This window comes from Lepidochelys olivacea (assembly GCF_965140295.1).
Source record: "Lepidochelys olivacea isolate rLepOli2 genome assembly, chromosome: 11".
Taxonomy (NCBI): Eukaryota; Metazoa; Chordata; order Testudines; family Cheloniidae; genus Lepidochelys; species Lepidochelys olivacea.
In genome coordinates this window covers 14,744,959-15,033,316 of record NC_140421.1, presented here as the reverse complement: position 1 = coordinate 15,033,316, position 288,358 = coordinate 14,744,959, and the positions used below count along the sequence as shown (strand labels likewise).

The following is a 288,358-nucleotide window of genomic DNA, read 5'->3' as shown; positions in this document are numbered from 1 at the left end:
CTATTTTATGCTAGCTGCCAACAGCCCAAAGTGCCCATTCTACCAGTCGGGAAGCAGCTGGATGCAGTGGAATCCCATGCACATCCCCTACACCTGGAACCTTGAGGAAGATGATGTAGGAACTACTAATGCAGCCCTATCCCATAGAGGATTCCTCTACACAAGAGGAATCCCTTACTGCCTGAATCCACTACATTTTGGCAGCTTTGCACCAGTGGCCTGGCACTAAGGAACTCTATAGTATAACCAGAAATCTGGCCCTTCATTCATTTTATTTTTAATTCTAGCTTACTTTCGTGCCCAATCCTGAAAATCCTTACTCATGTGATTAGTCCCATCAAATTCAGTAGGGCTACTCACATGAGCAAAGTTGCCTGATAGGCATGAAGGGTGTAGAATCAAGCTTTTAGTTTGTATTCCCACACTTGCCCATTTACAGTATTAGACTAACTCTTATCTGTTAAGAAACACTGCCATCTCCTGGCTTTCACTAACAGTAGTCTTCCACCAAAAATCAATGTGACTCTAGTTAAAGAATATGGCCGATTGAAAAGTTAAGCTTGCTTTGAACTTTAAGGGAAAATGTCACTAATAACAGAGGACAGACAACTGAAAGTTGCAAAGTTTGACTTATTACAACTGCACTATAGAGGCTGTCAAAGTGTGCGGTAATTATAGTAATCATAGCTTGGTACACTTTATAAAGGCTCGAACAGTAAAAGCTCAGAGCCTGATCACGCAAGCTGCTGAGCCCCACTTGTGAAGGCTGAGCTCCTTCAACATCCACTGAGTTTCAATAAAAAGTACAAATATCAACTGTACAATTCACAAATTAATTTCTAACAGCATGGTCCTGAGTCTGAGGTATGAAGAAGCTTTAAAGTGAGTATAAATGTAATTTATGCACACTTTAAGGCCCTCTTATGCTGCCAAAATGATGTAAAGGGGTCATAGTGTAAATCTGGCCCCATAAGTCCTATCATTCTCTGGTACCAACATAATATATTACTATTTGTGTATTAGCATTTAATATTCCTGGGGGGTTAATTGCTGTGAGGGCACTCACAGCTTCTGTCCTGACTCTTTTCGGAGTAGTAGCCGTGTTAGTCTGTATCAGCAAAAACAATGAGGAGTCCTTGTGGCACCTTAGAGACTAACAAATTTATCTGGGCATAAGCTTTGGTGGGTTAAACCCCATTTCATCAGATGCATGGAGTGAAAAATACAGTAAGCAATATATATATTACAGCACGTGAAAAGATGGGAGTTGGTTTACCAAGTGGGGGGTCAGTGCTAACGAGGCCAATTCAGTTAAGGTGGAAACGGCCTATTCTCGACAGTTGACAAGAAGGGGTGAATAACGAGAGGGGAAATTACTTTTGTAGTGCTAACAAGGCCTCTCTTGATATTCACCCCTTCTTATCAACTGTTGAGAATAGGCCATTTCCACCTTAAATGAATTGGCCTCATTAGCACTGACCCTCCACTTGGTAAGCCAACTCCCATCTTTTCACGCGCTGTAATATATATACTGCTTACTGTATTTTTTACTCCATGCATCTGATGAAGTGAGTTTTAGCCCACGAAAGCTTATGCCCAAATAAATTTGTTAGTCTCTAAGGTGCCCCAAGGACTCCTCGCTGTTTTTGTACGGATTTTTTTTTTACGTGTCATTCAATCCAAATAAACTGATATTTTTAATATTATTATTAGTGCCCAGTGGTCCCAATTAAAATTGGGATTCCACGGTGCTAGGTCTTATATCAACACACAGTAAGTGTCAGTCTCTGCCCCAAAAAGCTTCCAGTCTAAATAAAGACAGACAATGGGAGAAAGGAAATGTTGTGATTCCCACTTTACAGAGGTGAAACCAAGACTCCGTGAGATTGAGTGATCACCCAAGCCCACACAGGAAGTCTGTGGCAGAGCAAGGAACTGAACTTTGATCTTGTGAATCCCAGTTTGATGCCTTTAAGCGCAAGACGCAAGCCAGTCGGAAAAATTTGCCATTAAACAAAAATTTCCAGTAAGGAGCAAGTTTAGTGATTCAGTAAAATCTACGTTAATTATAAATGGAGGAACAAATGTGAGGAGTACCTTGTTTACAAAAACACAAGCAACCTCCATCTTCTTTTATGTGAATCTCCCTTCCCCTCTCTTTTGACTAAACGTCTCTTATCCCTGTGTCACATCATGTTGTGCCTAACCTACAATCCCGAGGCAGAACCTTGGGTTCATTCTTCCTGCAAAATGCCATGGACTTGACTATACCCAACTGTATATACATTAACCTGATTTTCATGTCCAACTGCTATGCACTCAAATCTTTTTTGGCAGACCCAACCCTACTGTTCAAGTTTAGAAAATCTGGCTTCAGAATAGAAGTTGAAAATTTTAGCGAACCCTATACACTTCACTTACTTCTGTGTCAGGTGTCTGAGCTTTTGTGAGTTTAAATCTGACTTTTCATGTTAATTAAATGCAGCTGTTGTAGATGAAGAAATAAAAATGATAAACCAGCGTAAGTGGCACATCTCTGCAGGAAAGGAGAAAGAAATACTTTTATTAGGATTCTTTAAATTAATAAGGGCAATGTATTATAGGAAAGCCTTTGCCCCAGAGAAAATTATGATTTTAAGGCTTATGAACCTGTCAGTCTGTAAGTTATGAGCTAACTGCTGCATCTGCAGTTTTGATTAATCTATTCCTCACTCACTTGACCCTACTGAAAGCCCACACAGCATTTTGAAAAATCTACACTGAGTTTCTTTTAAAAAAGGAAAATACTGAAACTCAGATGCTCTGAAGTAATGAAAGAATGTCATGCTTTAAGAGACTATTCCAGTGCAAGGTACAGAGTATACAAGTAAAATGTGATATTGTGCGGTGTTGTGGGCAGAAGCAAAAAGAGCATAGAGAGGCCATTATTCAGCATTCAGATCTGTGGAAAGGTTAAAATTAGGGCTGTTGATCAATTGCAGTTAACTCATGCAATTAACTCAAAAAAATTAATCGTGATAAAAAAATCACAATGAATTGCAGTTTTAATTGCACTGTTAATTGAAATTTCTGAAATATTTTTGGATGTTTTTCTATATTTCCAAATATATTGATTTTAGTTACAACACAGAATATAAATTGTTTTATTACAAATATTTGCACTTTAAAAATGATAAACAAAAGAAATAGTATTTTTCAATTCATCTCATACAAGTGCTGTAGTGCCGTCTATCATGAAAGTGCAACTTACAAATGTTGATTTTTTTTTGTTAGATAACTGCTCTCAAAAACAAAACAATGTAAAACTTTAGAGCCTACAAGTCCACTCAGTCCTACTTCATATCCTCTGGAATGGTGGTTGAAGCATGAAGGGACATATGAATCTTTAGTCCATCTGACATGTAAATACCTTGCAGTGCTGGCTACAACAGTGCCATGCGAATGTCTGTTCTCACTTTCAGGTGACATTGTAAACCAGAAACGGGCAGCATTATCTCCTGCAAATGAAAACAAACTTGTTTGTCTGAGCGATCGGCTGAATGAGTAGGACTGAATGGACTTGTAGGCTCTAAAGTTTTACATTGTTTTGTTTCTGAGAGCAGTTTTTTTGTACATAATTCTACATTTGTAAGTTCAGCTTTCATGATAAAGAGATTGCACTATGGTACTTGTGTTAGGTGAATTGAAAAATACTATTTATTTTGTTTTTACAGTGCAAATATTTGTAATAAAAATAAATATAAAGTGAGCACTGTGCACTTTGTATTCTGTGTTGTAATTGAAATCAATATATTTGAAAATGTAGAAAACATAAGCAATAACAGAATGCCATGTATTTAAATATTTTTAACAGTCCAATTAATTGCGATTAATATTTTTAATCACACAATTTTTTTAATAGCTTGACAGTCCTAGTTAAAATGTGATAAAAAAAAAAGTGTGATCAAAATCTTGACATCTTGCATCTTGACAGGGGGCTAGACTAGATGACCCTTGCAGTCACTTCTGACCCTATGTTTCTATGATTCTATGAAAACAAGACAACCGCAAACAATTCTCCATGATAAACCTGTTTTCTATTTTCAGTTATTCATCCATCTAATGCAGAAATGCACTAAATTAGTACTTCAAAATTATGCCAGAATGGAAGCAAATCTGTTATGCAATGTTGCAAAAAACAGGATCGAAGTGATTCTATTCTATATGGGTTTTTATACCATGCTCATCACCCATAGTAGTTAAGCACCTCCCAGTACTGCATTAAGTAAGGTGACTAAACATCTGTCATGTGTTGTTTAGTCTCTCACCCTCTCCCCAGGGGGAGAAATATGTGCAGTGGAGTGTCTTGTTGCGGTAAAGTTTTAGGTATTTTTGTTTGATTTTTAACATACAAGTTGCTACCTATGTATCTGTATTATAGAAGGCAAGGTCATAGAAATGTGTCTTGCAGTTGGTTGGAACATAATGTAGTGAGGTTTGTGACAGTCCTTAGTTCCTGAGGGAGTTCATTCCACAGTCTCAGACCAGCCCCTGAGAAAGTTTTGTCTCCCACACAGACAACCTTTATGCTTACTGTAGAGAGTGCCATTGTGCCAGAGAAGCAGAGTTGTCAACCACAGTTTTCATCCCAGAGCTTTTGGAGGGCTTTTATATCTCCTGGGCCCAGGCCAGGGAGTGCCTTTAAGATAAGGACCAAAACCTTGATTAGGGCTTCTGATTTTCGGTTTTAACCGATAACACTTATAAAACAGCATTGATTAAAATAAATCAATTAATTGGTGTTTATCCAATAAACACCAGAAATAGTTCCTAAGTGCTTGTCTACACAGAGCAGTAAAGCAGAGTTGGGGGTGTGATTTCTAAGTCGCGCTAATATGTTGTGCATTGTGTAAACCCTGCTGGTGCCACTAAAGGTTCTCTAGTGCACTTTAATGTAATGCTGTTTGAAACAGTACTGAGTTAAAGTGCACTAAGAAACAATATAAAGCATTGTAATGAGTAATGTATATAATATTACTTATTACAGTATATACAAAGAAGAAGCCTTAAAAAACCCCAATTTTTGACATCTACATAAAACTCAAAAATTGCTAAAAATAACCCCCCAAAATTGAAATTAAATTAGCACTGAAAATCAGAAGCCCTAAATTTGATCTGAAATTCTATGGAAAGCCAGTATAGAGAGTGGAGAACAAGTATAAAGTGCTCACCGCAGCCTGTGTTGTTGAGGAGACATGCTGCAGCGTTCTGTACTACCTGGAATTTCCTAAGAGCTCGAGGCTTCATGCCCAGGTATATCACATTGCTGTAATCCAGCCAAGGGGTAACAAAGGTGTGAATAACTGAGGCCAGGTCATTATTACTGCCAGGATGGGATGGAGACTCCTAGTCAACCAACCATAACAGAATCCATTACTTGCAGATGCTGCTAGGTGAGAGCTTAGCTGCAGTAAGGAATCCAAGACTACCCCTAAACTATGGACCAAAATGACCAATTGTGGATGTATAACTTCAACCAAAGGAAACAGCACATGGCTGTTATTATCGTCAATATTATCCTCTGCTCACCAGCATCACCTCTGTCTTGCTCAGGTTAAGCTTCAACCAGCCGTTCTTCCTCCATAAAGTGATCTCATTCAAATTCTGGGACATCTTGGTGGTAGTGGTGTGGCTGTATGTGGTGAAGGATAGACAGAGCTGTGTGTTGTCTGCCGATTGCTAGCACTTGAGTCCATGTCATCTGATAAATTTGCCTACTGGTTGCACATAGCTGTTGAAAAGGACCAGAGACAGAATTAGTGTTTGTGGGGCTCCATAAATAAAGGATGTGGTGGTTGAGGAGCACTTTCCCCATCGCTACTCATTGGCTGCGTCCTGCCAGGAAGGACTCAAACCAATGTAATGCATTAGCCATGACTCCTGCCTCCTCTCCCGGATGAGATACAGTATCTCATGGTCAACGCTGAGTGCTTCAGAGAGATCCAGGGGAGAGGTCCAGGGCAGGATGTCTGCCCTCTAACCACTGATGGTGGAGATCACCCACCAACCACTAAAGAGTTTTTAGTTCCATGTTCTGGCCTTTATTCAGATTGTGCCAGGTCTAGAATGTTGGCTTCAATTAGTTGTAGTAGTGATGGATGTGATAATTAAAAGTTATAAAAGGAAGAAATTTCCCACAGCCAAGAAACCTGATCCTGCAAGATGTTGAGCTCCTCCTCGGCAGAGCTGAGCACTCTCAGCTCCCTGGGCACTGGACACTTGCAGATCCCTGATGTATGGAAAATAGAAATGGGTTGAGTTGCACAGTACAGATGTGGAATTGAATTTGATTTGGAACCACCCTGAAGTTCAGATGGGTGTGGATCTGGGTTTCCAGTCTGACCACACAGATAGACCTGAGTTGTGAAGTTTGGAAACCGATGTAAAATTTCCCCAAGTTCTACAGGAATTCAATTTGAATCCATCTATATTTTAAAAACCTCCTAAGGGCGCAGAAGTTAGCATTCTCCCCAGAAGTCAGCACTGAGCCAATACCCAGCCTGATGTAAGGGGTACTGTTCCATTTAAGGCGCCATCATTTGCAGGCAACGTAAAACCAAACTCTGAAATACATGTGATTGTTAAAGATCCTGTGGCACTTTTTGCAAGTGTAGATGAGTTAACCCTCATGCCCTAATCAAACTCCAATACATACCTAAAATTCCTTTTGTAGATTCAATAGGATAAGTTATTCTGCACTTCCTAAACTGTTGCTGCACAGTAGTAAATAGATGTTGTATTTTACTCCAGTGATAGCTACACGTCAGTGGTATTCCAAAGAAAAAAAATCCAGGGCAAAATCTTGGCTCCATTGAAATCAATGGCAATTCTCCCAATTACTTCAAAGTAGCCAGGATTCCATCTGTTTATACAACAATAAAGTTGGAAAGCTAAGCATTTGGAAGTCAGGATATGCAGGTGTATAAGCATCCAGCTAGAGCCCTGTGTGGGACCAGTGTAGAGCCCTGCAGCAGGACCAGGATCTTGTGGTTCCCACAGGACACACTGCCATAATAGTGGGGGCAAGTGGGAGTGGGTATTGCAGGGTGGACAGGACTCTACATCCAGTCAATCTTACCTCTGCCTGATATGAATAAGACTTTAAATACAATCTCCATTTGTATTGTTTTATATTCCTTGTCAGATAATGTACCGTGCCATGTCCTGAGCTAGTGTAAATAGCTCCATTGACATAAATCACCGTGCTGTGCTGATTTGCACCAGCTGAGTGCTACAGAATATGCCACTAGATCCATTGAGCTACACTAATTTATACTAGCGGAGGATATGGCAACTCTATCTACAGTCCATCTTTTAAAGCAGGCCAGTTTAAGAGGAAAAATTACACCTTTCTGAGGAAAAAAAACATTGTTCTTGAGGGTTTAGAGTTTTTAGAGTGGCAGCAGACAACAAAAGCTCTAATTTTCCATTTCAGTATTTTTAGATTTATGACCAAGATTTTCATAAGTGACTAGTGATTTTGAGTGCCTCGGGTTTTAGATGTCAAACTTGAGACTATAAGGCTTGATTTTCATAGGGTGGGTCCTGTGCTGAGCACTTTCTGAAAATCAGACTCCAAGCAATTTTTTTTATGTTCATAACTGATGTGGCAAACCCAGAGGCTATTAACTGCCAAACCCAGAGGTGCCAGGGCTAGGAACTGCCAAGTCTACAGTGCTAGGGCTCAGCCCTGGCAAGCCCTGGCACAAATTAAGCAGTGCCTTGCTCACCTTGAACAGTACCTTACACCAGGAGTGGACCAGTTCAAATCAGTGGGATTACTCCTGCAATACAGTACAATGTAAGGAAGATACTAGTGAACAAGACTAAGCATATCAGAATCTGGCCTTAATATTGATATTACTCTGAGAGACAAAATGATGGGCTCAGATGCAGATGGTATCAAAAACATTGAGTTGTCCTCAGAGGATAAAAAATTTCTTAACATGGAAACTTCCTAAGATGTATATGAAACTTTTCCAGTCCAAAACATAAATTCCCTGCAAACCTTCCTGTAAGATTTTAGTGCAGAGGATTTGAGACATTTTGATAAGAACTCAATAGCTGTTTGTTAAAATCCTCTGGTTAGTAATGATTGCTTGATATGAGATACGTAATTGGGAATGACTCTGTGGGACAGAAATGAGATATATATACCTGAAGGAATGTCTATGCCATCTAACAAATGCCCAATGTCAGAGATAAAATATTAACATATGAACTAGGGGTTAAACCACAGTCTGGATCTGTCACCAAGCAATATCAATACTGTTTGCTGAGTATTCTGATTTTTAAAACTGCTGTTTGAAGGACAATTGAAAACAACTGAAAAAATGAAAAAAAGGCAGAAAGCAAATATCTAACAATGGACTGGACAGCTGCAACTTTACATCCTCTAATCAATGTCTTTAAAGCAAGCTATTGTAAAGAGCCCAACAAATTTCATGTCTGCACAACATCATGTTTGGAATGTATGCAAACAACACCCACATGTGAGCAACTACCTAGAGCATAGTAGAGGTGGTCTTTGACTGAAAGTCAAATAAGGATTCCATCCTGGAAATTTAATCAAATTAACAATCCTTACTCACGCAAGTCATTGTACTGAATATAGTCTCTAAAGTGTAATCTGGTTAGGTGAAAGTCCATATGTAGGATTAAAATAAGCTGTAACCCTTCCACATTCACTTAAAATGCAGAATCCCTCAGCAGACTGTCCAGAGTAAAACCAAATTATATGTAGAGGCTTGCAACAAATGCTTATCTGTCTAACCTCGATATGAAGGATCTGCATTTCAAATAAGCAGCTCCTTAAGTGACCACTTTAATGTATCCCCAAGGTTTCCAGCCTCAGATTTGCATTTTGCAAACTCTTACACATATGAGTAACCTTATTTATGCAAGTAGTTCCAAACCTTCCAAAGTTCAGAAGTTTTCATTTCTGGGAGTTTTGTTCAGCAAGTTTGGATCCTTTCCTCCAAACTTTTTATTTTTTGTTCTGTCTCTTCTCAGATTTATTACCACACAAATAAAGGATGACACCACCTTTTCAATAAAAGAGATTACAGTTTAGGTGAAATGTCCTTCCGCAGTCATTTTTCCCATCTCTTCAGATAGTTCCCATAAGCAAAATTGTTTTGTATTATTGCTGTTGTCTTACCACTCTTTCCCTGTGTACGTCTCCCTTTTCTTCCCTATTCTTTTTTATATCCCTTTTCCTCTGAAAATTCTTGGCATAATTTATCCAAAGTATTTCTGGAGCAAGATGTTTGCAGTCAAGCAAAAGAATTGGCCAGCCCATTTGTTTACCCTTAGTTAGGGATGGAAACTTGTCAAGAATTAATGACTGGATCTAACAATGGGAAATTTTAAGATGGCAACCCTGAATCTTTGTGAAACCTTGTGAATATGTCAAATCAAATCCTCGTGTAGCTCCCATCATTTGGAAGATTAGACTAGCCTTTTTAATTCTCATCTCACTGAGCCACAGGAGCTCTTCAAAACAAAAACTGAAAGGGGGAAAAATTTAATTTTATTCTGCCTCCCACATCAGTAATTTTTATGAGAAGTTATATGTAATAGTTGTTCTGAAATTAACATAGCAATAGCTCTGTATAGTGTGATTAATCCACATTATAGCAAGGTATTATAGGCTGAAAATTATGTTGTGTGTAGCTATTAAGGCTTTTAAGACCACGTAGCAGTTATTGGTTTATGATGGCGAAGCCACCTGCTGTATAATTCTTGTACTATTTGTGCCACCTACTGGTCAAGAGTGCCTGGAGTAATCTTTATTCCAAATTGATAGAATCAATTGTTTGGAAGAGGATGGGGAGCTGAGAAGAAAGAGAACATTATAAGGAAAGGTCACATTGCCCATCACTTGGACTAAGGAGCAGCTGGGAAATCCAGCTGTCCAGTTGGAAGGTGCTGCCAGATAAAGATCCAGGCGCTCATGCACTGGAACTGATAGGCTCGAAAACTTGGCTGGTTGAGCAAGAACTAGCTGGCTCGTGAAGATTCAGGAGATTTGTGAGTTCTGGGAGCCCATCACTAGGGACAGACAGCATACCAGATGGTCAGTAAAGATCCAGGGCTCTAGCAGAAGATAGTACTGAAGGCACATCTGTGCCCATTCTCACAATGGTCAGCGTCTAGGAGACCGTATTTCTGAAAGGGTCATGAATTTTAGCACCGTTAGTGGAAAATGCCTGAGTCCTTTCTACACTACCACTTTCACAGATACTATCATCGGCGGAGCTACACCTATTGGGAATCTTGGGTCTAAAAAATCCTAGAGCAGCCACAGTTGATGTTTATTTGTTGGCAAGAAGCTGAGCCAGTGTAGCAGCAGCAGTTTTCCCGATCTCACTTCTGCCATTGTTGCTGGTCTGACTGGCCTCTCCTGTTGATAGGATGAAGCAGTGATATGCTGCCAATAAGGTTTTCCCAAAAATGTTTCCCTTGGAAACCTGTGTCAAACCCCATGTAATAAGGGTGCATGTGATCACAGAGGTGAATGATGAGGGACTGGGGAATATATTCATTTATTTCCCCTACTTGAATTAAACACTTGTAACCAAGGAGGCAATGCCACTTTGCAAACAAGCTTACAGTAAATGCACTTTGTGAGAGAGGTTTATACTTAATTCCTGAAAATATAATACAGCTTGTTGTTCATTCTCTGTAATCTGAAATATAGAAGGTGGGGAGGAGTGCAGTTTGGAGTGTCTGTGGTGTGGATCACTGTGCATGGATGATGAGGGCGTGTAGATGTGTTTGTGCTGTAGCTCACTGTGTGTGGATGATGCAGTGTGTAGTTGTGTCTGTGGTGTGGGTCGCTGTGCGTGGATGATGGGTTGTGTGCGGGTGTGTCTGTGGTGGGGCGGTTGCTGTGTGTGGATGTAGGGGTGTGTGTAGATGTGTGTCACTATGCGAGGATGATGGGTTGTGTGTAGGTATGTCTGTGGTGTTGGTCGCTGTGTACAAATGATGGGGGGGGTGTATATGTGTGTCACTGTGCAAGGATGATGGGGTGTGTAGGTGTGTCTGTAGTGTGGTCACTGTGCATGGAGGAGGGTTTGTGTACGTATGGCTGTAGTGTGGGTCAGTGTGTGTGGATGATAGGGTGTGTGTAATGTGGGTCACTGTGCGTGGACGATAGGGTGTGTGTAGGTGTGTCAGTAGTGTGGGTCACTGTGCGTGGACGATAGGGTGTGTGCGGGCATGTCTGTGGTGTGGGTCACTGTGAATGGAGGAGGGTGTGTGTACATATGGCTGTGGTGTGGGTCACTGTGCGTGGAGGAGGGTGTGTGTACATATGGCTGTGGTGTGGGTCACTGTGCGTGGAGGAGGGTGTGTGTACATATGGCTGTGGTGTGGGTCACTGTGCGTGGAGGAGGGTGTGTGCGGGTGTGGCTGTGGTGTGGGTCACTGTGTGTGGACGATAGGGTGTGTGCGGGCATGTCTGTGGTGTGGGTCACTGTGAATGGAGGAGTGTGTGTGTACATATGGCTGTGGTGTGGGTCACTGTGCGTGGAGGAGTGTGTGTGTACATATGGCTGTGGTGTGGGTCACTGTGCATGGATGATAGGCTGTGTGTGGGTGTGGCTGTGGTGTGGGTCACTGTGCGTGGAGGAGGGTGTGTGCGGGTGTGGCTGTGGTGTGGGTCACTGTGTGTGGACGATAGGGTGTCTGCAGTGTGGGTCACCACCATAAAGGGGTGGGCGCGTGTCCCACAGGCGGGATCTACAGGGACGACTCGAGGCTCGCTCAGGGGAGGTACACGCACCAGCCCTGGGGAGCAACGGCCCAGCTGCCCCTCAGCTTGGCAGCGCCTGTCCGGGGAGGCGGAGGCCCCGCAGTCTCCCCCGTCACCCCGCTGTGAGCTGAGCCCGCGCAGCCCCACCCGGGCTCAGGGGGCCGGGCCCGGCAGGCCCCAGCCCGCTCCCCGAGCGCTGTGTCTCCTCCTGGCCCCTAGAGGCCGCTGCGGGCCGCGCGAGCGGGGGAAGCGCTTCCGGGGCGCCCCGGCTGCTCTGTGCCCGGCCGAGCCCCACGTGCGGCGGCGGCGGCGGCGGCTCTGCCGGACTCCGCGATCGGGGCGGGATGGCGGCGGCGGCCGGGAACCTGCCTATGCGGCTGCTCCGCAGGAAGATCCACAAGCGCAACCTCAAGCTGCGGCAGCGCAACCTGGCGCTACAGGGGGCCGGGCCACCAGGTACCGAGCCGGGGGGGGCGAGCCGGGCCGGGCCGAGCCGGGGGGGGCAGGAGCTGCCTCTGCCCGTCACGCTCCGGGCGCGGGTCTCTGGAGGCCCGGCTCAGCCTCCCCCGCCAAGCGCCCGGGGCAGCGAGACGAACCCGCCGCGGCTGAGCCAGGAGCGACGGGCCCAGGGCAGAGCTCGGCCGCGGGCGGATGGCCCGGGGGTGGTCCCTGGGCCCTGCCCCGCTTCTCCGCCTGGAGCTCGCCGGGGGCCGGGGCGCTCGGGTGCCCACGGCAACGCGTGGAGGGGCTGGGGCGATGTTCCGGCTCTCGAAACGGCCCGAGCTCGTTATTTGGTGGTCAGGGTAAATGGTAGCGCGGATCCAGGAACCGTGGTGGCCCTGGCCTCCCCTTTTCAAACGTGGGCCCTGCTGGTTAGCACGAGTGGTTATGAACGCCCTGCGGTGCGGAAACACCCTGAGCCCGCTTTCCAGAGGTGCGGAGCAGGCCCCCTTGAACTCATTGGGCGTTGTGGGTGCTCAGCTGCTCTGGGAATGAGGCCCTGAGGCGCTCAAGTTGGACAGTCAAGACCTGAAGTTCACTCCGTCAGGGGCCACTCTTGAAAATGGAGGCGGTGTTGCAGATCTACTTGTTACTGGACCACATTATATTTATAATATATTTATAATAATATTATTATAATAATATAATATATTAGCTGAAACAGCTACACCAGCTTCTAAACCAGAGATAAACCTATAGAAGACCAAGTTCAAAGTTAATAAAGTACATGCCCAACTAGTAATCGCACCATCCTGGAATTGTGAATGGTCAGGGCTTCTGGAATTGTGCAGCTCCTAGTGTATTGGCAGGCATCAAACTACTGGCTGTTATTAATACTGTGCGTATTACCACCACGGTAGAGTTCCAGATGCGGTGATATTCGCTAGTGACTAATACCATTTCTGTGACCAATTCCAGTATTTTGATTCAACTGGAAATGTTTGGGATTTTTTTAATTGCCTTCCTCTTTTCTATTCTTTGGATTTGCCATTCCTGCTTTTTTTAGTGGAGACAAGATCTGTGGATACCTCTGAGGAAGCTACGAACAATGTCATTTCTGAGGAATCAGTGGAGGAACTTAAAGTGAAGAATGTAAAGCAACCTCAACTAATCGCTAATGGTGAAGTAGCTGCAGAAGCAAAAAATTCTGAATCGAAGAAGAAGAAGAAGAAGAAAAGGCAAATTATTAACACAGAAGAGGGTATGTCATTTTCAGTCTTACTTAAAATGTAATTCTGAATTCCACCCTATGCTGGCAGTAGTATTTTTGAATGGACCTACAAAACTCCTCTAGTATAACCAATTTCTGCGAGCATTGATCTTGCAACTATTCGTAGGGTTGTCCTGAGAATTTTTGGAAAGTTTAGTGTGATGATTCCTAGGGGTTATATCCGGATGTGGCCAATTTTATGTAAACCATATGCTAGAAGACTTCTAGGTGCCCCTATCTCTCTGCTGCAAGAGGTGTGTTACCCAAAGGTTCGTGATGAATCTCTGAATACTTTACTGTTTAAGAGTTTTGAAGGGGCAGGTACCTAAATAAACTGTATATGGTCATATGCCTTAGAATTAATCACAGTACAAATAAAATCCTAACACATGTAGTTGTAAATGTTAATTAGTCATCACAGTCCCCTCTGTGAAGTAAGATGATATTAAGCATTTAAAATTGAAATGTACAGAAAAGTAAGGAAGAGGTCAAGTAGTGTGACAAAGTGGTTAACAACTTTGTCTGATCTGGGATCAGAATAGAGGGGTCTTTTAGTGTCCTATGCTTAGTCTACCCTGCCTCTCCCACCACTGAACTATTCCTTACTGTGAAGGGAAGTCATACTGGTGAGGTAGTAGGCTGTAGCTCCCATACCACAGTTGGCTGGAAGAAAGCTTGCCTAGGGGCAATAAGGATAGCACTGAACCTCTGTCCTGAAAACTGGTCTGATGTCTTCTCAGGCTACTCTGTGAGTTAAAGGTGTGATTCCCCTACTCATGTATACATATATGTAGTAGTTCCATGAGATCTAGTGCAAGTGTAAATAGCAGTGTAGCCAAGGTAGCTCAGGCAGTGGAAATGTGGCTGGGCTGTGCCAGGTACATACCCGCTGGTTTCAGGCAGGTTTGTACTTTGCACAGCTAAGTTACAGTGGATACACAACCGTTTATACTTTTGCTAGCTCTTATTGAGCTACCATGAGCATGTGTACGTGAGCAGGGGAATCGCGCCGCTAGCCTATAGTGTTAGACCTAATCTAAAAAAGTCATGATTTTTACAGACCCCACGTGTCAGCTTGAATAACTCATGATCTTCGCTGCCGATTTTTCCCTAAATTTACAACCTAAGTGATCTGTTTCCTATTTTCAAGGCTGCGCTTGTAAATAGTTAACACTTGTAAAGTGCTAGGAGGTTCTCAAATTAATATACCTGCAAAGTAATAAGAACCTGAATATCAGAAATATATTCCTGACAGCAAATGCTACGATAACAGAGAGAATATTTTCTCCAGGTTAGTTGGTGAAGCCCCACCATGTGACACTTTTTTTTTCCAATATCAATCTGGACAAAGCATTAGAAAATACACTTAGGAATTGCACTGAAAGGCCTTAATTCTCTCTCTCTCTCTCTCACCCTATAAAACTCATGCAATAGAACTTGATGAATGATACCTATGGATACAGTGGACAGCTTAGAGCAGTGCAGCTGCGTCACTATAAACTGTCATAGACTGTCATAGGGACCTCAGGAGGTCATCTAGTTCAACCCCCTGCTAAAGCAGGGCCGATACCCAACTAAATCAACCCAGCCAGGGCTTTGTCAAGCCTGACTTTAAAAATATCTAAGGAAGGCGATTCCACCTCCTCCCTAGGTAAGGCATTTCAGTGTTTCACCACCCTCCTAGTGAAAAAGTTTTTCCTAATATCCAACCTAAACCTCCCCCCACTGCAACTTGAGACCATTACTCCTTGTTCTGTCATCAGCTACCACTGAGAACAGTCTAGATCCATCCTCTTTGGAACCCCCTTTCAGGTAGTTGAAAGCAGCTATCAAAACCCCGCTCATTCTTCTCTTCCGCAGACTAAACAATCCCAGTTCCCTCAGCCTCTCCTCATAACTCATGTGTTCCAGTCCCCTAATCATTTTTGTTGCCCTCTGCTGGACTCTTTCCAATTTTTCCACATCCTTCTTGCAGTGTGGGGCCCCAAACTGGACACAGTACTCCAGATGAGGCCTCACCAATATGGAATAGAGGGGAACGATCACTTCCCTCGATCTGCTGGCAATGCCCCTACATATGCATCCCAAAATGCCATTGGCCTTCTTGGCAACAAGGGCACACTGTTGACTCATATCCAGCTTCTTGTCCACTCTAACCCCTAGGTCCTTTTCTGCAGAACTGCTGCCGAGCCATTCGGTCCCTAGTTTGTAGCGGTGCATTGGATTCTTCCGTCCTAAGTGCAGGACTCTGCACTTGTCTGTGTTGAACCTCATCAGATTTCTTTTGGCACAATCCTCTGATTTGTCTAGGTCCCTCTGTATCCTATCCCTACCCTCCAGCGTGTCTACCTTTCCTCCCAGTTTAGTGTCATCTGCAAACTTACTGAGGGTGCAATCCACCCCATCCTCCAGATCATTTATGAAGATATTGAACAAAACCGGCCCCAGGACCGACCCTGGGGCACTCCACTTGATACCAGCTGCCAACTAGACATGGAGCCATTGATCACTACCCGTTGAGCCCGACAATCTAGCCAGGTTTCTATCAACCTTATAGTCCATTCATCCAGCCCATACTTCTTTAACTTGCTGGCAAGAATACTGTGGGAGACCATGTCAAAAGCTTTGCTAAAGTCAAGGAACAACACGTCCACCGCTTTCCCCTCATCCACAGAGTCAGTTATCGTCATAGAAGGCAATTGGATTAGTCAGGCATGACTTGCCTTTGGTGAATCCATGCTGACTGTTCCTGATCACTTTCCTCTCCTCTAAGTGCTTCAGAATTGATTCCTTGAGGACCTGTTCCATGATTTTTCCTGGGACTGAGGTGAGGCTGACTGGCCTGTAGTTCCCAGGATCCTCCTTCTTCCCTTTTTTAAAGATGGGCACTACATTAGCCTTTTTCCAGTCATCTGGGACCTCCCCCGATCTCCATGAGTTTTCAAAGATAATGGCCAATGGCTCTGCAATCACATCCGCCAACTCCTTTAGCACTCTCAGATGCAGCGCATCTGGCCCCATGGACTTGTGCTTGTCCAGCTTTTCTAAATAGTCCTGAACCACTTCTTTCTCCACAGAGGGCTGGTCACCTCCTTCTCATGCTGTGCTGCCTAGTGCAGTAGTCTGGGAGCTGACCTTGTTCGTGAAGACAGAGGCAAAAAAAGCATTGAGTACATTAGCTTTTTCCACATCCTCTGTCACTAGGTTGCCTCCCTCATTCAGTAAGGGGCCCACACTTTCCTTGACTTTCTTCTTGTTGCTAACATACCTGAAGAAACCCTTCTTGTTACTCTTAACATCTCTTGTTAGCTGCAACTCCAGGTGTGATTTGGCCTTCCTGATTTCCCTCCTGCATGCCCGAGCAATATTTTTATACCCTTCCCTGGTCATTTGTCCAATCTTCCACTTCTTGTAAGCTTCTTTTTTGTGTTTGTGTGCGTAGCCGTTCTAAGCTGACAGGACAGAGCTCTCCTGTCAACTTTTAATGAATCCACCCCCAACGAGTGGCTGTAGCTATGTCAGCAGCAGAAGCCCATCTGCCAACATAGTGCTGTCCACAAGGGCGCTTAGGTCAGCCTAATTTACCTCACTCAGTGAGTGGCTTTTTCGCACCCCTGAGTGACACGAGCTATACTGACACAAGTGGTAGTGTAGGCATAGCCTCAATGTTTTTGCGTCTCATGTATGCAGTATTTGTAAGTAAAGACTTATATGTTATTTTTAAATGAAAAACAAGTTGACTGTCATTCTATCTGCACAGTCATTTAAGGGAAATAAAGTAATCACTGAGCTTAAAATGTAAATATATATTAATAGCTAGTGATTTACATATTATAACAGACCTCTTTTTCTCTCAGAACTGTACTCTAATGCATATTAAACAGTTATCAGTCTACTTGTTGAACAGGGATTCTGCTTTTTCATCTATTCTTAAAAAAAAGAAAACCATTTTACATTAAATACTCCATCCTACATATGATAAAACATTTCAGTATTTCTTGTTAGGAACTTTGCCTTGTAGTTGATTTCCACAGTTAGCTGTGTACCCACTGTCTTCCTGTTCAGGAGCACCTCTTCCCAACCTTTTACAGCACTGTACTGTATGTAACAACAATGAGTGTACAGTGAATGTAAACTAATATTTATATCCTATAGGTCTTGCTACCCTAATGCACTTGCCTGCTTTGCAAAGGAAAGGAAGAAACTTTAAACTGTGTGTTAAATTTTTTTATCCCTCCTTGGTTGGGAACACATCAACTGATGCAGTGATGCCTGCCCTAGCCTGTGGAATGACTTCCTGAAACTATTTTTTTTCCTCCTCCCTATGAGTAGATAAAAAGCATGAACTGAAATGAAATCCCTGCTATATTGAAACTTGCATGAATGATTTATACTGGGGGAATAAATATCCCATTATCTCCTTTTTTGTGATAGATATATTCTTTGCAACCATTATTAAGTGTGACTTGTTTGGTATGTTCATTCTCTCTAAAAATAAATTTAATGGCAGGTACAGAAACTAAAAAAGCAAAGACTGAAGAACAAGAGGAAGATGCAGAGGCGGATGATGCAAAAGATAGTAAGGATCCTGAAGTAGAAGAAAATAACGAGGATCCTGAAGAGAGAGAAGTAATGGATGAGGATACCGAAGGGCCCAGTTTACCTCTTGGTGTAACAGGTAACTTGTGTCAGTTTCCATATCTGTTTTTCTTTTTGCCTAGAGCAAGTTCTGAAACTCTTAAGGGTAAGTCTTTTTTTCTTCAAACTTATATACTTGAAGTTAGGTGTCTGACTCTAAACAGCCAAATTTGAAAGTTTTTGCTATAGGTTTTTCTTGTTAACGTTTGGCAGATATCTGATTCTTCTAAGTTGAAGCCACAAAAACAACAAGTCGTCCAGTGGCACCTTAAATCTGTTAGTCTCTAAATTGGATGATTTTCATTTGTGAGGGCCTGCTCTTTAAGAGGTTTTATGTCACTTACATGTTCGATTTGTCTTAGTTTCCCTGATTTTCCTTTTCTTATTGGCTGAATGATGAAGTGGTACTAAGCTGCATAAGACAACACCGCTTGTAGTAATCGGATACAGTAACTTGAAACTTAACTTGTTAATTGCTAGATACATTTAGCCAAATAGCCAGTGAAGGTGGGCAGGTTTTGAAGAAACAAGTTTGAGATGGTTGATGAACTATTTCTCTTCAGGTGCTTTTGAAGACACCTCATTTGCTTCACTGTCTGATCTAATCAGCGAGAACACGCTGAAAGGAATAACTGATATGGGCTTTACACACATGACAGAAATTCAACATAAAAGTATTAAACCCCTTCTGGAAGGCAGGTAAGAAATAGATTTAAAAAAAAATGTGGAATTAAAATTCCACCTCAGTTTTATCTCCATGTGAAATGCAAACACCTTAAAAGTATATTGGGATTGCAATTCCTCTGTCGTACACAGACTGGCTTTAGAGCTCTCTGCTACTGCATTAATGAAAAATTCTAATAGAAATGCTTGGAAAGAATGAGGCTTTCTGGTCACACATGAAACTATTGCATACTTTTGCAATTTAGTTTATGTATTAGTCCCTAATACTTATAGGTTATGTTCTCGCTTATTTGTCTATTTAGTCACTTTAATAATTGATGCCCTGCATGACCCCTGCAGGTTCAGGGTCCCATCCCCCCACTCAGGGTTTTACAAATAATGAACATTGAATTTGTTGTTTATTTGGTATTTCCATCTTGTGCATGTGTTATGTTTTGTTTCATTGTGTTCATATTTTATTTAAAAATAAAGGTTTTTAAAAGTATTGGGATACAACCTATTTGGATTGTATGAGTTATAATATTTTTTAGACAGTCATGGGTTTTTTTAGTGATCATGTGTTTTAAGTACTTGTATATGGCCCCTGTTACCCAAGTAGGAGTGTCTTCCACATATTTCCCCAATACTTCCATGTAATTCCCAAGTAGAATTAATTTTTCATTTGCTTGCTTTCTTCCCAGCCTTCAGGAGAAAGTTTGGTTGATAGGCTTGTTTGTTTGTTTGTTTGTTTCTTGTGTGAGTGTCCATGTTGTGGCTGTATGGTTTGTGTGAAGAAATTGAGGGAAAGCTCAGTAGAAATTAGTATTACATTTAGTTTTGAAAGTGGGGATCTCTGATCTTTGCTGTCTCTTGTGAGGTGAGTTCCATAGTGGAAGTCCAACCCCTGTTAAAGTTCTATTTCTTGTTCCCATGGAACATAACTAGTGGAATGGCAGTCATGCAGGGGAGAGAGTCTCTGAGCCAATCCCATAACAAGTTGACTGCTCTGGAGACCAAAGTTCTCTGCCTTGATTGGATGGTTCCAGTCACTGTTGACCAGGGCTGTTTTTGAATGGTTAAATACTTAACCATTACCAAATCTGAGCTGTTAATTTTTTCCTCTATAAAAGTGACTGAAATATTAAATGCTGGTGATAATGTGAAAAACTAAATGTTTTCTTCCAAATTGACACCTACAGAGATATTCTAGCAGCTGCAAAAACGGGCAGTGGCAAAACACTTGCATTCCTCATTCCTGCCATAGAGCTCATCTACAAGTTAAGATTCATGCCCAGGAATGGTAAGACTCTCTCTGTGCTTCCCAGTTAAGTTGACGTCATTCTTAGGGAGAGAGGGAAGGATTACTTGGCTTAATTTTTGCTGAAATGAGCAACTTTTTTTCTAGGAACGGGTGTTCTGATTCTTTCACCTACTCGAGAGCTTGCCATGCAGACTTACGGAGTTCTGAAAGAACTGATGACTCATCACGTTCACACCTATGGCCTGATAATGGGAGGCAGTAACAGATCAGCTGAGGCACAGAAACTTGCAAATGGGATCAACATTATAGTGGCAACACCAGGTAGACTTCTGGACCACATGCAGGTAGGTAAAATATCAGGTAGCCTTATGTATTTACAAAACAAAACAAAAAATCCCACCCATACGCAGTTTCTCTGGCTGACTTTGTGTTCATTAAAATCTTGTAGAACACCCCAGGGTTTATGTTCAAGAACCTGCAGTGTCTGGTAATTGATGAAGCAGATCGTATCCTGGAGGTTGGGTTTGAGGAAGAAATGAAACAGATCATAAAACTTCTACCAAGTAAGTAAAATCTGTGTCATTTCTAGAAGTCATGTTGCCTTCTGATCATGTTGTTCAAGGAAGGAGAGAACTAGGAGAAAAGGCTTTGGGTATGGTAGTTTTAGTCTTGGAACGATTGTCCTACACTTTCTAATGCTTGTTCTGACTGACTGACACACACACACACTCTCACACATTCTTAATTCAGTATATAGTAGCCAGCAGAATCTTGTTTGTTCTATTTTACCATTTATAGATGAGTCAACTTACCATTGGAGCACCCCCTCATGGCTGGACGTGGGCTAGCAGGCTCTCCTCCTAAAGCACCTCCTGCTGACCGTCTTTTTTGCCTGCAGTGGTCTGCTTCTTCTTGCAACTCAACCTTTTTCCAGATCATGTTTAGTCCCACCCCATCAGGGATAATAAAGTCTAGCAAAAACAAATGTCTGATCCCTCCATCCAGTCTGCCACCTTCAATTCTGGGTCCAGTGATCTATACTTTTTGTTGGTGCTTTTTTTTCCTCAGGGCTTTTATTAGTCCATATCACATTTTCAGGGGCTTTATGCCACCTTACCAGAGGCTGATAGGGAAACATAGCCTCTCTCACTACACTGGGTTCCAATTTAGGGACCCTAGGACAGGCAGTCAAGGTTCACTCCACCATACTCCTTGCTGTCTCCTCCCTGGACTTCTTCCTACCAAGCCCTACTGTGGACTTTCTCCTCACCTTACAAAATGCTTCCTATTGCCTACAAGTCTTATCATTCCCTACTACCAGGACAGAGACAGTAGCATTTCTCCCTGCAGCCCCCTTCTGCTCCAGACTTCCTCTCTTTATAGAACCCAGCTGGTTTCATCATTAATTAGGGTTGGCCCATCCCCCATGTGTCACCAGGTGGGTTAATTGGTCTCTCAGAACCACATTAACCCTTTTGTCACCTGTCTGGGGTAGGCACTCTATCAGACCATCATTTATCTGAAGGGGACAGGCTTTTCATGGGCACCTTAAAGAAATAATTTAGCCCACAGAAGTTAATGTAAGAGGTGTCTTTCATTTTTATCTAGGGCATCTTTTGCCAGTGCAGGCTTGTTCCCTACAGTACAGTATTTTCTGACACAATTTAAATGTCGCACACTAAAAGGTTTTCATCCCTTCACTTGGGAGTCTCCTACACATATTCAGAGACTGTACTTCAGGAAGTTTATCCTGATCCTTACCTAATTTTTTTTTTCCTTTTCTAAATTTCATCCTATTACTCCTTGTATTTCTCTTTTATAGCAGGCAGTCTTTCCCAAAACCACTGAAGAACTCTTTCATCTTAGAAACAGAGGAAAACATGAAACAAGTGCCTTTTAGTAAATATGCAATCTGATGTATTTAAGAGTAGTAGCAACTGAATATGTAGTATGTAAAACCAAACATCAGAAGACGAGTAGAATAGTAGTTCATACTGGTAACTAGAGAGGCTAAAGCTATAGGGAATCAATTCTGTTATTGTTCTTTGCGTCATAAATAAAAGGGATTGTGCTTGATTTCCTCCTCCTCCCCTCTTTCCCCCCCCCCCCCCCCCAATACATTTAGACAAGAGTGAAACATTGCAGGATCAGCGCCTATGTTTGTATCCGGCAATGGGATCCATGCAGGCAGCCCCTTATGCACCTGTGCACAGTCCCAGTGAAGTCAGCAAGGCTCGGCATAGGCACAGGGGCTGTCCCATATAGCAAGAGTAATGTGTGTACACATGTAATGTATGGTGGTATGGTATAACCTCTGTACCATGAAATTAAATTTAAAAGGCAAAACTGTGTAAAACTGGTAAAAGAAATACTTTTTTGTGTAACATATTAGTTACCTTGTTGCAATGAATTTCAGAAGTTTTTCTGAGGAGACAAAAGTATTTGATATTTATGTGAATGAACAAATATACAGTTATACTAGCTAGAATTAAAATATGATCTGGTATGATTGCTATTTTCCGTGTAAACAGCAGTGCAAATTAATAGTAACATACCTCTGAAGGGAAAGGACTGCTTAGGGTTTATAGGTATTAAATATTTTTTAAAACAAGCATTTCTTTGTAGGTCATGTGTACTATTACATAGTGTAAATCACATTGATAGTGGTTGTAGTAGAGACAGACAAGATATAGTAAAAACTATATTCGCCCACCCATTGAGGAGAACAGGTAAAACACACACCAGGAACTTCCCAACTGCATCTTGTGTCTCTACTATTTGCATAATCCTCTGCAAAAGTGAGATCATTTTTTATGAATTATTTCAGAGCGCAGACAGACCATGCTTTTTTCTGCTACACAAACCCGAAAGGTTGAAGACTTGGCTAAGATATCTCTGAAAAAGGAGCCACTGTATGTTGGGGTTGATGATAACAAGGAAACAGCCACAGTAGATGGTCTTGAACAGGTAAAGTTAAGCAGAAATATTAGTAAAAATAGATGCAGTATGTGCACAAACTACTTCTAGACATCGATTTTTATGTGGATTCTATAAATGTAAAGTACAGTTTTAAAGTGCAGCTGGCCTTTGATCATCCTGGCTGGACAACTGCTAGGAGATTGATTAAATCTCTCTGGTATTAGCCACCTATAAGGAATTGTTTACATTTAGTAGATGTTGCAAGATACGCAATACCAACCGCTTTTGGATTAGAACGCCAGTTCACAATACTGTGAGGTGAGGAAGGCTGCTGCAGAATTCCAGGTTGTTACTTATCGCCTTTCCATAGATGCCAAAGACTTGATCAGTAGCAGAATTTGTTTTTAAATCATGAGCTTTGAAAAAAGTTCTGAATGTTAAGGACTTAGGAAATAGATAGATAATGTAAGGTGTGTTATTTACAGTGATTAAAAAAGTCTTTGAACATCTTTGTTGTTGTTATAAACAATGTAGCTTCTTCTTATCAATAATTCCCTAATATACTTCTTCATTAGATAATTTATTAAGTATACTATATGGATGTCAGTTCCCAAGAAGGTAAGACTGGGAAAGAAGGGAACATAGATGTCTGAAAGTTTTGTTTAATATTGCTGTGGAACCAAAGAATTAAAATATAAGTTTTAAAGCTCCATTTGCTGCACTGACTTAATTGAGTTATTTGAAACAAAAGCATATTTCATACATGTTTTAAATAACTGGCTTTGAATGATTTCCAGGGATACGTAGTGTGTCCATCCGAAAAAAGGTTCCTTCTGCTGTTCACGTTCCTCAAGAAAAATCGGAAGAAAAAGCTGATGGTATTTTTCTCATCATGTATGTCTGTGAAATACCACTATGAACTACTCAACTATATCGACTTGCCAGTCATGGCCATTCATGTAAGTATTTTCTTCAGTGAATTTTTGAAAAACAATTTTATTCTCTAGGTTGCCGTTTCAAAACCTGTTAAGTCTGAAAGTAATTGAAATTTGTTACTCTCTGGCTTTTCCTTGGTTATCCCAGTCTAACAGAGACTATTATTATTGCAAAATCACTGGCATCCTTGCCACTCTCAGGAGAGAGGGCTACAGTTTGAAAGGGCCCAGAGGCTGAATTTCATTACTGCCATTGATGCAACCCCTCTTCTGTGAGCAAAGAGAGGATTTTCAACTTCTAGGGGTTGTTCTTTTATAAAGACTGGATTCACTTTGTGGAGAAAAAATACTATTATGGGAATCTGTTGCCAAAACCCAAGTGCTCTGAAACAGATCATAGAATCATAGAATATCAGGGTTGGAAGGGACCTCAGGAGGTCATCTAGTCCAACCCCCTGCTCAAAGCAGGACCCATCCCCAATTAAATCATCCCAGCCAAGGCTTTGTCAAGCCTGACCTTAAAAACTTCTAAGGAAGGAGATTCCACCACCTCCCTAGGCAACGCATTCCAGTGTTTCACCACCCTCCCAGTGAAAAAGTTTTTCCTAATATCCAACCTAAACCTCCCCCACTGCAACTTGAGACCATTACTCCTTGTCCTGTCCTCTTCCACCACTGAGAATAGTCTAGAACCATCCTCTCTGGAACTACCTCTCAGGTAGTTGAAAGCAGCTATCAAATCCCCCCTCATTCTTCTCTTCTGCAGACTAAACAATCCCAGTGCCCTCAGCCTCTCCTCATAAGTCATGTGTTCCAGACCCGTAATCATTTTTGTTGCCCTTCGCTGGACTCTCTCCAATTTATCCATATCCTTCTTGTAGTGTGGGGCCCAAAACTGGACACAGTACTCCAGATGAGGCCTCACCAATGTCGAATAGAGGGGGACGATCACGTCCCTCGATCTGCTTGCTATGCCCCTACTTATACATCCCAAAATGCCATTGGCCTTCTTGGCAACAAGGGCACACTGCTGACTCATATCCAGCTTCTCGTCCACTGTCACCCCTAGGTCCTTTTCCGCAGAACTGCTGCCTAGCCATTCGGTCCCTAGTCTGTAGCTGTGCATTGGGTTCTTCCGTCCTAAGTGCAGGACCCTGCACTTATCCTTATTGAACCTCATCAGATTTCTTTTGGCCCAATCCTCCAATTTGTCTGGGTCCCTCTGTATCCTATCCCTGCCCTCCAGCGTATCTACCACTCCTCCCAGTTTAGAATCATCCGCAAATTTGCTGAGAGTGCAATCCACCCTATCCTCCAGATCATTTATGAAGATATTGAACAAAACCGGCCCCAGGACCGACCCCTGGGGCACTCCACTTGACACCGGCTGCCAACTAGACATGGAGCCATTGATCACTACCCGTTGAGCCCGACAATCTAGCCAACTTTCTACCCACCTTATAGTGCATTCATCCAGCCCATACTTCTTTAACTTGCTGACAAGAATACTGTGGATCTTTAATAAAGGTCAGCTAATCTGTTCAACAGCTGGGTCAGCCCTGAGTTCAGAATTCTGACATACCCGTGCCAGAGTTGATCTCTCAAACACCTAAAAAATAATTTTCCTAGGCTCATAACTTCGTGACTGTCTCAAGAAAATGCTCTGCTTCAGGTGCTTATGATATTGAAATCCAAAGCCAGATATTCTGAACTGAGTTAAGAATAAGTGTATATAATATCTGAACAACTTTTTATCTTGTGAAGTTACTCTGAACTGTAGATGGCCTTTATCAAAACTAGGGTGTATGGAGAGAGAATGTCAGTGCCGGAGTAATAAGTTAACCCTTTCAAACTAGCTTCCCCTTCAACCTGATCTTTTAAACATGCATCTGAAGAACAAGATTTCTGTCAGTGAGATGGAGTTGTTTGTTAAAAGGGCATTTTCCATCAAACATCCAAGTTAGAGATTCCAAGTTTGCTCAGTGAAAATGATTTCATCATGCTTCCATATTGTGGAGATAGTGGAGCTTTCCATTCTCTGTGGAAATTAACGTTACTATTGTTTTTAATTTAGCATTAGTCCTTGCTTAATAGTCTCCGCTTTACTAAGCAAACCACAAGGGTAGGTATTTATATTTGATAGAATTTGCAAAAAGGAAACAATAATTCTTTTTTGTCACATACTTCAGGCACCTCTTCAGTTGGTAATTTTTTTTTTAAATTTTGACTTCCATTGCATCCCCATTTGGATAAGTGTTTTTATTTTGTTCTGTTATCACAACTGCAGCCTTAAATAGTTGGGAATATGGACTAATTGTATATTTGATTTAAGGTGATAAATACTTTATGAAACAAACATAATTGAGGAGTTAACTCACCTCAGTGTGTGGTGTTTGTTTTGGGGGGTTTTTTTTGGTCCTGCTAAGGTCTTTGTGCTGCATTCTGAATGGAAGTGCTAAATCAGAGGAATCTTATCTATCATCTTCTATTTTTGTCTAATCTTGCAATTGTTACTGTTTTACTCTCTGATCCTTCAAACATTTAGGCATATCCTTAACTTTAAGCCCTTGAATAGTCCCATTGCATTGTGTGTTCCAAGGATGGAGCACTTCTTGCTTTAGAATGTACAATGTAACCTCCTCCAAAGTAGCATTTATGTGGCTCTGTGCTGTACATCAGCCTGCTTTGTTTATGCACTATGAAAATGGTTCTGCTTTTAAAAGCCATGGATGTGTGGGTAGGTATGAGTCGGTTAGATGGAAAGATGCTTCAACGCATTGTTTTAAATCTTCTTAGTGTAACCACAGTGTATGAGAATATATTTCTTTGTATACATGTAAAGCTACAATTCTGAAGGCTGATTTGCAGAATTTTTTTGTGGTTAACTAATTCAATCCTGAATACATTTTCTCCTAGGGCAAGCAGAAACAAACTAAACGGACCACCACATTTTTCCAGTTCTGTAATGCAGATTCTGGAATATTGTTGTGCACTGATGTAGCTGCCAGAGGACTGGATATTCCTGAAGTTGATTGGATTGTCCAGTATGACCCTCCAGATGACCCTAAGGTAACTTGTCTCCTGCAAATGCTTCTGATATCTCTCTCACCTTCCACGCTTTTGGAGAAGTATGGACTTAATTACCCTTCTATAGGAAACGGTTAGGCTCAGGCATGGTTTGCATCCAAAAACTGACTTTCTATTGTTCCTGGAAAAAAGCTTGATTTTACAATTCATGTGCTGAATGCACCACTTATTTGAAGCATTCAGCATGCTTCTAAAATGATTGCCGGTTGGAAAAAGCGCTGTGTCCTTAGACTTAATACTTAGTTAATTCTAAAAATGAGTCAAAAGAAGTATAGGGTTGTATACTTGCCCTTAAGTCCCCCTGACAGTTTTTTGTGAGGTTTTTTTTTTTTAAAGTCACTATTTTCCAGTTTCGTTTTTCTTCCTGTTACTGTGTGAAAGACCCATACAAACAACTGCACTAAGTAATCAAACTGGGGGGCAAAAAGGCAGAAAAATTACTAACAGTAATCATAGGTATTGGTTATAACAACAATAAGTAAAATATTTTCAAATGTATTTTTTTAATTGAGTGTCTCTTCATCAAACCTAGTGCTTCAGGTTTGCAGCGCTTGGTTTCTTTATCAGTAGATTTCAATGTGATGAGCGGAATTTACAGCATTATGGATGAGAGACTCCATAGCTGTATTACTATTAAGTTTGTTTTTCTGTTAGGCTATTCACATTTGCAAGAGTCAAAAGCAGATCCCATTGACCCAGGACCTTGAATCAGAGCATGGAAATATTTATTTTGCATGGTGTTAAATGTTGAGTTTGACCATCATCTATACTGATATTAGCATATTCTGGAGATAGTAATAGTGTTTGTTTTAAAGAAATTACTTGGCGTAAGAATTTTGATTTCAAATTATTACATTTTTAACTATCCTTTTTCCAAAAAGGAGTACATTCATCGTGTTGGTAGAACTGCCAGAGGTATAAATGGCAGAGGACATGCTCTACTCATTTTACGACCAGAAGAATTGGGTTTTCTTCGTTACCTAAAGCAAGCCAGGGTAAAGTCATATGTAGTATTTTACTATGCTGCTGGAATATTTTGATGTAGAAACTGTAATGATTAATCAAGTGTTTCAGTATTTTAACCGAAACCCATTTTATTGCTTAGAAAATGTTTAACTGAATAATTTAATAGAAATGCAAGGTGGCCAGCGCAATAGAAACTACATAATCATTTAAATTCCAGGGTAGCTGGAATCATGTGACAGTGCAGCTTAATGATGTGCTGTAAAAGGGAAAAAATGTTTGAGAGGGTCCTCTACCAAAGCCACTGTGTACGTGGTGCTCCGACAAAAACAAGAAAGACGCAACCCTGGTAATATATTCTTAAAAGTCTCTCTTTTAAGAAATGGCAGGAAAAAAATCACAAGTTTCAGTCCGTAGTATATCAAAAGGCAGGACAGCTGCTAAATTTACCAATTCGTCATTTGTTTTCTCAGTCCTGAGTCACTGCCATATTTCATTTCCATAAAGGAGAAATGTCCCTTCAATGATGTGCTCTGATTAAAAACCCGATAGTTCTAGAGGAGCAGGAAAGAGACTGAAATGCCTTCAAAATCCTTATCTCAAGCCCTTATTCATATAGAAAAAGTGGTTCACACTTTCCATCGTTTTCAAGTTCAGAACCTTTCTGTGGAAAACCCGATATTCTCACCCTGGTGATAGAGTGCTTTGCACCAAAAAGCCCTGCAAAAATACTTACTGGAACTTTTAAAGGACATTATTTGAATAATGAGAAGAAGTCAACTCTCTGCATATGTTTAACTTGCCTTCCTTTCTGACTTGTTTACATTTGAACATTTTGCTATTTTAATCATAGTTAAAGTGGCAAAATGACATACTGTGAACCACAGTTATATGGATATAAGATATTATACTAGTGTAACTGTGTCCACACAAGGGCATATTACCAGTATTACAGTTATAATTGCTTAGCTAGCAGTCATAGTTATACCAGTATAACTTTTTCTAGTGTAGATGGGGCCCTTAGTTACCGTTTTCTTTAGCTGAATGCTGTAACTCTTACTTACTTTCTTATATAGGCTATATAATACTGTGTAAGAGTTATCTAAACACCCTTTTTTTTCCTTTTCTTTTCTTTTTTTTTTTTTTTTTTGCTAGGTACCATTAAGTGAATTTGAATTTTCCTGGTCAAAAATTTCAGACATCCAGTCTCAGGTATAAAGTTATTTCATATTAGTTCTCTGGATTTTTACATGAAAATGATTATAGGTATAGACTAGCCTGCTCTTACAAAGCAATGGAAGGTTTAAAGAAATTGTGGAAATGTGCTTACATGATTTGAAAGATTCCTCTAGATATTTGCTCTTAAGTGCTAAGCCCTCATGCCTAACACCATGTTATAATTTCAGATACACTGTTTCATTTGAAGTATCAAATTCTGCCCTCATAACATACAAGTCACCTGTCATTGACTTCAGTGAGAATGAATATATGCCTGTTTAGAAACAGGTGTTTTTCTTTTTTATGACAGTTTAATCTGCCATAGTAATTTTAAGTATGCCTTTGACTTTATAAACAGAGGTTTATATTTGTGGATAACGCATGTGTACCTAGCACAATAAATGTAGGGTTTTTTGCCCTTACGGAATAAATGTACTGTGTTCCATTTACTTGTAATGTAATACTTCATAAAAAGATTACTCTGTACCTCTACAGGAACAGGAAAATCTAGAAATGACATTTGTAAATTCTACTGTTTAACTGGCCTGATTTACATGCTATCATAATGCAGTGGAAGATAGATTTCTTTAATGTTCAGATATAAGGTCATGATCATGGAGTAGGAATCTAAGTAGACTAGGCTTTTTTGTAAATGTGGAAAAAATTCCATGTTGTATGTACATACATTCAGTAATAAAAATGACTAATTTGAATTAAAATTTAGAAAAAAAGATTTTAAAATTAGGAGTGAGCTATTTTTAGTTAATATATAAATTCTGTTTTTATGCACTATATAAATTCTAGTTTTATGCAATAATTTTTCTATAAATATGATTTTTCAATTGGCTTGAAATCCTGAGTCAGCAAGGTCATGGTTTAACCCAGAGTGTCAGAACTGATGAGCTCACCATTCAGTTTGTGTTCTGCTTAAGTTGAATTGAATTTCAGAGAAGTGCTCTGTTTATTTTTCAGAAGGTTGTCACTTTTGATTCTAAATGCAGAAACTAGTGAAGCAGTGTATTTGGGCATTGGTGGGTTTTTCGTCTATTATTTTCGTGGAATTTTGCCGTCTCTTCTGAATATGTGTGGTTAGTTGGTCTTAATCATTCCATTGTATAAAGATTTATAAAGCCATTTTGCAGTAACTGAAATTTCAAATAACTAACACTGAAAGGACTTTTAAAAATCCTATTTAAATAAAGGCATTGAGTCAGCCCTTCCAAAAAGATATTCATAGTTACATGAAATTTGTATGTTGTGACATAAATGGATGTCATTATTTCTAATATAAATTAATGCATACGTAAGGTCAAAATGGACACATTCAAATCTAGAGGAACAGCACCATGGAGAACAATAAGTCTTGTCAATGCTAAATAGTAAAAACCTTCGATTTAAGGAGAAAATTCAGATATGCATCAAGGGAGAAGCTAACATTGCCTCTTTTATTGGTAGAATCTAGCAAAATATGCATCTCTTCGTAGACTGATACAGTTTTGATATTATAATATCTGCCAACCACCTTTGTCCATGAATTCCAAGCTCCCTAGTTTTAAGATATGTACCACTTAAATATAGCTATAAAGTTAAGCTAAAGAGAGTGCATTCAGACAATATAACTCATTACTTTTGCAATACTTTTTAAGGTTACTTTTTGAGGGTATGTAATGTAATTCAATTTGTTTTTTCCTCTGTGATTTATAAAAACACATTGATAAATTTGTATTTTGCTCTAATAGTTCAATTTTACTGAAGTGAATATTCTGGTTAATGTACTCATTGTAAATTCCAAGCAAAATGACATATTTGCTGTATAATTTATAAACGGGTTACAGCCATAATTGGATACAACGGTCTTGCCTTTCTTTTTCCAGCTTGAAAAATTGATTGAGAAGAACTATTTCCTTCACAAGTCAGCCCAGGAAGCATACAAAGCATACATTAGAGCTTACGACTCCCATTCTCTGAAACAGATCTATAACGTCAATAACTTGGATCTACCCAAAGTTTCCCTTTCATTTGGTTTCAAAGTCCCTCCATTTGTTGATCTCAGTATCCTTTTATTGCAATGTGTCAAAACTAATTTATCTATCTGCTTAACATTTCTAATGTGCACATCACTGAAGTATCTAAGTGCAAATGATAGTTTTACTATTAATTATCTAAGGATGCTCTAACCCTAAGAGAATAGTTTTAAGGAAGAAGTTAACCAGTTATTTTGCCAGTTTTAATATTTGTTCATGACTATGTATGTATGGCAGGGAAAGAATAATAGCATTTTAATTTTTGCATATATAGTGGATCTGGGAATATTACATGTATATTCTTGAGAGTAATTTTCTCTTTTACTAATGTGGGATTTGCACAATGAGATACATACTTCAGTGTAATGGTTGTGGCCTATCGTCTAGGGGAAATAAAAGTATAGGGACTGCTTCTCAAATTGTTTCAGAATTACTGGTGGTAAGGGCTCACCCATTTATAGCTTTAGTGTGATCCATAGTGTGAGAAGGAACAGAATTAAACAATTTGGAAGAAGGAAAAATAGAAAACAATCAATGGTATGACAAGCACTAGGTGAGTTTTTAGTTTGACAAGTTTTCTCCACCCTTGCATCCATTAAGTTTTTGCTCTGTAAAATGCCATGAACACTGTGTTGTTCTTTTCCCCTGAAAACATCCCACCATGCTGAAAAGTGTGACAGTTAAGTTGGTTTAATGTTTGTTGTCTGTATTACTTAACCAAAAATTTCCAGATGTGAACAGCAGCCAAGGTAGAAGATTTCAAAAAAGAGGCGGAGGTGGAGGATTTGGTTACCAGAAATCCAAGAATGTCCACAAATCCAAAATCTTCAAACACATTAACAAGAAAAAGTCAGACAGACGGCAGTTTTCTCGTTGAAGCTGTCCATTGAAATGGCTTTTGTCATTAAAATAGACTCTCTCTTGGTGAAAATAATCTTACAGATATTTCCTTTGCAAACTGCTCGGGTTTAAGCTGTGCTCTGTTTAAACTTTAAAATTTTACATTTTGTTTCTGGGTATATCTTAACTCATTTCTAAAGCATTTACATAGGAGAAAACAGACTAGGAAAACTAAGTGGTTTTGGAAACTTTAGCTGCAAAGGAGAGGATAGCTGGATGTAACCTTTTTTACTATAAATAAGTTAAACAAATTGTTCCTGAAAATAGAACGCATTTTTCAGTATTTTTTTCCTATAAATATTCTCCCTTTCTTCCTCACTCCACCCTCTAAGCACCCATCAGAAAAGGCAATTCTGAATACAATATGGTTGTGCATAGCAAGAGTCCTTCAGAGTATTCAAAAATAAAAGGGGACGGCAGGTCACTGAGACTATATTTTTACAGCACAAAATAAAAGATCCTTGTTAACTTGGGTCACTGGTCTGCTTTATAAAGCTACAAAACTCATTGCTTTTTCTAGTAAATACAATGAAGAATATGAAAATTCTTGATGAACAGAGAATTTCTATGAGCATAATGTGTTTTTAAACCATCAAGGAAAACACTTTGATCTGTGTATCAGAGTACAAAGGCAAGACTACAAAAGCACACTTAATAGTATATATTATGTGACCTGCTTGAACTGCTTTTTGATATTATGTTAATATGCTAATTTATATTCCAGAGGAGCAATCTGTTTGCTTCAGCATCTTCTCTCAAATTTACATTTAAATTTAACCGTCTCATATAATTTCTAAAATATATTCTGTTAAAACAAGAATATGCAAATAAAACGATACACCTTAATTTAATTTGTAGTATCCTTTATGCAGAGGGTACAACAAGAACTGTTGCAGCTATATTTTGTAACAGTGAATTATTTTTTAGTAGCCATTCCTTGGATCAGGAATGAGTAAAGCAAAAGATACAGTTACAGAACTGAGAGAATGCAACACAGTGTGTGTAATATTTAGAAAAGTGAAGTAAAGTGTAAATATAGGGAGATCTTGGAATGAGAAGTGGAAAAGACCGAAAATACAGGGGAAGATATAGAATACACATTATTGGGAAGGATGTGAAGGGGAGATAATGAGGGGGGGACGAGTAACCGGTTACGGTTGTAAGAGCGAGGGCAGTAAATTGATTGACAGTATTACTCTGAAAACTGTAACAGCCGTGTTAGTCTGTATTCGCAAAAAGAAAAGGCGTACTTGTGGCACCTTAGAGACTAACCAATTTATTTGAGCATAAGCTTTCGTGAGCTACAGCTCACTTCATCGGATGCATACTGTGGAAACTGCAGAAGACATTATATACACAGAGACCATGAAACAATACCTCCTCCCACCCCACTCTCCTGCTGGTAATAGCTTATCTAAAGTGATCACTCTCCTTACAATGTGAACGATAATCAAGTTGGGCCATTTCCAGCACAAATCCAGGTTTTCTCACCCTCCGCCCCACCACACACAAACTCACTCTCCTGCTGGTAATAGCCCATCCAAAGTGACCACTCTCTTTACAATGTGTATGAAAATCAAGGTGGGCCATTTCCAGCACAAATCCAGGTTTTCTCACACCCCCCCTCCCCCCCCAAAACACACACACACAAACTCATTCTCCTGCTGGTAACAGCCCATCCAAAGCGACCACTCTCCCCACAATGTGCATGATAATCAAGGTGGGTCATTTCCAGCACCAATCCAGGTCTTCTAACCCCGCCCCCCCCCCCCCAACACACACACACACAAACTGACTCTCCTGCTGGTAATAGCTCATCCAAACTGACCACTCTCCTTACAATGTGTATGATAATCAAGGTGGGCCATTTCCAGCATAAATCCAAGTTTAACCAGAACGTCGGGGGGAGGAGGGGGAAACAAGGGGAAATAGGCTACCTTGCATAATGACTTAGCCACTCCCAGTCTCTATTTAAGCCTAAATTAATAGTATCCAATTTGCAAATGAATTCCAGTTCAGCAGTTTCTCGCTGGAGTCTGGATTTGAAGTTTTTTTGTTGTAAGATAGCGACCTTCATGTGTAATTGCGTGACCAGAGAGATTTGAAGTGTTCTCCGACTGGTTTATGAATGTTACAATTCTTGACATCTGATTTGTGTCCATTTATTCTTTTACGTAGAGACTGTCCAGTTTGACCAATGTACATGGCAGGGGGGCATTGCTGGCACATGATGGCATATATCACATTGGTGGATGTGCAGGTGAACGAGCCTCTGATAGTGTGGCTGATGTTATTAGGCCCTGTGATGGTGTCCCCTGAATAGATATGTGGGCACAGTTGACAACGGGCTTTGTTGCAAGGATAGGTTCCTGGGTTAGTGGTTCTGTTGTGTGGTATGTGGTTGTTGGTGAGTATTTGCTTCAGGTTGGGGGGCTGTCTGTAGGCAAGGACTGGCCTGTCTCCCAAGATTTGTGAGAGTGTTGGGTCATCCTTCAGGATAGGTTGTAGATCCTTAATAATGCGTTGGAGGGGTTTTAGTTGGGGGCTGAAGGTGACGGCTAGTGGTGTTCTGTTATTTTCTTTGTTAGGCCTGTCCTGTAGTAGTTTGCACAGTGGACAATACACAACTGACTTAGTCCTTTAAATTGCAGAGTAGGGCAGGGCACGTATTTTCACTCTGGTGGATAGATTTAATCACTGGGCTAATCATCAGCTATTTTTCATGTTTCTCCACAATACCACTGCACTAATAGATAAGTAGTATTCTCATAAGGCCATTGTGAGGTAGGGAAATAGCATTATCCCTCTTTCAAAGATGTTAACTGACTTGCCTACGCTTCTACAGTAAGTCAGTAAAAAAAAATCAGAACCACAGTATCCTGATTCCATACCCCAGCAGCATATCTCTGTTTGTAGCAGCTCAAATTTCATTTTACCCTCCCCACCACTCCCAAAATTAGGTAGGAATTTCCCTGACAGACATTCAATTTTTCAATCTTAATACTGATGTATAAAAGTGAACTGATTGTGAATGTGTTAATTTGCATATAGCTAATTCACTAAAACAGGCTATACGTTTTTAAATTAGCAAGTCAAACGTAAAAGTGAGACACTTTGTGTAAGAAGGCTTGACTCCTTTGTTTTATGGAGTGAACAGATTAGTGTTGAGGGAAGGAGCATGACCATTCGATTATCACTACTATCCTATAAATAATTAAACACATACCTATAAACATTTAAGTTTGGATTTCTCCTGATGCATCAAGTTGTTTGGATTTAAAGGCTTAAAGCTTCAGCTTCACTGGTTGCAATGAGGAGCAGAAGCTGTTCTTTAAATTAAAACTGCATTGATCAGATCTCTCTCTCTCTCTAATACCTAGCACAGTGGGGCACTGATCCTTGACTCCAGGTGATATCTTTATACTTAATTGTTGAAAAATTCTCTAACATGTTTTAGAAATACCTATGAAGTATATAACACCCGGCTTTGTCTACATGTGAAAATTATACCAGTTTAACTTAAGGTCTCTTTGAAACGTTCAAATGGCTGTGTGGACACTTATTTCAGTTTAGCTTAAATTGGCTGGGAATAGGTTTAAGCAAAACTGCAAAAAGCCAAAGTAAATATCCACCCAGGGGTCTACAGTGGTTTAACTAAGGCCATCTCTACACTACAAAATTGTCAACCTAACTTACATCGGCATACAGCTGCCTCAGTAATTATACCACTTGTGTGTGTCTACACGAGGGGTCGGCAACCTTTCAAAAGTGGTGTGTCAAGTCTTCATTTATTCATTCTAATTTAAGGTTTCACATGCCAGTAATACTTTTTAATGTTTTTTTAGAAGGTCTCTTTCTATAAGTCTTTAATATATAACTAAACTATTGTTGTATGTAAAGTAAATAAGGTTTTTAAAATATTTAAGAAGCTTCATTTAAAATTAAATTAAAATGCAGAGCCCCCGGACCAGTGGCCAGGACCTGGGCAGTGTGAGTGCCACTGAAAATCGCTTGCCATAGGTTGCCTACCCCTGGTCTACACTTTGCTCCTTGGGATGATGGTGTGCATCCTTACCAGGAGCACTTGTATCGATTTTACTGTCAGTGTGGGGCATTGTGGGATGGTTCATGAAATCCAGTAACAGTCAACATAAGCAACGCAGTGTCTACAGTGATGCTGTCGACCTCATTACATCAACCTTGACTCTACGCTGCTGACGGAGGTGGAGATAAGTCGGCATAGCAGGGCAGTTACATCGGCGGAAGAGAAATGTAAGTGTAGACACCTCCATAGTTAGGTGGAAGTAAGTTGCCTTGTATCGACCTAACTCTGTAGGGTAGACCAAATTTAAAACAGATCTAAGTTAAACTGGTGCAACTTGTGTGTGTAGACAAGGTCTCTGTATTTCACAGGTAAGCAGCTTTACCTAATTAGCATGGCCTCTATCACCATAGTACCTGATGATTTCCCATGTGTTTATGCTCACAACAGTTCTGTGGTGACATAATATCCCCAGTTTTAAAAATGGGAGCTGAACCCAGAACTCCTGTATTAGCCACAAGACCCTTTTTCCCTCTAATATTTTCAGAACTGAATGTTGTCAGTGAGCAATGTTTCACTCTTCCTTCATACAAAGGAAGTTGTCTTATTCAAATCTAGTTTTTAATACTGGAAGGCAGTCTCACAGAGTGTGTGTTATCCTAAATTTTTCTTTTCATTAGCTTAAAACTATTATTCCTAGTTTTATCTCCTTTTGCTTTCCTAAACAATTCCTCTCTCTCTGTACTGAAGTCAACGGAAGTTTTGCCATCGACTTCAGTGGGACCAGGATTTCACCCTTAGTTCATAATCTTTTCTCAGCTGTCACATCCTCCAGCCCCATAATCAGAAAACAATAGCAAGTGGTCTCTCTCCATTTTGTCTACATATTTCTATTGGTTAGATGCCCAGAGTTGAATTCATTGCCTTTAACAGTGATCTTGTGAAAGCCCTGGAGAGATATCTCCTGCTCTTGAGTCTTCTGTGAATTTAGCTTAAAAATAAGAGTGCTGGCCACCTGCAGGTTCACCTTTCTGGAAGCTGAAAGCAAACTGTCCCATACCCACCTGCACTGCCCCCAGTTCAACCCTGCCTCTTCTGCAGTGTAGCCAGGCAACCAATACTGAAACTAAGTACATGGGTTCAGTGTAAAATAGTATTAAAAGAAATAAAGGGGCCACTCTACTGGTTGTACTTTAATATTTAATGAAATGAAATTTTCCTTTAAAAAATGGCCACTGAATTTTCATTCTGCCATACCTGAGAGCTTCAGGAACCAGAATACATTGCCACAGAATTTGGGATCAGCTTGCCCTGGAAGACAACAGGCCCTTTTAGGGGACATCTTTACCAACTGATTGGAATGCACGTTTTCCATATTGAGGGAACCTAGTTAGTTTTACTTAAAAATCCTAGATTTATTGCACCCATTATGTGTCTATATGCTGAACTTACATATTCCACTATTTCATGTTGCAGTTTCATGACTAATCAGAAGAGTAATTCCAGGGGCGAGTGTACATATATATTAAAAGACAAGGACTGCAGCTCATTGGATTGTGTAGATGCATAGATCTCCTCCCTGGTTAATGAATCGTTAATGAAAAATACATCTTATAGTGGAACAGCTGCTCATTCAGATCAGGCATCTGTTTCTACAAGGATGTTACTCTAAGTTTCAAAGATTAAACTGATTGGAAATCTACAGTTTCCTTTACAGCTTCCCCTGTTATCAATCTTGTGAGCAGTTAATAGACCTCAGCCATCAGACTCTCAAGGCTTGTCTCATAAGAATGACTGATAGGTTGTGAACTAATATTGTATTCCTTGAGAAATTGCTACCTCTCTTCAAGAACCTTGACAAAAAAATTGGACTTTTTAAGAGTTAAAGGGGTGATCAAAACTGGAAGAAATTCTTTTGACATTTTCCAGAACAAGTCCATAGAGGAATTTTCCAGTGCCTAGATAGTACTCATAATTGTGAAAGAATTTGTCATGATATAATCACCTCTCTTATGAATGCTGTAAAATGGTGCAGTCCTAGACAGGCAAAAAAAAATCCCTCACTTTCAAATCTTTCAGGGTGAAATGTCAAAGGTAGACTGAAGATTTACTGACACAAAATAGCAAGGGTTTTTTGGGAGCTGGATGCAGGCTAGGACAGGTTTTTATCTATACTTGCTTCACCATGAATAGAAAAGCACTTCGTAAAACCCTGTTTCTTGCATAAATTGATGGCTTAATTTCATAATGAACAGTGAAATTCTAATGGCTGAATTCACACTAGAGTACATTAAGGCCCTGATGCTGCAGTGCTTCATGCAGTGTGCAAAAGGGAGATGTTCATCCGGCTATAAGCTAAGTATTAAGCATAGCTCTACACATCAGAGTAAGCATCAGGCCGCTTTGTTCTTCATGAAGGATGTTCTGGAGTCGATATGAACCATGTTGAAGGTTGATCTAGTTCCCAAAGGCAGATTTTCAAAATAAAAAATCATATAATTGTCATAGCCTTGTTAGTACTCCCTTCAGAAATCACAAATTGATTGAATGGCTTGGAGGTGATTTTCAGTCACTGCTGTACCTGGTCCTCCCACATCAGGATTTGAGGCACTTTGACTAGGTAAACCAAGAGTACTCTCTATCATTTCTTGTGTTTTTACCTGTTCCAGTCCTATCAATCCAAACTCTCAAACCAGCATTACAGTCACTCTAAAATATTTCTTCTTTCCAAAGCTACAAGTGTTTCAAATTTTGTTAGTGGTTTCAGTCACATCCATATCACAGGTCTCGGTGATGTTAAGAGAAATGTCTACATTTCTTTCCTATGTGAAACAGGTCCTTTAGAATCTCCCCAACCTTAATGTGGAATTGTGAAAAGATGAGGTAGGTTGGCCTTCTAATTTAGACACTGGGCAGAGATGTAAATTATCTAGGTTCAGTTCCCTGGTTTTGCCAGGGTTCTGTTTTTTGTTTTTGAGGGGGAGGGAGGGGCAAGCAATTTAGTCTGTCTGCCTCACTTTACCATCGCTAAAATTGGGGATGAGATTATCTTTATATATTTTTGTCTATTTATACTAAGTTATTTATAGTAGGGACTATCTTACTGTGTGTGTTCAGTGACTAGAGCATATCTTAATTAAGAACATAAGAATGGCCACACTGGGTCAGACCGATGGTCTATCTACCCCACTATCCTGTCTTCTGACAGTGACCAATGCCACATACTTCAGAGGGAATAAACAGAACAGGACATTTATCGACTGATCCATCCCCTGTCATCCAGGGTCAGCTTCTGGCAGAGGTTTAGGGACACACAGCATAGGGTTGCATCCCTGATCATCTTGGCTAGTAGACATGGATGGAGCTATCCTCCCTGAACTTATCTAGTTCTTTTTTAAACCTACCCTCTTCTCCCATGACTACTTAGCGTGCTTAAGGACCTTTGGTGAGGGACCTTGTCAAAGGCTTTCTGAAAGTCGAAGTAGGCTATTTGATTGGATCTCCCTTGTCCACCTGCTTGTTCCTACCCTCAAAGAATTCTAACAGATTGGTGAGGCATGATTTCTCTTTACAAAAGCCCCAATATATTGTGTTTGATAATTCCATTCTTTTCTGTAATTTCAGACAATTTGCCTGATTCTGAAGTTATATTTACTGACCTGAAGTTGCCAGGATCATCGCGGAAGCATTTTAAAAAAAATCTGTGTCACATTAGCTAGCCTCAAGTCATCTGGTACAGAGGCTGATTTAAGCAACAGGTTACATACTAGTTAGTAGTTCATCAATGTCATATTTGAGTTCCTTCAGAACTCTTGGGGGAATACCAGCTGGCCCTGGTGACTTTCTACTGTTCAATTTATCAATTTGTTCCCAAGACACCTCAATCGGGGACAGTTCCTCAGATTTGTCACCTAAAAAGAATGGCTCAAGTGTGGGAATCTCCTTCACACTCTCTGCAGCGAAGACCAATGCAAAGAATTCATTTAGCTTTAGTTAGTTAGGCTCCCTCAGTGCTACCATGACACTAATCATCATCAAAGGTAATAATTCAATCAGTACAAAATGGTGAAATCACAAATGTATCCTACTCATGCTGTAGAAAACACCATCCCACTCCAGGATTACAGAGGCTCTATTAAACAAAACGTCAAGTATTCCATAGTACTAGCCCATAGCCCCAAACATTGCAGTATCGCTACTAAGCTACAGTAGTATATCATTAAAATAAAATTCTATTGTCTCTTTTGTCTGGAATCACCTTAAGAGTGTAGAGAAACTTGCAAAATCTTGTACTGTGGGCCCCTAATGTCCTCCACAAACTCTCTTCCTTCTTGTAGCTGCCATTTTAAATATGCTTTGCAAAGGTGCTCTCCACACTCCCCTACAAACGAGTGCTGTTTCCTCTAGGAATGCTGAGCAGTGGTACAAAAGGGTCATCATTACAGTATTTACATGCATGATACACTGGCATTTAAACTGCATGTTCATTCTCAGGGTATTGACAACATCAGGGGCCTGGTAACGGCTACTGAGCCTTTGTCCTTTAAGTTGTTCTTTCAAGATTATTAATGACTAAACCACGTGATTCATTGTTGCTTTTTGTTACCAAGCTTGCAGTGAACATAAGCCCTTATGCCACAGAGGTGGTTTAGCAGCCTCCAGCAGTTGGGTTTGTGGTGGTATTTGATGATAGAATACAGAGTGGTGAAATATTTTGGAGCTTTTGCAATGCTCCCCAACTCCACTCTCCCCTTATGGATCCTAGGACCCATGGAGCACCTGCCAAAAGGAGAAAGGGGAAAAATACTGCCATGGAGGAAGCACAGCCTTACTGCACAGCTAAAATTCTGACCATGGACTGTCTCCTCTGCGTGTGGAGCTATGATTGGGTCCTGCATTATTATTAGTATAACAGCACTTACAGAGTAATGACAAGGCAGCACAGGCTGATCAGTGCTTGGCCTAAAACCCCTGCACGAAGGGCACGGCTGGTTCCAAAAACTGTAGTTAGCCGATTACAGAGATAGGAACGAATTGAAGTTTAGATCTTAGAGAGCTAAGTCATTGATTCAGATATAAAGAGATTTGGGCACTGCTTTTACACGTTATCTGTAAAGCAAATAATGCAGAACATATACTTCCCTCAGGCTGCAAACTAATATTGACGGAATGCATATACCTTAACTGATTTCAATAGGGGCCTGAAAGGATCTGATTTTTTTCTTACAATGTGGGCTTGCAACCATTGTGTAGACAAAAAATATTTCCACACACAGATGAGCAGCTGTGCCTCTAACTATACAACGTTCACATGCGGATTCCAGGTCTGTGCACGGGCTCAGTTCACACAAAGCAAGCACCTATGTGCCCATCCTTTCACCGACCCTCACCCTACCTCAAAATCAAAGCTCTCCGTGACAATGGAATTCATACATGTAGCTCAAGGGCAATATATGAGCCCTATTGTGGAACAGTCTTAGTGAGCTTTTCACGAACAAAGATGCGACTTCCAGCAAGGCTGGAACTCAGCAATGACCATTAAGGAGAGTCTCCTCACAGACAGAGAGTGATTGAGTGGCAAAGCCTTCTAGAGCTTGAAGACAGAAGATAATTATTTTTTAAGGACGTGACCATGCTCCAGTCAAGTCAATGGAAAAACTGCCATTGATTTGAATGGTGCACGATGAAGCTGTTAGTGGAGGGCACAGGCCTTGTGATGAGTTTTCTATACCACAGCTGCTTTATGGGATAGCTGTAGGTGGTATTTGGTGATAGGTTACAGACTGGAAAAATGTTTAGAAGCCTTGGCAATATTCCCCCCACTCCACCCCAAGTCCACCCTCCACAGAGACTGGAGAAAGGGGGGAAATGGTGCCAGGGAAGCAGCAAAGCCCCTTTCTGCACAGCTAGATTATTAAGCATGGACGGTCTCCTCTTCCTGTAGATCTAGGCGCTCTAATTGGGTCTTTTAGCAGTAGTAGTATAATAGCACTGATAGAGTAATGACAAGCGAACACAGTCTAACCAGTGCTTGGCCTAAGACCCCTACATCATGCGACGTCTGATTCTAGGATTTTTCATTGGCCCACTACTGAGATGGGAGCTAGTCACAAAGTTACAAGCTTCCTCCAAAAGTTCAAGCTGGTTGGATGCTGGTCCATAAATTATCCTTTTAACAGCGTGGCACTGACCTCTCACGAGCGCCCACGGGCCGACTGGTGTGCCTGCACTCTCTTAGTCTGCAGCGACCCCTGGTGGTGGTTTCTCAGGCAGTTTTGAATGACAGCCCTCCAGCCAAGTCACACACATCGTCTGTATGTGAAACAAAACAGACCCCTTCCAGGGCATACAGGCCAATTGGGGCCTATCCCAGTACCCATCTATTGTTATCTCTGTAGCCCTCCCCGGGTTCAGTCTTTAAATAGTCCTGGCCCTGGTATGGGGCTGTGCCCTGGGGGCTTCCTCCCTACAGATTCTTCACCCTTTCTGGCCCCAGCTGTTCTTCTATCTTCAGTCCCAGCAGCTAGCCAGGAGCTCCCTTTTGCTCCCTGCCAGCAACTGATTTGCCCATGGTCCTACTGCTCTTTCAGCCAGCCATTAACACAGTCCTCTCTCCTCCAGCTCCAGGCAGCCACTGAGTGACTCTGCCCCTGCAGCTCCTTTTATGTGAGACTGCTGGGCCCTGATTGGCTGCTCCCTGTGCAGTCTCTCTAGGCCACTTGGAGGACTTAGCTCCATTGCTCTTTTTGGAATGGGGTGTAGTAGGACCCTGAGGCCTCCTGAAGGACACCTCTGGGCCTGGTACACCCTGTCAAAATCCTATTTCTGATTTGTTTGTGATTTCTATATTTATAAAAGTTTTACAAAACCAGATTGCCATTTCCTATTTCTTATCCCTTCTTCCCTGAGCTCATGAATCACTGCGTCCATAGAAGGAAAGATAATACCACTTTGCATTCACGGATCATTCCCTTCACCTACTTCCAGGCCCTTTCCAATAAAATACATTATAAAAAAGTAATTAAACAGTTGTTGATATCAGTTATCAAGTAAGGATGCCCAATATGCCTGTTGGAGGAGACAGGAAATTGAATTAGAAGTTGCAGCCTTGACATAGACTGCGGCTTCAGTAGTCATTAAAATAGCAATGAATTAATCAAAACATTTATACCCTGCTTCAAAAAGGCAGCATTTTGCAATACTGTAACTGCAAAGTGAACTAAAATATGGTCTATTGTTTACTTCCATTGTTCTACAGAAGAAGCAAGACACATTAATTTGTATATTTTACCCCTTTCACTTAGTATTTCAGTTGCTTTGCCATTATTTATAATATGTGAATATCTGGAAGTCTCTTCACTTTAAAAAAAAAAAAAATCATTTCCTCCTTCTCAAATTACAGCCCAGTTCTTGAGGCGCTATAATGGGTTGCCATAGCAATCTTATAGAGCACCAGGACTTTGCCTTCACAGAATGAGAGAACAGCCAAATGATTTTCAAGGAGAAATAAATTCTGCTCAGACGTTATGCAGTTCCTGAAAAGGAAATATTAACACAAAGCTAGGCCACCTCCTCCCAATAAGAAAGGCACAAAAGGGGTGCATGGGGGCTAGGAATCTCAAAGAGGTTGATCTCACAGAGTTAGCAGCTTGTCTCCACTGAAGACGAGGCCTACCTGTCCCTTCAGGTGCAAGGAGTTTGGGGGACTGTGAAAGAATCTGGTGCGTGTGTCATCCCACCCCTGTAGGAGAAGGTGGATTGTGAAAGATTGACTTCTCCACACTGTTAATAAGCCATGCTGGTGTGTTGATAAAAGGCGGTTTGGAGTCCAAAAGGGGAGATGAGGTTAATAATCTCATTTACAGTTATAACATTAAACAGCGGTCTGGGGTTCCATGTCAACTTATTGGTGGATTATTCCAACTGTCAATTAGAATATCAGGGTTGGAAGGGACCTCAGGAGGTCATCTAGTCCAACGCCCTGCTCAAAGCAGGACCGATCCGCGACTAAATCATCCCAGCCAGGGCTTTGTCAAGCCTGACCTTAAAAACTTCTAGGGAAGGAGATTCCACCACCTCCCTAGGTAACGCGTTCCAGTGTTTCACCACCCTCATAGTGAAAAAGTTTTTCCTAATATCCAACCTAAATTTCCCCCACCGCAACTTGAGACCATTACTCCTTGTTCTGTCATCTGCTACCACTGAGAACAATCTAGATCCATCCTCTTTGGAACCCCCTTTCAGGTAGTTGAAAGCAGCTATCAAATCCCCCCTCATTCTTCTCTTCTGAAGACTAAACATCCCCAGCTCCCTCAGCCTCTCCTCATAAGTCATGTGTTCCAGTCCCCTAATCATTTTTGTTGCCCTCCGCTGGACTCTTTCCAATTTTTCCACATCCTTCTTGTAGTGTGGGGCCCAAACTGGACACAGTACTCCAGATGAGGCCTCACCAATGTCGAATAGAGGGGAAAGATCACGTCCCTCGATCTGCTGGCAATGCCCCTACATATACATCCCAAAATGCCATTGGCCTTCTTGGCAACAAGGGCACACTGTTGACTCATACCCAGCTTCTCGTTCACTGTAACCCCTAGGTCCTTTTCTGCAGAACTGCTGCCGAGCCATTCGGTCTCTACTCTGTAGCGGTGCATTGGATTCTTCCGTCCTAAGTGCACGACTCTGCACTTGTCCTTATTGAACCTCATCAGATTTCTTTTGGCCCAATCCTCCAATTTGTCTAGGTCCCTCTGTATCCTATGCGTACCCTCCAGCATATCTACCTCTCCTCCCAGTTTAGTGTCATCTGCAAACTTACTGAGGGTGCAATCCACACCATCCTCCAGATCATTTATGAAGATATTGAACAAAACCGGCCCCAGGACCAACCCCTGGGGCACTCCACTTGATACTGACTGCCAACTAGACATGGAGCCGTTGATCATTACCCGTTGAGCCCGACAATCTAGCCAGCTTTCTATCCACCTTATAGTCCATTCATCAAGCCCATACTTCTTTAACTTGCTGGCAAGAATACTGTGGGAGACCGTGTCAAAAGCTTTGCTAAAGTCAAGGAACAACATGTCCACTGCTTTCCCTTCATCCACAGAGTCAGTTATCTCATCATAGAAGGCAATTAGATTAGTCAGGCATGACTTGCCCTTGGTGAATCCATGCTGACTGTTCCTGATCACTTTCCTCTCCTCTAAGTGCTTCAGAATTGATTCCTTGAGGACCTGCTCCATGATTTTTCCAGGGACTGAGGTGAGGCTGACTGGCCTGTAGTTCCCCAGATCCTCCTTCTTCCCTTTTTTAAAGATGGGCACTACATTAGCCTTTTTCCATTCATCTGGGACCTCCCCCGATCTCCATGAGTTTTCAAAGACAATAGCTAATGGCCCTGCAATCACATCCGCCAACTCCTTTAGCACTCTCGGATGCAACGCATCCGGCCCCATGGACTTGTGCTCATCCAGCTTTTCTAAATAGTCCCGAACCACTTCTTTCTCCACAGAGGGCTGGTCACCTTCTCCCCATGCTGTGCTGCCCAGTGCAGTAGTCTGTGAGCTGACCTTGTTCGTGAAGACAGAGGCAAAAAAAGCATTGAATACATTAGCTTTTTCCACATCCTCTGTCACTAGGTTGCCTCCCTCATTCAGTAAGGGGCCCACACTTTCCTTGACTTTCTTCTTGTTGCTAACATACCTGAAGAAACCCTTCTTGTTACTCTTAACATCTCTTGCTAGCTGCAACTCCAGGTGTGATTTGTCCTTCCCGATTTCACTCCTGCAAGCCCGAGCAATATTTTTATACTCATCCCTGGTCATTTGTCCAATCTTCCACTTCTTGTAAGCTTCTTTTTTGTATTTAAGAGCAGCAAGGATTTCACTGTTAAGCCAAGCTGGTCGCCTGCCATATTTACTATTCTTTCTACACATTGGGATGGTTTGTCCCTGCAACCTCAATAAGGATTCTTTAAAATACAGCCAGCTCTCCTGGACTCCTTTCCCCCTCATGTTATTCTCCCAGGGGATCTTGCCGATCAGTTCCCTGAGGGAGTCAAAGTCTGCTTTTCTGAAGTCCAGGGTCTGTATTCTGCTGCTCTCCTTTCTTCCTTGTGTTAGGATCCTGAACTCGACCATTTCATGGTCACTGCCTCCCAGGTTCCCATCCACTTTTGCTTCCCCTACTAATTCTTCCCGGTTTGTGAGCAGCAGGTCAAGAAGAGCTCTGTCCCTAGTTGGTTCCTCCAGCACTTGCACCAGGAAATTGTCCCCTACATTTTCCAAAAACTTCCTGGATTGCCTGTGCACTGCTGTATTGCTTTCCCAGCAGATATCAGGGTGACTGAAGTCTTCCATGAGAACCAGGGCCTGCGATCTAGTAACTTCTGCGAGTTGCTGGAAGAAAGCCTCGTCCACTTCATCCCCCTGGTCCGGTGGTCCATAGTAGACTCCCACCACGACATCACCCTTGTTGCTCACACTTCTAAACTTAATCCAGAGACTCTCAGGTTTTTCTGCAGTTTCATACTTGAGCTCTGAGCAGTCATACTGCTCCCTTACATACAGTGCAACTCCCCCACCTTTTCTTCCCTTCCTGTCCTTCCTGAACAGCTTATATCCATCCATGACAGTACTCCAGTCATGTGAGTTATCCCACCAAGTCTCTGTTATTCCAATCACATCATAATTCCTTGACTGTGCCAGGACTTCCAGTTCTCCCTGCTTGTTTCCCAGGCTTCGTGTATTTGTATATAGGCACTTGAGGTAACCTGCTGATCGCACCTCTTTCTCAGTATGAGGCAGGAGCCCTCCCCTCTCAATCATCATTAATTGGTTTAAACCTTTTTATTAAAAATATAGAAAAAAAGAAGTTAAAAAATGGAACTTAAAAGAATCAAATATGGCTTTTATTTTCATAATTTCCCTTACTCTCTGTAGCTGTACAGAGTCTCTTATAAGGGGAAAATATGTGTTTGACAGTCACTTTAGATGGCATTTAAAGATGGCAATAACTGTTCTCTTTGCAGGGAGAGAGAAAGTTAGATTATATGGTCTTGAGCTGCTGCTGGTGGTGAACTCCGATCTTGTTTCCTTTAAGACATATACACAAAAAGGAGAAAGGAAGGACTGTGAAAGATAGAGTATATGGCTTCTGTCTCTGATGATCCCTCTTGCTTGCAACCAAGCTGCTAGCATATTAAGGTATGTGGTTTTATCAGCCACTCCAAGACCTGGCAAACTTTTACTGGCACTGGATTATTTCAGACATTGTTTTTGGTTTGCCTTTCTGATCACAGACTCACAGCAGCATGGCAAAAGATAGAATTGTCTTGACCAGTTAAGCCAGGCTCTCATTTGATAGAAGGCAAAAAGAGAAAGATAGGAAAAAGAACAAAGTTAGGCAGGAAAGGAAAATGACACAAGAGGGAGGATGACAGCAGAAACCTCAGGTTCACATTTTAAATGAAGTTCAGGATCTAGTCAACACCAGTGCGGGTGATGATGGCAGCTGGTTCCCTTTCTTTAGCTAGTTTTGTGTGGCACTTTGTACCTCAAAGTCACTTCATGGTGACTTGCCTGTGGGGTGCGAAGGTTGTGGATCTCTCGAAACATCTAGATAGACTTATGTGTAGTGCTGGGGAGGAGCCAGTGGTCATGGTACATGTAGGTACCAATGACACAGGGAAGGATAAGAGAGAGGTCCTGGAGGCCAAATTTAAGTTGCTAGGTAAGAGACTGAAGTCCAGAACCTCCATGGTAGCATTCTCTGAAATGTTTCCAGTTCCACGCGCAGGGCCAGTTAGACAGGCAGAACTGCAGAGTCTCAATGAGTGGATGGCACGATGGGGTAGGGAGGAGGCATTTAGATATATTAGGAACCGGGGAAACTTTTGGGAAAGGGGGAGCCTATACAGGAAGGATGGGTTCCAAAATGGAACCAGATGGCTGGCACTTAAAATTAAAAAGGTTGTAGAGCGGTTTTTAAATGAAGGGCTGGGGGAAAGCCGACAGGCATGGAAGAGCATGTGGTTTGGACAGAGACATCCCTTAGGGGAAGATCTATTAACGGAGATTCTCTATGTCCTAGTAAGGAGGAGAGGATGAAAGATGATAAAATACAGGTAGGATCTGATGAGAAACAATCAAATGAATTCAATTATATCATGTAATGGCAGATAGCTAAAAATGGACATGTTTTTAAAGTGCTAATATACCAAGGCTAGAAGTCTAAATAATAAGATGGGTGAACTAGAGTGCCTCGTATTCAATGAGGATATTGATATAACAGGCATCACAGAAACTTGGTAGACGGAGGATAATCAATGGGACACAGTAATACCAGGGTACAAAATATATCGCAAGGACAGAACAGATTGTGCTGGTGGGGCAGTGGCACTATATGTGAAAAAGCATAGAATTAAATGAAGTCAAAATCTGAAATGAACCAAACTGTACCACAGAATCTCTATGGATAGTAATTCCATGCTCTAATAATAAGAATATAGCAGTAGGGATATATTACTGACCACCTGACCCAGATGGTGATAGTGACTATGAAATGCTCAGGGAGATTAGAGATGCTATTAAAATAAAAAAACCTCAATAATAATGGGGGATTTCAACTATCCCCATATTGACTGGGTACATGTCACCTCAGGAAGGGATGTAGAGATAAAGTTTCTTGACACCATAAAAATATACTGCTTCTTGGAGCAGCTAGTCCTGGAACCCACAAGAGGAGAGACAATTCTTGATTTAGTCCTAAGTGGAGCACAGGATTCAGTCCAAGAGGTGAATATAGCTGGACCGCTTGGTAATAGTGACCATAATATAATTACATTTAACATCCCTGTGGCAGGGAAAACACCACAGCAGCCTAACATTGTAGCATTTAATTTCAGAAAGGGAGACTATACAAAAATGAGGAAGTTAGTTAAACAGAAATTAAAAGATACGGTGCCAAAAGTGAAATCCCTGCAAGCTGAACGGAAACTTTTTTAAGACACCATAGTAGAGGCTCAATTTAAACGTATACCCCAAGTTAAAAAACATAGTAAGAGAACAAAAAAAGTGCCACCATCGCTAAGCAACAAAACAAAAGAAGCAGTGAGAGACAAAAAAGCATCCTTTAAAAAGTGGAAGTTAAATCCTAGTGAGGAAAATAGAAAGGAGCATAAATTCTGGCAAATAAAGTATAAAAATATACTTTATATAAAATATAAATATGTATTAAAAAATATAATTAGGAAAGCCAAAAAAGAATTTGAAGAACAGCCAGCCAAAGACTCAAAAAGTAATAGCAAAAAAAACCTGTAAGTACATCAGAAGCAGGAAGCCTGCTAAACAACCAGTGGGGCCACTAGACTATCAAGATGCTAGAGGAGCACTCAACGACTATAAGGCCATTGCAGAGAAACTGAATGAATTCTTTGCATCGGTCTTCACGGCTGAGGATGTGAGGGAGATTCCAAAACCTGAGACATTCTTTTTAGGTGACAGTTCTAAGGAATTGTCCCAGATTGAGGCATCATTAGAGGAGGTTTTGGAACAAATTGATAAACTAAACTGTAATAAGTCACCAGGACCAGATGGTATTCACCCAAGAGTTCTGAAGGAACCCAAATGTGAAACTGAAGCACTACTAACTGTAGTTTGTAACCTATCATTTAAATCAGCTGCTGTACCAAATGACTGGAAGATAGCTAATGTGACACCAATTTTTAAAAAGGGCTCCAGCAGTGATCCCAGCAATTACAGGCTGGTAAGCCTGACTTCAGTACCGAGCAAACTGGTTGAAACTATAGTAAAGAACAAAATTGTCAGACACATAGATGAACATAATTTGTTGGGGAAGAGTCAACATGGTTTTTTAAAGGGATATCATGCCTCGCCAATCTACTAAAATTCTTTGAGGGAGTCAAAAAGCAGGTGGACAATTGTGATCCAGTGGATATAGTGTACTTGGATTTTCAGAAAGCCTTTGACAGAGAGCCTCACCAAAGGCTCTTAAGCAAAGTAAGGTGCCATGGGATAAGAGGGAAGGTCCTCTCATGGACTGGTAACTGGTTAAAAGATAGGAAACTAAGGGTAGGAATTAACAGTCAGTTTTCAGAATGGAGAGAGACAAATAGTGGTGTCCCGCAGGGGTCTGTACTGGTCACAGTCCTATTCAACATATTCATAAATGATCTGGAAAAAGGGGTAAACAAAAAGGTGGCAAAATTTGCAGAGGAGACAAAACTACTCAAGATAGTTAAGTCCCAGACAGATTGCAAAAAGCTACAAAAGGATCTCACAAAACTGGGTGACTGGGCAACAAAATGGCAGATGAAATTCAATTTGATAAATGGCAAAGTAATGCATATTGGAAAACATAATCCCAACTATACATATAAAATGATGGTGTCTAAATTAGCTGTTACTTCTCAAGAAAGAGATCTTGGAGTCATTGTGGATAGTTCTCTGAAAACATCCACTCAATGTGCAGCGGCAGTCAAAAAAGCAAACAGAATGTTGGGAATCATTAAGAAAGGGATAGATAAGATGACAGAAAATATCATACTATATAAATCCATGGTTGCCCACATCTTGAATACTGCATGCAGATGTGGTTGTCCCATCTCAAAAAAGATATATTGGAATTGGAAAAGGTTTAGAAAAGGGCAACAAAATTATTAGGGGTATGTAACGGCTGCCATATTAGGAGAGAATAATAAGACTGGGCCTTTTCAGCTTGGAAAAGAGATGACTAAGGAAGGATATGAAAGAGGTCTATAAAATCATGACTGGTGTGGAGAAAGTAAATAAGGAAGTGTTATTTACTGCTTCTCATAACACAAGAACTAGAGGTCATCAAATGAAATTAATAGGCAGCAGGTTTAAAACAAAAGGAAGTATTTCTTCACACAACACACAGACAGTCTGTGGAACTCTGCCAGAGGATGTTGTGAAGGCCAAGACTATAACAGGATTCAAAAAAGAACTAGATAAGTTCATGGAGGATAGGTCCATCAATGGCTATTAGCCAGGAGATGCAGGGATGGTGTCCCTAGCCTCTGTTTGCCAGAAGCTAAGAATGGGCAAGAGGGGATGGATCACTTGATGATTACCTCTTCTGTTCATTCCCTCTGGGGCACCTGGCATTGGCCACTGTTGGAAGACAGGATACTAGGCTAGATGGACCTTTGGTCTGACCCAGTGTGGTCGTTGTTATGTTCTTAAAGTAGCACCCTGTAACCCCATATTCATCATTCATATATGGTTGTGATATTTCATACCAAGCATGCCATGTAAGAGATCATATGAAAGGTCATGTTCTGCTGAAACCCATTGTTCTGTCAAAATATGTATATCATTGGTGTGCATGAAGTTATGAGATTTTGCTGTATGGTTGTTATTGAAATATGTTGGAAGTTTGGGAGTTGGCCCTTGCTAGTTCTCCAGTGACAACAAAGGAGGTGACCCACACCCAGGTGGGTGTTAAATGACCAGTAATCAGTAGGAGAGTTGTAAACAACGGATTCACAATTCTGTAAGAGAAGCACCACATAACGGGGATTGCTCAACCCTGTGACCACCAGGAATGCCTGGGCTAGTTTCTTTCCAGGGACATGGACCGCGAGACTTTAACTTCCCAGATATAGTCTGGAGAACCAGTGCTAGTAATAATAATAGGGCTCAGATTTTCCTAGATGTGATAACTGATGAATTCCTTCATCAATTAGTTGCTGAACCGACTAGAGGGGATGCCATTTTAGATTTGGTTTTGGTGAGTAGAGACAACCTCACAGAAGAAATGGTTGTAGGAACAACCTTGGTTCAAGTGATCATGAGCTAATTCAGTTCAAACTGAATGGAAGGATAAACAAAAATAAATCTGCGACTAGGGTTTTTGATTTCAAAAAGGCTAACTTTCAAAAATTAAAGAAATTAGTTAAGAAAGTGGATCGGACTGAAGAACTTACGGATCTAAAGGCAGAGGAGGCCTGGGATTACTTTAAGTCAAAGCTGCAGAAGCTATCGGAAGCCTGCATCCCAAGAAAGGGGGAAAAATTCATAGGCAGGAGTTGTAGACCAAGCTGAATGAGCAAGCACCTCAGAGAGGTGATTAAGAAAAAGCAGAAAGCATACAGGGAGTGGAAGATGGGAGGGATCAGCAAGGAAAGCTACCTTATTGAGGTCAGAACACGTAGGGATAAAGTGAGAGAGGCTAAAAGTCAAGTAGAGTTGGACCCTGCAAAGGGAATTAAAACCAATAGTAAAAGGCTCTATAGCCACATAAATAAGAAAAAAAACAAAGAAAGAAGTGGGACCACTAAACACTGAAGATGGAGTGGAGGTTAAGGATAATCTAGGCATGGCCCAATATCTAAACAAATACTTTGCCTCAGTCTTTAATAAGGCTAATGAGGATCTTAGGGATAATGGTAGCATGACAAATGGGAATGAGGATCTGGAGGTAGATATTACCATATCTGAGGTAGAAGCGAAACTCGAACAGCTTAATGGGACTAAATCGGGGGGGTCCAGATAATCTTCATCCAAGAATATTAAAGGAATTGGCACATGAAATTGCAAGTCCATTTGCAAGAATTTTTAATGAATCTATAAACTCAGGGCTTGTACTGTATGACTGGAGAATTGCTAACATAGTTCCTATTTTTAAGAAAGGAAAAAAAAGTAATCCAGGTAACTACAGGCCTGTTAGTTTGACATCTGTAGCATGCAAGGTCTTGGAAAAAATTTTGAAGAAGAAAGTAGTTAAGGACATTGAGGTCAATGGTAAATGGGACAAAATATAACATGGTTTTACAAAAGGTAGATTGTGCCAAACCAACCTGATCTCCTTCTTTGAGAAAGTAACAGATTTTTTAGACAAAGGAAACGCAGTGGATCTAATTTACCTAGATTTCAGTAAGACATTTGATACGGTGCCACATGGGGAATTATTAGTTAAACTGGAAAAGATGCGGATCAATATGAAAATTGAAAGTTGGATAAGGAACTGGTTAAAAGGGAGACTACAGCAGGTCCTACTGAAAGGTGAACTGTCAGGCTGGAGGGAGGTTACTAGTGGAGTTCCTCAGGGATCAGTTTTGGGACCAATCTTATTTAATCTTTTTATTACTGACCTCGGCACAAAAAGTGGGAGTGTGCTAATAAAGTTTGCAGATGATACAAAGCTGGGAGGTATTGCCAATTTAGAGAAGGACCGGGATATCATACAGGAGGATCTGGATGACCTTGTAAACTGGAGTAATAGTAATAGGATGAAATTTAATAGTGAGAAGTGTAAGGTCATGCAATTAGGGATTAATAACAAGAATTTTAGTTATAAGATGGGGATGCATCAATTAGAAGTAATGGAGGAGGAGAAGGACCTTGGAGTATTGGTTGACCACAGGATGACTAGGAGCCGCCAATGTGATATAGCCTTGAAAAAAGCTAATGCGGTCTTGGGATGCATCAGGCGAGGTATTTCCAGTAGGGATAAGGAGGTGTTAGTACCGTTATACAAGGCACTGGTGAGACCTCACCTGGAATACTGTGTGCAGTTCTGGTCTCCCATGTTTAAGAAGGATGAATTCAAACTGGAACAGGTACAGAGAAGGGCTACTAGGATGATCCGAGAAATGGAAAACCTGTCTTATGAAAGGAGACTCAAGGAGCTTGGCTTGTTTAGCCTAACCAAAAGAAGGTTGAGGGGAGATATGATTGCTCTCTATAAATCTATCAGAGGGATAAATATCAGAGAGGGAGAGGAATTATTTAAGCTCAGTACCAATGTGGACACAAGAACAAATGAATATAAACTGGCTATCGGGAAGTTTAGACTTGAAATTAGACTAAGGTTTCTAACCATCAGATGAGTGAAGTTCTGGAATAGCCTTCCAAGGGAAGCAGTGGGGTCAAAAGACCTATCTGGCTTTAAGATTAAACTCAGTAAGTTTATGGAGGAGATGGTATGATGGGATAACATGATTTTTGCAATTAATTGATCTTTAACAATTTATAGTAAATAGGCCCAATGGCCTGTGATGGGATGTTAGATGGGGTGGGATTTGAGTTACTACAGAGACTTCTTTCCTGGGTATCTGGCTGATGAATCTTGCCCACATGCTCAGGGTTCAGCTGATCACCATATTTGGGGTTGGGAAAGAATTTTCCTCCAGGGCAGACTGGAAGAGGCCCTGGGGATTTTTCACCTCCCTCTGTAGCATGGGGCACGGGTCACTTGCTGGAGGATTCTCTGCACTTGTAGTCTTTAAACCATGATTTGAGGACTTCAATAGCTCAGACATAGGTGAGAGGTCTATTGCAGGAGTGGGTGGGTGAGATTCTGTGGCCTGCATTGTGCAGGAGGTCAGACTAGATGATCATAATGGTCCCTTCTGACCTTAATATCTATGAGTCTAAGAGTATAAAATAAGGGACAGTGACATCATGCTTTTACCATTCTCCTCCCCCACTTATGCTGGAAGCAAAAGAACACTGGGAAGACAAAGACTTGGACTGAGGAGACTGGTCCCAGGCTTTAAGGGAAAGTCTGTGTTTTAAGGACAGTAACCTACCTGCAACATCCAGTGGGGTGAGAAAAACTTTGAAGAAGAAGCTTGATCCAAATCCTGCTTTGTCTAATAAGGTTCAGGATTTAGACTGCATGCTTACTTTTTATTTTTGTTGGTAGCTATCTCTGACCTTTTGTGCCTATCACTTTCTGTAGTTAATAAATCTATTTTATATTTTACCTAAAACACTGTGTTTTGGTTGAGGCAGGATCTCCTCTTCTCTGTGAGAGTCCAAGGAGGGGGACACATGTCTGGGGGACCAGGACAGTGCCAAAGCCTCCTGTCTACCCCAATCCCATTGGCTCTGGCCTTGAAGCTCTGCTGAGGATCTGTACGAGGGCGATGGCTCTCGGTGCCGCGATGTCAGCAACCAGCAGCGGCATTCAGCAGATCAGCAGTGATGGTACCCCGGTTATCGACACCTTCCACTTAGCGAGTGACGCCATTCTGTTGAGTGGGAGCAGGAACGTGAGAGTGTAGACTGATGTGTCAGGGACTGTTGACACTCTCACGGTGAACTATACCGGTGACCGGGCTCTAGGGACCGGCGTCTCAACCCTCTGGAGGGGTGCCATGCGCTTGGAGAGCGGCTTGGGTGCTCCCAGCAGCATGGCTCTGGAGACTGCTGTCGTGGCCCTGCAAATTTGCACCAGCGCACTGTTTATCGCTGCTTCAAATCCAAGGAATGCTGCCTGGAGTCCGGGGACTGATGCCGGGAACTCTGGCAGGCAAGCCAACCCGCATCCATGGGCTGGTGGTGCTGCTCAGGTGAGCACTGATGGGACACCCCCTCTGGTGAAGAGTGGTGCCGCACTGATGGAGACCATTGGAAGGGTCCCAAAGCAGGTTTACCCCTCGAATGGGGCACCTCTATAACTAGCATGGGTAGCACCGGCAGGAACAGACGGCCTCCAGCGTGGATGGCACTGCCAGGTGCCGAGTGCCTCTGCCACTGCCCAGCGTGGTGGGCAGGTCTTGGAGTGGGCTCAACCACTCAGCGAGAGTTGGAACCTGACCTCCGTCCGGAGGGGAAGAGCTGCCCCTCGTAGGTCTTTGCTTTCCTCCGGCCCTCTCCTTCTCTTTATGGGACATACGTCCCCTCCCAGCCTTTCTTTGCTCTTTAGCCAGTTCCGGGGACGGGGATCAGCGCTGGTCTTAGGCTGGTGCCAGCAGCATACTCTGCACTGAGGCCGTGGTGCTAGGAACAGAGTCCGATCTGGTCGGCTCTGGGGCCGGTGTAAGTACAGACTCCATAAGAAGAGCTTGGAGATGAATGTCCCACTCCTTTTTGGTCCACGGTTTGAAGCTCTGACAAATGTGACACTTGTCGCTAACATGGGTTTCCCCTAAGCACTTCAAACAGCTTCTAAGGGGATCACTGACTGGCCTGGGTTTCTTGCAACAGTCACAAGGTTTGAAGCCCGGGGACCAGGGCATGCCCAGTCCCTAAGCTAAGTCCCATTCGGGACTAACAAACACTAACAAATAAGGGAACTACAAAACTAAGAATTTCTAACAACTATATACAGAAAGTTCACAACTAGGCACAGTTGAGAGGAGTAAGCTTCCCGAGGCAAGGAGATGTTTCAGGACCGTCACTGGCGGTAAGAAGGAACTGAGGGTGAGAGGGAGTCAATGGCGCCCCTTATGTCAGTGTATATGCACACCACTTTAGGAGGCGCCAGAGCTGGTCCCCGATGGATACCACTGAGGGAAAACTTCTGGCTGTGGAGCAGTGGAACACACCTACAGTGGAATCGACATGAGCAAGCACTCAATGATGATTTCGTTTTGGTTTTTTTTTTTTGGTGGTGAAGTGGGATTCTCAATGCTGTTTGCATTGAATAACTTCTCATTGCAATCATGGTTTCCAATAAAATGGAGGTTTACTAAGTTTCCAAATGATTAGAAAAGAAAACAAAGAAGCGATCTTGCAGGATGAATTAAAAAAGAAATTCACATGTTAGAAAGTGTGCTGGCAAAATATACAAGTTGCTATTTGATACTGTCAGACAGATCTCACTTCATCCATTTTAAAAAGACAAGCTTGTCTCCAAAAATACTATCAATGTCACTCTTAATAGATATTAATGGCTTTTCAAAGGAGAGTTCTAATAGATCTAAATTTTCAGAAGTGCCTAGTGATTTTGCATGCTTCAATTTTTGGGTGCTTATCTTCAGAAACTTGAAAGAAGCTGGGTTTTTCAGAGGGTGACTACTCAGCACTTGTGAAACCTAGAGTGCTTCAAGTTGTACATAAAAAAAACCAGGCACCCAAACTCATTAATCACTTTTGGAAATTCAGGGCTTCAGAATTTTTGAACTGGAGAAGTTCAAATTAAAATGATGCAAGGCAAAGAAAGCTTGCATTCTGAAATAACATACAGGGTTGGTAAAGTTATAAAACAAAGAAATGGAAGAGCTAGAAAACCTCTTATGAAGACATCTCATTGAGGAAAGACTGCACAGACAAAACATAAGTAGCAGCTTCCTTTCTGAAACAGTCAGAGTGAGTCCTCTAAACACAGTTGTCAAGACAAGCAAAGGATAGAAATAAATTCTGAAGCAATAGTAAGATGTGTAAAGGGTTGGACCCCCCTTCTGGGATGCCATTGGGATTTCACTTAGCCCACCTGCTCCATTAGCCTGGTCCCTCTTTCCCTCTGTCTTGCTCAATCAGGCTCTCTGGCCTCTTGCAGCACACACACAGAGGCAGGGAGCTCCAGCTATAGAATCACACAGAGTCTGCAAACAGCTCTGTATGGGAAATTGCCCAGCACTCAAGTGCAGCTTCCCTCTGGAAAGTACACCCAAGATAATATTGTCTTGCACTGAATAGAAAGATCTGCACAGTGCAAGCTCATAAAAATTCGCCCTCTCCCTCAGTGTGAAGAGAGAGATGCACAGCTTCTTTCCCCTCCCCCCCCCCGATATGGATTGCACAAACTGGGTTATGTAGGAAACAAGAAATAAGTTTATTAACTACAAAAGAAAGATTTAAAGTCATTATAAGGAACAGCAAACAGAACAAAGCAGATTACTAAGCAAATAAAACAAAACATGCAAACTAAGCTTGATTCACCAAAGAAACAGGTTACAAAATGAAAAGGAGGACTAGTGGTACCTTAGAGACTAACCAATTTATTTGAGCATAAGCATCCGATGAAGTGAGCTGTAGCTCACGAAAGCTTATGCTCAAATAAATTGGTTAGTCTCTAAGGTGCCACAAGTCCTCCTTTTCTTTTTCCGAATACAGACTAACACGGCTGCTACTCTGACACCTCAGGTTACAAAATGTAATTTCTCACCCTAAATGTTGAATTAGCAGGATGTAGTTTCAGTAGCTCAGAGTTCCTGTTATTTCTCTTTACAGACTAGACTCCTCTATCTCAGTCTGGACTCAGCCCTGGCCTTTCCCACTGCTCGGTTCCTTTTTCTCTTCAGGTACTTTCAGCAATCTTTCTTCTTGGGCAGGAAGGCAATGGAGAAGAGTCCTCTTTGCCTTACTCCCCAACCTTAAATAAGAATTACATAAGGCAATAATTGTTTGTTTCCCAGTCTTAACCTCCCCCTCCTTTTAGTGGGAAAATTACTAGAAGTCCAAGATAGTATTTAGTACCAGGTGACGTAGTGTCACAGCCATGTCCCAGAACCCTTCTCAGGAAGGACAGATTGGTATCCTAAGTCTTATTGTTTCCTCCTAATGGCCCATCAAAGCGGATGGCCTGTTGTCTGGTGGGTGTCTCCCAAATACACACCCAGCTGTATTTGTTACATAGTCAATATTCCTAACTTTGGATACAAAAATAATACATGCATACAAATTGGATAATCACATTCGGTAAATCATAACCTTTCCAATGATACCTTACAAGACCCATCTTGAATATATCTTAGTTAGGCCATATTCATATCATAATTATATTTCTATGAAGAATATGGGGTGTAATATCAAAAGATGACATACAGTACATTTCTTTCTGCCATTCTGTAAAGATTTATTGCAATGACAAAAGTTTGGAAAAGCCTTAATGGTATATTTTGACACATCGGGTATCCAAAGCACCCCATATGTCAGGAGTTCTCAAACTGGGGGTTGGGGTCGCGAGGTTATTACATGGGGGGTCACGAGCTGTCACCCTCCACCCCAAACTCCGCTTTGCCTCTAACATTTATAATGGTGTTAAATATATTTAAAGTGTTTTTAATTTATAAGGGAGGGTCGCACTCAGGTGCTTGCTATGTGAAAGGGGTCACCATTACAAAAGTTTGAGAACCACTGCCATAGGTTAAGTTGTGACAAGTGAAAAAAAAGCTTAAGAGTTTAAAAAAGTAATTTCTTAGCTCTAGTCTATGCTACAAATATGGGTATAACTGTATCATTCAGGGGTGTGGATTTTCCCTCTCACAGTGTAAAGAGTGCTATGTCAGCCAAAAAATATGGGTCACTGGGTTAGTAGGCCTACAGTAAGGGATAGTTCAGTTTGGGGCGTGTGCTGCCGCTCTCAAAAGCGGTTGCCTCGGCCTGTTTGGAAGGATGGAGTCTTTCCATAATCCCACAGGAAATCTAACAGCTATTGGAAGAAAACAGCAGAAGTAAAGAAGGTAAGGATGGGGGCCTGCGGACTAACAGCTCATCTACATTGTAATTCAGACAGTGTTGGGTAAGCTAGTTACAACCTTGTTACCCTGCCCTAAGGCAGATAAAGCACAGTTGTGCCTTGCAGTGTATCTTACACCAAATTATACTTTAATCATGTCCCTGAACTATGCAACAGCCTTGGATTCTTACAGGTTACAGCAGAGTTCTTGAACACCATTAAAACATAGTGCAGCCTTGTCAGCACTGGAACTCTGACCTTTGTGGTAAGAAAACAAACTGTTACCATGTTGTAATTGTGTTCATTTCATAGAGTAACTGGATCACACAACACTGCAAGAATTACAGAGTAGATGGGACAAGAGTACATTTGAGCAACATGAAGATACAAAGTAGTTCTCCGATAGCATTGAAGTATGGGTTTTAATTGTCATGCCTGCTTAAGAGATACAGGATGAATTTTTAAATACCTTTTGTTTAATTATAAGATTCAGATTGTAGACGTAGAAAGGAGGGAAAACAAGTTACACGACAGTAACAGAAAAAGTTTTTGTTTCATGAAATAAAAGATAAGGATTATTAATTTTTGAATCAACATGGAAAGCAATGCCTCTCAGGGTGAAAACAACAATAAGCTCACCAGTGTTTAACTGAGGCACACACACACATTCACACAATAATATTAGTTCTTATATAGTCCTTTTCATTCATATCTATTCTTTTCTATCTAGGTATTTGTACAGCTCTGGTCACTGTAGTATATGAAGACCTCACCATTATTAATGGATTTCATCCTCACAACTCTGAGATAAGGAAGTATTGTCCCCATTTTAAAGATGGAAAACTGAGGCATAGGTCAGATTAAGGCCCTGATCTCTAAAGCCGTGGATGGCAACCTGAAGCCCATCAGTTTGTTTACATTGACAGTTTGTTTACATTGGCCGCCGCTTCCCGCAGCTCCCATTGGCTGGAAATGGCAAACCACAGCCACTGGGAGCTGTGGGCAGCCGTGCCTGCGGACCGTCAATGTAAACAAACTGTCTCACAGCCCGCCAGCAGATTACCCCGATGGGCCACATGCAACCCGCGGGTCGCAGGTTGCCCACCACTGTTCTAAGGTATTTAGTTGCTTAATTCCCACTGGAGGATCTAGGCCTAAGTGATTTGTCCAAGGTCATGCAGAAAGTCTGTGGCAAAGCTAAAGAATGAACCTAAGTCTCCTAAGTTTAGTTCTAGACACTAAACCAGTGCTTCTCAACTGGTGGGTTGTGACCTCCCCACCCCCCAGGGCAACAACAATTTTATGACACTCTAAAGCAAAGAAAATCTCTCTTCCCCCACTTCCTGTTACGTGAACCTTATCCCTCACGGTCATGTATTCTCCACCACTCTCTTGAAACACGACATACAAATAAATTACACAGGCTTATTGCGGATTATGATTCCTATGGATAGAATTATGATTCTCAAAGCACTTCGCTAAGGAAGGCATATTCATTACCCTAATTTTGCAGCTGGGGAAACTCAGGTGTGGTTAACTGAAGTGAGTTACCCAAAATCACAGAGCATGTAGTGACACAAAGGGTAAGGATGCTGCTTGGCAACCCTATGGGCCTGGATTTGACACACATTGCACCTGATTTAGATAAGCTCATAGAGGATAGGTCCATCAGTGACTATTAGCCAAGATGGTCAGGAATGCAACCCCATCCTCTGGGTGTCCCTAAGCCTCTGACTGCCAGATGCTGAAACTGGATAACAGGGGATGGATTACTTGATGACTGTCCTATTCATTCTCCTTAAAGCATCTGGCACTGGCCACTGTTGGAAGACATGATACTGGGCTAGATGGACCTTTGGTCTGACCTAGTATGGCTGTTCTTATGCGAGTGGCACTACCAAAAACAGAACCTGGATCTCCTGACTCCCAGTCAAATGCCCTAACCACTAGGGCCACTCTATCTTCTTGACTAAAAGGACAGTAGTAGCCACAGATGTGATAAATTGGTGAGATGTTGGTCAGAGTCTCCGATATACAAAAGTAAAGTCTGAATTTGTGCTGTCTAACTAAGGGGTAGATCTGAAATTGTAGAGAAGGCTTTTGCAGACAAGGGGTACATAAATTCAGCCGCAACAGGATCAGCTAATCATAAAATATGGCCTCAGCTGCACTATACTCTGCCTCAAGAACAAAGACAGAGCAGATGACAGGAAGGTTTTGTTGCTAGATATATATAGATAGTAGTAGATATATATATATATATATATATATATATATATATATATATATCTACTTGGCCAAAGTGACAGATTCTTTTAACATTAACTCCGGGTTAATGAAGTTTTCTGGCAGGAAATATTGAAGTCAGTAATCAATCCTGATTTATGCTGGCTGAAGGTCTGACCCACTGTCTTCACTTTTGGTTACTCCATCTCAAAAGGAAATAGAAGAAATACAAAAGATCCAGAGAAGGGTATTGAAAATGATTAGAGGCATAGAAAGATTTCACTGTGGGAAAGATTAAAAAGACTAGAACTATTTAGTTTAGTTGGGGGATGAATAAGAGGTAACAAGGTAAAGGAATATAAAATAACAAATGGTACAGAGAAGGTAAATTGGCTGTTCCTATATACCCTCCCATAGAATACAAGTACAAGAGGAAGCGCAGTGTGATTAGGAGGCAATATAGTATAATCTGATTAAAGTAATTAACCTCTAGAACTCACCATTACTATTAATGAGTCAAAGAGCTTAGCTTGATTTTTAAAAATTGTTATTTATATGACTAACAAAAATATCACATGCTTACACTAGCTAGGTTAAACATTTATAAGAGCTATTAACCCTCTTGCTTCAAGACCTCAGTCAATTATTCAATGTTCTGGCTTGGAAAGAAACTTCACCCACAGGCATGGTGTTACGTAATTGCTCACACTGATGGTTTTACACCTTTCTCTCAAGATTTTCATGCTGGCCACTGTGGTAAAGAGGATACTGATTTAGATGAACTGAAGTGCAAACGCCGTTCCCGGTTCAGGAGCTTTAAGAAACAAACCAAGGAGATTTAAGTTCTGTAATAAACTTAATTTAAGAAACAAAATATCACTTCCCTCCTTTTGTCTGTCACATTCAGTTGCTGTAGCTTTTTTTAAATTAGGATTGTAGATTCAGAGCAGGGATTGCTTCTTCCTATGTGTTTGCACAATGCCCTAGCACAATGGGACCCAACACTGACTGAGGCCTTTAGATACTACCGAAATACAAATGATAAATAAATGAAAATATTAGACTTCATTCTGAGTGGGAGTTAAGGAGGTGGGGCAGTGCAAGCTATTGGAGAAGGCTTCCCAGCATACTGGCGGTCTCCATCTCTTATAATGGACCCATTAGCAGCCATCATAATTTAGAACAGCCTTCAAGCTTCTATGATGCATGCAGGGGAAGTGGCTCAGTACACAGACAGCCCCGAATTGCAGAGTACGTAATCGCCTCATATCCAAGTTACATGAAGAGCTCACTCCCTGCAGCCAAGGAACAAGGGCAATGTTCTCTGACTGATACATTAACTTAAATAAACTCTTTGGATAAACTTCCAGTTAGAATTCATTGTGGGTGATTCTTATACCAAACGTGGTTCACAAACACATGCTCTCATTTCACATGAGCTGTCCCCTATCTAAGTGTAACCAATACTGTGATACAAGCTGGAAGGACTGACATATCCCACAAATGTTAAATTTATGCTTTGTTTAAAAAAAAAATGGGAGGGATATTGCTTTTGAAGGAGTTTGAGTAATGTAATAATGAATATCAACAGAGGGGAAATTACTTTTTGTAGTGCTAACGAGGCCAATTCAATCATGGTGGATGTGGCCCATTCACAACAGTTGACAAGAAGGTGAGAGTATCAACATTATCACTACAAAAAATAATTTTCCCTCTGTTGATACTCACTGCTGTGAATGGGCCACATCCACCATGATTGAATTGGCCTCGTTAGCACTACAAAAAGTAATTTCCCCTCTGTTGATATTTACCCCTTCTTGTCTACTGTTGGAAATGGGCCACATCCACTCTAATTGAATTGGCCTTATTAGCACTGACCCCTGTAAGGCAATTCCCATCTTTTCATGTGCTGTGTATTTATACCTGTCTACTGCATGTTCCATTCCATGCATCTGATGAAGTGGGTTATAGCCCATGAAAGATTATGCCCAAATAAATTAGATAGGTGCCACAAGGATTCCTCATTGTTTTTACTGGTGAAGATAGTAACTGTTCTGGGCATCAGTATTCTTCCAACCATCCTTTCAGATGTTTCAAGAGTTAGTGCTGAAATTAGGGAGAAAAGTGGAAGGTACGCATTTCAGATTTTCTCTGCTGTCTTTTCTCTGTTTGTTTCCCCCTATCTGACAAAGGGAAAGAGCATGGGTCAACTTTCCCACTTCTAATCCACTCCAAATTTTAGCACTGATTATGCCCATTGGCTTTGGCGGGTCTAATAATCACTGTGAAAGCGGTAGTGAGGAGCTGATGTGGTTGGGGACTCTTGTTATGAAGGAGGAGGGGGTTGGTTATTTAGGAGTAGAGATGGGTAGAGTTATGCTGTCTATCACCAAGGAGGAAGTGCAATAGCTAATCAATATGGTATAATGGAAAATAGATCTCCTCAAACAAACTTGATATTGTTTCTTGGCAAGATCACAAGTTTGGCAACCTAGTTAGTTACCTTTATCAGCCTTAATACACTTAAAAGTTTTGTAAGTTTTATAGCCATTTCCTGCAATATCCTTGGAAAAACTATGATTTCAGGGTGGTCAGTTGAGACATAAAACCTGAGGGAGATGGGGAAGGGAACGTGATCGTTCCCCTCTATTTGACATTGGTGAGGCCTCATCTGGAGTACTGTGTCCAGTTTGGGGCCCCACACTACAAGAAGGATGTGGAAAAATTGGAAAACGTCCAGCGGAGGGCAACAAAAATGATTAGGGGACTGGAACACATGACTTATGAGAAGAGGTTGAGGGAACTGGGATTGTTTAGTCTGCGGAACAGAAGAACGAGGGGGGATTTGATAGCTGTTTTCAACTACCTGAAAGGGGGTTCCAAAGAGGATGGATCTAGACTGTTCTCAGTGGTAGCTGATGACAGAACAAGGAGTAATGGTCTCAAGTTGCAGTGGGAGAGGTTTAGGTTGGATATTAGGAAAAACTTTTTCACTAGGAGGGTGGTGAAACACTGGAATGCGTTACCAAGGGAGGTGGTAGAATCTCCTTCCTTAGAAGTTTTTAAGGTCAGGCTTGACAAAGCCCTGACTGGGATGATTTAGTTGGGGATTGGTCCTGCTTTGAGCAGGGGGTTTGAGAAGATGACCTCCTGAGGTCCCTTCCAACCCTGATATTCTGTGATTCTATGAACACACCTCACTCTCCCTAAGAGGGTGTGAACATGGGGACTGACCTGAAATGTTCTCATTAAACTGTATTTTGGTATGATCGCTGGACTTGTTTACCAGCTGAATGAATGTATGAGATTTGAATTAATAAGTAGTAACAGCAGATGTTTTGTCTAGGAGTGGGGTGCCAGGACATCCTTGAGGTATTTGTCATATACCCCTGCTCTGTTCTTTTATGAAAGGGGGAGCAATGTGACCGATATGAAAATTTCCTGTAATATCCTTGAAAAGCTTTAATGAATTGAGTTTTAGTATCTTTGGGGTCCATTATACTAAATGCAACATTTATGTATTACTGTGGGCTGGTATTGTATGTAATGTCTCTAGGGAGGAGATGTGACATAAGGCCTGGATAACCAAAGGACTACATTGAACAATGTGCCAGAAAAGAATGGACTATTGGGACAATATGTGTGAAATGGATTTCACGGAAAATATCTAGGGAGAGGTTAATGCAAATCCACCTCTGATTATGCAACAACCCAGCCTTTTGAAGCTACGCTCTGAGAAGTTGGCCTTTGTCTGCTGATCACTCCAAGATCAAAGGCCCAAGCTGTATAAAGGTAAAATTGAACAATTTATGGTGGTTCTGGTTCTAAATCTCAGACAGTCATGAACTTGTAATCATGGGGAAAACTCAGTTGAGGATTTTGAAGGACTGACATCTACCAAAGACCAGGGTTGCAGTTTGGGTGACTTCTGATAAGCTTTTTAGCATGCGTGTAGGTTCTTTTATTTTTTTTAAATAGATTTTCTCTATAATACTTTCACATTAAGAATAAATGCACTTGCTTATAAAAAAAAGTTTGTGGCATAACTAAAAACTTCATGCCATCGTGCTGTCCATGGCCTTCGAAGAGAAAGCAAAGCACAGATGCTGGCCTGGTTAGGCAGTCTGGCTTGCGGGGAATATCATAGTGTTGGCAGGGAACTTGTGCAGCCTGGAGAAGCCGGTCAGGAGGGAAAGAGATGTGGGTTTCTATCTAAGAGAGAAGACGGCTGAGCAACCAGGATCCTAGAGTGGGTGTCCTCAATGGATAAAGAGGGCGGGGGGGAATACAGGTACAATTGCCCTGGCACTAGCCACTGTCGGAAGACAGGATGCTGGGCTAGATGGACCCTTGGCTTGACCTAGTAGGACCATTCTTAAGTTCTTATGAACTGTGACACTTTTGATTTTGTCACACATCACATTATAACAACAAAATTAGCAGTATACAAAATCATTGTGGCCCATGCTAAATGGATGAAAGACTGTTTACCTGATAGACTGAAAAAAGTAATTGTAAATGGAGAATCATCATTCTACGGAGATGTTTCTAGAGGGTCTCACAGGGAGCTGCTCTTGGGCCAATGTTATTCAATAGCTTTGTCAATGATCTGGAGAAAAATCATTGATGGTAAAATTTGCAGATGACACAAAAATTGCAGAAGTGGTAAATAATGATGGTGACAGGTCAGTTAGACACTGACCTGGATCACTTGCTAAAGTAGGCTCATTTGAAAACATGCTTTTTAATTCAGCCATATGCAAGGTCATAGGTTTAGGAACAAAGAATTGGGTCACACTTACAAGATGGGAGACAGTATCCCGGAATGCAGTGACAATGAAAAGGACTTGGGGATAATGGCAGACAATCAATTCTATAGTTGAGGGCTAATGTGACCCTTGGTTACATAAGCAGGAGAATATCAGGTAGGAATAGGCAGGTGTTGTTACCTCCGTATACCGCCTTAATGAGACAATTACTGGAATACTGTGTGCAGTTTGGTGTCCACATTTCAAAAAGAATGTTGAAATACTAGAAAGGATTCAGAAAAGAGTTACAAGAATGGTTCAAGGTCTGGAAAATGCATTACACTGAAAGACTAAAGAAGTTCAGTCTATTTAGGTTATCCAAACGAAAGCTAAGAGCTGATTTGATCACAATCTACACGTACCTCAGGGGGAAGAGATTTCTTTTTCTGTGATTCATTTTCATAAAGAAACAGACTATGAAAAGCACAAAAAGGAAAATGACTTACAGCTCATATGGTTCCAAATACACGTGCTGCACAGGAGTGCCAACAGAATTATGCAATTTTACAACCTATCAAAACTGCAAGACCACATGGTACTATTACATAGACAATGTTAGGATGGGGGTAACAGTAACAGAAGACATATCTGGGTAGGGAGAGGAGGAAAAAAAGAGGAGGGGTTAAGAGAAATGGAGGTCTAGCATCTTTTCAGCCATCTCAACTTTTTTAATCCAAAAATATCTCAAAATGGATCCACATTTCTTCAAATTCATTTAATTGCTCTCTACGGTTAAAAGCTATTATTTCCCTGGCTTCTCCCCCAGTCAAGTCCAAGTACCACTGCACTACTCAAGGCATAAGCCTACTCTTCCATTTTTTGCAAAATCATGTGTTGATAGTGGATGGCTATTTAATCTACAGGAGACGACTTAACAAGAGGTCATGTTTGGAAGCTGGAACTAGAGAAATTCAATCTAGAAATAAGGTGCAAATTTTTAACAGTGAGAGTAATTAACCATTGGAACAACTTACCTAGGGATGGGGTGGATTCTCTGTCACTTGACAGTCTCGATTTCTATCTAAAAGATGTGCAATAGCTCAAACAGGGCTTGCTGCAAAAATCAGTGGGTAAGGTTCTGTGGCTTGCAAATAAAGGTCAAACTAGTTGATCATAATGGTCCCTTCTGGCCTTAAGATCTATTAATCTGTATAGGAGGAGTGAATGCCCTGGCTGTGATATAGGAGGAGAGGGCAGGGAGGAGGGAAGGATCAGGGTGCTCTGGTTATGACAGAGGAGGCAGTGGGGTGGTTATTTGCTAGGAGGGATGGGGTAGGAGCGCTGGTAAAGAGGAGGGAGCAGTGCATTCCCCACAGAGGAGGTAATGTACTGTGCTACCTTTACCCTTGCCCAGCGGGGGAGCCCCTCTGCCAAGTCCTGGTGCTGTGGGCTGGGAGGGGAGGCCCTAGCACTCCTCTTCCCCCCCCCAGCCCCAGGCAGGGGATCAGCGGGGAGGGGAGCTGCAGTCCAGATGCAGGAGTTCTCCACGGGGAGTGGGGCTGCAGGGGTCCACAGGAATGTACAGCACCTCCCTCTGTGCTCTCTAGGCTGGGCCCTGCCCTGGCACTAGGGGGTTGGCGGGGGCAAGGGCAGACGCTTCCTTTGCTGGCTACAGCCCTGCAAACCTGCGAGCTATTCCTGAGGGTCACCCTGAGCCCTTCAGTCTTCTCTGCCTCAGGACATGTGCCCTATTGGAGAGGGGTCCTTTCCCTGAGCCCCCTCCTTAGGACATGTCTGGTTGCACCCTGGTGGGGTAGGGTGTTATAACTATTTAGATGGGGGTGGGGTTCTCTGGTTGTTACAGAGATGGGAGGGTGAGTGGGGTAGGATTCTTTGGTTAATACAGGGGGTGTGTGGGTGTGATGGTTGCGGGGAGGGGTGAAGTGTTCTGGTTGTAACAGAGGAGGCGGTGGGTAGGCTGGTTCGGGGGAAGGTGCTGTGGTTGTAACAGGAGTTGTGGGGATACAGTGCTCTGGCTGTTATGGAGGAGTGGGGTGGGTTGGTGGGGAGCAGGGTGTTCTGGCTGTTACATGGGGTGGGGTGGTTGGCTGCTCTGGCTGTTACAGAGGGGATGAATTGGTTGGGGTACAGGGTGCTCTGGCTGTTATGGGGCAGTGAGTTGGTTGAGGGAGGGGTGTGTGGCTGTAACAGAGGAGGGGACAGTGGGAGAGTTGGAGGAGGGGGGAGTGCCCTGGCTGTTACAGAGGAGGGGGTCTGAGGGTAGGGTGCTCTAGCTGTTATAGGAGAGAGGTGGGTTGGTTGGTTGTGGTAGGGGGCTCTGGCTGTTAGAGGAATGGGTTGATTGGTTGTTGGGGGGTGCTCTGGCTGTTACAGAAGAGGAGTGGCAGGATGCTCTGGCTGTTACAGGAGAGGGGTGGGTTGGTTGTGGTAGGGGGCTCTGGCTGTTAGAGGGGTGGGGGTGCTCTGGCTGTTAGAGGGATGGGTTGATTGGTTGTTGGGGGGTGCTCTGGCTGTTACAGAAGAGGAGTGGCAGGATGCTCTGGCTGTTACAGGAGAGCGGTGGGTTGGTTGTGGTACGGTGCTCTGGCTGTTAGAGGAGAGGGGTGGGGTGGGCTGGTAGGGTGCTCTGGCTGTTACGGGGCGGGGGGATCATTGCTGAGAGCCCTGGGTTTGGCGCTCGTTGTGTCTGGCGGTCACCTGCCTGCGGGGAGAGGGCGCACGGCAGGACAAGGGGTGGCAAAGGCTTTTCTCCAGCCCCGCCGGCGGCCGGTTGCAAGCCGCAGACGCGCTGCCTGCTCCGCCCAGCGCCCCAAGCCCCCCAGCAGGCGGACCCGAGCGAGCCTCTCTTTCCCTTCGCCCTTTCCTGCAGCGGGAGCCCGTGCCACGGAAAGGGGGGCGAGCGGGGAGCCGGCACAGCGTCCCCCCCGCCCCAGCCAGGGAGGCAGACGGGAGCACATGGCAACGGCAGGGAGCAGCGGCTGAAGGGAGGCAGCCGTAGCGAGGCTCTTGCCTAGACTCACTTCGGCCGCGGGGCATTTGGCGGGGGGGAGCGAGGGGCAGGCCGCGGAGAAGACCCCGGGAGCGCGTCTCGTCGGCGGTTCGCACCCCGCGCAGGCGGTCCCCTGGGCGCGCCAAGGGAGCGCGCAACCCGCCCAGCCCCGAGCTGCTCCTTGGCCACCGGAGCCTCCAGACTCCCGGGCCAGCCAGCCATGGACCTCAACGCGTCCTCCGCCCCGGCGGGGGGCAACTCCACCTCGGAGCTGGGGGGCGGCGCCTGGAGGAGCCGGGAGCCCTTCTCCATCTTCGGCATCCTGGTCCTCACCCTGCTGGTCCTCCTGACCGTCGCCACCTTCCTCTGGAACGTGCTGGTGACCATCCTGCGGGGCAAGACCTTCCACCGGGTGCCCCACAACCTGGTGGCCTCCACCGCCCTGGCCGACGTGCTGGTGGCGGCGCTGGCCATGCCGCTGAGCCTGGTGAGGGAGCTGGCGGCCGGGCGGCGCTGGCGGCTGGGCCGGGCGCTGTGCCACGCCTGGGTCGCCTTCGACGTGCCGCGCTGCACGGCCAGCATCTGGCACGTGACGGCCACCGCCCTGGACCGCGACTGGTCCGTCACCCGCCACCTGCGCTGCACCCTGCGCGCCCGCCGCCGCGCCTCCAGCGCCGTGATCGGCCTCGCCCGGGCGCTCTCCGCCCTCATCGCCCTGGCGCCCCGCGCCGGCTGGGGCGAGGCCTACAGCCCCGCGCTGCAGCGCTGCCAGGTCAGCCAGGAGCCCTCCTACGCCGTCTTCTCCACCTGCGGCGCCTTCTACCTGCCGCTCGGCGTCGTGCTCTTCGTCTCCTGGAAGGTCTACAAGGCGGCCCGGTTCCGGATCGGCGGGCGCCGGGGGAACGCGGTCCTGCCGCAGTCGGAGAGGGGCCAGGTAAAGAGCCGCGGCGGGCGCCGCTGGGCTGCACGGGGAGGGGCGGGAGGAAGGGGCCGGGCGGGCACAGCTGGGCGGCACGGGGAGGGGCGGGAGGAAGGGGCCGGGCGGGCACAGCTGGGCTGCACGGGGAGGGGCGGGAGGAAGGGGCCGGGCGGGCACAGCTGGGCTGCACGGGGAGGGGCGGGAGGAAGGGGCCGGGCGGGCACAGCTGGGCTGCACGGGGAGGGGCGGGAGGAAGGGGCCCGGCGGGCAGAGCTGGGCTGCACGGGGAGGGGCGGGAGGAAGGGGCCAGGCGGGCACAGCTGGGCGGCACGGGGAGGGGCGGGAGGAAGGGGCCGGGCGGGCACAGCTGGGCTGCACGGGGAGGGGCGGGAGGAAGGGGCCCGGCGGGCAGAGCTGGGCTGCACGGGGAGGGGCGGGAGGAAGGGGCCGGGCGGGCACAGCTGGGCTGCACGGGGAGGGGCGGGAGGAAGGGGCCCGGCGGGCAGAGCTGGGCTGCACGGGGAGGGGCGGGAGGAAGGGGCCAGGCGGGCACAGCTGGGCGGCACGGGGACGGGCGGGAGGAAGGGGCCCGGCGGGCAGAGCTGGGCTGCACGGGGAGGGCGGGAGGAAGGGGCCAGGTGGGCACAGCTGGGCTGCACCGGGAGGCGTGCGAGGACAGGGGTCCTGGCGGGCAGAGCTGGGCGGCACGGGGAGGGGCGGGAGGAAGGGGCCCGGCGGGCACAGCTGGGCTGCACGGGGAGGGCGGGAGGAAGGGGCCAGGCGGGCACAGCTGGGCTGCACGGGGAGGGCGGGAGGAAGGGGCCAGGTAGGCACAGCTGGGCTGCACGGGGAGGGGTGCGAGGACGGGGGGCCAGGCGGGCACAGCTGGGCTGCACCGGGAGGGGTGGGAGGACGGGGGGCCCGGCGGGCACAGCTGGGCGGCACAGGGAGGGCGGGAGGAAGGGGGCCCGGCGGGCACAGCTGGGCGGCACGGGGAGGGGCGGGAGGAAGGGGCCCGGCGGGCACAGCTGGGCTGCACGGGGAGGGCGGGAGGAAGGGGCCAGGCGGGCACAGCTGGGCGGCACGGGGAGGGGTGCGAGGACAGGGGGCCAGGCGGGCACAGCTGGGCTGCACCGGGAGGGGTGGGAGGACGGGGGGCCCGGCGGGCACAGCTGGGCTGCACGGGGAGGGCGGGAGGAAGGGGCCAGGCGGGCACAGCTGGGCGGCACGGGGAGGGGTGCGAGGAGAGGGGGCCAGGCGGGCAGAGCTGGGAAGTGAAGATGGTAACCTTTTAAACAGTGGCTAATAATTGACTATCAGTGGACCATTTACCACTATTATGGGATAAAAGTTATTCCCATTTTCTCATATTCTTTTGTTTCAATATTCTTTAATGTGTGTGTATATTTATATGTATAAATGGAAAGTGATATGGATGTATATTAGATAATAATTGCAATATCATAGTCCATTTAAAAAAATCCTAAATTTGAATCCAGTGTGCCTGGGTTTCTCTTTTGGAAAATTGTTAGGATAAAGAAAGAAAGAGAGCTGTATAGTTTGTGCTGGTTAGGGTATGTGTTTAATCTGTACACACTCGGTTGTATGTCTCTCACCCTCTACATACATCATTTGTTCACTGCTTCCATTTTATCTTTTTTAAAAAGTATATACTTAAAATTATGGAATCAAGCAGAACACAAAAGAGAAAAATGGGACAATAATACTTATTCCACAATACTAGTAAATGATCTATTTATCATGTAATTACTGCCAGCTGTTTAAAAAGTTCATATTCTCTCCTTTAAGTTATCTCAAACGTTGATCGTGGTCCTGAAAACACCTACTTGGGTGAATAGTCTCATTAATTTCAATACTACTCATGTAAGTAAGAACTATTCTCCTGGGGAAGAGTTTGCAGGATTAGGAGCCTTGAGGTCCATTAAAACATGGGCCTCTAAGAGCCCAGTTCTGTCCCCTTACTCACAGTAGTATCATACTTCACCAATAAGCCAAAATAATTTCAGTGGGGCTGCCTGTGCAGTGAGGTACTACTCACCATGAGAGAGAGAAAGGGTAGTGGACTGAGTTCTAAATTAATTCATCTATGTTCATGTCTACTTTCCTGTCTTTCTGCAATCACTGTTTCCTGATACATACCTGTCCTCCTCCCTACTCTGTTCTGAAACTACAGAATAATTCCTGATGGTTTGTTTTCCCCACTTCCTGACCAAGTATTTTCACACTGTATTTTTTTTTAAAGTTGATCTAACCAAACGTGGACTGACTGAATGTTACAAAATAAGTGTGGTGAGGTACTCAGCCCCATATCCTCCACTGGGCCTGGCTCTGCCAAACCTCACTCATATACAAGCAGTAGAGCCAGCTGAAAAACTTGCTCTCCCACAGACACTCATGCAGTAGAAAACTTTATGGGCTATTATTTTGGAAAACTAATTTAACTGAGACAATACTACTAAGATTCTGCAACTCTCATCTTTTTCAGTAATTTAAACAAAATTAATTCCTGGGGGTTTTTTTTGTTTGTTTTTAAATATAGGTTGAATCCATGATTGTGATAGTATATTAGATATTGAGGACTTTACACTGTGGCTGAAAAAAATTAAGCTTCATTTGCAGGTTTAAAAAGCACCATCCTAATCCCCAGGGAAAATCTTTACCACCTGCTGGAAGAGCTAAATGCCTGAGGCAGTGCTCTGAGCACTTATTGCTCTAGAGACTTGGTAGGCAAAGAAGACTGCTCAGAAATTAACCTGTAGAGAAGGAAGAAAAATCATGGTGTGGTTTTTGTTTCTTTGTTTTTTTGTTTTTTGTTTTTTGTTTTTTTTTTGCATAGTTTATTCCTGATGTAAGAGATCGAGATGCACGTGTAAAAAGCTTTGTCCTGGTCACACTGAAGTCAGTGGGAGTTTTGCCATTGGCTTCAATGGGAGCAGGATCAAGTCCAAAATACCACTGGAAAAATACCAGATTGTGGAAGGTTTAGGGAAAAACAAAGGGGATGTAGAGCTGAGCCTTATTCCCAAAACATCACTGTCATTCCACAGGAAGAGCTGAAATGCTTAGATTTTTTTTTTTGAGTTTGCATAAAATCGGGGTATAGCAGAGAATCTGTCAAAAAAAAAATAGGGTCCAGCATTTCTGGAGTAAGGGGCATCTCTCTTCCCCCCCCCCCTTAAGTCAGGTGAGCTATTCCTTCTTTCTCCTTCCATGTCCAGGTCCAATTGATGGTACTTTTGTGGTTGGAGCCTGTCTTGACTCTGTCTCTCTTTTCTTGTATCTACTAACTCTCCTGTTTTCTGTCTTTTCTCTATTTGTCTCTCTTCACTTCTATCCCTCATTTCACTTTCTTCTTCCCTTCCCCTTCCCGGTCTCCTCTTACCCCACCCTGTCACATTCTGCGTCACTGTTATTCTCCACCAGCCTCGCTCCTTAACTCCTTCTGTACACCCCGTCGACTCTGTCCCCCAGCACTTCTAGAATTCAGCGCTGTAACGCAGCAGGTCTAATGACTAACAATAGAAATGCTATCAGCAATAGACATCAAAGGCTGGTAGTGCTTCTCAAACTGAAGGTGAGTAGTGATAGTGATGCCTATGGGAAGAGGGTGCCATGCTGTACTAGGAGGATTGCATATTGTGACACTGCATTAGAACTGCATGCCACAGTTGCAAACCTGAAACCGTGGTAGCCTATTTGGCATTTTTCTAGCAACTGAGATGAAGGAGGAACAGATTTGAAGCCACAGTAGTTAAATGCCATCAAAATTGCCTGAAGAAACTGATGCTCCAGATGGAAGAATTATTATAATTATATCTTCCTTCTGTATAATGCCTTTCAGCCACCAGACCCAGACTCCAAGGTGCTTTATAGACTGTCAGTGTGCATATAATTATTTATAGAGTAAGAATAATTGTCTCCAGGCTGAGACTTGGCATACCAAGGCCAATTCCTACGCTTAGTTACAAGGGTGTAAATCCGGAATAACTCAGCTGACCTGAGTGTAGTTAATCCAGTGTAATTGTGAGCAGAATTTTGACTAAAATCTGAACCAAGGAGTTTTAAAAAACACTATTAAATGGTTTTCTGGTTTTTTAAGAGGAAGGAAAACGAAATGTCTGAGATCCTTCTATTATGTAATGAAGAATATGCAAAAATTCAGGGTTTTCTTTTTTTCAAAACACACAGACACTTATTTCCCACTGAAACCAATGGGAGTTTTGCCTGTGCAAGGACTGCAGAGTCAGACCCTGAAATTAGGCTGGTCCTTTTAGATATAATTTCTTTTATAACAACCAAAGACTTGATTCTCTAACCATTACTCATATGACTAGTCCTTTACTTACATGATTAGTTTCAAGGTTCTTGTCACACAGAGCCACAGTCTGTGACATGCTTTTTCACAGTGAGCAATACCTTATCTCTGGTAAGAGGCCTGTTGAAATAAATGAGTTTAGTTTCAGAGCCAGATACTATTAAGAGTGCCATTAAAATCAGTGGGACTCCTTGTGGAATAAGGTATTGCTCAGGGTGAGCAAGAATGGCAGAATCTGGCCGATAAGGATTAGTTACTTGCATGAGACAGTGCTGCAGGATCAGGCCCCAGGTTAAGCATGAAGAGCTAGACAAAAGGGCCCAGATCTTCAAAGGCATTTAGGAGTCTAACTTTGTTGATTTTAATGGGAGTTGGGTGACTGTCTTTCAGGATCTCGGCCAGCTTCTGTTAATACTACTTTTTATAACGTACATACAAAGCATACACCTTTGTACACTGAAGGCCTGATCCAAAGCTCAAAAGGTTAATGAGTGTCTTTCCATTGACATCAATAGGCTTTGGATCAGGCCTTCTATTCTTACATTCAGAGCTCTCAACTCTATTGAGTTATGCTGCATATTCCACTTTGTAGCTGGTTGAACCTCCCTGTAGGACATAATCAGGCAGGGCGGTGTGGGTTTTCCTCTTGGAGCTGCTCTGGGTTCTCTGCCCCTCTCTTCTCCTCCCCTTTCTAAGAGCTTGAGTAATCCTTTTGCAAGTAGTTCCATTGACTGCAATCATTTTGGGCTCCACGAATTTTACTTTGTACCAATGTCCCCAGCAATTTAAACCTGGCAGAGGATTCCTCTAGTGTAAAGTAGCTCTGAAGCTGCTCTGAATTACTCTGGGACCTGGGATGGCACAGAATCCACTACAGAATTGGAGGTTGGGTTGCAAACAGGATGTAGGGTTTGATCCACTTTCCATTGATATCACTTCAATGGGAGTTGGATCAGACCCTTAAGAAGAAATATAACAATTGTTAGGGCTGAAAGGAGCGAAAACATTATCTTGGCCTGCACCCCCACGCAGGCATTGCAGAAACTGTGGGAGATATAACATCTCCCTGATCGGTTTGCAGAAGCGATGCTCCATGTCTGGATCTTCTCCCTCCAGCCATCTGTGCCATCCAGGATCTCCTTACATTGCAATAATCACCTTTGGCTTTAAAGCCTCTGTGTTCATGAGGTAGCATAGAGGAGCCTCAACACAGCCAAGGCTCAGGGCCAACATTTTGTTGTATCAAGTGTAAGAATGCAGCTGCCCAGGAAAACACCCCTGGTCAGCTAGAAATCAGCTGTAAGGTATCAAGTATGTAGGGTGATAAGAGTTAGAATGATGGAAATCATTCTGGAAAGTTATCTTCCACTTTTCATACAACTCCGTTAGGCCCCAGTTAAGAAAAGCACGTGCTTAACTTCCATGTTCAAGCACTTTGCTGAATCAGGGCCTTAATTTTCTTTTTGAGATAATGTTAAATATTCACAGAAGGCCTGTAAGTCCAAATTGTATGTGAGAGATCTCTGATTCTTAAAGAACCTTTTGGTGATTTGATGACAGTATGGAGCAATCTGTTCCTCTCTCTGCTCACCTCAGGCTCATTTGAGGATGAATCTGTTCCAAAGCTATTGCGCTAAACTGGGGCAAATCACATTTAAATACCTCCAGTCTGCTGGAGTTCATGCAACAGTACAGAACATTCCTCAGAAATGTGGACCTTTCAGACACATCACAGCCATTGAATAAGACACAATGCCATTGTTTGCAGAAGCAATAGACTGCAATTTGTACTTTTATTATTTAATATTCATATTGGAAGAACAGTGCTCAGAGACCCCAAAGCAGCATTAGGGCCCAAAAAATTCATTGGTGAACCACAAACAGTATCCATGGGAAGTATAAATTATTGAAATCCAGAGAAATATTAGAATTCAGCCTAAATCAATAGGAGAATTTCTGTTGATTTCAGTGGGATCTGGATCAGACTCCACATGCATACTGCATTAGCAGCAAAGCATCTGAAGTGTGTTGTGCTGTAGGCAAAATTTAAACAGTGGGTGACATCTTTCTCCCACCAAAGAATCCTGGGGAAGGGGGAAATAATCAATTTTGGATGTGTTTCACCAGCCGTGTGCTTCCCAGAGAAAGAGATGATGCATGCAAAGTGTGAAGAGTACATTTATTCCTATATAGACACACATTTTAAACCTCGACAAGTGGAATGAAATTGATTGCTGCAGACTGTTCTAAAAGGTGCCCCAGCCTGTGTCTGTGCATCTGCCTTGGCAGATGTTCGAGCAGATAATCAAAAATGATGAGAACAAATAACTCTGCTTAAAACCAAGCAAGGCAACCTGGAAAGAGACACTGATCTGCTAGCCTTAATGTGACTTGTGACACCAACCAAAACGGCCAGGGAATTCAGTGTGAACACTTGGTTCTAACTTAGTACTCAAGCCTCTTTTATTTGTGCTGACAAATATTTCTGATGCTCTCAATGCTTTATCTCAGCTGCATTATTGCAGCAGGTTATACCACCCTCCTCCCCAGTCATGTAACACTGAACTGGCTTCTGCCTCTGGCATACACACAAGGGTCTGATTCTTATTTGCCCTGCGTCTTGTATAATGAAGTACACTTGTGCAAAGTGGGTGTAAAAGGCCACCTGTCATGCAGTGGCTGGCCCTTTAAGAGGAGTTGGGCATAGCCCCACCTGTGACTAATCAGCTGTCTCCCAGCTGATGCCCTGAGGCCAGGGATCAGGTGATAGCTTGAAGATTGCCTGAGGCAAGATCCACAAAGGTGATATAGGCATTGCAGTGTCTTATTTTTAGGCATGCTGCTATCCAGCAAAATCCATAGCCCTGAGTTAGGTGCCTAAGAAAGGGATTCACAGAAACCAACAAACTGAGCAGGGGGAAGTGCCAAGGACTGCTCCTTAAAGGTAGTAAGGACCCCAACTCTACTCAGGATTCATTGCTGTGACCCCTCTTCTGGATTTAGGCACCTAAACTAGGTCGGTCATTTCTCAAGGGGTGTCAGGGTCCATCCCACCTAATTATATCGAACAGCAGTTAGGCCAGTCTCCTGAAACGTGGGAGACCTGTTTGCAAATCCCTATTCTGACTGATCTGGAGCAGGGCCATGCACCCAGATCTCCCATAGCCCAGGTGAGTGCCCTCACTGTCAGGGTACTGGGTATTCTGTGGTGGGGGGTCTCTCCATCTCTGCTGTTGCAGTGTGTATAAATAACTTTTTCATTGGGCTAGAGAGAGAGAACATGAGCAACTCGCTGTAGCCCAGTTGTTAGAGCACACCCCTGGCATGCGGGAGCATGAGGTTCAAATCCCTGCTCGAAGCAATGTAAATGACCACACAAGGCAGTGGAGTATCCGTGCCAGAATTTCTGCATGCCTCATCCTATACACAGTTTCTACACTCCACATACAAAGCTTCCAGGAACCTTAACTGTAGTATGGGAAAGAAAATGCCGTGAACTGATAGACAGCGGACCTCTGGCTGTACCTCATAAGGAAAGGTTTCAGAGTAGCAGCCATGTTAGTCTGTATCTGCAAAAAGAACAGGAGTACGTGTGGCACCTTAGAGACTAACAAATTTATTAGAGCATAAGCTTTCGTGGGCTGTAGCAGAGGGAAATGGGCTGTAGCCCATGAAAGCTTATGCTCTGATAAATTTGTTAGTCTCTCAGGTGCCACACGTACTCCTGTTCTTTTCTCATAAGGAAAGTTTAAGTATAGTAAACCAGCAATAGATTCCTTCATCCAGCTCTTCCTTACAAGCATGCAGAAGTAGTAATTGTCCAATGTTTGTCACTAATTTGCACTCACATAATGTGTTCTGAGCCCTTTTTGGAGACCACGATTAAAGCTATACAGAGTTAGCTGTCTTGCAGACAAATTATGTGACCCCTGCTACAGGAGTCCCATCGTATTTACATTTTTCCTCTACTCCTTCCCCAGCAGCCCTAATCACCTGGCACTTACATTCTGCAGTCATGTCTCACGTCTCTGGATGAAGATAGGGATATCCATCTTGATGAGTGATAGTTTAGCATTTGCCAACATTTCAGTCTCTTGGCTGCTACTGTCCTCATATTAAACAGAGGGTCAATAGCTATTATAAAGTTTACACACACAGGAGGAATACGTATGTAAAACACATAGCTAATTTCTGAATGAGGGTGCCAAGTCCTCACAACTCCTATTAAATTTTCACTTCTGTGGGAGTTTTAGGGCCTCAGGCCCTAAATGGTGTGTGTTTTATTGTGCTGTCCTCAATTGTATTGTCTAGCAGAGCTGAAAACATACAGATGCTCTAATTGTGACAGAGGTGTATTTTCTATGGGTAAAAACTGGATCCATGCTGCATGATAGTAAGGCACCCATTAATTCTCATTGTCACTCAAACCAATCTGCATTCACTCTGCAAGGGAAACCATTCCTCGCCCTTCCAAACAGCTCTTGGTGTTCCTTTTGTCTCTTTTTACTGCTCTAGAACAGCTGAAGTTTCTACACGCTTTGTGGAACTGCTGAGGGGTAGAGGGCATGGATTGAAGGGTTCTTGAATTGGTGTCTCCCACCAAGCAAAATTGATATCTTTTGTGAGGTTGGGAGTAGAGCTGGTTGGAAAATAGTTCTTTTCCCCCTGTGTGAAGACAACTTTGAAAACCGAAATCCTTTAATTCAACATTGTGGTGCTTCATGGGAGTTGTAGTTGGGGGGCATTGTGCTCCCATTCTCCTCTATGGGCTGGGCTCTCTGGCCAGACTACTTGCCCCATGATGCACCATTTCCTCCCCTCTTGGTGTGGGGAGAGGGTGCATGATAGGAGTCCCTGGACATGGCACACAATGCGAGCTGTAGTCCTGCCTGAGAGCCCATAGAGGAGAATTGAAGCATAAGGCACTGGAAGAGGAGAATTGAAGCATAAGGCATTTGCATGAGGCACCACAATGACAGTTTGAATAAAAATATTTCAGTTTTCTGTTGAAAATCAACCCCCCTCCAGTTTTTAGACATTTGGGTTTTCGATGAAATATTGAAATTTGCCACAGAAAGCAGACACTTTTCCTGTAAAAATCAACCCCCCAAAAGCAAAAAAAAAAAAAAGTTTGATGGAAAACTTTTCCATTCGCTGTAGTGGGGAGTGTTGTCTTCTCCCCTTTCCCACCTGTGCCCACCCTACCTTTGGGTGGTCAGGCAGGAGTGCAGTCTAAGGGGCTCATGGCCTCTGAAAGCCCCTCCCCTTGCTTGACGGATAACCAAGAGAAGATGCCCCCCCTCCCAGGTCTGGGGGACACAATAATCATTGGCAGTGTTCTCTTCCACTCTGCCTCTGAGCAGCTGGGCTGATTTGAGTGGCCCTAGTTGAAGAAGCCATAGGTCCCCCTCACCAGTGGGTTATAATAACACTTGTGCAACTACCTCAGAGTCATTGATTGGCCCATCAGATGTGCACAGCAGCTTCATGGCATGAAATCCATTCCACGGATACTCCAAAGACAGGCTTTTCTCTTTCTTCCAGAGAGAGAGTCCAGTTTTGTGACAGTACATCCAAGCCACATGTGTCTACTGTATCTTTGTAACCCATGGTTACAGCACTCCCCCTCATATCAATACACTGATGAAAAGAAACAGAAAAAAACAGCTTCCAGAATTCCTGGGCCATTGTTTTTTATTTAATTATTATTAAACTATTTCAATCTTCTTTTCTTATAACAAACCAAACAAATCCTAGGTGCCAGCCTATCCACCGAACGAGTGCCAACGTACTATGCATCAAAAGAGAGGAAAGGCCAGTATACCTGTGCTCCTCTGTAGCACTTACCTTTCCAACACGATTAGACGCCCAGTAGTTTTAGCACTTCATGGCATTTGCTTTTAGCATGCAAGGGCTGGTGCCTGGGCCGTTTGCGGCAAGCGCACAGATGTTATGCTGTCATTTAAAAAATAATAATACTTTGACTCAAACAAACTGTTTTGGTAAAGAATCCATGTTTGCTTTTGTTTTGAGGTGAAAGAAGCTTCCCATGAACCACAGATGGTGTTTACAGCTCGCCACGCGACTGTCACTTTCCAGACAGATGGAGAAACATGGAGGGAACAGAAAGAGAAAAAAGCAGCTTTGATGGTTGGCATTTTAATTGGCGTTTTTGTGCTTTGCTGGATACCTTTCTTTATCACAGAATTAATAAGCCCCCTCTGTTCCTGCAACATTCCACCCGTCTGGAAAAGCATCTTTCTCTGGCTTGGCTACTCCAATTCTTTCTTTAATCCTCTTATTTATACAGCATTTAACAAAAATTACAACAATGCCTTTAAAACCCTTTTTGTGAGACAGAGATAAAAGAGGGATGGTTCCATTACCATGTCATGCACTGACTTAGTGGAGGGAGTATGTGCCTGTGAAATGTCTGATTGTAAAGAGCAGCCGCTGTCTAAAGGGATTTTGCAGCAGTGAAGATGAACACTGAACACCTGTGTGTTGGGACACAAACCTACTTACCCTGTACAGTCTCCCATTGAAATGCATGTACACTGGGCTGTACTGAGGAAAGACGATGATAGAAGACTGAAGGGGTGAATGTTTCCCTTCTCTAGGATTTGAATCAATCTGTGCTCAATTCTGGAAGAAGTGAATTAAAAACATCTAGCATCACACGTGTCCAATCTAACCAGACTAATCCCCTATTAGGCCAACTCTTGCTGTCATGTACTAGAATCTTCTTAATGGGCACAGGCATCAGTGGAAACTCTGCCAGTTAAGCAACAGCTCTGATTGATTGGTGCACAGTCCTGATGCTAGTTTACTTTTAGGAATGTCTTTGGGGGGAAAAAGGACAAATGCATTTTGATATCATTTTTGGTAATATTTGAATAAAATAAATTGGACTAAGTTAAGCAGCCCTACTAGAGCAAGAACGAAGGGCACAGCACTCGTGCTAGCAAGCATTGGGCCGCTCCTGTAAATTTATTATTATAGGTGAACCCTGAGTTAACTGAAACTGAAGGTCAATTATGTCCCCTTGGGTTACAGGAGTGGAGTTTTGGGGCCAGATCCCCAATTGGTGTAAATCTGCACTGTTCCAATAAAGTCAATTTATACCAGTTGAGGAGTTGGTCCTGAGGTTTTAATCCATGCAGTTCTCTTAAGCTCTGTCGCTCCCAGTTTTCTGCACCCATGATGTGCTCCAGGTTTGGGATGTCTCCCTGATACCTTTGTACAGTTGGGGTTTACATGTATTATTTTTTTACAGCACTCCTGTAAACAGGCTTGGCAGAAACACCTGTGCCACTTACCTATTCTTGTGTGTTGCTGCAGAGCATCTCACACAGTCTGATCTCTGGCCATCATCAAGTTACTGAGCATATCTATCAGGGTGCTGATTGCATGGATTCTACCGTCACGCTGCACAAAGCCACAGCATTCTAGCACAATTTTTCTAAAGGCTTGGATTCCATGTTTGTTTTTTATTAGGAGGGATTCAAATTAAGTCTTTCCATCTCACCACAGCAGTGTTATTAAATGTCTGTAGAGGAGGTTCTGACAATGAAAAAAATGATGCAGAATATGTGATCAGCCATAACTTGTTTTACTTTTCTTTAAACAAAGCTCATTGCAGTGTACCTGAAAAGGTTTCATAGTGCTGAGGGGAAGACAAAATGACCTCTCCCTTCTCATCGAAGGCTTAACTTTCATAGAATTAAAACTGGAATGGGGTGCTCCTGCTTTTCAGAGAATATACAGAACTAGAGATCTGTTCTTTCTTTTGTACACCACTCTTTGGGAAGGTCAGAGGAATCATTACCAAGCTCACAGCTCCACACTGGGTGAGTTCAACCGGAGTGGTTATATGGGTATTGTGGTCATCTCACCCCCATGCAGCCCATGGGCAGCTAGGATACCACTGTGCTGCACTAGGGTGCAGTACAGAACTTCAGAGGGACTTATATATGCCCCTCTTGAACTTGACAGAAGTACACACTCCTAATTGGAAGACTGGTGTTTCATGAAGTTCTGGGATAGTGGCTCTGGCTTGCAACACCAAACTCAGAGTGTACTAGGCAGGTCCAGGGAGACCCCTCAGGATACTAACCAGAATCCAGGTATAAAGAAACCTCCAGCAGAATGCTTTTCCTTGTTCTCTGTAGTACTTTTTAAATCTCTTTACTGCCATAAGCACTTAGGAATGAACTTCGAGTATTGGAAGAGAAAAGAAGAGAAGTCTCTTGTGGCCTTTCTACTCTAGTTGATATTTAGATCTAAAATAGATGGGAAGAGAAGCAGAAGAATTATACACAAGGACCATGGATGGGATTTGAAGAGCATAAATCCACCAACAAGCTTCCCTTTCCTCCTGTGATGCCTTGGGTAGTTATGGTCTGCTGACCCATTAATTTAAATGCGAGGGGCTGTTAATAGGACATTTTCAGGCCACACTGCTGCTCCAAGTCTGCTGACTTTCAAGGTACACAGGAAAGTTTCTCTTGTTACAAATTTTTCCCCCCAAAGAATTTGGTTTTTTTTGGTAAGAAATTAAGATTCTCCCCCACTCCTGGCAGAAAGTGGAAAGGAGAGCTGAGGCTAGATCCTCAGCTGGTGTAAATCAATGTTGCATCACTGAAATGAGTAGAGTTATGCCCATGTACACCAGCTGAGGCCCACAGTTCTTCAGTTGGTGGTGTGCCAATACACAGAGCCAGCTAACTGATGTATTTTTTTAATTGTACATACACTGATAGTTTTCTGATCAACACATTTTATAAATAAAAAAAATGAAACTCTCTCTTTGTGATCATTTGCACTCTGACAGCTCCTACTAAAGGGAATTACTAGATTCGCTAATTAAAAGTCAAATATTTACACAAGGCATGTTGTTTAAAGAAAGACCCTAGCAAGTGAGAGTTCACATGAGTATTTCCTTCCTTCCTTCCTTCATTTAAAGGAATGACCATCTTTATCTACTAACAAGTAACTTTTCCTCATGAGCTGTAGTTGGTATCTACAAGGAAGAAAGGATTGGAGACAGAGTTCTTAAGTGTTAGCGCAAAGGGCCAGGAACCAGTCACTAGCTTCTATGCCTTGCTCTGAAAGCAACTTTCTTTTTGACCGGAGGTAGTCACCTAACTTTTCTGTGCCTCAGTTTACCAGCTTATTTTGAACTGATATAATTATATCAGGAGTATTGGGAGGCTTGAAAGGGCTGAACTATACTATACAAATCCACAGTTGTTTTTATGTAATGGTAGTGGCCTAGGGACCTCATCTGAGAGTGAGACCCCATTTTGCTGGGTGCTGTACATATACATAAGACAGTCCCTGCCCAGAAGATCTTGCAATCTACATAGATAAGATTGATAAAGGGTGGGAGAAATGACCTATTAATCCCATTTTACAGATGGCAATTGAGGGACAGAGGGACTAAGGGCCAGATTTTAAAAAGCACCCAAGGATGCAGATAGGTGCCTAATAGGATTTTCAAAAGCACCTATCTCCATCTTTAGATGCTAAAATAACTTGAAAAAAATCTAGCCCTAAGCAACTTACCCAGACTCACACAGGAAGTCTGTGGTGGTGCTGGGACTTGATGCTTCTGCTCTCACTTGCACCATATTCACAATGGTGTATAACTCAGTGTAGTTCTTTTTGCTTTGTACTGGTGCAAGTGAGATCAGAATCATGTACTATAGATAGAGGAATCGTCTTAGTACCATGCTGCCATTTTAAAAAAAAGCTCTTACTATTATAAAAAAAAGTCCAGTACCAGCTTTACATACCTGTGTTTAGAAGGACAACTGCACAGATCCAGACTTGGAGAACAGACGTTTAAGACTTTTTAATTCATTTATTAAATCAGCCATCCAATAGAATCTAAGCTGAGAGCAAAGGGGATGTGTCATATGGAGCTTATGTTAACATGTATGTTGTTATATGACGTAGCCCTGCTTCTCATCGTTGTCGGTTTTATAGATTTTTGAAGTGCTCATCATCAGTTAACTTCCTGCGTAATACAGGCCACAGAGTTTCACCCAGTAATTCAGGCACTGAGCCCATAACATGGTGGAACTAGAGTATCATTTAGAGAGCCATCTAGTCTTGATTTGAAGATTCCAGCTGGTGGATAATTTACCCCATCTCTTGGTGATCTGTTCCAGCTATTAGTTACCCACATTTCCATCTTTATTTCAATTGAAAGAAAAGGGAGAATAAGATGAAGCATAAAATTGTTTTCCCTCTCTTCCACTGCAAGCGTTGCATAGGATTCACCTCTTAAAAATTGCTACTGTGTTGTTACCTTTAGCTCCAGGACAGATTAAAGAACGTTTAGAAGCACAGCTCCCACATGACCGGTATAAGCATGTATAGCTAAATAGCTTAAAACAGCTACTCTAAAGAAACATCTTTGGCAGTATGTTTAGACATTTGGAGATGGGAAAATAAATGACCACATAGCTAACATGGAGAAGGCTGGTTGTTTCTGCTTGTACTCAGTGAAATATTAGTTTCAATTTTATTTGTAGGCACTGAATTTACTCTTGTTATATTTACTCTACTAAGTATCGCTGGAGCAAAGTAGAATGTCATTGCCAGATTCTGTGGCAAAGACTTGAGAAGTCTGCGGTTAGATGAAGGCTTTTATACTCTGTGCTAATGTAACCCACACACACCTTCTGGGTGTGGTATTCTGTCCCATCTAGTGGCATCAAGTCCACTTAGAGTTAAGTGAGTCTGCTCTACAGCCTTAGCTAACAGCCAGTTGGCTTTTAGCTCATGCAGCAAAGGCTCATGCACTAAGCTCCAGAAGCCCTACGTTCGATCCCGCCCGCCAATAACCAGGGTCTGTCAGTGTTACACAAACAGAATACATTGTGTGCTGCAGAGACCCAAAGAATCCAGGGCAGGGGGATGGAAATGCTACTATCAGCTTCTGTATATGTTCTCTCAAACCCACAGCCAACTACTGTAGAAGTAAGGTTTATTTTCTGTTTGTGCCATCCCATCCATGCTGCCTCTGGCCTCCACAAACAGGACCGCCCACAAGAAAGCTAACAGTAAGTTACACATGTTTCAGAGTAGCAGCTATGTTAGTCTGTATTCACAAAAAGAAAAGGAGGACTTTTGGCACCTTAGAGACTAACCAATATATTTGAGCCGATGAAGTGAGCTGTAGCTCACGAAAGCTTATGCTCAGATAAATTGGTTAGTCTCTAAGGTGCCACAAGTACTCTTTCTTTTTTAGTAAGTTACACAGCAATTCATGATCAAGCCTGGGGATGAAACCCAGAATTTCTTGGCTTCTTGCCTGATCTTTCAATCACACCTCACTCTCTCAGGATCGTAAATTTCGTATTGTATTATATTAGTACCACCAAACATTTTCTGTATCAAGATTGATCTAGAGACATAAAAGTCAAAACAACAACCGAGAGCCTGATCCTGCAAATACTTGGAAGAAACTTTACTCATGTGAACAGCCCTTTGATGAAGTGGGTTTGAACACATGTCCTAGAGATGAAAGGCTATCCCAATACCAGTCCCCGGAGTCATTCATTACCACCCCACAGGAAAAAGATTCTCCACTGCTTTGTACCTTGTGTCAGTACTTACACCTGTGCAAGTCAGAATTCTCCATTTACCCATTGTGTACAGGTGTAAGTGACTGCACATGGTGTGAGGCTGTAGAGAAACAGGCCCCATCTCTCTGGCAACTCTTTACAGGTTTGTAACCAAGAGTTTCTTTCATAGGAACATCTTGTTTCTTGCATGACTATGTATAACAGCACATCCTTACTGACTATATCTTTTGGACCAGGAGGACAAAGGCACAGTCATATTGCTACTTTGTCACCCAAGTAATCTCACATATTCCTGGATAGCAAGAAGTACAGAAGAGCTTTTACACATTCAAAACCACCCATTCCCCCTTCTCCCCCCAACACATGTGGCTTAATCCATGGGTACGCGCATGATTAAAGTGACTAACATTTGCAGAAGTCAGCTAAATGGGAGGAGGCAAAATAATGTAATTACATTTTAACCCTTCCCCCATCATTTCCTCTTTTCAGATTAAATGAACATGTTTTAGCAGCGCACAGTTTGTGAGGTGCAAAAATAAATCTCCAGACTTTATCATGCTCTGAGTTGCTTTTCTCCAGACTGAATATTTCAAATATTTCCATTCACAAAAAGTAAATAAAATCAACTCATGTGACAGCATTTACTGTCATGGTCTAAAAGATACGTGTCTTACTTTAAGGTCAATCTGAGTGTGTCTCAGTTTCTGACACATCAGGCAAACTGTTATCCTACAGCAATGCATATATTAGTGGGCCACACTAATTAGGTTTACTGAATTGTGAATTAAACCCCTAGAGGAATTTACTAGTATACAATAGATTTGCTGGAAATCTTTTAAATCTTATTTCACAATCCAGAGGAAGGCTTTTATTTTTTAAACTGTTGAATTAATCTTCAGCATGAATCATGGGGCAAAATGTTAAGAAATTGGCTCCAAAATCCCCAGCAGCTAGTTTCAGTTAAGATTTCTCTCTCTCTCTCTCTCTCACCCCCCTCCGCAGACTTGTACTTCTGAGAGTGGAATTTTTAATTGACTTTCAGTGGACAAAATGCAATTTTTTTCCTGATGACAAAATGTGGATCCAAAGTTTAGATTGTAAAATATTTCCTAAATAGAAATGGATTCTCTCATTCAGTGTGTTCCTCACAATTCTCATTTGTATTTCTATATAAATTTACCTTACCATCTTCCTTAATCATTTTGGATGTACAAAAATCAAACACAGGGGAATTAGCATACTGGTCCAAGGTCCATTTAGTCCAGTATCCTGCCTCTGACAGTGGTCAGAGGAAGGTCTAGGTGCTCAGCAGAAGTGGGATAATCTACCCCCACTCAGGGGCAGATTTTACTCATCCTGGTTAACCACTTGGAAGAGCTAATTCAGACTTGCATTTTGCAGAACTGCTTCTTGTAGCTTGCAACAGTCTTATCTAATCTGATTTTGAGTTTTGAAGTAATGGTTCCATTTCCCTTGGGACTCTGCTTGACTGTTCAATTGATCTTTCTGTTCAGATCTTTTCTTTAATGTCTAATCAAACTTTGCCTTCCGTAGCTTCAAACCATTGCTCCTTTTCCTACGGTTTCCAGAGACACAAAATAAATGAATGAAATATTTTTAAACTTCTGATGTATTTATAGACTGATCACATCTCCCCAGATCTTCTCTTTGCCATGACACTCCAAAGAGGATCTCCCTTACATGAATAAAGGACACACACTATGGTATATGAATAATAAAACAGTAACTTCTGAGATTAGACTGGGACAAAAATGTCTTTAATCCACCTAGGCAAACAGGGGAATGTACATCTGATACCTTACCACTGCAATTCCACCACTGGACAGTAGGTGGAGTATGTAAACCTGCACCTGGCCTCCCCACTACACTGGTGAAATTTAGTCACAGGTGTATGCACTTACTGAACTGGTTAGTCCCACCTGATGTAATAATTATGGGCCTGATCCTGCAGCCACTGAAGTCAGAGTTTTTCAATTTCTGTTACATCAGTGGCAGCAAAGGGCATTGAGCCCTTTGCAGGATATCGCTCTATGGCCAAGCTCACCCTGGCATGCACTGAAGCAGTTCATTCTTCTCATTGCACGTTTGCATTTTCTACTCAATGTGAGCCTCTGCAATTACAGATTGCTGTCATGGGAATTTAGGCCGGGGGTAACAACATTTCAAGTACTCCCCAAATCATTGCGCACACACAAAACTGACGAGTTCTCTGCCAGCACTTCATTAGCTTAAGCAGGTCCCAATACTCAGCCTACTGCCAGTGCTTTCTTGATTTACTTTTCCTTTTTCCATCAATGAAATAGTAATACATCATTGTGTAAAGTGATTTTAACATTTTAATTTCTAGCACAGGCAAGGTCTAAATTGAAATTCATTGTTTCAAAGGAAACTGTCACCCATTTATTTATGACCCTTCCTTGTTTGTAGAACCCACTTAGAAGACTATTTCTTTACTGACTTTGCCCTTCAGTTTGGCAAATGAGCTCATAATACCAAAGCATCTTCAGTCACAATCGTGCAAATCTTTACGCACCTGAGTAGTTCCACGGTGTAAGAGTTGGCAGGATCAAGGCCTTAGGTTACATCCTCATTATGGCAGCACAACATTTAGAAGTTTGTGTTCCTTCAGAACCAGCAGAGTGAGTACACAGTGGCCTTGACCCTTATTAGTTTGTCCTATGCTGAGTGCAAGAAGAAACCAACGCTGGCAACCAAAAATGCTTTCAAGTGCTCTTTGTGTTCTGGTCCCTTTATGGGTCCTCATGTCCCCCAGCATCAGAGAAGCCTCAGGATTTCTCTAACAAATGCTCTGCTTTGCCCATTGGCTATGGGAGGCAAAGAATAGTTGGAACCACACCTTCCTATTCTTCCCCACCCTCCAACATCAGGGGCTGAGAGCAGGGCTAGTGTATGGAGGCTCTGGCATCTCTACTTTAGAGAAAGCTGCTCAACATAGGGGTTATTCCCAAGGGTCTGTCTCGGGTCTGTCTCTGCTCTCTTGAAGGGCTCTATTTTTGCAAATGGACTGTTTGGTTCAACAAAAACACTTTACTCACACGGTGCTGAGCTTTCTGATTTATCAGATTTTTAATGGGTCAGTATAGAGCTTAATGTTCATCTGTTAAGATTCTTATGCCATTAAGAATAATGTAGAAGAAATTTACTGTGTATACATTTTCAAGATGGACCCCGATGGACCCATTCAGGAGCCTGCTGATGGACCAATATGTGGTACTGAACACAGTATCCTACTGTTTTGAAAAAGTTTAAAACAATTTACCAGACAGAATTTCCATGACCTTGCTACACATAAGCTTCCACTTCTCACCCACGTTTACAAAGATTTCTCACTTTAAATGCAGTTCAGTTTCCATAAGTTTTAAGGTCAAATCCTGCTACTGACTTCAATGGGAGTTGGATCAGGCCTTCTATGGTAATTGTTTTACAAGTATTCCTTTCAGTGACACAGATACACAATTCTGCATTCCCACTGATGATTATGAAAGGCAATCTATCCTGATATGGGCCTCTTTTACATATACTGTGGAGTTTTATTGTTTTTATAAATTTCACAGAGGGAAAAAACTCAATACACAAAGGTGGCAACTCAGGTGATTAATGTGCAGAAGTGGCACACTGCAATAATAGATACCCATCAGTGTGAGAGATATTAAGAATAAACATTTATACAAGTCAGTGAATGCTGTTATGCATTCTTTGTCAAAAATCTATTAAGGCTTCTAAAGAAGAGACATTTAAATACAACAGCTGCAGATCAATGTTCCAAACATTTTTATTTCACATTCACCTGCCATAGACAGTAATTTAATAGCACTGTTGTCCATGTTACTGAACACAATGAAGAACTTGGGTTTTGGTTTTTTGTTTTTTTTTTAGCAAAAGAGGATGTGTTATACATTAGCAAGTCTAGTCCAAACAACTTGCTGTTTTGTACAAGTTGTCTGAACTATAAAATACTGTATACAGATGTTCTATAAAAATTCACAAGGGGGTTCAACAAGTTTTTTTAAATTTTCAGGGTCAAATCCTTCTGATGTAAATTGGCAGAGCTTCCTTATCTGTAAAGGAGCTACACCAGTTTTCAGCAGCAGAATATCGGGGCTTAATCTTTCCAAATTGCAGTTGACAGAGAATTTGTGTTGACAGACGTATTTTTCAATCCAACCAGTGATACTTTAAGATCTTAGTGATTAAAATCTAATTTGTCTGGAACTAGTTAATAGCAATCCCCCTCTACATAATGCTGAAGTTTCAAAGAAAGTGGTATACAACAGCTACACTTGCTGTAATAAAAATATAGAAGTCTATAATTTTACATTAGAGAATTATGCAAGTTAAGATTCCATTTGGTTAAGTCTTAACCACCAGCTTCACATTTCTTATTGTCTGAAATCTTATCTATGGCTAAAATGTAAAACTGAAGTAAAATCTGGCTTCTTAGCAGTTGAAAAAAAGTGAAAACAAATTTTCTGTTTCACCTTTGGCTGAATTTATCAAATCACTGCTTTTTTTTTTTCACTATACTCTCTCTTCATGGTGTCTGGATTTATTTTTTTCAAGTATGTTACAAACTTACAATACATATATATTTTTTCCTGAAGTTAGAACTAGTGCAGTATTAAATCCAAAGTACAAAATAATCCTATCTTCCTCATTGTGGAAAACAAATAAATAAAATTACACAACATTCCTAATTTACTGTACTGCATAATGGAGGTGATCAGGAATAAACAGCCACTGGAACAAGTAATGTAGAACAGAATACATATTGAAAAATAAAGACTTATATAGCAATATACATGTATCTAGGCATTGCAGGTATCACTGTTATCACAGAAAGTATTCAATTTATGGACCGAACAATCAATTATAAAATTCACTGGCTAGAGGAATTCTTCAGGAAGAACTGGCTTTCAGCTTGGATAGCAGCATTTCATTCTTACGGCACTCCTGTTGATAAAAGTAAATAGATTTTTAAATGTTAACTATAATAGTTATGGTACCCATATTCACATCAAGACTAAGCTACCTACATTGTGAGAGCTGACAAGGAGAAATGCAAAAGGAATCTCCATTTGTCTCTTTAGGGCAACTTTATGGCTCTTTTGTGCTCCTTTGGTGACACAAAAAGGTGATAACATGGGTCAGAGTGGAGCCCAAAGTATGGTTATGAAGTGACTAAGTGACAGTGACAGTGATATCATCAAACTAGTGATTTAAGCCTTCTGACTTTAATGACAAAAATGATTTTACTAGTTTTTGTGCCTTCCTGCTCTGCAATCCAAGGCAACCCAGAGTGAGTTTGAGTTTTTTTGATCCATGAAATCAATAGAATTGTTAACTTGGTTCCAATGGCAGGATCATTATTACAGGCGATGATGCACAAGGCAGAAGGAATCTAGCTTTATGGTCAGTCCCAAATTGAGTTTATGGTGCTGGTAGTTATGAAATCCATCGTTTTCCTTATAAACCAAACTAATTTGAAATGAAGGTCATTGATACCTGATCTGGAATCCTGCAATGCCTTTTTGCACAGAGTCTATTCTCAGAGAACTACTACAGCAAGGTCAAGAATTATGAACATGTTTTCTGTTCCCAGTAACATTACCATTATCCTCCAAGAGACAAAACAGGACATGCCAGGGTGTGGAAATTCCTTCAGAAGATAACTGATAAGGAGGGATTTTTTCCACTCTCCACAGAAACTTAATTGCTAGAGAGGATGGAAACTCCTACCATAGTCATAAAAATTGCTACGCAGCTTGTCAGTCTCCCAGAGATATGTGATGCAAGGCAAGGAAAATAACCCAGCACACCAGGACAGATTAGAGGAAGCAACCTTTTCTAACATGCAAACCCCAAAGCTCTTTTGCACAGCAGTGCTATTTTGGCATTTGCTCTCAAAGAGACAATAATTAACAGAAGCTCTGGGAAGGCTAAATCAATGAAATATTGATAGTACGTCTGCAATGTTTAGATGACAAGACGGTGCATTTCCTCTTTTTACTAGAGAAAAAATACACACAGTGCAGACAGTGTCACACAATTTAAGAACTTCTACATAAATTGCAGTATCAGAATCTCTACAAAAACCTACTACACTCTTCCCCTCTTTTCTTCAAAAGACAGATTTTCATGCCACAAAAGGCTATATGTTAACAATATTCCTATTTATTACTGTAACAACTGCCACCAGGAAACACGGACAAGACTAGTGCCCTTCATACAGAGACAGCTCCTTGCACACATCTTTATCACCTCCATACTGCACTAATTAGAGTCCCTTTTATGGGTTTCCAAAAAAGATTCCATTAGACAACTGCAGTCTATTCAAAAGCTTTGATATCAGTCCATAATTAAAATTTCTTGTACTGTTACCTGAATGATTAAAGAATCGCTGAGTATTTGAAATACACTCCATCCTATCCTCTGTATTATATATAATCCTTATCAACTATGAAAGAAATACCCAAGTCCAAGAACATTTAGGAAGTCAGGATGCCCTATCTTTGTCAATATGAAACACAGAACATATCTGGTACAGATCATCATGGCATGTCCCACTGCCAAAATGTTATGTAAACTGAGAACTCATAAATTATGACATGCAAGAGAATGCAAATTTAAATTTTGAATTGCCTCATCTTCCGTTTTCATAAATTACAATTTCCATGTTAATTCCATTATAGAGAAATCACATTCACTGGTCTACAGTAGCTTCCATACAAGGATCTCAAAGCACAACAGCTCAGTGGACTAGCTAAATAGTATACCCATTTTACAGAAGGGTTACGTGCTGGAGCAAACCTATACCTTAGTCCACTGTCAGTGCTACATGGAAGACTCACTAATCCACTTCCTAAAACGTGCCATGCCTCCCAGCATCCATTCCTGTGTATCTGACAAGTCTTTCAAGCATATCATCCAGGATCAGTACCCAAAGAATTTACAATAAATACATAGGATGAGACAACAATCTACACATAGAATGATACAATAATAGATGGATAAAAGAAATCTCTTTTTCTATGGATTAAGACACGATAATGGTGAAGCAATCCTCATTACCTAAAGGAACAGATGTTGTTACTGTTCGTTAAAAACAAATCCTTAACTGAGCCACTATGACATGCACGTCTAAAAAAAAAAGTAGACCATTAAAACTTAACTCTTCATGATGGGATTTTCAAAAAGTGTTGTCCTAATTCTACATCTATTGAAGGCAATGGTAAAAACACCCCTGACTTCAGTGGGAGCAGAGCAGGTCAACAATTGCTTCTGAAAATCTCACTACCTCCAAGCAGCGAGGAAGACTGCCTTCAACTTACAAGCAAATCAGGCCTGTTCTAATAATTAATTAAAATATTTGTAATTGGAAACCAATTTGCATACCTGTACCAGGGTTTTCTCAATGAGATTTTAATGAGCTGAATGATGAACTTTTCAAAAATTACAGTTTATAGGCCAAAGAAAGATCTTTTGCTCCACCCCTACTACAAGAGTTCCAGTAATAAAGACCAGTTCTCTCCAATAATAGGAAGTGAATTGGAAAGATGACTGGGGGTTTCCTGAAAGATTAACCCTCTCCTTTGGTTTGACTCAGAGGTAGATAACCCAAAGGACGCTTGTGAAAGTTATCTGACGTGAAAGTGTTTCTTGGCAAGCCAACACATCTAGACATTTGCCTGTTAACGATTGGAAGATTTGTGATCCATCTCAAAGTGACCACTTTTGAGCAGGATGGCTTTTAAGATTATTCTTAAACACACCAGTTGTTTTACTGGCTCAAATTCTCTCTACCCAATACAAACAAAAATGCTCTTACCTCTTTAAATTCTTTCACCGTTTTAAAGTAAAGCCTCTGTTTCTCTAGCAGTTCCAGGTATTCATCATTTAACTGGTCTCTTCGCATTTTGTTTTCTTGTTTCTTCTTTTCTATCTGTTTTTAATGTGCACAAAGAATGAAAGACCATGTACTATATAAGTACCAGAAACACCAAATACATTTCCAAGTAGACATTAGAGAAAGATACTTCACAAAAGACACATAATGGACTTGGCTGATTCCTTCAATGCAATAAATATTTAGACCTAGATCTTGCAAAGACTTATTTTGAGTCAATGGAATTACAGTGCACATGTTGAGCATGCATAAGTCTTCGTGAGATCAGGACCTTATTTACAGAATAGCATTCAAATATGGCAGACAATTTATTGAAATTAAAATTACAGGTGAGAAGAGCACCCAAAATATTTGTACAACAAAAAGTTATTGATGCAGTAGTGAAGGTTTGATTTGGCATCTAAGATGGTTGCCTCCATCATCTATTAACTTTGGAAAATCATACACTAATCTGGCAAATTTAATAGAAAAATTCAACTACTCTCAATCTAAGGGTCAGGAACAAAAAGTTTTAGATAAGTACTCTGACATTTTTAATGCAAGTATTCTATTACTTGATGCTTTCTGTCTCCAGCCAATGACTCCAGATGGTGTGTTGTAAGTAAAAAATGAACCCGCATTTAAAAATATAACATTCTTCATGTTCCAAATATAGCCTGTATATAGTATTTCCATCTTGTCTGTTCCTGTGGGAGACACTGGGGCTGATTCTCCACTGCCTTATGTGGTCATATAATCCTGTTCAAAGGGGGTGGGCAATGCTGTCATTCTGATTTGATAGCAGTTTGCACAGAGGAAAGGGATCACACAAGGTTCCAGGCAGTGGAGAACTGGGCCTATAAATGGAGAATATCCATTTGGAGAAATTCATCAGAGGTATTTTCTACTGCTATAAAGCATTAACGTGAGCTGTTTGGGAAGCACCTGCAATTTGTTATTCCAAAACAAAGAACCAGGATGCTCCCTGAAGAGAGACCCTATCAAAACACACTGTAAAGCAAACACACTGGTAGTTCATATTGAAAAGCTGCATTCTGAGTTCCCAGCACCTAAGGCAGAGGGAAGAAGATCAGTGCTTGTGGCTTCGCACTTGGTGTACATAAACAAAAGCAGATAGGCTCTGCTGGGAGTACTACTGGAGGGAGACAAAAAGCTCCTCCTGCCTTTAGCACAATGGAGCAGTCTGCTGCTTGTCTTCTGAAGTACATCTCTTAGCAAAGAGAAGGGCAAAGAATATTCAGTCAAGTGAAAAACCCTGCTGCACTGACTATGTCTATCCCTCTCCTGCTCAAATCCCTCATAACCGGTTTCCTTCCTCAATCTCACCAGCAAGGACTTGCACTCCCCTCATCAAACCTTGAACATTTAATGTAAAATAATTTTAAAAATATTTCATTTATTAATGAAAACAAGGAGAAACTAATATGATATGAACAAACTTAAACTTCCATCATCCCTCCTTTGCCCAATACCTCTCCTTGTGGCTGGTCATGTCAAATCTAAACTTGACTCTTCAGGGCAGGGACTGTACCTGTAGGGTCTCATGACGATAACGCTAAGGCATTACATACAAATGCTCATTAACAAATATGTACTAATACACGGTCAGTATAACAAGCACATTTTTGGTGATCAACAAAGAAATAACCGGTGAGATTTTTATTTACATTAAGGCCCCTTTAAAACTGCTCTGGCAGTGTAGAGACTCCTTAAAATAAGAATAAGATTATATTTATACCCATTTTAAGGCACCTGTATCTGACACTAGAGTGACTTTAGCATCAGCAAGAATCAGGCCCAACACATTTAAGTTAAGAACTTTTCATTTCAAAGCTGGAGAAAATCTAAATTCAGACTCTTGGGAAAGGCTGACTATGGATCAAGTGGTGAAAAAGTTCAGGGAGCAGGAAAATCTGCTGAAAGTGGTTTGAGAGAGAGAGAGCGCGCACACACCCTTCCCTGCGAAGAGAGAGAGGGTGAACACCCTTCCATGTGCAGCTAATTTACCTGTCCAAAGAAGTGAGGCAAGAAGCTTCTGCTAAGTGAGGGATCAATATAAAAGCCAAGAGGTGAAGAATGAGTATTTTATACAGGTGTTTTGCCATCTCAGAACCTATTTAGTCTGAAAGAATTCTTGTTCAAAGAGATGTTTGTTATCGACCTACTCATGGAGTCATGAGCCTAAGACCCACTGCTGCTCTTGAGAGCACACACTAACATCCTAAAGCAAAACACCGTTCTAAAGATATAATCCCCTTTGCAGAGGATGGATGAGAAGCACCTGTTGCTGCTAATTCTTTCACGTTTTTTAAAATAGGCAGAATAAGAAGTACCTGGTGAAAATGGTTTCTAGATTGCTAGCCCTACATGAATCCTTCTGATGAATGGGAGAAAGTGTGCACAGGCATTTCTGATGGCTCTTAATTCCAGAAGGTTGATATGCCATACAGCTTCCATGGGGGATCATTTACCCTGAACTCTATGACTGTTTAGATGGGCTTCTCAGCTTATCAGAGAGGCATCTGTTATCATCAGTGCTGGGGGGTGGTGGAGGGGGTGGATTCCTGCACAGACACTGGATGGATCTTTCCACCATTCCAGGGAATGTTTGACCTGGAGGGTATCCACAATGGCGTGCTTAGCCTGTCCTTGTTTGGCATGTAAACAGATCTGAGCCATATCTGTAGACACCTCCTGTGTCATCAGGCGTGAGATGTCACAAATGTGCATGCTGCCATGTGCCCGAGAAGCTAAAGGCAATTTCTGGCTGATGTTTGTGGGCTGTCCTGAACTGTCTCTATGATACTGGTCAGGATGTTGAATCTGTACATCAGGAGGAACGCTCTTACTTGCACTGCATCGCGTTCAACTCGAAACATTGTACGGGAGTTAAGGTCGATTTCTGGATATTGAGTTGTAGACCCAGTTGCACAAATATGCGAATAGTCCTTTGGGTGGCGTGTCAGGCGTCTTTGAAGGAACGAACCTTGAGAAGGTGTTCTACAGATATGGGTAAATAACGATACTTAATGTTCATAGATGTGCTGCTACTCCGGAGAGAACTTTAGAAAATACTGTGGGTGCAGATGAGAAGCGGAATGGAAGTACTCTATACTGGTAGTGGTCCTGCCCAAAGGTATATTGGAGAAATCTTCTGTGGAACGGTAGGACTGAGATGCGGATGAATCCAGCAGGTGGTTGGACTAGATGACCTCCTGAGGTCCCTTCCAACCCTGATATTCTATGATGATTCTATGAAGGCATCCTGTAGGTCAAGGGCCAAGAACCATTCTCCCTGATCTAGGAATGGAATAATTGCTGCTAGTGTTATCCTGAATCTTTGCGCCTGTTTAGTGCTCTTTGATCTCTATAGGGGATGATAGGGGTCTCCAACCTCCTTGTCTTTTGCGGATCAGGAAATATTTGGAAAAAAAGCCTCTGCCTCTGAGGTGAGCAAGGACTGGTTCTATCGCCCCTAGGCATAGCAGGTGATTTATTTCCTGACGTAACAGTCTCTTGTGAGAAAGGTCCCTGAAAAGTAACGGGGAGGGAGGGAGCTGAAGTGCATAAAGTAACCCTTGGAAATTATCTCCAAGACTCATTTGTCAGAAGTGATGTTTTCCCAATTCCAGAGAAAGAGAGCGAGGCGACACCCGAAGGAATGTGGAAGGTCTGTGTTTTGCAGCCGTTGTCGTAAGGAGTGGCTGACTGGGGCCTTGACCAAGGCAACACAACTGGTGTTTTGAGGTCAAGGGCTGAAATGTTGAAAACTGGGAGGCTGACGGTTTCTGCTTTTGCATCTTAAGTCTCTTTCATTGTGGCTCGTAGTATCACTGTGGTGGGAGGAACTGGCGTGGTTGGGATCTGTGAGATGGTTGGGAACTAAATTTTTTTTCTGCCCCAGTGTGTAGATTCCTAGAGAGCACAGCGTGGCTCTGGAAACTTTTAAAGTGTGAAGTGATGCATCCGTCTTCGGAGCCCCGGTACTGAATAGCGGGGACATTGCTGTCTCCACAATCATAAGGTCCCTAGAAAAGCGAAATTCCTGTGGTACCATCAGAGACTGTCAATACTGACAATCTTTTATGGGATGCATGGTCTGAAGAGAGTTGTTTTGAGGTGGCTGGTGCTGAGGACTTCTCCGTCAGTACTACTAAGGTCTCTGCTCTCGTCTTTGGCAGCAGTGCTGCTGCTTCAGAGCCTGTGCCCTTCAGGTCTTCAGGCACTGCAGTGGAACTTGTTTACCGAGGATCCCTGTGTCTTCTTAATACAGCATTTTGCAGCTGCTGGTGCCAAGGTGACCAATCATGCCAGGGATCTCCTCTGGCTGGTCAGGAGGTCAGTTTGAGAGCTTGCAGCCCTCTTTTTGGAGGCTTGTGAGGGGAGTCAGAAGGTTTTCTCTCAGCTCTCCCTCCCTAGAAGTTGAAGGCTCTGGGGATGATCTCTGCCATGGAAAGGATTCAGGACCAGAGTCGGACGCTGGTTTAAAAGCACCCTCTATGAGGAGGAGTTTCAACTTTAACTCCTGGTTCCTTCGGGATCTAGCCTTCAATTGCTGGCAGAAGGTGCACTTTGGTGGGATGTGAGCCTCTCCGAGGCACCAGACGCAGTGGGAGTGTCTGTCCATAACTGGTATTGCCCCCCCCCCCCACAGGAGAGGCATAGTTTAAACCAGAAGAGCTGGGCAAAAAAAAAAGTGGGGGGAGAACAGGGAGAAAGAACCATTTTGGGGGGGGGAACTTAAAAGAGAAGCTCTAGAAATTCTACAAAAATAAATGGAAACTCTATAACAAGCTACAAAACAAAACACTATCAATTATAATGAAAATGAGGTAAGCAAACTGGACTGCTACTCACTGCAACTCAGGCCAAGGGCGGTTGAGAAGGAACTAAGTGTGGTTCGCCCATGCAACGCTAGTTAGCCGCGAGGCAGAGAGAGTGCACGTGCATGACAAATGGACATTGCTACCTAAAATCTTCAATCAGAGGTGCAGGGGCACAGATATACCTACAGTGGAGCACCCATAGGGACACTACTTGAAGGACCTGCAAATTCCCACACTGGCTCGGCAGGAGGGCATGGAGGAGTTGAAGGTGGGGAGACAGGCCTGCCAAGCCATCTCCAGGGGCAACGACCCTTTACCATGCCCAATATTTATCCCAATATGCCTACAGTGGCAGTGAGAAGATTGGCCATTGTTCTGTACCCACTAAACTACTCTTTGAACAATAAGCCATTTTTGTCTCTTTCCTCAGATAATTTCAGTTCTCACAGACTCAAAGGCCAGAAGGGACTATTGTGATCCTCTAGTCTTCCCTTCTGCACATCATTCCTTAATAGGCCCATAACCTCTGGCTGAGTTACTAAAGTCCTCAAATCATGATTTAAAGACTTCAAGTTACAGAGAATCCATCATTTACTCCAGTTTAAATCACACTCTCACAGAACCCTTCAAGTTTGCTTTTTTCCATTAGACATCTTACAGGTAGAAGGCAGCTATCATGGGGACCTAAGGAGAAAGAATGAGCTCTCTCAGGGCCTTATCCTACTCACAATGGCTTCAATGGCAACACTACTTCTGCCTTCAATGCAGCAGGACTGAGATCTCAGAGTCTTCTCTCACATAGTGGTTGCAGATGCTGTACTGTCACCAACCAATGATAGTCATCGGACTCTATATCTTTTTTTCTAGATAACTAAATGGCTGAACTTTTGTTTTTTTAAGTGGAATCAAACAGGAGAGCAGTGGGGGTTTGCCTGGTCTTAAGAGGCTGGGGTCAATTCATAATAGAGGAAGGAAGGAAGGAGTACGTACAAGAGATATCAATAAGGCTCCTCTTCCCTCACTCTCCCATAAAAATCTTTTATTTTCTCAGCTGTCACCAATTAAACAATTTATGAAGTAGCAGAGGTGGAGGAAGAACAACTTTGAACAATTGTTGTCATTTTTGGAGTTGTTGCTGCAGCAATTAAGTGTCATTAAAGAGTTTGTCAGCCTTCCAGAACAAACAGGCATAATTACTGCCAACTTCATGAGTAAAAAATATGCTGCTCTGAAATATTTCCATAATGTCCATAAACGCCTCAAAATCAAATGATCTCAATGGGCTTGCTAATGGAAAATCAAACAAAGCAAATAACCAACTTCACTACTGTCTGTGCCACGCAGAATTTGTCCATTCTATTAAAAAACAACTGCTCAAACAATTCGAGGCAATTCACTGCAAATTTTGAAGTACTGAAACACCTATCTCCTCCAGGACAGTGGCTAATAATAAATTCTCCATTTTTACAGAAGAGCTTCATGCTAAACTGAACTCCACTGTATCCATGTTCTCTATACATAGGTTTCATCATATTAATATCTGGAAGTCCTTGTGTGGACATTTATCCCAATAACAAAGAAACAGTATAGAGAATCTGTAACTCTCAATATGTGACATCTGGTCTAGCCTCCTCCCTGATACTCGGTCATGCTTGAGATTTCAAATTAAATAAAGAACAATTATAAAAATCCTAACATCACACATGATTCTTAGTTCTTAAGAATAGAGAATCTCAGTGGGTTCACCCACTAGGACCGGTTGACATGGTGTCATTAACTAGGCTAAAACTCACAAGTGTTATAACATTATTTGGGGGGGAAATCAAGGATACTTTTTTAGGTGAAAGGAATAAAGCAAAGATAGAAGTAAAATAAAAAAACCTAAGATATCCAAACGGCAATAATTACATTATATTTACAAAGGAACAAGCAACTTCAAAATGTATTCGGGACCAGTGCATAGGTTCTTCAGTTTCAGCTTTGCTGCTGCTGCCACTGAAGAACAGCCTTAAAGGGACTGGAGAAATGTGCATGAGAGCAGACCATTGAGGGCCAGACCCCACTGCCATGGACACCTAAGGCCTAACTCCCAACTTCAGTGGCGTTGAATCAGGCTATGAGTCCCTATGACTGATCCATATTGTAACACCAAAATCTAATTTAAGTACTGCAACTTGTCTGGAGTGAGATAAGTGCTGGCATAAAGATGCAGTTCTGATCTACTCACTAAAATTTTAGTTACAGGCTCTTATTTAAGGAAGAGTACAAAATAGAAATGATGAGACTTGTCAGGTGTTTAATTAGTTTGCCTCTCATCACACCAATTTTTTTTTAACCATTCAGCCTTGTCTGAAATAATTCCAAGCTTCTGCCAAAGAAAACAAGAAGGAACAGTTTAACCTTCATTCGATTCTGTTTAATTCCTTCTACAATCTGCTCCATCTGCCGCAGAAACTGCTCACGAGCACCAGAAGAGGCCATTGCTCTGGAAGAAAAATGGATACTGACTAAGAGGGGAGGGAGTTTGACAAAACAAGAATTTCCTCTACAATTTTTATCTATCCTGCATGTAGAACTTTCAAAATAGACTTAAGCAATATGAATATGTGGGCTTAAAACTACAGCTTTCTGCAAAGTGTAAAGGGATAAAAAGTAGATTCAGACAATCCAAGATAAAAGATAACGGGCCAGATCATCAGCCAATGTAAACTGTCATCGGTCCACTGGCATATATCACCAACTCTATTAGATCACCCAGTTCATCTCCCTGTCTTGTGCATGACTGTTCCCTTTGCTAGTGTTTTGTGCAGTGATAATAGCTATTGATGGACCAAAAGCATGGTTTCAAAGTAAGTGTTTAGAAAGGAGTAGCTCATGTGAAAAGCAGGAATGGATTAGAGGACTGGCATGTCAGTAAGATCTGTAAGCACAGTTTTGTTTTAGTGGTTATAATTTACATTTCTGATTTCATAATTATTTTGGTGTAAAGTACAACAATTGTTATTCTATTCCATGCTTAATTTAAAACTGTGGTAATTTTAGATAACCACTTTACCTTTAAAAATAAACTGCCCAAGTGAACAGTCAAGAGTATAACTTCCCATTGACTAGAGAGTAGTACAATGGAGATCTCACCACTGAACAAAGCAGATCTCTGTACTCTACTTTAGTGGAATGTATCCAATATATTTAGTTAGTTTGTTACAATTAACAAGTTCAAAATGTTTCTGTTATAGTTAGAGGTGGTTGCTTGTCGTGGCAAGAAAATGGTCAGTCAAAACAAGGCTTTATCAGGATAACAAAAGCAAAGGGTTCAAATTCATAGGAAAATTTAAAAAGTTATGATTGCATTATGATGAGCAAAATATGTCATGCACTAAAATATCAAGCTATTATCAATCTATTGAATAATAGAATAATAGTTCAGAACTATTTAACACCTTAGTTTCTCTCCCATTCTTCACTTTACTGGACAAAGATAGAAGTACATTTGTAAAAATTCACATTGGAGTATTGCTCAACAGGCTGAAGGGTGAAACCCTGGCCACACTGAAGTCAATGGCCAAGATTTCACTACGAGACTTCTGTTATCCAACCATCACTTTTTAAACAGAGGTTTGTCATAGAAACTCTGGGCTATGACAAACATATGCTTAAGTTATAGTTAAGAAACGTGTGGAGTCTGTAGTTATTTTCATATGACAAGCCCAACTTGACAAATATGTCAAACAAGGTTTTTAAAAGTGCCAGTAAGTTAGAAGTATGAAAAAAGTGTTACAATTTAAGTGAGCAATTTAAGCATAATTTAACACAATACAATCCCAAGAGCAAAGTATTAAGATATACATTCCACATGTGTTCTTAAGTAATTATATTACTTCATTTGTGCCAAGGTATAGCATGTGGCTATCAAAAATTACAAAACGTACTGGATCTTACTCAGAACTGGCCATTAAAATTTCAAATGTATAAAGTTTAAAGAAGAATCAGAAAGTTTTGCAAGCATTTTTGAACAATTTCCACCCAGATTTTGCCAACCAACTATAGATGTATGAGTAGATACCAAGAGCTAATGACTCAAGTTACTTACTGCTGGAAATTATCATGAATTGAGTTCAGCAAGTTAACCTGGTGAAGACAAAAACACATAGTTGAAAATGTACATCTTCCTCTCCAACAGCAACATAGATTTTCAGTTACTTTAAAATGTGATTTAGCTCAGAAAAAAGTCAGCTGTATAAAAATGCCATCTTCTTGTTTTGCAGAGCATTACATGAGGCTATCTGCATGTACTGAGAGAGTTACAATCAGCTTACATTAGTGACAAAAACAGTTTTACTGCTTTTCACTCCTGTTAACTAGTGCAGGGTTAAGGGCCTGTTTATTTAGAGAAATCTGCACTGGTGGAAAAGCTGCACCAATGTAAAGCAGGGCTTACATCATAAATGCAGCACATCTGTTATAGCTTAACTATATCAATACAACTACACCAGCGAAAAGTCTGCTATATAGGCAGACTTCCTAAACCAAACCACTTGAGGGTTGTACAAAATGTCAAGGAGGGCTGAATGTATAACACAATTAAGGTGAACAGGTGTAGTAAGGGGCACCATGTGGCCTGCAGAACTGATATCACTGAAAATAATAGGATACATGAAAGGACCCTGTTTAACTCATGGAGGCCAAATTGTGTTTGCAAGCCTTGAAGTGGAACAAACATCTTTAGTAGTAAAGTAGGCACATTAGACAGGTAAACCATTATATATATATGGGATTCCACAATGCAGTTTTCAGAGCAGATCCACACTTTTTCAAAGAGCCTGAATGAAAAAACTGCATTCAAAAGATCTGTTAAAGAATGTGTTTCCTTGGGAAAAAAACTTCACTTAGACATGCAAACCAGGCAACTGGTTGGCACAAATGACACTTTAGACACATGAACTTTCAATCAGAGTTAGGCACCCGTGAACTGTGCTTTTGAAAACTTCCTCCATAGTTACTTGTTTTATTAACACACATTTAAAGGCCCTTTGCAAGCTTGTACCTAACAGCATATGGAACGACTCTTCCATACAAAATGCTAATTGAGACTTGCTTGGGAATCTTATTATTCTCTCCAACACATTTAGAGAAAAAGAAAATCAGAGGAATGGTTGATGGGATTCTTTATCATAGCTTTGAATAGTTCCTATTAGTCTCCAGTGGACAAGTAGTGAGGTTTTCCAAAGTACGATTTTGCCTTTTGATGACGAATGTTTGAAAATGTGCCATCTGTACTGTAAGAATCCAATTCTGCAAATACTGTACTTAGTGCTTACTAATGCGCATATTCCCAATGGCACAGCAATAAGCACACTGCATGTTAGAGTTTGCTGAATCAGGCCCCAACCCTAATGGATTTAAATCAGTGATTTCAAAGAGTATTATTAGCGTGTAGAAATCCTGTTCTTACTACTTAGAGGTTAAGAATACTACTTAGAGGTCAATTTTTTTTTTTTTTTTTTACAAAACTTTTGTTTTGACGAATGAATGTTTTCTGACCAAAAAACCCAACAAAAACCCACAACAACTTTCTGCAAGAATATGTCAGTTTCAACAAAACTTTTGGGAAAAGGTTTCTCAGGTCCAGGATAGAATTTCTGGTCAAAACCCAGACCAAGAGACCACCCTAAAATAGCAAATAGCCTGGTGGTCAGGGCACTCACCTGGGATGCGGGAGATGCCGGTTCAAATCACTGGTCTAAATCAAGCAGAGCAAGGACTTGAACCTGAATCTCCCACATGAATGCCTTAATAACCAGGAGAGAGAGAGAGAGAGAGAGAGAGAGAGAGAGAGAGAGAGAGAGAGAGAGAGAGAGAGAGATCCTGTGTGTCTCATTTTTTTTGGTTAAAAACTTCAAAATGTCTCATTTTTGTCCCAATGTAGAACAGGAGGAAAAAAAGCCATTTCCCACCCCATTCTACTTCATTTTCATGGTGTAAATTTCCTCTCTCTTTGATACAATAACTAAAATAGTATATTCTATCCAACTCTGGAAAAAAGGTAAAAAGTCCATCTCTGCTTACTTCTGTCAATACTAACAAACCAAGCCATCCTTAAGGATGGGCCATGTTGTTACATAACATACATTAATGTATCCTGCAAAATATCTAGCAAATGAAAAGCAGTATTTCATGACCATGACAGAGAACTATAGGGTTACATTTCATATCTACGAAGTCAGTGGGAAAAATAAGACAATTTGAAAGTGGGTTCCCAACAGTCATAGCATTTTAAAAATTAATACTATGCCAATTTTGTAAAAATCAACTGTATGAGCATAGATACCTTTGATGTCACAATTCCACCCCTAGGAGTGAGTGATTCCATTACTATTTTGAAATCACTCCATACACAGAATACTTCAAGGTTTTTTGTTTTATTTTTTGTAAGAAGAAATACGTTCCAAAGAATCTTAAGAAAACCAAGACCCAAAAGGGTAAAGGGACATTTGGTTTATAGGATATTAATACAAAATATTTGTTCACTGAAGCCTTTTTTCTAGAACAAAAAAACTGAAACCATATTGTACATTTTTGACATCAAAAACCACTCAGACATCTCTTGAGATTAGCATAATCCATTGGAAACCCTTGATGTATGTTATGGCTGCCTTTTAAAATTGCATTCATAAGTATACAGTTAGGGTAGAAGTAAAACTCTTCTCACAGTTTGTACTTAAATAAGTATTGAGTTACTTTGGGCAAAACTACTCCAGGTTTCATTTCAATATTTTTACAAAAGAAAAGAGACTATTAGCCTTGATATACATTATTTAACAATCAAGCACTTCTGGTCTAAAATCTGTCACCTCTGTCTTTAGTAGGTTCATTTCTATTTCAGAAGCAATCAGTGAAAAGAGATTAGTTTGTACGCCTGTACCCTCAGTAAATGTTACAAAAATCTGCAGTAAAGTCTAATCCACAGACGACATTAAAGCAATATCATGAGTTTCATAGCTGCTACTTAATGTGCCATGCTAAATAAAGAATATGTGATCCGCAAATTGTCTGTTCATTTAGAATAGTGTACAACACAATCATTCAGGCAAATAAAATGGATATAATGCAAACAGATAAAGCAAGGCATTTGGTAATAACTTTTTAGAATGTATTAGATAAATATTTATAGCCCAGCATTAATGGTGTAATATTATTCCCCCCCCCCCAACACAGATTAAATCTTTAACAGTTGGCACTAGTCTCATAATTCTCATATCATGGGATCTATGTTCAGATGTTTTGCCGATATAGTCCACATGTAACATATAAACAGAGATTTAAATTATAAACATGAATATATACAGCTGACTCAATTCTTTGTCTAGTAAAATTCAGCATCAGATCTCACCAGGAGATAATTTTTAAAAGCTTTTGAGGAAGACAAAACCATAATGACAATTTTATCAGACCAAGAGATAAACTACATCTACAGTGCTGTGATAATTTTGTCTTACTGATCTTATATAAATGACATGTTGACTACATTTAGAAAAACAGAAATATTCAATGATAAATACACTGTAGATATCCTAGGAATGTCATTTTATGGAGATCATGTCAATCATCAATACAGGTAAGTTAGAAAACAGTAGGATGTCCTACTTTGATGATCATTGGCCTAATTTAAAAAAAAATACATTCTCAGCTGTATTGCTTGATTCAGCACAGTATTTAGGCATACTTCCTTATGTGCTTTGCTGAACTGGAACTTCACAGAAGTTATCCGAATGTCAGAATCTAAGCTACAATATTTGCATTACAATAGAACACTCTCCATAGTGCCATGGGCAAAGGCTGCAGCCACCTCTTAAACAAAGGTACACGTGTAGAGTCTTAATTCATCTAATTCATTACAGCAAAATCAGAAGGTTGTTTTGGTGGCTTTTCCCACACTGACAGAAACAAAGAACTTCAGTAAATCTGTATAAAGCCCAGTCTTGCAGGGTTGTCAGTTCAAGGAAGTGTTGATAATGCTGAATAAACTTTGCATATAGCAAAATCCTGGCCCTACTGAAGTCAATGAGTTTTGCTATTGACTTTAACAGATGATTTCACTTCTGAACTTTGGATGCCTATCAGAAACCAAAATTTCCAAACCTTTAGACCCTTGTCCATCACTAACTGATAACTCATTCTTTCCTACTGAGTAACTTTCCAGGGCTGTTATGGGCAGATCTTAGGTCACCATAGACTAACTAAGGGAACTGTGAAAGGACAAAACAGGTCTTGCATTTTGGAACATGTTACCAGCACAGTATACACATACACATATATCGGAGTTCTTGACTTTTTAATCTGTTTTTTCAGATGATTTTCATGGCAAGGACTGTCAGAATCAACTGTTTCCTCAAAGGGAAATTGAATTCCTGATTCTCTCAGCTGATTCAAATACTCATATCTAGTTTATATTTGTCAGAATCTACTATTCAGGAAAAAGATGATGGATTTTTAGATTGCAGCTCTCTATGCTACCCCTCCTCTTAGAGAACAGAGATGCTTACTTAATGGTACCGTAAAGGTACCATCTGTTACACAAAGCAAGTAGTGGCTGCCTTCGTAAAGGTATTTAAACAATGTTCTGTTCTTGTTTCATTAAAATGCAATGAGAAGCATGCAATGTCAGACTTTTACCAGCTAATGCGAATCTTGTTGTGCTATCATTTATTTTACTGAAGAAAGCAATGTATACTTTCATCTCACCATAACATCATTAGAACTGTTTACAAAAACCCATGTGAACAACTGTTAAAACAATCTTTACGGATTAAGATGTTGTTTTATTTACTGATGTAGGATTCATGACATTTAAGTAACCGAAGATGCTTCAAAGTAACCAGTAAAGCATTGCTGATGTTTTACAAACTTTGAAATGCCAGTAAATCCTTTATTATGGAAAAACAGTCATGTGGAGCCAGGATCTTTATCAGAAATGTATTTGCTGCTCCTGCTTATTCCTCCAGTCCTCACTGAAGTCTAGTTTACCTGTAACATCACAGAAGGGTTAAATTCATTGTTGGCGTAAGTCCACTGTGTGTTACCCCAGAGAGGAATTTGGCTCTAATTTCTGGATGGGGGAAGGAGGAGGAATAGGGAGTAGAAGCAGAAGAACTCTTTAATGAAGAGTGTGTTTTCATGATAAATAAGGGCTTGGTCGTGCCCCCTTGAAGTCAAGAAAGGTTCTGTCGCTGAATTCAAGGGGAACAGAATCAGACCCTAAGATCTTGCTGTCATTGATGTCAATTTACTTTGATAACTGAAATCACTGGCTGTAGCATTGGTCCCTAAACTAATGCAGACACTGGATCACTAACCCCCAGGTTAATCTGATTTTGTGAAGCCAAAATTTAAATGATGTGTGTCAGTATCCTAATTTTATTCACCTTTTGAGCCTAAATTGAGTAATTCTGGTATCTATTTCTGGTATTGGCCCTTCTGTTAAAAAAAACAAAACACATATATACACACAAAATACACAAGCAGAAATTTTCCTAAACAGAATTAAACCAAACAAACCAAAGATTTCCACAAACATTCTGTAAACAGTTTTAGACCCAAGTCAATTTCTTCTCAGTGCTGACCTTTTGAGATAATTATCTGTACCCTGCATAGACAAGGCTTAATCCAGTGCCTTGTACACAAACTCAGCAGCATCCTATTCTCCTATCATGGGCTAAACATTTAAAAACATGTTCTTACCTCTTTTTCTAAATATACCTTCTTATCATCCAATGTATTATAGAGGGTAAAGAACTGCTTGGTTTCTTTGTGAGTTGCTGACACTGAAAACAAAAGAAAAACAGAGCAATGAAAGACCATATGGGGCCTCTGTACCCATTTGTAAAATGGGGATAATACCTTCTCATTTCACAGAGGTATTGTGAAAATAAATTCATGAATATTTGTCAAGCTTTCAGATACCACAAGGATGAGCACTATAGAAAATCCCATAAGGAAATTAACAGCCTCTGTCTATACAGCAGGATTTAAATAGTGTGCAGCAAATAGGTCCTGGGGCCATACATTGAACAATGACGAGAAAACAAAATATTGAATAGTTGTTAACTAAATAAGTATCGTCCATTCTGTGCACTGAAGGAGGCTGGGTTGCTGTGCAAAAAAAAAAAAAAGTATGCACTCATGTAATTAAAGACTATTACAATGCATATGCAAAAGGGAAACCATTAAAATTGCACTAGCAACCTTAATTCTGGCATTTCCTAACTTTTGAGTTCTTGACAAAGCAACCTTAATGTTCTTTTAAAAAACAGTTTGTGTGTATATGTAACATTATATACTCTAAATGAAAATAAGTACTTGTGGCACCTTAGAGACTAACCAATTTGAGCATAAGCTTTTGTGAGCTACAGCTCACTTCATCGGATGGTATTTTCCACTGAATGCATCCGATGAAGTGAGCTGTAGCTCACGAAAGCTTATGCTCAAATAAATTGGTTAGTCTCTAAGGTGCCATAAGTACTTCTTTTCTTTTTGCGAATACAGACTAACACGGCTGCTACTCTGAAACCTGTCATTATATACTGTTTGTGTATATGTCTGATTATGCACTGTTCACATCTGTACACACACACACACACACACAACATATAGTATATACATACCAACAGATGCATAGTATGCATTCCTCCTTTCCTGACACCATGATTACAGGACCAAATTTAGAAGCATATATGCAGAATGGTCAATTTGCATGCACAATTTCATTATCTGGGTGCATACACACTTCTAAAATTTGGGCCATGATACCTGAATTAAAGATTAAACATTTAGAGACAAGGCTCACATTCTTCTTCTGCCTAGATATCACAGCACATTTGTAAAACCTGACAATTTTCTGTTTTAACTCCTCTAACCCGTAGCAATAAAAGGGGACATGAGGTGTTTAAGAGAGCCAGCCTTATCTTGATATCTTGACATTGTTTGGGTCAGAACCACATACTTATAAAGAAAACACACACGCACGTACGTCATACAAAAAATGGTAAACCAACGTTAACTGTGATTAATAAAACATGAGTCAGATGTAGAGACTTTCCCTGTAAACGGTGGATTAAGGGCTTTCTAAACACTAATCATTGATCCAAGAGACTGAACCTACTGCAAACAAAAGAAAATTACTCCAGAGATCTTGTGCATCAAGTTTCAGCCTCCAGGGAATTTTTATAGCCAGTTTATAAAATCTTGAAAAGAGGGGTATACAATGTGAATGTCCAATGACCGTTAAATAGAGCAGAATTAGCAGGTGCTGTTGTCATGCACCATAAGCCTATAATGTGATTACGCTCCTTCCACTGGTTAGACTCCAGGAGTACATTTCTGTTTGATATACGTACCCTGACCATAAAGTTCGATAAATCTCTTCTGATACTGAGTTAACTCCGCTCTGCTGGGTACCTCATCAATCTTGCGTTGTAAAATAGCTATCTCTCTATTTCTTCGGGCCTGAGAGAAAGGAAGGGAGAAAAAAGGGCCCAGCTCTCATTTTAAATGGATAAAAGGTAGCAAGATTTAGAAATAACCTGCTAAATAAGCTAATTAAAAAATACCTGCACAAACGAGAGTTAATATATCTGGTAAGTTTGATTAAGCCTCAAGATATATTTCACTATTAATTATAAAGGTACTTGCTTACACTTACAAATGTTGAAGAAAGTTACAGAAATACATTTAAGTGCTTAGCTAAGAAAACTTCAAAAATTCTGCCCTAGTAAGTTTGCCAAAAAACACAAACAAAAAATCACTTTGTACTCACCAGTAATAGTCTGATCTTTTGTAGCTTATCTTTCTCAGTTTTGTATTGCTGGTCTATTATCTTATTAGGTTCCTAAAATTTGAGATACCAAAGATAATTTCTGATTAACAGCAAATCAACAGAATTTAACCACAGTCTTAAAAAAAGAGAGAGGCTTTTGGTCAGCAATTATTAAAAAAACAGATTGGAATCTTTATTTTGTTCACCTTTAAGGACATCCAAAATATTGTCAACATTTTTATATTATTTTAAGGAGAATGGGTTAACGAAACTGTATGAAAAACAAAATTTAAGTTCTGAATGTCATTTACACTACATAAATAATTGCATATTTTACTAGCTTTTAGGCCATATATATTTTTTAGATTGCTTTTAAGTAGCCTTTTCACTGGAGAACACCACCTCCAAAGGGACAATCGTAAAGTCCGGTAACATGCAGTTAAAACATAAAAATTATGAGTCAGATTATGGTCTCAGTTACCACAAGTGTGAAACTGGAGTAAATCCATTGACATCAATACATTTGTGATCAACGACTTCTATGAGACTACTCATCTGTGTTAAGCATATGCATAATTCTATACAGGATGGGGTCCCCAAGTTATCACCATCTTCTTTTGATTCTCCCACTGTGTTGTCCTTAGGTTTCTGTTAGCCTTTCAGCTTTGTTGGCCAGGGACCATCTAGGTGCCTGGACAGTGCCAAGTGCACAAGTAGGCACTTAACCAGTGATCACCACCAACACCACAATAATAGTGATCATGACACCAATAATCGCAACAATAATAATAGCTACATCAATCATATCTAGGTGCAATTCACCCTCTGGGACAGGGCCTGTACAAGATTTCCCCATGTCATGTTAGCCCTATATTATCCATGCACAAGATCCCCTTTATTCTCCCTCCCTCTTGTCTCACTCCGCCCTAGTGCTCACACAGCACCAGTAGCTGAAAACCACACACTGGGGTTTGTTCAGGCTTTGGGTGGGGGCAGACAGGTAGAAGTTTTGTTCTTAAACTGTTTCAAATCCTAAAGAGGCTAGTTAAAAAGCATTTCTGTTGTGTTCATTTTTAATATCTTCTGCAATATTGAGGTATAGCACAGGCACCAGGCATTTAAGATCGTTCTGTTCTCATCTCCTTAAACCATTTACTTTAACTTCCTTGAATAAGTTACAGATATAAATTTGGTGCAGGGCTGGTATTTGCTCTGCATTTCCCAGCTTTTGTGGCTTTCCAAATCATATCTTTCATGTGAAGCTTTAACCAAGAAGTCTGAAGTTTCAATTCCTCTCCATGCATGTTGTGTTCAGGAGGTGGGGGATCAAGTTACACGAGCTGCCACCCACTCGATTCTGGAAGAAGTGTATCAAGGCTGTTCTAGTCATCTCAAGGTATACAAAATAACTAAACTTGAGCCTCCACTTTTCTCTACTATAACTCTCCTGCCCTCCTATTAGCATAGATGCATGGTAGCAAAGTTTCACAGTGACTGCTACTTGTTACGCTAATAAGCGTTTCACTGTAACCTCGTGCTCCACTGTCTGTTGCATACACCTGTTCCTTATATTTTTTACTTAGATTTGCTCCTTGTGGTGGGACTACCTTTTTTCATTATGTGTGTACAGCATCTAGTTTGATTGGGGACACTAGGTACCTCAATATCTATCTATCTATAGGTTTGCTTTTAATGTTTACTAGTTAGTAGATCAAGAGTGCTGAGGCTATTCTTGAACCCTAGTAACCTGCATGATAGTCAATCTGTTATGCAAGGTTGGTGGCTGTATGTCTCAAATTCCAACAGGACTTTAGTTAATATAACACAGGTGTAAACAGGAAGAAAATTATCCAATGAATATTTTTAAATACTAATTAAAAATAAACCTTCTGACATTTGCTGTTTACCTTTTCTTCCCCATTTTCGTCTGCTTCGGTTTTCAAACTTGCAATATTTTGCTGTAGGCGTGCCATCTCTTCCTTTAAAAGCAATAGAAACATTATAGTTACCTTCTCAAGGAAAAAAAAAGGAAAGAAAGCCCATATCTGTATTTTAATAACTTCTGCATTAGATAGTACTCCATGATGTACATAGAAAAGGAGTACTTGTGGCACCTTAGAGACTAACCAATTTATTTGAGCATAAGCTTTCGTGAGCTACAGCTCACTTCGCTCACTGACCTTAGTCTCTAAGGTGCCACAAGTCCTCCTTTTCTTTTTGCGAATACAGACTAACACGGCTGCTACTCTGAAACATGAAGTACATGTATTGGGAACTTCCCCTGCGCTACGGGAAGAAGGAGCCCAATGTTCTTCATTATGTTAAACTGCATGCCTTGTTTTTCAAGTAGAAATAGCCACATTTCTTACTTGTGGAATATATACTTTAGATGCATCTTAAGCAACACATAATATGGAAAGCAGGACTGGAGAAATGTAGGAATGTTAAAATACCAGCACTCTGACACTGGTCTGCAGTATGTAGACACCTTCACAACAACTGCACCCAAATCAAGTTAAAGGCTGCAAAATTATTTCCATCATAACACTGTTTTCAGAACATTTCAAATTATTCATCTTTGGGGCTAAAATATTCCATGCTTAGTCTCTGCCGAGGGGTGACATTTCTTCTTCTTCCATTATGTTTAAACAAAGTCTCTTCAGCTCTTGTTGAACTGAGAACTAAAGAAGGAAAACAATTCTCTCTGATCTTTTTTATCATATTTCCAGGGTGTGCATTACCATAGCAGCAAACCGAGCAGAAAACACATTAATTATGCACTGAAATTGAAACATACTCTGAAAGTGAAAAGAAAAGGAGTACTTGTGGCACCTTAGATACTAACTAATTTATCAGAGCATAAGCTTGATCTTGGGCTTCTCTCTTCTGGTGGGTTTTCCAAACCCAGTGGCCCTTGACCAAGAAGTAGGTCCTGGGCACTGTTAGCTGCACTGTCCAAGAGGAGACTAAGCTGTCTCAGTGAATAAGATAGATGGGTATCTAATGTAGCTAAGCCCAACATTGAATAAGTGTTCTTCGTAGCATGGTTCATGGAGTAAGACGACACGTAACTGTGCATCAACATATTGATGACACTATTACCTACATTTAGAAATGATCCTTCCAATATACCTCTTCTGTACTACGCAAGCTGAATGATATGTAACACAAGACAGAACTTTGACAGATGCCACAGTTTAGATACCCTTTGCAAGGACACAAAAATCAATCACCTATTCATTTGTATCTAAAGACCAGTGGCGAGCACTTCTGGATAATCCAGAGCTAGACCTGCAGGGTTGTCCAGCCTAGTTTCAGAGATACATTAGATGACAGATCTATGTGATTCTCCACAATCCTGTCATGGACCGGGTAGGCATTATTCAAAACAGATCTGATATTACCAGTAAATGGCAACAAACAAACCTACTACAGGGCAGGTGGCGGTGGACAACAACATTTACCAATTTTTGATCAATCTTCATGTAACAAGATAGAGAGACAGAGAGAGACACACTTACCCTACAATGTGCTCTGAAATCTTGCTCTTGACTTTTGAGATTTTCATTCATAGCCACCAGTGCTCGTAGGTTCTGCAATATGCTAAATTAGAAGACACAGCGAACTACATTAATTTTTTCAGTTTCTAAATTTAAAACAAGAAAAACGAAACTATTAGAACAAGGTTAATTTTAAATAAGTTTCCCTGCCACTGAGCTAAACTAACAAAACACAAATATCTTTATGGTGCCATGCAAAATAATACTGCACAGATTTTAATGCCTTCATGATGCTTCCCTCCAGTCCTCTATTATTTATAAAAAGTTCTGGAAGTGCCGCCTGCCATCTGATATATAGTGTAGTTTTTTTTTCTTCAAGACTTGAGCTTTGAGAAGGGACGGGGGGAGAATGGATAGGGAGGCTTTATCCTCTTGTCAAATCAGTCTTGGGCCCCTCTGGTTGTAGTACATACCTAAACTTCTCCAAAAAAGGAAGAGTTTCATTTTTAATAGCTGATTATGGTCATGTTGGGTGAAATTTTAAAGGCTCAAATAGGAGTTCCTAACTTCTACTAACTTTCAATTGGAGCTGGGGTCTTAACTTCTATTTATGCCTTTGAAAAAATCTTCTCCCCTTTGTGGAACTCTAAATGGTAACTCATCCTACATCTTCTTGACTTCTGAAATTCCAGGTTGTCCCAGAGAAAGGGAGAAACATGAGACATTTATTTATTAAAAGGTAAAGAGTATTAAAGATAAAATAAACAAGCCAGCCACATTTATCACAAATCAAGCAATTGGAAATTTAATAGTTTGTGATACCCAACTCATTCTGCTGTTCACTCTTCATTTAAGATTATGAGATTTGTTTCACATTCTAAAACTGGCTATTGTCAATTAACTATGCTAACATTTTGCAGAACAAAAAAAATACAGAATTTAAGTCCACTGTAGTAATAAGCTGGGTGCTTTTCTTTTTGTCTAACTGTAAAACTGCTTGAGACATTCTATACCTTGGAGGAGCGTCTTGTAACCCCCATATTCCCCATCTGTATATAATTGTGATATTGCATATAAAGCAGGCCATGTGAGGTATCAGGGGAAAGGTTATGATCTGCTGAAAGGCATTCCTCTATCCATATATTTATATCATTAATGCACATGAAACTAGCAGGAACCACGCTACCTGAAATCACTTGGACATCAAGCACCCACTGTGACATTCTATACCTTGGGGGAGTAGACTGTAACCCCCATGGTCCTCATTTTCATATAATCGTGATCTTGCATACAAAGCATGCCTTGTAAGGTATCAGGGGAAAGGTTATGATCTGCTGAAAGTCATTTCTCTGTCCATATATGTGTATCATTAATGCATATAAGTTATGAGAATTGTGTTGTATGGTGGTCACTAAAACATTCTGTAAACTGGGGAAATCACCCAGATATTAGCTCCCCAGAGGCAACAGCAAGGAAAGTAACCAACATACAACCCATCAACAGCCATTGTCCAGCAAGGGAGCTACAATTCAATGACTCACCTGCATGGGGCAAGGCCACACCAGGGGAATTGCTCAACCTTGCCTGAAGATTCAGCAATGCCCACCAGACAGGCCTGGACTTGTGTTCCCCAAGCACATGGGACTGAGTATAAAACAGAACACAGGGCCCCATGCATGGCCTTTCTCCTACCCCCACCAAGACACTCAGAAGATGACTGAAGACTCCAACAGAGGAGGCTGGCTTAGGTTTAAGGGACAAACCTGTATATAAAGGACTGCAATATCCAGTGGGGTGAGAAAAACTGCTTAATCTAGATGTTGCCAAGTCTAATAGGGTTGACAGTTTAGACTGCATGCTTATATTTTCTTTTCTTTTGGTAACTAACTGACTTTTTGCCTATCACTTAAATCTATCTTTCCTAGTCAATAAATTTGTTTAACTGTTTATCTTTAGCAGTGAGTTTGCCTGAAGCATGTGGCAAAACTGCTCAAGTTTGCAAAGGCTGGTGTAGATCCCTTCCCATTGATGAAGTGGTGAACCAATTAATAAATTTGCACTGCTCGTCTTGAGCAGTGCAAGACGGTATATTCCTGAGGTACAGTGCTGGGAGGATTTGGCTCTGATGCCTTTCTCTGTGTGATTCATGAGTGGCTCTGGGAGCATTCATGCAATCCAGCTGGGTGTGGGGCTCCACATGCGGTTGTGCTGAGTGATAACAGCACCTGGAGCGTTTGCTGCTGGTCACTAGCATGGCACTGTCAGAGAGAGCCGAGGCTGGAGGGGATAAGGGGGCACAGCAGTCCCACAGTCCCAGGCTGCACCCCAGAGATCCCACCACACTGCTGTTCACTAAGCTGAAAACAGACTCCTCACAGCCATACGTTAATTATACATTTAGGCTGAATAAGAAATAAGCACTGAATACTACATTGCCAATGCCAGCAGTTTGCAATGATCATAAGTCACATAAAGGAAGAAAACATACCTAGAATCTGCTTGGGATTCCACCGTTTCTAAGGCTGCCAGCTCCTTGTCCAATTGATCACTGCAACTCTTAACCTAAGGGATGCAATTAATAAAACATGTAAATACATTTGCACACACAGAATGATTCATGTTTCTCTGCCTTCCCACACAATGAAGCCAAGGAAATAAGCTTTCTCCAAATAAAAGCTTTAGAGAATTCCCTAAAATCTTTGGCTCTATTTCTTAGCCATCATTAACAAGTAAGATTTCTTTCCAAGGTTAGCAGAATTTCCTTACCAGGTATGAATACTGCAAATATGACGAATTTACTGACCATTGCACTTGCCCTCTACCTTGCCCTCCCAAATCAACATGTACAATCCCTCTTCCACAGCAAGATGGATAAATGAATTCTAAATTGCACAAGACTGTACCAAATGCTCCTGTCTCTCTTAATTTTGGAACCTATCTACATACAAGCAAAATTGTCATATTTCATTTTTTTCAGGGATGTATGGGTCAGTCACAAAAACCTTGTCTTGGAACAAAATGTGAAAGTTCAACAGATCATATTGTTTAAAAAAAACTTATCTAAAATTAAAATCAGATTGGGGTTGTAGAAAAGAAATATTCTAACTGACTGATTCAAGACTTCCCTCTTTCTTCTTCCAATGAACTTTTGTAGCCCGCCATCTAAGCATAAAACTGTGATTCAGACTGTATACCTACACAGGGGAATCAGAATCTGCCTTAAACACCTATATGGGCTGCCTGGACCCTAAGTGCAGGGACATAGGACTAAGCAGAGCTAGTAAAGTGCTTACTCCTTCCCTGCAGTGTGTGGAGAGGGAGGAGCAGAGGAATGTAGGGAGTCTTTGCTACACTTTCCCTTCTTACTAGTCCAAGAAGTTGAACAAGTGTGGGGGAGTTGTACTTTGCTGTTAGTGGAGGCCAGCAGTAAATTACTAGCCCCAGGTAGCAAAGAGGAAGGACGGGGATGTATGACCACTGGTACAAACTATACTGATCAGCTTAAATCTCAGAAGGGAGCCAAGGTTTTAGCTCAGCCAAGCTGCGCACATGCTGAAGTACAACAGCTTGGTCTGGACTAGAGTACTGGAAGGTATTAATTAGCATGGACTAAACAACAACGATGTAAACATCCCAGCTTTTATATCTAGCCTAGAGAAGGCCTCAGAAAGGTCTCTCCAACTCACACCACCTCCTAGGGCTACTCCTAATATTTTAAATGTAAACATACTTTAAAGTCAGAATGAACGACATGTAGAAAGGTTCAGGAAAGACATTAAAAAAACTTTACAATTAACATCTAATCACATTTTTATTGTGTTTGCATGGCATCACAGACTCTTTCTTTCTTTGTTCCCTACATTTAATATGGTGTTGCAATTACATTTCTGTTCATTTCCTTGGTAACCTTATGTTGATATGTATGGATTTATGTACAAAATGAACTAAGGCTCTCTATATTACAGCAAATTTATACCAGATTATGAAACCAACGCTACAGATCCAAATGCCAACTGCTAAATACTGATCATTTCTAAAACTGCACTGCATGTCAATCTTAAAAATCGGATAGATCATTCTGTACTTTGCTGCTTTTGTTCTTCTGATTTAATGGCCTTCTACAGAGTTTTTTACAACAGTTCTCTTTCCTCCTCCTATTAGTGAATACTCAGGACCCAGGCTTTAGGACCCTGTTACTGAGGTGGGTCAGAGACTGAGTCCTACTGAGATTCAGGATCAAGCACTGTTATTTTGCAGGGTGGAAATCAGACAAGCTGCAGACCCAAATCAGAAGGTCTGTGTAGTGCAGCATGGACATGTCAGCATGGCTGAGACATCTTGGTCCACCACTTGTAAACCAAGTTCACAATGTAGTATGCTCAGGCATGGGCTTGTATTCACAGAGTCCCACAGACCTGGGCTTAGTGTGCAGTGCAGACATACTCACTGACAGTCGTGGAGGGAAGAGTCCCTATGGATGAGATTATGAGTACTTATATATGCATAGCATCTTCTGTCCTGAAAGGACACTATTTCCTATACTATCTCTCTCTCTCTCTCTCTATTTATATGAAAAAAGCATTGAAAAGCAGTAATCCCAAGGGTGAAGGGTGGAATCCAATTGACCCATACGTGAAGGGGAGTATGGTCAGTTACATGGGGCCAGCCATTTATCATACAAAACACACTATGGGATCTTTAATGGCCACACAGAACAGACAAGACCTTTGTTTTAGGGATCCCATCCAAAACACCTATGCCCAGTAAACTGCATGGTATTTACAGAGCTGTCCAGAGGACAATGACAATACCATTTTGTGGCAGCTTTCAAAATTTGTTTTTGTTCCACATGGGAATGAAACCGAAACTTTTTGAATATTTTCATGACATGGAATTGTGTCAAAATGTAGGTTTTCTAGAGATGAAAGCCTCAGGTTACCAGAGAGCCCCTGAATCAAGAAATCTGTCCCAACAAAAACTTCATCAAAAAGTTCTGGATTCAACAAAACAGCAAAATGAAATGTAATTGAAAATGTTCTGACGAGCTCTAGTATTTAGATTAAACAGCATTGGATTAAGTGTCTAGCTGAGCCAGCATGGTACTGTACTAGCAGTTCTATCCAATCTAAGTATTCAAATCCAATGCACTGGTTGCAGAACCACCCAGCAAAAACGCTGGTTTTCCTCTCCACATGTGTCAATGCTGGTGGGGAAGGATCATCTCTATAGGTAACAGTTAATTTCTCTACCCATTTAATTCTTAGTCTTACTGCTGAGTTAGTCATTGGGGTTGGGGACTTGGCTACCCATTTATTTGGAATGGATTTCAAATTAGATATCCAACAGCTATCAGATGGAAACAATCTTTAGCCTTGACCAAATTGGGCTAAAAGTCAAAACGATGACCAAGAGATGAAAGATTCTATATATTCTATTACTAATCCAGAGAGGCAGCCAGACCAGCAAAATAATTTTAAAAAAAAAAGTGTTTATTTTTGATGGAATTGAGAGGCGCCTGAACTTGTAACCATCCACTGTTTTACTGCTTTATCTCCTCAAAACCATGCAGGGAACCAACAAACTGGCATCAGCAAACTAACTACACCCACAGTTTCAACAGAATGAGATGAGTTAGTTTCATGAGCCACAACTCCAGTAGTTTCTGTACACCAATATATGTCTATAGTCTGCCTATATCCTGATCCCACTTCACTCTCAACCAGAAGTATTCTCCTCAGTGTCCCAAAAATGATCAGAAAAAAAATCCCCTTTATGCTATTAGGACTCTGATTTGATTTTCAAAACATTACTCAGTGGGAGCTTTTCAAAATCCCACCCTTCATGTATAATTTGCCTGTGCAGCAATAAAAGAAAGTAGGGTCAATACCAGTTTCAAAGAAATACAACTTGTCTGTCTAATATTGCATGTTAACTATATAAAACAGAGGTGGGCAAACTATGGCCCGCAGGCCACATCCAGCCCGCAGGAACATCCTGCCCGGCCCCTGAACCCCTGCCCCACCCCCCACAGCCTCAGCACACCACGCTGCCAGCGCTCTGGCCCACCACTCCTGCCAGCCAGAGAAACAGGGGTGGGGTAGAATAGGGCATGGGAGTTCTGGGGGCCCTGTCAGGGGTGTGGATACGGGTCGGTGCAGTCAGGGAATGGGGAACAGGGGAGGCTGGATAGGGCATGGGAGTCCCAGGGGGCCTGTCAGGGGGCAGGGGTATGGATAGGGGTTGGGGCAGTCAGTGAGCAGGGGGGGTTGGATGGGTCGGGAGTTGGGGGGGCAGTCCGGGGACAGGGAGCAGTTGGATGGGGCGGAGGTTTTGGGGGAGTGGATAGACATGGGAGTCCCAGGGGGCCAATCAGGGGTCGGGGCAGTCAGGGGACACGGAGAAGGGGGCGTTGGATAGGGGGTGAGGTCCCAGGAGGGGGGCATTGGATAGGAGGTGGGGTCCCAGGAGGGGGCGTCAGAGGCAAGGAGCAGTGAGCATTGGATGGGTCAGGGATTCTGACGGGGGCAATCAGGGGGTGGGAAGTGGGAGGGGGCAGATAGGAGGCGGGGGGCAGGCTGTTTGGTGAGGCACAGTCTTCCCTACTTAGCCCTCCATATAGTTTTGCAACCCCCATGTGGCCCTCGGGCCAAAAAGTTTGTCTACCCCTGATATAAAAGAAAGGATGAGAAAAGTAGTGTTATAGATTTAATATTATTACCACTACTATCACACATTCACAAATTCTAAATTCGTTCTTTTCATCCTCCTATATGCATGATATGTTCCCTGAAGACGAAAGCAGAAGAAATGTTACATTTTACAAAAGAGGAAAAAAGCAAGATTACCTCAGTCAATGTCTTCTTTGCTTCACTACAGCCTGCTTGCAGGTCAGCACATTTAGCTTGCAACTATTAACAAAGAAAAAGAAGAGTTTGATTCTACAGTCACACTAATTACACCTGTAATGGAGAACGGCAATATTTGAGCTATTGAGTTATTTATTACATAGAGGTTCACAATGGCTGTCTTCTACATAATAGGAAAGCTGTCAGAGTCACAGTCTTTCCCTGTCAGATTCTTAGTCTACATTCTGTTACATGAATTTTGGCTGAAAAAATCCAATAAACATGTCAGACACTTACAGATGAACTCTCCAGACGCATTAGCCTTAAAACAAATAGCTGTCAATGGACTGGTGACTTGTGGGATGGATTCTTTGTGCTGTGGAACTCCAAAGAGGTTTTAACAATAATCTAGACCAGTTACCTTAAATTTCACAGCTACACTGGAACGAGGGTCACATTAACAAGCTATGTCTACTCTTCCAGACAATTTGGTACACTTGGGAGACATTGTGCTGTACATTATTGTTCTGATCATTGTCACTGATTTCTTCAAGTAACAGTCAGGAGGAAAAAAGATTTTAGCACCAGCAGGGCATTTTCTTAATATGCATCAACCTATTATGTCATTATTAACAGTAAACCTATGACAAAAATCTAATTTGGCAGCAGTGAGGAAAACTCCACTGACTATTTCACCTTGTCACACAGAATTTACAAGCTCCTCTGATAACATATGAAACAGAGATATATAGCGTGAGGTGGAAAATTAACCACGTGTTGTGTTTGGATCAGAACAGCCTGAGACTCCTTTATTGTAATAGAAGCATGCAGGGAGAGACAGCTAGCCAGGAGCTGCTCTGTTTTCCATACACTTCAACAAACTTATATAGGGTTTTCAGTGGCATTTTGAACAATACACTTCTGTATACATACTTTTCCAACACACCCTACCAATTATGCCTTATAAGGACAATATCATACATATTACATCAATAAACAACTTTTCTAGTTTAAGCAAGCTTTGAGGTTAAATAATAGGCCAAGTGTGGTTGACTGTAGGCCATGGGTTATATATTGCAATATTGCGGTCAGTTTTCAAGTGGAACTGGCTGGATAGTCAGAGGCTTTTAGAAACCCCCCCTGCTGTCATGGCATCCCTCATACTTATATGACCTTTTCTCATCCTTCCTTAGCACATACAGTTATTCTGCAATAGGGAGATTTAGGTTAAAGGACCTTAGTAGTTTTTTTCTTCCACAAGTGCTTTACAGGTAAATAATAATAAGTCCTTGTCTTTAGGCCCAGTTTTTTTAAAAGAAATTCAGGTGCCTAATTCCCACTGATTTCAATGGCAGTTAGGTGTTCATATACCTTTGAAAAAAATCTATCCCCTTCAATCTGTGTTTACGCATAACACTACAAACAGTGACAGCAGAAATAGAATTGAGGTCAGAAAACGGGAACACAAATGATGCAATAAAAAGATCACATAGTTGCCTTGGTCAGTTATTGATGAATCTAAAGAATTCTGCTCTCCCCTGCCCCCCCCTTTTTTCTAGTTTTTGGTTTGCTGTTGATAAACTAAAAGTTGTGGATCTAAACACTCCATTCACTCAACTGCTAGTTTTTGCAAGACTTCATATAGGATTTATAATATTAGCAAAGTCTTTCATGGTGTTCCTGAGGATTCAGAATTAAGAGTTCCAAAAACTCCAAAATTAGAATTTAACCTTTATGCCTGTTTGCCAGTTCTCACTAAGGATTAACATATAAAACAAAATTTAAATGTTTTAAACTAAGCAGTTTTTGAACTATGAACCAAGCTTATTGCAGTATTGGGACCAAAACTTCAAAACGTGAAACCTAAAATTCGGCTCTCGAAAACACTGCAATCAATTAACTTTAAAGCCTCTTCCCACTCAAACTTCCCAAGGAAAAACAAAATTCTCCACTGGCCAGAGGTAACAAGAAATTAAAGAAAATAGCTTTACTGTAAAGTTAAAAGAGGGGCTACATTTGGGCTTATAAGGAAACTATCTTACAAACTAGAGAGTCAACAGTATTACTCCAGAATATGCAGAAGCATAACATTAGGGATACAAAGTTCTGCAAAGTGGCATTACTCGTTTCACAAGCACATTTTCATATGTTTTAAATTTGTTTTTCCTCTTCCCTGTTGTTGTTTGTGTGGGGCTTTCACACAACAAGAACAAGGGGAATGGCTCAGAAACGAAAGTAAAGGGAGAAAAGTCAACACATATAATATACACCAGATGAAAGAACTATTTCTGTACTACTGGTCCTATGCTCACACAATTGTTTAGTACTGTGGAAGAAATGGACCATGTGTTCCAATAGGATTCTTCTGAATATCGTGCTCACGCTTATTGGCACAGGAGCAAGTGACAGGTACACGTTTAACACTTAAACATGTAATTAACAAAAAAAAAAATTTTTTTTTTAAAAAGGGCAGGAGGGAGGAGAAAAATACAGAGCCAGACTCTCCTGCTTTCCGGTCCATGTGCCACTGGAGCAGCACAGCGGCTGAAAAGCTACCAAATCTGTCCATCTGAGAATTCCCTTAGCATAGACTGTGCTCAGCTGGCACAGATCCAGCACCTATGGGAGCTCCCCCCTTCTCATCTGTGCCCAGTAGAGCAGGGGAGGGCAAACTACAGCTGGTCAGAGCTTTCAATCTGGCCTGCGGGGCTGAGGCAGGCTCCCTACCTGCCCTGGCCCCGCGCTGCTCCCAGAAGCAGCCACACCATGTCCCTGCGGCCCCTGGGGAAGGGGGGGCAGAGGGCTCCATGCGCTGCTCTCACCTGCAGACCCCGCCCCCTGCAGCTCCCATTGGCCAGGAATGAGGAACCGCGGCCAAGGAGAGTTTCAGGGGTGGTACCCGCAGGCAAAGGCAGCGTGCAGTGGAGCCGCCTGCCCCACCCCACCCTCAGGAACCACTGCTGGATATGTTGGCTGCTTCCGGGAGCGGTGCGGGACCAGGGCAGGAAGGGAGCCTGCTTTAGCCCCGCTGTGCACCACCGCCACCCAAGCCGCTCGAGGTAACCAGCACCGGGCCAGAGGCTGCACCCCGAATCCCTCCTGCACTCCGCACCCCCTGCCCTTAGCATCCTAACCTCATGTCTTGAGCCCCCTGCTGCACCCCAGACCCTTCCAGCATCCCAACTTCCTGCCCATAGCCCCCTCCTGGCACCCTTGCCCTGAGCCCCTTCCCGCAGCCCAAACTCCCTCCCGCACCCCAACCCCCTGCCCCAGCCCTACATTCATGGCCCTGCATACAATTTCCCCACCTAGATGGGGCTCTTGGGCCAAAAAGTTTGCCCACCCCTGCAGTAGACAGAGGACAGAGAAGCAGCAGGGCTAGAGCACGGTGTGCTCCAGCTGTCATATACTGTCTCCAGCCAGTGTCAGCAGAAGTAGGTTAGAGAAGTCCCAAGACCACTTCAACTTATGCTGGAGCATGTGACTCCTCCTCCCCTCTCGCTCCCCCCAAAAATCACCTTGAGATGATCCCCCAGAACACCTCTCCTAATCCACAGGCAAAGGCAAAGGGGTCTGGTGTTCTGATCTCTCTCTGCCTTTGAAACTGATATAGCACCCACATTTTGCTACTTTAAAAGCATTTCATCTGTTTGGTTTTTCTTACTTTGAGAGTGAAGTGCGGAAAAAGTTAATGGCTTTTTCAGGCTACAATATGATTACACACACAGACACAGACAAAACCCACATACACCACACACACACTTGATCCAGTAAATGTTAGAATAGCATAAGAATATCCAGGAAGTATGATGAAAATAAATTATAGGACTTTTAAAGTGTAGATACAGTGCTAGTTTTAAATAAACTGGGATACCTATTAAAGTGCAAACAGTTTATGACAGACAGGGTAGGCCAGAAGGCAATGAGGATGTGGAACTGCATTAGCTTTGACAGAAAAATAAATTAATCCAGTTGTGTGTTCCATTATGAGATCCAATCTAACATTTACTAACATTTTTAATTAGCTATCTTGTTAAAGTTTTCTAAGTAAAATAACCCAATTTTCTTTACAAAAATTTGTAAGCTAGTCAAAAAGCTTCAATCTAACTTCTTTTTTGGTTGGGAAGGGGAAAGTAAATTAACGTTTTTCCTGCTTCCTAATTTAAGATTAACTTTAATTAGTACTTCCAATTGTCAATGCATACATATATGTATGTATGAGTTTTATTCCATAACTCAGTCCTAACCTTGTGTTCATTTAATGTTAGATTCAGATAACTGAGCTATATTCAAAAAACTATGCTCCATTGAGAACTTTACCATAGATTTACCCATAAAAGGTGCTGAACCCCCTACACATAAGTCTTCAAGATGTACAGCAAACAACTGAGATTTTACCGAGCCAGACTCTGAATGACCCTTACGCTGGTGTACAGATGTGGGCTGAGAAGAGTAGACACATGAGAAGCTGAGCGTTCATCAAGCATCTCTGAATGACCACTACAACTGTTACTTGAACATACTGGTTGTCACCATTTCAATGCCACACCCCAACAGCGAAGGTGGAGAAAAAAGAACTAGGAAGTATTTCTGTTAGAGGTTTTCAGTTTACATATGAAAGGAACTTTTGCACGCAGCAGCACATTCACAAGGGTATCCTATTCTTTACTATAATAGTTGCATAACTGTCTTAGTAATAAATATGCAAGCGAGACATTAAAACATACTTAACTAATGTTCAGCATGACAAGTTACTGGTAGAGTGTAATTTTCAAATATTTTCTGAATGGCAAAAGCATTGTGGTCAAATACATTTACCAATGCTTTTTCTTTGTTACCAACACAAATCCTACCTCTTCCAAAAGTTTGGTTTTCTGCAAGATTTGCTTCTTTAGAGATGCCACTTTCCTTCGGTGCTGCTGGGCAGCTCCGAGTCTTTCTGGACGCTCCTCAGAAGAAAGCTCTGATTGCTGAAAATAAATAAAAAAAACAAAAAACAACAGAGGGTTGAATTGCACATAGCCAGCATTTGCTTTACAGGGACATAGGAACACAGGAACAGACACAGTGGATACGAATTATGGTCTACCTAGTCCAATATCTGTCTCCAAGAGTAACCAACACCAGCTACTCTTAGGAAAGTGTAAGAACCCCACAGCAAGCAGATGTGGGGTAATTTACTCCCACTATGCTGGCTTCATCATTGCACGTGGCTTCCACTGAGGTCAGTAGGCAACTGTACAGGTGAATTGTATAATGGATGCAGGGATGTGCATATATTTTAAGAGTTGGAATGAAGGTGGATTAAGTCTTCTTGAAAAGCCTTTCTAAAACACTACAGTATTCTATAGTAATGAGCTAAAATAATACAGCTTAACACAAGAGATGTTAACATTTGAACTTACACTGTAAAGGGATGAGCCTGCTACAGCAGTACAACTGTTCTTAACAGCAGTTCAAGGGTGGTGTGGCCGAAACAAAAAGTTGGTAAAAGATGCATGGGAAAAAAAATGGGAAAAATTTTCAAACTCCTCTTGCTGAAAAGCCACTGTTAGGAATGGGATAGTTTCCCAGTGTAGCCTGGCTTTATGCACCCTAAAGCTTGAAGATGAACACAGTCAAGCTTTAGGGCGTTTGGATCTGAAATATTGGTTCAGGCCTATCCCTATACTGAAACCACATCCTCGATCAGTTAATTTTCTTCTCAAGCCTCTCCATTCCTGTGAACCTAGAGCCTTGGTTATTTATTCAATCGAGATTGCATTTCCAATAGTCTTCTAGAGAGATAATGACTACAGCAACTTGGATCCAGATTCCTACTGCCTATAGACTAAGGGATAGATTGACTGAAAAATTCTTTACCAGCAGTAATATTTATAATGGGAGAGTATATCTACAATAGATTAAGAGGAGTTTTTCCAAAGGCAAAAAATGGCAATTAGGCACCTCACTGAGTGTTATGCATCTAATGACCATTGGTGCCTTTGAAAATCTCCCCTTATCTATTTCATCATGACAAAGATTTTTAACTGCTTCATCTACTTCAGGCTCCCTTCTCATTCCAATCAACTTTTGACATATCAGCAAAACAACCCACTTTCCACTCATTTAGGGGCTAATTTATGAAGTCTGTCAAAGGCATGAGGACGCTATCACAGACCATTCCCAATAATAACCTTATTTGGTAGCTACTGAAATATATATAGGTAAAATATTATTGGGAGAACTTCATACTCTTTTGACATGTACTTGCTTCCGAGATCTGCCCTTGACAGATTACATAGACAAGTCTTCATTAACAGCTTAATTTTAGACAAAGGAGAGATAGAAGTTTTCTTTTCCCCTCCCCTCCCTTTTTTTCTTTTCTACATAATTCACACAGAAAAGAAGTTTTGTGACTAGATATATTTATGTCTCTTTTGAAAGAGGAGATGCCTGAGTTAATCTCAGGCATCTCATTCCAACAACTCATACTTAAAGCCATATATCGTACATTTCTTCTACATGGGAAAATGCTGTGAAACAACAAAAGAAGAGTGCATCATGACACTGTTTTTTCAGTTAGTTGGGCCAATAACATTCCCTTGCCAATTGTAAATGTAATGCATTCCAAAATACTGGTTTAATTTCTACACACAATGAAAGACAAATGGACAAGTAATGCATGAGGAAAAGTTACATCAACAAATAAATAGTCAGATTAAACTTTGGAAGAGTATTATGATCAATGGAATGCAATGAATAGTTCAATCACTGCGATTAAGACCTCAACTCAGCAAAGCATTTAAGCACATTCATAAGCCCCAATGACTTCTTCTATATCAATATATTGAATTTAAACGGGTCACATGACTGAGCTGGAGCCTAAGATCTGAGGACTGCAATAAGAAGTGCAGACGTCACACAGTTAATGACTAACAGAACAATTTTTTAAAATATCACTATTAAATTGAAATGCAAACCAGAACCTGCAGAGGAACAACTGAAAAATACTAGGCATTTTCCCTAGATTCTAAAAATATCAACTATATTTAAAAAACACATGATTTTCCTGAGGTAAAGAATAGATCTATACTGCTAGGGAAAGAATTATTGTCCTAATTTATTTAATCAGATGGAATTTTGTTCAGATTTCTTTAATGTGACAAAATTCCTACAAGACTAAATATGGAAGGCAAATGTTGTTCTCTCACCCTACTTTCTGTGGGTTCTGTGAACTTAAGTTGCAAACTCTCATGGATAATAAGGATGGTAATACCTAATTTTCTGGGCACAAGCCAAAAATCTGCTATCATTTGTAAACTCATAGCCCCCAGAAGCCCCAACAGGGATTAGGGTCTCAGGGTACTAGTTACAGTGATAGCACAGAGCCCATAGAGAGCAGGATGAGAGAAAATTTGCCTCCCATATTTACTCTTCTGGGAGTTTTGTCTCATGAAAGAAATCTGAACTAAGTTCCTTCTGCTTAAGGAAATTAGGGCAATAATTCTTAACTATAAATGGGGGAGGGTCTGAATCTCACATGATAAGCAGCTGAATCAGCTGACTGAATACAATATTATTGTATTATAATAGTGTATAGAGTAAGGTCTTACGAAAGCCTGTGAGACACTGGTGATTAGGAATTCTCACTGATTATGCTTTAATGGTCTCTGACTAACCATAGGCAGAAACAGAAGCTACCCACCTGTCTCCAATGTAAATTAAGCATTATGAATCAAAATAATGGAAGCCCCATTTGCACTCAAGTCAGCAAGGGGATGGGAAGTCCACTAGAAGGGAAAAACAGCAGGAAGCCTTCCTGCCTCTTCTAAAAGAGACAATGAAATATAGGGTGACATAAGGGGGGGTGCATAAAGACTAAAGGGGATTAAAGGGGCCAGAGCTCTTTAAAAAAAATCACAGAAAGTTGGATCCTTCAACCACAGGGATTGAAGTCTCTGGGAACTAAGTTTAGAGAACCTGCTTAGGCAAAAGACTAACTTGCTGAAAATAAGTTCTAGTCTTGGAAGGATATTTTTACCTTTGTTTGCTTATAACCCTTTCTATCTTTTGCCCTTATACTTGGTATCACTTAATCCTATCTCCTTTTGTTAAATAAACTTGTTTTACTTTTACTATAAACCATTTCAGGGCTGTGACTAAAATCAGAGTAATTGTTAACCCCACTTAAATTAATAAGCTGCAGTATACTGTCTATCTAAAGGAAATTTGGGATTGGGAGGTTGTTGGGGTCACTCTGCAAAAAGTAACTGGGCAGTGGAAGTCAGGGTATGACCTACATGCTTGTATGCTGGTTGTTGGTGTCAGAGCTGCATGCCAGAGCAACATAGCATCAAAGGCACCCAGAACTGCAGGGCAGGTGGTAACACAACCCCCTACCGGTCTGGGTTGAACCCAAAGAGTCATAGTGCACCACTACCATCTTCCCAGTCTTGGTCTTGCCAGTCTGGCTACCTTTTCCCCCTGCATAGGATTTCACCAAGTGACATTGCTGCTTCTCCCACAACTTACTAGAAATCCAACTTTTCTGTCCTGACAGCACTTGCTTGAAGCCCTGGTCATCTGTAATCTTTGTGTTTTAGCTGGACATGCCCTTCTGACAAATGAGGAGTAAAATTTATTTTTTTTTTATTCAGACAGATTCATTCTACTCAATGTGTCTCACATACTGAACAGGACTGCATTTTTTTGTGTGAAAAATAAAAACAAATTTAGGTAACCATGTCTATAACAACTATTTTTAAGTGTTTTGCTGTGGTTTCATCTAACTAGACATTCAAATTAGGAAACGATGAACAGACAGACATTATTTGACTTGGTAAACAGCTTTATAACTGGTATGTTTATCACAGTTTTACATAAAACTTGTAACATACATCTGAGTTATGCACATCTTGTGATGGTGAAAGCCTAATATAAAAAACCACACCTATAATTTGTTGCTTGTCTCTATTACCAAAAGTGAACAACAGTTCTAAATAAGATATTTACAATCAAACTATATAAGCTTTGTTCTACAGAGATTGACTTAATAAAACACTTTTCATTTAGAACTAAGGAAAAAATATGCTGTTAGCATCAGCCACATCGATTCCCAGTTTTAAGATGAAAAAAAAAGAAACTGATGTATTAAGTTCCTGAACTCGGCTGTTTCAATTTATGGCTTATTCCTGTTCAATATACATTTATAACAGGTTTTTTAGCTTTCAATTTTAGCATCTTTTTCATGTTTATCTATTCAGGCTTTTGATATCTTGCCAGCATGTGATTTGTGCAAGACTAGACTTATCAACTCTACACAACCATAATTCATTACCACTTTAGACAGAGCTCTTAATTTATTCCTCAATAGAATCTGCAATGTTCATAAAGCCAGTAACTATCAATGTTACTTTTTCATTCAGCCTTCAGTTAGGATGCATATATGAATAATTCTCAGTGAAAATCTAGACTGTAGCTTTTGTGCACCTGAATACAAATAGCTGAAGCTGAACTTCATTTTAACCAATGACTTTGCGGCAGCAACACCAGTGTTGACTATAATCCCCTTTAGTGGCTCAGCTACAGAACACAAATGACTATTTATGACAGTTACCAGAGAGAACAATCTACATTGTTCTGCTGAATATCCTCTCTCCATTAATTATCAGAATCTCTTCAGTCTTTTAAAGTAAGATAGTGTGTGCTATGGCATTTACTGATCATATACCAGCTGAAGTCTAAAGCTAAATCAAGCTATAAAAATGTATTTGATATAAGTATAAAAAACCGAGCAGTATTGTGAGTTCAATCCACAATGTATTCATTCTGTCCAGATTCTCTTTCCTTGGTGAATTTAGTGACTTTGAAGGGTTATGGGGGTTGTTAACCCCAGGTGCAAAAGACCCCTTCCCCAAAGACAACGTGCAGCACAAGAAACAGTGCAAAGTTCCCAAAACTGCATTACCAAATGGAGTCAAACCTTACCCATAAGGACCACTCCTAAGGGTTGGTGAGGAGTTCAGTCATATAATCAGATAATGGAGAGATGAAAGAAACCAATTTGAGGCATCAAGTCCATCTCACCCCACCCCAATCCCTCAAATACAGACTTATTCCCTGTGTTCAACACTCAAAACTGAACAAGAGGACCAGGTGGTACAGACATAAGTTATATTACAGAACAGAATCTATTAGTGTCTTGGCTATTGCTTAAACCAAGTCCAATGGGAAAAGTACCTTATAAAGCAACTTATTGAAAACACTAGCTTTCTAATGGGTTCAAACAACATCCAAGGCACTCTAACCTACTCTATATCAGTATTAAATGTTACAGACATTTATCAAACACTAGAAAATTGTCCGCTCTCCGGAGAGGAGTGGCACATAACAGATGAAGACTTTTTGTAACTTTAACTTTCCTTTTAGATTGCCAGAGAAAAGAAACTTTGTTCTTAAAACATACAATTAAAGTGTGCTAGACTTGCTAGAACACCCATATGACATGTAACCTTCACATAATGCCGTTTAGTTTAATTATGTAGAAAGCACTGGATCAATGAATTGCTAGAAAATGGAAGCTACATTTACCACTCTACCCCTTTCTTTTTTAGCTCTCCAGCATAGTATAGCAAGAACTCTCAATAAAATATTTTTGGTGGATCATTTAAAATTCTGTTCCAAGCTGACTTTAATTTGTTTACTTTCTTTAATGAGAGCTCATAGTTAGAAACAATAACTTACCAACTTAAAACACAATGAAAAACTGCAATTAAAAGAAGGGAACTAAATCCATTTGCCTAATAGGTTGTTTTACAATTATTGCCCAAAGATGTATCAATCAGTAAGGAGGTTTATATCACAGAAAAAGCAGCTAGCATGGTCTCTTGTCTCATGAAGAAACTCAAGATGGAGGGCAATATAGCAGCAACTAATTGTACTGAATTCTATCTGTATTGCACCAGTAGCAATATTGTGTTTCCCCAGGAAGCAAGGGATGTATTTGCCCTCATTAATCTAGTTTCTGCTGTTTGCAACATACCATGTTGATGACATTGTGATTAACTAAATATACAGAAGATATTTACAAATTTGATACCCCTCCACTCCCCAAAAAAGTTGATCAAGAAGGCAGTAAACCAAAAAGCCTTTATGAGATTAAGAACTTGGTATGAATGTTACGTGGGTTTTTGATTCAAGAATGTTTTGTAACAGTAGATGCAAAAGGACTGAACTGAACAAAGCTGGCAAACACCAGTGTGAAGTATGAGTCCAACGTACAACGTCAAGAAAGCAATGCCTGAGGAGTGCAGGCAGTACTATAGTTTCTGCCCTGCCCAGAGTTTCAACAAGGATGGTAGACTGACTGTGTCACAGGACTCCAAAGGAGATCTGTTTGATGACAGAAACTTTTGTAGGGAGCCCTGAATCCTTGTTAGCTCTGGCTGACTAAGCCGTGCTCCTGGGGCATCAGTACTGCCCATTTAGATGTTGTGTCAACTCTTTATGTTTGGCCCTTGGAGAGTGGAGATATATCCAGTTTACACCACAGGAATGCAACTGCCAAAGTTTTTCATGACCCTGTATCTATTAAAACAGAGCTAGCATCAAAATGCGTGAAACATGCTCTAGATAGTCCCTGTATACTGACGGGCTATTGGATTATTTCAGAGTGAATTCAGAGTTACGTATCCCACATATTGTCAATCATGATTTTTTTTCCCATTTTGTTCTAGTTCTAGGATAAACTGGCAACAGTCTTTAGCCCTCAAAACACTCTTTCTTCCTCTTCATCTGAAAGCCATTAGGTACCAAATACGTGCTGGGGATATATGTAGCTAGTCTGCAAGAAAAAGGTTTCAGTTTGGGAGTTACGATGAATTCAGAAGGCCACCAACAACTGGTGCCTTCCTCCCTTCCCCCCCACCCCTGGTAGGGAAGAGTAAAAAAAAAAAAAAAAAATCATCAAGATGACTATTGCTCCCCAGTTTACTTATATCCTGAGTACACTCCTAACTGAATTTTTTTACTTAAACATTTTCAAATTCTCTGGCTCTCTTCCTTTGGAAGTTGTCACTGGGCCTCAGTGGGTCACGGCTGGGAATACCAAATTCAGAACAAACTGCAGAGAATAGGGTAGACTCACCGCAAACTGGAGGCTATTCTATCATAAGATCACACCAACCGAAAAACAAAAGTAAACTTCTCTCTCAGACAGGTTAACAGAAAGTTAACGATGCAGTCTGCTTAAGCATGCAGCCCTTGTCTCACTGCCCAGACACTGGACTCTATGATGAGTAGTTACTGAAAACCAGTTTAATCAAATATTGGGTCCATTTAATTTCAAGAGATATATTGTCCTGGTTATGTGGCTGATAACTCAGATCTTATTCAATAATCATGATCAGACCAATCTTTTAGTAATTAGAAACTAACAGTTTAATATTAAGAGAAAGAATAAAAGAATATATAATGGTTAACAGATAATTGCAAAGTTCTTATATGAGGTTTGTAGCAGTGATGGTATAAACTGCTCGCTTATAAAGTCTCTCTGGTAACTTCCAAAGGATTGGAAGGTCCTCGGTCCATAGTTCAGCATGCTCCTTTTAGTAATAAATCCATAGTCCAGAGAACTAGGGCATGAAAAAGGCAAAATGGAAATTGCAGCGGGATCTTTTATATCCTTTGCCATGTGCCTGGAAATTTACTGTCTCAAACAAATCTCACAGCCTACTTTGTGGAAAGTTACTGGCATAAGATGGAGTCCAGGGTCACATGAGCCTATCACATGTCCTTATATGGCTTGATGACCCACAGGGGGTACCCAGAGGCCGCTTGGAAGCTGAGGCATCTGCAGGAAGACTTATCTGGTGTGAATGAGTTTCTTCTATGGCTCACTGTGTGTAAGAGGTAAGTGTCTTTGGCCATTAACGCAAAGCTATCTAGCCTTGACGTAAATCTTATCTGCTGGGCATTACCAAGGAATACCACATGTATAAGATACAAGTCCATGGCCAATATTCATAACTTTAGATTCAGAGATGATACATGAATTTAACCAGGATAATCATATTTGGTAGACTAACTTTTCCATTGACACCTTACATGTACGTTGTACAAAACTGTAATAATTGTTTATGCTGGGTAGATTATTACTTTTTATATCATCGTGATGAGGATGGGAAATTAGGTTCTCTTTCAGAGTTACTAATAAAGTTTCATGGCAGTGTTTCAAGGCTGGCCAGACATAATTAATACCTAATACTCTTAATATTTCGAAAGGAACACATTTCCCAAAATGTAGCTGTTCTATGGAACATGACTACTAGACATATGGATGACCAGGTGGTAAAGACCAAGGAAATGAGTACTAAAAGACAGAACATTTACATAAGGACATAAGAACAGCCATACTAGGTCAGACCAAAAGGTCCATCTTGCCCAGTATCCTGTCTTCCGACCATGGCCAATGCCAGGTGCCCCAGAAGGAATGAACAGAACAGGTAATCATCAAGTGATCCATGTCCTGTCACCCATTCCCAGCTTCTGGCAAACAGAGACTAGGGACACCATCCCTGCCCATTCTGGCTAATAGCCATTGATGGACCTATCCTCCATTAATTTATGTAGTCCTTTTTTGAACCCTGTTATAGTCTTGGCCTTCACAACATCCTCTGGCAATGAGTTCCACAGGTTGACCGTGCATTGTCTGAAGCAATACTTCCGTTTGTTTTAAACCTGCTGCCTATTAATTTCATTTGGTGACCACTAGTTCTTGTGTTATGAGAAGAAGTAAATACTTCCTTATTTGCTTTCTCCATATCAGTCATGATTTTATAGACCTTAATGATATCTCACCTTAGTCGTCTCTTTTCCAAGCTTGAAAGTCCCAGACTTATTAATCTCTCCTCATACGGAAGCCATTCCGTACCACTAATAATTTTTGTTGCCCTTTTCTGAACCTTTTCCAATTCCAATACATCTTTTTTTAGATGGGACAACCACATCTGCAAGCAGAATTCAAGATCATTTCCTACAAATGTTTAAGATTTTGGAGTTAATCCTAGCTGGAAATCTAGTGTCTCAGGCTATATCTATTCAGTTGTCAAGAGTTTTTCCATAAAGGCACCACACTCTTTTCTGCCTACATCTGTCAAGACAAGCTGGTGAAGTTCTCATTCACACCTAACTTCAAGAACAGATTCTTAAAATTCTGTTTTATTGCCAGCTAAGGCAGTGTCCAAAATTTAGATATTACGTTTTAACATTAAACAGAAGACAGCATCCTAGAAGCTTATTTTTTAATATTCAGTGGGGCTGAGTACCTGCAGATGCCCACCAACTTCACCTCGGAGCTGTGGATGCTCAGCACTTATGGAAGATCAGGCCACTACAAAACTGACCCACTTACATTGTCTATTTCTACACATCTATTTAAGTTGATTCACACCCCTTGTCTGGCAGAGCGTTATACAAACTATACGCTACCTTGACAACTTTGGTCTTCAATACTTTCTCCTGAGTTATGGTTCTCTCAAAATGGACAGCATAATGGCTCACATGCATTGTCTTTTCACCCCTTATCTTTGAAAGACACTTGACTTCTCTAAGAAATTCACGGTAATCGGATCTTCCATGAAAATTTAGAAGAACCACTGTTTTTAAAACAATAAATTGTTAATTATGGTTTTGCTTGGACTACAGTGTTGGGAGTCCTAGTACAGTTCAAACACTAAGGATAGGTGCCAACAGAACAAGATATAGTAAACAATGCTTATCACCACAAGCATCAATTTACCTTTTACTTTCTTTTAGCCCAAATCTTGCTAATACTGCACAGACAGGTGCGATTTATGAAGTAATACAATCAATACAGCCTTCGTAAAACACAAAATTCTTAATCCAGACTAGCACTGTCAAAAGTTTCCTGCTGTCATTTATTCTAAGCTACATTGCATAATAAACCTTTGCCTTTTAAGACAGAATGCTTAATTTCTTCCTTATTGTCTCTCCTGTCTGATTATCTTTTGCCCTTGATTACATGATGCATCAGGAGAGAATGTTCTGTTTCTCCTGAAGTCCTATTTTTGTTCTCTGTCTAAAATATAAATTGTTAAATAATTGGCAACTCATCACCTTGCAAGAGCTCTAGAAATCAAAGGGGCATAAGCCATACTGTTGTAATTTAAAAGTCATTGTAGAAATAATTTTCAAAATACAAATGAAGGGAGAAAAATCACTTGTAAACAAAATCATGTAACAATTTCAGCTGAGACTCTTTACTACAAGGAAGTTAGACTTTGGTAGTTTATTATTGGATATTATTTTTTCTCTGTAACTAACATACATTTTTTAAGGATATTATTAAACAGGCATGTTTTAAGTAAATTGTTAAAATGCTTTTTAGCAAGCAGAATCAGTTCCCTTACTAAAATATTTACTCAGCACACACTAATGGGCTGTGTTTCACAAGTCACAACCTGTTGTTTTTTTGAATAGGGAAAATATTCACAAGGTTTTTTTTAAAAAAAGAATCCTTCTGAAGAATCACGTGTGTTATGCACACACAATAAAGAGCATATCAACTTCAAAAAGCTTAGAGACCATGTTTTTGTTTTGATTTGCTCCTGAGTGTCTAGTGGGAAAAAAACCAACTGCATAGCCAGCTCTCAAAGAAGAATGAAGAAAAACAATTGCTGCAACCCATTTGGCCTTCAATGCTATCTTATCTGCATTGATTTCTCCTAGTAATTAAGGGAAATTCTACTTTGTTTTATTTGCAGCTGTAACTGCCTTTATTGCGCCATGCAACAGTCTGATTCCTGAGAAAGAAACTCAGTTTTAATGCTTTCCACACTAAGGCCCTGACCCAGAACAGCACTTAAGTACGTGCTAAATCCCATTGACTTCCATGAGGAATAGGCACATGCTTGTGCTTAAGCAACCTTTCAGAACAGGGATGCTTTCCTGAATGAGGGCAGATCTTAAGCTGTACTGCTCACCATACACTTTCAGCAGGCTGTATATACAAGGACTTCAGTTGCAAATTGTCATGAAAAATACGGATGGTAATGCCTACTTTTCCAGGCACCAAAATAAAAATTTGGTATCATTTGTAATATCATAACCCCCCGAAATCCCAACTCAGATTAAGGTCTCAGTGTGTTAGGTGCAGTATAAGCACGTGGTAATAGCCTCCAGAGAGCTTGTCCTTCTACCCAACAGCTATCCAACTGAAGTAATACCCATGGCAACGTGAAAGCTATTCTGTATTTCAAATGTTCTGCACACAATTTCCTCACCCTAAGTAAATTTAATGAGTGCACAATTTTATACTTTTAGAAAATGGGATTAGATTTACTCTCTCAATCCTATTTCTTTCAAAAACAATTTAAGAAAAAGGAAGCATGTATAACCTATGCATTAACAAAAGCTGACTTGGAAAAAAATCACTTTATATATGAATGAAAAAACAACAAAACAGTAAAATATGTTTACAATATCTCATTCATTATTGAGTTTCGGTGAGTTACTAAAGTATTTACGTGAATGTAAAGTAAGCTAGGATCAAAAGGAAAGGAGTGGAGGAAGGGAGAAAAAAGGAGAGAGAGAGAGAGAGAGAGAGAGAGAGAAAGTGGATAAGTATGGATGTCTAAGAAGAGAGGTGAGGTAAAAATGATGTTCTAAAGGCAAAGTAACTTGATAACTGATTACCTCTTTGAAATGTAAATGGATATCTGTTTTTAACAGAGTGATATTTTACACACACGTTCTAGAAGATAATGCAACTCCTTACTCTACTATAGCGATACTCAGACTGTGGCTTGCAAGCCTTAAGTGGCTCTTTAATGTCTCTCCTGTGGCTCTTTGTAGCACATGATATTAAAACACTGTCATTTAATTGACAGGTTTCAGAGTAGCAGCCGTGTTAGTATGTATCCGCAAAAAGAAAAGGAGGACTTGTGGCACCTTAGAGACTAACCAATTTGAGCATAAGCTTTCGTGAGCTACAACTCACTTCATCGGATGAATCTGATTAACAAAATAAATTATGAACAAAATAAATGTGTTAGTCTCTAAGGTTCCACAAGTACTCCTTTTCTTTTTGTGATTTAATTAAATTAACAACCAACCAGGATGCTTTTACTATGTTATTAACCACTTAGGTTATCAACTTGCACTAAGTTATTAACATATTTGCTGTGAGAATAATTATATATAACATATATATAGTTAAAAAAATAAAAATTATTTCCTGTCATACTGTTAAAATATGACTAGTACTATAATAAATGAAACAATGAATTCACGCTACTGTGTCTCTTTTAGGTAATGTTGATCACTAAATTTGGCTCCTGAACCAATGAGGTCAGAGTATCACTGCTCTACTGTTTAAAAAGGAAGTTTGTGTTTGATATAACTGAATTGTGATGCCAGTTTTGAGGGTGATCAGCACCATAGAAATATTTATAAATAAACTGATATGCAAAAGTTGAGAAAGTCTACTGACAGGTGATTAATGAATTGTAAAATTTATTGTTGTGAATTGTATAAATCTTAAAGGAATTAAAAGAGCTTGCACATTCTTCCCTGATTTTATTCCCTTTTGTTTATTACACATAGGTTTCATTACCCCCCCCCCCCCGACCTGTGCCGTCCAATCACAAAAGGTTCTCTTTATTCACAAGTATTCAGGCTCTTGCCTGACCCCTACACCTGGGTTGTCATCAGCCACTACTACTTTCCAATCCACAAACACCCCTTGTTAACTCTTGGCTCCTTCCCCATCAGACTTCACACTTCATTTGGATCATTTTTTCTAAAAAGCCATCTCTCTGTAGTTTCCCAGTGATTTCTCAATATTTGTCCCACTATCTCAAACAATACATGTAGCAACTGAGTGGCATGAAGGGGTCACATCAACTTTTTACTATCCTGTGTATATCCCACTCCATGCAGATATAGGACCAATGCATTCTCACTCCTGTATCCTCTCTCTACATCTTTTGTGACTGCACCATTGCCCCAAATGGATTCGTTATGAAAATACTGGGACTGGCCTGATTTTGCAATACAGTACTTGAAGCTTGAACAAAAAAAGTCCATACTTAAAAAACACATTATGTCGGTAAAATACAGTAAGTAAATAATGATCAAGAATCCATTGTAACTTGAAACCTAACAATCCCAGAAAAAAATTTGTTTACAGATTTTATGAACCTGTCTCCCCTTTTTCAGAGGGAAAAGGATTTTGTATGGGAAAGAGGATAGAAATGGAGGCAATGAGTTCTCTCCTTCGTAATGAGGTACTTTCTCTTTCACACAGCTATATTACTACTGTAAACCCTCCAAGGGTAGAAGAAATAGAATTAAACCGTTAGATCGAGCAGTTTCTTAGGGAGAGAAGAAGCAAATAATTCACACTCTGCTTCTCTGTAGAAAATTCAGGCTTAGCAGCAGTTAGGTATCTTTGTTCCTAAACCCAACAGTTGGAGAACACTCCTGATATGCCCCATGTGGGTGGAAAATAATGGTTTGCTAAAATATGTATAATTATGAAAACAAGCTGAATGGTTTCTATCAGAAGAACATAAAAAATTCCTGAGTGGTACAAAATATATGCACAATGGATCTTGCTCTTAAAGCGCTGGAAAATGAATGGGCTGCAGATATCAGACTTTCTGGAACATATTTCTAATAAAAGAGAGGAAACTGAGGTAGTGAATGGCATCTATCTTCCCTGTGACTGGTGCATACCTAACACCTCAATATTAGTGGCCACTATGCACACACTTTTGGAGGATGAACCTAAAGAGAATCAATGCAGCATACAGTTCTATAAACGGTGCCTTTATTTGACTTCTAGCAGGGGTCTCAAATACACAGTCCGCAGAGTTATTTCCTGTGGCCCGCCATAGGCATCGATTCCACCAGCAACCAAGCTCCCCTCACTCCCCCGTACTCCCAAGCGCACCGTGTCCCCGCTCCTCCGCCTACCTCCCAGTGCTTCCCGCCACCAAACAGCTGTTTGGCGGTGCTTAAGGCTTTCCAGGAGGGGGGACGCGGCACGCTCAAGGGAGGAGGTGAAGAGGCGGGGTCGGGGCAGGGATTTGGAGAAGGGGTTGGAATAGGGGCAGGGAGAGGGCGGAGTTGGGGTGGGAATTTTGGGGAAGGGGTGGGAAGAGGTGGGGCAGGGCCTCATGGAAGGGGCAGAGTGGGGACAGGGCCGGAGGCGAGGGGTGGGGGGACTTTAACCAAAGTAATTCTAAAAGTAAATGCACGTTTTGCCTTTTGAGTGAGGTGCATTACTGAGTGTTTATATTTTATTAAAACCCCTCTTCGCATTACAGTTTTTAAAAAGTTAATACATTGACTTTTAATACCACACTATATTGCTCTTCATTTTTTACTACACTTTTGTATCATTGTATGAAAAGATTTCAGTGCTCGGGCCAATGTATTAGTCCTCATGTGGCCCTCGTGCTGATCTGAGTTTGAGATCCCTGACTTACAGTTTGCCAACCTTTGTTGTGATAACCACAACTGCTGTTTTGGTACTTTGAAGCTGTTAGTAAACAGGGTAGGAAAGAGCAGCCCTCATGCTGCTCTAAATTTCAGCCAAGTATTGACTCTGCAAACAGCGGCATCAGTATCAGGAGACAGAGATCTCAACACAATGAACCTGACTGACCACTGTGCAACTCTAGTTTTACACCAATATAACTACACTGAAAAAAAAAAATCAATGAGGATACACTGGTGAATCAGCCGTCAATGAGTCAATTTGCAAACTGTGCCCCGGGTACTAAGAATTCTGCAGTTCTCCTTATATTTCAGTCTAGTACTCATACGTATCTATTCTTAGAAAAGATTTTGATCTATCTTTCTGTAAAGTTCCTGATGTCCAAGCTTCAGTATCTTTTTTTGAGGCAACTGTGGAAATACTGGGTGTGCATGATAAAACAATCAGTTTCAACTGGTGCTACCTGTACCCAGAATACTATAGGCCGGATGGCTTATTTTGGTTTCACATAGACTGTTGTAACGGATTTAAAGGAAGCTGTTCCCAATGTGCAATGTTGATGTATAAAACAAAGATATAGAAAGAACATGAAAGAAGAGTGTACTGAGGTCAAAGCCCTAAGGTCCTGAAAGAAAATAATTGGGGAAATTGTGACCTGTGACTGCCTATGATACATTCAGCTTAATTGGATCACACCTAATACTATGAGTTGAAGTCCTTAAAGATTAAAACAACCAAGAGAAAAAATTATTTTGTATAAAAGTCCTATCAACTTAAAGGAAAAGCATATTGGGTATGATTGTGTAACTCAGGCTACCATAGTGTCACTGTCTTCCCTAGTGGAGAGGCCACACAGAGATATGAGTCAGCTACTGACTCCCAACTATGGCAGCTAGGGTGAAATCCTGCACCCTCTGAAGTCAATGGTACGACTCTCAGACTTTCGTGATGGTACTTCATCTTAAGTAGTAGAGGCTGTTGTTTTCATATCCAGAGCTTCCCACATTCAGTCCTTGCAGATGACATCTTTAAATCAGATATAGCAACTCTAAGCTATATAAGGGGGGGGGGAATTATATTAAACACAAAACAACAGCATGATTACCCACCACAAAAGCATATCCCACTACCAGCATTAATGATCATTTTGTCTTTGTTGACAACTACTTGTAAGCCTCAGAGCTGCTCTAATTTAAGCTGGCTGCAACAGCCCTCAAGAGTTTGTTATCCCAGATAAGGCTTACCAAGAGCATGAGCACTCTAGCCATGCTGCCTCCCCTATGCTAAAAAGCACATACTCAGGTATCATTACATGACCTTCAGGGTAACAAGTCCCTTGCAGGAGAAACCCAGCTCTTAGCTTCTCTCTCAATTTTACAGTTGCTAATATGAATTGATGCAATCTCAGTTTGCCAGAGAACACGCAGCTTAGGTTACTGTTTCTCTTAGTATGAGAAGAAAGTCTTCAGAAAAGCACGAGTTTTGCATCATGCGCTAAAGATGGCTGTAACTCAGTCTGATCTCCAGTAGCAGCATGTCCTATAACTGAAGGAGCAGGGATCTGAAAAGCGAGGATTAAATCCCCTTAGGAGGACTCTTCTCTCCTGCAAAATCCTTTAAGTGGGTCAGTCAGCACCATTTCATAAATAAGTGTGTCCAAAGGACATTTGAAACAAACTACCAAGAAAAGTGGTAGATTCTCCACTTATTGAAATCTTCATATCACGACTGGTTGCCTTTCTGGAAAATATGCTTTAATCAAGCACAGGTTACTGGGTTCAATACAGGAAAAATAACTAGATGAAAGATGATGTAATGATCCCTTCCATCCTTAATCAATGAATATATGAATCTTTGTCCCTAGCCCATAGGAAATCAGGCATAAGGAGGAGGAACACCATCCCCGTGTCTTATCCAGGTTGGAGCCCCACACTGTAAGGAGAACACCACATATTACGGTAGTAAGTACACTACCATTGGCTGACGACTACACTATCACTTTTATAGCAACTGTAGTTTAGGAAGGAGCAACTGACCATTTCATGCTCAGGAAGCTATGTGCGCTTTAGGGTAGATGGTAGACAGGCTTGGAAGGATTAAATTTTTATTGGTAAATGTCATTAAACACTGATTTGATACACACCATCCCCAGCTCACAAATATTTCCATCAATGATAACTGAAATTTACAGACAGAGTAAGAAAAATGCTGCTTGAAAACTTATTTGATTTATGGATATTTACTTTTTTGGCATGTGTTGACAATTGGTGTTTTAAAGGTGATGACGCTAAGTTATTGAATCTCAATATCTACTGTCAACTATTGTCTGTCACACCCCGCAATTTCTCCCAACTGAGAAAATTCAAATAAATAAAAATCTATTAAAATGCTTAAAAATAAACACTGATATTAAATCTAATTCTGCCAAGCCTATAGACAGACCTTCTTACAGGCAGTATAGACTCTCTCTTAAAGGAGTGGCCTAATTATTCCCAACTGTTTTTCACTAATCAGAGGTGCAACGGTTTCAGTTGTAAATGGTTAGAGATTGCCACCACAGCTTTCAGAGCCTGCATGTGACAGACTGACCCATCCAGCTCAGCTCTGGCTGATGGCAGTACTATTATCTCCTCCTCTCTGGTATTGTGTCCATTGAGCTGGAAAAAATAGTTTAACTCATGCTTTCATGAGGCGGGGAATTTGAGTCTGAAATCATGCTAGTAAGTGCTGCTCTGTGAGCTGCCACTGCAGTTTGTCAAGTAGGGTGATCAAGCAAGGTCCAAAGCTCTTTAAATTTCCTCCCCCGCATGGGTCCCTGAGAGCTTGAATTCAGTGACTTTTAGAGCCAGGTTTATCTCATTTCTACGCTTTCACAAGTGACTGTGCTGTTTTTAGTTTGTCTCAGAGCTTATCCAGACAAAGGCAGTTGGGTTTGATTAGCTGGCCCATTACCGTGAAAGTTCTGCAAGACTGTGGAAGCTCTGGTGAACGAGGGCTACAATGACTTCTTAGAATCTCGAACTACCTCAGCACAAGGACATGCAAATTCCTTCTGCTGATGACTGGATTCAGATATGGACTTTTGTCATGATTGCCACAATCTTCTGTCCCATTTTAATTCATTGAACATTATTTATCATGCAGAGTGACCTAAGATGGTGAAACGCAATGAGAGCGCAGCTAATGGCTTTGGATAGCAGACAGTGGTCATGTCCAACTAGCTGCTATCTGGTATTTAATCACTGACCTGAGGGGAAGGAGTTCTAGAAGCCTGTCATACATTTGCACTCGTACTGGACAGCATCAGAGCCAAGACAGTTTTATTTTAAATCTTATAATTGGCTCCAACTTGACAAGGACCATAGTTTATTTTCTCCCAAGACAAGGAACAACCAAAGGTACAATCTGATGGAGTACCCATAGTAAGTGGATCCTCATTAGAGCATCTCATGAAGGTTAAGAGCTGAAAAGTTCCCTTACCCCTTAAGAGCTTTTTTGTTGTACACAAGTAGCAGCTGTGGTTAAGAAGTTAGCATAATTCCATTTTTTGTCCCTACAACTGGTACTGAGTCTGAGAGCTGCTGAGCACTTACAAATCCTATCTAATGTTCTTGAAAACAAGGTACTGGGAATTAGAGAATAATTTTGACAAATGTAAACCTGGTCTGCACAGAAAATTTTAAAGATGGAGATGTTACTAGGTTAATGGGCTGCAGGGGCAGAACTTTGGCATAAATAAAACCCATCCTTTGGAACTAAATGTCCATATATATATGCATTTTCAGTCGAGAGGCCTCTTAGATTCCATTTTCTCATAACATCATCATCTCTTCAGGAATATAAAGGGCACAGGGTTTGACACAAGACTTTTTTTGTACTTGCTATTTGAACACGAGTGCAAGAAGCTGGGAGGGTTTAAAAATGTGATTTTGTGGGTTCTGCTGGGGCTCTGCATGAATTTAATGTTAATAAAATGTGCCAGATTGACAGTTCTGTAGATAGAAATAGTCTATTTGTCCACAATTAGTTGCAGCATAGCTAGCGGCAATGAAAGATTCTTCCCAACATGACTGCCTCACTCCTCCTCACACATTTCATGTTTCCACCCTGACTCAAAGGGACAAAATCACACGCTGAGATGTATGTTTGTGCCCAATTTCCGTTTGGAGTTAGCTTGAGACCAACAACTCATTACATGCAGACTGTTGAATGACCAGTGATGGTGATGTTTAAATTTTAACCTCTTCACAACAGGAAGGTCATCTTCAAATCAGCAATTAACACACTCTTCGGGCCATACAAATAATCAACAACAAATCAATTTTTGTTCACAATCAAAGCCAATGCACTACAGGTGGAAAACTTTGTATTCTGTTTAGGGCTGTAGATTAATCATAGTTAACTCACATGATTAACTTAAAAAATTAACTGATTAATCACAGTTTTAATTGCACTGTTAAACAGAATAATTGAAATATATTAAATATTTTGGACATTTTTCTACATTTTCAAATATATTGATTCCAGTTACAACACAGAATACAACATGTACACTGCTCACTTTATATTTTATTACAAATATTTGCACTGTAAAAATGATAAAGAAATATTTTTCAATTCACCTCCTACAAGTACTGCAGTGCAATCTCTTGATCATGAAAGTGCAACTTACAAAATGTAGATTTTTTTTGTTACATAACTGCACTCAAAAACAAAACAATGCAAAACTTTAGAGCCTACAAGTCCACTCAGTCCTACTTCTTGTTCAGCCAATCACTAAGACAAACAAGTTTGTTTACATTTACAGGAGATAAAATGTTACCCCACTTCTTATTTACAATGTCACTAGAAAGTGAAAACAGGAGTTTGCATGGGACTTTTGTAGCCTGCATTGCAAGGTTTTTTTACATGCCAGATATGCTAAACATTCATATGCCCCTTCATGCTTTGGCCACCATTCCAGAGGACATGCTTCCATGGTGATGACACTCGTTAAAAAAAAATGTGTTAATTAAATTTGTGACTGAACTCCTTGGGGCAGAATTGTGTATCTCCAGCTCTGTTTTACTCACATTCTGCCATATATTTCATGTTATAGCAGTCTCAGATTATGACTCAGCACATGTTGTTCATTTTAAGAACACTTCCGCTGCAGATCTCGCAAAACGCAAAGAAGGTACCAATGTAAGATTTCTAAAGATAACTACAGCTCTCGACACAAGGTTTAAGAATCCGAAGTGCCTTCCAAAATCTGAGAGCGATGAGGTGCAGAGCATGCTTTCAGAAGTCTCAAAACTCTGATGCAGAAACTACAGAACTCAAACCATCAAAAAAGAAAATCAACCTTCTGCGCGTGGCATCTGAACCATGATGGTGAAAATGAACATGCGTCAGTCCGCACTGCCTTGGATTGTTATTGAGCAGAACCCATCATCAGCATGGACACGTCCTCTGGAACGGTGGTTGAAGCATGAAGGAACAAATGAATCTTTAGTGCATCTGGCACGTAAATATCCTGTGACACCACCTACAACAGTGCCATGCAAACGCCTGTTCTCACCTTCAGTGAGAACTTCACTGTAATCAAGAAGTGGACAGCATTATCTCCTGCAAATGTAAACAGTCATTTGTCTGAGCTATTGGCTGAACAAGAAATGGGACTGTGTGGACTTATGAGCTCTAAAGTTTTACATTGTTTTAGGTTTTGAGTGCAGTTATTTTTTGTACATAATTCTACATTTGTAAGTTCAACTTTCAAGATAAAGAGATTGCACTACGGTACTTGTATTAGGTGAACTGAAAAAACACAATTTCTTTTGTTTCTTTACGGTGCAAATATTTGAAATCAAAAATAAATATAAAGTGAACTACTGTATAGTTTGTATTCTGTGTTGTAATGAAATCAATATATTTGAAAATGTAGAGAACATCCAAAATATTTAAATAAATGATATTCTATTATTGTTTAACAGTGTGATTAATTTTTTTTAATCACTCAAGTAATTGCGATTAATTTTTTTAATTGATTGACAGCCCCCAGCACTCCCTCGGGTCGCCCCCGTCCCCAAGATTTAGTCAGGGGTATACAGTACAAGTCATGGACAGGTCATAGGCCGTGAATTTTTGTTTACTGCCCATGAACAGTCCATGACTTTTACTAAAAATAGCTGTGACTAAAACGTAGCCTTACAAATAACACATTCGTAATAAACTAAACCAAGTGAAGCATTCAAGCAGGTTCAATCAGAAGAACTCTAACATTAGTGCTGGCGTGTTGTGCACTTTCACCACAGTTCAATATAATCTGTGATAATTTTATCCTTAAGCTTTTCATTTCTCCTTGCCTTCATACATTTCAGGTTCCAGTATAAAAAAACCCAAACCAAAACAAAACACACCTATACAGTCTTTCAGTGACACAGTCATTAATCAAACTGAGCTATTAGTATGATTATTTTTATGTTATTCCAACTGAATTTATATGGTGCACATTGGCATCTAATTTAAAGATTGTAGACATGGACACATTTTTACCCACGCAAAACTGACCAATATTCAGATTTAACAGCTCTCTCACTGTGTAATCACTTATCAGTACCAGCACTGACTGCTCTCTGCAAAGAGCAATCCTTTATGTATTTTTTTTAAAGAGGTGTTTTTGACACTACACTTATCCAATTCTTTTAGTTCTGTCACTTGTATAATTATCCTTCCTTGTTAAGAAACAGCAAAGAAGCTTTCCTAATGCAAACAATACTTCTGTGTTTGAAGTGGGCACCATCTGGTATACTCACATTAGAGGAATCTCTCACACCTTAGTAAGAACAAACCTAATTTGGTACAAACAGCCTTTAAAAAAGGTGGTGGAAAAACATATGCTTCACAGCAACATTCTGTCAAGATTTTAAAAAGGCGGCTCCCCCAACCTTGTGATAAACCCACTCTTTCACATGCTCACAGAAAGGAGAGGTGCAGGACTGTAGAATCCAGTTATTTATCGTCTTAAACAAAAACACCATCTTATAGCAAAGGAAGGAGGAAACCCTGCGTGGCAAATAAACTTCATATAAGTCTAAATTTACTGGGAATGTGCAGTAAGTATATTGAGAGTACATGACCTGTACACTTTGAAACAGGGGAGGAATTCAAAGTTAAGAAGGGTGGAGGGAGGCCTTGTAGATGCAACCACCTTTAAAAAATTATTATTAAACTCCTATCTCTTGGCACAATATGGTACATGCCAAAGGCAAAAACTGTTCTCAAAATCTCTTCCTGGGCTTATGGACACGTCACACCTGGCAAGAATGATGAAGATTAACAAAGCTGGGGGAGAACAGCAACTCCATCAGGGGAAGGTCATTGCAAATCACCCTTTAATTTGGGATTTAAATAGAGGTTTCCGGAAATTGGGAAGTTGTTAATGCTTCAATGAGCTGTGTTTGATAATACCCTCAACTTCCTCTTCTAGTACACGCACATGAGGAAAGATCCTGTTCTGTAATATCTAGTACATTCGATTTTACATGTGATACATTTTGGTCTGACTTGAATCAGTTCTTATTTTCTAGATTATTAATCATCGTTCTACTGTAATAGTCAAGGTCCTGCTGCCTTCTTTCAGAACAGAAGAAATGTAACATTGAAATATGACCCTATGGCTTCTGTTCTTCCATTCCTTTATAATAGAGAAAGGCAGGGAATTTGCCATTGCCTCTGTTGAGTTATAGGGTTTATCTCATAAATGGGAAAGCTCCATACCTCACAAGTGTCAACGAAAAGGAAGAAATATGAGAAGACTATTGGACATAAGAACGACCTATAACTCATATCTGGCAGTGATGTATTATATGTATTAATTGCTCGAAGAGCCAGATTTTCTTTTCACAGTACTGTAAAAAACAATCCCAGTAGGACACAATAAATTGAGCTAACAGAACTAATTGCCTTGATTAGTGAAGCAGCAAGGATTTGGTTTTGACAATGCTAGTTACTGAATCTGCACCCAGTCATATGACTGGTAATGGGGGCCCATTGAGAGCGATGTCCCACTCCCACAAACACTTACGCTTGTGCTGATCTTTACTCATATAAGCAGTCCCACTGAAGCCCAGGGGACTACTTGTGTGCTTAAAGCCAATCAGGTAAGCAGGTATCAGCAGGATCAGGGCCTTTGTTCCATGGCTGTTCTCAGTCACAGAACAGGGTGCTGATTCAGGCCCCAATTCAGTAAAACACGTAAGGACATGCTCAAGCTCATCCCTATTCAGGAAAGCTATTAAGCACATAAATCACATTGACTTTCAAGTTCCAGTAAGACCTAAGCACGTGGTTAAATGCTTTCCTGCATAGGGATATTTTCCTGAATCGCATCTTCATTACTTAGCACTGTCATAAATGCTGCTTTATAGAAGCCACTGCAAACTAATTGCCTTATCAGGGCCTAAGATCAAATATGATTTGATAAAATGTAACCAGAAAAGAACATACCTTTTCAGCATACTCCGACACTATCTGCTTGATCTCATCAGACTGGAGTCCAACAATCTGACCTACTGTGCTAGCTGTTAACCTGCCCTGCAATTAAACCAAGAAGCATTTATTGAAGCTTTGGGACAATCAGTAGTAATAAATTGTAGGGTTGTTTGTAAAGCACCTCCCCCAAAACCATATAAATACAATACTATTTTAATGTAATCAAATCTGTTTATAAAAGAATGAAGCATGTAATGAAGTTCATTTTCCCCAGAACTCAGTAAACAAATGAAGCTTCTTACATGCCCTCCATGAAGAAATGTAACTACTGAGGCTTCCTTCATAGTGCCAATAATTCAACTAAATTTAAAATCACCGTTGCAGACCGTCAAAGTGCTTTAACAACCACCTTTTGAGCCAAATTATTGCCATGTAGGTGTGTGGAAAAGTGTTCATCCTAAATCACATGTGCAAGGAAGCCAAATCTCTCTACTAAGATGAAGAATTTTAGGAGGCATCTGACCACAAGATAAGTCTGTCATGTCCATCATTTGTCAAATGAATCTGTCCATTTGGTACATCAGAAAATGTGAAAGGTATCAGGATTTTCAAAATAGTACACAGATTGTTTACTATGTTTATTGCTATATCAGGAATCGCTATGGAATTACAGCGAAAGGACAGTAACGCAAACAAGCAATATTTAGATGTTATATCAAAGTTACCAAATCCTAGCTATGATGAATGCAATGAAATGCTCACAATATTTTTTCCAGCAAGAGGAACACCCCGTAAGATCCCTACCTTATCTCTGTAAAGTAAAAGTGTGAAAAAGTCTAGGTTACACAAAGGCTTCATATGTTTAAATGACAGGTTTCAGAGCAGCAGCTGTGTTAGTCTGTATCCACAAAAAGAAAAGGAGTACTTGTGGCACCTTAGAGACTAACAAATTTATTAGAGCATAAGCTTTCATGGGCTACAGTCCACTTCATCGGATGCATAGAATGGAACATATAGTAAGAAGACATATATACACACATATATAAACACATACAGAGGTGGAAGTTGCCATACAAACTGTAAGAGGCTAATTAAGATGAGCTATTATCAGCAGGAGAAAAAAAACCGCTTGTAGTGATAATCAAGATGGCCCATTTAGATAGTTGACAAGAAGGTGTGAGGATACTTAACATAGGGAAATAGATTCAATATGTGTAATGACAGCCACTCCCAGTCTCTATTCAAACCCAAGTTAATGGTATCCAGTTTGCATATTAATTCAAGCTCAGCAGTTTCTCCCTGGAGTCTGTTTTTGAAGCTTTTCTGTTGCAAAATTGCCAACCTTAAATCTTTTACTGAGTGGCCACAGAGATGGAAGTGTTCTCCTACTGGTTTTATGTTTAAATGCCATTTCAAGGACAGTTGCATTGTAGTATGTTTGTTTATGCAATTATTTATGCAGAAATCACTTAATAAGCAGCACTAGGATTATGCAAAGGCCACAATCATTATTTTAGGGTGAAGGATTTTAAGTCAGAAGTCTTATGAAAAGTACTGTCTCATGCTCAATCATCTTTCCCTGAATCCATTTTTAATTTGGATAAAAATGGATCCATTTTTAATTCAGTACCTCATGAAGATTTGCAACAGTTAACCATATTTCAGGAACAATGACAGCTTTCAAAGTAAATGGCAGATATAGAGGGGAAATTCAGGGGCACAAATAATTTAAGTGTTGTTAAGCGTGTTGAACTGATTCATTATACAGAAAAAAACCCAGACACCTGGGATTGGAGCACTCTATTATTTTAATCTCTGTAACTACACAACAGTCCTTTTATCTGACTGGCAAAGTCTCAATGCACTTTGAGCCCAACCCAAATCCCAATAAAGTCAATGGGATTCTCTCTGCTGATAAATCTGGTTTGAATTCTGATGGCTAAGATATATCAATGTACATAAATGTTAAAGCAAGCTACAATTTCAAGTATTGCTTACCTCTTCTGTTGCCATTGCAGCCATTCCAGTCATCAGTGTTTTAATACGAAGCTAATGAAAAAAGATATTATTGCAAGATAAGAAACAACATGTGAGCAAAACAATCAGCATTAGAGGCCTTTAAATACTTAGTATACTTCTATTCTATGAGAGTTCCCATCAGCCAATCAATCCAATTTGCATTCTATTTTAATGCTCCTTACAGAAGAATAAACTATTATGAAAGTTAGTGAGGCAGTTGCTAAAATTATTCCAACCAGGAAGTTCTTTGATTACAGTAAGGACTCAGCTCATGTGGCACCTACAACACTCAGCTCCCATCATTGTCAATGAGAGATGAGGCCACTGAGCTACTCCTTTCCCAAAAAAGCACTAACAGGATCAGGTCTTAAGTATGAATGGTTCTGTGGTTGTAAAACAAAATGTTGGCCAGGTTTTTACATGGAAAATCCTAAGTGAACATTTATTTTTTGTGCATCTGTTTATTATCCCATATTTCCCTATCTGAAAGGAACTCACTGCTCAGCTAAGCTATTGAAATTTTCCTCTTTGTAGAGAGGGAACAGAACATGCTGTGCTTTTTACACTGTCCCCGAGCTATTAATATCTAAGCCCTCTCTCTGTGTCCATGTGTGTGTGTGTGTATACATAAACGTATAGCACACCTCTTCAGCAGCTTGAAGGTCATCTTCATCATAGGCATCAGCCTTTCCTGCTGCTGCAAGTCCTGTAGGTAGTATCATTTTCTTGTCTTCAGCCTATTTAAGGAAAATAAATATACCACATAGCTACATAAGATAATACCAGCAGTCAAAGGGTTATGAAAGTAAAACAAGGAGGAAACTGTAATTCAGGTGTTATATTTAAATAACTGAAGTATAATGTTATATACTATCTAGTGTCCAAGTTCAGGCCCTGCCCAAGCAGGTGCAACCCACTGAGATAAATGGGAGCCCAGCCTGCGTAAGACTGATGGCTATTTAGTCTCTCCATCTCTGTGTATGGTATAGCACATCCAATATAAGAAAGCAGCATTTTTACAAGTGTATTTTAATATAAATAAAGTTTAAATCTAGATCAAAGTAGTGGTTTAAAATCTGTGCACCTGAAAACTGATTTTAAATACAAAGATATAAAACTATGTGGGGGACTGTCCACTTTCAGAAGAATTAATTCTGTTATAGTAAGTAGCATTCCCCAGAGATTTATACTGTATTTCTTGACACCACATCATCACTCTGCTCAAACAGTTAAGTCCCCTCTCTTGTAGTGGCTTAACTCAGGTGACAAATGGCGACAGTCTGACATATTGGCTAACAAAGCCAATAGGACTTTGTGAAGGGACATGGTCATATTTTATGGCTGTACTTCAGTCATAGCTGCAGACTGGTTTATTTTGTACCCGCAGCCAAACAGTTAGAAATATCTTCTTTTATATTACCTGAATATTGAATTTATAAGTTAAATGTTGGTGTACTGCTGGTTCTTCATATACCCTACCGCTAACCGTATTGTGCTTTCCTACCAACCTGCAACAGGATATGCTCACAATTTGATGCATTATCTATCTCAATAATACCTTGTTATTGAAACAAAGTAATATTGTGCTACGGCATGTTCTATTTTGATGGGTGTCGTGAAATAATACAATTTTTAGGGCTGTCAAACGATTTTAAAAAGTAACTGAGATTAATTGCACTGTTAAACAATAAAATACCATATATTTTAACATTTTTGGATGTTTTCTGTATTTTCAAATATATTGATTTCAATTACAACACAGAATACAAAGTGTACAGCACTCACTTTATATTTTATTACAAATATTTTCACTGTAAAAACCAAAAGAAAGTGTTTTTTCAATTCACCTAATACAAGTACTGTAGTGCAATCTCTTTGTCGTGAAAATTGAACTTACAAATGGAGAATTATGTACAAAAAATAACTGAATTGAAAAATAAATCAACGTAAAACTTCAGAGCCTACAAGTCCACTCAGTCCTATTTCTTGTCCAGACAATCTCTCAAACAAGTTTGTTTACATTTGCAGGAGATAATGCTGACCGCTTCTTGTTTACCTCTCCTGAAAGTGAGACCAGGGGCTCGCGTGGCACTGTTGTAACCGGTGTAACAGGATATTTACGTGCCAGATGCACTAAAGATTCATTTGTTCCTTCATGCTTCAACCACCATTCCAGAGGACATGCATCCATGCTGATGATGGGTTCTGCTTGATAATGATCCGAACAGTACAGACAGACGCATGTTCATTTTCATCATCTGAGTCAGATACCACCAGCAGAAGATTGATTTTCTTTTTGGTGGTTCAGGTTTTGTAGTTTCCTCATTGGAGTGTTGCTCTTTTAAAGACTTCTGAAAGCATGCACCACGCCTTGTCCCTCTCAGATTTTGGAAGGCACTTCAGATTCTTAAACCTTGGGTGGAGTGCTGTAGCTATCTTTAGAAATCTCACATTGGTACCTTCTTTGCATTTTGCCAAATCTGCAGTGAAAGTGTTCTTAAAATGAACAACACGTGGTGGGTCATCATCCGAGACTCCTATAACATGAAATATATGGCAGAATGCAGGTAACACACAGAGCTGGAGACATACAATTCTCCCCCAAGGAGTTCAATCACAAATTTAATTAACACATTCTTTAAAAAAATTGTGTCATCAGTATGGAAGCATGTCCTTGGAATGGTGACCAAAACGTAAAGGGGCATACGAATGTTTAGCATATCTGGCATGTAAATACCTTGCAAGGCAGGCTACAAAAGTCCCATGCATGTGCCTTTTCTCACTTTCAGGTGACACTGTAAATAAGAAGCGGGAAGCATTATCTTCCATAAATGTAAACAAACTTGTTTGTCTTAGCGATTGGCTGAACAATAAGTAAGACTGAGTAGACTTGTAGGCTCTAAAGTTTTGCATTTTTTTTTGTTTTTGAGTGCAGTTATGTTACAAAATATCTACATTTTGTAAATTGCACTTTCACAATAAAGATATCACACTACAGTACTTGTATGAGGTGAACTGAAAAATACTATTTCATTTATCATTTTTATAGTGCAAATATTTGTAATAAAAATACTAATAAAGTGAGCACTACACTTTGTATTCTGTGTTGTAACTGAAATCAATATATTTGAAAATGTAGAAAAAGTCCAAAAATATTAAATAAATTTCAATTGGTATTCCATTGTTTAACAATGCAATTAAATCTGTGATTAATCGCAATTAATTTTTTTAATCACGATTACTTTTTTTTTTAATTAGTCATGTCAGTGAACTGCGATTAAATCGACAGCCCTAAAAATTTATTTAATAGGATTCCTTCCCCCTTGACCACACTGTTTCTTAATTTTATATCAGTAATCAATATTACCCCTTACCTTCTCCATTTTGCCTGATTGTCTGCTCAATCCATACCTCCTAAAATACACATGAAAGAAGTCAAAGATGTGTGTTGCTAGAACAACCAACATTCTCAATTTCATAAATACATAAGAAATGCACTAAGAGGTGAATTCTGTAACACAACAAAAAAAGCCAGCTTTGGATTAGTTAATGAATGCCCCAATAACATAGACTTTACAGCATATTTTCAATTCCCCACCAATCTTTCTATACTGTAATTCCATAGAGCTGCAATCAACATTCTATAGTGCTAATGTCTGGAGAGCAACATGCTCTTACCTAAGGAAGGCTTAAGCGTTGGTGGAGGAAAGTAAAACTTAGCAGTTAATTATATATGCCTGATTCAGGAAAGCACTTACACATGTGCTTAAGTTCCGCTTAAGTTCCACTAAAGTCAATGGGACTCTTAAAGCTTAAAGGCTTCTCTGAACTGCAATTTTTTTTTACCGTATCAAGGCCTTAAATCCTCACAGCGCTAATATATACACACAAATGGGCTTTTGGTTTATTTTTTTCCTCAGAGAAAAGCTTATACCCTGCTAACCCACATTTTTAAACAGAGTGTATTTTGTTATTATGCACAACTTTTCACAAGCAACCAAGCGTTATTAGGTCAGAAATGAGTAACCAAACTCAACCTCATCATTAGAAATGCCCACGAACAAAACAAAAAAATACACACACAAGCATGAAAAGACAAGCTTGACATTCCTGGAAAACTTATTTGGAGATAAAAGACTCTTTAAAGTGGTATTTGCTGTAGAAGGAGTTTCCGACATCTTATGAATAAACGTAGTAAAAGTTTAAATAAAGGCAATCAGTGACATCAGGATTGTTTCCCACTAACTGCCCACTTTCAGGGTCAAATTCAGCCTTTGATTATGTCAAGGCAACTCCCAGCCTTAAGCAGTTTATTTACACTAGAAAGTTATACCACTTTAACTATGCTGGTAGAGTTAAAGCAGTACAATCCTCCTCGTCTGGATAGAGTTATATCAGTTTAAAGGTGCTTTATACTGGCATGGCTATTCCCATATGGAAAGTGGAATTAGCTATAAAAGGCACCTACATAACTGCATCCATATCAGGGGTTATGTCAGTATAACTATTTCAGCAAAAATAAATAAATAAATAAATCACACTTGTAACAGGTACAGTTACACTGGTATAATACTTGTGCTTATACCATGCCTTATAGTATGTACTGTACTACAAACTGATATATTAGAACCTTTGCCCCAAAATTAATTTGTGATATGTAAATAAGAGGTAGTGATATAAGCCCTGAGCCAAAGCCCACAGAACTCAAAGGAAAGATTTCATTAGACTTCGGATTAGGGTTTTGGACAACCTATGAGCTTTAAACACGAAAGACTAGCAGAAGAAAAGACAAGTGAGAATATGGCAGCAGATATTCAGTGTCTATAGCCATATTATGTCACACGCCATAACTATATATAGTAATGCCCATGTGTTTCTCCAGGCATGTGGAAGGAACAGAGTTGAAGGCTAAATGGGCTTTATAATTACTATGTCTGCAGTGATGGAGTCTTATACCTGGTCTACGGGGGGGGGGGGAGGGGGAAAGGATAGCGATCTAAATTACGCAACTTCAGCTAAGTGAATAGCGTAGCTGAAGTCGACATACTTTGATCAACTTACCATGGTGTCTTCACCATGGTGAGTTGACTGCTGCCGCTCCCCCATCGACTCTGCCTGCACCTCTCGAGGAGCTGACGGGAAAGCGCTTGGGGGTCGATTTATCACGTCTAGACTCGACGTGATAAATCGATCCCCGCTAGATCGATCGCTGCCCGCCGATCCGGCATGTAGTGTAGACATTAGGGCTAGTCTACGATAGATGTAATCCTGTTTCAAACAGGATTATATTCACATGTACTAAGGAACTTTTAGTGTACAGCAGCACGGTCCACACGGGCAACTTCGTGTACAACATGCTGATGTGAATTAGAATTTACACCCAAATTAAGGTATTGTGTAGAGATGCCATGATTCAATTACTATCTCTGATATGTATTTGTTGGAATGGGATCAATGGTCCGTTCCAATACTATTATGGTAGTTAAAACATTTAAGGTTGCCACTTATACGTTTGTGGAATATGCCTCATTCCTTAAGTACAGCTACTTATTTTATTTTAATTTACATCATCCTACATTATACCTACTAATGCCAGTCTAAACTTTAATGTTTTCCCCTTTGCTAGCATTTAAGCTTTTGTAGTCATCCTTATTCTATTAAACTGTGATTTCTGCTTCCCATTTTCCCCAACAACTTTTGCTATATATTTAATTTTTCTCCTCTCTCTGAGTACCACCACTTTTGGCTGCCAGGTTCAATGCAGACCTATGATCACACAAACTTTTTCTTCTCCGATCAAATCCAACACAGTTTACGCTAGAGCTTCAGATCTTCTCTGTAATCATAATTCTGTACATATCACATATGTTCACATTTTTGCTTATTGTACCATATCAGATATGGTTCTCTACATTCATGAGTCCCATAACATATTCCTGTTATAATATGCTAGGCAAAATATCCATACTTAATCCATTACAATTCTGCCATATTCCTAGTTTTCTCCAAGTTCCTTTCGCTTTTTTATAAAATCAGCCTAAATTTCGTCAGTTCCTAACAGCATACTACACATACCATAACAACGAAGGGGGTTAATATCAGCTCAAACGATCAATCTAACAAATTTCCAGTCATACCCACTACCCTGCAAACTACATGCCTCCAGTCTCCTTTAATTTCCTACTGAAGCTCCTTGAATTTGTACATGAGCTCTTTAACAAACCTTGTATTTTAAGCGCATGTTGTTTCATGAGTGGTCATGAATTCATGACTGAATCCAACAAAAACCTCATTTCCACTACAAGACCTTTTTATCCTTCAATGTCTGTCCATCCCTATTTTTATTTGCTCTCTCTGTACTTGCCCTTTCCTCTAAAGTCCTAGTTTAAACCTCCCTGTGCTGCAGCTTTATCTGTTCTTTCCACCAGTTTGGTTCCTCTTTCCTCGGGTGTATCCTGATTGTGCCTCCAAATGTTCTGCAACATTTAGGCCAAAATCATTCCTGATGATCCACAAGATGAAAACTTCCTTGGTTTACTCCACCTTTCAAGCTGCCCATTCAGATTCTTAAATGTAGTGGGCCTGGAAGAGCACCAAAACCTTCCTTTAAAAAGAATCTACCAAGAATTTTATGTTCCTGAGATTTTATTCTAGCCTGCTGGGATCCAATCTTCTGATCTAAACCAGAAACTGACTCAGGATTTAAATGGGCAGTCCTAAAAACGGGGGTGGGTGCGGGGGGAGGGGGAAGGAGAGGAATCCACTAGCACACAAGTCAAAATCATTCCCAGCAGAGTGCCACCAACTGCAGCAGAATCTAGTATTTCATTAAAAAAAATTTCTAGCTTAGATCATTGCAAAGAATATTTTCCAACAATAAATTGAGTACAGCAGAGATAGATGTTTAATGGAATGCAATGGAGCCATTCCCAACTGTAAAATTAAATTTTTCTTTATAAAAATAAAAACAGAATTCATTATGAAGAGGCTACAAGTCACAATTCTAATTAATTCCACCAAAAACTAAACAAAAAATTGCCCTTTTAAAAGACATTTGAGGACAAAGTTTTCCAAATGAACACAAACTTCAGGGAGAAGCCAGCAATTTTATTCATTCAAGAAGGTATTTTTAAAAATGGTAGATTCATGGGAATATTTCAATTAGTAATGTGCAAAATGCTGCAGCCTTTGGACAAACTCCCATTGACTCGTTGTTTCAAAGCATATTGCAAGATTTCTCAACATGGTAGCTAAGGAACATTTACTTATTTTCGGTCAGCTAAACGTGCAGCTGTGTCACTTGAAGATTATGGCATACAGTTTTTGTAAATGTTAGATTCATTACAGAATTATTAGCTACTATATACACAACAGGCATCTTATTTCTTGAGTCGCTAGAGATTGTGATGCTAGAGTAGTGTTCTGAACAGATCCAGAGATCATTAGAACTACTTACACTTATTTTTCTGCGCCAACCTGCTAATATTTAAAGTATCTGTACTGAAATCCATTGAAAAAATAATGTTCTTTGGTTAGCTTATGTATAGAATTCAAAAATGCAGGCACGTGTGCTGAGTGAAAGGAGAGTCTTTTCTCGTTCATAGTTGCATTCCAAATATTCCTCAATAGTTCTGTTCTGTTAAGAACATACTGCAGATTTTATTCCACTCTTATTGTCAACGATCAGGAAAGAAAATGTTCGTTAGTCCATGCTGCTATAGCCAAATACACAGAGAATGAGAGGAAATGTTATAAAGCATGCTCCAACTCAGGGCACCGTTGCTGCCTTAAAATAAAAGTCAAAAGGAAAATACTCACAGTAAAGGGTCAGTAAACCTAAGGTAGGGAAGGAGGGATGAAAAAGAGATACAAAAAAAGGAAGGAAAAAAGATATAGAACTCAATACTAGCTGAAGAACTTCAAAACAGATCAAATAGTGGAAAAGTCATCTATTAAGGGAGGCTTAAGTATTACTAAGCTAAGAAAAAGAAAATATTAGAAATAGAAATTGGAAACAGATAAAGTTTCTTAGTAACTCCAATTCCTTCTTCCCAAATACTGAACAGGTTTCCCCCCATTTCTCTCATAAGAAACTGTAAAGATTTCAAAAGGCAACAGATGTTAGCAAATATTTATTTTCATTTATATTTGTCTCTCTTCATCTGGAAGATCGCTTGCATAGCGCACGCGGCATCAGTGCTATAGCCACAATTCAGTATCCTGAGGTATTAACCACATCACCATTTCAAAATAAAACACTTCAATCCCCTTTCTTTCAGACTTCCAGAAATCACTTCTTGAAAGCCAACTTTGGTTAAAGTTCACGGCTGAAAGTCTCAACCCAGTTAGAAGCACCAGGAATCTACACCATTCTTTTTACGTGCAGAGATCAACCACATACAATAAACAATCATTATTTATATGGTGATGATGCTGCTAATAGTCCTCACTCAGGGACTGAATCTCCACTGTGCTAGGCACTGTGCACTGTACATGTCAACAAGATAATCCTTGCCCCAAAGTGTTTATAGTTTAAGTAAACTTAAAACGTGAAACCAAACATCTCTTTAAACCTTAGCAGTCTGCATGAAAATAAAAGGGTTTCAAACAAAACCTAGGTGGCTAGGTTTATACAATATAAAGCATTTGAACCGCATCAGGATAAGTGAACAGTTAACACTAATGGGACCCACTTACCTGCCATATTCCAAAAGTGTGGCATGAACCTTAGACTCCTCATCTAGCAGCTCTTCTGCTCCATCCTGACGTTTATATTTTCTCTGAGGTTTATAAACCTCCTGCAGGACAGTAAACAAATTCAGAGATTGTCAAGAACTTCTCCAAAATAAATGGTTTTATTTTCTAAATGGATGAGCAATCCCACATTCAACAGCCCACCTCCTCTATCCACGCCACGTGGCTTTGAATTCTGTTTCTGCAATTAGGTTTGTACACCCTGACCTAAAAGGCTTCCGAGAGCAACTCTTTTCTTTCTCCTTTTTTCTAATGTCACACATGAGTATTTCACAAAAGGCATAATTTATTCAATTTGCCATTTTAAGCACATTTGAAAAGATGGCCAAAACCAACAAAACAGATGCCGGTTTAAATGAAAAAACCTCTAATTAAACAGACAGCTTCAGAATGGGAATTATGTCTTAATTGGATAATTAAATGTAATTACTATCTACTTAATTACTGCTCCTTTAACCAGTCACACAGGAGAGGAAAACAGATTCTATTATATTTTAAGGAAAAAAGCACACAGGAAAAAAAATTCCCAGCATTCTATCAACCAAAATTAATCAATGCCATATTGTAGCTCAGTTAAAGAAAGTTCGATACAATTAAATGCTAGTTGGAGAGAACTGCTGTAAATACAGTAGAATCTCAGAGTTATAAACACCAGAGTAATGAACTGACCAGTCAACCACACACCTCATTTGGAACCTGAAGTACGCAAATCAGCAGCAGCAGCGACAAATAAAAGCAAATACAGTACTGTGCTACACAAACTACTAAACGAATAAAGGGAAAACTTAAAAAAAGATTTAATGAGGTAACCATTTCTTTGCTTGTTTCATATAAATTAATATGGTTAAAAGCAGCATTTTTCTTCTGCATGCTAGAGTTTCAAAGCTGTATTAAGTCAATGTTCAGTTGTAAAATTTTGAAAGAACCATAACATTTTGTTCAGAGTTACGAACAACCTCCATTCCCAAGGTGTTCGTAACTGAGGTTCTACTGTACCATGCAGTACACTAAGGCCACATCTATAAAGTTTTGTAGCAGTGTAACTATTGGGTGGGGTGATTTTTTTAAACAATATAGTTATACCTGTACAACTCCCAGCGTGAATGTAGTTGTGCCAATACGAAGATGCCTTATACAGGAACAGCTTATTCTCCTTCCCGTGTGGGAACAGCTATACCGGTATAAGCACAAATATACTACACTATGGGCAGGGGTGAAAGTAACTTAAAGAACTTACCAGTACTCCAGAATCCTGAGCAGAGGGCGTGGCCACAACCGGAAGGGACAGGGCCTTTAAATCTCGACTTAAAGGACCCCAGGCTTGGCTGCAGTAGTGGCAGCTGGGAGCCCCAGGGCTTGGGGGCTATTTAAAGGGCCTGGGCTCTGGCCGCCGCTACCACCCTGGGTCCTTTAAATCGCTGCCTGAGCCCTGCTGCCGGAACCCTGGGGTAGCGGTGGCGGGGCTCCGGCAGTGATTTAAAAGGCCAGGGGCTCCTGGCTGCCACCACTGCAGCGGTGCCCCGAGCCCTTTAAATCGCCGTTGGAGTCCTGGGGGCCCCAGCCACCTCCGCTACCCGGGGTTCTAGCAGTGGGGCTCTGGTGGCAATTTAAATGGCCTGGGGCTCCAGCCGCTGCTGGGAGCCCCATGCCCTTTAAACTGCATCCTGGGGAAGCCGGTACAGTACGGCGCACCGGCTCTTGCCAATATGCCGTACCAGCTTACTTTCACCTCTGACTATGGGGCAGAGGGCTATACCGCTTAAACTATATTCGTATAATGAAGCAGTACAACTTTTTTGTATAACCAAGACCTAAAAGTACTTCAGGGAAGTAACAAAAGAACAAATGTTTTTTAAAAATAGTTTTTTAAAAGTGATTTATAATGGCTAAATCTCTATAAAACATTAAAAATTAAGATCCACAAGTACTACTGGCACTGAAAATACTTGAAAAAAAGATCAAGAGCTGTGTTGTCAACTCTTCTGATTTTACTGCCAGGTTTGTAATGTTTGGTGTTTTTCTTGAAGCCCCAGTACCAGAGTCAGTTGACTAAGTGAGAGTCAGCTCTCTCTCTCTCTCTCTCTCTGAAAAATGCACATTTCTAGCCCTCATGGTTACAGAGAAGCTTGAAAACATGAACCTTAAAGGCTCCAAGACCAGAAAGGTAATACCCTGCCCCATTTTTTAAAAAATTCACAAATTTTAAGCCTCTCATGGGGTTGTTGTTTTTTTGGGGGGGGGGAAGGGGGCTTGATTCATGTTTGTGTGTATGCTTGGGGCTGGTAATGCAACAAAATGTTAAAAACACAGGGAAAAGCAAGACTAGTATTTTTCACACTTAACTAATATCAGGAAACCTAACGGACATGGTATTTTATCATGTGGGATGATAGCTTCAAAGATTTTAAAAAGCCAGAAGAGACAATAGTGATCTTCTAGTCTGACCTCCTGTATAACACAGACCAAGATTTTCACCCAGCAACTCTTGAATCAAGCCCATAACTTCTTGATAAAGTAAAACGTATCTTTAGAAATTCTGAAATCAAGTGAACAAGAATCAACCAAGTCTCTTAGTAAGTTGCCAATTACTCTTTTATCCACACCTTATTTCTAGTCTGAATTGGTCTAGCTTCTCCTTCCAGCTGATGGATCTGATTATGCCTTTGCCTGCTAACTTTGAAAGCTGTCTACGATCAAATGTCTCTCTGTCTAGACCTATGCTAAGGAATGGAATTCATAATAGCAATTACAGCATGCACAAATACACCATAAATGTTAGTCTTAACATCAGATAATTGTGTAGATGAACATAAAACTACTTACTGAGAATCTCAATTCACAGGACATTCATCTTTCATCAGTAGCTGCTCTAGTTGCAGTCACTATTACGAATTCTTAATATTCCCTTTGCCAGCCTTCAGTCCTGGCCATAACCATAAATTTCATTTCATATTTCCCTTGAGTACAGCAGGTAGGTCTTTAGTCCACAGTTTTAATAATTAATCCAGATGACAGAATAATTTTTTCACATTTATTTGAGCCTCTTTTAGAGAGGATGATCTCTTCCTACAAATTCCAGTGCAAAGCAATGTAAGGATGACCTGCAAAGGTGACTTTTCCCCACTACTTAATTATGTAGAATGAAGTTTTGGGAGGGTTTCTTCCCTGCAAGAAAAGTTATTCTGCTCATTTTCTGCATTAGAAATTCAAGTCGTCTGGCCAGCAAGATTCCATGGCTTTGTCTCTATAAAGCAACACTGATGGCAGCAACAGTGGAGGCTGTAGTGAAGACAGAGCAGTTTTTTTTGTTGTTTTTTTTTTTTTTTACTGCTGTGCTGTTTAATGCTACTTTGAGCAGGGGGAAAAAACAAAAGAGTGATAAACCTGCAACCTCTGTGAAGTTGCACAAATGAAAAATTACAGGTCCCAGTTTTCTTTAGTCTTGTCTACACTGGGAATGTACCTCCATTCCAACTACCTAAATAGATTAGCATAGACCAGGAAAGCTACAATTCGCTCTGGTGGAAATTACTACTGTAAGCTTCGCTTTTGTGGCTCTCCTTGTCTATGCCAAGAGGAGCTACATACTTGGCCACTAATGGCTGGAAGCAGGACGATTTCCAGTATAAACAAGGCAATACTGTAGACTCAGCCTATGATAACTGGAGAACCAATTAAGTGTCTTAAGCAGCAGGATGATGAAAACCAACAACTGACAGAGGGAAAAGGTTTTTAAACCAGTCTGCTTAAGATGTGTGTAAGCTGCCAACAATCCTCACCAGCCTTGAAAATGATCAATCATGTCAAAATCAGTCTTTAGCACTTGCCTCCAGGCTTTGCTTACTGTCCAAAACGACCAATAAACTCACAAAAGGAAAACAAACGTCCAACACGGGGCTTTCTATCCAGCCACAACTTACAGCCTTCTCACCTGAAGTCTCCTTTCTCCAGGGACCACTGCAGGAAACTGTCCCTTCCTCTGCAACCTCCCTTCCACCGCCCCCTTGCCACCCTTTCTGCAACTCTTTACAGGGAACACTTCTCCTATTCTAGGCTGGACCCAGGCTACCCAGTAGCAATGCTGTTTGTTAACACCTATTTAATCACTAACTGACAGTTTGCAGAAAGGAAGTTTCTGTTAAAGATTTAACACACTCCTTAAAAAACGGAGGACAAGAGCGGATATTTCCAAGGTTAAAAAACTGATTTTTTTTAATTTGTTTTTTTTAAAGAGGGGAGTGGGTAAAAACCACCTTTCAAGCATCTATATATCGAAATGGAGCAAAAAAGGCAAGTCCAATTTTAAAAGAAATCATTTCATAGGCCACCTTTATAAGACATTCTACAGAAGGAGCATTGTGAAGAAGACACAGGATGGTAATTTATGCAGTAAGGAACATGCTGATGTGTGAGGCAAGCAACTCAGGAGCTATAAAGTACATTTTTAAAGGGTTATAATTCCATAGTAGCAATACTAGTTTTAGTTGAGGAAGCAGCTTCTACTATAAAGCTCCTACTTTCAGGCACTGATAACTTGTTGAAAAACTTACCGTTGGGATTAGTTTTTCAATGACTGCTCTTAGCTGAAGAGAGTTTTTTGACCAATTTGGTAAAATTCCACTTCGACCTCTGAGTTCAGTATAATAAAATGGCATTTTTCAGATATTGAGAAGCGTACCAGGCATTGTTTCTGTGCATGGAATATTCCCAAATGGCTTATGTTAAAAGACTTCCATACTTGACATGTACTTAATACTTAAATTGTCTTCTCAGTTTCACTAGTGCAAACTCTCTAACATCCATGGAATGCCAACAGTACAACTAAAAAGAATTTGGCCCAGACGTCTGAATCAAATGCCTTTGATGTTACAAAAAAGAAGTGTAGAAAAACCAAAAAGTTGTGTGTTTGAAAAGAGATGTAGGTGATTTTTCACTACATTTTTAATCAAGTATAAAGGTGCAGAGCTCATTACATTATAAAAGATTAAAAAATGGGTCTTGCAACAATGAATTTCATATACATTGAGGTATAAAATTTAACAGTGCACACAGCACTACAAAATATTGCAAGTAACGGATCCAGTTAACACAGGAACCATAACCTCAAATTTCTACTTGTGTGTCAAATTAGCACAGGCATTTTTACTACATTTTTAAAGCTGTAACTTCATTTCTGTTTTTTCCATTATTTGTTCTACTTTTAGTCCCAGTCCTGCAAACGGCACTCATGTTCTTAAAGTTTGCAGGACTGGGGCCATAGAATCTTGAAAACCAGCCTAATTCAAGTGTTGTGTAAGTAGGTGCCACTTCACTGACTTCCACTGACAGAGCAACACTCATTTGCGTCAATCTGAATTTGACGCAACATCTCTATGCCTGCTGCTTTTCTGCCCTTCTCCCTATGCCTGCTGCTTTTCTGCCCTTCTCCCTATGCCCAATGCTAAATGTCCCTCACCTTTTTGCCTTAAGCAAAACCAACTGTTTACATCGTCTGTCATCAATGGAGGCAGCAGAGTAACGGGATTAGAGTTTGTTAATTAATTCGATCCAAGTGTCCATCTTGCCGAGGGCTTTGCCCCAGCAAAGAACAACAGTATCATATATAAACACAGCTGTTATCAGCACTTAAAGTTTCTTGGCAGAAAAATGGGTAGGTTAGAAACTAGATGCTATTACCCTCTGGAGAGAGTTTTCAACCAAGTCTAGTTTTGGGATCAAACTATTTGATAGTGTCCCTTGAAGACTGCTAGTGCTTAAAACAACTCTTTCAGGTCAGCTGAAGCATGGTAAAATGATTAATCCTGGAATGACCATACTGCCTAGGAGAGAAAGTATGTGGGAGGGAGAAACGAGGGAACCACTGTTTAGTTGTTACAGCAATACGCAAGGAATGAAGAGGATCTGGGATTCAACTACATAGGCAGACTTGGGTTGAGCCAGTAGTTCATTGTGCAGCCTCAGACAAGTCACTTGACCTCATACCACAACTACTGGGATAAGAGCAGATGCACTATGAAAACCAGACTGTGTTCTGTATGCTGAGTTCTAAAGAAACACATTGGAAAAAAAGCCCAAAGAACAAACAAGAAGAAAACAGGGAGTTCCCATTCCTCACCCAGAGTGTAAAGTGGCTTGTGGTATAAGAGAACACCGGGGGGGGGAGACGACAACAGATTCTGACTCAGTTACACCAGTGTAAATCCAGCATAACTCAAAGCCAATTGACCTACTCCAAATTTACTCCTGTACAACAGAGAAAAGTTTGTCCCAGTAAGTGAAAGACAATGACAGAAGCTGTATTTTACTGCTATCAACCCCTTTAAAGTTCTTTGATATACAGAATCATAGGGCCACATTTTGGTGGATTACTGTATAGAAATCCCATATCCCTTGCACCAAACGGTTTACAATTTATGAACTGGAAGGACATAAGCAGTAATGTATGCATGGTATTTTAAGATGTGTTATGTAAATTAAGTAATATACATTCAGGATAATTTTGCAATTGCAAAACTGCATACTTGTGCTGTTACAACAGTTTGAAGGCACTATGACCAAAACTGGTTTAGTTTGCTAATGCCCTAACTAAGCAACATTCCCTCCTTTCTTAAATCTTCTAGAGATGCAGGAGCAGACCGTGACATTTTGAACATAAGGGAGGAAAAAAAAAAATCAGCCTGCCACAAAGAGCTCAGTTTAACTGTTCTGGTTGTCTGGAAAAGTGTGTCTTTTCAGAGTTGCCTCTATGCAAGGAAATGCAGTGCACGCTGATCTCACCTAACCTTGGTTTCTGAAATGTGGAGATTTTTCACAGGAACCAACAGGAACAGCAGAGGTGCAAATGGAAGCTTGCAGAGTCTTGAGAATTTCCATTATAAAATGTTACCTCCTCCAGGAGTAGGCTGTACGCACTTCAGCTGCTACAAACTAACCTTGGTTTCAAATGCACCCAAATCTAACCTGATGTTATGAATTGCATTTAGTCTCCAAAATGGAGAAGCCTAGAGAAGCACTTTGCAAGACAAACTGGCTTAATTCCAGTCCTTTACTACAATGGTACTGTTTATAAGAAACTGACACACACACACAAATCAAACCCTCTGAAAAATATCTTTCAGAATTAGGTGAGGTAACAAAAATCCTTTTTTTAAACACAATCTAGTGCTATGATCGAGTCCTTTATCCTAATACACTAGTCACAGTCTTGCCAGCATATTTACAAGCTCTAGAAGTAATATCCATACTTTCCAAATCTGTCAGATCAAACATAAAACCAACACCCTAGAACATTTGCAATCACTAAAGAATCCATGTTTCTTTATTAATACAGGAAAGGTATCCCAGGGCCATGGCCAAATTTCATTTCTGGCAGCTCTGCTTTGCCTTCCCTATGCAGTATCAATTGGATACAGCACTCTTCATGACATGCTTTCCTAAATGGTTGTTTTTTATCACTTGTGCTCTGTTCAAGAACTACTGCTTTTCACACCAGAGGTGGCTGCATTTCAGTAAGGAGCCCTGTGCAGAGCACATATATCCATTCTTTCAACTTGTAAAGCATTTCTGAATCTGCTAAGATCAAAAGTATGTTTTTAAATTTGGTGTGGTTTCTTCCTTTAACACCTAACAGCTTCTGCATTACATCAAATTAAGAGAACAAAACTCCAGACCTATTAAACAAAAAAACAAACAAAAATCATCTGTCAGTATAGAATGGGGGCATCTGAGCTGCTCGTTATGACATTCTACACCAGGGATGGCCAACCTGAGCCTAAGAAGGAGCCAGAATTTACCAATGTACATTGCCATAGAGCCACAGTAATATATCAGCAGCCCCCCACCAACTCCCCCTCCCCCCCGCTCCCAGCACCTCCCACCCACTGGCAACCCCGCTGATCAGCACCTCCCCACACTTCCCGATCAGCTGTTTTATGGCATGCAGGAGGCGGGGGTGGGTGGGGAGAAGAGGAGCGAGAGCACAGCAGGCTGAGGGGAGTGGGCAGGAAGGGGTGGAATGGCGGCAGGGCCTGTGACAGAGCCAGGGTTAGAGCAGCGAGCACCCCTCTGCACACTGGAAAATTGGCACCTGTTTGGCCAGCCCCAGAGTCAGTTCCTATACAAGGAGCCGCATATTAACTTCTGAAGAGCTGCATGCGGCTCCGGAGCCACAGGTTGGCCACCCCTGGTCTACACTTTTCTCCAGACACGCTGTCAAAACAGTTACGCTTTTACAGATACACTGACAAAGAACACCGGTGTTCCCAGAATCTGCTCTCTAGCTTTGCTCACTAAGTATGATGAAAATACATCAGACCCTCCTCTTTTCCCCTCTCGTTTTTAAGTGTTCTGATGAGTTTTAGCAGCTTTCCAGCAGGAAACACCTTTTTTTATTAAAGCTACTGGGTATCAGAGCAAGTGCCATAGAAGCCCTTTAAATTCATGACAGTTGTCCAAATGCAGCAGAAGTAGAATATTGTCCTTTTAAAAGATTTTTAACTGGCTTACATATGTATACATACAAATAAATAAATGAAAGCTGAAGTAAAAATGTAAATTAGCCATCTCCCAATGCAACTGTATTCTAATTCCCCTGCCACCACCATACCACTATGTCTCCTGCTTTAACGTTAAGAGACTGCAAAAATTATTTGGGTATTAGTTAATGCAGCCAGATGTTCTTGTTTTAGTGCCAAAAGTGCTGAAACACTATCAGTATTTAGATCTCAAGATGAGAGGTTATAGCTCAGAAATCACTTTACAGCTATACCTCACAGGAAAAATATACACAATAAAAACACAGTCAGGGTCTAATCTCAAAACAACAGTATATTACATAAGGGAGAGACGTAATGGACAAATGGGTAGACAGAACCATAATAGTACTATGTGTTTTAAACTTTATCCTCTGGTTTAAACAAAGCAGATACTGAGGTTCAAAGAGCAGCCATTGTGCTTAGTCTAGAGCTACCTTCCATACTGGTAAGAATGCTAAAAATCAACGTTCTCCTATTTGATTCTCAAGAATTTACCACAGCAACCTCAGCACATTACACAAGATCAGTACAAAAAGCATCCATGGCCCATGAAACTTTTCTTTCACTACACCCACACGAAACCCTTTTTCACCTGAGTTCTCTTCACATAGTATGAGTTAGAAATACACACTATAGTCATAGCATCTACACATACAAAATAAGTACAAGTTCTACTGCAAAGGGCCCCTGAGCTCTTCAAAGCCTCCCCTTCTTCCAACATCACCCACCCGCAACCACATCTCTGCTGACACTTTCCAAGCTCACAAAGACCATACGAAGACTTGTGGGTCTTCCTGATCTCTTGTGGCAAGGTGTTCTGCACTCTAGGACTTTCCACTGAGAGCGCTCTGCCCATGATACCCAAAAATTTCACACTGGAAAAAAGGGGGAAAGGGCAGATGCAGTGGCCTTGTTAAGCACAGCTGCCATGGACGGCCGTAGAAGGAAAGGCGGTCACTGAGATGGGTCCAAGCAAAGGGATTTGGGAATCAAGAGCAGTATCTCAGGCTGGGTCTGGAACTGTAGAGGTAGTCAGTGCGGACTGTGAAGTACCAGTATGATGTACTCTCTCCATCTAAGTTCATTCCATTTAAGGGGCAGAGTGACCCACTGTAGCGCCACATGGTCCATACAGTCAGCCCCAGTTAAGCATATTGCAGGGGTCTAGTCTGAGAGTGACTAAAGCATTGATCAGCCTCACTAAGTCTCAGAAATTATGGGGCTTCGAATTTTGGAAGAAGACATTTCTATACATTTTGGCTCTTTCGGTGTCCAAAAGCAGCAACTACTTCAATAGGAATATAACTGCCTTGACTGCCAGACAGATGATGCTCACAACAGAGGGTGAAGTAATAACCTCCATCAGTTACTCAACGTGTTTTCTGCTAGCACCATCTCTGTCTAGTCTGGATTTAGCCTGAACCGGCTGCATCAAGGCTCCAATTTCACTCAGTACTGAGACAGCATGAAGACAAGAGAATCTGTGCTTGAAGTGAAGGGGACTGGTACCATGAGCATGAGAGCATGACAATGGTGGTGTTATCCATTAAATCTCTCAGGCTATGGCTACGCTACAGCTTAAGTCGACATAAGTTATGTTACTCAGTGGTGTAAATAAGCCACCACCACCCCGAGCGATATTATTTATGCTGACATACCAGTGCTTAAGTCAGGATATACATAATGTCACTCAGGGGAGTGGCTAATTTATGCCGAACAACATAACTTATGTCGACTTAAGATGTAGTGACTGTAGAAGCTCTCCCATCAACATACCTGCCGCCGCTCATTGGGAGTGAATTAATTAAGTTGATGGGAGAGCTCTCCAATTGGCTTAGCGCAGGTACACAGAGTGTGTGCAGCTCAGCTGCTGTAAGCTCTCAAGTGTAGCCATTGGTTTCACACATATGATCAATGACCATTAGGATGGGAGAGGAGGAATGGGGGACTGAGCGACAGGGTGCTATTAGTGAAGCCAGCCTAATGTGACTCCATCCATCCCAGCAAAGTCTGACAGATGGCAGAAAAGTGAATTTGTGACCAGCAATGTTGAAAGGCTGATGACAGATCAAGTGGTGTAGGGGTTAGTGAGGCTCCCATTAACTGAACATGCTGACTGGTGTGCCCAAGGAAAGGGATAGCAAACTGGATGCATATAATTATAAATTAGGATGAGATTCTAGAGGAGCTGAAGCTGATGTCAGCACTATATCAGCTGTCCTGCATCCCTCAATACATTCAGCTATTTACAAACAGATTTAAATCCAGAAAACAGAAAGGTAGGCTGGACAAGGTGACGTACCTCCCACCAACTAGTTTGAGTGCGTTACACAAAATCTAAATTCCAATGACCAAAAGAACCAAGTAATTAAAAGATTAATTCAGGACTTCACCAGACATCTTAGAGGCTGAATGGGGCTAACTGGGAGACACAATACCTTGAAAATGCACCAAGGGAACAGTTTTGGTTGTGCTTCAGAGTCGGGGCACCGCTGAAACCCCTTGCCTCACTGCAAGGAAGCTGTCTTACGACAGTCAAGAGAATCATGAGATCCTGCCCTGACTGTGGTATCAATAGCAAGGACAATCATGAGACTCAACAGGACTCAGTACAGGAGATAAACCCAAGGTTGTGAGGGGGCCATTTAGGGATCTGGGGCAAAAACTGGGGATTGGTCCTGCTTTGAGCAGGGGGTTGGACTAGATGACCTCCTGAGATTCCTTCCAACCCTGATATTCTATGATGCTCAGCTTGCAACCATCAGAAAGTAGGGCCTTGGAGTTGAAAGACTATCTTAAGAAGGTTGGTTTCTTTGCAAAATGGGGGCAGTCAATCCTTGGGAGATGGGAATTTATTTTATCACAGTATTTTGCATGGCTCCCATCACCACTGTTTCTGGGTGCATGTTCTTAAAGATAAATCACTGATTAAACGGTCTGTAGCAGCAAATTTAGATATCATTGCTGGAACTGAACCAAAAACAAGCTGGCTGATGCACAAATACACCTAAGCTAAATCATCTGGATAGCCCCAATCTGGCAGGAGCATTCCAGATGGTTCCTAATTGCAAGAAAGGCGATCTCACACAGGGAAAGACATCAAGATGGGGGACTATAATCAAATGTGATAGACAGCACAATGGGAGACAGTTTATAAATAGAGCAGATAGTTGAGGAGTTTTGGATGACCTACCTCTCTCCTAATACATATGCACCAACTACTGAGAGCAGCAAAACGTTCTCTCCTCATGTCAGTTCACAGCTAGTTCACAAAGTTGTATTCGAATCATGTATGTATTGCAACTGGCTAGCACTGATAGGGTGGCAAAACCATATTGCACGAGTCTAGTCCGAGAGTGACTAAAGCATTGATCAGCCTCACTACGTCTCAGAGATTATGGGGCTTCAAATTTTGGAAGAAGGCATTTCTATATACTGTGGCTCTTTAGGTGTCCAAAAAGCAGCAATTACTTCAATAGGACCATAACTGCCTTGACTCTCAGACAAGGACTTTCAAAAACTTTTGAGTCTAACAATGTGTTGGGAGAGTCCAAAACAGAGCAGGTGAAAAAAAGGAGAGCTCTTTGAATTATCTATGTCAGACATGGTCAGTTCTTGACAACAGAAAAACGAACAAAAAAAGACCTGTAAAGGTAAAGGGGCCTTTCAGAATCATTGTCATAGGTGGCAACAAGGAGAGGAAAAGGTATGCGTGGAAATCCTAGGAGAAAATAGCACTATATACCTAGTCCTTATAAAATATCTACATTGCACATTTTTCTGCAATGCACTTGAATACAAGACAATGATGAGAGCACCAGAAAACTAAAGATATCTAATTAGCCCCAGGGCTTCAGATCAGCGACTACTTAAATTAGTGCCTCAGGAGTGGGTAGATTTTCTAGCTCATGTTATACATGGAATTGAAATATTTCAAATAATTATGAGATGACTGATATATGCTGCATTATTTTAATATTAAACAAAAAAGTACTTACTTTAGAACAATCTGAAGTCTATTTTTTATTCTCGTTGCAGCTCAGCTTGGTCTACTCTGATTAAAAACTATGCAATTTTAAAGGTAAGAAATATGGAGCTGAGGGTCAAGTGCACAGAATAAATTCTTAATGGCTCTTACCCGATGATTTGAGGTTTTGTTAAATCAAACAAAAAACCCTTGGTGATTAAGTTCTCCCTACGCAGATATACAGCATTATAAATTCTAATGCTAAAGTAAACTGGTGGTTTCTTTCCTCAGGATTTCTGCTAGATATTCTGCATTGTGGACCCACTACTACTATAAATCAGCATGGTCTTATGTTCTACTAGTAAGAATCCATACTGCACGTTGAACATGCATGTTGTACTATGCAATCCATGGGGACAATACCAGCACCAAATTGATTTCTAGATCACAATTTCCTGCTCACTTTGAAAAGGAAAGGGCCTGTGTATTTCAGATTTGTGTTAGCTTTGAGAAGGAGGGGTGTTTGCGCAAATGCACAAACTGCATCCTACCATGGCTAACTGGAAAAGACAGTATGCTAGAAAATGTTAAGGTGGAATCAACATTAAAGGTGATACACAGGGAGCAGCCTGTGTGTGTGTCTATGTCCTGTGTGGGGCTGGAGCTGGTACAAAATTCATCCACCTCCAATCCAGAGGTAGGCAATCCCTAATATTCTCTTTTAATGGCTTATTCTGAGCTAGCATGGAACCTATACCACCAGGATTCAGCGGATGTGGTGGTGGTTCTCCCTACAAGGGAATACCATGGGCCTGTCCTAACTCATGTCAATAAAGTGAAGATGCACTATCATTTAACTCCAAAAATTAAAACATGGCAGTTATCTATAATCTAGTGGAGAAGAGCTCGCAGATTCTACATTATAAAAGAGTTTTTACTCCTTTGTCACCAAGAACAAACAAGTATATTTACTCACTGTATATTTAGCCCTGGGTGACCTAACATCCAGAGTGTCCAGCACTTTCCCAGAGTTAGTGCTGTATATCCTGCCTGGGGTCCAAGCAGATCAAGACTGGGGACTTCATCGATCAGTGTCCTAGAACAGGAAACCTACCAAACCTCTGGGATTTCAAAGGAACAGCCAAGGTAAAGCTCACAATGCTCTTTACCTGTGGAAACATACGGGTTTTTTCCTTAGAGAATAGTTTGAAATCCAAAGTCCACCCATGTTTGAGCCAAGACTGTAATTTCAATGTTCCCAGTAAGAGAATTAAACTTTCCATGTGCAATCTGACCACCAGTTGGGTAGCATAAACCTTGGGAAAGCTAAGAAAGTCAGCAAACGCTGATGTGCAGTCAACACAAGTGCAAGACAGGTGCCATAGGTGGTCTGATGTATTTATACTGGGTAAACAGTATTGGTGGGGGTGGGGGCTGGGAACAGGAGAGGAAAGAACAACAAGACAAGACAAGACAAGTTTTCCTTTTGAGAAGATGCTCAAGTTGAGCTGCTTCAGCACTTCATTTGGGTCTTTTCTAAAGCAATTAACAAGATCATAAGCTTCCTTAAAATGTTTAACAGGTGTCCATGATATCTGTAGGAAAATTCATCCAGGAACAAAGATGGGGGGAAAAGGTAATACAGGCCATTCATATTAAAAAAAAACCTTTGTCCAACTATATTTTTTATAATTGTTTCAGCAATTATAAAACATGGTTGACTAAGACCCCTTCCTCCTCTATTTCTTGAATATTTTTAGATAAGAAGTTAAAAGTCTTCCAACTTATTCAAGTTAGTGTGAGAAAGTGGAGAACCAATACAAGGTCTAACAACTGAATCTTATCTACAAAAAAACGCTTGGCAGAATTTGATTTTTGTTTATTTTTTTAGAATTTTGGGGTGATCAATGTTCATTTTTATGCTTTAATATTTTTATTTAAATTTTCAGAGTTGCAGGATACAATGGGAGGTCAAACAATAATTATATAATGTTAGTACATGTTGAAAGTCAAAAAGTTAAAGCTCCACAACTGTTAGAACACAATGGTCAACATCACATGTCAAAAACCACAAAATAAATATCCTTAAATCAAACTATTAAATTCTAAAGCAGCATTTTTCTTACTCTATTTGTAAGTTTCTGTCATCATTGATGGAAATATTTTTTTAATCTGTGTGTATTAGGTGACGTCAACATTTACTGACGTTGGCCAATAAAAATCTATTCCTTCCAAATCTATATATTAGGAATACCCAGCCTCCGGATAAACGGGGGGAGAGGGGGGGAACGGACGGACGACTTGGATTTGCCTCTTTCCACAAACCAGCATTCCCTGCAATCTACAAAAAACAGAGATGCGTGGTCCAGTACTATCCTGCTTGTGAAGTCTGCAGACCAAGAAGCAGAAGTGAGACAAAGTGTGCATCGCCACCACTAGGTTGCTGCCATCACATCAAGGTCTATGACCACTGAGGACATTCCAAGTTTCTGGAAGCAACATTCTGGAATCCCAGTTGCTGGGATTTCAGTTCAGGCAGGAATCTAGTCTTCAGTCTGAATGGGAAGGGGAAAAGGAATGGAATCTGTTGGGATGGAGGATCCTGAACTGGATGTACTATGCAGATGTATGGCAATGAAATTAAGATAGCATAAGTAGGAACCCTGTTCTGTGGATCAGCCTCATTAGGGGTGTTCTGTTGATCTTCTGTGGATAAATTAGGATGACCAGAAGGGAGAGAAGTATAAAGGGATGATGTATGGCTGCTATTTCATAGAAGGGACTATGCCAATGCAGCTGTGCTTCAATTGCTGAGGGGCATATACAAAAGTAGGAAGCTCCTCAGAGAAGGAGACTGAACAGCAGGCAATGTAGCCACTAAAACCCAACTGCTTCGTCAGCATCAATCCAGGTTGGTTTTTTTTGTTTGTTTTTTTAAAATCACCACCACTTTGTACTGGTGACCAAAATCATACATCCAGCATTATGATTTTACTGAAGAAACAAGAGCAAACTATGGCTGAGATTGGACAAACTCTTCTAATGATAAATATCTTTGTAACTTAGGACAACTTTGAAAAACAGGTGAAAGTTCAATGGATTTAGAGGGGGAAGTGATGTGTGACACATTACGAGTTTCAGAGTAGCAGCCGTGTTAATCTGTATCAGCAAAAAGAAAAGGAGGACTTGTGGCACCTTAGAGACTAACCAATTTATTTGAGCATAAGCTTTCGTGAGCTACAGCTCACTTCATCGGATGCATTCAGTGGAGTCTGCCTCCCAGCAAGGCAGCACCTCTTTAATTTAGGTGATGCGGATGATAAACGAAGAAGATTGCATCCCTTATGCAATAGAAGCAAAGTTATCAGAGTATGCAAATGCAAAAGAGCAAACCTAAAATAGAAAGGTAAGTTAATTTCCAGCTTCATATGAAGTATGGACTATTGGAGTGGAGTTACTCAAAGGGTCACCATAATAACAGCCAGTAGTTCAAAGAAAGATGAGGGGTCAATTTAGACAGAATGTAATTAACATTTTTAACAGGGAGGGTAATTAACCATGGAACAGACTGTCAAGGGAAGTGATACATTGACCACCATTTCGAGATTTTTAATCTAGATTGGATCCCTTCCTAAAATATATGCTCTAGTTTAACCACTTCTTATTTGCCTCAGAAATGTTGATTTATGTAGCAGGGAAGAATAATTCCCATCAATGCAGCAGGAATTACTGTGTGAAGTGCTTTGGTCTGTTTTATTCAGGCAACCAACTAGATCATCATAGTGGCCTTAAAATTTACAGACAAGAATTTCAAAGCTGACTGTCATTTTGGGGGTCATCCATTTCTGGGTACCCAGCTCCACCTACCTTAATGGGGAATTTTTTTTATTTTTTTTTCCTCCCCAGAGGGCAGGTACTTACCATTTTCTGAAGATCAGGCCTCTCTGCAGGGTTTATTTGAATACCCCAAAAATGAGGTCACCAAAATCACTAGTCATTTTTCAAAAATTTGGCCTATGAATTTAGAGAGAGCATCAAGGACAAGTGAAGCAAATTGCTGATTTTGAAAGTAAATGGATCGTCAGATTAGAGCACAAATTGTTCAGCAAACAAGAGCACAGAGATGCCTACCTGCTATCTAGACATTTTAATTCAGGTAAGACAGAATGACAAATTAAAGTACACATGATATACTAATCCCTGGTGGCATTATCTGATTCGTAACATTATTTGCACTAACATGGTTTCTGATAACAGCAGCTTCCTTTTCAGTTTTGACATCTGAAGGGTTAGAAGCTATATGTTTAAAGAGGGAGAAAAAGAAAAGACTATTGGCTCTCAAGAGCTTGAATGCACCAATGAAAAAATATTGCCTAGTAGGCATAACTTGCAGGTAGTGCTCATATTTTGGTTGTTAGTTATAGCAAGTAGTTACATTGTAAACAAGTTTTGAGATTTAAATTCGTTTTAATACATTTAATTTCGGGTTTGTTTCCATTTTAGTTCATGTTAAGGGTAAATTATTCCTGTTTCTGACAGTTTCAAATGAATGTTTTCGTTTCCTAGAGTTTTAATGGTGTATGTGCCATTTTGTGATTTTTGTCTGATGGCATGGAAAGAGAGACTCCCTGCAGCAGCAACTGATATGCCGGTGGTGGATTATACACCTAAAGATTTCTAATGTGAAATGTTGGCATCTATGACCCTTTCTGAGAACGAGATCTGACATGCAGCACCTAATTGGGACCTCCTCATGAGAAAACCCAATAGCAGTTGCATTAATTAGAATTAAATATCACATTTCATTATTCACAAAAAGGTCCTGAAGCTTGATCATAAAAGCTCAATATATTATACTTACAAAGATATTGGTAACTGTTTTCATAGCCTTCTCTTTCCGTTGCATAAACTCGTCATCCTGCAAGACAATTAATTGACAATTAAAAACCAAAAAAATTGAGCTTAAGCTTCAACAACACTAATGCATTTAGCAAGCAGACTTGTAAACTGGTTCCTAAATGAGCTGCTCAATTATTCAGTTAAGTACACTTAACTCTACAATTGCATCAACAGTCTGTTTGCTCTGCGTGTGTATAGCACTTGGTACAATGGGGTCCTACCCAAGACTGGGGACCCTTGGTGAAATTGCAGTGCAAATTAACATGGACTTATTGCAGAGGAAAATAAGTGTTTCAATAAATATTTAGATTTCAGTTTGGGAAGGAGGGTTGTCAGCTTTATTATTTCCATTTTAATGAGGATACTGAGGCAGAGAGAGGCTCAGTGACTTGCCTAATGTCACATCGGAAGTCTGTATCTGTAACAGAGCAGGGAATTGAAACCAGGTATCCCCAGTTGCAGCCTATCATCCTAGCCATTGGACCATCCTTCCTCTCACAATTCTGTATTCAAAACACAGCTATTTAAGGAAGTGAATCTATCATTGTAGTTTAGACATTTGAGATTTTTAATCTCTCTTTTGTTACCACTCATCCAGCATTATCAAAGAAGCTATGGGGTTCAGGAGTCCAACTCTGAATGAACATCAATGGGATTTGTGCACCTAACTCCCTTAGTGGCCTCTGAAAATTTCAGACATATGCAAGTCTGCATCAGCAGTCTCACTGGTTAACCAAACCAAACCTGATATAGCAACTGCATCTCCCCAGAATGGAAAAGGAGGTCTAACTCTAGATGTCCATAATATTCCTAGCACAAATGGTCTATGGAAAGACAACAAAACACTAACCTCAGACAACCAATTAAAATGAGCAGGTGAAAGATGTATCTTGATGTTTGTAAACTCATACTTCTTCAAAGACAATGCAATTGAATACTATAATTGCATAACAAGTTCCGCTGAAAAGTAGGGGAACATGGGCAAGAGGGTATAAAGTTTTCAGTTACATATTCAGAGATGTAGTTTCACAACCTCAGAGAAATAAAAAGGGATTGCACAGCAAATCAGCCCATCACACTAGAATTCTGCTCCACAGTTTAAGCAAAAATAGTCTGCTACACAACGGTAAACGCCTTAGTATTTCATTTCTATGAGCCTTTGTGAAGATAGCTTATGTACCTACAGAGAACTAGTCTCAATGGATTTGTTCAGAAAAGGACATATTACATATCTCAACCTCCAGGCTAATATGACCAGAATTATCAGAGATATTTTGCCCAGAGCTGTTGCAACCATAACAATTTGATATTGTCACTTTCCGGGTTGAAACAGAGATAGAGGTGGCTCTAGGCGAAGGCTGATAAAATCATACTTATGAACCATTTGGGGCCAACAAGGATTCATCTCCTCCTGATATACGCAGATGGACCTTCAATTTAGATTCTGGTGTTTACTTGCTTTTCTAACAGTAATCCTCATAGTTAGACCCATCCAGTTATAGACTAAAAATCATGGCCAGATCCTTAGCTAAGGTAAATCAGCACAGTTTTATCAACTTCAATGCAGGTACAAAGATTTACAGCAGCTGAGGAGAAAGCTCCATGTATGTACAGACATATTTTAAGAGAAAACAAAAAGCTTTAGCTAGGTCTTACCTCTGGTAAACTACGAGTTTTCTGAAACTGGGATATGGAATAGGAGCGAATATAGTCTCCCATTTCTTCTCTAGTTTCTATTGCACGTTTCACCAGCCACTAAAGAAAAAATTGATACTATTATTCAACAACTTATTTCTAAGTATTTTTGTTTGTGAAACAAATATTTCAAAACTCAGTTTTTGTGGACATGTGACAACTCAATGATTTACTCCATAAATAGCTCAATAACATTAGCCATTTTATTATCTTCATCTTCCCTATTTTTTACATATTAAAAATTCAACAGAACCAACAAGAGAGGTGATAAACTAAGCAACATACATACTGTGTCTGTAACCCAGGCCTTCCCACACCCCACAGACTTTAAGGCTAGAAGGGACCATCATGATCATCTAGTCTGACCTCCTGCATATCGCAGACCACAGAACCTGAGTCACCCACTCCTGTAATAGGCCCATAACCTCTGAGTCACTGAAGTCCTCAAATCTTGATTTAAAAGACTTAAAGCTACAGAAAATTGACCATTTACTCTAGCTCAAACCAGCAAGTGACCTGAGCCCCACACTACAGAGGAAGGCGGAACGCTCCCACCCTCCCGTCTCTGCAAACCTGATCTGGGAGAAAATTCCTTCCCAACCCCAAATATGGTGATCAGATAAACCCTGAGCATGTGGACAAGACTCACCTGGGAAAGAATTCTCTGTAGTAACACAGAGTCTTCGCCATCCAGTGTCCCATTTCTGGCTATTGGAGACATTTGCTAACAGCAGTCACGTGGACTTCATACAGACAAGCATGACTGAACGAGTGGGGACAGAGTGACTGCCCTGATCCTACACTATGAACCACATGCGTCATTGACTTTAACAGGTCTCTGTGTAGGTGCAGCAGTCCCCCAGAGTAAATCACAATGCAGAACCAGAGCCTTAGTTTGTAAATTCCTTTAGGCAATGACCGTCTTTCTAGGTTTTCTGAGACACCTAGCACATTTTTGAGCAACACTGTTTGTATAATAATGCATTGCAGAACTAGATATAGTCACATATGGTTTGTCCCATATATTCATGTCTGCGATTTCACTAAGAACTTTTTAAATTCTCACTGTACATTTATTCTCATGGATTTTCCAAATCAGTGATAATTACTGAAAAAATGCTGAGTTCAAAATCCCATTGCCTCTCCCACCCGAGATGAAAAGCCAATTGTCAAAGTTGATTTAGAACGAGCCAAGGAAGTCAACACAATTACTAGAAACATTCATTGGAATTTTGGCTGGATTGATTTATTTTTTAATTCAAATATTTAGATTTCACTCAATCTCAGTCCAAAAAGCAAAATATAAAATAAAACCTAAGAAACCTATGTGGGACAGTTTAACCACAAAACATCAAGCTAGTGACTAGAATGTTTTAGCTTTTTATACAAAACAGTTCCTGAAACACATTCTCTATATTCTTCCCCCCAAATGCCTAGAATGCAGGGATTATAACTAGACTTTTGGGAAACTGGCAGATTACTATGTCTTTGGAATTACAGACTGACTTACCTGTACATATATTTTACCTGCTTTAACCTCTCAATAACTCATTTTTTTTTCCTACCTAATACACTTAGTTAGTTTACTATAGAATTGGCTACCAGCATTGTCTTTGGTGTGAGATCTTGGGACTGGGTGTAACCTGGAATATTTGTGATTTTTGGTTTAAGTGACCATTTATCACATAATACAGCTTGCCTGGGTGGCAAGATAGACTGCAGTGTCTAAAGGGACTGTCTGCGACTCCATTATAAGAGGATTATACTTCAGGAGTTCACATTTGTTACTGGATTGGTGAAATATAATTATAGAACACACTACCAATTTGGGGCATCTATCCTGCTTTTGACAGTCTATCCTGAGGCAGCCATGGTCGTGAGCCAGTCCAGATAGCATGACATCTACACAGTGTCTTAGATTTAGAAATGATGCCAATACTTGATGGAACATCATAAGGACATCTTTGTACACTAACCCACCTTTCATATAATATTCAATGAGATTTAAGAATCTAATACTATGAAAATAATAATGAATTACCCTGCTCGGCCTATTTCTTGGTCATCTAAGCCATGTGTCCAAAAAAATAACATTCTCTATAGGTTCTTATACCAACCTCTTCACCTTGGTGTCCAAGTACCTTCCAGTAGCGCATTCAGTGACATGAGTAACATTGGTTATTCCTTAGTATATAAGGCTCTGATCCTACAGGAAGTTCTATGCTGTGTTGACCAAAGTCTCATAGTGCTTTATGATTAGACCAAAGATGGAATGAAACACTACTCTCTTGCTTGTGTTGATGGTGCAACAGTAATTCCATCATTAAGGAATGAAATTGTACTAAAAGACTGAACTGGCTCTCACAAACAGATGTATTACCCAAACATATGTAAATTAACTGTGGTATTAAAAAAAGGAGTACTTGTGGCACCTTAGAGACTACCCAATTTATTTGAGCATAAGCTTTCGTGAGCTACAGCTCACTTCATCGGATGCATACTGTGGAAAGTGTAGAAGAAAACCTGGATTTGTGCTGGAAATGGCCCAACTTGATTATCATACACATTGTAAGGAGAGTGATCACTTTAGATAAGCTATTGCCAGCAGGAGAGTGGGGTGGGGGGAGGTATTTTTTCATGCTGTGTGTGTATAAAAGATCCTCTACACTTTCCACAGCATGCATCCGATGAAGTGAGCTGTAGCTCACAAAAGCTTATGCTCAAATAAATTGGTTAGTCTCTAAGGTGCCACAAGTACTCCTTTTCTTTTTGTGAATACAGACTAACACGGCTGTTAACTCTGATAACTGTGGTATGTAATCTATTGCTTAAATTAGCCTCTGTACCAGATGTCTGGAGGGTAGCTAATGTAATGCTGATTTTTAAGAAGGCCCTAGAGGCATACCTGGCAATTAGAGGCTAGTAAGTGTGATTTCACTACCAGGCAAATTGATTGGAACTATAGAAAGAACAGACGTATCAGACAAGATATGTTGGGGGAAAAGTCAGAACAGCAGTAAGAAGTCACTGGATAAGAAGGAACATCCTCTCATGGATCAGAAACTGGCTAAAAGATAGGAAACAAAGGGCAGGAATAAATGGTCACTTCTCTCAATGGAGAGAGGTAAATAGCGGAGTCCTCCAAGGATCTGTACTGGGACCTGTGCTGTTCAACATATTCATAAATGATCTGGAAAAGGGGATAAACAGTGAGGTGGGAAAGTTTGCAGATGATACAAAATTCTCTAGCTAGTTAAGTCCAAAGCTGACTGCAAAGAGTTGCAAAGGAATCTGACAAAACTGGATGACTGGGCAACAAAATGGCAGATGGGTGCAAATAATGCACATTGGAAAAAATAATCCCAACTATACATACAAAACGATGAGGTCTATTTTAGCTATTACCATTCAAGAAAGAGATCTTAGGAACCATTAGAAAAGTGATAGATAAGACAGAAAATATCAGAATGCCACTGTATAAATCCACGGTACATTCATACCTTGAATACTGCGTGCAATTCTGGTCAGCCATCTTAAAAAAATATATATTGGAATTGGAAAAAGTACAGGGCAACAAAAATGATTAGGGGTATGGAACAGCTTCCATATTAGGAGAGATTAAAAAGACAGGGTCTGTTCAGTTTATAAAAGAGATAACTAAGGGAGTATACGATAGAGGCCTACAAAATCATGAACGGTGAGGAGAAAGTGAATAGGGAAGTGTTATTTACCCCTTTATATAACACACGAACACCCAATGAAATTAACAGATAGCAGGTTTATAACAGAAGGAAGTACTTCTTCATACAACGCACATTCAACCCATGGAACTTGTTGCCAGGGGATGTTGTGAAGGCCAAAAGTATAACTGGGGTCAAAAAGAATTAGATAAATTCATTGAGGATAGATTCATTAATGGCTATTAGCCAAGACGGTCAGGGACGTAACCCCAAATCTCCAATTGCCAGAACTGATAACTACAGGCTCATCAACCACCTCTGCACCATGTGGATGCTGCCACAGTTTGGGCTTAGGTTTTCCACCATAAATCTTCCATTTTCCAGGGCTCAGCTGAAAATATGTACCCTCACCCCAACAGCTGCTCACTAAGGACAACATGCCAGTGAAACACAGAACCAACAAAATCTATTTTTGACATTTAAATACGCACACAAATCAGTGAAATAGATTTTAACATTGGGCTCAGCTGACAGCCTGAACAACAGATCAAGTTTAAGGTGACGCAATCGTGTTGTCAAACAACTGAAAGAAGAGGGTTAACAAAGGAATGCAAAACTGTATGGACAACAGTATTGGGTGTGATACTACAACCATGGGTCTATGAGTGGGGTGTTGGTACAAATTTGGCCAAGTACTGGTGGGGGAGTTGAAATATTTCAATCCTAATCACTCCTTCCAGAACAAGATCTATTTTTCCTTATCAATGCATTTCTAATGCACTCATCACAGCAACATCTAAGCACACATAGATGCGCTTATTCCAAAGAACGCATCATTTCTGCTTGTCAGGCTCTTGCTTCAATCCCTTTCAACGGGAGACTTCAAGAAAAACACTGAACCCTAAACAACGGAGAGACTCAGACTCATTCTGATCTCCATTGGTAGGACTTTAGCTACAGAATTCCCTGCCAATGAGCCCTTGAGACTGTAACATGTTATATCCCCATCTATCATAGTTGTCACAACACAGTAAGGTGGTGAAGACTCAGACTTTAAGGTCAGAAGGGACCCTTATGATCATCTAGTCCAGGGGCAGGAAAACTTTTTGGCCTGAGCCGCATCAGGTTTCTGAAACTGTATGGAGGGCCTGTTAGGGGAGGCTGTGCCTCCGCAAACAGCCAGGCATGGCCCAGCCCCCACCCCCATCCGACTCCCCCCCCACTTCTCGCCCTCTGACAGCCCTCCCAGGACCCCTGCCCCATCCAACCCCCCTGTTCCCTGATGGCCCCCCAGGGACTCCTGCCCCATCCACCCCCCACTCTGTCCCCTGACTGCCTCCAGGCCCCCCCACCCCTAACTGCCCCCCGCCACCCCATCCAACCCCCCCTTCCTTCCTGACTGCCCCCCAGAACTCCTGCCCCCATTCAACCACCCTGTTCCCTGCCCCCTGACTTCCCCACCCCCTAACCACACCCCCGCCCCCTGACCACCACCCCGAACTCCCCTGCCCTCTATCCAACCCTCCTGCTCCCTGCCTCCTTACCGCGCTGCCTGGAGCACCGGTGGCTGGCGCCGCGGCTGCACCAGGACAAGCAACCGAGCCACGCAGCACAGAGCACCTCATCAGGCCGGGCTCTGCAGCTGCACTGCCCCAGAAGCTCACAGCCCCACCGCCCAGAGCATTGGGCCAGCAGAGCAGTGAGCGGAGGCTGTGGAGGAGGGGGAACAGCAGGGGAGGGGCCGGGGGCTAGCCTCCTGGGCCAAGAGCTCAGGGGCCGGGCAGGATGGTCCTGCGGGCCGTAGTTTTCCCATCTCTGATCTAGTCTGACCTCTTGCACAACACCGGCCACAGAATCTCACCCACCCACTCCTGTAACAAACCCCTAACCTACGTCTGAGCTATTGAAGTCCTCAAATCATGCCTCTGAAATAGCTAGGGACTGGCCCATTCAGGGGTTCACAGATAAGAATCAGGATCTTGAATTTGATTGGGAGAATTGGGTAGGGAGTCACCATCACATGTACAGTGCCTATGTCATGTGCTCTTCACAGTTTGTCTAACCAAAGTGGAAGGCCACGCCAAAACTGTAGTTGTCATGTGACCTCATCAGTAGCCCGCTGATGATAAAGTCACAAACCAGCACAGCTAGATCCCCATGTGAGATAAAAGGGTACAGCATCCTGGCCGTGTGTGATTGACAGACATAGATGTTCAGAGCAGCAAGAAGTCCATAAAGGACCCTTCGGACAATGCACCAGCTTGAAAATCAGCAAGTGATGTTAAAAAACACAAAACAAAAATAAACCATTTTCTTATAAGAAAGCTTTCTTAAACTTGGCCAAACACTGATCAGGAACACAACCTGGTAGTCACATAATTCTGAAATATACTGTCTTCTCAAGGAAATATAAGTGGTGACTTTCCCACTGCTTAGGAATGGTTAGTTTTTCCATTGTGAACTCATTCCTTCCAGTGGTTACATCCCAGCTCAGCATTTTGGAAATGCAGGTATCAAAGTTAAAATACAGAGCTATTGTACATACATTTATAGCACTTAAAAAAAAAAAGTTTGTTGCTCTGTTCACTTTAGGAGGACAGTTTTTGTTTTCTCATGGAGACAAGCTTAGCCAATTGTCTGTGCAAATATTGTTTTAAAGTGGTTGGTGGTGGAAATAAAATCTTGTGCGGTGAGACTGGAGTCTGGGAAAACCAGAGGCAAAAATCACAACAGGTCCTGAATTCCCATACTCCCCAACATCAATAACAGTTAGGACCTGACCCAATGCCCATCAAAGTCCACAGTAGCCTTTCCACGTAGTACAGTGGGCGTTGGACTAAACCCTTTGCGCTAAATTATTCCACTAAAAGCCTGTTGCATTATCTGAATTCCTCTGCTGATGAAGGGAGGCATCACTGTTGCTGATGCGAGTTTCTTATTTTCCCTTTGCTGTTCATCTTTAAAGAATTTCTGAGCAGAAGCAGGCTGACCCTTCCCGCCCCCCATTTTTAATTCTTTCCTTTCTTTTTTCTCTTTACACCCCTCTGATCCCCACCACTTTAAAAAAAACAAAAACAAAAAACAAAACAAAAAAACCCCGAGTGTCTTTTAATCTCATTTATACCCTCTGTTTTAAGCCACTTTCCTCATAATTTATTCCATATATTTATTACACTTTGCAAGGAATATTTGACTTCACCAGGACCCTACATGGGCTCAAAAAAAACAAACAAACAAAAAAACACACTAGCAGATCCTAAAGCAATATTTCTTCCAACTGGCAGACTCTATTGCATGCAGAATCCAGCTCAATGATGTAGGTAATCCAGACAATTTTATTCTTCATGTTGGTCAGAGAGTGCTTTACAATTCCATTTTATATAAAGACATCCAGGTCTTTTAAAATATTTACCCTTAAAAAAAAAGTTTTTAACCTTATATTTCATTCCAAAGCAGAACAAACTTGCAGAAGGTATAAAGTTCAGCAGTCACACAGGTATTAATATTCCTATGTAAGTTTTAAGGCTTTTGCTTTGTTAAATAAATAAATACATACACACATACATACATAAATGTGATGCACAGCAAAGCTATTACCTGTACAACAGGGAATATGTGAATGAAATCCAGTCCCTGGATCTGATGTGGCTCCAAACGATGGGGGCACTTCATTTTTGGCAAGACAGACACAATTTTCTCTGTTAAGGCACTATTTTAAAAGAAAAATATCAAAGTGTATACAATTAAATTGTTTAAATTTTAAAGAATGACATTTCCAAAATATGCAATGTTGTTGTAGCCATGTTGGTCCTAGGATACTAATTTCCAAATTACGTAGTAGTTTGAATGTGCCCTCTATTGGCTGAAACTGGATAACAACACTTTTTTTTTTTTTTTATGAGCACAGCTGTGAAGTTGTATTTTTTTAAATTAATAAGACAATTGCTTGTTTCTTAATTTCCATTACTCAACATCAATTTTATAATATCTTAGGCTGATCAGATTCAGTGCACGCATGATCGTGAGGGATATCTATTTTATACATATGTTTCCATTATGATGCACATACATTTAACTGCTCAAAGCTAGAGAGTAACTTTAAAACATAATTATATATTTTATCAAACAAAGTTCAACTTCAGGATGAAAAATCTGGAACTTAAAACTGTCTGAGTGGATCTCTGCTGTTGTTACTAATTAAGAGCCCTCTCCTACAAAAAAGTGAACTAGCTAGAATATTGTGAAAGTGAAAAGGAGTACTTGTGGCACCTTAGAGACTAACCAATTTATTAGAGCGTAAGCTTTCGTGTAGCTCACGAAAGCTTATGCTCTAATAAATTGGTTAGTCTCTAAGGTGCCACAAGTACTCCTTTTCTTTTTGTGAATACAGACTAACACGGCTGTTACTCTGAAACCTGTGAAAGTGAAATATCTACCAAGAATGCTGCTTACATGTACAAAGTCTAATCAGCTGGAGTATATATAATCCAGTTTGCTGAGAAACTATGTCCTTCTGAAGCGCATAAAAGTGCTGTTAAAGTGAAAGGTAGTTTAACAGGGGGATAACTCTATTGGGGTTCAAACTTGCACCCACTGAATTAACAGGAGTTTTGTCACGGATTTCAGAATAAAGCGTACTTTCCTGACCTAAAAGAATTAAGGTGACATACAATGAATTGGTGCTCATGCTCAGGAAGTCAATCTTTACAGACAACAACTTAAGAGTCACTGATGTGATATATTGTCCCCCAAAGGAAAAAAAAAAATGAGTGTCCAGACACTGACATCAGTGGCAGAGACTGTCATCCTAAAGAGCTGCTGATGTTTTGAAGGAAAATTGCCCAGAGGGATAGGAGAGAGTGGGATGGAGAAGAGAAAAGATCCAGAAATTGGGGATAGTGCCTGAAGAGCCAATGTTGATTAGAAGAGAAATAGTTGAATGAGAATTTTGTAATTCCTCTTATAGATGGCTCACCATGTGATGTAATTTCCACTGTCAATGTATTAATGAGATGCAATAGTGTTCTTTCTATGTATAAGCCAAGAGTACATGCAATCCATTTAAAGTATTTTTGTCCAACAGAGTGATAAGAAATCATGTAACAAATATAACTGATATTAATTTATGCTTCCGTACTTATTTCGATAACATTTATAATAGCTGACCCAAGATTTTTATTATTAGAACATTGCCTAATAAGAGCTGGCAAAATATGCACTGGACATCATCAACAGAATACTTGCTAATTAACCCCTATTATCATCACTCTGAGAGCTGCATGGAAATGTTGAGACACACTAACAGTTTAAAAAAATGAACAATATATTTTAAAAAACAAATATCCTTATTTATACTACTAACACCTTAGATTATTAAACATCCAAATAGTACTCTGTTATAACAATTTCTGCTATTTTCTCACTGTTTACTTTTTGCATTTTCTTCAGCTAGAACAAAAACAGACTATAAAGTTTCACTTTGATTCCTGTAGACTAGCACAGTGCTTTATTTTTTGAGTTCCTAATACTCCAGGGGAATGTTTAAATTCAAACTTCTCTGAATTAATTTTTTTTTTTTTTTTTTAAAATCAACTAAAATGTTTTCATTACAACAGTATCAAGGATGACTTTTTCTTTTAAAGACAAATGAATTTTTTTGTCCTGCTAGAGTTAAAACGAATACCTAAGATTTTTATAAGAGACAAGAAGAAAAATATATTCATCTCTATTTTCTGTTTCTTTTGTGTATTTAAGAGTACTTTATGTATAGCTCATTTCCCCTGGTGACGTGGATGTCTCTCAAAGCAACAGGGGAGAAAAATAACATGTTTTTTAAAAGTAACATGATTGTAAACATCACTTAAAATCAACAGGGGAACACAAAGGCAGACATAGTAGCTGAAACTATATTCCACTTATCTGAAGTGGAAAAATGGGCTTTTAATGCAACTTGCCTGGCACTGTCCTTCCTTAGTTACTTCCTGCAAATTTTAATTGTGACCTACAATGTCCCAGGTTTATCAAGAAACATACTGAACTTTAAAAATGTCACATTACCCTTCTAAGGAGAGCTGCCATTGACTAATTTTACAACCTTCTACAATGCAAGGACTGGCTGGCTGGCAATCAGATGCTGTCTGATACAAGGTGGCAACAGCAGAACGAAGCCACTTTGGGCTCCATCCTCCCTTCCTCCACAGTTTGGGGTACTTGTGAGTGACTTCCCTTTCACAAGGGCTTAGACCACAATGTCATGCTGTAGATTTTATTGGTTGATGCTTGCAATTCTGAGTTTGAGACCACAAAAGAGGACCAAAGGCGATTTACAATGAAACTTGTTTTCAGCAAACACAACTAATTAGCATGCATCGTCCTCCAAGAGACAGAGAACTGAATTATACTAAATATATGGGAGTCTTTGAGAAGTGGTCTCCTAAAACAGGAAATTTCTCAGTAAAACTGATCCCCTGTACAGGTTTCAAATGTATAAACAGGATGGTGATTTGTATCAATTTTTTTACAATATGAGATGCCAAACCATGGTTCACACTGTATCAACTTACATTTTCTGACCAATTGTAGAGTTTTCCTGAAACAACAGATCAACATCAATGTCAAAGCTGCAAGTAGTGATGCACCAGGTCATGCCACCAACTACCTAAACATGAACAAAAATATGGTTATTTTCACTTTATGTTCAAAAAGGGAAATTTTCAAACAAATATTATTTAAATCCAACCAATATGGCTTCACATTTTTAGTCTCCTTCCCCACCTCCAATACAGCACGATTCAAATGCCATCTAATATCTCATCAAAATATAGTGAAGAGAAATTCAGAATCACCGTTTGCGATGTTTCAGATTATTTTTTAAACTTTATTTCCTAGTTTTCTTGAGACACTGAGTTCTCTGACATGCAAGTAGATGAAAATCCAAGTACACTGTCAACCATGAAGAATGGAATAAAGATTTTTAAAAAATGATGAAGTGGCTGTTTTAGAGATCATGAGCTGTAAAAACTCAAAACAAGAATTGGAACATATGTCCTCATTTACTTAATCCAAGTTTTTCCACTGTTATTCTTTTATTATTTGCATGAGAAGTAGCACACAACCCCCCCCCCCCATATGGTAGGCATTATATAAACAGTGACAGAAAGCACCTCACCTGAAGAAGTTTCTATCTTAGGCCCCAACTCTTCAAACATTTATGAACATGCTCAATTCAAAACACCAGAGCAGTCTCATTGATTTCAAATGACAGGTTTCAGAACAGCAGCCGTGTTAGTCTGTATCCGCAAAAAGAAAAGGAGTATTTCTGGCACCACTGAATGCATCCGATGAAGTGAATTGTAGCTCACGAAAGTTTATGCTCAAATAAATTTGTTAGTCTCTAAGGTGCCACAAATACTCCTTTTCTTTTATTGATTTCAAAGGGTCTACTCACTCGCTTAAAGTTAACCACGTATACAAATTTGCAAAACCTAAATACACAACAGACAAAGAATAGAAGAGGTAACAGGCACAGAGGTGAAGTGACTTACCCAAGCTCTCAGAGCAGGTCAGTGGCAGAATCTAACTAGAACCCAGGTTTCCTGACTTTCAGTCCAGTACCCTTTCCACTACACCACACTGCCTCTCTAATATAGTACACACTCAGCATGGTTACGAAATAATCCTTGTATATTAGTGTCTAGTTTGTTTCTCATAGTTGACTGTCTAGTGTGACAGTCGGTAGAAGGGGGAGGTATTTTATTATAACAATATTTGTTTGTTAAACAATTAACAAAAAGTCCTATAAAATATTCTATACCATAACAGCCTACAGAGTTTCACTACAAACACTTATGTATGTAAGTAATCCCACTGCAGGATCAGGATACAAGATGCCAGTCCCACAACTGGATGTGTGTGAGTACCACTGAAGTGTTCATTTCCACAGATCCAGTTACAGAATCAGGGCCTTAAATAGTCTTCCTTAGGCATACTTATATTTGTGGTTGTAAAGTGCTATGACTGCCTATGGCTCTATAAATATAATAGTTTGTAGTTTTAACAAGCAAAGGTTTATAGGACAACACCATTATCCTATGTACAAGCAAACTATTGAAAGAAATGAAAGAGCCCATTTTCAAAGGCTCTGCCATAACTACAAGGGATGCACTCTCAAAGCAAGGTTCAGGGATTTATCAAGTCAAATGTTAAACCAACAAAGGTACCTCTTTAAGCATATACTCTGTACAGCCTGACTTACTTCCTGTCTTTGAGGATGAAGGTCCCTATAACTGGCTTTCCACAGAATTACCTAACCCTTCCCAAAATATTTCCAGTGACAGTCCAAAAACAGCTTCACTAGGTAAGTTGTTCTATTTGTTCATGAAACTCCACAGCTAATAACTTCCTTTACCTTCTTTAAACTTCCCCATTACTCCTCATTTTCAGTATGACTAGAGCCTTTTACAATGATCATGCCACAATGCAAACAAGTTTTCATATTAAACAAATTTAGGTCCTTGTTTGTTTAGCCATGGAACTCTAGTTCCAGTTAGGAGTCATACATGGAGCTAAATTCCCCACACACCCACTTCAGAACTGTAGGCCCTGATTCTGCAAATAGTTATGTACGTGCTTAGCTTTAGGTATGCAAATAGTTCCATTGAAATCAATAGGACCACTCATGAGTAACTGCAGAATTGGGTGCCTTAGTTCCCTGAGATAAGGATTAAGTTTTACTCATATCTTCACTACATTACTGGAACTATATAAATAATAAAAATAACTTTATCTGCTGCTGATCTCCCCTTCTCCTTACTACCTGGAACTATTAAGCTGAATTTGAAAACCATGTTTAGTAAATACAGTAAACTATGTCTAATCAGTAATCCTGGATTACAGTCTCACCTTGTCAAAGGGTGATAACCCTTTGATTCTTGCCCTGAAATACCCAGCTGCCACCAGCAACTCCAAAATTTCAGTCAATTTGATGTTTTGTTCTTCATCTTCTCTGGTTTCAACCTAACAAACAAACAAAAAATTAACCCTAATTTTAAAATATTGTATCCACTCACCTCCTCCAACCACCTAACTTTAGGACTCAAAACAAATTTTCCCAATTTTTTCCTTAATATAGACCATATGTATGTTAATACAGAGTTTTCTCTCACACACTTCCCTTCCATTTGCAATCTGATAACATCTTTATAATAATTACAACAATTGCACACATGGAAAAAACATTAGGCAAGTACTTAATGTGTTTCTAGGTGGCTTTAACATGAAATGTTTTGTCCTGTTTGAGAAAACCTATTTATTATTGCCCAGTCGCTCTTGCCCTTTTATTTCAATCAATCTGCATCTCTTCTCTAAATGTGGTGTTTTCTCCATTTTTTAAATAAACAATTCAGCTATTGCATTCTAATTGAATCCATGTCAGTTCCTGCTCTTCATCTGATCTCCCTGTCCCATCTGTTTTTAAAGTAAACCCAAACAATCTGGGCACCAAAGGCCACAGCACAGGTAACATACCCTTGATTCTGCAGATTTCTGTCAACTCTGTAGGGCTCATACAATACTACACCTGAAATGTAATGTTTTCACAAACTTTGTATGAAGATGGTAAGAGATAAATTGTTGTGGGATTCCACAGTTTCCTTTAACCATTTTCAACAGCCCAGAATAGGACAATGGCAGCATTAATATTGAGCGCTTATGTGAAGCTTTTTTATTATTATTTCCAAAGCACTATGCAAGCATTAACTAATTAATTCACGAAACGCTCCTGAGTAATAAGTGTTGTTACCCCCATTTTCCAGGTAAGAAATCTGGGGAAAGGAGAATCCCCACGACATTCCGAACCCTTAGAGAAGGGTCAGTTGCGGAGCCAGGAACAGAATTCACAAGTTCCTGGCTCCAGGCCTTATGCTCAGGCAGCCAGAAACATCCTGTCTCTGTCACCCCGAGAGTCAGTGCAGAGGGGAAAGGAAGCAAGCTAGGGAAGTTGCTGCCTGTGCAGTATTCATAAAGCAAGACAATCTGCCAGACCAAAGCTCTCTAGCTGTTTAAGTTTGGGAGAAACCTAAGGGTCCAACCGCTTTACAGTCTGGAAGTCTCCCCGTCTTTTACGTCGATGTGGGAGCTTTCACCCCCGGAAGGGACTCAACACTCACGCCTACAACACGGCTGAGATGAGCACAGGGCTGCAGCCAGGGCGACAACCGCGACCCTCGGGCCTTCGCTCCTCTGACCTGGACAAGCCCCGTCCCCCAGGGAGCCCGCACCGCAGACACGGCCCAGGTGCCCAGCCCCGAACGCCCCAGGGGCTGGGCCTGATGCCGGGCAGGCCACGCCGGGGTCAGACCCCAGCCGGGGAAGCCGCTAGGCCTGGCAGCCGCCGCGGTAGGGGAGAGGCAGAAGCCGCCCCAGGAGGCGGTGAGCGGCCCATAGCGGCGGGAGGGGGCCCCCAGGCCGGGAGGCCGCCGGATGGGAGCCCTGCGCCCGTCAACCCGTAAGAAGCCGGGCGCACGGCGGGGGGCTGGGCCGGGGGTCTCGTTGCACCCCGGCTGCAGGGAGGCCACGGGAGCGGCCCGGGGAGCTGGGGCCAGGAGTCCGCGCAAGGGGCAGCTCGGGGTCCCCGGACGGGCAGGCGGGGCCGTACCTCCTGCGGAGCCTGGTACCCGAGTCCCTTGGGGGCGCCCATCGCCCCCGCTGTCCAGCCTGCCTGCGCCGCGCGGCTGCCGCTGTCACCCGCGCTCCCTCCGCCCACCAACGGCCACTGGGGGGGGGGGCGTGGCGTGTGCGTGGGTGTGGCTCCGCGCGCGCCCGTCTCCGCTACCGCCCCGCGCGTTCGTCCCCGCCCGCGCAAGCGCGTCCGGGCCGCGCCATTCGCTGCGACAGGGGGCGGGCGCTGCAGGGTGACAGGCGGGTCATGTGACCGCTTGGAACGCGGGGTGCCGTGGACCGGGGTGGCGGGTAGCCGCCTCCAGGTCTGCCCTTGGCCGGGGGCGCTGAGGGGCGCCGCCGGCAGCAGGCCGGGGGTCCATTGTAGGGAGAGCCAGGGCAACCTCCCTGCCAGAGCATTTGTTCTCAGCCCCCTTTCGTGCATTAGCCCGCAGGCAATCCGGGATTTCCGTCCGCTCTGCGTTTCACTGGGGGGGTTGCGAGGCTGTTTAAAAGCATTTGTGGGCACGTGCGTAAGCCATGCAAATGCATCTTTTGTAAACCCCACTTTTTCTCTCTATTGCAAAAGTTTCCCGAACCCCTAAGAGTGCTGTGCAATGGTATTCTTTGCCAGTGATGTAGGCTTGTTAGTTAATAAACTATCAGTAGGAGTTTAAAAGCATGCCCCCAATTTTCTCCCCACCCAAATATAAGCGCCATGCCATGCTAGCAAACCCACTGTGCCTATTAAATCAGGGGTTCTCAGGACAAATTATTTGGTGGCCTCAGAGTGCGGCCACCAACTCTTGCTAGGTTTCAGAGTAGCAGCCGTGTTAGTCTGTATCCGCAAAAAGAAAAGGAGGAGTGGATATGTAGGCAGAGTTGACATCGAGGTTTGTTGCATGGATTGGTTCCTGAGTTAGAGTTACTATGGTGCGGTGTGTAGTTGCTGATGAGACTATGCTTCAGGTTGGTGGATTGTCTGTGGGCGAGGACTGGCCTGCCTCCCAAGGCCTGTCAAAGTGAGGGATCGTTGTCCAGGATGGGTTGTAGATCACTGATGATGTGTTGGAGAGGTTTTAGCTGAGGACTGTATGTAATGGCCAGTGGAGTTCTGTTGGTTTCTTTCTTGGGCTTGTCTCACAGCAGAAGGCTTCTGGATACATATCTGGCTCTGTTGATCTGTTTCCTTATTTCCTCAGGCGGGTATTGTAGTTTTGAGAATGCTTGGTGAAGATTTTGTAGGTGTTGGTCTCTGTCTGAGGGGTTGGAGCAAATGCAGTTGTACCTCAGCGCTTGGCTGTAGACAATGGATCGTGTGGTGTGTCCGGGATGGAAGCTGGAGGCATGAAGTTAGGCACAGCGGTCAGTGGGTTTTCAGTATAGGGTGATGTTTATGTGACCTTCACTTATTTGCACCATGGTGTCTAGGAAGCAGACCTCCCGTGTAGATTGGTCCAGGCTGAGGTTGATGGTAGGGTGGAAGCTGTTGAAATCGTGGTGGAGTTCTTCCAGGGTTTCCTTCCCATGGGTCCAGATGATGAAGATGTCATCAATGTAGCATAGGTAGAGAAGGGGCATGACAATTAACTTGTGTCTGACCCCTGAGCTTCACTCCACCTTCTATATGTATCCACATCCGCATCAGCACCCTATCTCACTGTTAGAGCCCTGTGCAGATACAAAAATTTGGATCGGTATCTGATCCTCGGTTCGCAAAGATAGTAAAGAATACAGACGGGGATCAGATGTGGATCCAAATTTTTGTATCGGCACAGATGTATATTTTCACCTTTTAAAATAACAGACCTGGATTTAGACTATACCTATACCTAGGTTCATCCTTTCATTCACTCACTCATGTTTTAATTTCTTTGCAGATAATATTAACAATTATATATTGTTTGTCTTTCCTTTGACTCCAGTCCCCTATTCTGACCCCAGTGTCACTCCTCCAGAACACCTAAAGCCTTGAAGGTCGGCTTCTCAATAAAGGAGTAGTCAGTGATGCAGAATCTGAGTGTACTCCAAGTGTAACTTGCTTTATTTACCTATATACACCAGTCACGTAATCATGCAAAATGAGACCACCGCAAATACGCAGAGCAATCCCTCCTTATGGGATTCTCAGCCCCACATCAATGCCTTGTTGCCAATGAAGTAACTCTTTCTCAACAATTGCATCTAATCAGAGCCTAAGGGAGAGAGCAAACTCCCCTGCTGCTCACACAACATCTTCTCTGGCTACCTCTACACAGAACCTTGTAGAACTCAAAACTTACAGCAGAACTCAAAACTTACAACAACACAGCATGTCTTCCCAGGAGTCAAAACTTATTTGTCCACTAAGAAAAATAACCACTGATCAGTGCTATCTGGTGACCCCAGCCATGACAATATGCTGTTGCTTTCAGGAATTACATGGATTCTGTTGTGGGTGGGACTTTCCAGGAGTCAGTTTTTATGTTAAGATATGTTTGTGATACAAGTGTGCGGCTTTACATTATGCAATGCACTGAGAGGACTGAAAGGTGTGCTTCTTAAATATACATATTAGGGCTGTCAAGCAATTAAAAAAATTAATCGTGATTAATCATGCGATTAAAAGAATTAATCGCACAATTAATCGCGTTGTTAAACAAAAATAAAATACCATTTATTTAAATATTTTTGGATGTTTTCTACATTTTCAAATATATTGATCTCAATTACAAAACAGAATACAAAGTGTACAGTGCTGACTTTATATTTATTTTTGATTACAAGTATTTGCACTCTAAAGAAACAAAAGAAATAGTATTTTTCAGTTCACCTAATACAAGCACTATAATGCAATCTCTTTATCATGAAAGTTGAACTTACAAACGTAGAATTATGTAAAAAAAACCTAGCATTCAAAAATAAAACAAGGTAAAATTTTAGAGCCTACAAGTCCACTCAGTACTACTTCAGCCAATCACTCCGACAAACAAGTTTGGGTACAATTTGCAGGAGATAATGCTGCCTGCTTCTTGTTTACAATGTCACCTAAAAGTTAGAACAGGCGTTCACATGGCACAGTTGTAGCCAACGCCACAAGATATTTATGTTCCAGATGCGCTAAAGATTCATATGTCCCTTCATGCTTCAACCACCATTCCAGAGGACATGTGTCCATGCTGATGACGGGTTCTGCTCAATAATGATCCAAAGCAGAGCAGACTGACGCATGTTCATTTTCATTATCTGAATCAGATGCCCCTAGCAGAAGGTTGATTTTCTTTTTTGGTGGTTCCAGTTCTGTAGTTTCCATATCTGAGTGTTGCTCTTTTAAGGCTTCTGAAAGCATGCTCCACACCTCGTCCCTCTCAGATTTTGGATGGCACTTCAGATTCTTAAACCTTGGGTCAAGTGCTGTAGCTATTTTTAGAAATCTCACATTGGTATCTTCTTTGCGTTTTGCCAAATCTGCTGTGAAAGTGTTCTTAAAACAAACGTGCTGGGTCATCATCCGAGACTGCTAAAACATGAAATATATGCAGAATGCAGGTAAAACAGAACAGGAGACATACAATTCTCCTCCAAGGAGCTCAGTCACATCGTCAGCATGGAAGCATGTCCTCTGGCATGTTGGCTGAAGAATGAAGAGGCATACAAATGTTTAGCATATCTGACACATAAATACCTTGCAACGCTGGCTACAAAAGTGCCATGCGAATGCCTGTTCTCTCTTTCAGGTGACATTGTAAACAAGAAGCGGGCAGCTTTATCTCCTGCAAATTTTAACCAAACTTGTTTGTCTGAGCGATTGGCTGAAGTAGGATTGAGTGGATTTGTAGGCTCTAAAGTTTTACATTGTTTTATTTTTGAACGTAGTTTTTTTTTGTACATAATTCTACATTTGTAAGTTCAACTTTTATGACAGAGATTGCAGTACAGTACTTGTATGAGGTGAATTGAAAAATACTATTTCTTTTGTTTTTTACAGTGCAAATATTTGGAATAAAAAATAAATATAAAGTGAGCACTGTACACTTTGTATTCTGTGCTGTAATTGAAATCAGTATATTTGAAATTGTAGAAAACATCCAAAAATATTTAATAAATTTCAATTGCTATTCTATTGTTTAACAGTGCGATTAATTTTTTGGAGTTAATCGCATGAGTTAACTGCGATTAATTGACAGCCCTAACATATCTAAATTGGGGTTGGCTTTACATCATCCCTTCCCTCTAATCACTGGGGAAATCCTGGACAATGCTTCTCATCATTTTAATTCAAATATTCTCTGAACTGTTGTAGGCCATTTTTTTGGAGACAATGGAACAGATTTTATGGTCTCCATGAAATAAAGTCCAAGTTTTATTATACTGGACATATCAAGGATTTTCTGTCTGTGATCCAAGCCTTTCCTTTGCTGGTGATTTTTGAAAAGCTTCGCATAATGTTCTTTTCAAAGACTCTCATATTCTACAGAAGCAATTACTGAGAAAAACAAATTAACTTTCATCACTCTGTCTATTCAGACTTTGGAAATAAGGACAGATGCTGAACTCACAATTATTTGCAAATCATAGTCAGTTAATTTCAGCATGAATTGAACTTGTGTATTGATGACAAATAAAATACATTGCTTGCCTGCAAAGGTTCTTGTTTCACTACGACACTCCAGCCCATTCCATTAATGTTGAATACCAAACTAACTTGAGTTTAGTTGAGAATCAATGGAAGAGTTATCTAACTATTCTTATTAGTTAAGAAAATACTTTGTGGAATTTCGGTTCATGCAAAGGACTGGTTTTCACAAGGATCATGGGTCCTGATTTGTGGGGAGTAATTGACTCACTTTGAAAGCTTTGTCAAGTCATTTAACCTCAGTAAATCCAGCCAAAAATTGGGTACAGATTAGGAATAAGTGAACAGAGAAAGTTCCTTATCTGGGTGTTAACTAAAGCTCTATGTATAACGTGACAAAACATGCATAAAAATTGCCCCATAATTACTAGGGTTTTTTTTTAATGTTACCACATGATGTTGGTCCAGAATCTAAGTTTTCATTTAACAAAATAAGTCAATACCGTGCATGATTGTCACCTAGTCTAAGACTGTGCCATGATGTCTGTGAGTCTACAGACAATATAAAACCATTGTGCTAAAAGAGGTATGAACTGCTCCTCTTCTTCTCAGTGGGCGATAACTGAGAGGCTGAATGATGTCAATTAAAATATCATCAACTATTTCATTGCTGATTATTTTAGCACAAATATTCAGCCGATATGTTTGCCCATTGTTGTTTGACATAGTGATAGATAGTGGGGAAGGCTGCAGGCGGAAAGATGGAACAGAAAAGAATTCAACCACCCACTCCGACCTCCAAATTTGAAGTCACCTCTATCTTTGCCCAAAATGGGGGGAGAGAGGAGATGCATCTTTCCATCCACAGCCTGTCTCCCACACCTCCTTTGGTGGCAAAAAGCCACAACTGGCTTATCAAATGTCTGAGCTAGAGTAAGAAAGGCTCATAGTTTTCAATCCAGAGGTCCTGGTTCAATCTCTGTTGGTGACAACTCACCCAGGCGTATTGCATTACAGGTGCTGGCCCATCCAGGGATTTGAGCTGGGTGGCTCTCTGAAGCTTGGAACAACCTTCCCTCAGCTGGAAGGAGAAATACCCTGATGTGGTTCTGTCCCCATCTGACGGTAAAAGAGAAGGCAGCTATGAGTGATTGTTTGCTACCTAACTGGCTGAAAGGGAAGGCACCAGTGACTAATTGGCTACTGCTGTCTGGTTGAAAGAGAATGTACCTGGACGTTATAAGTCAGGGAAGAGGAACTAGGAAAGAGAGAGAAGTGGAAAGCTTTCTTTCAGAACCTGCACTGGAGTGCTGCTGGAGGCAAGAGAGGTGCAAGCTCCTGATAGGATTCCCAAGGGAAGCAGTTGGGGAAGGCTTCTGGAGGCCTGCCTTGGGGATTCAGAGAACACAGGCCTGAGGGGCCTGAGTACCTGGAGGACTCTGAAAGGAAAGAGATTAAGGTGTCATAGACTGTGAAGTAGGTGGTCTAACCTAATGGTCAGAGCAGTGGTGATCAGGCCTACTGGTCAGAGTCAGAGCTAGGAATCAAGCCAAGTGTCAGAGCCAGAGTGGGGTGTAGAAACAAGGATCTGGAACAAGGCTGAAGGGCAGGAATCAGGATCAAGGCAGGCTCAGGAGTCAGGCAAGAAGCAGGGTCTGATGTAGCAACCAGCCAAGGATTCACATAGTTGCTCATACAACTTCCTGTGCCTGGTTCTGGTTTAAATAGTGAGCCAATCAGAGATGCTGGATGTTTCCTTTAATCAGGAGCTTTGTGGGTGGAGTATAGGTTGAGCTAGGTTCCACCAGCCCCCACTCCATGCTGGTACCTGTGAGCTGCCAGGTGGTGGCTGTGATCTGGGGACCCACAGACTTGGGTTTAAGCCCCTGATCCTTCACACCAGGGAGGGCTGAGCTAATGTGTTAGGTGGGAAACTGAAGCCAGATCTCAGAAGAGGGACCGTGAAAGGAAATTAGGCCTCAGAAAGGAGGGATAGTGTTCAGTGGAAGACCTAAGAAAGAATCTTTATTTGAAGCTGCAAAATGGTCAGACCTTCAGAAAAGGAAGGGTTGCACTTAGTGGGAGACTGGAATGAAAAACACTGTATTTTGAGCACACTCTAAGTTAATGATCTCTTCCCCAAGAAGGGGCATTGGCATGTGACACAGGACTGGGTGGACTTGTTGAGGAGCTCTGGGATGAAAGGAAACTGAAGCTGGGTGTGTCAGAACCATGCAAGGGCCAGAAGGGGGCGCTGCAGAACAGGCATGCTCATTTACATTCCCCTTTTGGTGGCTGGACAACATAGAGATTTGTGAGGCAGCTACAGCTGTAAGCTAACAGATCCTCTACTGCCTTTTAACTCAGGCAGTAGAGGTCTGGAATTCAATGCGCTCTGCCACTGACCCAGCCAGGGGCCTCCTGTTTTTCTTGTGTGCTGAGTACCTCGTTCAGTCATGGAGAATTTTGCTGTGTGTCCAATAACAACAGCCAGTGTTGCCTGTTATTTTTCCTCATCCAGCTGATTTAGAACTGAATTGACTGTTTGAATGTGACTAAGTTTCAGGCTGTATTCAAGTATCAGGGGGTAGCCATGTTAGTCTGTATCCACAAAAACAACAAGGACTCCGGTGGCACTTTAAAGGCTTCATGTGTCAGTATATTTATGTCTGCATCTGTAATTTTCACTCCATGCATCTGAAGAAGTGGGGTTTTTACCCACGAAAGCTTATGCTCAAATAAATCTGTTAGGCTGTATTCAGTTCATTAAAGAAGAAAACCTCAGATCTCTTAGACTTGGATTCTCAAGTGTTACCATTCCCAATAATACAAAAATCACAAATCACTCAATGAGACAGTAATAATGTGATTGGCTTTAACATGAGTTTAAAAAAAAAACACTTTTTTTTTTCCTTGCTTCTGACTTTTGAGCCTGTGGAGCACACTCAGATCACTGTTTCAAGCTTTGCTCCACAATCATGAGGGCCATGTTTCTTTTAATGGAAGCTTAGAGTCTCACCTGATCTCTTGACTTCAAGAGTTGTAAGAACTACCCAAATATTGCAAGACTCTTGACTAAAATCACAAGAATTAGCAACACTGTATCACTAAGGCCTTGTCTACACTACAGAGTTTTTTCGACAACGTTATGTCGACAGTCAAAAAGCACTGTAATAAAAATCAGTATTGCATGTTCACATTCACTCTCTCTGTTGGCAGAGCACGTCTACAGTTGGGGCACTATCATCGACAGTGTGAGCAATGCACTGTGGGTTCCTACTCCACAGTCCAGCTCAACACCTCCTGCTGCTAGGTCTTGTGGGAAGGTGGAGCGGGTTGCGGTGCATCTTGGGACCGGGCTCAATGTCCCATGGTGCATTGTTTTTGTCCCAGCATTCCTTGGACTTCTGGCTTTCTTTTGCGGTATTTTTCAATGACACTTGTTTGCTGTTCACCCCGCCATCTTTGTGTGAAGGGATGGATCCCGCACTGCTCTCCTAACTCTGCTCTGATAACTGCGGATGGCAGTGCAGTTAATCATGAAGTTCCTAACTGAAGAAGACTCCTAGTTGCGACATTCTGTGTGATATGGATAGGGGCAACTTTAGATTACTTTGGGCATTCACAGAACAGCTGCAGATGGTGGACTGTTGCTTTTGGGCTTGGGAAACAAGCACTGAATGGTGGGATCATATCGTCATGCAGGTCTGGGATAATGAGCAGTGACTACAGAACGTTGAGATTCAGAAAGCCACCTTCCTGGAACTGTGTGCGGAGCTCGCTCAGCACTGCGGCACAAGGACACCAGAATGAGAGCTGCCCTACCAGTGGAGAAGTGTGTGGTGATCGCTGTGTGGAAGTTGGTGACTCCAGACTGCTACCGGTCAGTTGCAAATCAATTTGGAGTCGGGAAGTCAACCTTTGGGGCTGTGTGCAAGTGTGCAGGGCAATTAATCGCATCCTGCTACAAAGGATGGTAACTCTGCAAAATGTGCATGAAATAGTGGACGGCTTTGCAGAAATGGGTTTCCCTAACTGTGGAGGGGCAATAGATGTCACACATGTTCGAATTTTGGCACCAGACCACCTTGCAACAGAGTACATCAGTCGGAAGGGGTACTTCTCCATGGTGTTGCAGGTGCTTGTGGATCATCGTGGGCATTTCACTGACATCAATGCGGGGTGGTCCAGGAAGGTGCATGATGCATGCATCTTCAGGAACACCAACCTGTGTAGAAAGCTACAAGTGGGGACTTTCTTTCCAGACCAGAAGATTACAGTGCGGGATGTTGAAATGCCCATAGTGATCCTGGGAGACCTGGCATATACCTTGTAGCCATGGCTCATGAAACCTTACACGGGACACCTGTACAGCAGTAAGAAACAGTTCAGCAACAGGCTGAGCAGGTGCCGGATGACAGTGGAATGTGCCTTTGGCAGATTAAAGGTGCGCTGGTGATGCCTTTATGGCAGGTTAGATCTCAGTGAGGATAATATTCCCATGGTCATAGCCATGTATTGTACATTGCATAATCTTTGTGAAGCTAAGAGTGAAAGGTTTGCTCAGGGGTGGAGGTTGAGGCAGACTGCTTGGCTGCTGATTTTGAGTAGCCAGATACCAGGGCTATCAGAGGGACCCAGAGGGGGCAACTCAAATCAGGGAGGCTTTGATGAAACACTTTGAGAACCACTAATGTATATCTCTGTGGTTGGTGCTGCAATGTTACATTACATGTAGGTTTCCGAGGAAGCAATGGTGAAATTTGTGACCTTACATTCCGGTAAGCAAATGATTAAACTGCCTGTGTATGTATTGGTAGTGCCTGCTATCTCAATTTGTAGGAAACAAATAAAGATGAGTTACCGTTCACAAACTTTGCTTTTATTGCACAAGAAACAACATACACACACACATGAAGATGCTTGGTGGGAAAGGAGGTACCAGGGAAGGGCAGACTTTCAGAGCTGTATGTAGGTCCAGCTATCATTTTGAAAGTTGTCCAAGGGGGTGAAGTGAAGGAGAAACTGAGAAGTCCCGGAAAGCGGAAAGGACTATGTGAGTTTGGGGGAGCATGGAAAAGAGTTCTGAAAATGCTGCAGAGGAGGGCGGGCACACATCTGCTCAGTCTGCAGCATTATCAAGGACTTCAGCATCTGCGTTTGCTCCTCCATGACTTCAATCATCCGCTCAGTATCATTTAACAGACTCCTGATTTTCTTTTCTATCCTGCCTTTTGGCTTCCCTCTATGCCTTGCATTCCCTTTTCTCTGCATTGGAGAAGTGAAGTACCTCCTGGAACGTGTCTTCTCTGTTCCGTCTTGGGCGCTTTCTTATCTGGCAAAGATGCTCAGACGGTGTGTGGGGGTGTTCCTTAAGGCCACATCTACCAAAGAACAAGGAACAGCATACCGAAACGTGATGGTTAAGTTCATGCACAGCACTGAAACATTTCAGTAAAATACACCCCTGGTAACATAACAATCACTTTCTCACTGACTGTTGGTAAGCACTCATCTCTGTGAACACCCAAAGCATGGGTTGGCTGAGTGTTGGGTGGAGGAGGGGGCACTCTACATGGGGAAAAGAGCACTCTGCAAGGGCTGTGTTGCAGTCGACTAGGAAAACAGTTCTAAAATTCTTCCACACTTTTCCACAGGCAAGGGTCATTGTAGCAGATATCTTACTCCTGATGGTAAGCAGGGAAGCAAGAGCACATCTACTACACCAGGGGAGGGAAAACTACTGCCTGCGGGCTGGATGCGGCCCATCAGGGCTTTCAATCGGCCCACGGGATTGCCATCCCTGTGGCGCAGTGGAGCTAAGGCAGGCTTCCTGCCTGCCCTGGCCCCGCGCCGCTTCCGGAAGCAGCTGGCACCATGTACCTGCGGCCCAAGGGGGTGGGGGGACAGAGGGCTGCATGTGCTGCCCTCGCCTATAGGCACTACCCCCTGCAGCTCCCATTGGCTGGGAATGGGGAACTGCGGCCAATGGGAGCTTCAGGGGTGGTACCCACAGGCAAGGGCAGCCTGCCCCACCCCATCCCCAGGAGTCACTCTCAGACATTCTGGCCACTTCTGGGAGCAGCGTAGGGACAGGGCAGGCAGGTAGCCTGCCTTAGCCCCACTGCACGCCACTGCCACCCCAGAGCCGCTCAAGGTAAGCGGCACCAGGCAGAGCTGGCACCCCAAACCCCTCCTGCACTCCTCCTGCACCCCAACACCCTGCCCTGAGCCCCCTCCTGCACCCTGCATCCCTCTTGCACCCCAACCCCTGGCCTGAGCCCCATAATCCCCTGCATTGAGCCCCCTGCCACACCCCTCCTGCACCCCAACCCCTTGCCCTGGCTTGGGGTGCAGGAGGGATGTGGCAGGGCCCTGAGCCCCCTCCTACACTCCGCATCCCCTCCTGCAACGCAATCCCGTGCTCTGAGCCCTCTCCTGCACTCTGCACCCCAAACCCTGGCCTGAGCCACCTAGCTCCCTGTCTTGAGACCCCACAGCGCCTCTCCTGCACCCCAACTCCCTGCCCTGAGCCCCCTCCTGCACCCCACTCTCCTCCTGTACCCCAACCCCTTGCCCTGAGCCCCTTCTTGCACACTGCACCCACTCTCACACCCTGCACCCCTCCCGCACCGCAAACCCCTGCCCCAGCCCTACATTCATGGCCCTGCATATAATTTTCCCACCCAGATGTAGCCCTCAGGCCAAAAAGTTTGCCCACCCCTGTACTACATACTTGTGGCTTCTGCCCTGGTCCCTATGCTGCTCACCTATGTGCAGCTTTGGTCCCTGCACAAGTGATTGCCGAATGGCATGGGAAAGTTTCCGACAACGGGGGAAGGAACAAAGCGGCTCTGCCAAGGAACTTTTGGCAAAGGATTGCTGAGTACCTCCAGAAATTTTCCTGGAGATCTCTCTGGAGGATTCCCGGGAGATCTCGGCGTGCATCAACATCCTGTTCCACCGTACTGATTAGCTGCCATGGGGTGTGTCAGGAGGGCTGAGAATCCAGCCCAGGAACCACTTTAGGAACATGAGCGAGAAGAGCAAACCTAAAAGCCAGAAGGCAGCCTGAGAAGGCATGGAGATATGTGTAGTGGGGGAAAACTGATGCAGCTGTGCTGAGAGCAAGAAGTCAAAGATCTCAGTTGTTGAAAGAGAAGAGGCCTGTGCTGTGTGCAAGAGAGAAAGATAGCATCTGCCTGCAGCAGTGGGGCAAATGAAGAGGACTAGAAGGCTCCAAAATGAAGAGGCCAGTACAGGCATAAGTAGGAAGGAATAAAAACGACAAGGAGTCCTTGTGGCACCTTAGAGACTAACACATTGATTTGCGTATAAGCTTTTGTGGGCTAAAACCCACTTTATCAGATGCATGGAGTGAAAATACAGTAAGCAGTATATATATATATAGCACATGAAAAGATGGGAGTTGCCTTACCAAGTGGGGGGTCAGTGCTAACAAGACCAATTCAATTAAGATGGAAATGGCCTATTCTCAACAGTTGACAAGAAGGGGTGAATATCAAGAGGGGGAGGGATACTGAAATACGAGAGGGAGGGATAGCTTAGTGGGTTGAGCATTGGCTTGCTAAATCCAGGGGTTTGAGTTCAAACCTTGAGGGGGCCATTCTGTGTGACAGTTGTTGTCTATGGCCATACCACCCTGAACACGCCTGATCTCGGAAGCTAAGCAGGGCCTGGTTAGTACTTGGATAGGAGACCTCCTGAGAATACTGGGTGCTGTAGGCTCTGGGGGAGGAATAGTTCAGTGGTTTGAGCATTGGCCTGCTAAACCTAGGGTTGGGAGTTCAATTCTTGAGGGGGCCATTTAGGGATCTGGGGTAAAAATTGGGGATTGGTCCTGCTTTGAGCAGGGGGTTGGACTAGATGACCTCCTGAGGTCCCTTCCAACCCTGATATTCTATGAGAGGGAAAATTACTTTTGTAGTGCTAACGAGGCCAATGCAATTAAGGTGGACGTTGGCTATTTCCAACAGTTGATAAGGTGTGAGTATCAGCAGAGGGAAAACTACGTTTTGTAGCGACCCATCACTGTTATGCCAGGAAGGGAAGCAGAAGCTGCCTATGAATTTTTCGGCAGAGGCAGAACTTCTGGGGTCAGGTACCAGACTGGAACGAAGCAGGTCACTGCTGCGTAGACTGCCTGCATAAATGCTGGGCAGATACCCCAGAAGAGGTGGATTTCCAGACATGCACACACAAGAGACTCTGGGGCAAAGCAGAAATTAACTGACGTGCCTAGTGTCCTGGAGGAATTGGGACTGGAGCTACAATTCTAAATTGTAAACCAAATTAAAAAATAAATAAATTTAGAAGGTGGGGATGGGATGGGGAGAGAGACGGAAAAGACTTATGCTTGCACCTCTAGGCCTAACAGTTCTCATTTCATATATCTAAGATATGTATTTGGTTCTGTAAATTACCTGTATCATGGTGTAGAAGTGTTTTTAGGGGATCCAAACAAGAGTATGATCTCGAATAAACCTCTTGAAGCTAGCCAATCAGAACATAACTTAGGGCAAAGGAGGAACCAAAATCATGTTGTAATTTCCCATAAATGGCTGCTTGCTCTTAAAAGGTCACTCTGCTAGGAAAAATGACATTATGGTGCTCCATATTTAGGTGTCTTCACTAACTTCCATATAAAATTTTAACCATTTACAAGGCAAAACAATTTTTTCTGCTAGCACTCTGGCTCAACACAGTATCTGAAAATCAAGCTATGTTCTTTCCACCTCATAGCTCATCACTTACCATCAATGGTGATTAAGATTCTGAGATCAGGAATGGGCTGATAATTTTGCTGCTGGTGCATGAGGCAGGATAGAGTATATCTTGCTTTTTTGCAACTTTATTGACTATTAATCTTTTCAGAGTCTAAAATTTCTCAGTAAACTAAGCAGATAGTAGGAGTTATCACATGAGCTTAGTTTGGTTCATTTAGTCTAGTAATTTGCTTCTGGTAGCATCCCACACCTGGTGCTTCAGAGGAAGATGAAAATATTCATAATGACTGTAAATAATTGTGTAATGCTATCATTTAAGGGAGAGGGGGTGGGAAACCTTCAGTAGCTTGCAGGCCATCAGATTAATCCCCCAAGCTTGGAATTTGATTAGTCTTACAGCATTATCTTAGCTAGCACATCAACAATAGTTCTTTGGGCATGATCCAAAGCCTACTGAACTCAACGGAAATAGTTCTATTGACTTCAATGGGCTTTGGATCAGGCCCTTAATGTTGTCAAAGAATATATAAACCATCAGATGAGACTGGTGAACGTACACATGAAGCAGAAGGGTCACTTTTATAGCCTCTTTCCTGTCTCTAACTGCACTTGAAGGTGACATTTTTAACCATTAGAACCTCTTCATATTCTTGGTTGCAAACTAGATTGTTTGAATTTCTGTTTAGATGCAGCAAGGTTTCTCATTTAACCTAAGCTGTTGTCCTTACTGCATATCCTTCTACTCGTTTGAGGCAATGGAAATAATAATATACTTTTTTATTTTTCAAGACAACAAAATTTGCTTGGGTGCCTCAAAAAACAGTAGACACATAGTCTCATTGAGGCTGTCAGCTCTTTGGGGCAGTGTTTTTTGTTTGTTTGTTTGTTCTGTGTTTGCACAATGCTTAGCACACTAGAGTCCATGGCTGGAGAGTCTAGGTGCTGCTACTGCAACACAAAAAGCAAATGGTTTTCTCTGCAGCAGACCATGGCCCACAGAACATACAACCAAAGTCAGCAAGCAAGGACCATGAACAAATGAACTCAGGGAATGAATTCAGAACAGTACTTTAGTACGTGCGTAACTTGAAGCACCTGCGTAAATCTCCTTGCTTTCACTGGAATATAAAAACATGCTTAAAGTTAAGCATGGATCCTAAATAGAAGATGGACTTACACAGATGTTTAAATGCTTTCCTGAATCAGGGCCATGTCAGGCAAGAGGAGAAAAAGCACAAGGATTAGATATAAGATCACATGGCTACTCCACAAGGTGTGTGCACATCTTCATGGTTCGTGCTAATTTCCTTAAACCCCAGTTACTTTCCTTCTCCTCCCACTCCCACCTCTTCCTCTTCCCTTTCAGTGCTCCTAGGTGAGATGGAAGAAGAGGGGTTTTAGGAGGGATTTGAAAGAAGCAAGGGAAGTGGTTCAGCTAACAGGCCTAGGGAGGGCATTCCATCTATAGGGGAACCAGGGGAGAAAGCACAGAGAAAGGGGTGGGTGAAGGGAACAGTGGGGTTATTAAGGTTGGCATCACTGGTGGATTGGTGAGGATGTGATTGGGTTAGGAGTTAACATGTACAGGACTGCATGTCATACACCAGTAATCTTTATTAAGGACCCAGTCTTGCTGCCATTGAAATCAGTGGGCCTTTTACTACTGATTTCAATGGGAGCTGGACCAATTTCTTAGTGTCTCTGGAGCTATTTTAAAAATATCTAATAATGGTAGCAGTTGCACAGTGCGCCTTGGGACAAATGCATATGGAGAGAGAGATTCCATCCCATCTCTTACAATGACTTTAAATACGGGAAGCTTAAAAATAATTCTGTAATATCCTGTGTACGCTTTTTCTAAGATTCTGTGGAATCATTTCTCTGTGTCAGCAACAGATGGCGCCGAAGTTAAGCAAATGGATGAAAATAAAAAGCAAATTTATTTCCCCTTCTAAGTTGTACTGCTGCCTGCCCTGAATAGATCTTGATGCATATTCATAAAGTAAAAAGTATGTGTCCGGTGTATGGATTGTCACTGGGATGAACTAGGCATGTTTTAGTATCAGCAAGTATTACTTAATGGAAAGTCAAAATCATATTATGCTGCTAATGCAATGTCAGAACATTTCTGACTGGGATGCTGTTAATGGTCTGTCAATATTTCCATTTTAAACCCATATCTGACCATGTGAGGATGAAGCTCAATTTCAAGTCAGTGCATTTTCAATTCATTTTTTCAAATAATTTGTACTATCAGAACATTTAAAAATATAAGTTTATTGGCCTGGGGTGCTTTAAAACTTTTTTAAAATGCCAAATAAGAATAGAGGTAAAACACAAAAGCTGCATGAAAGTGGTATTAACAACTTGATTTAAAACAACGAGAGCAATGAGATTACTCTTAATCTTTTAAAATCCAAACTGACACTTTAACTTCATCTCACATCTGATGGGAATTTTTTTCAAACTTCCAGAGGCGAAAAGGATCGAGATGTCAACACAGAAATCTAGCTTCACCTTTGATATTCCTTGCCTGAGATGAAGAACAGGGTGAAGGGAAAACTGAAAGTCAGATTGTCTTCACTTTAATGTAGTTTGTTTGATTGATCACTATGCTGAATGCCTGCTTGATTTCCTTAGCATGTTACTTACAAATTGGTACAATTTATATATTTATAAATTATATAAGTTAACTTATATATATATAAGTTATCTCCATCTAAGGAAATCTATCTATCTATCTAAATTGTACCAATTTGTAACTAACACACTAATGCAATCAAGCAGGCTTTCTGCATAGTGATATGTATAAAACACCATTTCAGATCAGAACACTGGCCCATCAAGTTCAGCATCCCGTGTATGTTCATGGCCAGTACTTAATAATTAAGAGGAAAGTGAACGCTATTCTACCCCCCTAATGCACCTAGCTAATTATGCAGTATTGCAGCTGAGAGACTCAGATACTATGAAAAAAGAAAAGGAGGACTTGTGGCACCTTAGAGACTGACCAATTTATTTGAGCATAAGCTTTCGTGAGCTACAGCTCACTTCATCTGATGCAACTCACGAAAGCTTATGCTCAAATAAATTGGTTAGTCTCTAAGGTGCCACAAGTACTCCTTTTCTTTTTGCGAATACAGAGTAACATGGCTGCTACTCTGAAACCTGTCAGATACTATGGAGATCAGGCACTGAGGACCTCTTTCAAAAGCCCATTGAAGTCAATGAAAAGACTCCCATTGACTTCAATGGGCTATGATCAGGCTCTCAGATATTATGGTGATGAAAATAGTGTAAATGCCTAGAGTGGACAGAAAAAATCCTTCTTGACCCTTCTGTAGATCAGTTTATGCCCTGAAGTCTGAGGGGGCTGATTCTGCAGCATTACTCCTGAGTGAAGTCCCAGGCCAATGGGACTGCTTGCAAGAGCTTCAGCATCACTCTCAAGATTTGATTGCCCTTATCGTAGCATGCATATTTTCTTTTCAAGTTCGTATCTATACATATCATGTTTTGAATATGCTTTTAATCTTGCTGTAATATTAGAATCTTTGCTTTAAAAATGTGCATGACATGCTGCTAGACATATTTATAACAAGCAGCGCATCCAGTTTCAATCACTTGTGAAGGAGCGGCTCTTCTTAATCTGTCAATCAGCCCATGCACAAAATATACAGAGCATCAATTGCATTTTAGGTTATTTACTGTGACTTTTGTATCTGCCAATAAATCTAAAATCCAGGTCAAAGAATATGTAGCTCAAGTAAATCCATAAATGTAGCAGAAAAGCTTCACTAACTACCTGAGATTGCCAAAAGCTGAGTTCATTCCTTATTGCGAAAAATATTGAGGTCCATAAATTATTTTTATCATCCCCAGAGCAATAAAAACAGTTTCCTACAGATGCTGACAGTGTGATAGAATTTTTATTGAACATAAAAATATCACATTTGTACACCCCCAAATATAAGGTAAAAGTTTATACTTAGACGTTAAGGCCTCAGTTCAGCAAAGCACTTAAGTACTTGCCGAAGGTTAAGCCCCTTAAGTGCTTTGCTGAACAGGGATGGACTGTTGAACTGCAGCGTAAAGGCTGGATCCTGATCCCATTAAAGTCAGTGGTAACACTTTCATTTCATTCAGATGGGATTGGGCCTTAAAACATTTCTGTTTATTGAATCCTTAAATAAATACAGTAAAAAACAGACACATGTTTTGGGGCCTATGGAGTGAAAGTAATATTAACGCAGGAATTAAACCTTGTGTTTGACTAGATTTGACATTCCTTGCTTTGGTTTAGTCGTTCTTTAGTTAGGATTTAGTTGACACTTTCCTGAAAGAAATTAAAAACTATGTCGGGCATGTAAAGAATGTAAAAATAATGAATGGTGAACATTCTGCAGAGAACTTTGTAGAAAACACTACTGAATTAACTTGCAGTACATTTGTTAAACATGAGCAGCTCTAATAATGACATTTCATTTAACAATGCCCTTTGTCTTTTCAGTTCATCAGTTACCTATTTCAGTAATGAACTGCAGTCATACCATTCTGATTTTCTCCTAATGTAAAGGCTGAGTTCACTTCACTTGCACTGAAGCATGATGCTATTATTCAGTTTGTGGCTTAGGAAAAAAGCTATAGAATATATCACAATTCTAATTGGCTAACAAATATTAAAGTCTATGATTGTTAAGGGCAGCCAATAATTCGGTTTAGTTTTTGATGGGAACAAGTAAAATTTTAAAAAATGGTTTGAAAATGCTCAGTATATATACTTTATGAGCAGTGTATTAAGTATTCATTGGGAAAAATGAGCCATGCATTAAATATTATTTTACTTCTTTATCAACAATCCATGCACATAACTTAATAGCAGCATCTTTAGTTAGGGGTAATAATCTCAACTGCACAAGCAAAATTGAGTTACCTGAAATTTTGATGAAAGATTTTCCAAAGAACTACAGGAGGCCAGATTTTGTGGGTGATATCCCACATTGCACTATGTAAACGCAAGACAGATAAAAGAAATCATATGTCTGCTTGATATGATCCATAAGTCTTACAAAAGGCAATGAAGCTTGTGTTCAAACTCATTTGTTGGCCCCTTTAAGGTTTCTTAAATTTCAAAAAGCTCTCTGCATTGCCTTCTCAGCTATGAAAGATACATTTTCACTTTCTATCCACCAGGATCCATTCAAAATATTTTCAGAGCTCACCGAAACATTTAATTAGCAAAGACTGATGTTCAGCACTTCATAATCTTTCCCTAAATCTACACACTTTACTATAGATCTTTGGAAAACTGCTTTATACCGAGTGCTGCATCTATAGATCTCTCTCAATTACCCACAGTAAATTTAGGCATTGTACAAGAGCAAATTTTACAGTCCATGAAGAGATGAAGTGAAATCTAGATGAAATTCATTGTGACAGATTTTCAGTTAGTGCCCTGATGTGTCTGTATTACAGAAGATAGACATTCTATTAGCATGGAAGCTCCCATAATGGACTGTGAATCATTTCAGGTAATAGAGATGCCAAGTAGAATGACTGAAAAGCACTATTGAATTCCATTAGTGCTCTTTGTTTTTAAATCAGTCATTTCTTTGTGAATATCCAACTATATACTTCTTGACCCTATCTGAGAGTAGTAATTGTGAACTAATATTACAAAACATTAATCTGAGTTACTGTTCAATTAATGTTTCTGTTCAAGGGTTATTTTTATACTGAAAATGTGAAGGAGACTGTGGCTTGTATTACAAATATGTATTTTGTACTTGTGCTGGTGCAGAATGCCATTTTCAGTTACATTTGAGCATCTCCTGTATTCAGTCTCATCTCATTAGGTATAAAAAACCGTGGTACTGGGTTTTCTTTTTTGCAAAGTCATATAGCCAGGATAAAATAACTATAATCTACAAATCTATAAAGATAAACATTTTTATAAGGGACGCCACGACTAGGCTTTTTTCATTTATATTCTTCGTTAATTATTAGCAAAATAAATAAATAACACCATATCCTCCTACCCAAACAGCCCTACCTTATCTATTAATCATGTATGATTTATCAGACTTAATAGTTGCTTGGATAATTAGTACAGGATTTAGGTTTATTCGGTGTGCTGAAACCTCAGGAATGCCTGCATAATCGCCATTTACCAGTAGATCAAGTTATGAATTATTCTTTTCCAGGTAAACATGAAGGTTAGAATCTAAGCAGTACATATTTCTTCATCCATTGCCTTTAATACAATTATCAGTTTACTTATGTCATACAAATGGTATTTCACTATGGCAGATAGCCTCATTTATTTATTTATAGGTAATTTAAAAACAACCCCCCCCCTTGTGTGAAAGTGCTTTGTGCCTAGTTTAGAAGGAATAATAGAAATAATATTGAATACACTGGCAACATGATTTGAATCTCCTCTGTATTCTCACATAAATCCTTTGGGATGACTTTAAAAAGAGTAGCCTCTACATCTTCTGTCTACAGTGATCTACTTTTGAATCAGATTGAGCAATATTATCCTTATATACTTAGAGTATCTGTGTCTACAGCTTGAAAATGAGATTCTCCTTAATGTTGTAATGACAGGTGTAAGATTAACTTTGTTAGGTGTCTAGCCACTCATGCAAACTAAATTAAATTAATGGAACAAATTTCTCTCATAATTAAGATAAAAATTCATGTCAGCTGTAACCTTGCTGTACACTAATTATATACAAATGATTTATCATCTGTTTCGCCCAGAATATTAATCCTCACCTCATTGATAACTGCAGCCAGTGTTAAGAGATGAGAGTTGATTAACTATGACAGATTGGGCAACCACAGTACTAAATGCCTGAACAACCAGTGAAACCAATAATATTCAAATAACACTTCTTATTTAAAAATGCATTCCCATGAAAACAGATGCATGTTTAATGAAGGATATGGTGATTATTTCAATAATGTCTGATATTGGAACAGTGGGCAGAGCTAATCAATAACAATTAACCACTTAGTCTGCTAAAGATATGGTTCTATAAAGCAGTTTACATACATATTAGTGGGACCCCAGTTCAAGACATTTTATGCATAATGTCTTCATGCTATGTTGTTACTTATTTACTTTTCTGATTGCAGAAGGCTTTCGATTGCTTATGCACGCTAATAAGCCAAATTGTCTATTGTTGGCGCCTCCTGACTAAAATCAAAATAAAAACAAGGGATTGGTACTGTCCACAGTCCTTTGAATGGTCCATATTTAGAGTCCAAAGGTAATTATGACCAGGAAACCAATAACTCTTTGTGAGAATGTTGCTTTACAGAAAAATTAGCTCAAGAGGCATCATTCTGAGGGACAGAAAACATTCTTTGATCTTCTATCATATGTCAAGGTTGCTTTTAATGACATGAAAATGATCAAAATTAATTTGTATAAGCCTTTAAGGAAAAGTGATTCGGTCTTCTTTTTTTGTTTTTTGAAAGTGCCACCATGTACTTTCGGGAAGATGATTATAATGTGTTGTTTAATGAATAATTAAAACCATGTAACCTTCCAAGCATTTTGAAGATTTGTACTTTTTGTTTTGTGTTTCTGCCAGTCCCTGGACTCTTTTCAGGCTCTTTTTATGCTTATTGCTCATAGAGACTCCCAGAATCCCTTCACTAGCAATCAGAATGGAGAAAACCCAATTTCCTGTACCTAGGCATTAAAAAAGATGATTAGCAAGTGGGCGGGGGATATAAAGTGAATTATTTTCCTTGAAAGTTTGTGTTTCTGAAGCAGAATTATAGCTACAGGAAAAGTAACATTTAAAGTTTGATTTCAAGCAATTCGAACCTGAACCAGATTGTGAACCTCTTGCTCACACTGGTGAGCAATGGGACTACTTTTGTGAGAATGAGCTCACCAATGTGGGTTCATAGCCCAGTATTTAGTGAATTTAGTGCTGGTGAAAGCAGATGGAGACAAGTCACCGCAGCTATCTACATTACAGGTAAAGAGCAGGCATTGGCAATGCAAGCTTCCATATTCACCAACATACCCCATCTGGGACACAAAGGAACACTCTAGTTAAGAAGGTCGTTCGTGTTCCCTACCTATTCAGGGAATGGCTTCTGTTGAGATCACCAATTCTTCAAAAGATGGTGTTTCTTGTAAAGTGGATATCCATTCCCTCTGATCTGCACTAAAACTCATTTCAGCTAGGCCATCAAAACAATGCAACCACTTACCCATTTGATGTTTGAACCACGAGTCTAGGAGGTAAATATTCTATTTCCCGTAATAGTACCCTGAGCCATCTGATCCCACTGTTCTATTTACCTTGGTCTTCAAATCACAGAGTTAAATTCAAACTCAGAAGGAAATAGGATTTTCTAACTTTGTCCACATTTCTAGCAATTTCAGGGCTAACTGCCTCTGAATTTGTAAATGCAGATAATTAGAAGAATCATATGTATAAAGTATTAGAGTATATGCAGAACAAGTCAAGTACTTGATAACCAATTTAATTTTGAGTCTAATATCAACTTTAAATAAGGAAAGAGGCCATAAGAGTTATTAAAATCTTATTCCTCGGGGACACATCTGCTATGAACCTAATCGGCCACAGTGTATCACCACTGCTCTACACAAATGCTAATCAAAGAAAGTTTATATGGTAGAACAAAAATGGATCATAAACACTGCAAGTCTGATGTTACACCTAGAAATTGCCCTACATGTTTCTCTCAAGATTCAGTAAAAAGAAAAGGAGTACTTGTGGCACCTTAGAGACTAACCAATTTATTTGACACAAATATTTATTTATTTAACACAAATAAATTGGTTAGTCTCTAAGGTGCCACAAGTACTCCTTTTCTTTTTGCGAATACAGACTAACACGGCTGTTACTCTGAAACCTGTCAAGATTCAGTGTGTCAAGCCTGCATGTGTCATTGTGCAATCTTGATTACAGTTCTTTGTCCCCATGAATAAAAAATGAGAACATGTGAGAAATCATAAATAGACCATCAAAAGGAAATCACAAAAACAGCCTCCCTGGTAAACAAGTTTTCTAATGGCAATTTAGCACTCTTTATGTGCAAAACACTTTACAAAACCTTCACTTATTAATCCTAACAACAGCCAGGAATGTCGTAAGACAGGCCTTGTTTGTACTGGTGTTTTTAGCCACTGGTGTAGTTGCACCAGTGCAAACAACCGGCATAGAGGTAGTGCACCAGTCCAACATGTGCATCTTAAGTTGTACAAGTCATAGTTTACACCACTGCAGCATGTCCGCCCTAGGGGTCTGCATGGGTAGAGATAAGTTGGTGCAGCTACTCTGAGGGCTAAAATGCCCCAGTGTAGACAAGGCCTTATCATTGCTCCTTTTAAATAAGGAAATTCAGACACAGCAATAGTTAAATGCCTTTCTAAAGCACATAGGAGTCATTGGGCCCATTTCAGCTCATGTTTGATGTGGAAAGTGCAAGCTTATCTTCACTTTGAAGAAGGACTAGAGAGCCAAAGTATGTAAGGAACATTAGTCAGAGAGAAGGCATGTGCTAACTTGTCACACCACCTCTCCCAGCATAATCCCAGTGGGATGTCTAGCAGCAGTACCATCTCGATCTAGCCTCTCTCGGGGAGAATTCCCTCTGGGGCACAACTGATGCAGAGAGTTGTACATTGTACGTGGCTGCACCATTTTGGCTGAATCTGTTCCAAAGTGAAACAGGGGCTTAGAACTCAGCAGTTCCTGGCTCCACTAGATCTATACTCATTAGGCCTGATTCTCATCTGACTCATATCAGTCTAACGCAGGTGAAAGTCCATTGAGTCCAGTGGAGTTACTCCAGGTTTATTCTGGTGTAAACAAGAAGGAGAAGCAGATACCAATATGGGTACTGCTCCGGTCCTGTTTCTACAACCCCATTGCATAGAAAATACTTATTATCTCAAGCATCTTCCTCTTCTTCCTCCCAGAATAAGAAATGAGATACACATCCTCTGGCAAACTTCTAACGGTGACAATTCCATTAGTCAGACAGTGCAAACGTTCCAATTATTTCAGAGGGGAGTAAGTTGAGCACTGTTTTTGCTATTTACAATTATTACTGAGGAGCATCAACTAAACAACCATTTTCCCACAGCCCTCTTTAAAAGAAGAAATGAGCCCAATTTGCTGCTAACCTAATGAGGACTGTGTGACAGAGTCATAGATACATTTTCTCACTAGCCTAATGAGGAAAGTGACAGACAGTGAAACAGTTCACACTTGAGTAATTTTCTAGTCATGAGCAACTGCAGTGCTCATAGTAGCAGAAGCTGGAGAAGGAGCGAAGAGATATACAATAAATATACACTGGCTCCACTGGCCAGAATAAGTTATCACTAGAATAGAGGTCTTGGGGCAAACTCCCCTAGGAAATTTAAACAAAAAGAGTCAATTTAAGGCATCTCTAGCAGTGCATTCAATTAAAATTAAATTTTTAAAAAAGAGGATCAGCTGCCATGCTGCTAGGCCACCTGCCCAAAGGAAAAAAAATTAGAGATGCAATGACCCTGCACTACCAGTGTCTGCAAGCTGCTCACAAATAGCTGAATAATATCTGCTTTTCACAAACGTCCATGGGCCGTTTAGTCCCGGGAAAGAAAGGAACTAGCAGCAAGTAACTCATTATCCATATTGACAGCAAGTGTTCACCATGAAAAATGCTTTACCTCTTCCTTTTTTAATACACTGGCACCCTCTTACAGTGAAGTCATTATTTTCACAGAAAACTATCACTATGAGCCAAGGCTGGGTGCATCCATTGGCATGGATTCCACAGGACCTGCAAGATCCATTTGGGGAATGGTACCTGAGGAGTTGCCCTTGGTGGTAGCCTGGTAGTGCCAATCACAGGGGGCAGACTCCACCCCACACTTTCAGCTGCCAAGGCACTCAGGGTGCTGGGGATGTGGTTAAGAGACAAAGTCCAAGTCTAGGGTATGGGGGCTTTTCCCAGCTGAATGACAGCCAGGGAAACCAATTGGGCTGAGTGTCCCAAAAAGAGATGTTCCATCCAACAGCTTGGAAATGGAGCCATCAGCCATGGGGAGGAGAAGTTTACTGGGGCAAAGAAGCGGGAGAGAGAGACTGAGCACAACCCCCCTGCCTCCTATGCCAAGAGCTTGTTGTTTTTACCAATGCCATGCCTGTTCACCTCTCTCTCACACCAGCACAGGAGATTCATGGGCTACTGTGAACCCCTGCCCTCACCCCAAAGCTGCAGCAGTGGGGAAAGAGAGTCTGACTTGCAGACAGATGCTTGGGGAAATCAGGAGCTCATTTGCATTCAACGGCAGAGGCACCCTCTCTTGTGAACTGGTCTAGTTCTCTCCAGGATTGCATCACAGTAAAGGGCTGCCAGGTAAAGGAATCATAGAATCATAGAATACCAGGGTTGGAAGGAGAAGGATTACACAGAAGCAACGTTCCCCTTCTAGTAACTTTGCACTTTCCTGGTTCCAGGCTGCTCTGGGAGCTGAAATGACCCTCAGTGTAACTTAAGCAGGACAGCCCAGTTATGACTGCTTCGCTTGGCTGCCCTGTGGGTGCTGGTGGCACAGAGAATGTCTGTAGTTATGCACTTGCCCCCTTCCTGGCCCCAGCCTCACTTCCAGCATACCCCCTGCATCAGAGTTTTTGGGGTGTGGGTGCTCCAAGTACAGTGGCTTTAGTATGCGTTAAAGCACCACCCAAAGACCATACTAGAGAGAGAAAAGCGCTGGTGTATTACTAATGGCACCCCCTGCAAGGGCAGGCTATAGCTTCCTGGTAGACAGTGCGTCACATTCTACTTCTAGCAGCCTTCCTTGTCAATGCTCTTGTCAAACATTAAACAATTAAACCTCTCAGCCCTATTAGTATCATCCCTATTTTACAGATAAGGAAGCTGAGATAGAAAATTAAATGATTTGTCAAAGGCCATAAATGAAGTTAGGAAAACAGCCAGAAACAGAACTCAGGAAGTCCTGGCTTCTGGTTCTACATTCAGGCTACTAGAGCACAGTGTATTTATCCAAGCTTGCTGTGAACAGGCTCCTTTGTATCCACCATTTTTCCCCCTGAACTACTGTGGGTGAAAATATCTCTTTGGCTTAGTTTATGAGATATTTGGTATACGAGGGAAGCAGTTTGATCTGGCTATGAGTCAGAAGACTTCTGTTCTAGTCTCATCTTCGACACTGACTCACTGTATGATATTGAGCAAATCATTGGAATGCTCTGTCCCATACTGTCCCCATCAATAGAATGGAGACGATCATTCTTACTCGCCTCCGCGTAACCTTTCTGACAGGTGCTGATGGCAGCAAAAAGCACTGGGTTCAATTTTCTAGGGGGTTCTTTAAAGATGTAACTAATGCCGACTCAAGCCCCCACCCAGAAACCTGGGGAACTGTATACACCACCTTGATGAGCAATACGTACCCACTTGCAAGCAATGAATCAAAAAAAAAAGAGAACTTTATTTGGGGGAAGATGGGAGGGGGATACAACAGAATGAAATTGAGAAAACTAGCAATTAATAAATCTACAAATTCTATGAGGTAAAACTCCTCCCCTCCCCCCCACCAGGTGCCTTAACCCTAGTCCCAACCTCAGTTCTCCTGGCAAATGTGAGTGGCTGGTGCATTCTCCCCAGTGGTTCAGGGGACCTGGAGCAGTGGGCAGACCCAGGTCCCCCGCACCACTGGGGAAGTGGCAGGATTATTGGACAGAGATGCTAACCCCCAGAAGGGGGGAACATAGATGATGAAACAACCTGAGGGCTGAATCATGAAGAGGGTGCGGCAGTTCCTGAGGTGGCAGGCAGATGCAGAGACGGAGTGATGGTGTGCAAACTACGAACAGGGGGCATTGGCTTGAGCTAATCCTCAGAGTGACCAGGAGGAGGCACCAGTCCAGTGGTGAGTGATGTGCCCCAGGACACAAGCACATATTTAATATATGACAGAGCTACCTCTTTTAGAGTTTTCTTTTGCTTTATTCAAATTACTAATCATTTAGATCATCTTTGAAAGACTTTCCTCCCTTGCTCCCCATGCATGCTTAACCTAATTAACTATAAATGAGAAAAAATGCTATTCACATAAAAAGAAAATGTTAACCTATAAATTAGCCAGCTCTCCCTATTGAGGCTGGCAACACCTCCCCCAGAAAAGCTACAATGTTGGTGCAGTGTTCTTGGTTTGCCTTCCCATTGGTGCTCCCAAAATAATTTTAGACAGCATATTTCTCTGCCACTTTGGACATCTGAAAACATTTGCTGACAGTGGGTTGTCTCTTGCATTTTCAAGATTACACAAAGGAGGATTTCCAAGATGATTTGGGAAGGTGAAAATCACTCTTTACATTTCAAAAAACATTTGCAGAAAACTAATGGTCATGTATGGAAATATGAACTCTTTATTCTCATTCATGTACTCAGCTGCTCACTGTGGACCTCATTACTAACCACCCATTTGTGTCTCTCCGCTGCTCTCCTCTCCAAGCCTTCTTTCTCAGTCACCCCCTATCTCTGGGATGTGTTCGGTCCCCCAGAGCCTGATCAAAAGCCCATTAAAGTCTTTCCATTGACCTCAAAGGGATCGGCCCCTCCCCTCCCCCTGAGCCATGCATCCACCACCTTTTAAATTCCTCCTTAAAATATGCTTAGTCCAAAAGGCCTTTCTGCTCCGCTCCAGGTACATCTACACTGCAGCTGGGAGTTGAAATTCTCAGCTCTGGTATACGTACATAGGCTAACTCTGTGGGAACTAGCCCACTAAAAATAGTGTGGCCATGGAGGCTTGGGCACTGACTCAGGTTAGCCACCTAAGTACTTGCCTAGGATCTCAGATGGGGATGTACAAATTAGATAATTGAAACCTTTGATGTATACAGCCAGATAGGGTTCCCCCCGGCCCCCAGCTTTTCTCTTCCTGTTATTTTTTTTCCTGAACTCCACACAATCCTTCGTTTTCATTCACTTCACATTTGTGATAGGTTACCCACTGTGAACAAGACAATATTCAATTTACATGTAAACAGATAGAGGAATAAACATCTCTTGTCTGATAGAAAACCTGTTTTTTCACCTTTGCAGGTGATGAACCCCCCAGACACAGACTTGAAGAACATATTTTCAGTATATGTACATAAACTCCTTATATTGTATCTATACATACATTTCACAATGATACTGATGACCAATGTGACACCAGCTTTCATCGGGGACTTCACATGACTATTCTTTGGTGAACTAGAGTGTATGTGCCAGATTCCCTGTTTTGTTGTGCTGGTGTTGCTCAAAGGAAGATTCACAGCCTTATATCCTCAGCAGAAAATACAAAAGACATTCTAAGAATATTCATTCCGATTTTTAAATGAATTTGCTTTGGCCAGTCGTGTGCCCTGTTTTTGTTCCATCGACATTCAAAAGGTTATAGCAGGAGCAGAATGACTTGTGGATGGGCCCTCAAGCAAAACTCCCTTCCCCCACATATGACTTCTCTCTCACTTTCCCCGTATTCCATGTCTTCTTTTCCCATTGATTCTGCTCCAATAGCCAGTCCCTCTCCTCCACATCCCAACAGAGAAACTGCAGGTAAAAACGGTTCACCCAATACCACTCTCAGTTACTGTTAGCCAGTGCCAAAGTCACCCACTCACTTCTACCCCTGCAGGAGGCAAGCTGGTGGGGTTACTTTGTTCAGTGGTTCACAGAGATGTAACTGCTAGGGACGTAGACCTATATCCTCAAAGTTATTTAGTCACATAACCCTAACTTAATTGATTTCGATGAGACACTTCAATGTCTTTTGAGGGTTTGGGCCTAAGGGCATGTCTGCACTTAAACCGTGTCACTGAAGCGCTTCAGTGTAGACACTATCTACGCTGACAGGAGGGGTTCTCCCATTAGCATAGGTGACCCACCTCTCCAAGAGGCAGTAGCTAAGTCAACAGAAGATTTCTTCCGTCAATCTAGTGCTATCTACACTAGGGGTTATGTCCAGATAGCTACATCTCTCAGGGATGTGAATTTTGTGATGTAAGTTCCCAGTGTAGACCCACCCTTAATAAACAATTCTGTTGATTCACAAGAAGAAATAGAATTCAGCTCACTCTTATCTGGATCAGTTCTATGGGGTTAGTAGGAATAAAAAGTAGTTAAAGCTTATTTTTGTCAGCATGTATCTGAATACACAGAGGGAGGAGATCTGCTGAGTATGTAGATTCCATGTTTATGTAGTCACTCTATAGAGCAGAATTTCACTGTAACTAGTTTTTACAACACCCCATGTTACTGATGGGGTAACTGAGACACAGAAAAAGCAAACAACTTCTTCAGGGCTTTGCAGCAAAAAAAAAAAAAAAGGCAGAGTCAGGATGAGTACTCAGGAATTGAGCTACAAGTCCATGCTGAGTTTAGTAGATCAAAACTTTTCTCCTTTAAAATTACTGAACTGTGCAAAAGGCATCTTCTCCAAAGCCAGAACTTTTAGGCTGAGCTGTGTCACAGCTGCACAATTTAGTTTTAATTAATCAGTTCCGAGTCTCATTAGCGGAACACAGCAAGACAAAAATATTTGAAAGAAAATGAACTTTTGTCAGAAAAGAGCATATTATTTGTGAGACTAAAACCTTGCTTCAATTTACAATTAATAGGATTAATAGGATTCAGTAACCACCAGTAGAAAATGTCAGAAAAGCTATTCGTGGACACTTAGGTCATGTTGTAACTGAACATATTTTGTTTCCAGGCTTTAGAGCCAAGAAAAACACCCACTGTTCTCTGCGGTCCCAACTATATCTTAGCTTCAGAACAAAAATGTGAAAGGCCCAAATATTAAGCAAGGATAAATGTAGATACATAAGCAAACGTCATGTAACAGATTTACCTGCCAACAAGATGCCAGCAGGGTTCAGGTCAGAGGTTAATGAAAGACATCCAAAGGTCATTCAGCGATTATGTGAGAGCACGAGTTTAATAGGGCATCAGGACGACAGACACTGACAGAAGATTTATACCAGAGGTGATGACATTGCTACGCATACTGCTGATAAAAAGAGCCCCAATATACGACTGAACAGAATGATGAATGGGGCACATGTCGACTCACACTTCTCATTATAATCTCTTTCACTCTTGGTGGCACTTAGCATCATTTATTTACTGTGGTTTGAAGGTGCAAGGCAGTAGCACGGTATATCTAGTGCGTTTAAATGTAGGCTTACCATATAAAAATGAAAGAAGAGATGAGATTAGACCTTTGAATAATTGCCCAGCTTTCCAGCAGAGATTATATTCACTAGCGCTAACATTGTTTTTTCCCTAATGTTCTATGTGTGAACAGCTCAACTGAATGAATTTTCTAAGGCAGAAGGTCAAAGGAAAATAACTGATAAGCATTGCGCTTGGTCTAGAATATCGCTTTACAATATTCTCTCCTTCGCATTTGTCAGATAGGGAATAAGAGATAATATAATAAAAGTATATAAACATATTTTTTGTCATGCCACATTTAGTTTTACTTGTTCCAAGCACTATTTTTCTTTGTGGATATTGGTGGGGGAAGGATCAAAGAAGTTAGCCAAAAATGTCAAATAATAATAATAATAATAAAAAAACCCCTCAGAACCAAATGCAAGGAAAACTGAGACCTGATGAATAACAGGCACTGCACCAAAAAACACCTTTTCAGCCTATTATATATTTATCAAACTACTGGAGTGTGAATTCTATGAATAAGTCTTATCATCTTTCAAGCAGCAGGCACAATAAAAATTAGAACTACAGAAAATTGTGGGTAGTACAAAAGGTTAGTTCTACCCATTCATACATATCTGTAGATGGGAATGTCACAAAGGAAAGTCTCATCTGTCTTTCTGCCTGGGTTCTCAACCAGTGATGGAGCACTGTTGGATGACGTCATCTTTAATATTTAGCTGCACACACAACAAATGAAACCGCTTGACCAAGAGAGATTGTAAAAGGCATATGCAATTTTAAAGGATGGAGAGATGGATCATTTGAAGCATGAATTCCCCAAATAGTTAAACTATAGTTACCTATTTGATACTATTATTATCTAATTTCTGTATTTCATATCACACATGTCACCATAGTGTCTGAGCACAAGTATTAGAAAAACTAAATACAGCAAGAATTTATTACTATAATAATAATTATTATTTATTAGAGGCCAGATGGTCTTCACAACATCCACTGGCAAGGAGTTCCACAGGTTAACTGTAAATTTTAGGAAGAAGTACTTCCTTTTGTTTGTTTTTAAACCTGCTGCCTATTAATTTCATTGTGTGATCCCTGGTTCTTGTGTTATGAGGAGAAAATAACACTTCCTTATCCACTTTCTCCATGCCATTCATGATTGTATAGACCAGTGGTTCTCAAACTAGGGCGGCCTCTTGTTCAGGGAAAGCCCCAGGCGGGATGGGCCGGTTTGTCTACCTGCCGCATCCGCAGGTTCGGCTGACCGTGGCTCCCACTGGCCACGGTTCACCGCTCCAGGCCAATGGGGGCTGCGGGAAGCAGCGCGGGCTGAGGGATGTGCTGGCCACCCTTCCTGCAGCCCCCATTGGCCTGTAGTGGCGAACCGCAGCCCGTGGGAGCCATGATTGGCCGAACCTGCGTACGCGGCAGGTAAACAAACCAGCCCGGCCTGCCAGAGGCTTTCCCTGAACAAGCAGCAGTCCTACTTTGAGAACCACTGCTATAGACTCTATCATATCCTTCCCCCCCCACCCCGCCACTTAATCATCTCTTTTCCAAGCTGAACGCCCCCAGTCTTTTTAATCTCTCCTTATATGCAAGCTGTTCCATATCCTTTATCATTTGTGTTGCCCTTCTCTGTACCTTTTCCAATTCTAATATATATTTTTTGAGATGGGGCAACTAGAATTGCATGCAGTATTCAAGGTGTGGCATATTGATTTATATAGAGGCAATATGATATTTTCTGTCTTATTATCTATCCTATTCCTAATGATTCCTAACATTTTGTTAGCTTTGACCGTTGCTGCACATTGAGCAGATGTTTTCAGAGAATTATCCACGACTCCAGTATCTGTTTCTTGAATGGTAATGTCTAATTTAAATCCCATCATTTCATATGTATAGTTGGGATTATGTTTTCCAATGTGCATTACTTTGCATTTATCAGCACTGAATTTCATCTGCCATTTTGTTGCCCAGTCACTCAGTTTTGTAAGTCCCCTTTGTATCTCTTCAGAGTCTGCTTTGGACTTAACTATCTTGAGTAATTTTGTATTATCTGCAAAATTTGCCACCTACCCTTTTTCTCAGACCATTAGGAACAGTGCTTTACAAGTTTTCCCACACATTTCTACCAACAAACTTCATGCCTGACATGCAGTAATCTAGTCTTGAGTCTCTGATATCACACATAGTGGGGTGGCTTACTGATTTGGATATATGTCCATCACGGAGCAGTATAAAACTACAGGTTACATTTTCATTTGAGCCTGAGCCAGTATTTGAATGAAGGACTTTAAAAATGAAAGGTTGGTGTTTGAGCATGCTTAGCCACCAGTGAGACACTTTAATTCAGAGTGTTTTATTATACACAAATGAACAGAACACATTTTATTTGGTTGATGGAAGACACGGTCCTGAGCACAGGTAGCATATTTGTTACCAAAGCAGACAAGAAAATCTCAGTAAAGCATTTGAAGCTCATACCCTCCAAATGAATAAGAATGAGATTTCTTATTTAGGAATAAGTTGAATAGAACACAAATCAGATTTCTTATTTATATGCAGTGAAAGAGAAAGCCAGGAACAATGGCAGTATTGCTAAAGCATAAGATCATAAGAATGGCCATACTAGGTCAGACCAATGGTCCATCTAGCCCAGTATCCTGTCTTTCGACAGTGGCCAATGCCAGATGCTTCAGAGGGAATGAACAGAACAAGGCAATTATCAAATGATCCATCTCCTGTCTTCCAGTCCCAGCTTCTGGCAGTCAGAGGCTTAGCAATCTTGGCTAATAGCCATTGATGGACCTACCCGTCATGAACTTATCTAATTCTTTTTTGAACCCAGTTATACTTTTGGCCTTCACAACATCACCTGGCAATGAGTTCCACAGGTTGTGCACTGTGTGAAGCAGCACAAGGACGCTAATAAGATATGCATCACTCACCAATGTTCTAATATTCCCACTGGAGATCAAGTCCTGTCTGAAGGTGTTTGATGGAGGATCAAGTTGATTGTAAAGATTAGACCACTGTTTCTGAGGCTGCAGATAGTCATTGAGGTTCTAGACAAAGCATCACTCAGTTTACTCCATATGCAGTGTTTCCCTAACAGTGGGTCCTGACCCACCAGTGCTCTTGCGGGAAGGCTCCAGATGGGTCACCACATCCAAGGCGGGATTAACCCAACACTGTGCCCCAGCCTAGGCAAATATATACTTCTCTTGGCACAGTATGGAGGGGAGGCCTAGAGGAGGGGGTTGCAGAGCAAGCCCACACTGCACTCAGGCTTCAGCAACAGTTTCTGTCCCACAGGGCTGGGCCTGGCTTCCTGCTCTGGGTGTTACGACCTGGTGCCTGGGGTTTCAGTGCCACTCAGATTTGGCCTGGCTGCCCGAGTGACACTGCACTAGGTTACAAGGCCTGGAGTAGGGAGCCGGGCCCAGACCAGTGGGACAGGAGCTGCCATTGAGGGGTGAAAGTGGGGTGGGATTGCTCCTCAACCACCCCCCCACGCATACCCCCAGAGCCTCCCCTCTGCACCGGCCTGGGATTAGAATTGCAGTGCCCGGACAGAGGGGGCATATATGTAATGGTGGTGGGGGGTTGCAAAAAAAAAAGACAAAATGCAGTTGGTGGGTCATCGTAGTCAAATGTTTGGGAACCACTAAATTACAACAGGTTTCAGTTTTCAACAGGAAGCAACAAAATGCCGTAACACTTTTCTGACCTTACCCAATCGGAATCCCATTTAGTAGCATGAAACATTATCTTTGCTCCACTGCACATGGAATGGCAGCAAGATTGTGCTAAGCACTGGGGAATTTCCATTAAGAAATTGTATGAGAAGGTTACCTTGAAACAGATTGGCGCTACACACTCCAGAAATGTGTCTTGTTTCTACCATGTGCACCGGCCACTCCCTGTTCATGTCTTGGAATTTATTTGGAATGGAAGAACTTCATGAGACTTTCAGAAGCAATATGTGATAATTTCTTGCATTGTACTATGAAAGGCTGGTATCATTTTGCAAACTGATCATATTATATGAACAATGGACATGGAGCTCAAAACTTACCTAAGGAACAGAAGTAAAAACAATGTGAATATCAGATAACTCAGAGAATGTTACCTACTGGAGTTTGATCACAACTCTATAAAAAGAGACTGCTAGCTAATATTGAAAACAGATGGTTCAATCATTATATTTTAGCACCTTCTTTGGAATGACTTAATATTGTTCTTGGAAAAGGTTTCTCATCCGACTTTTCCAGTCTGTAAAGGATCCAGTGGGTAAATAATAAAAGACATAAGTTTTAATAATTCTTTGTGTTTCCAATATTTCTATTTGTACATGAGTTTCCATTTATGCAAGACCTGGCCTGCTCAGAGCACTTTAATACTTGGATGATGGAAATACCATCAGAAGCCTAGATCTCATCCAAAAATTCCAAACAGAAGTATGGAGATATTATTTGGGTTCCTTGAGAGTACACAGCCCAAATTCTTTACTGGTATAAATCAATGCCACTCCGGTGTAGTAGTGCCAATTTATACCAGCAGAGAGTGTGTCCGAAATGCATTGCCATAATAAACAGGAACAAAGGGACAAGGGGAAACCTGAGAGACTGTCTAGACCAGGCTTTAATTCAGTGCCCCCATATCACCAAGGTATCTAGGCACATGCCTGGCATTAAGCACATGTATATTCCCATTGACTTCAGTAGGACTACTGACATGTTTAAGGTGGGACGCATGTATAAGTATCTTGTTGAATCAGACCTCAGAAAGAATGTATGCTCAAAAGCCCTGGGGCAACCTTAAATAACATGAGGTAAAACATAATAAAGCTAATGCTGAAAACAGAAACATTTTTTGTTATTGTGAAAACCTGGAGATGGGCCCAAGGCATAAAGATTAGATCTGGATTCAAACTCCACCCAGATTTGAAGGGTTCTGCTCCAATGTTCTGAAAAAATAAATCTGCATTGTTATCAATGCTTTTTCCAGAAACAGAAGCTAAAACAGCAGTGTAGACAGTTGTAAAACCAGGATTGCTTCAGGACTCATTGCTGACACTGGTTGATGGATGACTGTAGAAGAAATAGACAAGTCTTTCCAATCAGTTTCTAACAAAGATTATAGCAAAAGCAGCAAAACTAAAAAGGAGGAGGGAAAAGGGTTTAATGTTTTGGGCCAGATCAATCTACAGTACAAAACCGACTATCTAAGGGCTCTTTTTGCGAATATTTATATCATGCAGCCACTCTAGGCATTACCTTCATTTTTGAAATACATCGTTTCTCCATATCTATTGTGAATATAATAGTAATATTAATTCAATACGCATGAATAATTCCTCCCTTTATAGTTGTGGTGAAAACTACTGTATGTTGAGTAGGTTTCTGGGCTATGGATCCATTCATCCTGAAGCATTTTATATAATCACATTACTAACTACTGAAATGCAGTCACGTTTTTGGTACAATATGGCAGCTAATTAACACCACCCAGCAACAAAAGACAAAGTTTAGGTGGGGTACTATATCCAAGTGGTATAGACAAGTGTCATATCCTGCTCTTCAAACAGGAATTATTTTGGGGAAGACCCATGGCCTGTATTACGCAGGAGGTCAGACTAGATGATCACAATGATCTCTCCTAGTCTTAGAATCTAAGACTATGAATCTTATCCTCTGGTTTAGAGATTTACTCAGTATAATGAGTGGGGCTGGTGGAAATGTGGTTTTCAATTAAAGGATTTTTTTTGTGAAAAGTGTCTGCTTTCTGAGGAAAATTTTAATTTGTTTAATTAAAAAATCCTGCATTTCAGCTGAAATCTATTTTTGTATTAAAATTTTCACCAAAAAATATCAATTTTCTGCGGAAGAATTTTTCCAACCAGCTCTACTAATGAGTCCTGTCTACACATTATTTTCAGGTGTGATTAACAACGGTTTTCAATACACCTATGGCTAAAACAAGTTATAAGTAAAACTGACTTAAACAGTGAAATCAATCTCATGGAAAATAATGTCTGAGAAAATATTTTGTCCATTTTGCTTCAAACTTTCTGACCATGACTAGTTATAAGTCTTGTGATATTTGGTGTTAAAGCCCCAGCTTCTGGAATCTTGTGATTACAGTACATGAGACTCTCAGCTTTCCTTTTTTAAAAGTAAATTTCTAGTTCTCATGGTTGTAGAGAAAAACTTGAAAGTTTGACCCCAAAGACTCAAAAGGCAAAGGAAAAGAAGCCAACATTTATTATTTTTTAAAATCTCATGATGTATTGGAGCCTGACTCATGAGATTTTAATGCTCAGGGATAGTAATACTGAGTCAGTGGCATGTGCATTTTTATACCAGGGCTGAATATTCCCAAAAAATCTTTGTCTACTTTGGACAGGGAAATCATCTCCATCACTGACCTCATATTTCATGGATACTCTAGATATTTTTTATTGGGTCTGTACAACATTTTAACCTCTTGTGGAAGATTTCTTTCATTCCCCACTGTTGCAGTTTATTTATTTCCATTCCTTATTTAATTCTCCAATCCTTCCAGTCATTTGCTTAGGCTGACATGTGCTTCTTTCTTCCCACTTGCTTAGAGTATGTCTACACTATGAAATTAGGTCGAATTCATAGAAGTTGGTTTTGTAGAAAGCGTTTTTATACAGTCGACTGTGTGTGTCCCCACACAAATGCTCTAAGTGCATGTAGTCGGCGGAGTGTGTCCACAGTACCGAGGCAACTGTCGACTTCCAGAGCGTTGCACTGTGGGTAGCTATCCCACAGTTCCTCCAGTCTCAGCCGCCCATTTGAATTCTGGGTAGAAATCCCAGTCCCTGATGGGGCTAAAACATTGTTGCAGGTGGTTCTGGGTACATATCGTCAGGCCCCCCTTCCCTCCCTCCTTCCATGAAAGCAAGGGCAGGCAATCGTTTTGTGCCTTTTTCCTTGAGTTACCTGTGCAGACGCCATACTACGGCAAGCATGGAGCCCGCTCAGCTAACTGTCACCGTATGTCTCCTGGGTGCTGGCAGACGTAGTACTGCATTGCTACACAGCAGCAGTTTATTGCCTTTTGGCAGCAGACAGTGCAGTATGACTGGTAGCCGTCGTCGACATAGTCCTGGGTGCTCTTTTAACCGACCTCGATGAGGTCGGGGCGCCTGGACAAACATGGGAGTGACTCAGCCAGGTCATTTCCCTTTTAAGTTTCGTCTCATGGCGATTGAGTCCTACCGGCAGTGCACTGTCTTTTAATCAGCAGCCAGCAGAAGATGATGGCCAGCAGTCATACTGCACCGTCTTCTGCCGAGCACCCAGGAGATGACGATGGCTAGCTGTCGTACTGCACAGTTTGCTTCCAGCAAGATGTATAAAGATAGATGAAGTGGCTCAAAACAAGAAATAGACCAGATTTGTTTTGTATTCATTTTCTCCTCCCTCCCTCCATGAAATCAACGGCCTGCTAAACCAATTTTGACTTCTATCCTTGAGGTTTTGAGTTCTATCCTTGAGGGGGCCATTCTGTTTCTCGCAAAGCCACCCCCTTTGTTGATTTTAATTCCCTGTAAGCCATGTCGTCAGTTGCCCCTCCCTCCATCAGGGCAACAACAGACAATCATTCCGTGCCTTTTTTCTGTGCAGACGCTATACCACGGCAAACATGGAGCCCGCTCAGATCACTTTGGCAATTAGGAGCACATTAAACACCACACGAATTATCTAGCAGTATATGCAGCACCAGAACCTGGCAAAGCGAAACCGGGCGAGTAGGTGACGTCAGCGTGGTGACAAGAGTGATGAGGACATGGACACAGACTTCTCTCAAAGCACGGGCCCTGGCAATGTGGGCATCATGGTGCTAACGGGCAGGTTCATGTGGTGGAACGCCGATTCTGGGCTCAGGAAACAAGCACAGACTGGTGGGACCACACAGTGTTGCAGGTCTGGGACGATTCCCAGTGGCTGCAAAACTTTTGCAGGCATAAGGGCACTTTCATGGAACTTTGTGACTTGCTTTCCCCTGCCCTGAGGCGCAAGAATACCAAGATGAGAGCAGCCCTCACAGTTCAGAAGTGAGTGGCAATAGCCCTGTGGAAGCTTGCAACGTCAGACAGCTACCGGTCAGTCGGGAATCAATTTGGAGTGGGCAAATCTACTGTGGGGGCTGCTGTGATGCAAGTAGCCAACGCAATCAAAGATCTGCTGATATCAAGGGTAGTGACCCTAGGAAATGTGCAGGTCATAGTGGATGACTTTGCTGCAATGGGATTCCCTAACTGTGGTGGGGCCATAGACAGAAACCATATCCCTATCTTGGCACCGGAGCACCAAGCCGGCGAGTACATAAACCGCAAGGGGTACTTTTCAATAGTGCTGCAAGCACTGGTAGATCACAAGGGACATTTCACCAACATCAACGTGGGATGGCTGGGAAAGGTACATGACACTCGCATCTTCAGGAACTCTGGTCTGTTTCAAAAGCTGCAGGAAGGGACTTTATTCCCAGACCAGAAAATAACCATTGGGGATGTTGAAATGCCTATAGTTATCCTTGGCGACCCAGCCTATCCCTTAATGGCATGGCTCATGAAGCCATACACAGGCAGCCTGGACAGTAGTCAGGAGCTGTTCAACTACAGGCTGAACAAGTGCAGAATGGTGGTAGTGCATTTGGGCATTTGTACGTTTAAAAGCACGCTGGCGCAGTTTACTGACTCGGTTATGCCTCAGCAAAACCAATATTCCCACTATTACTGCTTGCTGTGCACTCCACAATATCTGTGAGAGTAAGGGGGAGACATTTATGGCTAACCACCCTCCCCTCCTTCCTTCGATCACCGCTTGTAGAGGCAATAAAGTCATTGCTGCTTCACATTCATGCATTCTTTATTAATTCATCACACAAATAGGGGGATAATTACCAAGGTAGCCCAGGAGGGGTGGTGGAGGAGAGAAGCACCAGGAGTGGTGGAGGAGGGAAGGACAAGGCCACACAGCACTTTAAAAGTTTAAAAGTTTAAAACTTATTGAATGCCAGCCTTCTGTTGCTTCGGCAATCCTCTGGGGTGGAGTGGCTGGCAATGCGTTCTTGGGCATCTGGGTGAGGAGGCTATGGAACTTGGGGAGGAGGGCGGTTGGTTACACGCGGGCTGTAGTGGTGCTCTGTGCTCCTGCTGCCTTTCCTGCAGCTCAATCATACGCTGGGGCATATTAGTTTGATTCTCCAGCAGCCTCAGCATTGAATCCTGCCTCCTCTCATCACGCTACCACCACCTTTCAGCTTCAGCCCTCTTTTCAGCCCGCCACTTACTCTCTTCAACCCTCCACCTCTCCTCCCAGTCATTTTGTGCTTTCCTGCACTCTGACATTGTCTGCCTCCACTCATTCGTCTGTGCTATGTCAGTGAGGCAGGACAGCATGAGCTTAGAGAACATTTCATCGCGAGTGCATTTTTTTCGCCTTCTAACCTTCGCTAGCCTCTGGGAAGAAGAAGATCCTGTGATCCTTGAAACACATGCAGCTGGTGGAGAAAAAAAAAGGGACAGTGGTATTTAAAAAGACACATTTTATAGAACAGTGGGTACACTCTGTCACAGTAAACCTTGCTGTTAACATTACATACATAGCACATGTGCTTTCATTCCAAGGTCACATTTTGCCTCCCCCCGCGCATGGCTAGCTCCTCCCCCCTCCCCATGGCTAACAGTGGGGAACATTTCTGTTCAGCCACAGGCAAACAGCCCAGCAGGAACGGGCACCTCTGAATGTCCCCTTAAGAAAAGCACCCTATTTCAACCAGGTGACTATGAATGATATCACTCTCCTGAGGACAACACAGAGAGATAAAGAACAGATGTTGTTTGAACGCCAGCAAACATACACTGCAATGCTTTGTTCTACAATGATTCCCAAGTACGTGCTACTGGCCTGGAGTGGTAAAGCGTCCTACCATGGTGGATGGAATAAGGCTGCCCTCCCCAGAAACCTTTTGCAAAGGCTTTGGGAGTACATCCAGGAGAGCTGCAAATGCCAGGGCAAATTAATCATTAAACATGCTTGCTTTTAAACCATGTATAGTATTTTAAAAGGTACACTCACCAAAGGTCCCTTCTCCACCTGGCGGATCCGAGAGGCAGCCTGGGGTGGGTTTGGGGGGTACTGGCTCCAGGTCCAGGGTGAGAAACAGTTTCTGGCTGTTGGGAAAATCGGTTTCTCCGCTTGCTTGCTGTGAGCTATCTACAACCTCATCATCATCATCTTCCTCATCCCCAAAACCTGCTTCCGTGTTGCCTCCATCTCCATTGAAGGAGTCAAACAACACAGCTGGGGTAGTGGTGGCTGAACCCCCTAAAATGGCATGCAGCTCATCATAGAAGCGGCATGTTTTGGGCTCTGACCCGGAGCGTCCGTTCGCCTCTCTGGTTTTCTGGTAGGCTTGCCTCAGCTCCTTAAGTTTCATGTGGCACTGCTTCGGGTCCCTGTTATGGCCTCTGTCCTTCATGCCCTGGGAGATTTTGACAAATGTTTTGGCATTTCGAAAACTGGAACATAGTTCTGATAGCACGGATTCCTCTCCCCACTCAGCGATCAGATCCCGTACCTCCCGTTTGGTCCATGCTGGAGCTCTTTTGCGATTCTGGGACTCCCTCATGGTCACCTCTGCTGATGAGCTCTGCATGGTCACCTCTGCTAATGAGCTCTGCATGGTCACCTGCAGCTTGCCATGCTGGCCAAACAGGAAATTGAAATTCAAAAGTTCGCGGGCCTTTTTCTGTCTACCTGGCCAGTGCATCTGAGTTGAGAGTGCTGTCCAGAGCGGTCACAATGGAGCATTCTGGGATAGCTCCCAGAGGCCAATACCGTCTAATTGTGTCCACAGTACCCCAAATTCGACCCAGCAAGGCCGATTTCAGCGCTAATCCCCTTGTCGGGGGTGGAGTAAGGAAATCGATTTTAAGAGCCCTTTAAGTCGAAAAAAAGGTCTTCGTCGTGTGGACGGGTGCAGGGTTAAATCGATTTAACACTGCTAAATTTGACCTCAACTCCTAGTGTAGACCAGGGCTTATACATTCATCTTGACCTTGTTTTGATTTCTATTGTATTTATTGCCAAATGACACACACATAATGCTTAGGAAATGCATTACTTTACGTCTATACATTTTCAATTTCCTTTCTGTGACCTTTCTCTTCATTGTTTTAGCACATTTAAGTTCACACAAACCTTCCTTTTCTTTAAAAAAAAGAAAAGTATGCGGCTGAAGTTCTATCTTCCTGCATTGATTTCCTGTATTTTAGTTTTATTTAACTCTTAGAATCTGGATGTCCTATGGAATTAATAATGCAGTAGGATGCCTTTCACATCTAGGTCTTCTGAATCTGGCCTCATTTGGTAGTGATCAAACCCATAATGTCAGTGGCATTATTTAAAACCTAAATCCTACAATATGATGGCTGTCTGTGGCTGTTCGGTGTATGATGTAATGAGGTTGTCTTGGTCATGTTCCTAGTGGGCAGGTCTCCATATCACAGAAACCACCAGCGTCATTGGCACTATATCAGTCCCTAGGTAGCAGCCTCAGCAGGGATGCCAAGGACTGAATGTGTATGGAGACTAGATCACTGCTGAGACATGTTGGCAGGCTGGTGTGGGCAAACTTGTGCTGGGACTGTCCACACTGCACCTGTTCAGTAGATAAATAAAGGGCTTTAGTCTCTGGAGCTGGTGATCCAGCACTTTCTGCAAGCAGTAAAATAAACAAATAAACCAAACGAAGACTGTCACTGATATCATCCCTAGGATTTTATATTCCATCCATAATGTGAGATAAGCAACAACCCTTTTCACGTGTAAGAACAGATGTGAGCTGATAGTTTAACATTGCTACTGCTTTGTTATGCTTCAGTCTATGAAATGCCAACCTTGTTGAAAAGCCAATTGTATACAACTTATCTATAGCAGGTTGTATTCTTGCCAAGATATTGGAAACATTCACAGTGTGCTGCCCCTTTGTGCATAACAAGCTTCCCATATGTTGCAAAACACATCAGCAGTTCTGATTTTTGCATGTGTCCCAGCTGCATGCTAACCAGAATGGCTAGTCTGCCTCCTTTTGTGAAGGAGAGACAAGACAGCAGCCTTAGCTGCCAGAATAAAGGAAATCTATGGAAAATGTGCCTAATTATACATTTCCACATGTCTGAAGACCTTCCAGAGGCCTTCTGTATGGATGGGAAACTTTCAAGAAGGCTTTCCAGGAACTTTGTAGGGTATTTTGTACAGATATATTTTGCTAGATACTGTTTATAAAATAAAGACCTTTTTTACTGTTATAGATGGTGCCTCAGATGCACAGTTGTACCTGGTGTAGTCGCCCGGATTTTGCAATAAAGAAGAGGCAGACACTGCTGACTACTCGCTCTTAGTCAGGCTCCAACATAATCTACGTGGTAGCCTCCTTGCAGGACAGGGTGTGTGTGTGATACACTCACATTCACACACTACAGACCCCTTGGGCCAAACTCTGTTCTCAGTTACACTTGTGGAACTTGATTTCCATGGAGCTGCATGCATGTAAGTGAAAGCAAATTTGGCCTCATACCTGAGAAGAAGCAGTTTACAGAGGCTTCTGTCTGGATATCTGTAGCCCTCTGAAAAATACAGGCAACAGTACGTGGGGTTTTCTTCTGAGAATAATCTCCACTAGTCACAGGAAGTGTTTCCCCTCATTGCCTAATCCACAGAGGATATGAGCCTATCACAGCCCCAAGTTATAGCAACCTACACTCTTACTCCTAGACGTCCATGCTCCAATCCCCAGTGTGGGCCATGATGACAGCCACACATAGGTAACACACCTGATGTCTGTTTCTTTAAATTTGCTTTGCCTTTGGATTTTTGTAAGCTTCTCCCTCAGCAGTTCCTCTGACTCTTCAAAATGACTGCCTCTGAATTTTGATTTGTTTGCTATAATCTGTTTAAATTCAGCTCATTTAATTTCTTTCCCAATGTCTTTCTTTGCCATTCAGGCTCAACCTCTGAATTCTCCATCTGGTACCTCAGGAGCTGTTTCTGCCTCACCAAGAGTTTGATTACCAAACCCTTTGAACTTGATTCTGGATTTGACAGCCAGAGACAGGCTGGAGGGGATACATCAGAGCTGCAATGGAGAGGAAAGGAGTACTTGTGGCACCTTAGAGACTAACCAATTTATTTGAGCATAAGCTTTCGTGAGCTACAGCTCACTTCATCGGATGCATACTGTAAATGAAGTGAGCTGTAGCTCACGAAAGCTTATGCTCAAATAAATTGGTTAGTCTCTAAGGTGCCACAAATACTCCTTTTCTTTTTGCGAATACAGACTAACACGGCTGTTACTCTGAAACCTGCAATGGAGAGGGAGATCCTAGGGAGAATTCTGTCTCAGAAAGAATTCCTCTAGAGCAGTGTAGGGGCAAGGTTGCTGAAGATTGGCGAGGAGCTAAGTGGTGGACTGAGTATGTGACTGGAGGTAAGTGGAGGATGCAGGCAGTTTCAATGAACTTTGTCCGACAGACCCTGCCAAAAGACATTGTAGCATAGCTCAGCATATTTTTGCCTGTAAACAAGTCAGTTTATGTAATAAGCATAAATCGTACATATAAGAATGTAGCCAGCTGTTGACCCCATGTAACCCCGAGATAAGCGCGAAGAATATAGCACTGCAGAGGACTCCCCCCAGGTGGAGTCCTGCCTGGTCAGCTGTCCCGAATGGCCAGAGTCCCCTGCAGCCCCTCCGCGCGTCCTAGGGGCTCCCCGCACAGATTGGAGCATAAGTTCTTCTTTCCTTCAATAAAGCAGAGTTTACTATTCTTAGGCCTGAGTGTCCTTCTTTTGCTGGTATCTCCCCCGCAGCCCTTGCGGGCACAAGCAGTAAAAAGAAAAGGAGTACTTATGGCACCTTAGAGACTAACAAATTTATTTGAGCATAAGCTTTTGTGAGCTACAGCTCACTTCATCGGATGCATGCAGTGGAAAATACAGTGGAGAGATTTTATATACACAGAGAACATGAAAAAATGGGTGTTACCATACATACTGTAAAGAGAGTGATCAGGTAAGGTGAGCTATTACCAGCAGGAGAGAAAAAAAAGCTTTTGTAGTGATAATCAAGGTGGGCCATTTCCAGCAGTTGACAAGAACGTGTGAGGAACAGTGGGAGGGCAGGGGGGAGGGTGGAATAAACATGGGGAAATAGTTTTACTTTGTGTAATGACACATCCACTCCCAGCCTTTAGTCAAGCCTAATGTAATGGTGTCCAGTTTGCAAATTAATTCCAATTCAACAGTCTCTCGTTGGAGTTTGTTTTTGAAGCTTTTTTGTTGAAGAATTGCAACTTTTAGGTCTGTAATCGAGTAACCAGAGAAACTGACGTGTTCTCTGACTGGTTTTTGAATGTTATAATTCTTGATGTCTGATTTGTGTCCATTTATTCTTTTACGCAGAGACTTTCCGGTTTGGCCAATGTACATGGCAGAGGGGCATTGCTGGCACATGATGGCATATATCACATTGGTAGATGTGCAGGTGAACAAGCCTCTGATAGTGTGGCTGATGTGATTAGGCTCTATGATGATGTCCCCTGAATAGATATGTGGACACAGCTGGCAACGGGCTTTGTTGCTAGGATAGGTTCCTGGGTTAGTGTTTTTGTTGTGTGGTATGTGGTTGCTGGTGAGTATTTGTTTCACCTTGTCTGTAAGCAAGGACTGGCCTGTCTCCAAGATCTGTGAGAGTGATGGGTCATCCTTCAGGATAGGTTGTAGATCCTTGATGATGCGCTGGAGAGGTTTTAGTTGGGGGCTGAAGGTGACGGCAAGTGGCGTTCTGTTATTTTCTTTGTTGGGCCTGTCCTATAGTAGGTGACTTCTGGGTACTCTTCTGGCTCTGTCAATCTGTTTCTTCACTTCAGCAGGTGGGTATTGTAGTTGTAAGAATGCTTGATAGAGCTCTTGTAGGTGTTTGGTAGGGTATTTGGAGCTAGGATTAGTGTTGCTGTGGGTAGGGCTCCCCGCCCTAGAGCTAAGGTTCCTAGAGCAGTACATTCTGCTGCCTGGCATTTCTGCACTCTTACAATTGGTGCACTGTGCACGCCTCCCCACCAACACACACACTAACTGGTGTAGAAAGGAGGCAGTAATATAGCCCTAGCTTCATTATTCCCCCCATTCAGTTAACACATGGAAGCATTAGCAAGAAGCAATTCCTGCTCTCCCCAACAGCACTGTGCTGAGCACAAGCAAAGGAGAGTTCTCTTCCTACCCAATACACACGCGCACATAGATCCAAGAGCAACTTGGACATTTATGTCACATGTGGCCACATTGTGACCTACAGACCAGTGTAGATTATTGAGTCTCTTCCTGTCTGCCTCTCTCTCGTCCCTCAATTCATTGTCCTCCTCTTCTTCATTTATACTGCTTTAAAGGCACATGTTTTGGTAGCCAGCCTGTTTCAATATCACCTCTTAAGGTGAACAATTGCTAACCTCACTAGGGTTAGAGTTCATATGGGTAGGGCGCCGCACCCTAGAGTTAGCGTTCCTATCAGTACGGTACTTGGAATTGGGGTTAGGGATCCTACAGGTAGGGTATTTGGAGCTAGGATTAGTGTTGCTTTGGGTAGGACTCCCCGCCCTAGAGCTAAGGTTCCTAGGGGTAGGGTTCCTATGGGTAGGGTACCTGGAGCTAGGGTTAGGGTTCCTATGGGTAGGGTTCTTAGAGCTAGGGCTAGGGTTCCTATGGGTAGGGTTCTTAGAGCTACGGTTAAGGTTCCTGTGGGTAGGGTTCCCCGCCCTAGAGTTAGGGCACCAATGGGTAGGGTTCCTATCGGTAGGGTACTTGGAGTTAGGGTTATGACTCCTGTGGGTAGGGTGTTTGGAGCTTGGGTTAGGGTTGCTATGGGAAGGGCTCCCCGCCTTAGGGTTAGCATTGCTATAGGGAGGGTACTTGGTACTAGGGATAGGGTTCCTATGGTTCGGGTTCCCCCCACTTTTGGTTAGAGTTCCTTGAGGTAGGATACATGGAGCTAGGATTTGGGTTCCTATCGGTATGGCCCTCAGTCCTAGGATTAGGGTTCCTATGGGTAGAATACTTGGAGCTAGGGTTAGGGTTCCTATGGGCAGGGCACTTGGAGTTAGGGGTAGGATTCCTATGGGTAGGGTTCTGGGAGCTAGGATTTGGGCTCCTATGGGTAAGGTACTTGGAGGTAGGGTTAGGGATCCTGTGGGTAAGGGTCTCTGGCATAGGGTTAAAGCTCCTAAGGGGAGGGCTCCCAGTCCTAGGGTTAGGGTTCCTAGGTTAGGGTATTTGGAGCTAAGATTAGTGTTGCTTTGGGGAGGGCTCCCTGCCCTATGGTAAGCATTCCTATGGGGAGGGTACGTGGAGCTAGGGTTAGGATTCCTATGGGTAGGGCTCCCTGCCCTTGAGCTAAGGTTCCTATGGGGAGGGTACCTGGAGCTAAGGTTAAGGTTCCTATGGGTAGGGGTCCCCAGCCTAGGGTTAGGATTCCTATGGGTGAGACTCCCCACCAGTGTTCCCTTTAATTATTTATGTCCATGTGTGTAATGAATTTTGTTACGTGCACCACTATGGAGGTGATGTGTGGTGGTGGGGGCGACGGGTAAGGAGTGTGGCAATGGGCTCTCGGCTGGGGCAGAGGGTTGGGCTGCAGGCGGGTGAGGGCTCTGGCTGGGGGTGCAGCCTCTGGGGTGGGGTCAGGGATAAGGGGATTGGGGTGCGGGAGAGAGCTCAGGGCTAGAGCAGAGTGTTGGGGTGTGGGGGTATGAGGGCTCTGGCTGGGGGTGTGGGCTCTGGGGTGGGGCCAGTGATGTGGGGTTTGGGGTGCAGGAGGGGGCTCAGGGCTGGGGAAGAGGTTTGGGGTGCAGACTCTGGGGTGGGGGTGGGGCTGGGGACGAGGGGTTTGGAGTGCAGGCTGTCCCGGGGCTGCGAGACGACTCCCCACAGCCCTCTCTCGCCACAGCAGCTCAGGGCCAGGTGAGAGGTGCCTCTCCTGAGCCACGGCAGTTCCAGCGGGCCTGAGCTGGGCTGGGGGAGGGGTTGCTCTCCCCAGCAGCTCTGGCGGGGCTGGGCCGGGCTCGGGGAGCATCTCCTCTCCCTGGCAGCTCCAGCGGGCCTGGGCTGGGCAAGGGGCTTCTCTCCCCAGCAGCTCCACCAGAGCCAGGCCAGAGGAGAGACTCCTCTCCACACCTGCGCGGCCCTTGGTAGCCTGCCGTGCAGCCACACAACTTACAGGGAACTTACCTTCCTGCCCTAGGGTTAGGGTTCCTATGGATAGGGGACTTGGGCCTAGGGTTAGGGCTTGTATCGGTAAGGGACTTGGGGCTAGGGCTAGGGATCCCATGGGTAGGGCTCCCTGCTGCAGGGTTAGGGATCCTATGAGTATAGCTCCCCGCCCTAGGGTCAGGGTTCCTAGGAGTAGGGCTCCCTGCCCTAGGGTTAGGGTTCCTATGGGTAGGGCTCCCTAGCACTAGGGTTTCTATGGGTAGGGTTCCCTGCCCTAGGGTTAGGCTTCAAATAGGTAAGGGACTTGGGGCTAAGGTCAGGGTTCCTATGGGTAGGGCTCCCCGCCCTAAGGTTAGGGTTTCTATGGATAGGATACTTGGAGTCAGGGGTAGAGTTGCAATGGGTAGGGTACTTGGAGCTATGGTTAGTGTTTCTTTGACTAGGGCTCCCCGGACTAGTGTTAGCATTCCAAATTGGGTAATTGGAGGCAGGGTTATGGTTCCGATAGTGAGTTTATTTGGAGCTAGGGTGTGGGTTTCTGTGGGTAGGCTCCTCGTAGCCAGGGTTTGTTTTTTTGTTAGTAGGGTTCCCTGGAGATTGGGTTTGTGGTTTCTCTGGGTAGGGGGGTCTCTGGAGGTAGGTGGCCACAATTTGCAGGAATTCATAAAAAAGTGTTACAAAATACCTTTTTTTTTTTTAAAGTAGCAGGCATGGAGACAAATGTGGGGACAAAAAGCCATTCTAGTTGTTTGCTTTTTGTTTTTTAAGTTATGTGATCATCTTGGGCGCTCCTTTATGCTAAACAACTTTTTGTTATCTTGTTCATACTAAGGGAAATATTCATCTCAGGGGACTAAGTCCAAGATATTCTGTATCTTGTTTTGTTTTTGTGAGGTCTATGTAAAGAAAGAGCCTTTTAGTGCTCTCCAGAAAAGATGCCTTCTCTGTGCGGTTTCATTATAATTCCTGTCAATGTCCAAGTAAGTACGAAATCCCTAGAGTCTACATTTTGGCCTTTATGTCTACCTTCTCTGTTGGCACACCTCTTTTCTGATTTGCTTACTTCTGCAATCTCAAATTCAAACACAACTTCCTATCCTTTTTTCCCCCTATCTTTTTTTGTTCTTTAAAATATTCTCTTCTATTCAACTACATTGAAAGGTGGGTAGATCTTCAGCTGGCACAAATTGGCATAGGCCCACTGAAGTTCTTGGAGCTGCACTGATTTATTTATACCAACCCTCGTTGTTTATTCTGTCACATATTAGACTTTCATTCCCCCCACCCTCTACTCATACAGTCAATATTTGTAAGGTGATCAGTTTAATTTTTCTTTGCAGATTAGTTCCTTGTAATTTTATTGTACTAAACACTTGGTGGCCCAGACTATAAGTAACCTTAACTTATTTAAAGATAAAACATTATTAGGTCATATATATGACAAGAAAAAGATCCATCAATCAACTGTAGTCTTCATACATTCAAGCTATTCCTTTCTCTAATGCACTCATTTTGTTTGTATAAAGCTTTTACGAGAAAGTTGTCCCCAGTGGACTGACAGGCCTTGTCTTTGAATAAAGCTCCTGAGCCATAAGTATAGTAAAACTAGCAATGCTTTGTCTTGGCGAGGCAGCTGTCCTAAGGAGTTTATCTTACATCCAAAAAGGTCATTTTATCTGATTAAAAAAACTTCTTTTGCCTTGCAGGATCCAAAAACTGGAAGTCAAATATCATCACATAAAACACACTGACTAAGCAGTTGGCTGTAGGAGTAACTGAGATCAATATTTTTTGTTAATCTCTATTATATAAAACAAAAACAGACACTGAATGACTTGAAAGTAGATAACTGCACACCTAGATCACTTCTGTAATGATGTACTCCTATCACAGTGAACCGCTTCTTCCTTCCCCCATTTCTTAATATATCTGTCACAATCTCTTGTGTCTTGCCTTAAATTAGATTGTAACTGTTTTGTGGCAAGGACTGTTCCTTACTATATATTTGTACGTAGTCCAGCATAATGAGGCCCTAGCTGTGACTGGGGCCTTTGGGTGCTACTGTAATACATAATATAAAATAATTCCATGTTAACCAATCACTCTTCTTGCGATTGTATTGGAGTTTGCACTCTTATTTGCAACAACAAACCACATTCCAATCATCATACCAGTGATTTTGTAATGTGGATATAGCAAAGTACTTGCAATACAATAGTCGACCTGAATGACTATGATCTGTAAGTATTCTAAATCCATTGTACTGTATTTAATAATACACGTGGAATAAGATTAAAAAGAAAGTTCATTGACCAACACCATAATGGAATGAGTCATAGCATTCTCTCCCAATGATATTTCTCTCAGATTTCTAAAAATATAAATAACAAGCCTCCGGGATGTTATTTATTGTTCTTCCTGCTCATCAAGTTAGTTTACCAGAGGGTGTGCGCCTCATATTGTAGCTTCTCCCCCAAGGAAGTCTACAGGTGCCACAAATTAGTGATAAAAATGGTATCCCTGGATTAGTAATCTCTGTTCATTTTGCCCTAATCAGCGAACCAACGTTGTTAAACAACGTTAAGCATGTGCGCAAATCTTCATAGGAGAAACGGCCCAGTTCAGGCCAAAAATTTTTAAACCCTCTTTGAAATTAATCGCAAATGAGGAAATCTTTATCCCTGTTAGTGAAATTTATTAAGCACAACAACAAAGCTGAAAACAAAAGGATTTTACACAGAGACTCAGCTTTGCGCTTCCTGCTTTAGTAATGAACTGGATTCACAACAAAGGCCAGCGTTTTGCATTTTAAAAAGAAAGTGCAGTTGCATTAATTGAACGTAACTTTGTTATATATTAATTGATCTTTTATTCATTTGTTATACACTTTTAAATTACATTTGAAAAGTCTATTTTTTATATATTGTATTTTTGCATTTTTAATACCTTATCCACATTCTTTCTGCATTTTAAGTATTATTTCATTTCGCACGGATTCTCTTTTCATTTTTTAGTATTTCTTTCCAGCCTCCATTTTCTTCATTTCATAGGCCCCAATCCTGCAAATGCTTTACACACATCCTTAATGTTACTCCGGAGTAATCCCACTGAAGTCAATGAGCTAATGAATTCACAGGAAAAAAAAATCTTAAAAAATGCAGCTGAAGGCGACACGTAACAAATAATTTTATAAAAAGCAATATAATGGAGAAAAAAGAATTCAAAGACTGCAACTGAAGTTTCTTCTTCAGGCCTAAAACACTGAATTCTTTTAAATCCAGTTGCACCGAAGTCACTGCGGCTAGGTTTAAAATAAGTCAATGGGAGTATAGTTAAGTATTTGCATAGCTGATTAAGTGAGCCGTAGCTCACGAAAGCTTATGCTCAAATAAATTGGTTAGTCTTGAAGGTGCCACTAGTACTCCTTTTCTTTTTGCAGGATAGGAGCTGTAGTATTTTTTTGTTACAGATTATTTCTTATTGCAGTTTCTCATCCTCGCTCTAACTTTTCAGTCTTTTAAAAAGACTTTTTTTAATGATGCATTTCTTTGCCTTGCTTTCTCTTTGAATAATTCCTCCCCCCCCCCCGTTTTAGAACGAGCTCACTTCCGTTTTTCCTCCACGGTGCCTTTTTTAGCTTGCTCCCCTCCCGTTTCTTAGCACTGTTTATTTTATTTTTTGAATTCCTGTTTGTTTTTGCACTTTTACCTCCTTCCTCACTGTCTCTTTAGTTGAGCCGCTGCTTGGTGGGTGCATTTCCTTCCTCTCTGTATATTACAGGCTACACTAAAGTCTTCTTGCACTTTTTCCAGGAATCTCTCTCTTGACGTGTCTCTCTCTCTCTCTCGTTTCTGGTAAGCCCCCACCTCCCCTTTTCCCAGCACCCGTGGAAACGAAGGCTGCTCGCCTCCTGCTTCGTTTATTACAGGAGCGAAGGGGAACCACGGCTCCGCTCCGTGCTTTTGCAAGCGCCCTGACTGGCCCCCGCGGAAGCCCCAGTGCCCCGAGCTCGTCTACAGCGGGCCCGGCCCCACGGAATCCCCGGTGCCCCGAGTCAGCTGTTCGCCCCGGCCCAGCTGAGCGCCGTGGAGCCTGCGCAAGGCGGAGACTGAGGCAGGGGAGGGAGAAGATGGCGGAGGCAGAGTAAGTAAGGGAGCTGTGGCGGACACTTGCCCTGGGGCTGGGCACTGGCTTGCAGTGGGAGGGGTAGGTCGGGAGGGGGGGGGCAGAGGCACTCAGCGGGGGGAGGAGAGGGAGATAAGGGCGGGTCCTTCTGGAGGATGCAGCTGGGATGGGACAGGGCTGCACCCCTGACTAGGCTGGTGATGTCTCGCTGCTAAAACCTTTCCCCTGGAGAGAGTGACTTCAAATGCCGTGTTCAGCCGGGTGGCTCCGGGGTTCCCTTTTTGGGATCTGTGCAGTGAACTCCCCCCGGCAGGAGTCAGCCCTGTATTATGTGTCAGAAGGTGCCACGTAGACATCCAGGCCTGGGTAAGGGTCAAATGCTGCCCTCTGGGCACGCAAGCCCCTTGTTGGCTGCAGGAGGAATTTTATATGCCTGTCCAAGGGCAGAATTTGCCCCCAAATGATTAATAACAATGCACTGCTTCATGTCGGTCCTAGTCCCAGTCACTGAGAGTTGTTGCCACCTGACAGCCGACTGTTGGCATAGGCAGGGCCGGATTAACTCTCCTTTGGGCCTGGGGCTATTAGATTTTGTGGGGGCCCCGTATACAAGTCGTTTTCCTAATTTAAAACAAAATGATCACAATTATGGCATCGAGGCTATTAACACTATTACTAAACTTGCCTTTTAATTAACATAAAGCCCTTCATGGATACATTTCAGTCTTAAAACATGTAGAATATAATTAAGTTAATTCAAAATAGCCTACTTCTTACCTTAGAACAGGTGTTATATTAGTTTCTTTCTGCGAGGGAGTTTGGGTGCAGGACTGGGCTCCAGGCTGGGGCGGAGTGTTCGGGTGCAGGAGAGGGTGAGGGGTGCAGGGTCTGGGAGGGAGTTTGGGTGCAGGAGGGGATTCTGACCGGGGGCAGGAGGTTGGGGTGCAGGAGAGGGTGTGAGGTGCAGGCTCCGGCCAGGAGGCACTTAGCATAGGTGTCTCCTAGCCGGTGGTGCAGCAGGGCTCAGGCAAGCTGCCTGCCTGCACCGCCCCACACTGCTCACGGAAGCAGCCGTCTCTGTGCGCCCCAGCCTGGAGGGGGACAGCATGTCTCCGTGAGCTGCCTGTGCCCGCAGGCACTGCCCTGCAGCTCCCATTGGCCAATGGAAGCTGCAGGGGTGGTGCTGGGGGCAGGGCAGCACCCAGAACTGTCTCTCCTCCCACCCCGACCAGGGGCCACAAAGACATGCCAGCAGCTGTCCGCCTTCAGGAGCAGCATGAGGCCACAGCATGCAGGCAGCCTGCCTGAGCCCTGCTGCACTGGGATCCCCCTTAGCCCAGGGCCCTGGGCTGCAGCCCCTAAAGTACATGAAATGGGCGTACGTGAACTGGGTTTGGTGGTCCTCAGACAACACACATCTTTCTGAAAAATCCACCCTCACAGCAGATGCTCTTGTTGGCAGACTAATGAAGGCCTGAAATCACCTTGCCCTCTGGCTACTCTCTTATCTCTGAACATGTGCCAGAGCCACCGTGGCAGGCTGTAGTGGAGAAACTTGCACTGCTATTGTCTGTCCTGAACCTGTTCTGTTCTATGTTTTTGCTTTCCACGGCTGTCAGGCTGGTACTTCTCATAATCACAACATTGACTTAAAAAAAAACAACCCACCTTCAAATTAATCCAAAATGTCTCACAGAGTCTCCTTCCAAATGAATGAGACTTGCAAGGCCAGGAATCAGTAAGGGCAGGACAGGGAAAGCTGCAAAGTTATTGGTGTGGTGTCTGAGTGGTTAAGGTGCTTGACTGCAATCCCGAAGGTTGTCATGGGTTCAAGTCTAACTTGATCTCACACTGAAAGGCCACTTCCAGTTCACTCAGCTGCAAACTGAGTCCCTGATCCATTGGTTTAGGGCAGTCAAATCAGTCTGATGTGATGCTGGCCACATCACTCCCTTGTGTACTGTTGGCTAGGAAACTGACATGCCTTAACTACCTCAGCCTGAGAAGCTATTGGTTTGGGGGAACTTTGACTTGGCTTTGAGGTGAAGTTCCTGGATTTTAATGTCATGAGGGAAACTTAGTCCTCATCTACATTTGAAATCTCTGTCATAATGGTAGCTTTTCATTTCCTGGTTCTCATCACCTGGTGCTAGATTTTTAGTTTAAGAAACTCAGTCTTCTTTTCCACTCCACCATGTTCTGCATAACATCTGTATATTACATAAGAATAGCTTATTTGTGGGATTCACACAAATGAGCCTTATTGATTAGCTCAACTGGTAAACTTGGAGCAGTTTCACGATGCTTTTCCTGTTAGAGACATTGCAGTGACTGGAAAAAAATCTCAGGTGATAATTTAATTATTGCACATGACTCCCAAAGCCTTCATGTGGCACAGTTTCCCCTCACTAAAAAGTTGAAGTGGTGTGCCACAGAAGGGATAAACTGGAGCTGAGCCTGTCTTGTAAAGATGCTAGTTTTGTAGCTTTCCTGCATTGTTACAGCTTTAAATATCCATTTCCAAGAGGTGAAGGCACAGCAATGTTGTAGGGTCAAATTGTAAACTGTAGTGTCATTATTCCGACCTGGATGGAAGCTTTGGATAAAATGTAACTGATTTTGATTAGTGTGTGTGTGTATATGCATGCACACACCCTTCCCATACCCACAGCTGTAACTTCCCTCAGAAATCTTAATCTCCACAATTAGTACAGGAAGCACAGTAATAATACATTGCAAAAACATAGGATCTTGGTGCTTTATAAAGGTTGGTCAGTTGTTGTCCCTTATGTGTGGGTGGGGAAACTGAGGAACAGAGGTAAGTCAATTTTCCTTAAAATCACACAGCAAATCAATGGCAGAGCCAGGAGTAGAACCCAGGAGTCCTGTGTTCTCGTTGCCTGCTCTTAACCAATACTCCATGCTGCTAATTCAAGGCAAAGTGCTCGCTGCTGTAAACATGTTCATACTCTGCATAGATGCCTCTGTACTAGGGAATTCCTTTCCTTTCTCTGAACGGTCAAGGTGACGCTGTGGTAAAAATGTCTGGTCCACAGCAGAGTTTGCATGGTTAATAGAACCACTGCAGCTGCACTGCTGCTGTAAAAGAAGTAATTTCCTACCATGGGCAAGGCCTGTGATTGCTTGATGAATGTTGTCCGTTGTTTCATGAATCATTGTCTGCTGAATTCTTTTAATATTGTGTATGCTGGTGTCATTAAACTCCATCCATGCTACTGCCAATAAGTTTTCTCTGGTAATTAATAATAATAACACCAAGCTGTATCTAACATTTTTCAGCAGTAGGTCTCAAAGCACTTTACAAAAGGAGATCAGTATCACGATCCCCATTTTACCGAGGCACAGGTAGGTGAAGTGACTTGCCCAAAATCACCTCACCTGCTAATGGCAGAGCCAAGAATAGAAGCCAGGTCTCCGGAGGCCCAGTCCAGTGTTCTACATAGTAGGCCACACTGCTCCCCAGTGTTGACCCTTCAATCCCATGCTTTTTATTTTACTTATTTAAGCAATGACATATTCTTACTTGGAACTTCCTTGGTTACGCTAGAGGTCCATGGCTTATCCCACTAATCAGATTTGATACTTTTGCTGCTGCTTTTGCTGTCTTCTCGTTTTGTATGGTGCTCATTAACCTTGCCCTGCTCTCCTCTTTTCCCCTCCTTAGGGGCAAGAGTGACATGACGCTGCAGTGGCAGCAGTGAGATAAACTGCCAGCTTCATATTTTTAAAAAAAGTCTCTTTGTTATTTAAGATGTTGCTGCTCCATTCTAGATAACTAAAAATGTAATGGAGATTTATCATCTGCGCCATCATGCCAGAGCTGCATCAGATCTGGTAGTGTTGTGAATTTAGCACTGGTGTAAATGACCGTACAAGATGCAGGAGGACAGAAAAGTAGGCCCTCTGTATCCACAATAATGGCAGCATTTCAGGCTCACAAACCTGAGTCGCACACTTAACTGCTCATGAGTGTAGTTCTGTTGGAGTCATTACGATTGTCCACGTGAGTAAATTGATGCTCAAGCCACAAGATTGAAGTTCTATGTGGATAGGGCTACACTTTTTTTATGTGGCCTCTTTGGTAACCCTCTCAAAAAGTATGGATTTCTACTTAGCTGTAGATCATAAGTATTGAAGACAGTATGGTGTGCATTAGATCCTTTCTGGAGTTGGTTGCTGTGGCTTAACCAGTATTAGTATAGTTAACCTCAGATTTGGTACGTCTGCCACTTGTAATTTCCTCCAAAATTTCTACTCTGTAAAAGTGGATGCCCTGCCGGACACAGTGCTCCTCCACCTTGCCTTTGTGGCTATGCACCTTATGTGTCTGCTGATCAAGGAATGGAATGGGGAAACAATTCTATTTCTGTCTCTATCCATGTGGCCATGAGTAAGAGTTATCGAAAGCTGCCACCAGTTGGCAGTTTCAAATTTAAAAACAATGTTTGTTTTCTTTAAAGTTCCAGGTGGCTAAGCTGTCCATGTCCGACATGAATGTGATGTTGAATCCATGTAAAACAGCAGTTTTGATTGACGGTTTTAAGAAAGATGGTTGTTAAGGAAATTCTGGCATTCCTATCTAGAGCGTATAGAGCTGGGCATGTATGGAGTGCTCTGATGCTGATGGGAAGGTGGAGGGTTTTTTTTTTTTTAACCTCTTTGCACTGTTAGTTTTGTAGCCAAGAATCATTTTTCTTAACATCCTGTTACACAGATTTTAATGAAATCTGTGTTGCCTTCATGAGAATTTCTGTGTAATGGCATTATGTGCCCTTCTAGCTTTCAAAGACTCACCTTCTCTTCTCAATTATTACAAAGGTTGTTGCCTCCACCCTGCAAAATTTTTTCTCAAATTTCATTTCTCCACTGTACACTGTGATTTTTTTACTGGCTTCTTTTGAAGATCAAAGAAGCATGTAACGCCACAGCTGCCTTGAAATGAGATGCCTCATTCTCTTCTGAACTACCTATACTCTGGTACGACTTCACTGTCTTCTTCCCCATCAAAGTCATCACAAACTCAGTTTTTTCTGAAGCAAGCACCTCCTCCTGAGTAGTTTTTATTTCCTGTTCTTGCGCCATATGGTCCCACGTCATCAGCCATGCTGTCCACTCATTCTCGGGTTGGGTTTTTCCCCCCTCCAAAGTATGTAAAGCTGTTGCTAAAACTTAATTTTTAGCAGCATATTCATCAGCTTAACGCATGATTGCAGACAGAACTGCAATAGCATTGTTGCAGATAGAGCTAGTTCTGTTGCGGTTTGCCTTCTTCAGAAGGTAAATTATATTTTCTTCAAATTCAGAAAAGCTTGACTTATTTTTAAATATATTTTTTAACAGGTTAAAAAATGTTTTTGTAAAAATGTTTTTTTTTCCAGCCTTGTCTATTGTTTTCACAGGGTTTGGGGAACGTTTTAAATTGAGAGAGTTAAAATACTGACTGGAAGTGGCTCCTCCCCAATCACACCGGTGGATATCGCCTGGCACGTCATGGCAGAAAGCGATGCAGCACCAACCATACCAAAAAAGTGTGGTCCATACATTTCATCTGTAACCAGTCATGGCATGAACTTGGTGATTCGTGGAATAGTACTGTTTTTTATTGGTGTACTTCTTGCATTAGTATTAAACTTGTTACAGATTCAGAGAAATGTCACGCTTTTTCCACCAGATGTGATCACGAGCATCTTCTCTTCAGCTTGGTGGGTACCACCTTGTTGTGGCACAGCTGCAGGTAATGTCAGAAGGTGCCAACTGTGTGTGTGTGTGTGAGATATGGGGTGGGGGTGGAGGGTTGGTAGTGAGGAAATTAAAAATCCTTCATTAATAGAAAAATGTGGAAGATTTAAAATTTTGGATCTAGTCCTACTGCCTTTCCCATCTATCTGTTTCCTCCTCCTCTGCTCCCAAAAGCTCTTTCTACATTTTACAGAAGTTGTACTGTGAATCATAGAAGTGTAGCACTGGGAAGGACCTTGATAGATCATTTAGTCCAGTCCCCTGCACTGAGGCAGAACTAACTATATTAGCTAGTTTGAGCCGTGCTGTGCTGAATTCTTGAGTCGGAAGATTATGCTTGGTCTTCAGGATTAGGAAAACAGAGTTAGGCAAGCCACAGAAATCCATATGATTGTAACCTTGAGGCTAGATTACTGCCATGCCCTTTGTGGGCAACTCTGGAAAGGAACCTGGAAATCCCAGATTTTGCGGCATGAAGTAGTTTGCCTTGTCTGGTGTAAACTGTGATGAGAGTATGCCATTTTTTTGCTGCAGCTTCCTGTTTGCTTCTGAGTGCGGGTCAAGGTGCAGATTTAGATCTGTAAAGCTCCACGTGGTCTGGAACGCAGCAGTCCCCCTATATCCTAAGGGAGGTGTAGGCATAAGGTGCTGCTTTGCTCTTGTTAGTGGCAGATTGTTAGCAACGGATGTCCTCTGAAATCTGCTCCCTTTAAAAGTCTCACAGAGTCTGGGCTTCAGAACACAGTCAGTGGGTCAGTATAACACTTTACTAGTGGATTATTCTGAGCAGCTGGATGGGGGAATTCTATTATAAGCAGACCTTTATTTTAAAGACAGTATCTTCCTTGAGCTTGATTTTAATAAGAGTGAGGATTCCATTTGCCTCTTTGGAGGGTGGTAATACAAATCAGTAAACTTACCTTTGGTCTATTGGGCACTTCTGGCTTCAGGGTTTTGCTAAAGGTAATTTTTAAGCTGAGTCTTTTTTCTAATTACCTTTCTTTTGGTATGGTGTTGAATCATTTCACCACAGATTTCATAGAAGAGCCTGATTTGAGAGGAAACTGTCCAAATAGCTGTCTCAGTATGTCAGTTTTGTTCTCTCTGTATTTGGAATATTTTGGTCACAGTTATGTACTTGTCTATTCTGTAAGTTGCTGTCTAACGTAGCTCTTATTCTCTAATCTTGCTGCTATGGTACTCTGTATTTGCTGCATATTTTTTTATGCTTAAATTGGTTGTCTTAACATAGAGCTCATGAGGGGTTTGATTTCCTGATAGGGCAGTTTGATTTGGCCATCTCATAGGAATTTTTCTTTCCTATTTGTAGCGGGGCTCAGCTATCCAACAACATATCTATTATGCCTTTTTACAGTAAGAATGATCTCAAGTGTGTTTTGTAAAAGAGAATACATGGATGTAATTCTGTAAAATTATCTCTTAGTAAGATGGGCCTTTTGTGTCCATGGGGCTTACAAGGGGAGAGGGGAAACAGGCTCTGAAAAGATTTAAAGGGTCAGCGGTATGCTTACTGTTCTCATTTAGTTACACACCGTGCTCCCACATTATTTTCAGTGCACAGTCTACTCCAGTTGTTTCTACCTAAAGGATTTGTTCTGGGGGTTGAAATGACAGTGTCCCATTTGCAATAGTGTCGCTCTCTTAGCAAGCAATTGAGACCATTACATACCTACAAACTCTTTACCAGGCAAGTCTAAGGTTCAGGCTTTGTCACAGTCTTGAGGTGTGACATACTAAAACAGCGTAACATTAAATAGCACTTTCACTTGTTCCTCTCAGCTGGGGTGGCAATTGTCTTTATAGGTGGAACTACGGTATAGTGAGTGTTTTAAGGAAAAGTTTTGACAATGTTTAGAAAATCCCACTTGTAGTTTATTTTCACCCCTTCCTGGTATTATGCACCAGCACAAAGCTGCTGTGGCTGAAGATGCTGCAGGGGAATTTTAAATTATAAACCTATAGCTGTTTTCATTGAATTTTAAGGCAGCCTTTTAATATTAACTTATGTTTTGGGCCTAAACTATTGAAATGCCTTTATTTTTATTTTTAAATCTTGACAGTATTTGAAAAATATTTGGTTTTTATGTTCCAGAACCATCTTGGCCTAGATTATCTCTAGTGCAGCTAAATAGTGCAGATGGTTTAATTGTTAATTTTTCTTTCATATTTCCACAGCTGTGATTGGGTTGTTGTATCCCTGCATGGACAGACATCTGGGAGAGCCACATAAATTTAAGAGAGAATGGTCCAGTGTAATGCGATGTGTAGCAGTCTTTGTGGGTATAAATCACGCTAGTGCTGTATCCTTCTATGTGGTAATGAAGTTTTCAGTAACAAATTAGTTTCTGGTGAACCAAAGGTTAAATAACTGCTCACAATTTAACTGTTTCTACACCACGATGTATAAAAGGACATACAGAGTGTAGCTTAGAGTTAAAACAGTTATAGAATGCCAGTAGCTGCACTAGTTCATGAAGGTCATGCATATAAGTTTCTGGAAATACCACTTAAACTGAAATCTCCCACCCTTTTTTAAAAAATATATATTTGTGTCTTTTTTAGAGTTATTCAAGTACATGTGGGAAAAGGAGTTTATGCTCTGAGAAATTTTTAAGGATGCTCTTCTTGCACTTATTGTAAACTCAATACAGTTACAGGTTTAAAGACCAAACTTCACATGTGCAACAGCATCAATGAAGAGTGTGCACTTTGCTAAGCCTGGGGGAAAATTGGTAGGAAAAAAATACTTGGCATTGGTTATTCATGGATCTCAAAGCATTTTACAAAAGTGAATAAGCATCGTTATCCCTATTTTACGGGCGGGGGACTGAGATGCAGATAGGCTAAGTGACTTGCCTTAGAATATGCGGAAAGGAGAGAAGTTACGAGTGAGTCAGTGTGGCATGATGTGAAATATCGTTTCCCTGCTGAAGTCTCAGAAATCCATGTACACCTTTACACTAGACTAATACTATCCATGGATGAAAGAGTCATGATTCCCCGAAGCCCATTGGACAAAAACAGGTCCTCGAAATGGACTGCAATGCCTCACTGGCAATCCATGAGCAGTTGTGCTTTGTGTCATCATGTATAGGGTCCCCCTCTCCAAGTTAAGGCGATTAACTAGTCTCCCAAACCCAGACTCAAAGACAAGTAATTAAAAGGAAAATTAAGAATCTCTAGAAGGCTCATTGTTTCATCTTTAGCATCAGGTCCCAGACTCTGATCTGCAGAGAATTGCTGGTGGTGTGGTGAAAACTCCCTGGCCATGTGTTGCTGGCTCTCTTTCTTGTTTCGAGCTGCAAGAGAACTAGAAGAGAGAGAATGGATGAAATGAGATGCCAAAAGAAGGCATGGAAAATGCGCTGCGTTCCCATTCAAGTGGCCTTACCTTTGGATGGATGGATGTTCTTTTCCCACAATACCCCATCATATCTAGTGTGGCCAGAGAAGTTGGAGCTATCAAAGCTAGGTTCTGCTAATGTCCCCTTGCGGGCCTCAGTTCTCCCATATCTGACAATGTGTCCATCTGGTCTCATGGATGCCACCAACTTCTGACCATCCCCTGACTGTGGACACATTCAGATTCAGGACCCTAACAAATTCTGACCTGTTTCTTGACAAATGAGTGGTGAACTCCTCATGAGTCAGATTACTTTCAGCAAACACCTGTGCAGTTTATTATCAGCCATTCCACATTTTTAAGGAAGCAAGGCCTCTTCCATAGCTATTATTAGTGTAGCAACTCTACTTTCTTCTAAATGGCTTCCTGAAAATCCTGAGCTTCAGTTCATTTCACTTTCAAATAGCAGCATTAGGATCTTGGACTTTCCCACATTTGATCTGACCTTAATTTGGTCATTGTGTCCTTGTGTCTGCCATTCTCTCTCTGTTACCATCCAGTTTACCCCATTTCTTGTTAGACGACTCCACTAGATCTTTCTCCAGGCTGGTGGATTCCTGTGGTTGAGACCAGGACAACCTTTTTACCTACACATTTGTCACCCCCTAAATCTAAGTTTAGGCGTATGAATAACAGTCTCTCTTTAATGGTACTTTCTTACAGAGATGTTGAGAAAATAAATTAGTTAATATTTGTAAAGTGTTTTGAAGAGGGCAAAGTGCTAGGATTATTAATTTATCATATTTTTTTAAAAATTGATATAACTGATCTTCCACCTTGACTCACATGAGTATTTTGATGGTGCTGTGTATTTATATTTTGTAGCTGTAGCTTTTTAAAAAGCAAACAAGATTCTGGATAAATGTTTTACTAGATAAAAATACTATTCTAATTTAAAACATGTAATAGTTATTGAAATTAAATAGATATTGTTTTTCCAAATGACCTTATTTCAGTAGGCAGCAACATAAGATATATGGCATTTTGACAATTTAATGCTAGATTTAAGGTTTTAACCTTAGGATATTAAAGGCGCAACAGGTGAGGCTGGAATGTCCTTGGTACTGCTACATCTGAACAGTAATATTTTTACAGTAAATCTGTCAAAAAATCTGGTATTCTGCTTAATTTCTGTCTAGTCTCCCTGTGCTTTGAAACACTTGTACAGTTTGTAGCAAAGTCCTGAGACAACACTGTGGGTTTAAAAAATACTGTAAACATAAAATAACATTTTAAGTAAATACTTTTCTTAACACAGATAAAATAATGCTTTTTAATAATAATAATTATTATTATAGTATTCTTATACCATTTAGTTGTATTAAATGAAGAGAGCCGTGTTTATGCAAGAGCTAGGTGTTATTTTTATGTAGGAGGGTGTTATTTTTCAGGTCAAAAATTAGTTAACAAGGTAAATATTATTGATCTTCACCTGAAGTTGGCACTTTAAAACTGATCCTTAACAAATGACCACAGAAAGTGGATTTTGCCAACAACATACAGTTGTCTCTTACACTAGCGGCGCTTTCAATTGGACTATGGTGGACCTTTGATAGATCACGAAGTGGCTTTGGCCTTGGAATAGGAATTGCTTTTCTGGCCACCTTGGTATCACAGCTTCTGGTCTACAATGGGGTTTACCAGTGAGTCTTTATTTTTCCTCTGGTTAAGTGGTATTCATGTTAGATTAGTAAACAAGAACATTGAAGCTAGATCTGACTTAACTTGAGCCCTGAACTTGCTAAAACTTAAACACATGTGTAACTTTACTTTAATTGGATGATTCATGTGAGTGCTTATGTGTGTGTGTAAGACTGAGATTTTGGTTTGGAGTTGTAAAACTGCTACGTTACCAACAGCAAAACAACCTGGATCAAACAGAGAAAGGATATTAGAATGAATGAGTGGATGGGTAGTAAATTTGATATTTGCAGTAAGAAATCAAACTTTCTACTACAAGTGTGTGTATCTTTAGGCTAATCTGTTCCCCTATCCAGATTTCTCAGTATGTCTATCTCTGTGCCTAACTTTAAAAGTATAAGTTTTTTTTGAAGAAAGGACTGCGTACAGGGTTAAGTTCAATCTTGGCAATAAACAGATAATAATGCAAACTTGTATTCCTTTCTAGATATACATCTCCAGATTTCCTTTATGTTCGTTCCTGGTTACCATGTATATTTTTTGCTGGTGGCATTACTGTGGGGAACATTGGTAGGCAGCTGGCAATGGTAAGTTAGGGTGGGTTTTTTGTTTTTGCTTTTTTTTGGGTACTGAGCTTGTAGTGTCTGGTTTTAAAAAATTCTTTCCTAATAGTTATTCAAATTGCAGATGTGGACTAAGATGGGAGTCCAGAGACAGTGCTTTTCAGTTTGGTCAGCATGTCCCTGCCACCAGCAGAAGTTCTGTCTGCTGCTAAGTGCCCTACATATCCTAAAGGGTTCCCCGTTTCATTGTGTTCACTCCATTCTGTATGCAAACAAGCGTTTGCGGGATCAAGGCCTAAATAAGAACACCATGTGTGAGGGGAAAAAAGCTGCATAAGCTCTAAGTTAATAGCTAATGTACTTAGGTTTTCTTTTGCTATGCAAGGAGGCACAGAATGCCAGCACTCTGTGCATAGATTGTGTACAAAATCCTTACTACAGAACTGTAATTGGTGAGGGTACTCTGAAAAGCATGGGAGTTTGGGGTCCTGAACTGATCTGGGAGAAAGTGTGGGCAGAGCTGTTGTGTCAGTTGCTATGTAGATCCCTCCCTTTCACAGCTGTCTAACTCAGAACTTAAATTGTATAAATCCTTGTTCTCAAATAATTTTCATTTTCTTTGGTTGTTTTGCAGTATGAATGCAAAGTCATTGCAGAAAAATCTCACCAGGACTGAGGAAAAGTAAAATAAATCTTGTATACAGGAAAATATATGACAAACAACTGTCGGAAGAACATGCTATAAGGAACATTTTGACTATAAAATTGCCAAAATGCAGTTTTCCCCTCCCCCTTGAATGGTACACGTTATTGCAATCTGTGATTGCTGCTTCTGTAAGTCAGTTAGAAACCTTGGTGTCTGATTACTGTGAAGTCACACTCGTATGCAATACATTTGACAATATTTGTTCATAAACAAGATTGGCGAAAAAACAATCGAACCTAGGTTTACCATCTTTTTTTCACGATGTTACAGTGCCAAACAGATCTCTGAGTTACTGTACTGTAGCTGAAAATTGTGCTTCAGTTTTTCTAGGCAATTTGGGGAAATGAAGGTTTTGATAGTTTAGTAAAAGCCAGAGAATTCAGAATTAAGGTTGAAGAGATTGCAACTCATGCTGGTAGCTAATCATAAACATGTCTTCTCCCTGAACAGAATCACAGCCTTGCTACTGATGAATGAAGACACGCATCACCTAGGGCCAGATTCTGACACTACTAGTCATGCTGAGTAATACTTTACTCTACAAGTAGTCTGGCTGAAGTCTGTGGGACTAGTGGGTGGGGGAAGGTTCTATTTTAGGTATGTGTATGGGCCCATTAATGTAATATCTGAGTGTCTCAAACTCTGTAATGTATTTATCCTCACTACCCTCACTGTGAGATAGGGAAGTACTGTAATTCTCATTTTATAGATGGGGAACTGAGGCACAGAGAGGCTAAATTTCTTGCCCATGGTCACACAGGAAATCTGTGCTAGAGCAGGGACTTGATCCCAAGTCTTCCAAGACGGAGGTTATTGCACTAACCACTTCTCCTTCTGTCAATATGTGTGTTGGAATCTGACCTATATTTTGGGGCTTACACCCAGTTTCCCGTTTTGGGTTTGCAATTCCCCCTTGAGATTATAGGGCAAACTCTCCTTGTCTTCAAATAGATACCCCCCGATTGATTTACGTTGATTTCTGCCTGATTATGCCAGCAGTGAATGAGGCCTGGAACATTCCCACCTCTTGTTTCTTGACTTCCATCCCTGTCTTGATGTTGTTTAAACAAGTTCTTTTATTGCATTTTAATTATTATTATTATTAATCTTCCATGAAAGATTTTTAAAACACGTTACAGTCACGTAAGGAGACTGAAGTTGGTCCAAAGAACAAATACATGTTTAGATAAGTTTTAATAAATAATAATGTCTGTGTATGTATTGTACATGAAGCCTGATATAGGCAATTTTTTTGCAGTCTTGTGTGCTTCTATCTGAAGTCTATAACATATGCAGTGAAATGCCTCCTATAGCATGTAACAACAATAAGAGTCACCAGAAGGAAAAACTTCTGCATGAATGAAGCTTTTAAAATGTGTAAATAAGCAAATGATATTTGGAGATCTCAGTTCAGCAAGCTCCACAGGTTTTCATTGGCTTATTACAGCTCCATGACATTTCAGTGCCTCGTGCACGTTTTCACATATTGGTCACAATTCAGGAAAGCACTTAAGCAGGCTCTTTCCTTTAAGCTATCGTTAAGCATATGCTTAAGTGCACTCCTGTTTAGGGATGTTTCTCCTCCATCAGGGCCATAATAAATAATGCAACCTTGGATGTTACATAAATGAAGGCTGTAATTCCATCTTCAGGTTCTGGCATTTCACAAGGAACCTGCTGATATATTTTAAATGTATTTTTTTTCCATAACATTCGGCCTGATCTGCATTCCTTACTCAGGCAAGTGATTTCAGTTGGACTGCCTGATCAGATCCTCAGCATGGTTGTCTTCATAAAAAGTCAATGATTGGCATAAAAGCTGAGATATTGATCATAATTTTTACAATAGCTGTAGGGAAATAATGTGGTACCTCAGATTCCAGGGCTTTAATGGTGACCACTGTGTGGAGGTAAGTAAATTTCTTATTATTTGCTTAGTAATAAGTTCTTCTATCTATTCGTTTACATGCTTATAGAAAACAGGACATGCGTATTCAAATGTACAGCAAAAATCCTTGTGAAAAGTGGTTATTGTTCATTTGTGGCACCCACTTTGCAACATTTGAAAATCACATTAATTTAAAAATGATTGGAATATACTGTTCGCTAACTTCTTTCCAAATTTCAGTTTTGAAACTTTAAGCTGATTGTGCAAAATGCACTTGGGTGGTCTCCTTTATTATAGAGATGTTATTTTTTTAATTCTTACTTGACTAAAATAAATTGCTGCCGGACTAAAACCTTGTATGCCAAATTTTCAAACTGCATTATAATTTTATGGCTGGAATACTCAGAACCTGAAAAAAGAGGTACATAATGGGAATGCTGGCACAGCCTTAACTATAGTGGTGTGAACATGCTGCTATTGTATAGTGTGTAATTTATATTAGACTGTCTTCAAAGCGTTCCGTATAGAATGAATAAGGTATATTTTAGATACAACTTTATAAGCACTATAAACTCTTCACTAACTATGAGTTGTAAGGTCTATGCTGTTTACTTCTCCTGTTAAAAGCAAAATATGTATTAAATATAATCACAATCTTTTGTGACATGTTTATTTTTTTAAGCAGTAATCATTCATAATTATATCGAACCAGCTCCGCAAGTGTTTCACACACTAATTTTAGCTGTAGAGCTGGCATGGTGGTTTCACAGTCCCCCTGTTTAAAACTATTAGATTAAAAACAGGATTACTAAATAAGGAGTGAGACTTAAATCAACAGTGATTCTAACAAAACTTGGATACTGAACTGCCTTTAAAATGATCACATTTTTAATCTGAAAGCTGATAGGGGAATACCAGGGCTGGATGGGAGAATATATACAAATAACCAATTTTATCTTGAACTGCTTAACAGACAGAAAATAAAGTGGAAAAGAGGTTAATTGTGGGGTCCCAAGAATCCATAACAGGACCTGTATTGTATAATGTATTTATCAATGGTCTGAACTGGGTGGGGTTAACAGTGAGGTGGCAACGTTAGGTTGATCAAGTCTAAAATTTTGAGTAGTTTCAAAGCTTAGCAATTCTATAGTACATATATAACTTTCATTGTAAACAGATGTGGGGGGGCCTGGACTTGATGACTTCTTGAGGTCCTTGTTAGCCCTATGTTTCTGTGGTTATCTAATGCACATTGGAAGGTTCAGTTTGAGTTATTCATATACATTGATGGATCTTACATAAGCGGAAAAGAGAGGAAAGATAGCTGGGTGTCATTGTGGGCAGTCCAGATAAAAATTTCTGGTCTATATGGTGTACTAGTCCAAAACAAAAAAAAAAAAAAAGAAGAAGAATCAATCAGTCATAAGTGTATTAAGGCAGATAAATATTCAGGCTGAGGGATAATAGTGTCTGTGTTCCGTTTTCGACACGACATCTCAAAAGTAATATAACAGAAATAGAAGAGGTCAAGAGCATTGCAACCAGTGAAAACAAATAGGGGTTGTCATAAATATAAAGGGAAGGGTAAACCCCTTTAAAATTCCTCCTGGCCAGAGAAAAAAAATCCTCTCCCCTGTAAAAGGTTAAGAAGCTAAAGGTAACCTCACTGGCACCTGACCAAAATGACCAATGAGGAGACAAGATACTTTCAAAAGCTGGGAGGAGGGAGAGAAACAAAGGGTCTGTGTGTCGTTTCTGCCGGGCATAGACCAGGAATGGAGTCTTAGAACTTTTAGTAAGTAATCTAGCTAGGTATGTGTTAGATTATGATTTCTTTAAATGGCTGAGAAAAGAATTGTGCTGAATAGAATAACTATTTCTGTCTGTGTATCTTTTTTGTAACTTAAGGTTTTGCCTAGAGGGGTTCTCTATGTTTTGAATCTAATTACCCTGTAAGGTATCTACCATCCTGATTTTACAGAGGTGATTTCTATTTACTTCTATTTCTATTAAAAGTCGTCTTGTAAGAAAACTGAATGCTTTTTCATTGTTCTCAGATCCAAGGGTTTGGGTCTGTGGTCACGTATGCAAATTGGTGAGGCTTTTTATCCAACATTTCCCTGGAAAGGGGGGGGGTGCAAGTGTTGGGAGGATTGTTCATTGTTCTTAAGATCCAAGGGTTTGGGTCTGTAGTCACCTAGGCAAATTGGTGAGGCTTTTTACCAAACCTTGTCCAGAAGGTGGGGTGCAAGGTTTTGGGAAGTATTTTGGGCGGAAAGACGTGTCCAAACAGCTCTTCCCCAGTAACCAGTATTTGTTTGGTGGTGGTAGTGGCCAATCCAAGGACAAAGGGTGGAATATTTTGTACCTTGGGGAAGTTTTGACCTAAGCTGGTAAAGAGAAGCTTAGGAGGTTTTTCATGCAGGTCCCCACATCTGTACCCTAGCGTTCAGAGTGGGGAGGGAACCTTGACATGGTGGCATAGTGATGGGATTAACCTGAAATCATTTTGAGATCCAGTTGAGATTTTTTGAACTAAAAATACAGATTTTAAAAAGGAAATTTTTTTTTCCTTTGGAAGGGAAGTCCAGAAAGCAGCTGAAACTGAAAGCAGCTTGTTTTTCTCTGCTTTGTGGCCAAGCAGAGACAAAAGGGGATTATCTTTGTGAATTGCAGGTTTTCTTTGCCTGGAGGCAGGGTACTTAACTCCAGCAGGGAAATTCACAGTCTTCCAACCCAGAGTTTTTTTTTCCCCTAAGAGTAAACTGGGGGGGGGGGGTGTTCTACCCATTTGCCTGGAGACAAAAGTGGCAGGGGTTTGTTTGTTTTTTTGGGGGGGGGGATTTTGAATTTTTACAAGGAGCACAAGTTTAAAAAGGAAATTTTTTTTTTCCTTTGGGCTGCTGGTAAGCAGGTTTCCAAGTAGTTGGAGGTTTTTTGCTTTGATTTGGGCCCAGAGCAGAGACAAGGGAATTGTCTTTTTCTGTAGGCTGACAATCACTATCAGAGAATAGGTATTCTATTCCAGCACAGCAAAATTTTACAGCCTAGTTTTGTTTGTTTATTTCTAAACCTCGGGTGTAAAGTTAGTTAAAAACAGAGAGGTTAAAATGACGAAATCCACGGCTCGAAAAAAGCTGGAATTAGCCAGATTTCAGGCTGAGGAAAGACAAAGGGAACATGAAAGACAGATAGAACTCATGCGGCTGAAGAAGGAGGAGAAGGAACAAGAAAGGGAGGCAGCGAAAGAGGCAGAACAACACCAAGAGGCTGCTCACAGGAGAGCTATGGAAGCAAGGGACAAAGAACTGGAGGAGAAGAAAAAAGAGAGGAAGCATGTGGAGGAGATAGAGAAGATAAAGGCTCAGCAGAATATCCCAACAAACCCTAGCAATCCTTCTCCAAGTACCACTTCCCATCCCAGAAAGTTCCCCACCTACAAGGCAGGCGATGATACTGAGGCCTTCCTAGAAAACTTCGAAAGGGCCTGCCTTGGGTACAGCATCTCTACCGACCAATACATGGTAGAGCTGGGGCCACAGCTCAGTGGACCCTTAGCTGAGGTGGCAGCTGAAATGCCTAAAGAACACGTGAACAAGTATGAACTGTTTAAATCCAAGGTGAGAGTCAGAATGGGGATAACACCCGAGCAATCTCGTCAGAGGTTCAGAGCCCTAAGGTGGAAACCAGACGTGTCATTTACCCGACATGCCTACCACATTGTGAAACACTGGGATGCCTGGATATCAGGAGCAAGTGTTGAATCTCCAGTAAATTTGCCCTTCCTAATGCAAATGGAACAATTCTTAGAGGGTGTTCCTGAGGAAATAGAAAGATACATTCTAGATGGGAAGCCCAAATCTGTAATCGAGGCAGGAGAGATTGGAGCCAGATGGGTGGAGGTGGCAAAGAAGAAGAAAACTGATCGCAGTTGGAGCGGAGACCAGCAGGGACAACCCCAGACAACACCCTATTACCGGGGGCCGCCCAAGGCCCCACCTACCTCCCAAGGAACCCTCCAGTCACCTTATCGTCCCACCACCCCATTCTCCAGCAACCCACCGCGCCCGAGTGATCCGTCAGCTGGACAATGTTTTAAATGTAGCGAGCTGGGGCATGTAAAGGCCAACTGCCCCAAGAATCCCAACAGATTACAGTTCATTGCACCGGAATCACACCGGATACCTCCCAGATACCCTTGGAGCGGAGGGAAACTGTGAGTGTGAGCGGGAAGAAGGTCACCGTGTGGAGGGACACCGGCGCACAAGTGTCAGCTATCTATGCTTCCTTAGTGGACCCCAATTTAATCAACCCAGAGATCCAAGTGACGATTCAACCCTTCAAGTCCAACTCTTTCAATTTGCCTACAGACAAGTTGCCTGTCCAGTACAAGGGCTGGTCAGGAACGTGGACTTTTGCAGTCTATGATGATTATCCCATCCCCATGCTGTTGGGGGAAGACTTGGCCAATCATGTGAAGCAGGCCAAGAGGGTGGGAACGGTCACCTGCAGCCAGGCTAAACAAGCCGTGAGGCCTAGCTCTGTTCCGGAAACTTCTATCAGGACCCGGTCAGAGGTGATGGACCCGGACCCCAGGCCAATGTCTGCAACAGCAGTAGTGGATCCAGTCCCAGAGACCCAGACGGGAACCAGTCCCAGAACCGGAACCAGCCGAACAACCAATACCAGACCCATTGTCAGCACTGAATCCAATACTTGCAACCTCAACACCAGAGGGCCCCACCGAACCTGAACTGGCAGCAGCCCATAACCCTACACAAGAGGCTCAGCTGGAGCCTGAATCCCAACATAGTGCACCAGCGGAGAGCGGTTCACAGTCAACGGAAACAGCCCCATCCCCTACATCGCTTCCAGAGGGACCAAGCCTAGGTCCACAATCCCATGAGGAACTGATGTCTCCAGCATCAAGGGAACAGTTCCAGACCGAACAGGAAGCAGATGAAAGCCTCCAGAGAGCTTGGACGGCGGCACGGAGCAACCCACCGCCTCTTAGCTCTTCTAATCGATCCAGGTTTGTTGTAGAAAGAGGACTTTTATACAAGGAAACTCTTTCTGGTGGACACCAGGAAGACTGGCATCCTCAGAGACAGTTGGTAGTTCCAACTAAATACCGGGCCAAGCTCTTGAGCTTAGCCCATGATCACCCTAGTGGCCATGCTGGGGTGAACAGGACCAAAGACCGTTTGGGGGGGGTCATTCCACTGGGAGGGAATGGGCAAGTATGTTTCTACCTATGTCCGGTCTTGTGAGGTGTGCCAAAGAGTGGGAAAACCCCAAGACCAGGTCAAAGCCCCTCTCCAGCCACTCCCCATCATTGAAGTTCCATTTCAGCGAGTAGCTGTGGATATTCTGGGTCCTTTTCCAAAAAAGACACCCAGAGGAAAGCAGTACATACTGACTTTCACGGTTTTTGCCACCCGATGGCCGGAAGCAGTAGCTCTAAGCAACACCAGGGCTAAAAGTGTGTGCCAGGCACTAGCAGACATTTTTGCCAGGGTAGGTTGGCCCTCCGACATCCTCACAGATGCAGGGACTAATTTCCTGGCAGGAACTATGGAAAACCTTTGGGAAGCTCATGGGGTAAATCACTTGGTTGCCACTCCTTACCACCATCAAACAAATGGCATGGTGGAGAAGTTTAATGGAACTTTGGGGGCCATGATACGTAAATTCGTAAATGAGCACTCCAATGATTGGGACCTAGTGTTGCAGCAGTTGCTCTTTGCCTACAGAGCTGTACCACATCCCAGTTCAGGGTTTTCCCCATTTGAACTTGTATATAGCTGTGAGGTTAAGGGGCCATTGCAGTTGGTGAAGCAGCAATGGGAGGGATTTACAGCTTCTCCAGGAACTAACATTCTGGACTTTGTAACCAACCTACAAAACACCCTCCGAACCTCTTTAGCCCTTGCTAAAGAAAACTTACAGGATGCTCAAAAAGAGCAAAAAGCCTGGTATGATAAACATGCCAGAGAGCGTTCCTTCAAAGTAGGGGACCAGGTCATGGTCTTAAAGGCGCTCCAGGCCCATAAAATGGAAGCATCGTGGGAAGGGCCATTCACGGTCCAGGAGCGCCTGGGAGCTGTTAATTATCTCATAGCATTCCCCACCTCCAACCGAAAGCCTAAGGTGTACCATATTAATTCTCTAAAGCCCTTTTATTCCAGAGAATTAAAGGTTTGTCAGTTTACAGCCCAGGGAGGAGACGACGCTGAGTGGCCTGAAGGTGTCTACTACGAAGGGAAATGTGCTGGTGGTGTAGAAGAGGTGAACCTCTCCATGACCCTTGGGCGTATGCAGCGACAGCAGATCAAGGATCTGTGCACTAGCTACGCGCCAACGTTCTCAGCCACCCCAGGATTGACTGAACGGGTATACCACTCCATTGACACAGGTAATGCTCACCCAATTAGGGTCCAACCTTACCGGGTGTCTCCTCAAGCTAAAACTGCTATAGAATGGGAGATCCAGGATATGTTACAGATGGGTGTAATCCGCCCCTCTGGAAGTGCATGGGCATCTCCAGTGGTTCTAGTTCCCAAACCAGATGGGGAAATACGTTTTTGCGCGGACTACCATAAGCTAAATGCTGTAACTTGCCCAGACAACTATCCAATGCCACGCACAGATGAACTATTAGAGAAACTGGGACAGGCCCAGTTCATCTCTACCTTGGACTTAACCAAGGGGTACTGGCAAGTACCGCTAGATGAATCTGCCAAGGAAAGGTCAGCCTTCACCACACATCTCGGGCTGTATGAATTTAATGTGCTCCCTTTCGGGCTGCAAAATGCACCCGCCACCTTCCAAAGACTTGTAGATGGTCTCCTAACGGGATTAGGAGAATATGCAGTCGCCTACCTTGACGATGTGGCCATATTTTTGGATTCCTGGGCAGACCACCTGGAACATCTACAAAAAGTCCTTGAGCGCATAAGGGAGGCAGGACTAACTGTTAAGGTTAAGAAGTGTCAAATAGACCTAAACAGAGTGACTTACCTTGGACACCAGGTGGGTCAAGGAACTATCAGCCCCCTACAGGCCAAAGTGGATGCTATCCAAAAGTGGCCTGTCCCAAAGTCAAAGAAACAGGTTCAATCCTTCTTAGGCTTGGCCGGTTATTACAGACGATTTGTACTGCAATACAGCCAAATCGCCGCCCCACTGACAGACCTAACCAAACAGAAACAGCCAAATGCTGTTCAGTGGACCGAAAAGTGTCAGAAGGCCTTTAACAAGCTTAAAGCGACACTCATGTCTGACCCTGTACTAAGGGCCCCAGACTTTGACAAACCATTCCTAGGAAACACAGATGCGTCCGAGCGTGGTGTGGGAGCAGTTTTAATGCAGAAAGGACCTGATCAAGAATTCCACCCTGTAGTGTTTCTCAGCAAAAAACTGTCTGAGAGGGAAAGCAACTGGTCAGTCACTGAAAAAGAATGTTACGCCATTGTCTATGCTCTGGAAAAGCTACGCCCATATGTTTGGGGACGGCGTTTCCACCTGCAAACCGACCATGCTGCACTGAAGTGGCTTCACACCATCAAAGAAACTAACAAAAAACTTCTTCGGTGGAGTTTAGCTCTCCAAGATTTTGATTTCGACATCCAACACATCTCAGGAGCTTCTAACAAAGTGGCTGATGGACTCTCCCGTGAAAGTTTCCCAGAATCAACTGGTTAAAATCATCCTTGAGATGTGGAAAATATTGTTAGTCTTTATGTACTTGGTAGTATATTTAGAGATGCATGTGTCTTATTAACTCTGTTTTCCTAGAGCTCCAGGAAGAAATCCCAGCCAGTGTTTCACTCTAGCTGAGATTTGGGGGGCGTGTCATAAATATAAAGGGAAGGGTAAACCCCTTTAAAATCCCTCCTGGCCAGAGAAAAAAAATCCTCTCACCTGTAAAGGGTTAAGAAGCTAAAGGTAACCTCACTGGCACCTGACCAAAATGACCAATGAGGAGACAAGATACTTTCAAAAGCTGGGAGGAGGGAGAGAAACAAAGGGTCTGTGTGTCTGTCTATATGCTGTTTCTGCCGGGGATAGACCAGGAATGGAGCCTTAGAACTTTTAGTAAGTAATCTAGCTAGGTATGTGTTAGATTATGATTTCTTTAAATGGCTGAGAAAAGAATTGTGCTGAATAGAATAACTATTTCTGTCTGTGTATCTTTTTTGTAACTTAAGGTTTTGCCTAGAGGGATTCTCTGTGTTTTGAATCTAATTACCCTGTAAGGTATCTACCATCCTGATTTTACAGAGGTGATTTCTATTTACTTCTATTTCTATTAAAAGTCTTCTCGTAAGAAAACTGAATGCTTGTTCATTGTTCTCAGATCCAAGGGTTTGGGTTTGTGGTCACCTATGCAAATTGGTGAGGCTTTTTATCCAACATTTCCCTGGAAAGGGGGAGGGGGTGCAAGTGTTGGGAGGATTGTTCATTGTTCTTAAGATCCAAGGGTCTGGGTCTGTAGTCACCTAGGCAAATCGGTGAGGCTTTTTACCAAACCTTGTCCAGAAAGTGGGGTGCAAGGTTTTGGGAAGTATTTTGGGGGGAAAAATGTGTCCAAACAGCTCTTCCCCAGTAACCAGTATTTGTTTGGTGGTGGTAGCGGCCAATCCAAGGACAAAGGGTGGAATATTTTGTACCTTGGGGAAGTTTTGACCTAAGCTGGTAAAGAGAAGCTTAGGAGGTTTTTCATGCAGGTCCCCACATCTGTACTGTAGCGTTCAGAGTGGGGAAGGAACCTTGACAGGGGTATTAAATGACTTCACATCTGAACATAGGAATTATTACACACATATCCCTGTTGTCATAATAGGTAATGCTAACAAAAATTTTGGAAGGGATATGAAGCCTCATGCTGCATGGTTTAAATCAATCTTTAAGTATTAGAGATTAAGCTGAGAGATGATGTGGGGGCAGATTTTCCCATATCTGCTTGCTCCAGCATTCTTACAGCTTCCTCTGAAGCACCTGGTGCTGGCCACTGTCAGAAACAGAATACTGGACTAGATGGACCTTGGGTCTGATCCAGCATGACAATTCCTATGTTTCTATGAACTGTTACGAAATAACTCGTAGGCAAAGCTTTTCCCTAACACCTGTGAGTTAGTGGTTAATTTATGGACTGAAGATTGAGGGTTTACATCCCTCATTTTATCTAATGAGATCTCACACACCTCTGGATGATGATATCCGTATAAACATCTAAAGTGGGGGATACTAAAAGGGTTAGGGTTATTTAGATTAGAGAGGAAACAGGGAAGATGTGGTACGATGGAACTATTTACAATAATGAACGTTATAAAGAACATAAATTGGGCATTTCTCTACCTCTTCTCAATGCTGTAGCAAGGAATTTAAAGCAATGAAATTGCCAGGCAAGACATTTCCTCTTTCTGTTTCCTCCTTGAAACTCACCTCTGCCTTGATGCCTATAAATCACTGCACAATGGCTAGGCCATTGGCATACTGACACCTTTATTTATTAATATAAACCGGATTGTTTCATTGTCTACCTTGTCTTTTTCCAGGCCCATCTGTTTGTTTTATACACTTGTTGTCTTAACAGGTGTATAGACTGTGTACTCTTTGGAGAAGGGGAGGCCTTTGTATTATAGTGTCTAGCTAAATAGGTCCCAGATCCCTAATTGAGGCTTCTGGCTGCTACTGTAATAGAAACAGTTATTTAAAAAACTCATTTGTCAGTGAGTACACTTTGTAACTCATTGGCACAAGGTAGTATTGAGGAAAAGAGCATGTAAAATTAAAGATTAGACAAATGAATAATAAGAATATCCATAGTTATGCTACACAGGGTAAGCATGTACAATGAATAGAGCCCTTATGCTAGGGTTGCTAACCCTCCCGGAGTGTTCTGGAGTCTCCAGGAATTAAAGATTAATCTATAATTGAAGATCGTTATATGATGAAACCTCCAGGAATACATTCAACCAAACTTGGCAACTCTACGTCATACTAGGTCATGCCAAACAGTTGCATGGGGTTAGGAAAAAACTCCACCCCACTCCCATGGGAAAGTTATTGCATAATTGTCCTTAACAGGGAGGTTTACACATTTCTTAGAAATATCTAGTACTATCCATTGTTTGAGATTGGATATTGCACTAGACGAATCGTTGGTCTGATGCAGTGTGACAGATCTTACGTTCACTCCTGCAGGTTCTCAAAGTCTTTAGCTAATGAATTTACTGACCTTTGCAATTTAAAAAAAAAAAAGCCATGGAAAGCTACCCTGTGATTTGGGGAAGCGGGGGTTGGCAGCTGTGAAGAAAGCAAACATGATGCCAGTCCTTTAAATATTAATATAAAAGAAACCCTGGCAGGAGCAATTGGATAAAGAGTACTATGACTCTGTGACGACTGGTGCTTCATTAAATATGTGGAAATCTCACTTGAGTCCCTAATAAAATAATGGAACAAATATGGAAAGAGAGAGTTCATTTTCTTACTAGAGGGTGACAGTTATGAACAATAGACAGCATGAGTTTACAAAGAGTAAATCAAGCCACATGAATGTGATTGCTCTTTTGATGTTTGGATGAAAGGAGTAGGTCTAATGGATCTGGATTTTATGAAAGCATTTTAATGCAGTGCCTCACACCTGTGTGTGAAAGCTTAATTCAAATGGTCTTAAATACAGGCACTGTCATACACATGTAAAAACTGGTTGAAGGAACTGTAAACAAATAGTAATGATAAACCACAATAGTAGGAGCCAGAGACTGTCTATTGGGATCTAACAGGGATTGGTTTTAGGTCTGGTCTTGCCAGCCCAAACCCACGGCTGATGTCCTCTCCCATGGACAAGGAAAACACAGAGCTTTCAGTGATGTCACTTACCAAATTACCAGCTTGGTGGTGACCCAGAGTTCTGTGTCTGGAAGTTGGATGAAACTTCTGCTGAATGCTTTGTAACTTAGATATTTCTTTTTTCTTTTAAATTTCCTTTAGCCCATCAAGACCTTTTGGAGAGAGTCTTTTGTAGGCTGCAGTCCTCATTTTGTTGCTGTTTTGACATGTAGCTTTTTCTTAGGTGATGCATTGGGTGCTTTAGTGGGTAGGTTGTATATGTCTGACTGTTACTATTTTGTTATGATAGTGCCTAGAGACCAGGACCCAATTGTTCTAAACACTGCAGAGACGTAAATGATGTATCCATTCTGTGCTGCTGCCCGTCATCAGAGCACCTTCCAGACACAATAGATTGAGATTGGCAATAGAGAAGTCCCAGGCTCCATGGAGTTTCTAGTTTTTCTCCTTTCTTCGGTTATAGACAGCTCTGCCTGGGGTAGAGTCTTTTTTTTCTTTTCTTGAGGAGGGAGGAAGGGTAGAAGGCTGTGAATGCCTTTCTTTTGCTGTGGAAAAGCTTTGTCAAATAGGAAGCTTGGCAGCATCTCTTAGAATAATGTTTCTCAACGGCTGGTCTGTGGATCGGCACCGGCCCCTGAGATTTCCCTGACAGTTTAGGGAAGCAGCACACTGGTGCCTGGTATCAAAAAGGTTGAGAAACCTAGAGGACTCTGGCCTCATCTAAACTGTCCTAGACCGCTGGATCCCCTCCTCCCACCTGACCCCAAGATTCCTTGTCCTCACAGGCTTTGTTCTGAGCTTTGTGATCCATGATGTCCTGGGGATCGCAGTTGCCAGTGGTTTGTATGTAGAAATGAAGTCTGTGGGATCTGAGCTATTAATGGCTCTGAATAATTGTTGAGGTCACCTGTCCTGTATAGGCCAAAAGGTAGGTGCAGGAGTTTTACAATGGAGTGTCCATCCTTGGAGGAGGAGTGGGGTGGAGCTCCACCCTTTTCCAACTTTCCTCTCTCTATGTTCCCCCTCTAAGCCAGTGTGACAGGGCCACCTTCTCCACACCTTGGGCCACCACAAACAGATTAGTTGCTCTCAAGTTCATGAACACCAGTGTGTTGTTTATTGGGTCCACTGCACCAGCTTACCAGTACAGCCTTGTGCAGCACCATACTGTTAGAAGTAAACAACCTCCTTACCTGCTTGCTGGGGAAGGGAGAAGGCAAGATCTCACCATCCTGAGATCCTGTATCCCCTGGCAGACTTCCCAGCACTTTCTTCCTGTCCTGTAACTGTTACCAGCTGACAAGCTGATTGCTCTCATTAGCTCGTCAGCCTCCCACCTAATTAAGACATTGAGCACCATCTCCCAATTGACTGCGCTCCATGGGAGAAATAGCTAGTACCTCAGCGTCCATCTAGGCAGGGATAAAAGACCTGCAACATGGCCACAGCTGGCATGCGTCACCTGTCTTGGGATCACAGGGCTGAAAATTGCTGTGGAGACATTTGGGCTCAGGCTGGAACCCAAGCTTTGGGGCCCTCCCCACTTGCAGTGTTCGGGCTCCAGCCTGAGCTCAAATGTCTACACAGCAATTTTCATCCCTTCAGCCCAAGCCCCATGAGCCCAAGTCAGCTGACCCAGGCTAGCGGTGGTTTTTTTTATCCCTGTATAGACATAATCTTAGTGACCAGAATGCTGGGTCAGCTGTAGGCTCCTAGCACTCTGTCACAGCCAGTCTTTCCATCTTTGTGTTTGGCTGGATTCTGCAGCAGTAGGGACTGGCAGCCCCTTCCCTCCCCCAGCTCATAAGGAAAGAGTGTTGTCATAACAAGTGTATCACACGGCCCGTCTTGCGTGTTTTTTACATTTGGAATCGTTGCTAGTAATGCCCATTTATAACATTAATGGATAAACATCACACACTTAAGTGGTGTTAAATGTGAAATGTAGTGCTTGTAAAAGTACAACCTCGGCTTGGAAGGAGTATGTGCCTCACAGTGGGACTAATCATCTAGTGCTGTTAGTTCTGATGCCAGCACTAAATGCAAAGCAGGAGGCATGTTGGAATTTAATGTCCAACTCTAAATCTTAAATGAAAGGTAAATCCAACTAGTTAATGACAGTGGAATAGTAAACATTACTTAGTTTAATTGTTTCATGCAGTCACATTGCATTTTCATGATGTATATGATCATGGTTTGAGCAAAAGGACTGCTTTGTCCTCAATTTTCTTCAGCAGGCAAGTAGCAGCCTCAAATTAAAGTATAAACTTTTTGCACAGATTTGTACGCAGCATACTGGCAGTTAGTGTTTTGACTCCTGAAAGAAAGTTAGTTCCGAGGGGAAGCAGCAGTCCTCTCCTGACCTCACTTTGCAGGCTTAAATCCAGGCTAAAGGGCAGCTTTGCATTTTTTTTTTTTTTTGAAGGGGATTTCTTTTTTTTTCTAGCAGTCATTAGAACTCTGCTGTCCGAGGTGTGAGGTCCAAAAGATTAACTCTCCTGTTAATACTTCTGCTCTAGGTATTTTCTAATGCACCCAGTGTACCATAATTTCAAGGAATCAAATACAACAGTAAGAAAGAGAAGATGAGGGAGAGAGATACTAGTAAGTACATTACAGATATACTAGTTGAGAGTTCAGAAAATTCTATGTTTTAGATTCCCATACAGAACTCATGATGTTCCAAATCCCAGATAAACAGAATCGTCTCTCTTCTCACGCAGCAACTGCCTTGAGCTGTGTGAACTTTTTTGAAGGCCAATGCAATATTATTTTCCATGAATATTCATCCAAATGTTAAAAAGAGATTCTCGTCTGCTATGCCCATGCCCCTGTTGTGTTTGCTTTCGATGAATATGCTAATAAATAAGTTTACTGGTGGGGATGGTTGCTGAAATAGTGCAACTTAAGCTAATGTTGCAAAATATATTCAGAAAGGGAATATTGAATTTGTAAATGTGAGTGTGTGTGCACTAGAAACTTCACTCAAAGTTATGCTCAGCAAATCAGGGAACGGGAATGTGCCTTGTGGTAAAAGCAGCTTGAATTTCAGATTTTGAATATTTGCTGTGACTAGTTTTTGAAGCAAGAATTATTCAAAGCAATTATTCAGTGAAAATTCGTGAACAGAAATGGAAACAAAATTCAGCAAAGGAATTGTTACAAATTATGTATCCATCTCTGGGGAAGGGAAACCACAAAATTTTGCACAGGACTACACAACGAACAGTAAGGGACAAGAAAGCTTGAAATGATCAATGGGTTTTTTTCACAGCCTGAATTTCAAGATTGGGAGCCAGATCCACAGGTACAGTGTTCAGACAGACACTCTCTGATCCTTGGGCCTGCTTCAAATTATAACAGTGAGTAACTGCTCCTAAGGAGTCACTCTGCTGCCTAGAATTGGCAGAGTATGTTGTGCATTGGCCCCATTCCATCCCCACCCCTAATCCAACCTTGAATATCACCTTATACCAAGGGCTAGCAGTCCCTTAGCATAGGCCATTCTTGAGCTGCAGTCTTTCGGCAACTTTAAGTACCCACTGAAGCAGTGCAAAGCGGTCTTGTGAGGATCTGATCCTCAGTAATTTTGCTGGTAATGTGAGAGTACATCAAGTTTATGTGGAGCAGAAATAACTTTGATTGTGATGGGTGTGTGTTTTAATGAGGTACAACTGAAAAACAGGCTGCCTTGCTTTTCAAGCAGTCACTTGCTCATCCTCCACTGCTGAAATCCCCTATCACTCAAAAATACCAAAGAAGTAAAAGTGATATCCTCTTCTCCTTTCTCTTCCTCTGCCCCTCCCTTCAAACTAGTTTACACATATGAGTTTGATTTAAAGGCACTTAAGTTCTTGGAAAACTGGGACTATTTATAGGGTGGGTTAGCATTGAAAGAACCCACTGTTTTCCTTTTTAAAAACAAATGCTTGTTCTGTACTAACTGTCAAGTACAATCATTACTCAATTAACTGAGGCAACAGGGCCAAGTACTCTGCTAAACTGGCACAGCTCCATTGACCTCAGTGGATTTGCAGCAGTTTCACCGCAGAGAATTTAGCCCACCATGGTTGAGAACGCTCAAGAATGTTACAATAATTGTTCAGTCCTTTTCCTAAGGCAATAAAGGGTCAGAAATGTACCTAGATAGACAAGAACAAGCTGTGAAATTTGCCTTTCCCTCCTTCTCTTTCATCATGGATGAAAACAGTCATCTTTCTTTGTGATTTACAAGGTGCACTTTTTATAGGGTATGTCAACTCTTCAGAGGGACGAATTTGTTAGCATCAGATGCGGCAGATCAGAGTAATAATGATGTGAGTGCAAAGTGTTGGCTATTGGTGAGCTTGTTTTCATAACAGATTGCCATATTCATTCATTTTTGTTTGATATTTCACGGTAGGAAATTCAGCTCCAGATTGATTTGGGCCTGTGTCTCTTCTGATTAAACAATAATAATGTTCCATGTGATTTCAGATCCACAGTTAGCCACTGGCTTCCCAAAAGCAGTGTAACAAGCACAAACAGTTAGCGGTGACCTGGGTGAGAGTTGGTGAAATCTACATTTGAAATGTCTGAGGTGGGTATCTGCTCACGGTAAAGTTTTCTTGATGTTATGTCTACAGACCCTGTTCATTGCACTGTGGGTCGGTGAAGGGAAAGTTCTCCTGGGCATTAGAAACTGAAATATATTTCCTGACATCAGCAGAAAAATAAACAAATACTTCTTTGTATGTGGAATCTCTCTGCTCTGAGGATACCCATTCTCTTTGTATGGATGATTCCCTGAAGCTCCAAAAGTAGTGTGAAAGTCTTCAGGACTCCTAGTACATTGAAGTAGTGGTTCATTTAGTCCAGTCTTCATAACTCTCAGTAGAGTTTGACCCTGAAGTAGAAAACCACTAGTAGAACAAGCAGAGATCTGTTTTGCAACTGTCCTTTGGTACAAAGTTAAAGGTCTGTAGGCAGGAGTTTGGAGAGAGAAGAAATCATGATCCTTCACCCAAGGATCAACAGGTATGAATTATTGGACTCTAGCTTTTGCTCAGGAAACCAACAACTGTGAAATTCAGTTCAAAGATGTTTATACAGACAAATCTACGTGAGATACGATACATGGCCTAAAACTGGTTGATATCAAAGGTTCCTAGTGGGATGAAATGAACAGGTTAGAAATTGTTTACCTGAATCTTGGTGAAGCACAGAGAGATGCAGCCAGTTAACCTACCTGAAGCTGGTCAACAGTTGCTTGTACTATGCGGAACATATATTTGATGCTTTTGAGTCTTTTAATTGCATAACACCTTGTCCATCCTGCTAATTAGAATTCTTTAAAACTATCATCAATATATAGAGAGAGTATTGTCCGCTTCTAGCACTGACCCACCCAATATTCTGGATCACAAGAACTGTCACTTCTTAACCCCACGGTTAAAAAGATCTCCCTCAAGTTGCTCTTCTGTTCAGAGGAAAGTATATTTGATTTTAATTTTTCTACGCTATTTCAGTATCAAGGGTTTTTCCCCCTTCACAATGCTATTTTTAATAAAAATGTGCCAAATCAAATTTTGATGATAATTAATAAACTTCTAGGGAGGATGTCTGATTTAAAATATTTTTGGTTTATTTCTAACAAACACTCACTGAGTCATAATTTAGGTCCCAATCTGGAAAAAGTTACATACATTCTTACTGTCAGGCTTGTGAACAGTCACATTGACTTCATGTGTGTAAAGCCAAGCATACCTGTGAGCATTTGTAGGATTGGGACTTCAGGTTTTGTTTTATCTAGCTTTGGGGCAGGGTTTTGTCCTCACTATGTACAGTGCCTAACACAATGCAGTCCTGGTCCATGGCAGAGACTACTAGAATACAAATGATAATAATTTAGTACTCCCTAATAACCCAATCCTGAGAATCTAAACTTAAACCTCTACAGTCCTGCCCAGGGCCAAGTGATAACTGTACAGTTTTGCTCTACAGTTTTCCAAGTGTTGAAAAAGTGGTTCCTTTTCAACACTGTCTGTCTTGTCAAAATGCCAGGCACAGCTTGTTTTTGACATTTCAGCTACTGTTAAATAATAGTGATGTTTCTGGTATACCTAATGTTGACTTGAAGGCAGTTGTGCATTTCTCAGCTCAAACGTGAAATACCCAGACATGGGTCTTGACAAATATTTTTCTTGCTTGCCCAAGGCAACTCAGTTGGGGGCAAGGGCGGGGGGGGGGGGGGAAGAAAAGCAGCTTCCAGTTAATCACTTGCTTCAAAATTCAGTTTGGTGAAATAGGCAATTAAAAAAATACGACAATTTTCATCAAAATCTGCAAATTAAAATGCCTCTAGTCAGAGTGGGCTGCAAAAAATGCAGTGGATAATTGCCACTTGAAATCAGTGAAGTATCTAATGTTCTAGGGGAGTGAGGATTGTGGCTGTTCTGCCTTAGTAAGCCTTGATTGATTTGGTAAATAAGCATTTCCACTTCTCTCTTTAAAATAAATAAGCAATTTTAGTGTTTCTGAATGGGAGGTAAACAAGCTCGTGAGCAGTAACTCAGTAATAGCATGAGGCCAAGTGCCATCTGTCATAGAGAATTTTGTCCCTTTATGCACAATACTTTCTCACAGTGTTGGGTCCAGTGTAGGTTAATTGATTAGCAGAGATCTTCCTTTTCTTTGCTGATGAATCTGTATTTCTCAACTCCATGTCCTGTTGTCTCCTGAATTAACATACTCTTTGGTGTCCATAGTTTAGAACACCTATTGCTAAAAGTCCAAATCCATTTTATATTAGGGAAAATGCTGTTGCCCTGGCAATTAACAGATACTTCTGATGATAGTCAGAGGCGGTGGAGAAGATCATGGGGGAGTGAAATAATTTGATGCAATGGTGTAGGTTGCAGCTGATATTTACATTAGTATTATACAAGCTTGAGAAATCCTCTTACAAAGGCTAAGTCACTCATACGTTTCCCTTCAAATTTTGCCACCATTCCCCACACCTGTTCATCCCCAAGCTGTTAACACCTGTCCTTCTGTCAGTGGTAATAATGAAGTTTTAGGTGGGCTATACATTATTGTAACATGAAAGAATTATTCATTTTTGATATTAGAAATGCTATGGAAAAAATATATTTTTGTGTCAATGGCTCAGAACAGCATGTGTGTTTTGGTTTCAAATTAGAGGTTTTAGACTCATATTGCATAGATAAACTCCAAATACATGAGACATCCTAGAGTGGCCTGTTATGGCTGACTTTTGTAGCGCTCATTTTGTTGCTTGACATATACTCAGAAGGGTAGTGCTGCATCGTGCTCCTCTCCCCATGTGATGCTTGTTATTTGTCCTCATCAGTGGCATACACTGTGCATCGATTGCTACCAGAGCGGACACATCCAGTGGTGATGTTCTCTCTTCTTCTTAGATGAATGCGACCCACACAAAGCTGCCTGCAAAAAGCACTCTGCACCTTAGTCATGTCTATGTCTACACTACCACTTAGTCAGTATAACTTACATTGAATGTGTGTGAATAAACCACTTCCCTGAGCAACATAAGTTACACCGACAGAAGTGCCGCTGTGTACTAGGGTGACCAGATGTCCCAGTTTTTGGGTCTTTTTCTTATATAGGCTCCTATCATCCTCCACCCCCTGTCCCAATTTTTCACATTTGCTGTCTGGTCATCCTAGTGTGTACAATGCTTTAGGTGAGCAGGAGAACTTGCTTCTCCCGCCTACATAGCAACCGCTGCTCATTGGGGGTGGCTTAATTATGTTGACAGGAGAGGTCTCTCATTGGCGTAGAGCTAGAGATTGTACAATGGCGCAGTTGCATGCTGTGTAGTCTAGGCATAGCTCTAGTCATTAAGAAAAAAATTACCCAACTTCCCTGCACCTAAAGATAATGAATCAGATCCTCAGCTGTTGTAAATCAACACGCTCCATTTACACCAGCTGTGGAGCAAGTCCATTTTTTTCCCCGTAGTAAGCTTCTCCTTTACTGTTAGATTTTGCCACAAGGACTCAGCCCATGCGAAGGGCAGAGCAGCTCCAGGAGCTTCCCAGGGAAGGAACTGTGGCTCGGGGAGTCACAACTCCCTCCCTTCTTTCCCCTTGGTGTGGAGGTGGGGGCGTTAGTTATTTTCTGCTGCCTATATCAGTGACAACTTATTATTCCCCTACCCATTACTGGCTCAGCTTTGCTGGCTGGAATGGTGGGGGAGAGGAGTCAAGGCTCTGTTCAGCCCCCCATCTCTACCAGTCCGCTCCTGTCCAAGGGCCTGGTAGGCAAGATAGAGGCAGAAGAGGATTTCTTACTCCCCTATCTTGCAGGTGCATAGTTCAACCCAGAGCCCAGCCCTTAGTCTAGTGTAGGATTTCATGGTGGACATAGGTGCAGTAGGTCTTTGTAGCCATACACTGTTTGATTGTGGAGTGAGACCAGATAATCACCAGATGTATCCATTCAAGAAATGACAGGACGTGGCTGGTACGGCAAGCAAAGTGCTGTCCATTTTACCCCCGTCATGACTTCTCGTCTGCAATTTATAGACTTCCTTTATGTATATTACAATATGCTTGCTGTTGTGACAGCCACTTCAGACCCACAATGAGTCCTTGTTTTCATTCTCATGGGCCTTCCACAACGTACTTTGTTGCTAATGAAATGTTACTAATATTTGAAAAATGTTAAATTAGGCCAAAGTTTCCAAACTTGGGAACTAAAGTCCAGAGCCTATATCAATATTGTGAACAACTGAATTATTAGCCTGGTCTACAGAGGTGCAGCATATCCACAGCCCCAAAGTTTGAAAATGTTAGTGGTACTTACACGTAGGACCGAAAATCTTATCATCCAAATAGATACCATAGGGCCAGTCCTACAAGCCCTCGGCATGTAGAGTTCCAGTTGAAGCCAATCAAATGAAGCTGACTACATGGATGAAAATTCCTCAGAAGCTATTACAGCCCAAAGTCAGTGATAAACCACTCCCAACCCCATTGACTTCAATAGGAGAAGAGGTAGACCAATGCTGCACACTTTTCAAAATCCCACTGCTCATACTTAGTCATTCACAATCCCTGCATGAAATCCGACTAAACTGTCATTGCACAGGGAATCTCCATGGGCTTTGGTAGGGGGCTGAATCCTGTCTGTCTACGGCACACATTAAAAGTGTAGCCATTAGAGATTTTTATTAATGGAAAACTGAACACAGCCATAACTGTGAATCAGGAAGATTATATCCTGTCAGCTATCACCAGGCTTTGTGTTTTGTCAGATAGGCAGCATTCACTTTGGGGAGGAATAATTATGTTTTAGATTTTCAGCAGATTGGAAAATTCAGTATTCCTATTACAGATGGTGAGAAATCTAAATGCAAACCATGACAGTATCCCTGCTCTGGAATCAGTTTGCATAAGAAGACCAAATTGCTGAGTCATTTTGTTTTTCATGCTGTGATTGTCAGTTGATATCCACACTAAGTTAGAACTCCTGGTAACTTTCAAGAATTCAAGCACCGTGCAAATTACAACCAGGATGTTCCGAGAGCAGAACGTCCCCCTCTTAGCAGATGGCTCCGGCCCACAATGTCTAATAATCGCATCATAAAATCTTATTACTTTTGCATGCTGTGCTTGGAAGAACATGCCAAGCTGTAGTCAGGTTTCATGGGATCTGAAAGTTTCTTAGTGAAGAAATATTTTTTCTTCTACTTCTTTCTTCTCCCCCTTCCCCCAATAAATGGACAGTTCACAGCCTAGAAAAAGTCGTCAGCAGTTCAGGATACACTGACACGAATCAGGGAACATACTTGATTCTCGAATGAAAATTGCTTCGCTTTCCCTGACAAGGATCATGTTGTTACCCATTTATAATCTGCAAATGTAATTGGTATCCCAGCACAGTAGCGTTCAAAGAGGTAGCATGAGCAATATTATTCTGCTCTATAGTAGTGGGTGGGAGTTTAAAAACCCTTTTAGACTGACTGATTTGGCATTGCTTTACATGTCTTTGCCCTGGGAAATTTTTAGGATTTGGCTACTATCAGTATGAGACTATAAGAAGACAGTTTGCCTCATGTGACTTCAGCTAAGCTTTGTTCCCGCTACCTCCTGGCGATTTTCACAGATGATAGATGATGCTGTAAACAAAGTGTGCAGAAAAGAGCAACCTTCCTGCTGGAGACAAATTACATTCTTGCTTCTGCAGGCTGCATGACTGTTATGTTTTTTCCCCCATTGCAATCTGTATTGGGTGTAACATTACATAATAAGTGATTAAAGATCAGTGATGACTGAGAAGTTAAGTGATCAAATATTTTACCTGATAGACATGAACACATCATTTATCTCACTTTTCTCAGGGAAGAAATTATACTGAATTCCTCAGCTATTAGTTCAAGGCAAATGGAATCTTAGATTCAATTAAGGGTTGGTGCTTCTGCCTTCTCTTGGAAGTGTTATTCAAAAGTCAAGATAATGTAGTTGCAGTTGTCCCTTTTAGCAGCTCTAATCAAACTCCAGCTTATCAAAACCTTTACTTGAAGGAAGAAATCAAGTTAATCAGGATATTGTGTAGATTATAAATCAGGACAATAACTATTTATTTTTGCTTGAAACATTTGCTACCAAAGTTACCCACTAACTCAATGTTTGAACCAGACCTAGAATTAAGTATTTCCTATCCTGTATATTGTGGCAACACCTAAAAGCTTCATTCAAGTCAGAGTCCTGTTGTGCTATCTGCTGTGCTATACAAATATGTATTAAATTGTAGTTCCTACCCCAGAGAATTCGCAGTGTGACCAACAAACTAGAACAACTAGAGGAAACAAATAAGAGACTAGAGGAGGAGAGTTTGAGGTGAGGAAGGAAAATTCGATGTTTTAGCATAACTGACTGCACAATTCACAGCCACTCAAAATCAGTAATCACGGTATTCACAATTTGCCTGCCTGCCTAATTCGTGCCTCTCAGTCCTTTATTCATACCCCTGGAATATTCTGGCCTATACTGGGCACTGTAAACCGGCATAGGGTAAAGTTAGTTAAATATTGATACATTGCTTCATGAAGATTTGGCATGGCTTTAGATGCATTTTTGCAATGGGATATTGGAGGACACACACTCAAGGTTTCCTGGCTCCCACCCCAATCCATAGTGTACATGTCTTTTTAAAATTAGCCTCCAAACTAGCAACCTTCCAGAATGACAGCTGCAACATAGATACAATCCAAGAACCTCAGGGTGTGAAGTGAGTTCTTCACACTGAAGAGGAAGAAATTTGTTCCACACTGCAGAGTATTGAAAAAGAAACATCATATCTGATGTTGTTCAGTGTCTTATGTCAAACAAATTAGGTGGTTTTGGCCAAGTTTGTAGCATTCCATTCTCCTCATCACAAAAGCCACCACCGCAACTGTCACCTGTCACCCTTCCTTAGATGAGAAGGAGTGGAAGATGGCAAATAATCCTGAAGCCAAACTTTTGTGGTGGAACATATTTACGACCACTTTGCAGTGAGAATACCTAAGAGCCAGAACAGGTGTAATAGAGGTTGGAGGGAGAAGAGAGCCAAGCCAGGCGTCTCTTTCCCTCCCTCCCTCCTCTTAGTATCAGGCCCCTGTGGCCCATTCTTCTCCCCGCTCCCTGGGGGGACAACATGTGGGACCAGAGGTCCACCAACCGCAGGTGCAGTGAGAGAAAGAGCCAGGTTAGGCTACCCCTAACAGGCCAGTACATGGCCTCGGAGGCTCATTGTCCCCTCTGGTGGCACCACATGGGGCAGGAACTGCCCCAACTCCTGGGAGAGAAGGGTGGGGGGGCAGGCTAGCCTTCCCTCTTGTCCCAACTGCTTCCTCAGCATTCTTTTAATGTTTTTGTATGTAATACATATGCAGAGGGCCTGATGCTGTGAAGACTAAGCATGTATGCAGAGATCTGCAGGTTTCTTTGAAGCACTGGAACCACAATAAAGAAAAAGGGGGTTTAAGCAGCCCAAGAGAGAATCAGTGGTCAGGCCAATATCCCTTTTAAAGAGGTAATCCAGACTCCCTATTGTTAGGACCAGACTGATTAGGGTGACCAGACAGCAAATGTGAAAAATCCAGGACGGGGGTGGGGGGTATTAGGAGCCTATATAAGAAAAAGACCCCAAAATTGGGACTGTTCCTATAAAATGGGGACATCTGGTCATCCTAAGACTGCAGAAGAGAAGAATGAGGGGGGATTTGATAGCTGCTTTCAACTACCTGAAAGGGGGTTCCAAAGAGGATGGCTCTAGACTGTTCTCAATGGTAGCAGATGACAGAACGAGGAGTAATGGTCTCAAGTTGCAGTGGGGGAGGTTTAGATTGGATATTAGGAAAAACTTTTTCACTATGAGGGGGTGAAACACTGGAATGTGTTACCTAGGGAGGTGGTAGAATCTCCTTCCTTAGAGGTTTTTAAGGTCAGGCTTGACAAAGCCCTGGCTGGGATGATTTAACTGGGAATTGGTCCTGCTTCGAGCAGGGGGTTGGACTAGATGACCTTCTGGGGTCCCTTCCAACCCTGATATTCTATGATTCTATATATTGCTCGTCTCTGTCTTTAATGGAGCAGAGGCTGATCCTTGTCCTCCGTTTTGAAGTTCTTCAACCAAATTATAATGCATCACTTGGAACAGTGAATCGGTCAGGAGCAGGTATGTTTTGTAGAACACAGAGACACATTAAGGCCAGATAACCAGCTCCTGGGCTGGGTGAATGTCCCAGAATCCTCAATGTGTGATCTTGGGCAATTCTGAACCTCTCCATGCTTCAGTTTCTCCAGCTGCACAGTGGGGATAATAACACTTACCCACCTCAGAAGACTGTTGGGAGGTTTAATTCATTGGTATTGGGGAGGGGTTTTAATATTCTTAATGCAAAATATTGTTATTCTCATGTCTAAATGGCTTTCTTTGAAAATGAAACTCTGCTCTGAATGGCCACGATGGAAACGCAGACGTGATTCTCAGCTTCTTACTCCAGGGGGCTAGCAGCAGGAAGAAGGCAGCAGGCTGGTTCATCTCCTGGAGGGAGGGAATGAATGCCTCAACAGTGACCCCTCTGGCTGATTAAGACATGGCAGCAGTGATGAGTTTTGGAGTAAGTCATGTTCCTCTATACAGTGGTTCTCCACCCATGGATTGCGGACCAATCAGCACACAGTTGTGGCCCATGTGACATCCTCAGGGCCATACAGGTAATATATCGATTGTGTGGACGCAGCCCACATAACACATAGAGCTGCATATGTGTCCCACAATGGTAAATTGCTTGAGAACCACTGTGTCTAGTACTTCTGAGTACTAGGCATAGTGTGGGAGATTGCAAGGGACAAATCAGGACAAATTTCCAGCAGATCCATCTGTCTTATCTACATTTTTATATAACACTTACTGTTTCATCACGTTCTTTCTTTGGAGCCACTTTGAGAGCCAAGGAATGCTTACAGCACATTTGAAGTGTCAGGATCAACACTACTCCAGTGGCCGAGTTTTTGTAATATAATAGTTACAGGGCTTCTTTAGGCAAGCAGAGCTAAGAAAGACTTCACAAGATGTTTCTCCATTCTAAGTGTGGGCAGGTTTTTCACAGCATCATCTCCAAAAGCTCTGCTCTAGTGCTGTGTTGCTGTTCCTTTGTTCTGGTATACGATACATCACGCACTGTCAGGGTGTCTTGTTCAAGGGGGTTGTTTTTTTAATTTGCTTTTCCTGGCTGGAATGTCCACCTGGATCTGCCAATTAGCGATTATGCATCCAGAGCCGAGCATGTCCTGAATTGGCAGGCTTAAATGCATGAGCTCTTGAAGGCAGCATGTGGTAACCTGGCCATAGGTGAGGACATGAAGAGAGAGTCTAATTTTGGTTCCCTAGTATAAAGTTTCCATGTAGGAAAGGGCAGGAAGAAGCGTGAACCCTTTCAGTTAAGAGAAGAATGACTTACTGGGATATTGGGATGTTTGGGTTAGTTATATGATTTAGATCGGATTCAGGATGAGGAATGGTATGGCTTGGGGCCTTAGAATCAGGTTTGGGAGGATGCTGAGGTACCGTAGCCAGGTGATACTCACTCTCCCTTTCCAAGCCCTAAGGGAAGGAGGAGCGGCTGGGAATTTATGTTTCTGAAAAGAGGAAACCTCCAGTGCTGCAGCTCAGCGAAGTGTCCGGTCTCTGCTGTGTGCTGTCACCTCCAGCTGGAATCTCTCTGTCTCCACTGGGCCTGGTGAGACCCAAGCTATGTTATCCATGAGTGGATCCCCTGTGCGTTGGTGGCAACAGGCAGCCTGCTGCTCCACCAAAACATGGCCATGATGTTGTATCTCTATGCACAAGCACTGCTCAGGATGCTGCCTATGCAGGCCCCTGCCAAACCTTGACCTGGTATAACGGAACCACCTGCCCTACCCCCGGGGCCTTCCCATTGGAAAACCCACTGCACTGATTCATTAACTGGCACTAATCAGCATTTGTGTTGGCATCTCAGAAGTGAAGACATGGAAAAAGAACTACTCTTGCACTTCTAGCCAGGGTGCTGAGGCCCATTGGCAGGGGCAGCCTGGGGAAGCTGGCAAGAGCTGTATCTCTTCAGTGGGTAAACAGACGGCTTCAGTGGTCTCCAACCATTCACCCCAGTTACTTTCACAGATATTTATAATCACTTTTTAAAAATATGGGGGAAGGAAAAAAAGGGTTCTTGTGCTAAAATATAGAGGTTCCTTTCAAAGAACTACATAGAGGCAAAGCTGAGAACATTTAAAAATTCTACATGTGTAGACGGGTAGGCTACAAACTTGTGAGAGAGACTGAAGCCCAATAAATTCTTCATCATCATCATCATCTTCATCATCAAAGCAAACCCAAAAGTCTCCTTGCACCTTGTGCACCATCCCAGCCCAACACATTGCATTATAATAACTGTGTTTGCTTCTCATGCAAGACACTCAGTTACAACAATGATGAGTGCCATTATACAAATCTAGAAAGACAGACATGATGCATAGGCCAATAAAATTGTATTCATGTATGTTCCAAGAGCTTTTGTATTCCAAACTAAAACACTAAAAGGAAAGTATGTCCATTGTGTTTGTTCACAAACTGAACATTAGTCACTGCTATGGTATATAAAATATAACCATAATAAGGGGAATGGATGGCTAAGCAGGCTGGTATGGGATTTCAAAGCCTTTTGTATAATATGATTGGTTGGTGGTCTATGTGAAATGAGTTGTTAGTTTCATTTAGAGCCAAGTGAGTAATTGTCTTTTCAGTTGAGTGGCCAAACCAAAAAAATCTAAAAAAACCAAATCTGGTTAGTTTCAAATTGAAACTTGATTTTTTTTCAGTTTTTCTCAACAAAATGAAGACTGTAAAAAATTGTTTGGGTCAAAAATGAAACATTTTGGATATGGATTGAAAATGACATTTTGAAACAAAATGGTGATTTGAATTGATATTTGCAAAACAAACAATTTTGACACTTTCAAAATTTTTGTTTTCAGGGTTTTTGGGGTGGGGTGGGGTGGGGTGGGGGTTGGCCAAAAGTATTAAATGAATTTGACCTGAATTCATGAGTACTGTGTACCACCACAAATACATTTTTCAGCAAATTTACTATTCACCCAAAAATTTCAACCTGCTTTCCGCTCACTACATTTTCTAGAGGACAGGGATCCATGGTTTTTAGTCTGTGAGTACCTCCAGTGAAGTCCTGAATAATTCAAACTACATTCTTTGACTGCCAGGTGAACTATATTATAGGCTATTTTATTTTGATTTAGTTGGGAGCTGAGGATACTCGTCACCTCACAGGTTTAGGCCCTATGTCCTCCCAAAATTTCACAGTTATACCTCATGTGTAACTAGAGGATTTTCATAGATTTTTAAGGCCAGAAGAGACCATTACAATCCTCTTGTCTGACTTCCTGTATAACATAGGCCATAGAATTTCACCACGTGGTTCCTGTATCAAGTCCATGGTTGAACTAAAGCATATTTTTAAAAGACATTCAACCTTGATCTAAAGACCTCAGCTGATGGAGAATCCACCACATGCCTAAGAAAGTTCTTCCAATGGTTATTGACACTCACTGTCAAAAAATTAAGCCTTAGCTAAATTTGTCTAGCTTCAGCTTCTAACCTGTCGGTCTTGTAATGCCTTTGTCTGATAGAATAAAGAGCCCTCTACCACCAAAAACCATCTCCTCATGTAGGTATTTGTAGACCGTGATTAAATCACCTCTTATCCTTCTTTTTGTTAAACTAAATAGACTGAGCTTCTTTAGTCTCTCATGTTTTCCAGACGAATTATTCTTGTAGCTCTTTTCTGAACCCTTTCTAATTAGTCTGGAGAACTGTGAATCTGGCACCTTTCATGTCATGAGCAATATACTAATTTAAAAAGACAAGAAAAGATGGCATCTCAGTGAGAAAATGATTCTGGGAAAAATTTCCTGAGGTCTGTTTGGCCTGTTTCCTGGTTCACTTTCCATTGATTTAGAATAAGAAATTCATCAGGGTGACTGCTACTATGAGGAACTGTGTGTTCTTCTAGTTGCTATCAACATCATTCCTGCTAAATTCAGTTCTGGGTGTGAGGTTAGCTTGAAGGATGCCAGACAATACTGGCATCCATAGCCTAATTATATTGTCATTGGCTGCATCTTCTAGTTAATTTCAAGACACCCAGAAAACCACTCAATTATTCTGAAGCATAAAAGGAGACTTATTTGGAGATTTATGTTTTCTGGGTTTTTTTTTAATATACTGACTCTTTTAAAAATATAATGTGCCATGGTACTTGAATGGCATAAAACAGAGACTTCAGAAAAAGATATATTGCTAGAGATAGATAGACATGTTGGGTCAGATCCTCAGCTGGAGCACGACTGCATTGCTGTGTTAACATTAATGGAACTACACCAAATTACACTCGTTGAGGACCTGGCCCATTATGTTATAGTGATCTAACAGTTAATGGATTTATAACACTATATGCATGAAAATCCAACATATTGAAATCCCAATCAATGGGAGTTAGGTGCCCATATACCTCTGAGGATCTGGGCCTAAATATATGATAAAGCAAATCCACTATGAGGGTGGTCTCAGTTGGTCATCAAACCTTATTTTGGTAAAGTGAGGTATGCAGGTTGCTTAGAAAGAACTTTAATGAAGTTGGGAGTTGGAATACAGTAATTTTATACTGTACTTGACATACTAACAATTGGGGCTCACTGTATGCTTATATGAATCATTAACTTCAAAAGCGGCTCGTTCAGCCTCTGGCATAGAGCAATGCATCACTGCTAACTGGTATTCACCACAACAGAAACAACACAGCTGTTCAGATAGAAGTTATAAGTCATCTCACTTGTGAAATGACCAGTTGAATCCAACTCAGATAATACTAACAAAATTTAAGGTTTGTTGCAAAATATTTTAAATATGCCCAGAGCTAATTTCCCAATGACTATTCAACACTGATATCTGAAACCTTCCCATTTTTATTAGGGCTAGTCTTTGCATAGCTAGTCTATAAAACTTTAATATTTGCATGTCATAAATGATTTTTCTAAAGTTAACTTTTCCCATACTTTGACTTATCAGTTTTGGTCTTGCTGGTGTGCATTTCAGTTGAAGTTTTATTACATTATCTTGGCAGCACGTTATATTTTTTTACACATGGATTTGATTGAGAAATGAAGCTGGAATAAGAATGAGGTAGTAGCAGCATCTGCTGCGATACTCAACTATTGCTGTTGTCAATCAATATGATTGATTAAATATGGTGGCACACATTTTATTGAAATGAAATGCTTTCCCTGAAAAAGACTATTATGCCAATATATTATACAGCTTTCCGAAAGAATGTTACCGAAGAGGTGGTCTGTTTATGATGTATGATACTTGTAAATAGTTGGAATGAGCTGAGGAGTTCAAATTACATTTGGCTGTTAGTAGAAAGTGTGTGTGTGTGTGTCTGCACACACAATAGCTAGTATTGTCATATTGGTAAGGCCAGCAACAAAAATGGGAGTTTAATTTTTCTACAGGGTTGCAAAAAAGATTTCACTCAATTCACTGACGTTTTTATGTGCAGGTCCCTGATTTCAAGGTACTTAGTGCCCTGGGCCCAGGGTAATTCAAAGATCATCTAAAGCTCTGGGGTGAGGGCTGTGATCAACAGCTCCACTCCTCAACCACAATGGAACTTTATACCATAAGACTAAAGCTTGTCTATGCAGGAGGAGACAAAGCTTTCTCGGAGTCCAGTGTGAGACTGTGGAATGAACTGCCACAGGAACAAAGAACCATCACAAATCTCACTATCTTCTATTCCAAGTGCAAGGCACACGTCTTCAACTGGCCTTTTCTAGCAGAGAGACAGAGCAGCGTGTACATTTTTTAAAAAGAATCCAAATTTCAAATCCACAATTCTTCCTCTGGGGAGAGAGTGAGAGAAAGAATGAACCACACATGACAGATATTAGTCACATGTTAATTCATTTCTGGAAGGTGCTTATATACTACAGTGAGGAGGGCAGAATAGGAACATATACAAAATAGAATAGGTCTTAGGTCTTAGGTCTTCACTTATCTTAACATTGCTTAATCTAGTGAAGACCTTTTAGGGGGAAATCATGGTGCTATTGAAGTCAATAGGAGTTTTTTCAGGATTTCACCCTATAGAGTTTTGGGTGACTCTCAAAGTTCTACATCATTTAAAAACTGAACTATTGTTCCAGTCACACACCTTGTCTATACAATAGAATGAATTATGAAAGACTTTAATGAAAATGTCTTGTCATTTTATTTCTGAATTTTGAAATTCAAAATGTCATTGAAATTTCAAATTTAAATAAATTCTTACCATTGCTGCCATCATCCTAGTTAAATGAACTGGAATAACATGTATCCTTGTTATTTTTGTAATAATGATCATTCCTAAATATCAAACAGATATATATTCCTGATATCAGGCCACATACATCAACCACAGAGCTAAAATAATGAACCTTATGTGAACCAGCCACTATCTGGGGACAAAGATTCACACTCTTCTATAGTATGGTTATACTTGGAATTTTAGTCATATTTTAACTCACGTAAGCAGGGTCTGAATGAGCTCTCTGCTGACATCTAGTGATGAGCTGTGGAAGAGGACTTCAGGAGCTGATCTTGTTTGAATAGGCACACCCACCCTGCCTAGGTGCTCAGCATGATG

General features: G+C 41.5%; 5 protein-coding genes across 9 annotated transcripts; 3 read left to right on the top strand and 2 right to left on the bottom strand.

Annotated features, from left to right (window-relative positions):
* The first annotated feature begins 12,070 nt into the window (after positions 1-12,070).
* On the top strand, positions 12,071-32,587 carry DDX18 (DEAD-box helicase 18). Its single transcript, XM_084643158.1, has 14 exons — positions 12,071-12,256; positions 13,308-13,502; positions 18,022-18,189; positions 18,713-18,848; positions 20,012-20,112; positions 20,218-20,417; positions 20,522-20,636; positions 22,901-23,040; positions 23,790-23,951; positions 26,844-26,996; positions 27,896-28,009; positions 29,133-29,189; positions 31,070-31,247; positions 31,951-32,587. The coding sequence occupies exons 1-14, from the start codon at positions 12,145-12,147 to the stop codon at positions 32,094-32,096; spliced, it is 1,977 nt and encodes a 658-aa protein (XP_084499284.1). The 5' UTR covers positions 12,071-12,144; the 3' UTR covers positions 32,097-32,587.
* A 36,852-nt stretch (positions 32,588-69,439) lies between these two features.
* On the top strand, positions 69,440-83,376 carry LOC311528522 (5-hydroxytryptamine receptor 5B-like). Its single transcript, XM_084643655.1, has 2 exons — positions 69,440-70,251; positions 80,606-83,376. Exons 1-2 carry the CDS (start codon positions 69,538-69,540, stop codon positions 80,936-80,938), a joined length of 1,047 nt encoding a protein of 348 aa, XP_084499781.1. The 5' UTR covers positions 69,440-69,537; the 3' UTR covers positions 80,939-83,376.
* A 5,877-nt stretch (positions 83,377-89,253) lies between these two features.
* On the bottom strand, positions 89,254-193,424 carry CCDC93 (CCC complex scaffolding subunit CCDC93). Its single transcript, XM_084643566.1, has 23 exons — positions 193,276-193,424; positions 191,523-191,636; positions 189,185-189,279; positions 186,219-186,330; positions 178,903-179,001; positions 177,209-177,265; positions 159,790-159,890; positions 154,467-154,506; positions 151,737-151,829; positions 151,072-151,122; positions 149,089-149,175; positions 125,951-126,067; positions 121,098-121,160; positions 116,741-116,814; positions 114,274-114,355; positions 112,660-112,731; positions 110,753-110,824; positions 110,334-110,442; positions 108,679-108,761; positions 103,031-103,068; positions 101,341-101,425; positions 94,037-94,150; positions 89,254-91,161 (listed from the first exon to the last, which is right to left on the bottom strand). Exons 1-23 carry the CDS (start codon positions 193,315-193,317, stop codon positions 91,108-91,110), a joined length of 1,854 nt encoding a protein of 617 aa, XP_084499692.1. The 5' UTR covers positions 193,318-193,424; the 3' UTR covers positions 89,254-91,107.
* A 38,305-nt stretch (positions 193,425-231,729) lies between these two features.
* Positions 231,730-243,987, bottom strand: LOC311528542 (uncharacterized protein). Of its 3 annotated transcripts, XM_084643701.1 has the most exons (4): positions 243,845-243,987; positions 235,455-235,503; positions 232,952-234,536; positions 231,730-232,373 (listed from the first exon to the last, which is right to left on the bottom strand). In XM_084643701.1, exons 3-4 carry the CDS (start codon positions 233,643-233,645, stop codon positions 232,117-232,119), a joined length of 951 nt encoding a protein of 316 aa, XP_084499827.1. In that variant the 5' UTR covers positions 233,646-234,536; positions 235,455-235,503; positions 243,845-243,987; the 3' UTR covers positions 231,730-232,116. The 3 variants fall into 3 exon arrangements, with proteins under 3 accessions (XP_084499827.1, XP_084499826.1, XP_084499828.1); XM_084643700.1 differs by lacking the exon at positions 235,455-235,503; XM_084643702.1 differs by lacking the exon at positions 235,455-235,503 and having other exon boundaries at positions 232,952-233,357.
* Positions 243,988-244,135: 148 nt separating this feature from the next.
* On the top strand, positions 244,136-259,649 carry INSIG2 (insulin induced gene 2). 3 transcript variants are annotated; one of them, XM_084643703.1, is made up of 6 exons: positions 244,136-244,279; positions 249,682-250,016; positions 252,218-252,342; positions 254,922-255,088; positions 255,574-255,673; positions 256,284-259,649. In XM_084643703.1, exons 2-6 carry the CDS (start codon positions 249,773-249,775, stop codon positions 256,323-256,325), a joined length of 678 nt encoding a protein of 225 aa, XP_084499829.1. In that variant the 5' UTR covers positions 244,136-244,279; positions 249,682-249,772; the 3' UTR covers positions 256,326-259,649. The 3 variants fall into 3 exon arrangements, with proteins under 3 accessions (XP_084499829.1, XP_084499831.1, XP_084499830.1); XM_084643705.1 differs by lacking the exon at positions 244,136-244,279 and having other exon boundaries at positions 249,894-249,984; XM_084643704.1 differs by lacking the exons at positions 244,136-244,279; positions 249,682-250,016 and adding an exon at positions 250,632-250,773.
* The last annotated feature ends 28,709 nt before the right edge of the window (positions 259,650-288,358 follow it).

Bases quoted from the DNA above. Each gene is read 5' to 3' on its own strand.
- LOC311528542 (XM_084643701.1), bottom strand. From the start codon at position 233,645: ATGCACTGGCCAGGTAGACAGAAAAAGGCCCGCGAACTTTTGAATTTC. The intron at 232,374-232,951 runs GTGAGTGTACCT...TTTCTCCACCAG, and splicing joins AGGTGGAGAAGGGACCTTTG to CTGCATGTGTTTCAAGGATC.
- DDX18 (XM_084643158.1), top strand. From the start codon at position 12,145: ATGGCGGCGGCGGCCGGGAACCTGCCTATGCGGCTGCTCCGCAGGAAG. The intron at 13,503-18,021 runs GTATGTCATTTT...ATTTAATGGCAG, and splicing joins AATTATTAACACAGAAGAGG to GTACAGAAACTAAAAAAGCA. The intron at 28,010-29,132 runs GTAAAGTCATAT...TTTTTTTGCTAG, and splicing joins GTTACCTAAAGCAAGCCAGG to GTACCATTAAGTGAATTTGA.
- LOC311528522 (XM_084643655.1), top strand. From the start codon at position 69,538: ATGGACCTCAACGCGTCCTCCGCCCCGGCGGGGGGCAACTCCACCTCG. The intron at 70,252-80,605 runs GTAAAGAGCCGC...TTTTGTTTTGAG, and splicing joins CGCAGTCGGAGAGGGGCCAG to GTGAAAGAAGCTTCCCATGA.
- INSIG2 (XM_084643703.1), top strand. From the start codon at position 249,773: ATGGCAGAAAGCGATGCAGCACCAACCATACCAAAAAAGTGTGGTCCA. The intron at 250,017-252,217 runs GTAATGTCAGAA...ATATTTCCACAG, and splicing joins TTGTTGTGGCACAGCTGCAG to CTGTGATTGGGTTGTTGTAT. The intron at 252,343-254,921 runs GTATCCTTCTAT...AAATGACCACAG, and splicing joins GTATAAATCACGCTAGTGCT to AAAGTGGATTTTGCCAACAA.
- CCDC93 (XM_084643566.1), bottom strand. From the start codon at position 193,317: ATGGGCGCCCCCAAGGGACTCGGGTACCAGGCTCCGCAGGAG. The intron at 151,123-151,736 runs GTGTGCTATACG...TTTTTTCATTAG, and splicing joins ACCTTCAAGCTGCTGAAGAG to CTTCGTATTAAAACACTGAT. The intron at 149,176-151,071 runs GTAAGCAATACT...GTTTAATTGCAG, and splicing joins CTGCAATGGCAACAGAAGAG to GGCAGGTTAACAGCTAGCAC.